Source organism: Falco punctatus (assembly GCF_963210335.1).
Source record: "Falco punctatus genome assembly, chromosome: 3".
Lineage (NCBI taxonomy): Eukaryota > Metazoa > Chordata > Aves > Falconiformes > Falconidae > Falco > Falco punctatus.
In genome coordinates this window covers 119896437-120178575 of record NC_137582.1, presented here as the reverse complement: position 1 = coordinate 120178575, position 282139 = coordinate 119896437, and the positions used below count along the sequence as shown (strand labels likewise).

Sequence of the window (282139 nt, the reverse complement as noted above, 5' to 3'; positions counted from 1 at the left end):
TAAACTGCATTTTTTTTTAATCCCTTCTCCTGATCATTTGTCCTCTGCCCCAACCCCTCCTCCCTCCGGCGGGTGCACTACTAATGCACCAAAATCAGTTGCCATTTTGGCAACTAAGGCACTTGCTCTTTCCCTTGCTGTGGCTTAGGTGGTGGAAGAGGTTTGGTGAGACAACGTTTTTCCCTCTTCCACCCCAGCCTTCCAGTGGGACCCACCTCAGGCAGTGAAAGTTATAAAAACAGAGCAAAACAAAAACCTTCAAGCGCAATGCTGTGCTGGCAATCGCGGCTTTCCCAGGAAACCTTCGCAAGCTGTCTTGCGGATCGCCTGACCCCCGCACGGAGGGTCCTGAGGCCCCTTTGCAGGTTCCGCTTTCACAGCACGGAGCCAGCTGCTCCACGGCCATCGGTAGCAGACTGGCCCTTGCAGACCTGTGTGCCAGAGTTGTGGCAAAACAGAGGCATCCCAAAAAACTCCCCAGCTGAAGGCGATGGCCAACAGGCACAGAAAGAAACAGCCTCGGGAAGGGGGCAGGTTTGGAGGGGTGCACGCTCGGTGTGAGGCTGGGGTATGATGGAGCCAATGCAACCAGGCTGTGCCAGGACTGCTTAAGTGGAAACAACACAGGGAAAAGGAAAGGGGAAAACCGATAAGAAAAAGGGAAAAAAAATCATACAAATCTAATGAAAGAGTCCAAAGTAGCACAGGATGGGGTTATGCAACTTCAATTTGTCCAGCACTGTTCACAGACAAACACTCGCCCGAAGCAGCACAGACTTGTGCAAGCGAAGATTGTGAAATCCCCGCGGCGCTGCCAGCTGTTGCCCAACTCTGTGGGTAGCAACGCTGTACGGCAGAGGACAAGCCAGGATCCTACCAACACCACAGCAAGGCTCTGGTCTGATGAGCACACAGACCCTCACCATGAAGCCCGGGCTGAAGTCCTTTCCCTGGGCCACGGTGGCCTGCAGCATGGCAGTCCTCTGCCAGGCAAGCTCTCCTTTAGCTGGGGTCTCATCAAAACGGTTATTCGTAGCAGCTCCCAGGCTGCTAGTGATGCAGAAGACAGGTGGTCTGGTCTCTGATGGGCCACGGTGTCCCATGCAGGGAGTCTCCAGGTGTCACACCCAGGCACAGAGGTGATCCCCGGGGGTTTATTTCCTTCCCCATGAGCAATAAATCAGCTCCTGCTGAAATGGAAGAATGTGAGAAACTCCCATTCAAACATGCTTGCAATGTCAAGGACCATGTCTGCTCAAAGGTCATGAGGAAACTGGTCTTACTTGGGGTGCATAGGTACGCTGAGCACAGTTCCTGGGTTCCAAAGGTCTTAGGCAGGGGGCAAACTGTGGGTCAATGCACAGACACTCAGCTTTAGGACCTTGGGCAGGATCTAATGAACACAGCCCAGACAAGGATCCTGAGATGTTCTCCTGAAGGCAAACTTGTAAAACCCATTGATGTGGGGCTCCAGGAGCCAACGTGCTATCTGGAAGCTCCCGTGACAGGACTGTTGGGACCGGGGTTTATTTAGACCTTCCTACGTGGATTCTCGTGATTGTTGACTGGAAGGGTAGTTCCCATGTTCGGAGCCTGTAAACCCACAGGGATGTCTTCCCTCAGCTCTGCTCTGCACGGTTTGACTCTGTGCAAGCTGCACAGATGTGCTCCCTCACCACACTCTGCAGGGCTGGGATTGGGAAATGAAACAGTGAATTGGTAAAGAGTTTATTTGCTAAAAAATGTGACTTTCATCCCTTTAAAGTTCAATATTGAGGTTTAACTTGCAGCATAAAGTTGGCTGAGAAAGATGCTATTATCTGGACTTGCACTGCCAGAAGGCAAGGGACAATCCTCTTTCACTCTCACGTCTAGGAAGCCAGAGAGCCAAGGTCAGGGACACTGGGCACTGTTTCACCGGCACTTTCCTTCATTCTTCAACCACAAAGCTCACACAGCAGGGCTTGTTCATTCCACACAAGCAAAGACAATAGTTACTGCATCAGTGAGCTTCACACACAGACCAGGACCTACCCCACCTCTTACCCTAGGAGGTATTTCTGCTCTTGCTCAGAGCTGGATAAAGGCAGTTGTATCTCATACACTTCCAGATGTTGCTTCAGTTGTCCCAAGCCTGCAGTGCTCCAGACACCCTTTGGAAGGAGCCAGGACTGGAGAAGGATGTGATTTCAGTGCCAGTGCAGCATCAGACCCACCCCAACAAACCCTGGAGCATCTCCAAACCATGTCTCATGCCACACAAGCTGGTGCTTCTCATTTCCTACTGCACTGTCACTCAGTCCCACAGCAGCCTGGAGAAAGCAGCCACCAAAGACAACTTGCCTGTGGGGGCAGATGCGAGGCACAGGCTGAGTCTGGAGCCAAGACAAAGAGCCCTGCCTGGAGAGGGGAGATGAACATGCAGCACGTGGAGAGAAGCATCAGGTCCCCAGAGGGGACCACATCTTGTCTGGTTGTCTTTCCGTTTCCAACGTTCAGTCTTCTTCCCAGGTACAGGTGGGACCATGCACTCTTTTGCCTCTCTTCACTGGCCAGCCAGATAAAACACGGGAGGATCTAACAACTGCTGTAACATGACCACAGTCTAGGAGAAGACCTCCTCCAACCAGCAAGGGCAAAACCAGCTAATGAGAGCCATCATCCTTCACCACCACCCTGCTCTGGACAAGGGGTCAGGGCTACAGCTACGGAGTTGTAGCTCAACACATTTGAAGCTGGGAGGACGATTGCTCCATCTTTCTGTCCACCAGTGGTCAACTGCTATCGCTGTGGCGAGTCAGGGCACCTTGCACGAGAATGCACGATTGAAGCTACAGCCTAATTATTTTCCTTTGTCACCCCTCCTTTTTCTGATTGATGGTTGTATTAGACAAAATCTTCAAGCACACCCACAAAGGGAAAGGGTTTGAAGGAGACCAGAAAGAATGTGGAGAAAACCAACAAATTCCAGAGGACTTAAAATGAGGGAAGGGTGTGAGCGTGGCAGTGATGTGTTTCACCAAGTGCCACCTTCACTGAAGCCACTCTCAAAGCACATGTATGCCATGCCAGAAGGTGGCCAGCACAGAGCTCCCATCTGCACATCAAGACCGGCTCATCTCAGTATGTTTCCACTGGAAATACAGTTGGGCCAAAATAGAAATTCCTTGTTGGAATGTGTCAATTTATATCATATTTTCTATGGAAAAAAAGTCAAAATGAATAATCTGATTTTTTCATTTTTCCCTTCTTATTTCACTGGGGTAGAAAGTTTCCTTTGACCATGATTCATTTCATTTAAACCTTCATAGCTAAATAACTTTTTGCACCAGAACAATAATTATGCATCCGTATTAGATATTTACCATATAAATCTTGCTGAAATGAGCTACCATTACCAAATCACTGCATTCTGTATTCCGCTCCATTTTGCAGCTCCACTTTTCCTGGGTGACACCTTCCAATTTGTACACTGATGTGAACTTGCATGTGTTTTCTTACAGTTGAAGCAGCCTTGTCTGATAGGATCTGTTCTAAAACCCTACCAAAGTCTTCTTGGGGTTGCATTACTCGATGAGCATCCAGGATGAGCAGCATTTACGAAATTTACCTGGGATTCAGTCCTTCCCCAGGGGTAAAAAGACAAAGACAGAGCATATAAAAAGACTTACCATGATGAAGCCATCCTGTTCCATCCCAGACTGAACCAGACAGGTACACAAATCATAGTTAATATCCTCTGGACTTTCGTGGTATGCAAAAAGAGTCTATTTAAATCTGGAACTGAGATTTGACTTCTTTAATTGACCTGGGAAGAAAGCCTTTTCAAGCGCTGGGAAGAAAAGGATTATTGCTGTCTTTTAGGAGGGTTCCCTGGGTGCTGGTCCAGAACTTTTACAGGTGACCTGGAGTGAATTGTGTGTGCTGTGCTTGGGTTTCCCCATTTGTGAAGACTCCATTTTCCCCAGAGGATGTCTGCAAATTCACTGGTGCTCGTACAGCCCAGCAAACCCCTGGTGAAGGGACATGCAGGGGAGGTCACAGGAGCTCAGCACCACTATGGGTCATCACGGCACCAGCTGTGAGCTCTGGGTACCAGCCAGCTCTGCTCTTTGGTCCTGGTTCCTCACCCATCCACGCTGCACAGAGCATTTCAGGGCCAGCTCCTCTCAGGGCCGTTCCCTACAGGTAGTATGGATGAGTGTGCCCCAGGCTTCGGTCCTGTTGCTGTGCCCAGATGTCAGCTAAGTACCACACAGCCACTCGCTGACTCCTCCTGAAAATTAACTCTACCCCAGCACACCAGACCTCCACCATCTCAGACACAAGGTGCCTTGTGTCCCTGACCCACACATGGACCTGCTGCAGGAATTGCTGTGACTGTCCTGTCCCAGGCACATGCCCCTTGGGACTAATGTTGTCTTTTCACATGTGTCTGTACAGCACCTAGCACAACGACCTGGTAATTATAACAGAAGCTAAATTACTGCTAAAATTAGGTGCTTATTAACATCATAGCCTCTGGGCACCACCACAACACTTAATAATACTGCAGTCTAAGAGTAACTCAGGACACATCATAATCTTCATGAAAAACTGTCCTTGGGGAGAGTGTTTCTATACAAAGTCTCAGTTTTCCATTAGGTCGTATTTCACACGTGGAAAAAACCCCAACCTGTTCAAATGCCTAAGGATTTCAATTCAGCCCAACATCTTCAACTGCAGTATGAAGGTGTGCAGATGTTGTCACTCCTGAACTTTAGTTTTGATTGTAAGCTTGGAGTCATAAACTTTGAGGACAGGTTTTGGGTGTTAGGACACTTGGACTCAGGACACCTCATGACCATGTAAAGGCCACAGCAGGTCCCACACTGCCACCGCCTACACGCAACAGTGCAATAAAATCAGCAGCACAGACCCAAAGACAAGTTGTGGTTTCTCCTGTCTAATTCCCAGTCTCCCTCCTGCAGCCAGGATTCCTGGTGGGGTGAGCTCCAAGCCCAGGGTGAATTTAGGGACATGGATGGAATGGAGCATGGCCAAAATTCAATTTGCTGCTTAAATCCAACGCAGCTGGCCAAGGTATTGGAAATGAAATATAGTCCATGGCAGGTCCTTCAGGAAAAGCAGAGAAGCAAGAGGACAAAGCCAGCTGGTTCAGGTGCCATGTGGTCAGGCAAGGCACAGGGTGAGCTCAGCATGCCATGCAGTGGTGGGACACAGAGGAAGGGCTGTGGGGCACTCCCCACGTCCCAGAGCTGTCCTCTGCCAGACACAGCACCCTGGAGAAGACACAGGCATCCTAACAGGGACGTCTCCCAGCCCAGCAGCCTCTTGGAGGTGCAGAGACAGGATCAGAGCAGAGCCTGCGGGGACAGGGACAGACCCCAGCATCTTCTCTGAGGACAGCCCCCCACCAGCCAGATCAGCTCACTCTTTGTCCCAGGGCGAGCATCAGCTGAGCTGGGAAGTCAGACCCTGCTATCGCACCACACACCTTCTCTTCTGGTGCTGATTAATGAGGCTGACAAGGAAGGACTCAGAGGCTCCTCCCAGCCCTGCCCCTCATGCACGCCCCCCACAAGCACTCATATTATCTGTATCAAGCACATTTTTATGTAAATGCTCTAACCATCCCTTTCAGAGGTACAATGCCTTCCAGACTAAGCCCCTGAATGGCATCGGCACATTTCTCGTGCCTCAGCTGCTCACCCAGACAAACAGAAGTGTGGCTCTTCACAAAGGGCTATGGTAATTCCGAGCTGGAGGAGAGTCCAAGGGAGGGGGCAAGCAGGGGCCAAAGCTATTTCAATGACAGAAGAAAAGCCAGGCTCCCAGTATCTCGATGAGTCAAGGAAGGGACAGGCCCCACAGATGGATAAATGGAGCTGCACGGAGGCAGACGGCTCAGCCTCACAACAATACATCATCTCTGCTTGGCGTGGTGGGCTCTGAGGTCCGCCACGGGGCCCCGGCATGTTGCTGCAAAGGCCGGGGCTGGGCTTGCAGCCTGGGGTCTCTCCGTGGCAAATAACACAGGAAAGCTGAAACAGCCCACGGAGCAGGGAAGGAACATGCAGAAACCCAAGAAACATCGAGGACTCTCACGTGACATCCCCAACCTCTGCACGTGCCACAGGCAGCAGTCCAAGGGACCAGAGGAGAGGTGACATCCTGCGCTCCACCCTCATCCCACCACAACCGGGACCTTTTCCCTTCGTCTCTTCTATGGTGGGAGTCCATGAGGCTTCCCCTCGTGTCTGGTCCTTGGTGCCTGGTGGCACACCTAGCAGCTCTGCCTGCACCAAGCCTGTCCTCATTCAGGACAGAACAATTTCTTCTGTCAGGAATAGGTCAACAAGTAGCATGTTCATTGAGAACACGCACAGCACGGCTTTCCTGGTGTCCATACGAGCCAGAGCACCGAGCAAGCTTGACAAGAAGGTCAGGATCCACGTGGAAAGCTCAGGGCGATATTTCCAGCTGCTTCTCATGTACAGAAATCCAGGCAACACATGTCCTTACTCTTGCTGCCAGCCAAGCCGTGCACTCAGCATATGAGTCTCCCTCTGCAAAATCAGGCGAAGGGCACACAGGCACCCTTGCCATCAATTCTTTCACTGTTTTGGAAATTCACCATTAAACTGTGAGTTTGCAGTGAGAGACCATAATGACAGTCATGAGACGAGCACTGGATGTCCCCGTGTGACAGGAGGGCTGGCGCCTGCCCTCCCCTTGCCATGAGCACAGAGGCATGGCCAAGGGGAGGGCACACCAGGCTGCGGTGCCCACGGGGACACTCACACCACTTGCCCGTCCTCCTTCCCACAGCACTCCCAGCTGGGTGAGCTGGACCAGCCTCCTCCCCTCCCCAGGTCCTCCAGCACTATTTATTCCAGCAGACTTTGCACCATCCAGTGGGACAGAGCGGGAGGGACAGGACAGCCCTGGGTGTGGGAAGGAGACCCTGGGGGTGAAGATGGAGAGGAGCTGATGGATAGGATCGCCCACATGGCACGAGGCTGCTGCAGCCTGGGTCTCTGCGTCCCACCGGTGCCAGGCCAGTTCAAGGGCTAAAACAAGCTTTATGACTGCAAATTAACTTCTCCCTCACTCCCTCCAAACCTGCAGCTTTCTGACGTGCCCCAAGCCCAGGGCCTCAACCCACAGACCAGGCTGGGGACTGCAAACCCAAGCAAAGTGCAGCTGAGGTTTGGGTCAGCTCAGCAGCTCTGCCCTGGAATGTGGGCTTTGCAACAAACAATTATGCTAATTGCCAGTGACAATAACAGGCAGAAAATGTTTGTGTCATGGCAACACAGGAAACAAACTCCACGCAGAGCCTGTGTCCATCAGCCGTTCCTGCCAGCGCAGCTCATGCTCACGATGGCTGATGCCCCCGCCTTGTCTAGCAGCTGGGGCAGACTGTTCTCCACTGTGCGCCCACCAGCTCACCAGCCAAACCGGCACGGGTTGCACGATCCCAGGGCTGCCCTGACCTGAAGACAGCAGTTACGGTTACACATGGGGTGGTTTTCACTTGGGCAGGGATCCCTGCGGTGCTCAGCCCCACAAAAGTGCCATAGTCAGAGCTAATCCTCTCGTCCCTCCAAAGCGGGGATGCACTAGGGGACTTCACAGGGAAGAGCTACTTTGCAAAGTCCACCGGGGGTTGTTCGCCACCCGATGCACACAGGCATCCCTCCAGCTCCTGGCACATCTCCCAGCCTGAGCACCAGAGGTGGGTCACGTCCCATCCAGTTCAGGCCTTGCAAAGGTCATGACATCCCATTCCCTGTTATTTGCAGCCCAGTCTCTTACAACAGGAGGGTGGGAGACCCAGCACTGCTGGACACCAGCACATAGGCTTGTCACTTCTGTGTCCCTGCCGTTTGCCACCTGCTCTGCTCCCCTTTCTCCTCACTCACAGCTGTAGAGGAATGAAGCTGGGTTAATTAGCATTGATGATATACAGCTGTGGGCTGGCTTCAGGGGCGGTGGGTTGGCTGATGCAGATAAGGTGCAGCTGTGGCTGGTTCTGTTAGGTGGTTGGGCAGCCAAGGAAGAGAGGAGGAAGAAACAGAGAGAACACGTGCCCTGGGTGAGGAGAGACTAGGAGAAGGCAGCAGAGGGACTGGCATGAAGAGTATGCTGGATGAGATGGTAAAAGACCTTGTTGTAGCTTGATAGTCTGGAGAGTGCTGTGACACACACCTGCCCTTCCGCGCAGCTCAGTCATGGCTGATGATACTTCCCTCCGATTCCCATTAAAAAAAAGGGAAGATCATATCTGGACTGAGGCCAGGGAAACAGAACTTCAGCTCCACAGGACAGCGATTCAGCAGCGTACAGCCAAGGTTATTACTGAAGCTCACACGGTTTGGGTGCTGGCATCTGCTCGTGAACACCACATCACACAGCGTCAATTCACAAGCCAGGGAGAGGGCAAACCTGGCCTGAGACCTGCACCCCTCCTGCCCACAGCTGCCTGCTGTGCCCCACAACACAGCTCTGCAGGGCTCATGCACCCAGAGGAACGGGCCGGCTTCCTCCCACTTGGCCATCAGCACCTTCTTTGCCATGCTCCAGGTGCAATTAGATCTGTGCAGTCAGCTAAAGGCGAGCAAGCTGGATTCTGGTCACTGAGGGCATGCTCTGAAGATGAGGATGTTGTGTAAGAGCAAATGGATGGCATGATGTGACCTGCAGCATCTTTACTGCCACAACGATGCAAGACAAGCAGGCAGCACAGGTTGGCTCTAAGATCCCAGGCTGACAGGCAGAAAAGATGGTGTCCCCCATCTTCTTTGAGCTCCAGAGTCACAGACACCAAATATTTTCGTTTTACTCCATTTTCCATTTAATTTGTAAAAAGTTGGACAAGTAGCTCTGCAGCCTGCTGCTGTTAACTGACACTAACTCCTGCAGCCCTGGGGAGTTTCCATAGAGCAGGTGAAGTTAATATTCGGCCAAATGTTTAGCAAAAGGAGGAATAATGACTCAGATGCACTTGCAGGCTCATCTGTCTGGCTTTGATGCCAGGTGAAGGAACAATTGATACACCAGTCTGTTAGTGAGGAATTAAAATAGAACAATATAATTAAGACCAATTACATGGTTTTATAGAGACGGATTTTGTCAGACCAGCATGGTGCTTCCTGAGGAAATTAAAAGATTGGGTGATAATGGAAAAGTGCTTCTAGGTGAATTTCTGAGAGGTGTCTGAGTCGGTGCCACAAAACGTCTCTCAGGGATCAAGTGCACACAGTGAATCATAGAATGGGTAATCTCAAAACCAGGAGTAACCACTTTGCTATTTTCCTGGCCAGGTCTCAGCTTTTCACATTTGTTACCTGTTCATTGGAAAAAAAAATCAAATCTGGAGCACTTTCCAGGAGAAGCATAAGGCTCCGCATGCAGTGCTGACGTTTAGTCTCCTCAGAGGCCAGGACAAAAAGCCCCACGCTGGGTTCCTCAGTGGTGCTCACATCTGCAGGGATGCAGGGAGAGAAGCCACTCTCTGGGCTAGCAGGAGGTACAGAGCAGTGAACCTTTTACGGGGACACAAGCCAGATTCTTGCTGTGGCAACTGAGGAAAGATCACTGAGCTGTGAGTGAGGAGCATAGCTGGATGTCCGGGAGAAAAACCCCAAATCAGGATAAAATACTCCTTGGACCCTGGCCTGTGCTGGTCTGGGCTGCAGCCGCAGCACTGTAACCTCTTTGGGGACGGTGGGACTGACCCCAGTGAGTGAACTGGGGACATACACAACATGTTCAGCAGCAGCCCAGTGACTCTGGGGTGGCCCCTGGGTGCTTCAGGCAGATCTCAGCAAGGCTCGGAGGCTGCCGGCGGGGATGGAGTGGGAGGATCTAGTGTTCCTCAGTTTATTCAGATGTTACCTCATGCATATCATGCTTTTTCTCATTGTCCTGGGGTCTACCAAGGCATGAAGACGCTGTATAACATTTGCAGATAGAGCAATGAGCAACCGACAGACACGACTCAGGCAGCAGCACGTACCGGTTGAATACGCTCAGGAGAAAGCAACAGTAAGAGGAACGTGGAGCAGCAGCGACGCGGCGCACAGCCTGGTGTCCCTCGGCGTGCATCCTCCAGCAGCCACCACAAGCACAGACGCAGCAAGGTCCAGTTTTGGTCCTGGCAGGGGCTGATGGCATGCAGGGGACCCCTGCATGGGTGCTGAGAAGACAGGCTCAGCCCGGGAGGTTGTTTATCCTCCAGGCACAGTCTTCTGTTGCACCAGCCTCCGCTTACCTCCCTTGGCCTGCCCGCCCCACAGAGAGCAGTAGGATTGGCTCCACGGTCCCTCCAGTGTGGCTGACCCCAAACCTGGCCCAATCTCCTCACCGCGGCTGCTCCTGAAACCTCCTGGATGAAAGGCCTCTGAGGCTACATGGAAGAGATGGGCCGTGTGCCACAGTGAAGGTACGTGGCACTGTGCAGGTCACCAAGGCACAGAAGTGTTAGCTGGGGGGAAGCTCTGGAGGTCCCTAGTCCAAGCTCCCATTTGAACAGTATTGCCAACGACAGAGGATGTCACCCATGGCTTTGTCTAGCAAAATATTTAGAGGCCTTTGAAAATCTGCTGCAGCAGAAGCACAGAAATAAAGCAGTAAATGGCAAGACAGAAAGCATCAGCCAACCCTCCTGAAGAGATGATGGTTAGGGGAACAGTTTCTGGAGCAGCTTCCCCTTCACTCCTGGGCTGTAACACCCTGTCACAGGCTGCACTGGAGATGGGCACGGTGCCTCATGGTGCTGGAGATGTCTCTGGGCAGTAAGGCAGAGCTTTGCTCTGTTAGCGCTGTGTGGACAGTCTGAGAGCCCGTGGTCTGGCTCCTTGATGAAGTACACACGTATCTGGACAGATGAGGAGCCCACAGAAACCACAGGACGGTGCTGATGTACTGATAGGTGGTGAGCTCAGCCTTAGGCACGCTCAAGGTTTTCACTGGCAGCAGGACAAAGCAGAGCATGAATGGAAGGTTTGGCAGAGGTAACAGGATTTGCTGTTCTGGTGTTTACCTCCCCGCACGGAGAACAGCACAGTAGAAAGCTCAAAGCACTGCAGGCAAGTGAAGGAAACCAGTGCATGAATGACGGAGTGGACTCTCTGGTAGGCAGGTGTGAGGGGGACAGTCCATGGAAGGACTTGGAGGTGAGGGCAAGTACCTTGTAGCTGGCAGAGCAGTGATAGAAGTGTGGAGAGGGACGTGAAAGAGGGATTACACAGGAAAGCAGCAAGACGGCATGGTCCTTCAAGCAGAGATCTGGGCAGCTGGTAGAGTGATGCTGGTCAGATACAGCAGCTGTAACCCAGGCACGTGACGGGAGGACACAGGCAAGCGAGTTGTTGGTATGCAGGCGGGAGCAGAAAGGCTGCACCATCGAGATACTGGACACAAAGAACTGCAGATAAGGTACTGCCTGGATACAGGGACTCAGGCGGAGAGCTGGCACAACCCTGGCTTCCAGCATAAATCAAGTAGGACAGAGTTGGTTGCAGTGACTGAGGATACCCAGGATGGTGAACGTTAAGAGCTCTGAGCAGCGTTTGGCTTGAGCCGGCAGCTGATTGCCCGAAGTCCCTGGTCAGGGCCATTGGGACAGATCCAGTTTCCTCCGAGTGAGAGGACAGCAGCACATTGCGTCCCCATTAATTGCTCACAGCTAATGAGCTTTATGGGGTGAGAGCATGAGGTCCAGCTACTCAGGTCCCTCTCGCATCCAGATCTGGAGCATCAAGGGAGCAGAAGGGAAGAGAAGAAAAGCAAGAGGAGGCCGAGGCCAGCTGCTGTCCATTGCCCAGCCAGCAGGAACTGGAGCAAGAACAGCACCGTCCAGAGGGTGCATCTTGAGTTCTCCTGAACCGCTTTAGGGCACTGCCTTGCCACCCGTCACTGCGGCGTGCACGTGCCAGCCACACCAAGGCAGCAAGGACTGCATCCTCCTGCATCCCACCACCTTCCCCCCTTCCTGGCCCAGACGCTGCTCGAGTTCAGCCGGCCGCACAAGCCACTCGAGGCAGGCTGCAGGGCTGTGCTTATGCGCCGAAGAAGGCGCCTGCTCCCGCCGGCCTGGGCACCCGGCAGCTCAGACACAGCCCGTGGGGCCAGGCGGCAGCTGAGGTGCTGCTGAAGTCTGGGCTGTGCAGGGAGAGGGGCTTTGTGCACGTACACCTCTAGAGCCAGAGACTGATGCTCCCTTTCTGACAGTGGCAGAAGGGATGTTGTGAGCTGCAGGCTAATTTCACAGCAGGAACCAGCAAGTAAGTTCCTGTCCCAAAAAAAGAGGAGAAAACACCAGGAAAGAAGGCAGCTGGGAGGGACTGAAGAAACCCTTGCATCACCCCAAAATCTGGTGTTCATAACATCAACTGAGAAGGAAACATTGCTAAAACCCCAGAGAATCCCAAACACCTTTGGGGTTTTCCCTTGCCAGGATTTAGAAGTGATTCCCAGGGCAGAAACAGTGTCGCAAAGACTGGCAGCCCAGGCAGCGAATGGTGCTTTCACTTCCAGATCTTGCGAAATGCCACATCCTCTAGTAATCCAGAGCTTCACAAGCAGACACTTCTTCCTGGGGTTTCCAGCCAACAAAGGTAGGAGGGGACATACCAGGCAAGTGGAATTTCTCCTGTTACATCCTGTGTCGTGTAATCAGAGTTTCTTCTTGCACTGACAGAGATATGTGACTCTCAGTAGCACTTTCGGCAGGGATCAGCCACCACGTTACTCGTTACTCGCAGCACCTTGGAGCCCCTTGGAGCTATGGCCGTAGGCCTGACTCTGCACAGATGCACATCCTTGCATTCACCTTGCTGTGCTGGGGGATGGGGCTGCTCCACAAACCCCACCGCCCACAGCATCCCTTAGAGGCAGCACCCAGCTTTCTGTCTCTGTGGCACCTGGAGTGGCTTTCAGCCACTTCCCAGTTCCCAGAGGAAGGAGGACAGGAGGTTTGTTCACTGGAAGATATTACACAGGACTCTATAGTCCATTTAAGTCACTTCTCATTACAGTATCTTTATATAATTACATGCTCACCACCGGATCTCTACATTCCAAAGGCGCTGCAGAAATGGTGCTCGGCTCATCCAGTAGCCAGGGCAATGTCTGATCCAGGCCACCCTTTCTATGGTACCTGAGCAAGCATGCTCCAGGGAAGAACTTCAGCAGCCCACACGGGAGCGGGGGGATGCATGGCACCTCCCAGGCTTGCGTGTGACCATGCTGTACCCAAAATAGCTGGGGAGATGCAAACAATACAGCCACGAGGATTGAGGTTTAATTCTTCTCTTGTTCTGCCCTGGCATAAGCAGCAGCGCAACTGGAGGCTGCAAGGCACAGTCCTGGCTGCGAGCAGCTGTGGGAACGGAGTTGTCAGCTTTCACTTGGCCCTAAACATGACGGTTGAACGTATCCCACCTTGCAGATCACCTCCATCCTCCACAGACCTGCAGCAGCAGAATGCTGCTCAGCCCCCATGCACAGCAGCCCAGCAGCACACACAAACCAGGGGCACCATGAGCAGACTCTTTCCCACCTCGAAGCCTTCAGCACCTTCTGGAAATACCATTTTTTTCCCCTGGGCCTTCCCTGAGAGCTTTGTCCTTGGGGCACAGCTCTAGCATCACCTCCAGTGTCATGGTCTTAAGCAATCAGCTGGTTGTTCCCTCCTGGGAGCAGGTCCCTAGCGCAGGGTGTCTGTGCAGGCGATGTTACACACGCATGCACTCGTACATACACGTGCGAGCATACGCGCACGTTTGTACCAAGCCAGCAAAAACGCATGCCATGAGCCTGCCAGCTGAAACACCAGCAAAGCAGAGCTCGGGATCACTTCTCAGCTGCAGGGCTGAGTCTCTGAGAGCTCAGAGAGTAACTTCTACTACCTACAACCACATAAGAAGTAAAAGCCTTGAACTGGAAATGCAAATAGACATAATTTATATTTAATAAGGCAGTTAATGTACTGTGTGTGTCCAGTAAAGTACCATCCAGCTCCTATCACCCATTTATTGAGGTCACTCCACATAATAAATTCCAAATGAGTAATAATGGCTGTATTTGGATTATATTAATAACTACATGCATATCTGAAGCCAGAGAGATGAGGGTATAGCAAGTGCTGCACTCGCTGTGCAGGCATGGCAGCAGGTGGGTCCATAGTATTTTGGAAATTTTATGTAACTGCCATCAGTTCCAACATAATGAATTAATTGACCGCCCTTGGGCCCTGGCAGAGGGGACCTTCTTTCAGGCGCTGAGATAACCAACATCGTGTACTGATGTAAAGGAAAGATTTAAAGAGAAATATTTTCTGTGGGTGTTTCAAAGTCTCCTACCCAGGTCTGGCTAGGACACTTGCACCTGAACACATCTGTGCAGGCGTCTGACTTCTTAGATTGTTCACAGTTTTGAGCAGAAAACCTGTAATTTCAGATACCCTGGAAGCAAAAATGTTTGAGGAAACCTCTGTTATATTAAGTCCTATGGGGAGGCAGGAAATACCGAATTCAAACTGAAAAGGAAGGTTTATTCTGAGCACTTCAAAAATCTTAGAAATAAAATGGATATTCATTTGAAAAGAAAGCACAATACAGTAGATGTAATTTACTGAACTATTTATTTCAATAATACTTTTAATTTTTAGTTCTTAAGTAAATACATTTTGGGGAGAAGTGCCAGATGAAAAGTCTCGATTCCTTTCAAGATCTTCTTGTTTCTCTAGCTCAGTGTTTTGCTGTCATAGATGTGACTAAGCCTACATTGCTTCTTTTTGTAATGAAATAGAATTTCATCCCAACCATTTGTGTCATCGTCTCCTGTGTCTTTGTCCACAGCTGGCAGCTCCTGCAGGCACCCACCGTGCAATTCACACATGCATGTGAAGGCACTTGCACGGCTGTGCACGCTCACACGCACTCATGCAAAGCCAAAGGGTAGGGCAGAGCCTCAGCCTGAGCAGCCATGAGGTCAGGAATATTTTAGGAAGGCTGATAGTTGTCTTCTAGCTTTATTGATGGCTACGTGGGGTCTGAAAAGCCTGAGTCACCCAGCTGATCAGCTTGGGGCTTTTAACCCAGGGCATCTAAAGGACTTCAGAGCATTCCAGAGTTGGTAGAAAGGTTGTCTGCAGGTCTTCATTTAGTCCAGCCTGCTAACACCAACACCGTGGCTCAGCCTGGTCAAGTCTTTAGCAGCCCAGGAACCCAGCCTGAAGGTGCCATCAGCCTGCGCCCAGCTCACGCCTGCCCCACACACTGTCCCCACACAGGACGGACTGCACGGCCAGGACCTGCCGCTCACCCGCTGCCCTCGGGCTGAGCGCCAAGGACGGGACAGGGTCCAGCTCTGCAGTTTCTGAAGGGTTAATAAAGCAGGGCCAGCCCTGCCTGCAGGGAGCACAGCCGGAGTTCTGCTGGGCTGGGATTTCCCCAGGTCCCTCGCCCACCTCTGGCCCTTTGCCTGGATCCTCACCCATCCCTCGGAACTGGCTCCCCCGGGGGAATCAGGAGCCAACCGGGCTACGGCCATCAAGTGTTTGCCTGGCCAAATCGCAGGCACCCTCCTACCCCGAGCAAACCCCTTGCATCCCCCCTGCACCCCCCTTCCCCAGCCCCTGCTCAGGCCCTGGTAGCTGAGCCCTGCAAGGGGGGGCAGCGATGCAGACGCCCCAGCCCCACAGAGATGGTCTCTGCTACCATCAGACAGCAGTTCAAAAGGCAAGGTCCTTTCCCCCTGCTCTCAGTCTCCCTCTCAGTTTCTTTTAAGCACAAAACCGGCACAACAACAACAACAAAAAAAAAAAAAAAAAAAAAAAGGGAAGAAGAAAGGGAGGGGGAGGCAAGAAAAGAAAGGGGCGACTTCCAGCCAGGCAGTAAAATGCCATCTGTCTCCTGATGGCTCATGTGACACTGACAGACGTCCACTGCGAGCCAGAGCCACAGGCAGCTCGTGATCCCCATCACAGCGGGCAAGGGAGCACCCCTTCCCCAGCCTCCGCTCTCTCCCAAACCCATCAACATTTTTGGAGCCAGGAGGAAAAAAAAAATAAAACTCAGGCTGATCCATGCTGCCCTTCCCAGAGTGAAACGCGCGGGGTGGTGGCAGAGGCAGTGTCGGACTTTGGAGCAGGGCCGTCTGCGCTGCGTGACTTCTCACCAGGCTGGATCCCCTCAGATCCACCTGTTTCCCTCGCAGAAGCAGCTCCCAGAAAACAAAGGAGCTGAACAGCAGGCAGCCCACCAGCCCCACACAACACAACTGCTTCATTGCCTCTGGGGAAAGAGCCCCGCTGACCCTGGGACCCCCGGCTGGAAGAGCCGGACGGAGGCCGGTGACAGGACAGACGCGCTGCCAGGGCTCGGTGACCGGCTGCGCCGGCCCTGCAGGCGCTGCCACAAAGAGGGAAGCTGCAGCTCACGTTTCCTGGGAGCACAGATGTCTCTAGATGACACAGCCACTTCCCAGAAAGGGATATGCCCTGATTCAGTCCCAGAGGACATGTCAAGGAAGTCCCTGTGCAGTGGGTGGAAGAGGAAAAGCCTCAGATGTTCATGATTTCCCTGGATTCCCAGCAGTGGATGGTCTCAGGAGAGCAGGACTTTGCTGGGTGCTGGAAGGTGCAATCTTCTTGCCCTGCATCCCGGTCATTTGTGGCTTAGCAGAACAACACAGAACCTGGGAACCTCAAGGCGAGGCCACCTTGTGAGGGCAAAGGAGCTCCATGGTCCTGGGCAGGCTGGGCATGAGGCCATGCAGCTGCACGGAGGCATGACCACCCTTGTGCCAGCCCTTCCAAGGCTGGAACACCATCAGGAGCCAGCAGAGAAGGCCAGCACACACCTCCTTCCCCACGAACCTCTCCTCATTCCCAGCCTCACCATCCAGGCCACTGCTCACCAACCAGTATGTGGCAGGACCTCACCAGCTTGGCCAACTTGGAGCCAAGTTGGTCTTCTCCTAAACCTGTCTCCTGGGAAGAGTTGCAGAAGGAGTTACCAGCCGTACACAGAGCTGGGGGGATGATGTGAGGGGGCGCAGGAGACCGGCTTCCGATGCCTGCCAAGGGACCTGCAGGATTATGCTATAAGGTTCCCCAGCACCCTTGAACCCTTCCCCACAGCCACACCATCCATCAGTACCTGGGCATGGCTGGGCACCCTGTCAGGTCCTGGGCACCTTCCCTGAGGGGAGCTGGAAGTCCAGGGCAGCAGGAGGTGGGCAGCTCCCACCAGCCCAGCTGCAAAGTGACAAGTCCCTTTTGGTGCTGGCACCTTCTGGAACAGCCCGAGAGTCACTCATAGCTCAGCATGGTACAGGAGGGAGATGCTACTGCCAACGCTGAGCACCACCTAACCCCTGCTTCGTCTCTGAGCCGGACAACATACGGTGTCTTTCTAAGCCTCTGAGCCAAAGGGCAGGTACGGGCCTTGGCCTGCAAGTAGTGATTTTACGTTTTTTTATTAGGAGACATGGAGTTACAATGCCTGCAGATGCAGTTTCCCAAGGGCATCGCCAGACGCAAAGGAAGGTGGTGGAAGAGCCCAGCATTGCCGAGGCAGCTCGGGCTGGGATCCTGCCCCACCACAGGTGCAGCACAAAGCCAGCCCGGCCCCTGCCGCACCTCCACCGGCAGGACTGACACAGCCTGTCAGTGCTTGCCAACACCCTGGTCCTGCCAGATGAAGCCACCAGAGAAACAACATTGCATTTCATACTGTGTCCTCCCTGCTGCCTTCAGGGACAGCCCTGGTCCTTGGCATTGCCAGAGGGATGAAAGGAAGGCTGGACACACAGCTGTCTCTCGGGGTGGGCAAAGGAACAGCAAGATAAGGCCAGGGCAACCCAGGACAACGCCAAGCCATGGGCCAGGGCATCAGGGCAGCACGTCTCTCCCTTGCCAGCTGCAGCAGGTCACTGCTGTCATCAGAAGAAGCCACCATGCAGAGCTGCTGCAATGAGCCTCCCCCAGAGCGAACCATGAACTTGGGCTGTGAAGCCTGAATGACCCTGGCGTATCACACACAGTTGGCCAAGCAGACCCCCAGCATCACCTCCCCCAGCTCCTGGTCACAGGTTTGCTGCACACCAGCATCTTTCCACCTGCTCCTACACTGTTTGACCCCAGAGGTGGTCCATCTGACCTCTGCAGCTATCCCAGATGCCACAGTTATCTCAGATGACACCTTTAATGGCTCCTAGCCATGTCCTGCTCCCCTCAATGCCTGCCCTGGCTGTGCCCCCAGGACTTTGTCAGGAAGATAGTCATATGTCCTGCGATGGGGACCAGGGCTCAGGCCTGATGGGGGCACAGGGAGAGCGTCAGCACATGACGGGCTTTGAGCCAAGACAAAAATGGTCACAGGGTGCAAAGGGCTCTAGAGACACCTTGAAGAGTTTGTTACTGTAGCAGGGGAAAAAGCTCTGATTGTATTGTGAAATGGTGGTGTGGTGGTGCTTGGCCTCAGCCATGGACGACAGGAGGGTTGGAGACCCACGTTACTGCAGGTGGGACTGGGAGGTGTGGGGCTGCCTCCACCCCAGCCCCGCCGGAGCCACCGTCCAGTCCTGGGTACAGAGAAACACTGAGACAGCCTGGCCCTGCGTGTTTAACCTGGCTAATGATTAGCTGGGTAGGACGTGGCCATTCAAGGGCACAGGGTGAAAACAGCCCTCCTGCCTCTGCTTACACAGCACACGCAGCTGGGCCCTTCCCAGCGCCAGCACCCAGGGAGCAGCAGCAACGGGGGAAATGCCAGCTTGGGAAGAGCATCCAAGGGCTTGGGCTGCGAGAGCAGCCCAGAGGATGCTGCCCAAACCAGCTCTGCTCGAAATGCCCCCAGGCAAGAGCTGACCCCAATGTACGTAGTTGTGTCTCTGCAAAGACGTTTTTGCATCCAAAGGCAAATCCAGGGAACTGAGATCTTGCCCTTTGCCCTTGTGGCATCCATCAGAAGTTGAGTCAGGAGTTAATGAGAAGCTCTGAGGTCACAAAAAAGTCCTTCTGTGTCTCACACCTGGAAACCCCACAAGGCTTGCTACAACACTCTTACTCGCCCAGAGAGCCGGTGGTTTCTCCTCCAGGGCCAGCTGCTGCAGTGTTACAGCAAACCCCTTCACCACCCAGTTCAGCCTCCTGCACACCCAGGATCCTGCCTGAAGTCTGCACGTGGCTGCCATGATGAAGAACAACAGGTCTTTGGTCATTTTTGCAATGAGAAAGTGTCAAAACTCAGAAAACAGAGAGCGTGGCCATGGGTGAAGGGATCCTTCCCTGCCTACCTGAGAAGCACCCCTCATAAAACTGGATCCAAAGCCACCTTCTGACCAAAAGCTGAAGGCATCATGTTCTGTGCTTCCCCCAAGCCTGACAGCAAAACGTCAGGGCCGAGAGGCTGACAGGTACTCGTCTCTCTTAACATGAATGTTTTAGCACTGGGACTGGCACCCAGGCATGGGGTGGAACCTCCATCTCTGGAGAATTTCAACACTTGAAGGGACTGGTGCTGAGAAACCTGCTGCAGATTTTAAGCCAGCTCTGCAAGAAGCAGAAAGCTGAATCAGAGACCTCGACAGGTCCCTCCCAAACTTTCACTTTTTGCTGGCCAGTGAAAAGAAATGGGCCCATACGCAGGGTCCCATCTAAGGCAAGTTTGGGGCAACCCAAGGCCTGGATGTGACTGGAAGTACAGTGGGGTTTATAGCATGGGGTTTGCTTTGCGTGGCTCTGGGAAAGCCAAGGCTTAAAATGTCTCTGAAATCACTGCCACTCAAGTTAATATTATTCTTCTAGTGAAGAGGTAACCACTTAAAACGGCTCTCACAAGCGCTTCTCATCAGCTTGAGTGAACAGAAAAGTGAATATGAACTGATCTTAGTTAAATGAAGTCCACTTCAATTGTCAATTAGGGATTCAAACCCACTTAATTAATACACTTCAGCTTCAACTCCCTGTATACAGATCTAGAGAGACACCTTCTATCCACTTTCACTGCTCAGCAATTGAAAAACCCTACTCAACCCACGTGATAGTTGAAGACCTTGGTGAACCTCACCTAAGCTCAGACCCAAAATCCTCTTCTGATTCAGTAGACCCAGAACAATACCCAGCATTTCATAAGCCCTTTGCTCCACACCCAGCAGCTGGCATCTGCTGAAATGGCTTAGAAGCAGCAGCAGCCCTAGTTCTAGAGATCTCATTTTCATGTTCTTGAGTTTCCAAAGCGCGCTCTCTGCTTCCTCTTCTCTCAGATCACAGAGAGCTGAACCTTCTGGAGACACATGCCCCAGATCTCCACACCACACTGACAACTGGGGCTTCTGATTCATTTCATTGTGTTGTTTTGGCAATAACTACTCATTCCACACCTGCACCCTCAAAAGGTGATGTTACTCCCATTTCAAGCAAGAGATCAGACTCCAGACTTCCAAGGTCCCTTCCAGCCAATACCTGTAAGCTGACAAGTCCTGTTTCATGGCAGTCCCTGCCTTCCCAGAGGTGGGAAGTGCTTCTCTGCCCCGTTTCTCCTATCAGTTCCTTGTGGTCTCACCCAGAAACTATTGAGCACCATCTCTTCCCTTTGCAAGCAGCAATAGCAGGGCAGTGGCGAGATGTGCTTTCCTGGGTGTGAAGTGCACAGGTCTGACATGGATGTGCGGGAGTCTGGCTGCACTCGGGTCCGTCCAGTTCCTGCTTCCCGCTGTGCAATGCTCGGTCTGTGCAAACGCCTCCTCTTGTCCACCCCTCTATCTTCTTTTCCACTTTCTTTCATTCCTTCCTATAAATTCTTTCTTCCTTCTTCCTTCAAGTTCTTTCTTTCATTTATTCTCTTATTCTTCTTTTCCTTCCTTCCTTTTGTTCTCTTTCCTTCTTTTTTATTTTTTCTTTTTTTCTTTCTCCCTTTTCCTCTGCATTCATTTGAATGACAAAGGTTTCTGATTACAGTCCTCCTGGGGAATCAAACAGCAAGGCTGCTGCTCACTTACTGACTGGCAGATTAAGATAGATAAAGGGAGAGATTTGTATATTGACTCTGTGTTTATGTTACTCATGTGCAAGGCCTGGCCAGGAGCAAAGGGGGATCTGACCCACATAAATAATAACGAGCAGCATTTTTAAACTAAATCATCTGGAAAATTCACAGACGATTCCATCGGTTCCTTCCATTGTGTCACTGGAGGGTCATAAATAATTCAGCCTTGCTCAAATATTTATGGAAATCAATTTGGCCCTCAGTCCAACGTCACCTCCCTGAGAAAACAGTTTCCTTTCCTATCTCAAGTGCAAATCGACTGCCATCGGTCCCACCAGCCTCCCCAGGGCCGAGGGCACCTGTAACCTCCCAGCACCATGCCCAGGCACCAGCCCAGCTGAGCAGGTCCCCAGACAGCTCAGGAGCCATGGGGACCACCAGGAAGATGAAGCTGCATGTGCTCCTCCAGGAGAGAAGCAGGTCCAGCACCTGTCCCCCTTCTGCTGTGACCACCCTACACTTCATGATGGGGCATCTGCTCTGGCCTAGGGTGGCTGTCAGCTCCAGAGGCAAGCAACCGCGCTTGGCAAAGCTGCTGGCACATGGGGGGCAGCTCCTGTGCAGGTGACAACCAATGCTCGTGTCAACAAACACTGCACAGCACAGCGGCTCCCCGATGCGATCAAAGGTCACAAACCAAACTTCCACAGGAGCGAGCGGCCGGGGAAGCTCCCCACACCCGCTCCCAGGGCAAGGTCCACGCTCTGCCATACCCGCTGAGGAGCAGCTGCTGAACGACCTGAGCCATGACCTGGCACTTGCAGCTCGCTTCCTTGCCTCCTTTCTGGCTGACTCATAGCAAGGACTCCCAAGACCTCTCTTCCCAAAAGCAGAGCAGCCATGCGGGCTGCCCATCATGACAAGCACCCAGGAAGATTTCCACCCACATGGCAAACCCATGGCTCCTGGCCCTGAGCACCCCATTGATCCTTCTGGGAGCTCAGCATGTCCACAGGCTGTGCCTGCCTCTTGATGAAAACCACTCTGTGGGAGCTATGAATCTATTCCAGCAACTTCATTGCACACAAAGAAACGGGACAAATTCCCAGGGTCAAAAATCCGTCACCTTCTGCACATCATCCAGGGGTGCAATATGCTCAGAGAGTTACTAGACCACCACACAGATCAAGATCAAGCCACCTACCAGCACAGAACTCAGACAAGGGCTGGTGTGTCTGGTCCAGGGCATGCACCATCACATGGACCCACATTTCTGACCTCATCTGTGACTAGAGCTGTCCTAGAGAAACGTTTTGCACTGGCCATTCTTTCTTGGGCCAAGGATGCTTCTCCAGGGAGCACTGAAGTGGAGGTACACTGCTTGGAGCTGCCTTAGAAATCTTTCCCCAACAGCCCTCTGCTTTTCCATGGCCTCTCCTTCACAGCGAGAGACAAGGCGCAGGTCCACAACGAGCAAGAGGTCTGGGAACCCGTAGCTGCTTACCCTGAACAAGGTGCTCGGGCTGGCTCTGCTGGGATACATCCCCCCAGAAGCCCTGTGGCTGTGGTAAAGGCAGGGGCCCCAGCTGGGTGTAAGATCTGGTGATAGTCCAGGCACCAGAACCTCAAGCTCTCTTCTGTAACACATACGACCCATCCACCTTGCTGGCGATCAACCAGCACGGAGGAAACAGGACAAGACATCAGGCCCAAGCACTCACACATCACATGAAATGACCTGGCTATGTCAGAATCCAGCACCAGCTCTGCTCTTTACAAACTTTGCTCCCTGCAATTATCCAGGTCACTAGGATTTGAACAGCCGAAATCAGCTCCTAGCACTGACCCACAAACCCAAACCAAGTGGCAGAAGAAGCAGAGGCTCTTGGCTTGTGCTGAGCAGAAGGCTGCAGGAAAAGGAGACGTGCCATGGGAAGAGTCCCCACTCCTCCAAGCAGGTGTAAGCACTGTCACTGCTTGGTAGAGGACACCCAAATTCATCTTGCAGTGACGGTCCACAGCGGAGACCCCACAGAACTGGTAGCTGTGTGGCATGCTCCATGCAGCGAAATGGCAGCTCCATGCAGCACTCTCTGGAAGGACAGAGCTAGGTGGGGTGACTCTACCATGGGGGAGGACCCACGTGGCCCTCACCCAAGCATGGAGGAGGTGGGTACCCTTGCAAAGCTAGCATCACTTCACCGCATTGTCAGGTGTGATGGGGCCAGGTTTCATAGCTCAAATTGCCAAGCCTAAGAAAAGAAAGGCTAGAGAAATGACCACCAAGTTGGGATAACATGGCACCAGTCCTCTACCGTGTCTTCTGTGCAAAAAAGTAAACCTGGAACAGAAAAAATTCAAATAAAACAATGCCACAGACTAGGTACGCAGAGTTTCACGTCTGCTTTCCAAGGACTTCTCCTAGGGTCATGTAGAGACAGCACCGGACTGCTAACTCTGCTGCTCGGACTCTCCTTTTTCACCCATACATGACAGCAACACTGAGGCACCCTCAAGGTCCGTGCACATCCCATGTCTGCGTGTCTGTAGGTGTCACTAGATGAGAGCACCACTCTTCCCACATATAAGAGAACCAGTGATCCACACAGGGAACACTTGCAAGGATTTGCATGTGCAAAACCTTTACTTCAGATGACCCTCCCAAAATCATGACCCACCCTCTTGTCTCTGGGCTACCTCGGTCGAGCTGTGATCCCTGCTAGGCTTTCCAAGGTGCCGGCAGCTTCAGTGGGGAAAGCAGAAAGGGACAGAGGAGCTCATCAGAGCTATTAGACCTGCCCCAGGAAAGCTGCAGCAGCCGTCATGCTCTGCCTGCACACCGAAGAGCAGCGTGATGCAGTCTGCCTGCAGCTCGCACCGTGGGGGCACGTCTCCCCCAGCACGCCTGGGCATGGGAGACAAAGGATCAGGATGTGCGCAGATGCTACTAACGCAGAAGAGCTTCACTGGAAATAATTAGCCCTTGTCAGGAGAAAAACCTAGGGAAATTTTTGATGAAAAAATGGGTAGAATCACTTTTCTGTTTTGTGCTCTCTCTGCCTGAAATGTCCCTCTTCTGTCCAGCATTTATGATTTGGGGCCTTGGAAAGTGTATTTTCCTTTGTCAGACTGGTGATTCATAAAGAGACTGGAAAGAAATGGATGTTCCTGGGCTGCAGGGTCCTGAACTGCTCAACATTTGTGATGCCACCTAATGATTATCCTTAATTCACAACCCCATTGTAAAAGTGTCTGCCCCTGCACTCAGTGCAAGGACATCACCTGGTCTCTCTGCAGAGCTGTTTCGTGAAAGCATGTGCATTACTTGTGTTTTATTCAAAAAGGGGTTAATTTGTGCCCTCTTCTCCCCCAAGCACAGTAACACAATCAATCTCAAAAGAGCTGCTTGGCTTTCTCCTCCCTTCTCCAGCCGTCACTTCTTGGCTCTTAATAAATTATTCAGCTTTCCTAAATATGCATAGGGGTCTCATTAACAACTAATTTTGCTTATTTAAAACAACTGCATAATCAAACCACTATAGTGTTTCGCCTTTCTTATAGCCTTGAATTATTCATGTGCTGGGAATCTGCATACAAATTTATTGATTCTTAAAAGGGCATTTTCACAGCCCAGAAAAAAAGAAACACTGGTTATTCTGGTTTTGAACATTTTGGCCCAAACTCCCATTTAACAGATCATATTTTCCTGGGAACAGACGGCAGGCAGACCCGCAGCATCACCAAATGCACCTGAATCCCTGAGTGCAACAAAAGGGAGTGTTTCCAACATTGCAATTAATCATTTGCGCAATCTTGACTTGCAGCCCTTTCCTAGTGTGCTAACGGCTCGTTTTTGCGGAATCCATTTCACAGGGACGTCCTTTGGGTGCTCCCGTAGGAGCCACAAAGAAGAAGAACTGGGCAAGGAAGGGACACCTTGCGAAGGCATGCAAAGCCACCAGTATCACTGGTTCCAATCTGGGCTTATCCCACAAAGAAAGCACTGAAGATAAAAACAGGTACCGGTTCAAGAGGGAACATGCACCAGTGAGTGCTTTCAGCCTTCAGGCCTGCTCAGCCCCCACTGCTAAGGGAAGCAGGGCATTAAGCACCCACACACATGCCCCTGCACATCACACCCCTTGATTCCTATACTGGCCTGTTGCATCTTGTCTCAAGCTTTTCTGTAGAATTGTGTTTAGAGATCCATCCCCACACCCTACACCCTCTTGCACAGATCCCTGAGGAGCTGGTCCCATTCTGCTCTTAGGCTTACAGCATTAAAGAGTAATTCATGTCAGAAGGGACCTCTGGAGGTTTCTAGTCCAACCTCCTGCTCAAAGCAGGGTCAGCTATGAGATCAGACCAGGATGCTTACAGCTTTATCCAGTCTTGGCTTGAAAACTTCCAAGGGTGGAGACTGCAAAACATCTGAGCAACCTATTCCACCACTTGACTGTCCTCACGGTGAAGACATTTTTTCCTCATATCTATTCCAAAACTATTTTATCAGTTTATGTCTGTTGCCTCTTGTCCTTCTGTCATGCACTACTGTGAAGATCCTGGGTCTCTCTTCCTGATAACCTCCTCCTTCCCCAAGCACTCCAGGTTATCGTTACCCTCCAGCCTTCAAAACCTGCCGAAATCTCAGGCTGAGATCTGGAGGAGCAGTGGCCTTACAGCCACAGCATCACAAAAGCTTCTGCAAACACCTCATTCTCAAAAAGAGCATTTTCGGAGGAAGCTTTGACAACCCCATCCCATGAAGAGGGACTACAGAGAGTGTTAGAAATGGAGCCATGGAGCAGTGACCTTCAACTCCTTGCAAACAAAGGATTAATAAACTCCTGTGCATCTTCTTATAGATACCTCCAGGTCCTCAGTCCCTGGTAAATCATACCTGCTGGTGGTTGGAGGTCTGAAGGGGAGATGAAGAGTGTCTCCATGCTCCCCATCTGGAGTCCTTGGGAACCCCAGCACAGACAGCTCCATCCTGAGGTATGCCATGAGCCTTCAGCCCAGAGGCAGGTCCACGAATGCCAGGCACAATCCCAGGGAACACGCATTGCTTGTGCTTGCAGGCTATGAGCAATGCTCCTTAGCTGGCAAGAGCTGCAGGTGTGTAAGTCTTTGCAGAGAAGCTTCAAGCTGCAAGTCACTCAAGAGCTCTGCTCTTCACCTGTCTGGGGACTCCCCAAGCTCGGAACAGCACTCACATCTGCCAAGCACCGCATCAGTGTCGGAGCGCTCCCTGCTCAGCCCCTGATGGTGAGCGCCTGGGGTCCCCGCCAGGGTGGAGGTTTCGGTTCACCAGCTCCCACACTGGGACCAAAAGGGCATCAGCGTGCCAAGCCCAGGGGCCTTTGCAGTGCTGCCATTCAGGAGAGCCACCCCGGCAGGGCCAGCGCCGGGCCATGTCCCCAGCAGCCCCTGAGCTCGGCGTGCGTGGCCTCGGGCAGAGATGTCCTCATGGGTACCACGCGCCTCCGTAGCCATGTCTCCCCTCGAGCCTCTGCCGACAGAGCCACGGCTTATCTGCCCCACGTGCCGTGGGGGTTTCCTCACCGAACAAACACCAGATGGTTCATTTTATTTGTCCCTTAAGAACTCATCAGGCACTTTATTTTTTTTTTCTGTTTGCTTAGTAAGGGACCAGGTTGCCATGTTTTAATTTTTCTTCTTACTCTTTCACGATAAAAAAACCCCACCAGCCACAGAGGAACATGAATCTTTAAATGTAAAAAGGACAGCAGAGTCCTGAGACAAGATCTCCCTTTCTCCTTTCCCTGCCTGCCTGCATCGCTGGCTGGCTCCCTATCCATCCATCTGCTTGGCTGCAGCTCCTCGGGGTGTCACTCAGAAGCAACCGCCACGTGGAGCAGTCTGAGGACTCCATCCAGATCCCAGCCCCCACCTGTCCCGTGGTGGTTTGGAGTTTTCAGCCAGGACTTGTTCAGGGAGGCCCCAGTGGTAAGTCACAGATAAGGCAGAAGGAGCTGGAACAGGAAGATACACTTTGCACGAAGCGTACGGGGGGATGTGGGATGGCTGTTGACTACCCCCATCCCACACCAGCAGTGCTGTGCTGACCGTCCCTGAATGAGGGGATGGATCTGCTCCTTGCTGGCACTGCGGAGCTGCCAGCACATCGTGTCATAGCAAGGTCACCTCGGAGCTGGCAGGACTACACCGGTTACACCGCACTGCTCTGAGTCACTCGTGGCTCTGTCAGAGCTCCTCACCCAGCGCTGGGAGAGGGTAGGTGCACTCAGGGTGGCCTCCAGAGACCAAGGCACCGAGGGAATGGCAGGTACTATCAGGCCGTTCCAAATGTCTTCTCAGTGACCCACATCCTTGTGCACCCAAAAGCCATCGTGTCTCCTCCCAGCTTGTGACACCTCTGCGATCACCACCTCTGCTCTCCTCCCCGCGTGGCCCTGCAGTCCCTCCCCGAGCCGGGCTTTGCTGCAGAACTGGATGCTTCTGCCCCGTCTGCAGAGGGGACAGCGAGGGCAGGGGGCAGCTGGGGGAATGGTGCAGGAAGGAAAATGGAAAGCAGAGATGGAAAGGCACTGGAGGATGGGGTAGGATAACACTGGTTAGCTGCTCCTCGTCACTAAGCTGAACCAGCTGAACTGGTTGTTTGCAAATCACGGTCCCGTGAATCTTTGGAAAAGCATTCAGCTGCCTAAGTGGGAGAAAACCTTCTGAAGATAGAGTAGCGAACATCCCTGCTGTGATCAAATAGATGAATGATCCCAGGAGAAACTTCATTTAATCAGAACACCGGGAACTTGACAAAAATCCCAGTTGTACACCAAGGGACATATTAACCAAAACCCTGCTGTAGCAGACTTGCACATAGGCGTAACTTTGCAACCCAGGAGCAGCTGTACTGACACCAGCGGGTCTGCTTCAAGTACACCTGAACACATGTTCTCAAGAGCTAATTTTGTACAGACAGCAGTCCTGAAACAGCCGCCTCTGAGACACATAGCCAAGACGAGAGACAGCAGGCAAGGAAAAGAGACTGCTTCAAGCCTGATGCTGAAGAAGTTCTTGGAAGCGTGGCAAGGAGGTTTGGGTCACTGTTGAAGAAGCAAGTTTGTGCTCTTGTTTTGGAAAAGGGTAGAAGGAGAACTATGGGTTCAAATAAAAACCATCTGAAAGACATCCATGTGACTTCAGCTGGAGAGGGCTCAGGTGGGGACTGCAGTCTGACAGGGTGAGCCACTTAGCAGAGAGCAAATCATGCATCGCTTGAGACAGATCCTATCTTGCTCTAGGAGTCACAGTCCCATGTGCAAAGAGGCTCTATGCCAAAAAAAGTCCCATTCACTACCTTGAGATTGAAATCTACAGTCCATGGCCCCTTTCCACCTTAGGAGGAGAGGAAGGTGCGAGCATGCTGGGCTCAGAGCACACTGCTGGTGGGCACTGACAGTGAGGACAAGGCACAGGGAGTTTCACGCAGAGGTTAACGTGCCTTATAAATTGGCCAGGGTACCTCTGTGTAACTCCAGGTACCTCCTAGAAAAACTTAGAGCTTTTTCTCCTCTTTAAGGTCAGGCCTCTGTCTCAGCTTCTCTGCTTTCAGGCTGTGCCAGCCCCCTGCACTTTATGAGAGCTAAGTGCATCCCGTGATCACAGTGCAGAACCAGTAACCAGGATACCTGGGTCCTGCGGGGGGTGGAAGAAGGTGCCGTCCCTGACTTGCTGGGTGAGAATGAGCCAGTCACCTTCCTCTTGCAGACCTCATTTTCCCAGATGGAGATGTTTCTATTTACCTACATTCATAAATACAGTTTTACTGCCTGGTTTAATGTTGATTTCCAAGTGACTGCACTAAAGTCTCATCCAGTCCTTAGCACCCGTTCAGAGCTTCGCTCTTTCCTAGCACTTCACAGGTCAACTGCAAAGCAACACAGATGCAACAAGAAGCTGATACGGGTGGTATCGAAGCACGGGTCCTTCCCACAGCTGCTCTGCAGAGTGTGTGCCCCTGGGACAGACCCCTCACACAGCACCCGGGAGGAGGAGACCACTTGACTCCTCTAGATGCCTTTTAGCCATCACAGCTGTCCCTCCTGGTGCATATTCCAGATCTGCTCTGCAGAGATAGGTGGCTGACCTGCTCTTGACACCTGCATCCAGGCAGAGCCCAGCACACGCACACCCATTTCCCACCTACCCAGGGCTTAAGCAGATGAAATCTGGATATGTCATAAGAACAAATAGACAGACAGGTTATTTATTGTTTATGTCTTTGCTGCACGTGTTTGAGTAGCTCTTTGCTGGTCCCCAGAGGGTGTGCGCACGGATGCTGTCCCTGCACAGCCTGCAGCTGGCAGCGGCCGCTGCCCTCTCTGCCTGCCCTGTGGAAACAGGGAGCAGCAGGGAATGTCTGGATTCCATAAGAAGCTGAGATACTCATACAGGCAGCATTAATTACAACTCTTAACATTAAATTATAGGTTCTCTTGGTTTCCACTGCATATTTACAGCTAATTGCCTCTGTTTCCATAGCTTAGCTGTGAACTCACACTCTAGCGACGGCAGAACCACTCCGTGCGTTCCAGACCAGATTGTGACCTTAACAATCTACCACCCATGTACGGGCACCTAGAGAGAGCCAAGAGGAGGAGCTGGGTGTTCCCCACTGATCTCACCTCCTGCTTACAACAGCATGTCCCAAAAATGGCCTCAAGCAGTTCAGGAGAACAAGAATCTCCTTGAGATCAGCAGAGGAACAGAGTTGCAGTTGAGCCTTTGGGGCCAGTAACACACAGGGAAGCTGGGACCTTCAGGGATACAAGACACTGCCCCAGTGGAGCTTCTTCTGATGGACTGCAAAAGAGATCTGATCTTATGCAAAAATATGCAAATGTGAGCTGATTGCTCTCAGAGTCACACCCTGTGTGCTTTCCCGAATGCCCACAATTTTCACAGGGATGCGTATGGGTGCAGTGCAGCAGGGACAGCACGGGGACTTACATTGTGAAACTGAATCATGTCATGACATTTCCCACCCACGTCCCTTCGCTGGAGTTCCCTGCTTCCTGCCCCTTCTCTGTGGTGTGATGCTGCCCATGCTTGGGCAGAGGGTGTAAGCTGCCACGCTGGGTTTGTGCTCCCCTTGGAGCAGCGTGGCTCTGGGCTGGAGGGGAGCAATGGCAGGGCACAGTGAGAAGGGAGCATCCTTGTTTCTGCACTAATCCCAACACCTGCAGAGCTGGGCCTGAATTAGGACCTCAGACACCCCTCCGAGCACTGGATGTCCATTATCTCTGCCGCGCAGGAGGCAGCCGCTTCCTCCAGCTGAATTAGGGATGTGACACAGGAACAAGACCCCACGGCACATTTTGTAACATTGACCATTTCCCCCTGAAGATCTTCCCCTGGCGCTTGCCAAAGGGACAGGTCCAACTGGGCAGGAGGCACCTTGTCGTTCCCAGAACCAGGCATGGTCTGTGCAAATGCGCCCTGTCCTGCCCTCCCCAAACACAGATGGGAAAACTGCCTCACACGAAGCCGCTCCCTGCCTTCCCTGGAAGCCGAGCTGCTGTAGCAAGAACATGCCTATGGGATGAGTGTGCAGAAGCTTCGCTCTACGATGGTGAGGAGCAATGAGCTGAACCCAGCCTTGGAAGGCAGGGAGTAGCAGCCATCTGCCTTACCCAGCTTCCCAGGACAGGCTTGCCCGTCTCTAGCCTCTGTATGCCCTTTCCACCCTGATGTTGGGCATCACTAAAAATCACCTAGGGATGCTTCCTGCAGTATTTTTCCATGGATTATACCAGCCCTGACTGTAGAGGTCTTGGAAATATCCTTCTGTCTTGTCACATCTAATGCACAAGCACCAGCTGGCTTTGAGAACAGCAGTAAAATAACCCAACTTGCAAACACAAAACAATGTGCCTGATACTGCTCGTGCTGCTTGGAAAACACATGTTCCCAGCTTGGCAATATATTCCCAGCAGTAACACTGCGTCACAGTGACCCTTCTGCAGGCTGTCCCATGAGGACCCTGTTGCAGCCCTGCAACCCCTCGTTCTGCAGGCAGCATTGGAGCTGCTGCATCTCTTAAGACAGCATTGAAAAACAGGAAGGACTAGTGGTGTTAGTCCTCTGTGGTTCTGGGTCCTGCAGCACCTCTGAAGCCCACCCATCACAGTACCAGGGCTGTAGTGACAAATATGTCTTCATTTCTGCAGGGGAAGGAGAATACACCCAGTACAGTAGAAATGTGACCGCTCCCTGCTGCACTCTGCCCTACTTGGAGACAGACAAGATAAATCTTACTGACTCCCAGCTCGTTTTCCTCCTGCTCTACTTTTGCTCAGGCTAGCACACCGATACCAACATGCAGAGGCATCTGCATCGCCTGCTCAGTATCAGCTGCAGCTGCATAGAGTTGGCCCCAGAAGAGCCAAGCGATCCGTCTGCAGCCAGGGGTCTTTTATCTAAAACCACCTTCCAAACTACACAAGGGATTCAGCCCCTCTGAGGTGGCAGGGGGTTGAATCCCCATCTCTGGGCTAAGCAGTGTATGCACGTAGGTGGGAACACCTCAGCCTCCACCCCATCATGCTGTGCCACAAAGGTGGTGGATGTGCACCCAGAAGCTCCGCAAAGCAGCGGAGTCCAGGCTGAGCGCTGGGCTCAGCAGCACTGGGACCATGTAACAGGACAAGCCCCAGGCCCTCTGAATGCCTCAGTTTCTCTCTTTTAAAAATGGGACCAGTGACAATGCACTGTTCTGGGAAACTGCTAAGCTGGGTATGAGGTTCTGTGCATGAGTCTTGAGGGTCTTCTTGAACCACCTCCTAGGGACCGTCTCCAAGGGCACTTGAAGGGGAGGGTGGCTGCCACCTGAAGCATGGCACACTGACCTAGGAGAGCCTGCATGGAAACGCTGGCCTTTCCTGTCTGTCTTGGTCATCTGGTGGCACCAAGATAGGCAGGTTGTCTGATGCCACCACTGGTTTTACAAGCTGTTCAAAAAGAAGCATCCTCACTGCCTCACTGAAGAAACAAGCTGATGCACAACCACACCACTTGGGAATCCACCTCTCCTCTGGTGCTGTCAAGCCAGTCCATGGCAGGCCCCAAGTCAGATGGTCGCAGCCGGCCATTGCTTAGCCCATCCGCTGCTCCCCGAGGACAGGTCCTTTGCATTTGGGTTTAATGTCAGAGCAGAGTCATCTAGGGAATCATTCAGCCCTGGGCCGCATCTGTCCAAGCACACAGCCGGCGCCTGGTCCCTGGGGCAATACACAGCCATGCACTGCAAGACAGAGTAGACATGCCTGGGGCGCAGCACATGGACCATCCTTAAACGTCAACCAACCAGTTGGCCCAGGGGTGGATGGGTCCCTAGCAGGTGGCAACCTTTGGTTCCTCTGCAGCTTGGAGACAAATGCCCTGTATGACAGTGACTGTGAAAAGGCACCTCAGCCCTGACAACTGGGTGGAAAAAACACAAGGAAGAAAGTATTGGTTCCAGCCAGCCAGCTTGACTCTTCTCTCCTGCTTGGCCTCTACGTATGCCCCTTGTTACTGTTTTGTGGGTTGTATAGGTGCAGGGGCACCGGGGTCCGCCTCTCTGCTTTCACTGCCTCGGGCATGGGCAGGGAGAGGGGGCCCAGGATGGCTGGAAACCCTCCCAGCCTCCTCCCTCTGGCTATACCCTGATAACGGCACCAGCTCCAGGTGCCCCAGTGCTGGTTTGCATTCCCTCTCCACTGGCCCACCAGCCAAATGCCTCCCAGCTGGGATGCAGCCCACAGCCGCCTTGCAGAGCTGCATCCCAGGGTGGGCTCCATGGCTGCAAAGGGCCAGAGGCACAGGTGGGAGCCCCACTCCTTGCAGGACACAAGCAGTGACTCTGCTGGATACAGCAGGTCTCCCTGCCACACTGGAGACCTGCACCTGGGATCATGCTGCAGGGGTACCACTGCAGAAAGGCCAGCCTGAAAATTTCTCACCAGAGCTGGTAACAAAGCACACAGGCACACATGCTTCCTCCGCGGAGAACCACCCCAGGGCAGCTCCACATGCTGCATGTTCCAGCAAAACACATTTCACAGGACAGCAGCCGTGATGGGGTTTGCACGGAGCTGGGGAGGAACCTGGGAAGCCACACCAGCTGCGCCATGCCAGCTCCTGCCTGACTGCCCCGTCTTAGCCACTGGTCACAACTGCTGTAGGACATCTTGGACCACTGCAGGATGCCAGCCAGAGGCCACTTCGCAGTGTAACCATCTCAGGATGGAGGTTTCTGCCATACCTGCCCAGATTCCCACTCAGCTCCCAAGGGCTTCCTCTTTCTTCTGCTCTGTCACGCTCCTAGTAACCCCAACGCTACGCCCTGCATCCTGTGGCCACTGGGAACAGCCAGGTCTCCCCCATCACAGCACCAGCCCTCACAGCCATGCACGATCCTTCATGCGCAACCGTTAAACTGCTTCCCTGTGGCTCAGCCTGTTCACATTCACCACAGCCACAGGCTTCATGCACCTCGTTCCCTATCACCACGTGGGGTGTTGCTTTGTATTCAAAATTGCAGGATGCTTGCTAAGCAAGGTGCTATCCAGCTCTCATCAGAGCCAAGACAAGGACCCCTTTGGCCTTGGGAGGATCTGGATGAGTCCTCACCTGGCTCACTGTCTATATACAAGCTCATTCTTTAGCTTAGCCAGTCCCAAGGGTTTTCATTCTCATTTAGGGGAATTACCACATTTGCCTGTGTTTGTTACAAGCATCAGAATGAAACTCTTTGAATTCCATCTTAATGGGATCCTGCCCGTAAGGGACTAAAACTTTTTTTTCACAGCAGTCTCTGAGCCATGCATGCGTACCGGGAGATCGTCCCAGTGTTTACCTGGAGCTGCAAATAGTTGTCAGTCAGTTGAACTGTGCGAAGTTAAAGCCTTTAGTAGAGATTTCACCAGAACAGACCATGGAAGTTGATCCCCTCCGGGGGGGGCTATGCCCTCCACATGCCCCCACACCCACCCAGCCTGCACCACAGGAAAGGAGCTGAACCTTCACCCTGTGTCCTGCTCTCCACCAGGCGGGCGAGGTACCAGCCAGCCCCTGCAGAGGAGAAAAGGGCTTGCACCTTTGGCCTGACAGATCTTAGACTGCCACATTGCTTTGGCTCAAACCAAACTCCAAACCATCACATCACATGCCTCAAACTACTGCAAGTGACTTTCCGAGGGGAAAAAAAGGAGAACTATGGGCATTGCTATTATCTCAGATGATCCGTGTGTTGGGAAATGAAATAGCACATGAATTTCATCACTGACAGCCGCAGGACAGCGTAGTTGTTGATTGAGGATCACTGAGGCATGGGGCCAGAGCATCGTGTGTTTGGGATGGTGGAAACCTCTGATTCATATGCAGCAATGGCCAAACATGCCATCCCGCGCCTTAGCAGAGATGCCCTCCCAGGGGTCCGGGGACTCCTGCCTGTTCAGGGCTCCCCTGGGAACCAGGATGCAATCATCTGCCAGGGAGCAGCAGCAGAGGGTTGGAGGTGACGGACACCTCCCATCCAGGACAGGTCAGACTGCTCATGAAGTACAGCTGGCTGAGGAGGGGCCTGTCGCTGCCCTGATCGGTGCCATGCTTTTTTGAGTATTCAAGGAGTCACTGGCAGGACTGAAAAAAAAACCTTTCCCTGCACCCCATCAGTGCCTCAGCTTGCCCAAAAGGCTCCTGCCTGTTTTTTCACTTCACCTGATGAGCAGCTGCCCCTTTCTGGTCTGCTTCTCAGCAGCCTTAAATGTAAGGACTTCAGATGATTTGTAAGAAGGAATTAAGCCCAAGATTTTTAAGTGATCCAGAGGGAATTAGGAGTCCACAATCCACTGAAGTTCTAATCTGTTGCCTTCCAGAAGAAAACTCCTTTCAGAAGTACCAGCACATCCAGAGATGCGAACAAGCCCTTTGCTTTCCCAGTGGTGATCGGTCCCACTGACAGCTACACCCTGGCTGTGCAAATGAGGTTCAACATGCGCCCGGACTTCTGCTAAGTGCATTAAAATTCCACATAATAAAAAGTGTATAGACACATAGATGTCATGCTATGCTGCATTATGTCACATCAAGCCATGTGATGTCACCCTACATTATGTCAGATCACAAAGCAGCTGTGTCCTGGTGATTCATTCAGTCATTGAGGCTGAAATATAGTCCCCCGCTCCCAAGGCATTCAAGTCTGGGTGATCTATGAAGAACACAGAACATCTTGCAGTTCTCTGAGTAACAATTTTCTAGGTACAAAACTTACATTTCTGAGAATTTACAAGAAAATTGTTTATTAGTACTAAGTTAACATTAATAGAAGATTAATAGAAGATGCTTTAGGAAAGCAGCCATCCAGTGTCAGGTAGCATTTCCACCATTGATCATGTCAATGAAACAGCACACACTCCCAGCCTCCAATACAGAATAAATTATCTGAAATCTCGTGGAGACACTACATTTCCATTTTCTCAGGAATAATGGACCTTGCTGCCTATCGCTTTCTCTAAGAAATTTCCTTCTGCAACAGCTATCACTCCTCCTGTCATTCAGAGCTGTGTCACCCCTTCTTATTCCCAATTAGCACGAAGCCATAGCACCGTTATTAGGAAAGCTCATCTCTCGGAAGTGCCACTGCAATTTAAACTCAACTTTAGCCCTGACTTTCCCATTTGCTACAGTTGTTTGTGCATAATTAGCCTCTTAAAATGTTTTATCATCAATTTTTTAGGCTGGACACCCCCTCTAAACAGATGCTTCTGGCTGCTCTCCAGCCAGAGGTCTTCAAAGGCTCCACAGTGGCGCTTGCCTGGCTGTGCTGTTCCTGGCAGGTGGCATCGACCCACGAGCAGGTGACACTTTCTGTCCCTTTTCCCCAGGCTGCACCAGAGCTGCGCTGAGTGCAGTCAAGGAGCTCTGGCATTGTTGATGAGCCGGAAAAAAGTCACGATGCTGATTATAGTCTGTCAGCTTCCCTAACCACTTCCAGCAATTAGATTTAAGGACTTTCTTACTAAATTTACAGAAATTGCTTCCTTCCCTCCTGTTCCTCAGAGCAGAATCAGCAGAGCCTGATCCCAGATCTGCCCGCTTGCATCGTCAGGACAAACAGTTCCTGCTGCATCCCCGTCCAACTCGCCTCCGGACCTGGTGCCACCTACTCGGGCAGACAGCAGCACCGAGCTTCCCCGGGACCCTGACCTTTACTAATAATCCAAGCAAGAGACAACAAAGAGATTTACCTTCAAGCCAGGTGCATGTCATTTGGCAGGTGAAGCAATGTCACATCACTGGCAGTGGAAGCCGGGCTCAGGTCAGGCACCAGGTGGGTTGCTGCTAACAGATCCTGGGGGTTTTGTGAACTAATTGCTTCCCCTTTCCCCTCAATCCCATGCACTCAGGCCTCTGGCAATTTAAACCCTCTAATTTCAACAAGGCAGGACCCACCCTTCCCCAGCCCCTTCCCTTGCACCGGGGCACTGGCTGTGACCGTGCAAACAGCCGCTGCACGGGGCAATTTGGCTGAGCACAAAGCACTTTTTGCAAGGTTATTTTTCCCCAAATTAGCTCGACCACCATTGGCACAGAGGCAAGCAGGAGCACGCCACCAAGGGCAGGCAGGAGCCCTGACGGGGTCACAGAAGCCTCCACTTAGATCAGCTCCTGCCATGTGAAATGGATGCATGAAAGAGAAAATCTCCATAAAGGACAGTTCACCCCCTCCCTGCCGGCACTCTGTGTTCCTTCTCTTCACTGTGTCCTTGACACAACACAAGCTGTACCTTTCTGTGGCAGAACACATATTTTTTTTCCCCTTGCGAAGTGCCAGGCAGCCCCGTGACACTAGGCAGGAGGCAGAATCTGTACCAGAGTCCTTATCTCCCAGAGGGTCCATCCCCAGGAGACAGAGCAGCAGACATCCCGCAGAGCAGTATGAGCCACAGCACGTCCTTTGCACATCAGACTCAGAGGGTAAAGAAGCAGCTTCTGGAAATGTTCCCAGATCACAGGGATGGCGTGGATCTGCCCAGAGCCTGAGTGGATGATCACGGACCTGTGCAGGCACCTTCCTGGACCACTTGGGCTGGGGAGTGTGGCAGGAGGAGCGAGGGGTCTGCCCTCCAGCTGGGGTGCTGGGCTATTCAAGCAAATCCTTCTCACTCGCCCCGGTGCAGCACCCGGTAATGGAGGTTTCTGTGCTGTTCGGTGCCGACGTTTGAAGCAAAGCCCACAGGGTGAAAAGCTGAGACTGGACATAGCAAAGCCTGGGTGTTGAGGTCCTGCAGGAGTAATCTGGGTGTCCACGCTGTTCCCACCGCTGGGAGGACAAGGAGTGAGCCAGGGGCAAACAGTGAGTCCGGAGGGCTGGCAGGGCTGAGGTGCAGAAACACCTTTCCTGGGCCAGCACACATCTCATCAGAGGGAGACCGTGAACTTTCAAGTATGGACACAAAAGGTAGACTACCCCAAATGTTGGTTAGAGCAGAGCTGGTGCTGAGTCTGCTCTTCCTCCCCCCGGCCCCCAGCTCACCACCACCATTTGCAAGACAAAGAGAGGTCCGTGTGTCCAGCAAGGGGCTGGGATGTGTTCCTCCTCTCCATCACCTCCATCTCTGTGCTTTAAACACTCTCCAAGGTCCCCTTCCTCCACAGGCTCCCCTGGCCTATCGCAAATGCAAGACCTGCATTCCCAAATTCCACCAAAATCTTGAGATCAGTTTTTCCTGGGCCTTCTTGCCACATTTGTGTCTTTGTTTTCCCCTCTCTTGTAGCTTCCCTTTCTGGGGCTCAAGTAGAGCTGGGCAGCGGAGCCAGGGGAGTGATGGCAGTGAGAGGTGGCCCTTTCTCCTCACCTCTGTAGAGTTCTCTGTGGGTGCAAACCCATCAGTCACTCCAAAACCCCTTCTCCAGGAGTGCCGCCTCCTGCATCACACAAAGCAGCATCTTCTCACCCAACAGACCTTGGTAAGAAAGGGGCTAGGACTGTCCCCAGCAGAACCTCACTGTTGGTCCCTAGCACAAGTCTGTGAATGCACCTCACCCTGCTCCTCCTGCCTTAGCCCCCAGAAAGCCCACCATGGCTTCCCCACACGCTGCTTTCTAGAAACGCCAAAATATGGCCAGTCTGATGTGGAGCAACAGGGCTTGGCTGTGCTGGCCGGGCTGGATGAAAGCAGCCAGTCCCTACCTGGGGAAGAGAGGGGCTCTTGCACAACATGCCCCCCTCCTCCCCGCCCCCCAACACACGCAGCTGCCTGCACCCCCGAGGACGCTGCTGCCTCTTCCCCTGGTGGGGAAGCAGCTTCCTCCTTGCAGAGCCGCACAGGAAGCGCTGCGGTATTTATAGCTCGCTCTGAGAGCATCTTGCGCAAACTTGGGGAAAAACCTACACTCAGTTAAAAACAACCTCCATGCACCCAGGGCTGCACAGGGAGCTGGCACCACGGGAGATGTTCTCAACACGCTCCTGGGCCTGCAGGTCCTGGAGAGGAGGCTGTAGGACCATCTCCACCATACAGAGAGCATGAAGAGCCTTTCCAGGGACTGTTTCTGCTCTTCTCTGCTGCTGCCTCCTCACTTGCCTCCTTCCATCTCCATCTCCCACCACCTGACTCCTCTTCCTCCCTCCTCTATCTTCCTCCTCCCTTCTCCTCATGCTCTGTGTGATCAAAACACGCTGCTCCCTATCTGGCCAGATGCACTGAGCAAGGAAAGCAATCACCAAGACACAGAGGACACTGCTGCACAAGAGGAAAGGACAAAACTCGCTGCCCTGCGTAGTGTAAAGAAGAGCAGAAGAGTCAGAGCAAGTCATTGACAAGTGGCAACATGCAGTCACCTCTCTGGGCCACAGGGAAGCTGCGCAGAGTACAAAGATCCCTTCCACCAGCGATTCTGAGATATCAGAACTCAATTTTGATCTTGACTGGGATAAAAGGCATGGAAACAATATTTTGCATTCATTATTTTAGGTAACTCCAAGTTCCTATTTCTGTTCTGAACTTCAAGCGATTTTCTGCTATCGCACAAAGCAGGAAAATATTGAGATTTCAAAACATCCACTTCAAAAGGAAACATGGAGATGTTTTGGTCTGAAACGGGTTCAATTACAACTCTGAACTTTCCTTTCCTGAATGAATTCTGCTTCATTTGGCCCCATTCCATGATGTCTTGGTAGATTTGTATAGGCTGAGGCAATAGCAGTTCCAGGGTATTTTTCACAGCCAGTCCTGGTCCTAACATCAGTCCACTTCCAAGCCCAGCAATGTACATTTCCAGTTCATTCCCATCTGACCTGGAGGTATCCTCACCCTTGGCTGTGTCCTGCAATCAGCCCTCTGAGCAGCTACAAGACACGACAGGTGATGATCTTCGTGGCACCTCACCGCAAATGACGCCGCCGGTACTTCTTTCCCCATTTCTCTCCGTCCTACAGCTGGCCAAGCTTGCCCAGCAGAGCTGTCCTGTGGGCGGGAGAGGCACACAGCCAAGATTTTCCACCTTTCATCCCAGAGGGATGCAGAGGCCACGCAGAGCCCAGCCTGGCTAGAGCAGCGAGCCCTCGGAGAGGCTAAGCTGCTGCATCCTTCCCGAGGCTGTCCCTTGTCAGGAAGGCTGCCAGCCAGCCCTGAGGTGACCCAGTTGTGCTTTGTTGGGCTCAGTCTGTGTCAAGAAGCGTTGCTGCTGCCTTAAAAGCATGTCAGGTAGCCAGTGCTGCCTCAGGCACAGGAAAATAGTGCATCATGTGCATTGCTCAGCAGAGGACACAAACCACTTACTTCTTGTTCCTCCACCATGAACATGGAGTCAGCTTTTCCCACCAAGCTGGAAATGGCCAGCGTAGGCTTGGGCCTTCCTGCCTCTCTGGGCTGTTGTCCCTAGATCAGACCCATTTCTGGGAGGCAGGTAGGCCCTCGGCTGTGTCTGAAAACATAGTCCAGCAGAAAAATGCTCTTCGCTCATTCCTTCTGTGTCCTGGCTCTCCAGTGGCACAGCTTAAGGAGGGCGTGCAGAGAGAGCTCCACCAGCATCATCCTGAGGAGAAGAGACAGCAACAGCATCACTGTGTAGCTGTGCAGAGAGCAAGGCTTGAGTTTATTTTCCATGGATGATGTCTAAAGCCTGCGTGCAATGGGGGAAATTTTTACTTTAAGATCACTATCTGTTCTGTTGAGCTTTCAAACGGTGCTTGCTGTGGAGCAGAAGGGATAACAGAAGAAAAATCTATCCTTCTCTCCCAGGGCAGGAATAATTCCCAAGAAATCAGCAGGATTGACTGAGACCTGGCATTTAGTAATAGCCTCTGCACGCAGCTGTCATGATTGTGCTGTTTTAAGACCATTTTCTCACTTGTCCCAACTCTCATGGCTCCACTGACACCACTTGTTCCCTCCCTCCCAAATACCAAGGTGGCTCATGCGTCCTGCAGAGGCCGGCCAAGCCTTGCTCTGAGGGACTAACATTCATCCCCTGTTTCTCCATCAGCATCTCCAGGCACCGGCAGCTGGGCAGCACGGCTGGCTGCGGGTGCTGCGGGCAGCCAGCGAGCACAGCCTGCCTGCTGGGAGAAGCATGGCCACAGCAGGACTAGGTGCGCTCGCTGCCCCTCCACAGACCTTCTGGAGGGGCCACAGAGCTGATGCTCTGTGTCAGATCATTGCAGCACTGCTTCTGAGGGTGTCGGACTGTAGCGGTGCTGCTGGTTCAGAGTGAACCCCACAAGCCTCCCATGCTCATATGCAGCAGACCGTGCTCGAAGCCCACCGGGACAGGTCCAAGGAGTTTAATTTCTGGAGGGCTACAGCCTCCAACCTTGCTTACGTGCAGGTTTTGATTGCATTGGAGCCCCGAGCTGGTTGCAAGCCACGTGGCTGCAAAGGAAACACATTCACAGGATGGCCAAAGATGACAGAGGAAAAAAAACAACCCTCATTTGTTTTCTTAAGCAAGAAAGGAATCAGGAACAAAAAGCTGCTGCAACCTGAGTGGCAGCCGAGCGAAGGCAACTGTTAACTGCTTGATTCTTTCATAAGACGCTTCCCGTGGAGGGCAGCGGGGAAGTGTGACACGCCAACAGCGTGCAGCACTGCACCGCCAGGGCAACGAGGCAGCCCCACGCACGGAGACCTGCACCCCCCTCTGCTCCGGCAGCCGCTGGATCATCACCAGCCACTGATACTTCTGTCGCTGCTGTAGCCCTGCAAGGCAAGATGGGGGTTCTATTCCCGTATTGCAAAATGCTGGATCCTTGGAATGATCTAGGTAAATGCTCAGCACTGGGGCACCGCGTCTTGAAATATGCAGCTGTGCAGCTCCTGACATCAGTGTCTCAGTCCACAGGGCCACTTAACTGTGATAAGGAGTGTCATGCTCAATCGTTACACACCTTCGGCAGCCAGACATATGGGAGAACTGGACAACCTTCTGCAAGGACCAAGCATGCCTGAATCTGAGCCACCTTCGGTTATCTGCTCTGGCTGAGCACTTCCTCCTCAGTCATTATGAATGGTCATTCACAAAGAGTGGCCATTCATCTCCAAGGTGCCCCATCCAGGGTTGCATACATGCCCCTGAAAGCACAACTGCAGGAAGCCCAGAGGGTTTGGCATCTTGTCCTCCTTCAAAGACAAGATGTAGCAGATGACTAAGTATGTCTGCACTCTCTCCACTCATACCATACCATCCCGTCCCATCCCATCTGTAATGTCAGGAGCATCAACAAGGTAACCAAGAAGAACTACACCAAACAGAATTTTACTTGATAGCACAATATGTGAAATATATGTGGAATCCGTCCTAGAACTCCATACTTAGGACCTTTTTTGGATTAGCAGAATCCCATCATCTTGGTTGCAATGAGCTGACCATTCCAATACCCCATAAGGGAACATGGGAAAGGTTTTTGATGTGACAGAATTCAAAACCAGCGTTTTGCTAGTGTTATTCCTCAGAGCTGAGCCCACAGGTGCTGCCAACAAATACACCATACACCCTCCTCTAGCTCGCCGTCCCTCTCTCCATGCATATGTGCTATGTCCATGCATATGTGTTGTATGAAAATTCCTGCTTGAGTTTGGAAGCTGCAGAAGATGAATCTCTGGAGCCCAGGAAGCAGGTTTCCATGGCCCCAGCTTCTGCTGGCAGTGTGCTGAGTTGATCTGCCTTTGCCTGTAAACCATTATCCCTCCATCCTCTGTGGGAAAGACCCAGGCTGAAGCTGCATCTTGAAGATAACTGCTAACATGGGAATATGTATGCAGGTCTCTCTCCTGGAGTCAGGCCAAGTTGCCTGTGGTTTGTGGCCTACAATAACAAACGTTACAGCAGAAGGTAGTATTTGTTTAACTGCTTGTTCTGTCAATACTGTAGCTTGCAAAAGCCCAACGATTGCACAGCCAGAGCTGGCGACATTTTGGAAATCATCTGTTCTTGCACCAAGAGTAGGGGCTGTTTCTCTGCGAGGTGGGACTCTGCCAGGCTTCACTGCTCTCTGGGGGGGCAGGAGCGTGGGGGTGCACAGAAGAGATGGCTCCGCTTTCCTGTTACACTCCGAGCTTGGAAGTCTCCAGCATAAAACTGTGTCCTGGCCTGCCTGATCTGAGTGTGCTTCCAGCAAAAGCCTCTGCACCCATGGTCTTGCCCTGTGGAAACCCAAAGCTCTGGCTGTGGGAAGGTCCGTAAGCCAGGCAACTCCTATCAAGGCGCACCAGTGTGAAGCCCTGACAGCAAGAACCACCAAGATATATGGCCTTCTCAAAATACAAATAATGACAAGTCCTGGGCCACACAGCTACCTGCACAGTCATTTTTTCTGCCCTGGAGGAAGCTCCTTCAAGATGCCCAGAGCCCCATACGGCAGCACGCAGCTTGGTGTTTGGTTCTCTTTTGGCCTGAACTGTAAAACTTCCACACAAGTAGCAAAGGCCAGACTTCCCCCTCTGGAAACTCAGCAGACCCTAACCCAAGAGACCGTGCAGTCTTCTGGGACCACAGAAGCTCATAGACTAGACTTGGCATCACTTGGGGACTAGAAAGTATGCTGGGTGAAGACAGGTCTGCTCTCCAACCCCAGGTAGCTCAGCTATCCTTGCATCATACTATTTTAAAGTTCTTACAAGACGAAGAGCTGTCTCCAGGCAGGAGGATCTTCCTTGGGTCTAACGTGAATCCCCTTCCCACAGCTGAAGTCCCTTGGTCAGCTTCTGGGCACCATGAACACGGCAGAAAGATCTGTCCTTCACCTTCACAGCAGTCCTCTGTGTATTTGAAGACTGTTCTCCTCCCTACCTCTGTTGTCCTTTCTCCAGGATAAACTGTCCAGCAACTCCAACTACCAGGGCTCTGCTGGTGATTGCTCATCTCAAAACACTCTCCAGTTGCTCCACATCTTTCCTGAAGTGCTGGGGCATCAAGAAAACCCTGCCCTAGGGCTTCCCCATCCACAGCCACCCCATTAGATCTGCTCCAGTATGCCAGGACCACATTTAGCCAAACTTCACCACACACATTTGTGGAGTTTCAGCACTGCAGAGCTGGCTCAGCTACCCCTGTTAGACACCGGTCCATGCCCCATCTCAGTGAAGGTGCAGCAGTACCCAGAAGTCCCAGTACACGGTTGACCCTGTGGCCAGAGGCACGGTGAACTCTAAGAGAACATTTGGCAGACATCCCTGCATTCTTTTCAGCTCCTGCTGTCTTGCTGATGGTTTCCTCAGCATCCGGCCACAACATGGTGCCAGGTGCAGTATTGTCCATTGACGTTAGTACACAGCCTAGAGCCCTGAAATGTCACAGGTTGCAAAAGCACAGTGACTAAGCAGCAGTCTGTTTTCTGGACCAGCAGGTCTAGCAGGTAACTGTGTCTGTGGGCTTCCGCCAGGACACAGGGAGGTTATCTGGTGAAGCTCGGGAGGAAGAGGCAAGCTCAGCATGGAGCCAGCAGAAGCGGGGAAGGCAAACAGCACCCCGCCGCTCTGCAGAGCACTTCCACTGCCTCCTTTGCAGCCCAGTCCCGCTTTCCTTTCCTCTTTGTGAAAGGTTTCAGGCTTATTTCTGGGGTGGCTTGAGCTTGTTGTGAACCAGAACTGAAGTGTTGAGCTGGGAAAGCTGCTGGTTTCATTGCTTCTCAGAATAGCAGCTCTTTTTTCTAAGCCTTATTTATGAACTGCTGCTGTTTGGGTTTTTTATAACAAAGATAGTGAGTTCAGGAAATCAGCGGTGGTTTCTGTTATCTGGAGTACAACCACGCAAGAGAGGGAAGAGGGTGTCGCACTCCAGGAGCCTGTTCATGGAAAATAGTATCTCATTTCTTTGCCCCTTGAGAGTCAGATATTTATAACCCCTCACATCTCCTCTTCCTGCTCCTTGCTGTCACCAGCTTCAGAACTTGCTCATACTTTTAACCCCACAAAAGTAGCTAGTGGGGGAGGGCCACCTCTCTTCCCTTCCCCCATTTCCATGTGTAATTTGTTGCTCACACAGTGCACAGACCAAACAGCGTGGTTGCAGCAGATCAGGTCATCTCTAGTGGACCTTCCCACCTACTGGCATGCTTTGTCCTGGCTTTGGGGGTACCCCGTCGTCCCAGGAACACCTCACATCCCCCTTCCCAGGCACAGCCCAGGTCCACACCAAACTCTGACGTGCTCCACACCTCTTGGGCAGCACAGAGCCCAGCCAGAGCAGATGGATGCAGTGAGGAAGGGCAGGCAGATGGACAGCACACAGGGCACCTCTCTGTCCCAGTGCAGGCAGACCCTGGGTATCACAGTGGTAGGAGCACAAGGGCACGGACACCCGTGGGGGGTCCAGCTGTGTAAGGCAGATTGCAAATATAGCAGTGGGACATCTGCAGTGTTCCACACAGGAAGAGAAAGTGCTTGGAAGCCTAAGGAGATCTCAAGATCTCAGAGCAGCAGTGCCCAGAAGCTGCTGCGCAAACTGCAGTACAAGAAAGATCAGGACCTACTGGAGGAAGTCCAGTGCAGGGTCACAGGAATGAAGGGACTGGAGCATCTTTTATATGACGAGAGGCTGAGAGAGCTGGGACCCTTCAGGTCCCAGAGATGTTCATGCCCTGCAGCACAGTTACCTCACCCCAAGAGATGGGAATGCCTTCACAGTGCTGCTGGAAAGCACAGCATGATCAAGCCAGTCACCTGTACAGGAACACAGGTAGAGTTGTGGTGGCCCAAGCCTCAACCAGACCTTCACCTCTGTCCAAGGTGAGAAAGGGCTGTAGCTCCATGCAGAGCTGTCACCCAGCCTTGCACTTGTGTCTCCCAGGGGATGACATTTTTTAAGATGGATTGTCTCATTTCAGACCCTCAACTTTTAAACTCATTGCACGCTCTCAGCTGCAGAGCCCAACTCAGACCTTGCCGAGGCCAGAAATGGCAGCATTCAGGCATCAGTGTCAGGACATGAAGATCTTGGAGGGGTGCCAGCGTGTGACTGACGCTGTCTTGTGTATCCATCAGGTAGCATCGGAGAGACCCCAGTGGCAGGATAACCTCAGAGTCTGGCTTCAGCCACTTCTCCCCTGAGATACACAGGAGCATCCCTTGAGGCAACCCTGCACAGGCCATGCACAACCCTGTCTGTAGGCTCAGTAGCAGAGAGAGATGGCGCAGGGCAGGTGGAGGGGAAGGAGGAATGTCTTTGGTCCTCCATGCCTCACTGCAGGCTCACCCCCCACCAAACACCTCCTTGAGCGTTGCTCCAGCTTCTGGGTGAAGGCATCCACAGCTCACCAGTGGGATGCTGGCCGGTGGCCAAATTGGTCTCCCATGCAAGATTTGCTGCAAAGTCTGGCTCTCATTTTCCTCTTCTGAACTCCATCCCGTGATTCCAAGTTTTGCATCCCACATCAAGCCAGGGACCTCCTTGCCCAGCTTTGGGCTGACCGCCACCTGCTCCCACCTCTCCTGTACCCCACGCCATACCCACCAGCACTGACTACCCCACCACCACCTTCCCTGGAGCCCGGACAGGAGGAACACAGTGCAGAGCAAGGAACTAAAAGGTCTTTCAAAAGCACACAGCATGGCCTGTGGCGAAGAGGGGGACAATTTCTCTCCCCACCTAGCACTCCACCGCTTTCACCAGCTTATCCTTTACACAACAGATGCCTTCAGCAATCAGTGTTCCAAAAAAGGGCAATTGTGTTTTAATCCTGACAATGGCAGCAGCAACACAAGCTGTTTTCCCAACATCACACATCTCAATAGCTCCCATGGATTTCAGTGCATACTGGCCAGGAGCGCACACTCGCGGGTAGCACATTTTCAGGTTACTCCCAATAAATTGATAACTCACTTAAGCATCCAGATCATTTTCTCCTTGTAAAAAGAAAACAAATTCACATGAGAACTGGGCTTCCTCTGGCCACAAGCCCTGCTGCTTTGGCTGACCTCCAGGCATCTGGCACATGTCCACTGCGCCAGGCCAGCAGCACTGTTTGAGTCTACTGACATTGCCATCCAGGTGACATGACAAGATGACTAAAATCCAGGCAGGTAGCAGCTTGGTGAGCTATGCACAGCTATGTTTCTTTCACCACAAATACCAACAGATGTTTTCTTCTTTATTTCTGAGATCAGGAGGTACTGCTCCCTGTAAGCTTTTACCATGATAAAAAGGAGAATGGATGATGCAAGAAAAATTGTTTCTTTATTTCCTCAAAATAGAACAAACATTTTCATTTAGAAGTTTTTCCATTAAGCAAAAAATATGTAACGGTGAAATCACTGGTTTAGCTAGCAGGTTTTTCTGCTGAAGCTTTGCCTGAGTAGAAATGTCCTGTCCAGCTCCAGAAGGGAGTTGCTGCAGACCAAGGAAACAGCAAGGCCCACCCCAAGTATCTTCTCCCCAGAAGTGTCTACAGCCTCCCGAGGTGCCTCAGGCTGTGCCCCTGCGGCACCCTGTTGTCTGCTCTTCCCCTTCTCCGTACAACCTGCAGTTTCTCACCCCCCACACAGCAGTGACTCACCCACACAGCTCTGTCCTGTCCCACCCCAACCCAGGCACGACTCAGAGACCATCATCACACCTTACAGAGCCTGAAAGTCTCCTCTGACAGTAAAGGCTGTGACGCTTTGCCCTGGCTTTGGAGGAGGCTGGTAGGGAGGCAGGACCCCAGGCGATGCTGGGGCTGTTCCCAGCACGGCCACGGAGGAGCAGCTCCTGCTGGAGACAGCCACGGGACCGGCACAACTGCCCACGGCCTTGGCAGAGCCGAAACCAGCCACACAAACAGGCACGTGTCGCAGGACACCCTCCATGCTCCGGTGCAGTGTGATGCCAATCCAGTGACAGGAAGGCGATTTGTTTTCAGGAATACTGAGCTGATGAATAACAAAAACAGGAACCTGACAAACAGGTCCCAGCGACCTGGATCCCAGGCAGCTCTCCCAGGACAAAACTTTCAGTTGCCCCGAGTCACCTGTCCCGTTCCTCCCCTGGCCACACGACCCGGAGCCACCCAGCCCCCCCCCGCACCCCGCCCCCCCCCCCCCCGCTCGCACACTCCCACCTTCCCAGGGCAATGCTGTAGTCCCTGCTCAACACTCAGACTGGTTAGAAAGTGGAAAAGCACTTGGGCATCCTAACGCGGTCAGGGCGGTGAGAGGGGCAGGAATGAGGCTAGAGAAGCAGCGTCATAGCCACAAGGGTCTGGAAATACCAGGAAGAAGAGCATCCTTGCTACATCAACCCAGGGAAAACAACCACTGCCTTTTGAAAAGCAGGTTGCATAACGTGAAGGAAAGCAAAGGCAGATAAACAGCAACAGCTATTTCTGACGATAATGAAGGAAACACCACACTACAGCCCCCCCCCCCCAACACTCACCACCACGGCCCTGACTGCCCCACACCTCCAAATGCCAGACAGTTGCATAAGGCAAAGCCAGCAGACCAGAGAAACCGCCACCAGCTAATCTGCCTCAAGACAGCAGCAATGCAGGCGCCAAGAGATAAGAAGAAATAGCCCAAACGCCCCTGACTCCATGCCCCAGAGGATGCTGTGCCGTGCAGGAGTGGTCCTTTGGGTGGGAAAGCGTCACTGCTGTCCATCTCCACTGATCCCACTGCCACATGCCAGGCCCCGGGAGGAACCGGCAGAGGGACAGGGCATCGCACGGGGACACAAGAAGTGGCCGCCTTGGCCCATGGTGCCTGACTCAAGAGGCTCCTTGCCAGAGAAACCACAGCACGGCTCTGTCCCTCTGGGCTTCAGATCCATCTCGGGGGAAATGCAGTGACTGAGACACCCAGACAGGCCACGCGGGGAGGAGCACGCCCGGGCAGCCACGCGAGCCAGGCCCTGGGCAAAGCAGCTTCTTCACCAGAGCCACGGGCTGCTCGCATGAGGGGACTGTGCCTTGGCTTGTCTTTAGCAGGGCAAAGGACATGCTGGGGTACGTGGGCAGGGCGGCCGTGGCACTGAAAGGACAGTGCCTGGACAGAGCCCCGCGACAGTGCCTGGGGACTGTCCCTTTGGCACTAGAGCCGGCTCGGTGTGCGGGCTCAGTCCGCTCACCACAGGCACCGTACGGAAACCTGTAAAACTCTAAGGACAGAAACAGGAAACGCCAAGGGAGGGAACACTAGCGAGGCCTGTGCCCGCTGATGGCCCAGCCCGCGGCAGCAGCAGGACAGGGTTGGTGCCTCAGTTTCCCTGGCCATGGCGAGGCACGGGGCCGTGCTGGGGAGGGGTGCCAGCACAGGGAGGAGGTGAGCCGAGGCAGGAGCTGGTGACGTGCACGGCCCATATGGCATCGGAGGCTGCGCCAGCAAACCGGTCTGGCAGGCTGCCTGCTCCCGCCATGCCTGGAGCAGCACCCAAAGCCCTTTGGGCCAGGATCAGGCTGCACATCCATGGCTGGGGAGCACTGGGCATGCCAGCTCTCTCCAAAGCAAGACTGATTTTCTGTTGTCAGACCCCACAAGGGAGGTCCCTGAGGGGTGATAGGCGGGACCTCTGGGCAGAGTGAGGACGGGCAGCTGGGTGGGCTGGGGGTCCGGTACCAGGCCAGCTGCAGTGCAGTTGGCTCTGCCTCAGGACTAGAAGCCTTTCAGCCCTTTGAGGCTAAAGTGCAGCCAACACCCGCCATGCTACAGGTCTAAACCCCAAACCGGCTGCGTTGGCAAAAGTACAGCAGAACAAGACAAAGTTGCAGGGCAAAGAGCCAGGACACCGAGTCCCACACCAGCTCTGCAGGCATCAGCGAGGGGAGGCCAGACCCCACTGCCCCCTCCGACTCCCTGCCAGCAGCCTGGCCCCAACCCCACAAGGACACCCAGGGAGGCATGTGGCCGTGCCGGGCTCACCTCCCAGCCCCTTCCCCAAAACTGAGAACAAGGCGCTGGCGCAGGGCAGGGAGCCAAGCGGGAAGCAGCCAGCGCCAGGGGTGTGCGGCAGGCCCGGAGGAAAGCAAACAAGAGAAAGCAATTGAGGAAGCTCGTGCCTCATTCGTGTGCGTCTCAGCCAAAGTCCAAAGCAGGAGGCGCTTGCAAAGGACACTGGAAAAAATCCAGTGATGTTATCTGCCCCCACAGAGCAAGATTAACCCAGAGGACAAAAATTAAGAAGTTGTTTACAAGATGGGGAAGCCAGCTCAGTGGCTGGAGCACCCCCGCGCGGGGGTCAGCTGCTGGCCCGGCTACATCTGAAGCACCAAACCTCTCCATGCCCTGCTCTGGTCTCAATCACTTTTGCACCATTTAGTAGCCCTGGCAGGTGAGACCCTGCCAAAGGGCACACATTCCTACATCGCTGTCAGTGCCTGCAGGAAGCCATGCATCCCAGAGCATGCGTGCAGGGAGCTTGCACACAAGCCACCTGTGTGCTTGTCAGGCTCCTGCAGAGCTGAGCGGAGGCACAGCCTTCCCTTCCCTGGCATCACTGCTCCCGAATCCCAGCAGGGTTAATGGCAAACCCAGTTTCCCTGGAGCTGGCCACCAGCTGCAGACCAGTCACGCTTGCTGTCAGCATTAACACCCCTGCATTCAGCGGGGCTATCAGGGAACAAGCTGCCCTTCGTCCTCCTCCCCGGGCCATTTGCACTGCTAGTGTGCCTAACACCTCCTGCCTTTTATGAAGTGTTTCTGCCTAAATGCAGATGAGGAACCACAGGACAATGTAGCACCTGGCTTCAGCTCTCCTGGAGGACCCTTTTACCATGTAGAAGCTCTGCAGGGCCAAGCATTGACTTAGCTGGGCATCCAGGAGAGGAGCCTTTGAATCATGAGGTTCCTCAGATCCTTCCATCTACACCCAAATACATAGCTCACATTGCTACTCACATTGTTCTGCAGTCTCCATGCAAAGGTAAATCACACCCCACAGCAGTGGGTGGATTGTAAACTCAAATGCATAGTGAGAATTGCTTGGTCAGAGGAAATTCCCCATAATATCCTCTGCCTGCTCTCTATTCATCAGTACATCTTACATCTTACAAAGCTCTTTATAAAAATGTCTGTGTCCCCCCACTGCAACAGAGTTTTCAGGATCTTACAAAAAAGAGGTCTTGGACTGTAGATCAGCAATTGGAATTAGCAAGAACCAGTTTTGCTAGATGCGAAACATCACGAGAGAAAAGTGTTCACATCTCTGCTTACAAAAAGCATTTGCCTTGCCACCTGTCACCCCTGGGAGGCTTTGGGGACACGATTTTACCACAGTAATACCACTGGAGCTGTGCAGTTGATGCATGATGATAAAAAATTAAGAGGGAACATCTTACGTAAAGACACAGGTAATGCAGGCTAGCTGGACATCAGGTTGCAAGCACCCTCCTCAGAGGGAAAAGAAAAGGTCTGCAACGTGCTGGTGATCAGATCCCTAAACTGATGCCCACCCACATGGATACCTTGACCTGGGACACAGGCACATGGGCAGTGCTTCCAGATCCCCAGTCATGCAGAGCCAAACTGGTGCCACCGGAGCAACGATCTTATTAATTCCCAGCCTGGTTAATCCACCCTTGATAACACAGGGCTGATGACACCAGTACAGCCAGACGGGGGAAGTCCCATGTCAGGAAGCTGTAAATGACACAGTCCTGCAGGTGGTTTATGTGGTGACTTAAGTCAGGGCTGACCAACTGACAGCCTCAGGGCTGGATCTGATACACAGGCAGTTTATCTGCTTTCCCAGAAAGGCCAGTCTGTCCACAGGCTGATGGCAGATGGCAGTGCATGGGGAGACAGAGGAGACACTGCAACCCGGGGCTTAGATCAGCTCGCACACGGTGCCTTGTAAATGCAGCTGCAGTGGTTTGAGTCCTTGATACTTGAAACTTCAGCACAACAAGGAACCGCTGCTTGTTCTGGGCCAAAAAGGCCAGTGAGGGGGATGCGCCCAGAACTAGTCAGCCCTTTCCCAGCTCCGCTCCCTACCCATTGCCTGGGCAGCGTGCAATGCAGCAGGCAAGTCTACAATGGTCCCTGTGAAATAAAGCGTTACTGGTTCAAGAAGAGGAAGTCCTCAAGACACAGAGCACAGGAAGGCGGCACACAGCACGGCATGCATGGAGCCTGCGGATCTGTGGACACCTTTCACCACCACAATGCCTTCCATACTCTTCCTTTTCTGCAGGCACTGGTTCCTCTCAGAACACCCCAGGTTATGCTGGTGAAACATCTAGGGGGCAATGTAACAAGCTAGACCCGGGACTGGATCCCAGCCATCATAGCTCCATTTCTGGTCCAATTGCTGATCTGGTTTCTCTCAAAGGGGAAGGGACATAAGTCAGTGTAGAGATGGAGGAGACTTGCACACTCATGTTTAGCAAGTGTGCTCCCTCATCTGCCAATTTTTTTCCAAAATGATGGGGCATTGACCACTTTGGGGTCTGCTGTAATGCAAATGGCTGTGGACAGCCCCTTCCCACTTGTTACTCCTGTCCAAGAATTCCTGCCCCTGACCAGGATCTGTGCTACACACCACACCTCTCCTCCAAGTCAGAGAGGTTTTCATGGCTGGATGCACTTGCAAAGACAAGGGCAGGCACTCCCCTTGTATTTGTTCCTCACCTGGGTGTGCATCTGCATGTGAACTCTCAGGCAGGCAAGTATGTGTATGTGAGCATGTGTTTATTAGCACTAAAAAATGCATTTGTCAAAATCTCTAGAGTTAAAAAACAATCATTACATAATTACATTAAACAATTAACTAGCTGATTCATCAGTTAGAGGCTCGCCAGCAACACCTGAAACCCATCCCAGCCACTTAGCAAGGCAGAAGATGGCAAAAACAAAAGCAGCTCCCAGAATGTCCTGGAGGTTTATGGCCTTGTGCTCGGTCCAGGTAGGAAAAGACACTTTCCACTCTTGGCTACTTGCATCTGGAAGCTGATGGCTTCTGGGCATTACCTGCTCTGAGCTGCTGGTTTAAGGTGTTTTGCTATAGAGATATTCCGTGCAAGGAATCCTTCAGGTCAGCACCACGTGGTTAGGCATTCACCCAAGACAACTGTGCTGCCTAACTCAGTCCCTTCATGCCAGTGTGTACTTAGGCCTCATTTTTCAAGTAATGCAGTTAGCAACAAACAACTTCTTCGGCAACGTTTGAAACTTTATTGGCACTTCCTTCTGCTCAGCAGGGTCTGTGAGTGCGATGAACATGCAGAACACATAAAATCCATGAAAAAACCTGCTCCGAGTCTCCAGAAAAGGTCTGTCTGTTATTACGGGAGCTGTGACCTGTAATGCTGTTGATTATGTGCTCTCCTGTGCAGCTTTTAACTAAGACAATGAAGCTGGGGAAGCAAGTTTAACTTTGCCATCACCTGCCTTCCAAGTGGGTAACCATGCAACACCAATATATTTAAAAATGAAGTCTCTGGGTTCCTTCAAAACAAAAAGTAAAGAGGAAAAATCACTGCTTTGCTTTCATATGTTACTGGAAAGCATCATGTCCTATAGAGAGCACCAGTGCTGCTGTAGCCGAGGCGCATGGTAACCTGGCTGGCACAGCTCAGTGGGTGAGCAGGCGGGTTGCACTGGGACCTTGTGAGCCAAAACTCAACTCAGAAATGGCAGTGCTGCAGAGTTACACCAGCAAATCTCCGCTTGTAACATTCACCTTGCTACCAGTTGCATCTAGTGTCGGTGCATCCTTGCTGGGAGGGCACTGCTGGCAGAGTAACCGTCCAGCTAACACCAGCAACTAACCCCAGCCACCTCAGCTGGTAAGGTCTCACCATGTGGTAACACCCCATTGCTGACCCTGCAACCAGAACCACCACCAAGCAAGGACCCTTCCCATGATGGCCAGCACCCTCCTGCACCAGGGCGTGTGCTGGCGGGGGCCAGCGGTCCTGGAAGCACTTGATGAAGGTCTGTGTGCACATCCTTCAGTATGAATGGGAAGTTCAGCACGAGCCCCGCGGTGGGTACCAGCACCCCAGCCAGCTGCGGGACCAGGGGGGAAGGCTGGGTCAGGGTGACCCTGGCCCAGAGGAAGGCACTGGAAGGGCCACTCTCTCCAGAGAGCCGATCTTACGCCGTGTGCAGTAGCAGAGGCAGGCAGGGTCCCTGCTCAGGAAGCAGGGTGAGTGCAGTGCTAGCAAACAGTTAAAACCGGTGCTCAGCATGAACACAGCACCATCCCCAGCACCACGGGCTGGGAGCAGAAATGACCTGCCTGAGGTTCCCAGTTGCCCCAGGCCTAATCCTTGCCCCAGGGCGCCTAAGTGGGGTATTGAACAGGGATGACCCAAGTTTTCCGCGGCCGAGTGTCCCTGGAGGAACTGCACCGAGGGACCCCCGGCCCCGCTGTCCCTCGCTCCCTGCCGCCGCCGCGCCCCCTGCCCTGGCTGGCGCTGACACGGAGGAACATGTGGGGAAGGGATCAGCGGGCGGCACGGCCGGGGAGCGCGCACCGGGGACTCCGCGCCCCCCGCAGGGTGCGGGTGGGACACCGGGGCCCCGCCTGCCACCCGCCCCCCTCCCCGCGCCGGCCCGAGGTGCTGCAGCGGACCGGGCAGGGTGCCCGCTCCCGAAGCCCCGGCCGCGGGGTGTGCCGGTGCCCCTCGGGCCGGGCTGCGCCGTGACCCGCAGCAGCGGCCGGGGCGTTGTGCCCCGCCCACCCCACCGGGGCCGGGCTGCGCCGCGCTCCAATGGGCGGTGGGGGCCGGCCCGCGCCGCCCGCCCCCGCCCGCGCCCCTATAAGCGCCGGAGCGCGGCGCCCGCCCCCGCCCGCCGAGCCGAGCGACGCGGCGCTGCCGGTGCCGGTGCGGGACCCGCTGCGCGCCCCAGCCCCGGAGCGGTGCGTACCTGAGCGGCCCCCGGGGCGGGCGGCGCGCCCCCCCGGCGGGCGCAGAGCGGCGCCTTCTCCCTGGGGCGGGGGTGGGAGCTCTCCGGGACCCGCGGCCGGAGCCGGCTCGCAGGGGAGCGGGGAGCGGTGCCGTCCTCGGGAGCCGTGCCCGGAGCCGCGTGTCGCCTCGCAGGGGCCCGGAGCCATGGCCGAGCACATGATGATGTCCATGAGCCACGGTGGCACCGGGCTGCCGAACTACCGCATGGGAGTGAGTGGGCTGCAGGGACCCCCGCAGCACGGGCAGCATGTGCTGAGGACGCTGCCCGCGGCCGGCCAGATGATGCCCTACGGAGGGGCTGGTATGGACGGTGCGATGAGGTCGAGACCCAGCCTCAGCGGACAGATGGGCCACCACCAGATGCAGAGCGCGATGATGTTCAATGGCCCGAGTCAGCAGCAGCAGTACATGGGGCCGGTGGGCACCCAGCAGCTCATGGCTAGCATGCACCTACAAAAACTCAACACCCAGTACCAGGGTCACCCGCTGGGTATGAGCAACGGGCCCATGGGAGCTGGTGCCCAGCAGTACAGAGCGGGGCCAAGCCAGCACCCGGGCATGCAGCACATGCCCTCACCGGCACTGACCTTGAACGTTATGGACACTGATCTCGTAGATGAGGAGGTCTTGACGTCCCTTGTCCTGGAACTGGGGTTGGACCGGATTCAGGAGCTGCCAGAGCTATTCTTGGGACAGAACGAGTTCGACTTCATTTCAGACTTTGTTAGCAAACAGCAGCCTAGTGCCATCAGCTGTTGAGGGGCTTTGAGCTCCTCCTTGTGTCTTGGTGGTTTTGAGTTTGCTTCTAACTTCCTTCTCCACCTGCCATCCTCCCTTCCCCTGCCTTGCCCCGTCCTGGATTCCTGACCTCCCCAAAGAGACAATCATCGGACACTGGCTTGCAATGGATCGCTTTTCTCTTCTGTGTGGTTTTTCTGTGTGGGAGTTCCTGGGGAGGGGGCGTGTACCCTAAACAGGGAGCAGATCAAGAGCTCTTGCTGTAGAGCTGCCTCTAAATGGCATTAACAGGATTTCTGGCTTAAGTAGAAATAATGGACTTATGACTTTCCACAGCTAGGCTTTGAGCGCAGGAAGCAATGGGCAGCTGGCAGCCCTGCTGGTAGCTGGATTTGCTCAAGGATTCTGTGGTGCCAGCAAAGTTGAAAGGTTCCCCCGGGAGAGGATTGCCTTCTTGGTGCATGGTTTGAACTAGTTTTCCCCTTGCAAACATGGGTGGGGTTAGATATTTGTTGGGACTTTTTACTGTGACAGTAAATAGCTCTTCGGTTTTGTCTGTTCAGCTCGGAAAGGGGATGCTTCCCCTCCAGCAGGCTTTTTTCTAACTGGCTGAGCAAAATAAAGTATGCCATGGGGAAGGCGGTGCATATGTGCCTAAATGTTCATCTCTGTGGAACTGCGGATCTCTGACCTGTACAGCTAATCAACTGTAACATTTGCAAAGTGTTTGAGGTTGCTTCAGGCATAAGGCTTAAAGCTGCAGTTTAGCTCCACTTTTTTCCACTTCTGAAACCAAATAAAGACCATGTAACTGTATATTCCAGTTCTAATCTTATTTATTTTCCTATGATTATTTATTTTGCAAGGGCTTCTTTTGTTATTTGGCTTTGGGACTGCTGGGAAGGATGCATGGAGAGTACTGCAGCTTTAAGATGCTGGCTTCGAAAAAAAAGCAAGCCTGGGATAGTTTTCAAGCTGCTCTGCAAATAGTCACTTCAACCCGAGATCTTTATGCTGAACGCATAGGACTGTAAATCCAACACCTTTCTGAATGTGATAAAGATGACCCGATTTCTAATTCCCTTGCTCGGAAAAGGTTAAATGTAAAAGGCGAGTGGGGTTTTGTTTCCTCTGCTGTCTCTTGTTTCCAGGCGCTGTGGAAAGCTCCTGTTAACTCCTAGTTGCTGCTGCCCCCTGCTGCTGCCGGCCCCTGGCAGCTGTCGCTCAACAACCAAGTGAGAATGTACAGATGAATTTGCAAATAAAAGCTGAAATATCTCCAGTGTGCTTTTGTTCAGTGCTCATCTCCAGCTCGGGTGCAACGCGGTTCAACCGTTTCCTTCGCTCCCGTCGGTGGGCTGCGGATCCAGTCGCTGGCGTCCCCCACCTGACACCCAAGTTGTAAGGATTGTAGTTCTAGTTTAATGCTTGGACTCAGTCAACCCTCAAAGCATGGCTGGGAGGATGAGATGCTCCTTCTCTGTACGGAGGGAAAATTCCTGCGGTGGATGGCGCTGCCGGGGTGCGGAGCGGCTGCCGTGGCTCGTAGCCCTGCTGCTGGCTGAGCCAGGCGCTCGGACAAGGGGTGGCGAGTCCTTACGCTTCCTTCAGGCCAAGCGCAGCTGGGTTGCAGCTCTGCTAGGAGCTCTCTGCTGCAGTTTTCTATACCACAAATGCTCTAAAAATCAAGACGGCCTTTCATCTACTCTTCCAAATTTTTCTTTTTATAGGGTTCCCTGCCAGTCCTCTTGCAGAATTGAGGAATATTGCCACGTGTCCCTTTCCTGCTCTGTAGCAGTGGGGCTGTGGATGCCAGTACTGGAGCAGCTGGATCACTTTGACCACACTTTGAGTTGTCTGTCAGTGTCTTCTGGCCTTGTTCCTTGCACAACTTGAGCAATTGTTAACTCCTGTCCTGTCATTTTGGTGGTTATGCTATGCAATCTGGAGAGCTGGTCAAAAAGTAAATGGCAGGGCCTATGTTGCAGGTGGGAGAGCCCTGCCTGGGCTGTCAGCTCCGTGGTGATGGGCTGCTTGAGACCTGGAAGAGATTTGCTTTCTCTGTGCATCTGCAGAATAGCAGACAGCTTGGTCAGCAGGTTGTAGGTAAACGGTGAGGAACCGGCAACAGGATTTATTCCTCAGAGTAAAAATAGCTGAACCTCAAAATAAGCAGGCATGTACTGGGCTATCAGTTGTGGTTGTGGAGGGTGCAGGCTGTGTGACACACCACTGTGGCCTGCAGTGACCCAGCTACCCGTGGGGAGCTATGTCCAGCCCACAGATGCTGGATTGTCAACTTTAGCAATTTCTGCAGAGGTTTTCCAGAACAAGAACACGCGTCTCCCTAAGAAACACTTGGTATTTGCTGCAAACTGGACAGAGGAACTTGTCTGTACATCCTCTTGGAGGGCTGCACAGTGCACTGGGAAAGGGACTGTTGATTTAAGTCTGAGCAGGGGAGCTGGTATTACTAGAGATGTGGAGTGACTGGGAGGGGGTCTCAGTCAGGATTCTCCTGGGAATCCGTCCCAGCAGGCTCGGTTGAGATTATTTCAATGTCGGCTTTCATACAAATACAAACTTCAGTGCAGGAATGAACTCCTCAGGTGTGTTACCTTTTCATTTGCTCAAAAGATACTGTTATTTGCGGTCAGCCTGTATGATTTACTAGATAACCCAGGCCAAAACCACAATTTCTGCTACAAGCCTATTGCCTGCGGCTGGGTTAGGCTGGATGAGTCCTGTGATCACTTCCTTTTTAATGCTTTCTTGGTTTAGGTGCAGTTGGGACCACCCCTCTCCACGCTGCCTGCTTTGTACGCCTTGCACTAGGCAGCGGCATAGTGCCGGTCCAGGTCTCCTGGCAGGGTGGCTGGCACCACACAGTGAGCAGAGGCGCCGGGTGGTGCAACGGGGCAACCCCGCTACTTGGGTCTGCAGGAGAGTTCCTTGAAGTCATCTATGATCACCAAAAATATAACGGGGTTGAGCTGTGCTTTTCCTGCTGGCTGACTGACCTCTTCGCCCAGCAGCAGGCAGGAGGCCAGCAGGGTGCTGCTGCAGAACTCCGGTACCCGCAGGGGCTGGCAGGCGCTGCAGATGGTGGCCAAGTGACAGCACCAATCGGTCTGGGAGCTGTGAGCATAGAAGTGAACACCTCGCATGGAGGTGAGTTTGTGTTTAGAGACAACTGCTGGGAAGCACCACTCCTCTGAGACACCAGGAGTCTGCTTTCTGTGTTGGGGAAGAAGGAAGGTTCTCCAACCCCCCTGCTGCCTCGTCCAGGTGTGATGGCTGGGACACAACAACCCTGTCCCCTTGCTTTGGCTGGATCCTCTGTAATACTCCAAATAATTTTTGTAGCTATTCTTAGGAAGACCAGGTCCTGAGGCAGCCTCTGGGAGCACGTGTGTGAAAGTACAGAAAGGCATGGCACCTCTCTACATCCCTGTCTTTGACCACATGTGCTCTCAAGGTCACGAAGTTTGCTGGTAGTGCTTGGTGATTCAGAATAGCAAAGAGGAAAGTCCAGTGCAGAGAGCTGAAGGATCTGCTAATAGTGAGTGACTGGGCAAATGACTGGTAAAAATGAAATTATATGTGTAGGGTTGATCTTTCTTGACTTCATACACAGTGCTGGGCTCTAAACTAACTACAGCCACTCAGAACTAAGATCTTAGTATTACAGAGAATGTTCCTATGAAAAATCTCAACTTGCTGCTGAGGAGCCAGACAAGCAAAGGGAAGGTTAGAAATCATTAGGAGATGAACAGAAAGCAGAATCGAACAATGCCCTACAGTATCAATACACAATTCACCTGCATAATTGCCCACACAAGCAAAAATTCTGGTCAGTTCATTAGAAAAATTGTAATGTAAAACCAGAGAAACTATAGAGAAAGAGGAAGCAACTGAGGCAGGGTAATGTTTTTCAAAAGAAGCCACAAAATAGACTGGGACTCCTCAGTCAGGAAAGGGACTGGGTAACAGGTTTGTAAAATAAGTGAAAGGGGAAGGTGGCTAGGGAATTATTTTCCCCAGGTGTAATGGGAGATATCTGTTGATCTCTGCAAATTTAGGTGGGAGCGGCCAGGTTCAGACCCAAGTGAACATTGGTATCTCTGCGTGCAACGTAGCTCAAACGGTGAAGCTCTTTCTGACAGCATGGGAGGTACATGAACACTTGTGGGTGGACATGGACAGGAACTCCTCTGTATGAACAAAAAGCCAGTTGACTGTTACAAACTGCCAAGAGCAGACTGGAGAACACAGCAGAGGCCGTTGCTGTATGCCACTGTATCTCTGCGTGGTTCACTTCCAACTTGCACACTGTGCTGTCCTTGTCCTACCATCTTCCTGGCTTAGGAGGGATGGGGTAGAAATCGAAAAGGTTCTGACAAGGGCATCTGGCATGATTAGAGTTGCGGGGCAGCCTCTGTCTGAGGCCCCACTAACCACAACTCTTCAGAAATTATCTGAGAAGGAATGCAGTTGTTCAGCCTTCTTCCCGTGCAAGCAATAAGGCATCAGACTGGCAAGCTGCAAGTTCAAAGCAAATTAAAGGAGGTGGGCGTTTCTACAATGAATGGTTGAGCTGTGGGACTCCTCTCCACAAGATGTTGTGGATATGTGAAGTTGCTGAGGGTCTGAGGGATGGCCAGACAAGTTCCTGGAAGAGAAATCCATGAAGGGTCTGTAAGCACATAAAAATTGTGTCTGGCTTAGGAGGTTGCAGCCTGGGGCTGACGGTGTCCTTTTCTCCTCCTTTTCCTGACCTCTGCTATCAATGGAGGTGCCTTATGTGAGGAATTCCCTGTACTCAGACACACCTCAGTGCTTAGATACACTGTGTTCAGAAAGCATCCCGCTCCTTTCCTTTCCTCACCCTGGCTGCCTCTGTGAGCCACCATGGCTGGGTTTAACCTGCAGCACCAGCAGCAAGGCAACAGGTCTGTCCTGGGAAAACAGTGTGAGAAATAGGTAGCAATTCACCTCCTTGCTGTTAATGATGCACCAAATGACATTTGGAGCCAGAAAAGGGCAGTCTTGGCCCTTTTACAAAACATGGGCTCCCCAGGTAGGAACCAATATTCAGTAAACGACAGTGTCCATGCGTGGCACGGGGAGCAGCTGACAGGCATCTCTGATGCATCACAGAAAGCACCCCCGTGCCACCCAGGGCTGGGAGCAAAGTGGGGTGCCCTCCTCCTGCACCATCTCTACCAGTCTTTACACAGAGAATAATGCTGTGGGAGCAGGGGGAAGCTCAGCTATAGCCTGCCACAGCTCACTGCATGACCACGTGGATCCAGAGGAGCCAGGCCAGGGCTCAGCATACGGATACATGGATGAGGCTCTAAAGGCACCAGCTGCTAGCTTGCTGACTCAGTGTTTCATCTCTCTTTTGGGTCAGTAGCTCTGTGTATTCTCAGGTCTGTGGATCACGAGGAAGAACACCACAGTCAAGAAGAGCAATGCAGAGGGGCTGTGCATCACTCCCCAGAGCCAGAAAGGCAGGTTGGGGTCTCTTGAGGATGCCACTGTTGCATACTCACAGGGAGTGGTCCCACTTTGCTGAGCCTGAGCCCCTAGGGCAGCAGGGACTCCCAGGAGCTTCCACATGTGCCTGCATGAATGGGGATTAGGGAAGGCAGCTCTTTGCCACATCTGAGTGATATTCCAGAGACAAAGTATTAAGCCCATAGTAAAAGCTTTACAAGTGACTGCTTTTGCAAGCCTCTGATCCCAGCCTGATTCCCAGTTCAGCCTTTGCCCCAAAGGACTGGGGAAAGAGGTGGGGAAATCTGCATCTCAGGGCTTTGATAAAATGCTGTTGATTGGAAAGCACAGTAGGTTACTCTATGGCCCATCTTTCCACAGCATTTGAGTGCTGAGGGTCTCTTCTGGGGCATATCATTGTTTATGGCACATTACAACACTCATTTTCAGATGCTGGTTGCAGTCTGCCGTTAGGTTGCTTCATAATTGCTACACCAAGGTATGGACCTAGTCCTGCTTTTCCTGTTTCAACTGTAAATACAAAAGACAGTTGATTGCAGAGCATTGTAGTGAGTTGAGAAAAGTTTTGACATGTCAGCCAAGTCCTGTTGTCAGTTGTATGTGCGCAGCTCAGAAGCACTGGGACCTTTCAGTGTGCAAGGGCTGTGCTGCATCCTGCAGCCTCCGGATGGAAGATCATTTCCTTTCCAGATTTGCCAGAAATATCCCCGAGTTCACATTTCCTGGGAATTCTGCAAGTTCAGCCTGCTACAAAAGTCCATGACCTGCTCATGACCACTGAAATACCAAGGGGGTGAAGAGACCTCAGTTCAACAGTTTTCTGATCTTCTCCCACTCTGTTGGCTCTGAGCCATGCATCCATCCTCGCTACTTCCGCTGTTTGGTGTGCAGAGCCACCAAAATCTGGCTCTCCCTGCATGGCTAGAGAGCTGTGTAGCCTGCCCCAACGTCTCCCGATCCCTCTGCACACCTCTTCCTTTCTCTGACAGCACAAAGGCAAACATCAGAAGGGGACAGAGGGTTTTGTTTCATTCTTTCATTCTCAGCTGAACCCCTGTGTATTGTTTTGCTAGGCACACTGGTCTGTGCCTGGCTGCCAAGAGCCACAACCCAAAGCCACCGCATCACTACAGGTGGGAAAATCTGGGTAATACTGCAGTGCTGCACTGTGAGCACTGCCCAGAGCAAACCTTGTTTGCAAAGGGGGCACAGCTAGGTCAGGGAAGGAGCAGCAGTTTTAATAAGTAAACCTAGTCCCAGCTTCCTTGGAGTTTCTGGTGGGATTCAAAAGAGGATCCTAGTGTCCCTGGAGGAAGAGGAGCTCAACAGTGCTGCAGAGCTGCTGGCCTGCTGGAGAAAGACAGGGAGAGGCAGGCAGAGTGTTGCCCAGCAGCCCTACACAATTAAACTAGGTAAAATCCTAAGAAAGGCCTCTTATGGAAAAGAGATTTGAAGGTGCCTATTTCTCCTCTTTGACAGAGAAGGAAAGCTAGCTAAGGCTTGGAGGCTATGTTTTATACATCTTAAAGCAGACAAATCCCACCTCAAGTGTGTGCATGCAGTGGACGCTGCACTTGTTCAGCAGCTTGGAAAGATACAGCTAAACGTGCTGCCAGTTTCTGCCTGAGCACTGCAGGGGTCATCCCCTGTGGACAAGCTCAGCTTTTCCAGGCAGTAAAGGCACGACTGCCACAAATAACTTCTCCTGCAAAGACTTTGCAAGAATGCAGGGCTATGAACAGCACTGACTGCTCAGCCAAAGTATTTAGCGCTGAATTAGATGCTCACTGGAGTTTGATAACACCAAAGAGTTATTAAAAGCCATTAGTGCTGTAGTGTGCCCCCAGCAGAGAGTCAGCAAGATCTGCTCTATTCAATCCTGTCTGAAGGATCTCTGGGTGAATTCAAGGCAGCAAAAGACAAGCCGCAGGAGTCCCTGCCCCCTTGCAAAAGAAGGCTCGGCACAGCAGGCTGTTTATAAATAGCCAGTTTCAGGAAAAGGCACTTTCCGTTCTGGTGTCAGCACACTGTAAAGAATAAACAGCTTTCAGAGTTGAAAAAAGCTCTCCTTATCGTCTCAGTATGCAAAACCCTACATCTGCCTCTGCATGCTCAGCAAGCTGAGGCATTCAGCACAGGGCAGCTGGCAGGGGTCCCCTCGGTGTGGCTAGGAAGCAGGCAGGGGACCCCGGCTCACGTCCTATTTGCTGCAGTTTTTACGTGGCCACCAGGCACCAGGCAGACTCATTAATGCAGGGTGTTCAATCAGTTCCCTCGTTTCTGCACTGCAGACCCGGGTTACGCGGGATCTCAGAACGATGAGGGGCTTGAACATGCTGGAATAGTGTCCGTGGTGTGAGGACACGGCCTCTCATCACAGGACTTCACCACACTCACAAATCACACCAGCTGGACCACGCTAAAATACACAGTATCCCAGGTGAAAACCAGGCAGGTGAATGTCAGCGTAGGACTGGGAAACAGCAGAGCTGGGAGCACCAGGCGGGAGCCTGCAGCAGCTGCTTCGTGCACCAGGCAGCTCAGCACCGCCTGGGCACGTCTTTAAGGACACGGGGCAGCCACAGCAGCTCCCAGACCTCTCCAGCAAAGTTCTGGAATCGTGGCACTTTCCGAAAAGCGCATCCTGACTTTCCCTCTTGTCTCCATCCCTGGGAGCCCAGGACTACTCCGATGCCCAGTGGAAAGGGGTTACAAATGGGACAGGAGGTTTTTCCGTCAGTGGGGTGGAGGGGAGGCAAAACCCCACCGATAGCTGGGGCCGCTTCCACGCCAGGGCCCCGCACTCGGCTCTCGGCGGCAGCCCCGGTAAGGCGGAGGAGAGCGGGGACACGGTGCGGGAAGCCCCCCCGCACCCAGCACGGTGCCCCCGGGCGCGCAGGGACCGCGGCGCCCCCGCCGCCCAGCACCGCGCGGCAACTCCCACGGGGCGCTGCTGCCCCCCGGCGGCGGCGGGCGGGAGCCGCAGCGGGGCGGGAGCGGGGGGGCGGGGGGCGCTCGCCGCGGCGGGCACGGTGCAGGCGGCCCCTTCCCTGCCGCAGCCGCGTGTCACGGCGGCACCGCCATTGTGCGCCCCCAGCGACCAGGGCGGGGGGCCGGGACGACCGCGCTCCCCGCTGCAGCAGAGCACGCTGCAGGCACACCAGCGTTATGGGCTCGCCACCGGAGCTCCTCTGTCCTGCAAAACTCCTTCTCTGCCCCGTGAGCCCCTCGTGTTCCATCTCCCCGCTCCCGTTGGAGCAGAGCCGGTCCTGGTCCACCAGGCTCTGCTCCCGTCTGTGCTCCCGCACCAGCACGTGGTGTGTTGGGGACCGCCCGCCCCACACCAAGCTGCTCAGCTGGCACTGCAAGTGCCTTCAGGCGCTCTGTGTCCTGCAGCTGGGGAAGCTGGACATGCTGGCAGCATGGCCCAGCCACGGTGGCAGCACAGGACCAAATTTGTGCACCTACTGTCAGAGAACAACTGTAATTTAGCCTAACTCAGAACGGAGGTGACACAGGTATCCTTTCTAGCTCTGCCACACACTTCCTGTGCAGTCAGACAAATCTCTTCATCTCCCCTCCATTCCACTTTCCTGTCTGCTCAACGATGCTGAGTCCATGTTTCAGAAAAGCGTTGTGATCATTGTCCCTATGCTCAGGTAACACAGGTGCACAGTGCATGGTAACCCACGCTGCGGTACCCAGGAGCATCCTTCCCCAAAAACCTCTTCTGTGGCCACACACTAGAAGTGGGCTGTACCACGGAGCTCTACAGACTCCCAAAATCCTGCATCACCCAGCAATACTGATACCTACTGACCACATCCTCAGGGCAGCTACACAGAAGCTGTCTGACTGCAGCAAGTCTGAGGTCTGCCAAATTCACCATGCTCCCTGCATGAGCAGCCACAACCAGCCGCTACAGCCAGAAGCAGAAGAATTTTCCGTAAGACACATCTTTAGAGAGCCTGCGCTTTGATGTGTGCTGCATAGTGACCCTTTGAAAACAGCTGAAAGCCTCTCTGGATTATCTTTTGCTCTCATTGTCATCCCATCCTTTTGCAAAGGGTCCCCCGGCGACCCCCTACAGCAGTGAGTTCCATAGGCATAGGCCAATTACATGAATTGTTTTGAATTTCCATCAAATACCAACTTGCTCTAGGTACAAAACAAAATACAAATGCTGTTGAAAAACTTGTGGCTGACCACGTTATTCCAGCCCATTGTCCCACCTGCTTCCCAGCCGGACTGGTGGTATGCAGACACAGCTGTAGTGCTCCAGGACCACTCGTTCCCCTGGGCCTTCAATATCCCCCACCTCCCTGTCTGCAGCGAGTGCTGTTGCCCAGTTTGTGAAAGGTTTTCCTGTACCAGGAACTTTACTGACTTTAATAGTGACTTGTGATTTGTAAGAAAAGGTTTTGCCTTGTGCTGGCTCAGCTGTATTACATCATTGTCATACAGATGCTCTTAGTTTGCTGGCTATGAATATCCAGGTCTTGTCCCTGGTTAACCATTGCCAGAAACCATCTATAGCCTTATTTTAAAACCATTTAGGACATTTACTACCCTGCCAGCACACAGGTTGTTTCTGATTATATTGCCTGGCCACCGGAAAATGAAATAGCAAATGAATGACCAATGCACAAGGAGTTTCTCCTGGGGAGCGGGGAGCATCCTCTCAGACGCCCAGCTGCTTGGAGCCTTTGCCTTCCTGATCAACACTGCCCTTGACGTGCAGAATTAGACTCTATAACTCGAAAGTTATAAAGTAGGTATGTTTATTGCGCGCAGATGCACGGGGGATCGCTCCTCCACAAGCGTGCATACCCGAAGTGACGAACCATCTCACATTTATACAATAAAACAAATGAATATTCAATTAACGCCTATACGTATTTGTTACCTAAACCCGCTTCGTATGTTAATTAGCTTATCAGTCCTTTGCCTGGAATGTGGTGGTCTTGCAGGTTTGTAGGTGATTCATGTTCTTGTGACCATCCGATCTTCTCCAGCAAGGAGACTTAGCACTCCCTCCCTCTAGATAGCATTGGAATATCTCTCATCCTTTTCTCGTTCTCTTTTAAATAGCCCCTTTGTTAGAGGAAGAGGGGCAGGCGTCTCCTCAAAACTGTAGGTGTCTCCTCAGAGCTGTGTGCCTATGTGACCAGACACCGCACCCATGACCAGTCACCATACCCACATTCCTTGAGCAGACATATACAATCACAATCGATGTCCATCGTCCCCATTTCACACTATTTCTCCATATCACCCTAGCCTCTCCCAAAATAAATCAGAGCCAACAATCTTCATTTCTGCCTGGCGTGGAGACCGGTTATTGCTGTAACCACAGGGGGAACACAGCGGTCTTGTCGAGCCACACCATGGATTGGTGGAGGGGAAGCAAAGCCTGGCTGAGAGCAGGGGACACTGGACAGCTCTGCTGATGACTCCAGTCCCCTGTTTTGTGGGCAGATCAGTTCCTTCCCAAGCTCAGTGTTTACAGACTTCCCAAGGTTTTTGAGGCACTATAGAAAATGAAGGCAGTCTGTCAGCTCTCTGCCATGTCTTGACATAGACAGTCCTCTATGCCAATATGCACCAGATGGCCAGACATGTTATCACCAGTGTGCTGTCCTCTGCATCACACCAGGGATGGTCATTAAAGCATGGGATCCTGGAAAGGGACTCTCCTGCAGAGCTCCAGTGCTCCAGTGCTGCTCCTTTCCTCCAGCACGGTCAGGAAGATCCTCCAACTCAGAGCAGTACAGATAGAGCATGTCATTTGAAAATACAGCAGAAACATAAGTCACGCTTAGGTAACATACCCAAGCAGAAATAAGTGCATGATCCCTAAAGAGGCTTCCAGAGTTCCTCAACTCTACTTTTTTTACAGCTCAGATTCCTGGCTCTCCAAACATCAGACATCGGGCCCCCATGACCTGCTTACTGCCAGCCAGAGAGCACTTCCACCTGGCAATGAGCTGATTCCCACTGCTGACTGGGAGCGGTAAGTAGTAATTATGTGAAAAGTGCCTCCAGAGCAGAACTGATCCTGACAGGCAACTCTGTCATCACCTCCTTGCCTGCCAAACATTGCTGTGTTCGCTAGGAATGCCACTTTGCACCTATGCACATCTGTGGTCTTAGAACCAAAACCAGCAGGCAAAGCCGCAGCTTCCTGGGTTCACCTTGACTGTGATGACCTATGGTGCTGCTCTCCTGTCTTCCTTTCGACTGACAGGTCTGAGTGCACCCAACCAAGTGGACACAGTGTTTTGCAGATCCTATTTCCCTCTCCTGGGATCGCTCCAAATTAGATTTATCTTTGTGAAGTTCTATTGAAAGATCTTTGAAGACTCTGTCAAGAACAGGCATTACAGGTACTGTGCTGGTTGTTTTCTTCCAAGATTGGATTTAGCCTATGAAGAAAGATTCTAAATTCATGCTAGCAGCACGCAGGCTGGTGACTTTTGTTATGGTAATGCAGTGTGGATAGCTGTGTGTGAATCCAGTCTATCCTTCCTTGCATATGTATGTTCTCTCTGCCACCCACTGTTGCTCCTCACAGCAGTTTCTGGAGGGAGGATTGTTCCTTCAGTCCCAGGAGAAATATACCACTGTGAAAAGGCTAATCTTCCTTGGAGGGCTGGAAATTTTTTATATAAATCTAGAAACTAGGATGAATTCACACTGCTGAGTCTGCAGGCAGCAAGGCAGTGCAGGTGCAGTCCCGAAAGGGCAGCAGTGAGCACTGGCGAAGGACACGTCTGTCACCCTGCACTGTGTATGCCAAGCTTCTTTAGACCTGTGAGATTACCTCTGTGGTTGGTGTCATTCCTCTTCTTTCTGCTGCTCATTTGGTCTACAGGCTTCATTTCTCTATGGATGGTCCTATTTCATTGAAGAAATGTGTAAAAGAAGACAATGGGCAAATCTTCTGCATTTAAAGAATTGGTTCTTCAACCACTGAATAAATCCCTAACATAAAATTCCTGTGAAGTTTTTTCTTATAACCAGGCTTTACTTTTTCCACAGGAGTGGACAGAATCAGATCTGGGTGATCCAGGTACACAACACGGATTTATTTTGCAATCAAACACTTATGCCTGATGGCGACGCATGTATAGAGTGGGAGATAGCTGGCATCATGAAGCTTGAGCTGTGCTCCCTTCCCCCCCCCATGGGGTTATTAATGTGCACAGTGAAATCTCATGACCCAGAGATTCCCTTCTGTTGGAATTAACATTTTTATTGGTTTTCCCAAATAAAACCCAGCTCCCAGGGTAGAAAAGCACCTACAGAAGACCCTGGTGCATTTCAGCCAGACAATACCATGTGTAAATTATCAGGCCAGAAATTTACACAATAAAGCACGTCGATCTTCAAGCTACTAGCTGTTTGTCTGTCACCTGTCAGAGCTGACACTGACAAAACAGAACAAAAGAGAAAGAAAAAGATCTCATTCTTTCAGATGAGAGTGTCATTATTCTTCAAAGGAAGGGAGGGAGTGTGGGATTTTATCACAGCAAACGCACCACACTAAAATGGGCACTTTCAGAAGAACAGCTTACCCAGGAGAGCATACTGTACATCTCAGCCGGCAGCTAAACAATTCCAGCATCATTACAGGCCTTCAGGAACCACGAATCTGACACAGCCAAGACGGGGATCTGGATTTTCACGGTAACTTTCTGTCAAGAGACAAAGAAAACTCTTTTAGAGTGCTGCTTTTTTTCTTCAAAGTGTGTTTTCATCTGCTGACAATGGTTTGATCGTTTAGGGTATGTAAAAGGGACCACTTGCAGTACAAATTACTTGCTACCTCAGTCCAACACCATCATATGTTTGCTTTATTTCAATTTATTTTATGAAGCCTTTATTAAGAATATAATTTTGGAGGGATGAGGATCTCCTAGAATACTTCTGAAGCTGAAAAGCAAGTTCCAGTTTGTTAATACTCTTATTAAACAAAGTAAAAAGTGGTGCCTCACTAAAATTTGTAGTACTGTTTACTGGAATTTACTACATTCTTTTTCAAATCTGTTTCTGTCACAAATGCGGTCAATCTGGGAACTGTCTGTGCTACCCTCCATGCCTTGTCCAATGCCTCCCTTCTTTGTCACAAGCCTTGTTTGTGCTCATCAAAGATTTGTTGAACATGAACAAGTGCATCAATAGTTCAGGACCTGCAGGTATTTGCCTACATGCCATTTCAAGCAAATTAACTTGAGCAAACTGCTCACGTGCTTGAAGCTGAGTATCAATTGCGCACCCAGGTTTCCTCCATAGCCCCGATCTATATTTACCCGATTTTGACCTGTTGTGTACACTTCTGTAATTAGAAATTTGTTACTGTATCAGCCATTTCTTGAAGAAATATTTACACTCTTAATCATATATACACTGACTGCTTCTTACAGGGCATGACCTCAGATTTTTTGTTCAAAGATTGGATGTACTTTCCTTAAAATACTACAGGTTCTGCAGAAGGTAGCAGAAATGGATGTGAAAATTTTCCTTATTCTTGATTTGAAAGTTAGCATTGCATTATTACCAGCTGAACAAAAAGAGGTTGAGTAATTGTAAAAGTATTATGAATTTTTAAATAATTTAAAAATGTAAATTGATTTTAAACATTGAAGAAGGTCGTCTCTTTTTACATTTTGAGATTGTTTTCCTCCTAGTTTATATTCTGATATTGCTAAATGATTATTTCATAATCTCTGTGAATACACATTGAAATATTCACGCTTTTTGTATCAAAGATCTCATTGTTATTGTGCTTATTGTACAGAAATGGACACACCAACAGCTTCGCTGACTAATAAATACTGAAAGGCAAAGGCAAATACTGAACTGGGTGAAATCAAAGCTGGATTGCTTCAGTGAGGTGACATGGCTGTCCCCCCCATCAGCACCAGCCACCTGAAGCCAGCGAGAACACCTACCCTTCAGCCACCGATCCATGTCACCTTTGGCTGGAGCCTTACGTATGGACTTGCCTGTGTCATCAGTGTTCACAGTAACTTAATTTATTGGAAGGCCTTGTTAGCAGAGAAGCAATTTTCCTCTTTAGAGGCTGCATTTTCAGCTGACAGGGCTGTTTACGCCAGCAGAGAGAATACCACTTCAGTTACCTTTAGGACTGCCGCAAATGTTTTTGTTTATTTACTACAGTAAGCTTTTTGAATTCAGGTATGATTCCCTCCAGTGGTGGCATTAAAAAAGCATCTAGAATTTAGTTTGTTATATAGTTGAAGCTGAAATTTAAAAAAGAAGGGGAAAAAAAAGAAACTAATTTTACAGCCTTGATTAAAATTAGCTATCTAACCAAACAAGTTATAGAACCAATTGTTTAGATCGCTCTGCTGCCTTGAAAAAAGGCATTTCCCCAGGAGCCAGAATCCGTGTCGTGTTTTGAGACAGAATCTAAAGCAGTATTAGATGGAAAGAATCTCACGCTTGTGTTTGACAGCGCGGCAATAACGGAAAGCCGGGGGGACGTTCGCGGCGCACTGTTACGTCCGCTCTTTAAGCGCTTGCTGGCGGCTCTCTGGCCGCTGGCCCATCACAGACTCCGGGCCCCTCGGAAGGCCGGGGGCGCGCGTTGCCCCAGGGCAGGCGGCAGCAGCCTCAGCCGGCGGGCGCCCCCGCGAGCGGCCGCAGCCCCGGCCTGCACCGCGCCCCGCTCCCCCGGCCTCTGCCGCAGGCTGCGGGCACCGCAGCGCCGCGTCCCGCCCTCAGCGCCCGGCCCCCCTCGAGCCGGGCCCCCCTGTCAGCGCCGCGTCCCGCCCCCTCAGCCCCGCGTCCCGCCCCCTCAGCCCCGCGTCCCGCCCCCTCAGCGCCGCGTCCCGCCCCCTCAGCCCCGCGTCCCGCCCCCTCAGCCCCGCGTCCCGCTCCCCTAGAGCCGGGCGCTCCCGCCAGCGCCGCGTCCCGCCCCCCCAGCGCCGCGTCCCGCCCCCCCAGCGCCGCGTCCCGCCCCCCCAGCGCCGTGCCCCCCTTCCCGCCGCCGGGCCCTGAGGCCGGCATCGAGCGGGGCGGGGTGCCGCTGCCGTGTTGGCCGCGCAGTCCCGGCCGTGCCCGCGCGCATGCGCCAGGGCCGCGCCTCGCCCCCTGCGGTCGCTCCCTCAGCAGCGCCTGCGCGGCCGGCGGCGTCTGTCAGCCAGCTGGGCCCGGCGGAGTCGCGCCGCCTCCCGCCCCGGCCATGTCGTACGGGCCACTGGACCCCGGGCGTCCCGGGGCGCCGGCGCCGCCGCGGGACTTCGGCGGCATCATCCAGACATGCAGCGCCAACGTGCAGCGCATCGCGCAGTACAGTGAGTGCGGCCGGCCCGGGGGAGGGGGCGGCGCGGCGCGGCCCGGCAGCGCCCTGTGAGGGGCTGCGGCGGGGGGGTCCGCGGGGCCTGCGCCGGGGCCGTGCCGGGCGGGCTGAGGGCTGGCCCGGGCGGGGGGGTCCGGCTGCCCCGCGGGCACACGGCGACCGGCCGCCGGGCCTCCTCCGTGCGCTGCGGCTCGCAGCCCACCTGCCGGCCGGGGCGCGGTAGGCGCGGCGGCCGCCGGGCTGCGGTATTCCTGCCGCCCGTGCCGGGGCCGGCTGCCCGCTGGGGAGGCGGGGGCCGGGGGAGGTGGGGGGCCGGGGGAGCCGCTGCCGCGGAGGTTCCGCAGGGCTGGTGTTCAGTCGCCCCCGCTCCCTGCACCGGGGGCGCTCCGCAGGCCGGCGGCTGCCGCCAGGCCGGTGCTGGTGCAGTTCTTGGTCGTATGGTTGACGGTAGAGAAGTTACCGGTATCGTAAGCTAATCGTTGAAATCCTAGTATTGATCGCTGAAACGCTGCTTACAGAGTCATTTCCAAAAGAGCCTTTGATACAGCCCCTTCCGAGGGATACTGCCCTTGCTAAAGAACCCATCGATTGTCCGAGTGGCCGTGCAGGTTTTTTTGGGGGCGAGGTCAGTTGAAGATGGTTCCTCTGAAAGTTGGTGACCTCCAGTTCCATCATACGAAACTACTAACATTGCTGGAACTGCTTTGCTTTTGCTCAGTCACGTTCATTTCCTCTTGGTATAGGCTAGTTGAATTGCTTCTAAGTTCACCAAATAACACGGGTCATCTGGGAGTTTTCTTTTTTTTTTTTTTTACTATTTTTTTTCTTTACACCCCACCTCCCTTCCACAGGACTTCTGTGAGCCTCCCCTTGTAAGTAGCTCAGCTTCTCTTTCTCACAGGACAAGATTCCACTGTCTCGTGACCAACAGCCCTCCTATCTCAGTGCAGTGCTTACCTCAAATGAAACAAATAGCCTTACAGTTTTGTCAAGGTGGGTGGGAACACTCAGAACATCTGACTTAATGTTACGGTAATTAACTTTACCCATTTTATAAAAGCTTTCCATTCAGGCCTAGGAGGAGAAGAGCTGTGGAAGCCTTAAGCCTGTCCTCATTTCTCTCTTAATTCCCTAGCTGGAAAACAGCAAGCAAGCAGTGGACACTGCTGACTATTGTTCGCTCCTTTTGGGAGACTCTGTAGAGTTAGCATTTCACACAAAATGTACAGAGAACTGGTGACTTGAGCTGGTAAAACTTGCTTGCAAGACTGTTAGGTTACCTAAGCATCTAGAGAGGATTCTTAAATGTTTTAAGTAATTTTAAGTGAAAAACAGTATATGGAAGGCTTTACAGCCTAAAATTGAGAGGGATTGGAGACTGAAAGCTGTTGACCAAGGGCCTCTTTATGTTGGTATGTGTACCCACTATCCAAACAATAAAGATAAAGAGCTCCAGCTCCTTCCCTTTGGCCTCCCAGACACTTTGCTCTCATTTTGTGTAGGCTCTGTGTGTTACTGTTGGCTGAGATAAACTAAGCATAGTGAACTGCTGAGCCTGGCTCAGACCAGGACAAAAAGCAGGATCCCTGGCATGGAAATGGGACTCGCCCAAGAATCTCCCCCAATGGAGGGGGAAAAAAATACATCACAGAGTATCTAGACATAATAGCACAAATGCCATTTGTGAAGTCCTTGATACCCCCACCCAGAGTATGGTCTGTGTGCCATTTGTCAGCTTAACTTGACTATGAACTTTTCTGACCTTCCTGTGGCAGACAGCTGTGAAATATATGCACTCTTGCTTGCTAGAAGCCACGTTCAGCTCAGTGTATAAGGAGTTAATAACTCCTCGCTGTATGAGTTAATAGAAGTCTAGAATACTCAGAATATTCTCACTGGATGCAAAAGCTAGAATACTTGCCTAATTACTGATTAAATCATATTGCAGCTTTAGCTGATCTGCCATTGTTATAAGCCATTGGACATAACTTTAGAAGAAGTGGCTGTTGTAGGAATATGACGTTTCCTCAGCAACATATTTAACCAGCTGAAGTGGCTTGTTCCAGACTGAAAGCAGAAATTAGACCACTAGGATGTCGCTGACTTGGAAGTAGCTCTTGTTAAATGCATGGCATATTTCAACTCAATTCAGCTGCCTATAGAACTATATTAAGTTGATTTTCCTTGGTCTTGCCTCTCTCAGTGCTTGACGGTATGGCATATGATTTCATGATCGATAGAGGGCTAGAATAGCTCTTCTTCCTACAACATGATTTCAAATTGATGCAAACTAACTGTGAAGTGCACCATTGCTATCTGCTGTTCTTGAAAGATTTTTTGTGGCTGTATCACAAAAGGTTTAGGTTATCGTGAGTGGTAGAACTCTGATTTATTTTTTTTTTTAACTGATGGCAACCCTTGGCTTTTTCTTAATTATTTTTTTTAACAGAGCACTTACCATTTAAGTAACTTTAGGATATATGAAAGTGTCAACACAGTGTAGTGAAGTTGTTCTACAGCAGCAATAGCGTAAGATAGAGAAATAGTGAGACTGGTAGAAACAAACAGCTATGTTAGTTGGTCTAAAAAGATTGGGGAAGAGGGGCATGCACAGCTTTAGCCCCACGTACTTGTCTTCGGGGTATGTATGCCTTATCACTTTCTTAACTGAAAGTTAGTCTGTTAGGCTGGATCCTGTCTAAATGAGGATGCTTAAAATGCACTTTGAATTTGAAGCAAAAAATGTAAGCGTTGCTTTACCAGCTTAAGTCAAACATTGAGAGAAGTCCTTTGGGGAAAGCTACAAGATTACATCCAAGAAGGAATAAAATACACTAGACTTTGTCATACTAACTCATCTTGTGATCTCTTTATCTTCAGCTGCTCAAATAAAGAACTTGATGAGCCAGCTGGGAACCAAGCAGGATTCCAGCAAGCTTCAGGAGAACTTGTAAGTATTAAATGAGCCAACATTTATACAGGTACTCCTTCACTTCTGTCTGTATTCTTGGAGGAACTGGGTTACTTGGTTTGGGGAGATGCTTTATTAGATAAATGTAATACGATCTACAAACCAAAAATGGCTGGATGTGTTAAGTAGTTTACTGGATGCATTAAGGTGTTTCTGCAGGACTTTGGAGAAGCCATCAAAAGGGCTCAATAGGAATGGTTATAAATGGTATAATTTATTTAAAAAGGGTAGTTGTACGTCAGCCATGCGTTAGCTGTACTCTGAGGACTAGCCATAGTAGCTGCACTTGTGGTTTAGGAGAAATGAATGCCATACTAGGTACTCTGTCATCACATAAGGGCAATAAGGGAAAACAGCAAGGAAAAGACTCATGATTAATGAAAAAGTAGCATGTATGATGGATTTAGGTGCTAGAAAGATTAGCAATCTTATCTGGCAGACAAAATGCCACATATTATTTCAAAAGAATAACGTCCCTGTGGGGACAATGTAGAAGACATTTAAACAGGCATAGTCCAAACTGAATCCTAGAGAGACTGAACTGCCTGCATGTCTGTGCGTCTTTTACAAACTTGTAAAGCATAAACAGCAGGTTATGAGAAGAGCAATTTCTGGAGTCATAAAAGAAAACCTGAAAGTAAGTTCTCACATTATCTCTTCATGTGACTGTACCTTGAACCTCTGAATACGCAACTTCCCCATTTTTTTATGGGATAAGTTAATAACTTGTGATAGCTACATACGCTACACTTGAAGGATGAGATCCGAGCCTATTTGGGAGAGAAAGGTATTTGTTTGCCTGAGCTGTTCAGTTGACTTGATCTGTATGTAACTGGTAGATTAACGAGCTCATCACTGGTGACCAAACATGTCTTTCTGTTTAATTTCATTGTAGAAATGGCCCTCGTTTTTCAGGTGAGAGTGGTTGCACTCCGGCTGCCATACAAATTTAATACAAAAATGCATTGGTGGTTTAGTCAGCTCACATATTGCAGGTCAACTTACACAGTAATGCAGCCTGAATGCTTCATTTTTTTTATCTGTTGGGCTGAAGAGGTGACTTGCACTTAGTCATTATCCATTGAATGCCAAAAAAATTGGTTCTTGGTTTAGTATTTTGAGTCTTCCTGGTTTACAGCATTAGTTTTTTGTGCACATGGCTGCCAAAAAAATTTGCAGTTTGTTCTCTGTGAAGCACTAGCATTCTTTCAAATAAACTGCATCTTTGATGTACAAGATGATGTCTTTACATTAAGTTTGATGTAACTGATGTCTTTCTGTATTGTGGTCCTAATTAAGGTGCTGGCGCACTAAATCCTTTGCAACAATAGCTTTGAATTGCAACATGGCTGGAAAGCATGAAGGCTCAAGGGAAAGCCTTGCATTTCCCACAGTAGAAGCTGGATAATCTGTCTCTCTGACCATTAATTTTCACATAAATGTAAGAATTTAATATCTCTGAGTCTCTGTACTTTTATCAAATGTACATTTAACCAATGCAGACAGTGGTTGTCAAGGCAACATTTAGTTACCTATTGGTACCACAAGGAATTCACCCTGAAAGAGTGATTATGTTCATTAAATAAAGTTTTCTTTCCCTTGAATTTGTCTCTCTTATGCCATTGGAGAAAAACATATTTTTAAAACTACTGAATCATACTAGTGAGCAGGGAGCACAGAACTTTGAATCTTTTTTAAAAACATAGTCCAGAGTCAAGTTGCTGGTAAAAGCTAAAAGTCCATCTCTGTTCCATTAGGGTGAAAGGAAAAAACCAAAAGGAAAAAGATGTGTTATCTCAGAACCCCGACTTGGTTATTATTTTGGAAACTGAAATGCTTGGAGACAGCTTTTTCAGTAGAAGTTTGTGTAACTGCTTTTGAACCTTTATTTCAGACAACAGCTACAGCATTCTGCAAACCGCCTTGCCAAAGAGACCAATGAATATCTAAAGGAGTTGGGATCTCTGCCGCTTCCTCTGTCTGCTTCTGAACAGGTATGCACGCAGGATTTGTTTGGAAGTATTTTTAAGTCACTCGTTTCATGAAACTAGACTACAGCCTCACAAGGCTTGAGTTGGCTCAGGTGAAGACAGCAGCCTTCTGCAATGAAGAATGTTGTTGAGGTAGGGAAACACATTCGGCTGGCTGCACGTATGACACTGGGGAAACAATGTTTCCCAGTGGCAATAGGTATAACTCCCATGACAGTAGGAAGCCCTAAGTGTTTGGGGAGAGCCGAGTATGCAATGCTGGTTTTCTGAGTAAATTTCTGAAAAACAATATTGTTTACAAAGTGCTTGGTGATGCGAGGCAGCATTCTAGGATAAGAACTTGTACCAAACTGCATGTCAGGATGAAATCCGATCATGCCATAAAAGCTTTCCCTCACATGTGATTTATTAGAAGGGGGGAAACGCTCGCATTTGAATAAAGGAAAATGTAGTGAGGCAATGATTATGACTTTATCTCTTGTCAAATATTCTTTTAGAGCTCCCCCTCCCTATGGGAAGGGACAGTCCTCTGCTGTTGGCGTTTTCTTACTCTACTTTAAATCACTACCACATTATTGATATATCTGACTTTGTGAGACTGTTGCGGGCTGATCGGTGGATATGGGTCAGCAGATGTCTTAGTCTAATTCTTTATTTAAAGGTTTGTATGCCAGTTGTAAGCATGGCCGTGCTTTGCTTGCTTGTTCAGCAAATATTTTTCAGTTGATCTCCCTCTGGTGAACAAAATCCTGTCACACACATGTCACCAAATGCAGCAGAGACTTTTGAAGCCTAGTGAAGCCTGTTGGAGCAGTCCAGTCAAAATCTGCAGGAGCTGGCATCAGCATGCTGAGGACCTCCTTGGGCAGAAGGGTTGTTGTTTTCAGACAGCTCAGATGGAAGCTACAGTGTATTATGAGGCTGCTGTAGTGGCTTATTATAGAAAAAATTAATTGAAAACATTTATTTCCTCAAAATGGCTGTTGAACTGATACAGACTCATTGAAGGATTATAATACTGGAAAGCCTGCAATTTGAGACAGCTGTTGGAAATCTCTCTAATGAAAAACATAAGAACTGACAAGAGTATTGAGTGTACTTGGGATAAGCTTTTTCACAGCTTCTTGTTTCCCGTAACTGTGGTTTCACAACACTCGAAGGAGCCATTCCGTGGAGGCCAAATAAGTTGATACTGTAAAATGAGGATGAAAAGGAGTATTAACAACTAATGTATTTGGAGAAAAGATAAACTGAAATGGCTATCAGGACTATTAGAGGATATTCTCTAATCAAATAACAGCAGGCTTGCAGTGTGGGGACTGTCTGGGAGAGACAGCTTTTGAAACTGGAGTAATGGGTGTTGTCATTAGTTCTGCAAGTGCGGAGCTTCCTGTATTTGTAAGAAAGTTAAGGAGGTTGTCTTATCAGGACAACAGAAAGTTAAGTACTACCAGATTGGCTAAGTAGAGGAATGGAGGGTAAAGGCATTGTAGGTATCCAGAAGGTACATAATTAAATGTGGTAGATTACTTTTATTCAAATCACATTCCAGTAATGGTGTAGAAGACGACTCTACTTCAGACTTGAAACTAGGTTGAAATTGGAGAACCTTATTGCTTATTGCAGAACAGTTTTGTGCAGTGTACAGCATTTGGTATAACGAGTTAAAATACAGTGGGTTTTTTGTTCTCTCCAGTGCCCCAGAATGTTGGAACCAAAAGATCACTTGAAAGCCAGCATTCATTGTCATCATTATTATTATGATGATGGGTTTTCTGACAGTCTGTTACATTGTCATGAATGGAAATACCTGAACACTTGTTTTTGTTTCTTTAGCGCCAACAGAGGTTCCAGAAAGAACGTTTAATGAATGACTTCACTGCAGCCTTAAATAACTTCCAGGCAATACAGAGGCGAGTGTCAGAGAAGGAAAAAGAGACTGTAGCAAGGGCAAGAGCTGGCTCCCGTATCTCTGTAAGTATTTATAGGAATTTTGTATTGATATAGTGAACTACAAGTCTTTTTGAGAGATCTTGTACTTGCCTACCAACTGTCTGCTGACACACTACTGAGTGTAGATGAGGGCTCAGTGCATTAGTTTTGTCATTCCAGATGTTGCAAGTAGGCACTCATTTCAGCGTGCTCCTTGTTGATGTTAGTGGAGGAGGGAAGGGATTCTGGTAGCTTCAACTGTTGTGGAGGATGAGATGGGAAGTCAAGGTATAATTAATAGCAAAGATTGCATGTTGCTCTTTGCTTGACATCAGCCATAGAATATAAAATTTAAAAAGTCATGTGGAGGCTTATTACACCTTACATTACATCTTAAATTTCACAGTTTCTTTATTTTCTTATCGCTTCTGGCCTGCTAATATCTGCAATGTATGTTCGAACCTTCTTATTATATTTTGACAAACCCTTGTGGCTACTAAGAATTCATAATAAAAAGGCCCGTGGAAGCATTTTTCTCCCCTTGTCTTGGGGCTTTGCGTTAAGTATGCATTCTTAATTTCTACAAGGGAGCACATTTATCTGTTGGATTATGCTCTGAATTTTTTTGCTGCATGTTAAGAAAGGAAGTGACAAACAATGACATTTGATCTGAGTAAATGGACTAGTTGCTTTTGATCACTCTGATTTGCAGAGAAAAAGATTAATCTAAGAATTAAATCTAAATAATAATCTAAATCTAAGCTTAATTAACCAAAGTTAAATCTGAAAGTTGAAGTGACAGTGGCATTCACAAAGAACTCTTCTGGACAGTACATGCCTGTGTCTTCAACATATTGCTGTTGATTTTGCAAATGGTCCTGGTAGTCTGCAAGACTAGTAACTCATTTATCTCTTCCAGGCTGATGAGCGGTTCAGAGAAGAGCAGCTTGTTTCATTTGATAGGTAACAGCTTCTTGTACTCTTAATGTTGTACTTTTAACTCAGTATAACTAAACTTTTTGTTTAAGTATGTTATTGTAACTTGGGGCAGGCTATGCTAGCTGAATGTAAAGCAAAAAGATTTGAAATGCAGTTATTATAGTACTGGTAATGTACAATATAAAAAAATTGACTGCATATGACAGTATTTTATCCTCTTTAAATGTAGATTGTGTGATTACTGCCCTGAGGGGAATAGGAAAGTCCCTAGCATGTGGCAGTTGGAGTTCCTGGTTTTCTGGACTGTGAGCACAAGATTACCAGACAGTATTTCCCTCACTGTGGCTCTTTCCACAAAGAGCTGTATATTTCGTGGGTTTGAGTGTTCTCTAGCAGCCCGTTTGGAGCTATTACAAAGTAGTGGATGAGGCTGCCTTAAATTCAGAAGTCCTGCATGTTATGCACTGGCAAACTAATCCTAGAACATGCACAACGAGGCAGCATTACTGTTACCTGTCAGATAGTTTTATTGACTCTGCAGTAAGTATGCCTGCATAGTAGATAGGTTTGTGAAGTGTTATATCAACTTTACAGTGTGGTAAAGAGAACTCAGGACTCTTCAGAAACATTTGTAATTTCTGTGTCAGTTTCTACTGTTTGTAAGTTTGGGATGAAATCTATTGACCCTATCTGTATAAATCCTTTTAACTTTCTAAATCAAGCGACTTAGCTTGCACGTCTCACCTGTACATCCTCCCTCTGCAAAGCAGGCTTCATCTGATCAGCTGCTTGGTGTGCATTCCCTTCATTAGCCCTGTGCTTTCACATACTGAGTCAGGAGTGAGTGAAAACCCCAGGCTGTTCAGTTATACAGCGGCTGTGGTGAGTTTGAAGGCCTTGCACACTAAAGCAAGGGGAACCAGACAGGTTCCTGCTTATGCAGAGGCTCCTAGCTCAGTGAGAGGTAGTGGCACACAGCAGCTACTCCCCAGTTGAAGTTCTTCAGTGCTACATGTCAGAAACTTCTGTCTTAAATATCTAAAAATTCCACTGTCATCTCAGAGCTGAATTGCTGGAATGGTCAGCTGTCTCTGACCTAGTCATGTAGCTTATCTTAATTTGTTTTGGCACTTGGAGACTTTAAAACTTACTATTTAGTGTTGTATAACTGATACTGGAATGTTACAGTGCTTTCCAGCACACTTCTTTGCTGAGAAAAGGAAGATACTGCCCTTGAAGAACTTTCTATGCTGAACGTATAGATTGCCTTGTGTTATAGGTACTGCCTTCACTACAATTGGTGTAACTTGTGCAGCAATTACAAAGAACCAGCTCATCAGGAGAGAGGTAGACTGGGATGCAATTACTTGGTTTTTTTAACATCTCTATTGATGTGTGATTTAATTTGAAGTTATTACTAGACTAATGAATTAAAACACTAAACCACTTTATTCTTATCTCCAAATGCTGGGTAGCAGGTGAGAATCTTTGAACCCAGATGCTTGTCAGGTGTTCTCTTGTTCTAATAATGTTGTGCTTGCTGGCTACTCTCTATCAAAACTCTCACCCTGATTTCTGTCTTTTTGGGGAATGGTGAGAGGGAAGGAAGGTACAGGTATTTAAAATTAAAAAAAAAAAAAAAAAAGGAAAGCAGAATTGAAATAAGGAAGTTTCTTCTGTAATGGTGTAGATAACTTCACATCCTAGAGCAGAGTACTGTATGCATGTAACTGCTTTCCAGTTTCTTCCCTTTTCCTGATCTATCCTTTTTTTCAGTTGTTCCAACCTGTAACTGTTGTCACAAATCAGTCCTGTATCTGTATACAGCTGCAGGGCCAGGAACCTGGGGGTTGTCCTCTAGGAAGCTTTTCAGCTTTAACTCACTGGCACTTTGCTAGAAATGGAGCATGGAAGTACCTCTACTCAGGAAGAATTGTACTTTCTTTCCATCTCTTTCCAGTGGTGAAGATTGGAATCAAATGCAATCTCAGGAAGAAGATGTGGCAATAACTGAACAGGACCTTGAACTCATTAAAGAAAGAGAAACAGCAATCAGGCAATTAGAGGTGACCAGTAGATCCTGCACAGTTAACAGTATTGGGAGATAAACCACAGAAGTCATGCAGTGCTAACTAATGGGATGGGCTGAGGAGAACTGCAGGTGGAGGAACAGAGTTCCTTGTAGAGAGGATTGATGCCAAGATCAATCTCCCTGCTCCTGTTCAAGGAGACTAGGTATATTTTCCTTCAGTGTTGACTGGTGGTCCTTCAGAGATGGTAGGAGCAACCCATGTGACAATGATCTCAATTCCACACTGTGCTAATTGCTAGTGTGATGAAACCATATTCAGTAGCAGAAATGTAGCTCCTGTGCTAATCCCAGATTCCACAGACTGTAGCATCAAGTCGCTTCAGTCCGTGAATGATGGTATTCTGACACTTTGAACAATGGTCAGAAGAGGTACTAACAATGAGGATTAGAAAAATTCTAACCAATGTTTGTTATAACTTGTCAAACTGTTGTCTTCAGGCAGACATTTTGGATGTCAATCAGATATTTAAGGATTTAGCCATGATGATTCATGACCAAGGAGATATGATTGGTAAGTGTCTTTGGATAATGGGAAGTTTCTTCTTAGTTCGATTACACATTTTGCCTCCATAGATTGAATTTTCCAGTATTTTGTAGAAAAAGTATTGTATTTCAAGTTGGGGTTTTTTTACACACTGAAGCTCTGAAATATTTTACAATGGGTTCTCTTATTTTTCCATAGATAGTATAGAGGCAAATGTGGAAAGTGCAGAAGTCCATGTGGAAAGAGCCAGTGAGCAGTTACAGAGAGCTGCCTATTATCAGGTAAATTTTGTATGCTTGCATTATTGTCAGTGTACAGTGGAGCAATAATGGAACCAGCATAACAAGACATACTGAGGACTGCAGCACACCAAACAAGTTATTAAAAACAGCTTGTGCAAGTTGGCACTTGCTCAAAATTGTGCTGCCAGGAATAGATAAAGCACTTGTATCAAAAACACAGCATTGAAATTAGCTTGTTACTTCAGAGGATATATAGTCACTCTGTTCCTTCATGTAGGTGTGCTCAGCAACTGTAAGTGTTCAGCTGTCTTTGTTCTCAGGAGTTAGCAGGACAGCTAAACAAGAACAAATTCTCACATTGTATCCATTTTGTAAATGTATCAGCCAAGACACTGATGTTGATGTGCAAAAATCCTTGTCCGGACTTGGGACTTCTGGTGACCAGCATTTGCAGCACCCTTCTTTCAAACTGCTATGTTTCTGTCCTGTAGTCTGTCCTCCCTGTCCCATCAAATCTCTTGCAGTGGTTCTTGCTGCTGCTTTCTGTAGGTTCCTTTCATTATTGTCCCTGTAGGTCCAGGTTCTGTGAAGAAATTAAGGGTTCTGCTTCTGTCAGTCCCACATAGAGTTTCACTGCTGGGACTTCAGGTTTCCACACAAGACAAAAATTGCACTCTTTCAAGCTCTTGGGTGGGAAGGTACTAGAAGGCAATAAAACCCCAGTGATGTTTACCACAAGGGAGGGAAAGTAGCTTTTACAATCTGGCAGCATTTAGTAGTATTCTCTCTCTCTCTGGCTTCCTTTACAAAGTTTTGAGGTATGCTATAAATCTAAGTTTGGGAGCTATTGGACATGTGTTGGATGTGTTTTTCTGGATGGAGAAGGAAGTAATTATATATAACTATGCTCAAATACTGACAATACCAAGTTAAAAATGGTGTGTATGGACAGACTGTAGTTTCCTATGATGAATAAAGTGATCAAAGCTGTAAAATCCAAGTACATTAACTGTATATGAAATAGTTTAAACTGTAGAAATGCAATACTATTTCCACACCAACCACAAGTGGGCAAGGGGAGATTGTATCGAAGAACTGCTTAGCAGTTTTGTTAGTCTTACCCGGAAAATCTAAATAGCCAGAGATGTTTGGCTTACCTTTGAAGCCATGGTGTTGTCTGTTAGGATGAAAAGTATGCAGTAGGTGTTGTCAAGTTCTCTTTTTGCAGCCAACTTGAAGTAAATATTCCTTAGTGAATGCACTTGAAGTGCATTTTCATTAAGAGAAGCAAAACTTGTCGTGTTTTGACCTGACTGCATCTCAGACCACTGTGCTCTGAGAACTAACATTTATCTGTAGGATCATGCAGTTTAAGGAACATGTAAAAGTGTTCAGACTACACTTGTTACTTCTCTTGAATAAGCATGGGTATCAAGTGCTCTAGTTCGCCCAAGTTAGTAACATTAACCGGTAGACTTGCTTTTTCCTCTTGTCATCTGTTCCTGGTGTCAGTGGATTATTTTTTTTCTTTTGATTCTTTTATTAGAAGAAATCCCGTAAGAAGATCTGTATCCTGATTCTTGGTCTTGCTGTGGCTTCCATAATCATAGGACTCATTATCTGGGGGTCAATAAAATGAAATCTTCACGTGGAACCCAGTCCTACTGCTGAGATATTTTTTTTTTTTTTTCCCCTCTAAGCAAACAGGCTGACTAGTCTTGGAAATGAATTGACCACCCTGAGAGAGCACAAGCTGGAACTACTTCTAGTAATAGATATTAGCAACTAATGTGCAGATAACTAGTATTTGGAATTAGTGAACTATGGAGACAGTATTTATCAGTTTATATACAAATTATATTGTTTTATGTAACTAAAATCTTGTGGTTTTGCTTTCTGTAATGTATTATTCCCTGTCCCAACTGTATGCTGAAGTGCGATCAATAATTGGAGATGTCATGTTTTTGATAAGTGGCAAAACTAGTAACATCATGTTATTTGTATAGGTAATTTTGTTGGACTGCAATAAGAATGACATTCAAAGATGGCACAACGCCCAGTTCACATTACCTTAATTCAGCAGTTTCTAAAGTCTCCAGTATCTGCCCAATGGTTTTATTAGTCTCCAAGTGGCTGTGGTTCTAGATTCTCTTGAAGAGAAAGATGTTACAGATTTGAAAGGCAAGGAGAAGTAGGCATGGATGATGGTTGGAACCACTGCGTGCTGGTCAGTTTAGCCTTGAGACTTGTAACTGTGTTGTTTAGGTTTTTTTGAGTGTAGTTGGGGTTGTTTTATTCCAAAGTGCATCATTTGAGGACAGGTTGTTCTTTGACTTAGAATCTAACAATGCAACTTCCTTAGCAAAACTAGCTGGTGGTTTATTATTGGACAAATCCCTTCCAATGCTGACTCTGAAGCACTAGAAATACAGAGTTTAGCTGCTTGCTCCTGATCGTGTTTAGAAGCTTCCTGGGAGAAAATCACGCCAAGATGAGGAAGTGGGCACCTAAGTTTACAGGCTAGCCAGATAGATGAATATTAGCTGAAATTTTGCTTCTGAAGAAGTACCTTGAAGCTCCCTTGTAGTGTATGGTAAATATTATGTGTGGCTTGTTAACATCTGGTGTTTTCCATTTTTGATGAGACAAAGTACAGAAACTGGCTGAGTGAAGTGCTAGGTTTTTCAGACTGAGGAGGATGTGTGTGCAAATGAAAAAGATCCCTGGTTCCAACTGTCTAGCTAGTAGAGCTGGACAGAACATAGCAGCCACTCCCCATTTCAATGTAGTTCTGAACTGACATGCACTGAGGGAACAGTAATCTGTCCAAAGCCCAGTGGAGTATGGTAAATGCAGCATTCTGACCCATTTTGTATTTAATCCTTATTCCATGTCTCCTGTATAATAAAGTAAATGTGAAAGCTGGGAAGGGAGTGTGTTCTCCCAATTGCACAGTGGTTTGCACTATTGCGTCATCATTCCATCTAATAACCATCAATAAATACTTTTAAAATCCTATTTCAGAGCTTCTTTTGCATTTTAGACGTCGGCACAGGTACGTTTGCAGTTCCCTCCGTAAGCGAGGTAGAAGACTTTACATCAGCAATAGCAGTGTTTCTTCCAGTTCTGTGGTCCCCAGTTCTTAAGAATTAAACTAGCTGAAAACGCTGGATTACTTTCATGTGGAAATACGTAAAACTCCTGTGCAGAGCCCTGTACGACAGCTGATCCCAGAAAATCACAGCAAAATCTGACTTGAAAGCAAGGGAACTGCGTGTTCTCCTCCTTATTTGAAATATTTCTCCTAAACGGTCGAGCCTGCTTCTCTGTGCGCTGCCTGCTGCGGGGTGTGTGTGTGTGTGACACCTCCATGTGAAAGTGGAAGCGCTTACCTCCCCAACAGGCTAACGGGGAGCCTGGGCGCAGCGTTTGTAGGAGCTCTAGCCTGTCTGTCCTCTGGACACCGGCATGGAGACCCCGTCCAGCTGGTGGGACTGGCGACTGCTGTAACCACTTGACTCCTTTCTCCTCTGTCTTTACATCATGGAACAGGGCAGCGGAGCTGCTGCAGGAGCGGGTTTTAACAGCAGCCATCGCTGATGGACCCGAGCGTGAAAAATCACCGCCAGACACTCGCTGGTGCCGGCTGTCGCTGCCGGGCAGCCCCGGCTCAACGGGACGATCCCGGAGAAACGCGGCTTTCCGCTCGGGGTGAGCTCAGCTGCCCGTCCCCGTAGCGGTGCGTGGCCGGGCTGGCTGCTGTGCAGGAGCCGGCTGGAGTGCCCGCCCAGCGGGTTCTGGCGCCCCGTTACCGGACGGACGGTGCGTCCGCTTATTGCCCGCTGTGGCGCCCCCGTCAGCACTCTCCGCTCCCGCAGCAGCGTGGGGATCGCGGGAGCAGCCGGCGCCGCGCGTCCCGGCCTCGGCTCCGGCCCCTGCCCCGGCTCCGGCGGGTGCCGAGCCCCCGGTCCCGGCCCGCCCAGGCGGCGCCGCGCGGGGCACGCTGGGAGCGCCTCCCGCGCCGGTCCTCCAGCTTCCCATGCTGCCCTCGGCCCGCCTGAATGGGGCAGAGGCAAGATGGCGACGAACGCGAACTCCGCCGGCGGCGGCGGCCTCTCGTTGTTTGAGTGCCCCAGCTGGTGAGCGGGCGGGCTGCGGCGGCTCCGCCGGGCCGCCCGCCTCTGGGTGTGCCGTTGCGGGCTGCGGCGGGTGCCCGCCGGGCCGGGGGGAGTGGCGCGGGGCCGGGCCGGGCGGTGGGGCCAGGCTGGGCGGTGGGGTCGGGCCCGGCTCCCCCGGGGGCTGGGGCCGGGGCCGGGGCCAGGGCCGGGAGGGCCGCGGTGTGAGGCCGGCTGCCCAGCCCCGCGGGGACGGGGGCTGGCTGCGGCGGCGCGCTGGGCCTGCCCGGGGGTCCGGGCTCGGGGCGCAGCCCCGGGGGCGCGTCCATCGGCCGGCCTGGGCTTACCGCCGGCGTGCGGCGCTGGCCGGAGCTCGGCAGCGCTTCCCGGAGATGCGGTGTCTTCCCGAGAGCTTAAACAGAATCGGTGCTGTGCTGGAAATGTAATTTTCTGTTCAAGTTCTGTATTCGGTACGAGAAATCTATCGGGTTGAAACTAGCCTGGTGGTTTTTTTTCTTGCGTTGAGTTAAGGAGTCAGGGCAAAGGGACGTGTTGGAGAAGCAGCATCAGGACTGTGAGTGTGACTGGTTCTGGAGTCATAGAAAGGTCCGTGTTGGAGGGGATCTCTGGAAATCATCTGGTCCAACCTTTCGCTGAAAGCAGGGCTTTAGATTGGGTTACCTAGGGCCTTGTCTCATTTGCTTTGAATTTTTTCATGCATTACTAAATAGGTCTTTGCTGTAGTGCCTTCTTTGGGTGCCAGAGCATTGATTATTCAGGGGATGTGTGCACTTATATTTTAAATCACATAGAAAATGACATAACGTGTTATAGCTGAAATGTTTAGCATCTGTATATGTGTGTGACCTAGCTATGTACGTGCATGCATAATTGCAGTCTTCGATTGCATAGTCATCTGTTCTTTGCTACAGGTCCCCTGCCTTTCCGTGCTTTGATGATAGTGCCCAGTGAATGGATGCTTAGTGAATATGCTTTGTAATTTTAACCTGTCTTATAAGTCTTTACTTTAGTTAGTGAAACCATTTAACCCTCTCATGGGAAAGAATTGCTCATTTATTTTAGTATTTTATTTGCTCTGAACATACGCAATAACAAACATCTATATGAGACAAGGTGGTGCTCCATAAAATGGTGATGTGATAGAGTAGGTATAGGCAAATAGTATTCTGGATGTTCAACTTGAAATTTGAAATATTCTCTTTTTTTTTTTTTTATAGTGTTTTTATACAACAGTGTTCACAACTTGCATTATATTCAGTGGTAAATTGGAATTACTTCTGCCTTTGAAAGCTGTAGCTTGAATTAGCTGGAGAAGTATAACTTGTGAAATGCTTAATTTCAGTAACTTGCATGCTATTGCAGAAGAATTCCTAAATAAATACCATCTGGAGGGGAGGACTGAACAGCTATAAGTGTGAGGGCCTCTTCAGCTACATGCTTTTCAGCTTCAGCTACATACAAGGCAGGGTCTACAGGCAGGCAGCATTCTTCACCATGCAGATTCTGACCTGATTTGGTTTTGAGGAGCAATCCGTTGTGCTGAGTGATAGAGAAATGAGGTGGAAGAGGCACTGGGGAGATGATCCAAGCCAGGGGTTCACACCCAGGATGTTTGGGTACCAGGTTCTGTTTTATCCTGACATTTCTAAGATTTTGGGTAATTCCCTTTTTGCAACCTTTTACTATAATGTTCTGAAATCCTCCACAGGTATTTCTGCTGAATAGGCAACATAAAATGGGACCTATTAGGTAGGTATGGCTGGTGGGATTCCATTGCCTCATCCATAAGGAGGGAGGATCTCTCCTACCAGGTGGATTTATTTACTTCTGGTTTATTTTCCTAGTCTGCAAAAAAAGAATAATATATTTCATATTAAAGCTTTACATGACTTCTGCTGGCATCTACTGAATTACAGATTTTAGCTCACAGTTTTGAAATACTTCTTTCTTCCAGAGCAAACCAAAGAGCACACAGTTATGATATTGAATAAATGATGGGCCTTTCACAGGTAGGATTCTCCAGAGTGAAAATAGTTTGTAGTAGTAGACTTAGGTCAATATTTGTAGCTCTGACTTCCCAAAGGTCTCAGTGTAGATGTATCCTGCAGGATCCTTGATGTCTTACGCAAGCACCGAAAAGTCTTCCATATAGGTAACAGTGTAGATCTTTGTATAGGAAGCTTTGGTTGACAAAAAAGCATGGAGTTGCAGAGAGGCTTTGTGGTCAATAGCAGCTTCTTCTGTAGTGAATTATCTTCAATCTCATCAATCTATATTAAAATCAAAATCATAGTCTTTACCTATATTTACTTTTCTGCCTCTAAGTAGAGCTGGCTTGGGGACTGTAAACACTGATCATATGAGAAATATATCTTAAATGTAATCAACAGAAGTAACTTTTTTTTCCCCCGTCTTTATAAATTGTTGCCCATGCTTTTGAGGTTTGCCTTCATCATTGTATCTATTCTTTCTTAACGTGGATAGTAGGTTTTCACTGGTTTTGATTTCTGGCTTTGATTTAGTTTTTGTGCTGTTATAGGTTACTACTTTATAGTCCATAAAATATTATTTCTTTTCTTGTATTTCCAACAGTTAACTAGCTCAAGACAGACAAAAAATAAATGCTGCCTTAATAATACTTGCTTATGCTCGTACTTGTTTACGCATGTACTGTAATTCCTCAACATGTGTTAGGAAAGACATGGGCTATGCATTCAAAATTGGAATAAAGATGCTGCCAATACTTTCTATGGATTATAATTTAACCATACCATGAGATTAGAAAATGTCTGTAGATAACAATCGCACATCCTAGTTTTGGTAAGACTTTGGTACACCTTCTGAGGTCATTTTAGTCAATAAAAGTAATTTCCATGAGGTACAAATAATCTGAAGAGTGGTTTTGAGGTGACCATCACATGTTTAATGGATACTGCCTGTCCTTTTGGCCTGGTTTAACCTGCATTTGGGATTGTGAATCTTTCTTTATTCTCTGCCTTGACATACCATTAGTTGGGATGTCGCACTTGTTCTGGAATGTACAATTGCAATAGTATGTTTTAAAGGCTACAGTAATTTCGTTTCGGTTTCTTTGAGCCAAGAACAGGCTATACCTGGCAGCAATGATTCTGCACAAATTTCTGGAGAGGATGAACTCTAGGGTTCTGGAAATTCCACCCTGTCCTTGAAGTTGGACTTGAAGGGGTGTACAGTAGTCACATAGGCCAAGATTTTTAGGAAGTGGCTAAATTTAGGCTTTTGAGTCCACATCTAGAAACCTAAATAAGTGACCTAATTTTAAACTAACACAATAGAAGGAAAGTTGTCCTGTCTATGTCCTTAATAGCTGCAACTCAGAATGTCTCTTTAGACTGGGTGTGAATGATGTAACTCAGCAGCCTTGCTGAAGTTCAACTGGATGTGGCTGTTGTAACCCAGTTGGCATGTCAACATTGAATCTTAGCCTTGTGGAAGAGATGCTGTCAGCCAGTCTGTAAAACTTCAGTTCTGTTACTCAGTACTTCTAACTAGCACCACATCCCAAAGTGTTAATGGCTTTGTGCTCTTTTTCTGAATTGTTTTATTTTTGTTACTCTATATACTCCTTCCAGGTTTAAGCTCAGCTTGGGCTTTTCTTCTTCTTTGCTGTCCGTCCCTGCTTTTTGCCATTACTCTATAGTTCTGCAGTACTGGGTTTGCTGTCAATGGCAGAAAATAATCTGTACAGATTCCTCACAGAATCATCCTGACGTAATGGACAGAGCAATGGACTGACCTGTAGAGCCCATGGTGAAGAAACACATTTTTCTGTTTCTAGGGCAGAAGGAAGAGTTTTTGCTTGTAGGTGTTTTATTTATCTCAAAAAAAACCTATCTGAACTTGGTTTTGTTCAGTGGCATCCCTCTTAAGTACTACATTACTAATCATTCAAAGCAGTTGGTGTCTTTTATAAGGCAAACAAATCCATACATGTAGCTGCTCAGGGAAAACCTGAACTTCACCGTGTCCAGCTGCTAAACTATATTGAGAAGGAGCTGATTATTCAAGGCAGGGAGGTGGATGTACTATGTCTGCCATGGCTGACTGTCAGGTGAACCAGCTTTCTTCAAGGCTGTTTTTATTAGAACACGCAGGAAACAATCATTTTAGGAAGAATTAGAGGGGTTCATACAACTGTGAGTGTATAGGGAATTGACTTTGAGGAGGCAATAGCAGTTTAATAGAGTCTGTGGGCTGACCCTTTTAGTGTTGGGGGTTTTATTAATTACCTTGACAAAAGCAACCACAGTGCTTTTTAATGACATAAGCAGGGTCAACACAGAGGCCAGAGTATTAATCCAGTCCTTTTGGTATAACTTGAAGACCAGAATGGTAAAACCAAGATAAAATACAGAAGTTTAAGATGGGAAAAGTGACTAAGAACAAGAACTACTTCTTAAAGCCAGAAACTCACAATTCAGAAGTAAAAAGACAAAAGTTTATATTCAGAAATAAAAGTACATACACACAAGTACATAAACTAATCACAGAACAACCATCAATTACTAGTAACATATAACTGTTCAAAAATAAAAAGACTAATATTTTACCTGATGTGTAATCTGTTTGTAAGATAGAGACGTGTCAGTGCTGTTCTAAGTAGGCACTGATGAAAATGCAGTCTGTTATCTGTACTTAATAAAGCTCAGATCAAACTGATACAGATGCAGTGGGAAAACTCATCAACTGGGAAACAGCGATACTTCTTTGAGACAAAACAGAGCTTTAGTTGTCTGTTAAAAACAGGGATGATTTTTAAAAGAATTTTTAAAAGAGGGGTAATATTTGGGAAACTTCTTTTTATAGCTGAAGGGAAAGAACAAAAAAATTACGATAGAAATGAAAGGATTTGATAAAAAATTCAGGATGGAAATCAATCTGTCAGAATAACGAGGCTTTGGAACAGATTCCTGGTAGGCATAAAGGTTACAGTCCTGTCATATATTCTTCTGATTTGTACAGGTAAATTAAACTTCCAAACATACCTGCTCTCACTCTGAAAACGTAGGAATAATCTTAACAAATAATCATTATGTTGTTGCTCACTACTTAATATTCATTCTCGTATTTAATTCCGTGGCATTTGAATTCATTTTTTTGATGTCATAAAACCTTCAGTTCTCTCTAATAGAATATTTATGACCCTGCTCTCAGGAATTAAATTTTGTATACAGTTCCCAAATTTCACTGTATTCCATGGAGACTTTGTTCCTGAGTAAGTAACCAAGGGAACCAGAGTGAACCAGTAAAATCTAGTTCTGCGTGGAACTGCATTGTAAGAAGAAAACATACATAGAGCCAAGGTGAAGTTGAGCAAGTGCTTTAATACAAATGGAATGCTTTGTTCAGTTGAGGCAGCCACATTTCTCATCAGAAATCTTCCATAAAATGCTCCTAGAACACAGTCAGGTTTTTTTATGTTCAGGCAAGGTCTGTAATTACCAAGTTTGAGCCGCAAGCTTTTTTTACTGTATTTCTTACAACTGGAAGTTTGGCAAGTATTATTTTAATGCTTCGAAGAGTAGAGGAAATCATAAATGCCTCCCATCAACTTGCATTTTTTTTAAAGTTCAAATGCCCTAACCGTCGTATTTCCTTCAGACATAACAAGGTTAGATCAGGATTATTGGTCAGCTCTTTGTCCAGCCCTCTTCTCCCACATGGGAAGAAACCATTCTGCATGAACTAAAATAATTACCCTAAAGAGTTTGACCGTAACTTTGTCATAGTATCTCCCTGTTTAGCGAATCAAGTCACCTAAACAAATGCCAGTGTTGGCGTGGTCTCAGTTTCTGTGATGTGTATGCTCTGCTTTGTGAAAGGCATATCGCTGATGCATATGATGAGCAACAACTTTGTGTTCAACCAACATCTTGGTAAGAGGTTTTTTCTTCATTCTGATTTCTTTCTATGAAAAAGAGCATTGAAACAGCCATACTAATTGAAAACAGCATCCCAGACGGTTTCCTATCATACTGTGGTAGTGACCAGTAACTTAATGTGCTATTGTTTCCATCGTCTTTAAGTGTTCTGTCCTCTTGTATGCACTCAAGGCTTGTGGCTGTCAGAAGCAAAGGGGTTTTGTGAGCTGAAGACTCTGTCTGGGTGATCATGTTTAATAACTAACACCAGACCTGATCTCCACAAACTTGCTGATTTTTCTTTGTTGCCTTGTAGTTTAATTCCACAACGCTGAGTGACAGTGCTTTCCACAAGTTATGCAAATGTCTTTTTTCTCCCCACAAGTTATGCAAAGGCACTTGTTTTCGAATCCAGGGCTGCTTGTTTCTTGTGTTTCAAGAAATAGTGAGTATGCTAGTTTTGTAGCATTCATTGAGAGGACAAAGGCAATAAATACTTACCTGTTTTATCCAAGCTTCAGAAGATATGTACTAGATATTTTTTTTTTCCTTCCTCTCGCATGAAGCCATCTGTACTGGTCATTATCCTGTGCCCTTCTCTGCAAGAGAACCAGAACTGGCACAGCATTCAAGATGCTAAAACATTGTATTTTTATAGTTTCTTCTTTATGATGTCTTTGCTTTGTCAACTGTTCCTCTGGTTCTTTCTGAATGTAGTCATGATGACTCTAGATCTTTCCTGAGTGGCAATAAGGAGCCTGGAGCTCCTGGTTGTGTTTGCGTGGTTGAGGTGGTCTCTCTCTAGCATGTACTGGCATTCAAGAGCACCGATTTCCCCCACTCCCAGATGGTTTATCAAGCAGCAGTTCAGTATCATGAGATTAGTTTACAGCATTTCAGTCAGATTTGAATTTCCTGCATAATTGTTGTCATAAGTGATTTTTCTTGTTTTTGTTGGCTCCTTTTTTCCAAATTGTGTATAACGAAACAGAGCCCTTGCAGAACCCTGCTCTTTCCTGACTCATAATCATTTACATTCCATCATTGATTAGTGTTTTTCCCCATCACACCTTAATTTCCATAGGACCGTTAGATAATTTTGTCAAAAGCTTTAGTAAAAATGCCAGTCTACTGTACTGATAGCCTTGTTAAAATCTTCTTGGCTGTCTCCAGTATTTCTGGTAAATTGTGAGATACTACTTGCCTCCTCAAAAAACATGTGAATTCTTTCTCTCAAGTATTATTTTTAAGTTTTATCTCAGTCAAAGATACAAGAAGCTGTGCTACAGATGGTTAGCCTAGGCATCTCTTCAGTCTGGAGAAGGAACAACCAAGAGAGATGTTAGGTGTCTGGAACCGTGAGTGAACTGACAGTCTGTAGGAGACAGGCGGTTGCTGTCCTTTTGAGGTGAACTAGTTTGCAAAATGAAATTAATGGCAAGCAGACTTGTGGCCAAATAGAGAAGAGGGTGCTTCAGCTATGTGTAGGTGATCTGTGAAGTTGTTTGTGTAAGATTCTGTAAATGCATTAAGTTTATATTTGTTCTTCGAGCAGTTTATGTAGATAGCTGGTTAAATGGATAGCAGCTGTGGTGCAGGAAGTCCTTGAGCTGGTAACCTTGAGCTGGTAACTGGGAGAGTATTCCTGTGGGAGGCACCCAATACTGTTCCTGGAGGTAGTTCTTAGATTGTCAAAGGTTCCTTACGCTGGGTTTGTCAGTTTGATCTGCCTGATACAACTCCACAGGAATGTGAGAAATCAGTACTTGAAGTCAAACAGAACCAGCACATGCTCTCATGATTAAACAGTGCTCTCATGATTAATGAGAAATGTTCTAAAGAAACATTAATACAGTATTTTTGGATCACTGTATAAATAGTATGTATCTTCTGTGCCAGTTTTGAAGAGTTTCATTGTAATGAAAGTTTACTTTGGGGGGGGGGGGCAGCTACAACTTTGCAGTTTCAGTGCAGTGGAGAAAAACAAGTTTGCCAGTGCTCAGGGGCAGGAAGAGGAAACACTGAGAAGTGGGCATGGATCCATGAATGAAACCTGTATTTCAGTGAAAAATGAGCACTGAGGTCTGAGGGGAGCACAGGCAGAGGCAGCAATACTTAGGTGTAGCCTGGCTGTATGATCCTAGAGCAGTATTTAAGAGGAGGTGGCCCCCTAGCAATGCTGAAGGGACTGGAAGAGTCTGTCATTTATCAGCTCATCAAACAGACTGTGTCATCTTCGGGATCATTTTTACTTGATGGTCTTTTGCCCACACCACCATAATCTTGTTTCTAGGAAGCAGTCACCATTTTAGCAGATTTCCCTGGAGCTCTGCATCCTCTGCTGCTGCTGTTTGTTCTCCTCCAAAAAAGAGAAGGGCTGAGAGGGGATCTTACCAATGCATGCAAGTATCTTGAGGGCGAGTGTCGAGAGGACGGGGCCACGCTCTTTTCTGTAGTGCCAAGCAACAAGACAAGGGGCAACAGGCACAAACTGAAACATAAGTTCCCTCTGAATATGAGGAAGAACTTCTTTACCTTGAGCGTGGCGGAGCGTTGGAACAGGCTGCCCAGAGAGGTCGTGGAGTCTCCCTCTCTGGGGACATTCAAAACCCACCTGGACGCGACTCTGTGCAACCTGCTCCAGCAGGGCTTGGACTCGGTAATGTCCCAAGTTCCCTTCCAGCCGTGACCAATCTATGGTGGGCAGGGATGGAGCTATAAGGCTGGGGGAGCTGAGCTGCTGTTTGTTTGAGAATTTGGTGGAGGAGGATTCTATTGTCATAGGGTAGGAGTCCCTCTGCCACCTAATACTGCAGTCTCTTCCGTGTTACCGGTTTTGGTAGGAAAGTTTGATTATAGGGAGTGTGGAGGAGCACTGGCTATTGGCCAACATTTTTATAATATTACAGGTATGTGTAGAGGTGCTTTCAGGTTTTTTACCATTACCAGTCCTAGAGGGGAAAGATGGTAAAAGCTTCCATTCTTCTCAGCAGCTAAGGGTAGAGATCTAATGTTTTGAAAGTACCATGAGAAAACAGAGCCCTTGAGCAGGTCCTTAAGCAAACAGTCCCAGTCTGTCCCCTTCTCCGGTTCTTAGCCTCTTCCTGGCCTTATACCATGTTCTCTTAGCAGCTGCCCTGTTTATTTTGTAAATAAGCTATTTTTCACCTGGAGAAGTAAAGCTTGAAGTGCACTGTGTCCTATTAGCTTAACTCTTTTTGTAAAAAATCATGTTTTATGTGTTGTCAGAAGGAATCTGCAGGGAGGAAAAGAAAATTACAGGATTTTCACATTTTCCCAAAACTAATTCTGCTTCCACGTGTCTGGGTTTGGTCTGTAGCTCTAATAGAATATTAGCTCTAACACTAATAAACTTTTTATTAAATGTGTTTGTATTTTCCTTTATTTTCTAGGGCAGGAAAACCGCCACCTGGCTTACATCTGGATGTAGTCAAAGGAGACAAACTCATTGAGGTATGAAAACAGGTTTTGTGTGTATTTAGTGTATCGTATACATAGGCACCATCAGTAAAACATTTCCCAGCTTTTTCCACACTTACTCATAAGTATTTCCTTTCTCTCTCATATCCATTATTTTCAGATCAGTTTGTTTTACTCTAAAACTTCAGAATTCGTTTTCCCTTGCCTGTACTCCAAGGCTGTCTCATACTGTGAAGTGCTTCTATCAGTTGTCTTCCGATTAGATGCCGTGTTTGAAGTGATACAAAACTGCAGTCCTCAACCAGCAAACAATGACACTTTGATTTCTGAATATAAAACTTGTCCTAGTAAGAGAGAGAGAGAAAAAAATAAAATGTTTGTAAGGGAAACTTGGTACTTTGCAGAGCCTTATTTCTTGCAAACGTAGTTTTGGACCAGAGCTGACATCTTATTCCCTATAAGACACTTTATATAGGAGGTATCAGACTGCAGACAGAAGGCACCTCATCTTACGAACTTCAGGAGCAGACATTTGAATAACATGGGGAAAGAAATCTTAAATACAAAAGATTAAGAGGAAAACCTCTTCACTTTGTACTGCTTGTTTGAGATACTTGTCTGGCCAGCTTATTTTTTATTTTGTTTTACAGTAAGGTTAACTAGGTATCCTGTATTTTACAGGATTGCTCCCCTGTCCTACAGTATAAAATACAGTATGATTTTTTTCTTCCCATGTTCTGGTTCTGTGAACAGCATTGTGTTTAGCACAGACAGAATGAGTTATTTTTATTTATATTTATTTATATACTATATATATTTATTACAGCAAAGGGATTTGTCTGAAATAACACCACCTCATTCTCTCATATTTTGTTTTATATCCCACTAAAAGTAGTAAACAAACAAAACAAAGCTCTTTAACATGGTTGACAGAGAGGACGCAAGCCAGCAAATGTATTTTAGCTGTGGATAGACTTCTAACTTGCAATTGACTGGAAAGAGAAATGCTTCTGGACAGCAAACATTTCCAAAGTTGAGCCAGCTTTTCTGAACAGAAACTGGAAAATTAAGAACTCTGTGTTAGATCAAGAAAGATTTAGGTCACTTAAAATCTTGGCTGGTGTTTAACTATGCTACCACAGGAGCAGCAGACAGTATTAAGTGTTCCTTCTGGTGTCTAGCAGGAGAGATTTACTGTTTAGAATTTGGTTAAGTTACCAGAATATGCTTTGCATAGGAAAGCAGATAGAGATGTCATAAATTGGTATCTTGCAAATGAACTTGTGTTTTCCCAGGCCAGAAACCAGTAAAATGAGGCTTTTCTTTATAGTCCCCTACTGTTGGTTTTACAGACTGTTTTGAGGGAGTGCTTACTCTGGATTTAAAGACACAGAAAACTGGCAAAGACGGTCTTGACCTAAAAAGAGGTGTTTGCTCAGGCTTAATTTAAAAGGAATTAGGTACTAACAAACATACATTTGCCGCATCTTCAGAGTAGCTCGTTAGTTCCTACAAGACATGGCTGAGTTGGTTCTCACCTGCTACTCGGACTGCGTTGGAGCTGTCCTTCACTGGCTTTTCGTAGGCGCTGTATCTTTCAAACCCTTTGCATTGCATTTGTCTTCAAACCATGGACCACGTATTCTGCTTCTTACGGTATTGTTACATCTTCAGAATCACTTTCAGAGATCAGAGAGCTGTATGTAGTAGGACTGCTGCTCAGCTCAGCCTTCTTGCTGACATCCCAGCAGCAGTGTCTGGGGTAAGGATTGTACTTGGCACCAAGTATTCCAGTATTTCTTTTAGGCCATGGAATGAGATTCAGTGAGCAAAGCCAAATGGCAGTGACTTTTAGTTTTTTGGTATGTGGCAGGTGGCCAAACATAATGCAGCCTTCCCACCTGGGAGACTTAGTCTGAGATGAGTTTTTTTTCTTGTCATGTTTCTTTTGAACTTTTGAGCATGGAGAGAGAGCTTTAGGATGAAAGAGTTTATATGGAACTCTCTGCTGAATTCTCAGGTGCTAAGGAAGTGTCTGTTGTGGGAGTCCTGGTCAGGACTGGGGAAAGAAAAAAGGGAACAAAACGCCATATGGAAGCTGAGGATGCACCATTGCTTTTGGCAATGGATAAGCAAATCTGGTGTTGATAACTTGACAGTCAGGAATGTTGTCCTGGTGGTGTCAGACTCTGAGGCTGTGCTGCCCAAAGCTTTTGGACCTACAGGAGGCCCCAGTTGGCTTTGTAAGTTGGCTTTTGTTTCTGTGTTTGGTACATGTGACAAATCGTTTTTCAGTGTTGTCTTTTATGGTAGGCAGCAGTAACCAAGAAAGAACATTCTTAAATCTTGTGGATTACTGAGCACTTGATACTAACCAAGCCATCTGTGTCCCAGGTCTTGTGCAGAGGTCTGAGGTACACGTTGTGATTGCTGGGTCTGAAAAGTGCAACATTAAAACAAGCCATGAAGTGTTTAAGCTCAGTGTATAAAGAATGACACTGGGTTATAACTCAGAGGCACAGAAAATATGTAAGTCAGTGGATTTCACAAAGTATTTACTCCCATGAAATCGTGCCTGAAGTATATACCTTCAGTTAGCTGGGAATAAGGTATTACAGATTATTACCTAAGGGACCAATTAATTGTGAAGTCATCATGATGTGTAATGGGAGCTGAGTTGTTCAGTTCTTGTAGTGACCTACAAGAGAGAATAAACATGCAAAAATAAATTACACACTTATTACTGAATACCAGGTTATGAGAACTTGCAACATGGAGGCTGACAAGTGTTCAGCAGAACAATGAGAAATCCAACACAGGAAACGTAGAACACATCTGGGGGGGGGGGGGAAATCTGAAAAAAGTCAGTGGGGAAGTGACCTCTGAATGCAGCAGTGCTAAAAGCCTCACAGCTCATAATTGGTGGGTAGGTAAATGGATGTAACTTTGCAAGGTGATTTGTAGTAGAAAATGAGGCCCGTGTGATTTTTACACTTGCAGATAAGGCAGAGAAATAGAAATACTATGTTTTATTCCAGGCCATCTCCTTATTTTCTGTATGACTTGGTAGTGCCACAGAATCATTTAGGTTGGAAAAGATCTTTCAGATCAAGCCCAACCATTGACCCAGGACTGCCAAGTCAGTCGCTAAACCATGTTGCTAAGCCCTGCATCTATGCGGTTTTTAAACGCCTCTGAGGATGGCAGTGCCACCACCTCTCCAAGCAGCCCTCTTGGTGCTCATTGTGTCAGTCTTTCTGATAGCTCAGGAAAAACCCAAACCAGCTGCCTGTAACGGGTCTGATACATTCACTCTTTCTAGCCATGTCATTTATACAGCTGGCAAAACTGAGTAGCAAGCGACTGATTGACATGAATGCTTCTGCCAGAAAGGGAGGTCCTTCCTCATCACGCAGTCCCAGTGCATATAATGCACTGCTTCACTAGAGCTAGCTGGGACGTGCATCTGAACGAAGGCAAACTGATTCAGTCCACTAAAACAGTAGAAGGCTAATGCAGAAAAAAAGTGCTTTGCAAGCTGAAAACTGTGCTCAGATGTGTGGCAGTGTAATTGAGGAGAGGATTGTATAGCTGGGAATGGAAGGAGGGAGAAGGGAGAAATCCTTGTGCTCTAGCAGGCCAAACGTTAATTCCGCTCAGAGCATCTTATGAAAGCAATGCTTTCTTGAAATAAGGTCTAGGTTTTTTCTGATAGAAAATGTATCATCAGCATTCCCTTGATCATGCTATTGGAACGTTGCGTGGGCTTTGGTAAATGTTTCAAAAAGCAGGAGAAGCCATCTGTTAACAAATCTGTAATGCATTGCCAGCCTTTGACTTGTGCAGCTGGAAGAAAGAAGACACATCTTAGGTTAAGGTCTTGGAATACAGTGAGAAAGAAGTCTGTGCTGCTTAGGTGCTTCAGCTTTTAGGCACGAGGAGTTCTTTCCAACAACATTGTCTGCTAATAGAAATATGCTGTGTACTCTGTAGGACTGTGTCAACATGTTCCTTTGCATTTCATAGATGGCTTATGTAACTGATATTACGGTATGTAAGGTCTTGTTTGAAGAAGAGATTAGAACTAGGATGAATTAAGAAGCAATGCCTAAAATTAGTGGTTTACTTGAATGGATTCATATCACAATACATAATCAGTATAGTTTTACATCTTTATCATAGAAGTCTGAAGTCTTCTGTACATCAGTTTCTGTACAGAAATATAATTCTGATGTTCTTTTTCGGACTGGAAATCATTGTCATAGATTCCTGGCTTAGACAAGGCCTAAGTCATCTGCATTAGGGAATGTGTAAAAATCTTTGGGAGCAGATGTGAGAGAGAATCTCTTGTAAGAGGCAGTCTCATGATTTGAAGAGTTATTATTTTTCCCAGTCCCAGAAGGGAAAACCTGGGACTCTTCCATGTTCAGCTGTTCTGATTTTACAAAGAGAACATTTGACTTTCTGTATTGAACGGTGTCAGACAAAATTGTTGATGCTTTGTTTTTAATTTGTTCTGTTTATTCATGTTCTTGACTTTTTCAGGAAGATGCAAAAGATTATAGGAGTCTAATATGCTTCTCTGTTTGATATTCTACCTCAGAAACTCATCATTGATGAGAAGAAATACTATCTCTTTGGGAGAAATCCTGATCTGTGTGATTTTACCATTGACCACCAGTCTTGCTCTCGGGTCCATGCTGCCTTGGTCTATCACAAACATCTCAAGAGGGTTTTCCTCATAGATCTAAACAGCAGTAAGTAGCATGACATTTAACCAGATAGAAGTATGATATTTCAGTGCCTAAACATTTCTGAATCTGAGGTACTTTTTCCCTTTTTTTTTTGTTGTTGTTGTTGTTGTTTGCACTGTATGGATAGATGACTATGATCTGAATTAGCGTCCTAGTGAAAGGTTGGCAAGGATCAGGAGCAAAGGAGTGTTTGCTCCACTCAGCTTACATCTGCTTCACTTGGTGTTTAAAACAGCATTTTTGGGCATTTAAGAGGCTAGGGGAGAGGAGGAAAGTGACTTGGCCTTCCTTTCACGATTTTAATGAAGTTTTCTCTTCTGAGGGTGGTATCCCAAGATCTAAAACCTGACAAACTGGTTTTTTGTTTTTTTTTTTTTTTCCTCCAATGATTCCAGACATAGTAACTGAGGACCTACGAGAATCCAGAAAGTAAATGGTGTTTGTAAGTTATTTCCCTGACTTTTTTTAGACTTTTGATGTCTGTTATCTTACTTCATGAGATGGTAGGTAAAATTGTACACTGCTAATGTTTTCAGCAGTACCTTAGTGACTTGTATCTTGGAGCAACCACGTACAGTTTCTGAACTTCTCAAGACCTGAACTCAAATAGTGTGAGCCCAAGCTGATGACTAACAGGCTGTTTTGTATTTTGATGTTCTCAGCACATGGCACATTCTTGGGTCATATTCGTTTGGAACCTCACAAACCCCAACAGATACCCATTGACTCCACAGTTTCATTTGGTGCTTCTACACGGGCATATACGCTGCGAGAGAAGCCTCAGACACTGCCGTCAGCAGTTAAAGGAGATGAGAAAATGGGTGGTGAAGATGAAGAGCTCAAGGGCTTGCTGGGCCTGCCAGAGGAGGAGACAGAACTTGATGTGAGTACATGGCGCATTGTAGCTAGATGGCATTTCTAGCTAAGCAGATGGCATTTCCCACTTGTTTGCTTAGGTTCAGGTTCTTAATTTCTTGGCCCTGAAGATAGTCTGAGGTGTCTTCTGCAGGCAGATAGGCACAAACCATCTCGTTCTGCCATGATGTCTGTGATCGTGCTGCTTCCCAGAATCAGTGACCTAATAATCCTACTATTCCACTGGTCTTCTCACAAAGGCTTGCCAGGGAGTACATGCTGTCCAGCTAAGATTACCCCAGGGCAACGGTGATTTCCCACACTGTTCCCTACGGCCAGTAGCAATGAATGCTACCCTGTTTCCCACAGTTGGTGAAAAGGGGGAAAGCAGTGTATGTGACATTCACAGGATTGTTGAGGTAGGAATGGACCTCTCAGGATCATCTAGTCCAGCCCCCTTGCTCGGGCAGGGTCAGCTAGAGCAGGTTGCCCAGGATCATGCTCAGTCAAGTTCTGAATATCTCTGCAGACAGAGACTCCGCAACCTCGCTGGGCAACCTGTTGCAGTACTGGAGCACCCTCTCTTCCTAGGGATCTAAAGTCAAAACTGAACAGTGTGCTGTGATCTTTTGATATGCGCAATCATACAATTAAATCAGACTTCATACACTAGTGGCTTAAACTGTTTCATCTCTAAATTTGTCGCTAGAACCTGACAGAGTTTAATACAGCCCACAACAAAAGAATTTCCACGCTAACCATTGAGGAAGGGAACTTGGATATTCAGAGACCAAAGAGAAAACGGAAGAACTCCAGAGTGACGTTCAGTGACGACGATGAAATCATCAATCCAGGTAAGAGTTTGCTTTGATCTTTAGTTGGTGCCCATAAGGCCCTCTTTTCAGTATTCTCATAGGGATTCCTCATGGCTGCATGTGGATAAGGAGAACAGAAACTTGGCAGTCAATATTTGGGATCTGCTATTTCAGAGAAGCTGCCACGTGTCTCACTGAAGTCTCTGACCTCTCTGTGTTTCTTCTCTTCTACCTGTAAAATAACCGCACAATCTGTGTGGGGCAGGGATATCACACTCGGCTTCATTGTTCAAAATTCTATGAAATGTTGGAAAAATCTCATGTGTCCAAAAGGAAAGTGGTGGATTTTGGGGTTTTTTGCCTTCTTCAGAGTGTAAATGGGAACTGAACTTGTTTGTTTTTCATCTGTCCCTTATTGCTTTACTTACCTGTTGCCTAGTGGATATGTATCTTAAGCTCAGAGGTCTTTTGCTATGTCTGCATATCTGAAACACATTACCCTCACTCAAAACAATACTTCTGAAGATGTATCTAATTGCCTGTTAGTCATTTTTCTCTCTTAGCTGTTTTATATTAATGGCATTCCTATTTACAATATTTTACATGGATAATGTTCTTGTTGATAAGAGTAGCTTATTAATTAGCATGCATCTCAAAATACAGTTTGGAGCTAGTTTTATTTGGCAGTGTATACCACCCAGAATAACCATTTTGATTTATAAGGTTGCGCACTTTAATGTGCGGAACGTCCTAATGTAAACACCAGTCATTTGCATTACGAAAAATAATTTTTTTTCAGACTTTCAGAGACTGTGTGTTGAATTCTTCTGACTGCTACTTCAAGGTCCCTCAAGGACTTCTGGGGCCAGCTGTTGTGCCTTTGAGCACATGCAGTGCCTTGTCAGGAGCAGCTTTCAGCCTGGAACTCCAGTCTGTCAGATCAATGCAAACTCCCCATCCATCTGTTCCCTTCTCCCGTTCTCCATTTGAGTGGAAGCCTTTCTTACCAGAATATCTGATGAGCCCACCTTGAGATAAAGCCCACTAGGTGTCCCCTTGGCGCCTCTCTGTTTGGGCACGCTTGTGCTTACCGAGTACTGAGAAGAGAACATCCATGTGCCGGTTCTTGATAAAAGTTCCTTTACCTGACAGATGTTCTTTTCCTGTATTCTTACTGAAGGCTTCACTGTTCTTGCCTTTTACAGAGGATGTGGACCCTTCCGTTGGGCGTTTCAGGAACATGGTACAGACAGCAGTAGTTCCTGTTAAGGTACAGAGTAACTCCCAGCTTTCTAATTAATACATTACATTGATGAACTCACGTTTTGAATTACACCGTAGAAACGTACTGTTCTATGTTAAGCAAAAGTCGTGTTCATGTTTCACTGTTGCCATCTTTTAGCAGATTTGACCATTTCCCTTCAAAACCAGCTTTAGCTCTTTTCTTTAGTAACGCATGGGATTAATGGCAATTTCTTTTTGCTCCCAAAAAGAAATGCTTTCCAGAAATTTAATATAGTAGTTTGAGGCATCAGTTAAAATTGTGGGAAATGTGGAAAATGGAAAGTAAAAGTGAGAGGTTGTTTGTTTAAATACTGTAAGTACTACAGATTTCGTAAAGTTGTCTACTAGGACTAGCAGGGTTTAGACTTTGCTCCAAGATGAGTGTGTGGCCAGTGCTGTATTTATTTGGAATATGCTAGGAGTAGGGAAGATTTGCAAAACTTCAGGGTAGTTAAGCAACAGTGGAATAGCATTGCCACTTGTTGCTGGTATACCCTAAATAATGTATGTGGAAAAGGAAAAAATTCTACATAAACCTCAGACTGCAGGAGAAGATTCCAGTGATCAGGAGTTAGACAAAAATCACCCAAGTGATGTGGAAGTTGCAGTTTCTTACTGTGGTGGGAAGGGCAGGTCTGTGTTACTGATTACCGACCTACTCGGTCTTGCATTCAGGACAAGCTCAAGACTCCCAGGCATGTACAGGAGGTAAAAAGGTGCACAGACCTGATCCAAGTTAAACCTGAGCTTCAGCTTCTGTCACCCCTTCCTGCACTGTGCACCTTTAAGAGTTTATTATTAAGTGGTTTTCAAGGAAACCCAAAAGAAATCTTCTGGGACAAAGTCTGGGGCATGGTCTGTAACCACTTCCTATGTGACTGGTCTAGGTGCCTTTTTGGGGAAAACGGCATTGGCATCAGTTTAAATAGCTTGCTGCTTTCACGTATTTTGAATAATTCTTTAAATGCTTCCATCTACAGAAAAAACGGTTGGAGAATCCAGGCTCATTGACCACAGATGATTCTGCATCGCGACGTATGCAAAACTTTCCCTACAGCGGGGGATTATATGGTGGTTTGCCTCCAACTCACAATGAGGCAGGTTCCCAGCCGCACGGCGTCCATGGGACAGCTCTCATCGGTGGTCTGCCGATGCCCTACCCCAATCTTGCCCCGGATGTGGACTTGACTCCTGTTGTGCCCTCGACAGTTAACATGAACCCAGCTCCAAACCCTGCTGTCTTTAACCCTGAAGCTGTGAATGAACCCAAGAAGAAGAAATATGCAAAGGAGGCATGGCCGGGCAAGAAGCCAACCCCTTCCCTGCTGATCTGAGTTGAGTGTTGTTGAGGGAGGGTGGGAGTTACGAACTCCAGAAACTGTTTATGTGCAGTATCGTCTTTTTAAAATTTCAGTGTCCTAACCAGATGTAATACCAAGATTGGAGAAGTGAAATATCCTTTAAAGATCTGTCTTCAAATGTTTTTATATGTCTGTTTAAAAAAAAAAAAAATACAGCTCCCATCTCCTTTTGAACCAAAATATCTGGCAGCCTTTTCTTAGCCATTACTGTCCCCTGAATTTTGATCTGTAAGTTGAAGGGGAGGAGTCATATAATTTAATAATCATTTATGGCATGACCCTGCAAATTCGTGTATTTGGGTGTCGTGCTTACTGTGGGTGAGGTTGTTCCTGCTGGACTTGCTAATAGCAGGACAGCTGTGTCGGAAGTTAACGTCTGTGGGGCCAAGCCTTTCAGAAATCCCATTGGTATGAGTTCTAAAGCTTGCAAAATACAGGTCAGCTTTGATTTTTTACATTTTTAAAACTCCACCAATGTGGGGGGGTTTGTTGTTGTTGGGGGTTTTTTGTTGTTGTTTTTTTTTTTTTAATTTTTGGGGGGTTTTGTTAGCTTGGCTACAGCTTGTTTTAATTTCCACCTAAAACACTACAGCATCCCATTAGGTCATGAGAACGTGGAGCTGAGATGGACAAGAAGTAGGTGGTGTTCCTCAGCTGTGGTCCAGTACTGTGCGACGGAGTGCTGTGTGGGTGGGCAAAGGGGTGCACACACGGGTGGATCTGAGCTTGGGTTCATGCCAATGCCAACATACAAGCATGGCAAGCCTAGGAGCGTTTGACTGGTGGGTAGGCACTTTCTACGCTTCCAGACCAACAAAGTAGTGTTGACCCTACCCTGTTAAAACTTTTAAGATGGAGTTAACATGGAGGACAACAGTTTCTTGTAAACTTGGTGGCCCTTTTAACGTAAATAGTTGAATTTTCATTTGCAAATGGAACTTGTGAGGTTAAAGTATATGTGGGATGCAAGAAGACACACATAAAAATGAGCAGCCATCAGCAGTGTCAAAGGATTTCTGTATTTAACAACTAAACCCACAATCCGCAAACTATTTTTACTGCTAGTAACAGTGGGTGAGAATTGAGTGCTACTTAAAGCTAGAATATGAATTCTCAGTAGAGAAACTTGACTCACCTTGAATAAAGCAATGCACAAGTTGGTTTCATAATATTACGTTTTTGAGGACTTCATCGCTTTTTCCCATTGAATAATATGAGAAGCTTGATTTGGATTGTTGCTGTAGCCCTTCAGATCCTCGGGTTTAGGTTTCCAAATCTGATTTACATGTAGTCAGACACTATGTCTTTACTTTTTGCAAGGTAAGGCCAGAACTCTGTTTTTCTTAGGTTTACTCTGGATTTTTTTACGTTCTGCAATGCAGTTCAGCTACATAGTCGCATTCCTTTGTTTGGGGGAATTGTTCCAGGAAACATGCACTAAAATGACAGTAGCGTACCCAGCTGTTCATTGTGTACTGTAGCTACCTGGCTAAGTAGTGTTAGGAAGATCTGATGGTTGCTGGAGCAGCGCTGTGTTACAGTGCATCTGGTGTGCTCTACGCACTGGACCTGTTCTGAACAGATGCTCCAAAATCAGTGTGACTTCTGCATCTGCAGGGTGGTTGCTTCTGTCACGTTACAGAGGTAAAAATGAGCTAGTAGCTACCCTATTTGCAAGAGCAATGGCTTTAGAGACTGGTTTGTTCCCCTCCCTGCACCATCATGTCTAGCTCAAACTGTTATATGGATGAACACAGTAACTCCGCCGTGATACAGTGCTGCTCTGTGTTTAGTTACTCTTGAATATGATGCAGTCCTCAGACGTTCTGCTTCCAAACACTCCGTGCTGCTTCCAAAATCTTTCTCCCTTCAGTTTTGCTTCTTTCTGGTGTGTAGAATTTTCTTTCTCCAGTCAGTCTGCTTTATGAAGGCAACTCTTTAGGGTAAGACTAGTTAGGGCAAGTAAAAGTTGAACAGGTTTTCTTCTTCATTTTTTTGAGTTTGGGTTGTTTTTGTTTTGTTTTGTTTTTCATTTGGGGGTTGGGGTTTTTTTGGGGGGGGTGTAGTGGTTTTGATTTTTTTTCAAATGGCTCTTTGCAAGATTGTTCTTGAAAAGGGAAGCTTTACTGCTCATTGTTTTTTAAAGCTCTTCTCCTCCCTGGGTTTGAACAAGCTCTCATTATTGTAGAGCTTAGGGGCCATAGCTGGCCAGTACGGGGGGGGACCATATAACATCTAGGGGCTTTGTACAGAAGTTTGTACACTTGTGTAATATGTAATAGGCCTTTTCACACTTTCTGTTGAGCTTTTTACCTGTAACCTTTACTATGTTGTAAATTAAATGCAGATTTTGCCAGTTTGGAGAGTGTAGTGTGTTCGTTCCCAGTCCACACTTCTACAGTTGAGACTGTACATTGTTTTGTGGCTTATAGAAGGATTTCTGCCGTGGCAAAGTGCAGCTGTCACCACGGGTCTTGTTCTTGGTGGCTGGCTCAGGTCGCAGCACTTAAAGCTGCCCCCCCTTCTTTGCTCGTGACCTGCTTTGCTGGTTGTGCTGCAGCGCGTTGCAGCTTCGCGCACCGGAGTGACACTTAACAGTGGATTTGAAACAGCAGTTGCCTTTGTTTCTGGGTAAAGTTTTATCGGGTTCTGGCATAATTCTGTCTTCAAGTTATACTTCAGACCCCAACATTGCTTTTCTCATCGCCCAGCTTGCTGCCTCAGACACAGAGTGGCCTTGGGCAGTCTAAGTGCACTGTCCTTTGTCACGCTGTGTCTGCAGCTTGTCCTGGGCTCACTGGGGAAAGCTGTAGTGAAAAGTAAACTGGGACCTGGTTAAAGAGAGCCATGGTGCCTGCATTGTAGGGTTGAACCACAACAGAGGCATTCTGCTTTGTTGAATTTAGTAATATTTAGGCTACAGAATAGTGTTCCTTCTCAATCCAGCGATATCCTTTAAGCAGCAGGGATAGTTACATTTTTATTACTGTGTGTCAGCAGAAGGCTCGGCCTTCACAATTCATGTGCAAGCCGCTGATCTGCCAAAGGTAGAAACAGTTGGGGCAAGTTAAGTAGAGAACTTTGTGGTCTGACACTCTAAGTGTTGGTGTGGTTAGCAGTTAATTTCCTGTATTAAAAAAGTATTACAAAGCAGTCAACTGGCATTATAATCTAAAGTGCTCTCTGCAGTGTGGAATGCAGAGATGGGATTGAAGAAGTGGAGAAGAGTTTGCAGCTGAAAAAACGATTGAGCTAAAGAGTAATGGCAGTGTTTTCCAGGAACCTCTGTCCTTGCAGCATTCACTGGATTGTCATTGTTAACCACTTTTCTCTCTCCTTTTGGTTTTGAAATGCAAGAGTGCAGCACCCAGCATGCATCACAAGAGCTGGTAATGAGCTGACAGAAGTTGTTCTATTCCCAGTGTGCTGTGCAGTAAGATACCAATGTCTTAAACCCAGTCCCAGCATTCCTGAAAAAATTACTTCTTGGAGAGGAGGTGACTTCTCCCTGGGGCCTTCTAGAGAGCAGGAGTAGCTTCCAGTGCAGGACGGGTGAGTGTGCCTGCTGAAGTGTGCACTTGTGCAATTACACCAAATGCTTCAAAACACTCAGGGGCATGGGGAAAGATCACAGCAGAGGGCTGGACTGGCAGACGTGGTGCAGGACAAGCCAGAAACGGGGCTGTGTAATGGCTATTACCGGGCTCACAGGTCAGATGCTGTTTAAAGGGTTTTATTCAAAAGCAGACTAATACGGTCAGGTCATTTCTAGGCTCTTTGATTTCAAAAATGTCTTAATCTAGCAGTGGTAGTAAAGGGGAGTGGGGGGGAGTTTCTGCTTTCACTTCTGCTGAACGCCAGAGCAGCTGCTGATCCATACAAGCTATATGGTGTCACTGGGACCTACCTGCTTGGTGTCAGAGACAGAAATGCTAGGGCAAGTTGAAGAGTGTGAAGTAAAATAATGGCGAGTTCAGGATATACAACCGTGTGGTTTGGGTCACAGTCTTCTAAACTGGTCTTCCCTGAAGGTCCCATGACTGGTAGAGCAGTAAGAGACACTTCACATCCCGCATCACTTCAGTGCCTGAGACTACGATGCTTCCCCTGTCTCCCTCAGAGACCTGCCTGCTCCACAAAAGCAGTAGCTTTCCAGCAGCGTTGACAGCTGCTTCAGTGTTGTCTTACGATTTTCAGAGAACCGATGTCCTCTTCAGAGAAGCTTTAAGGGAGTGGCAGCTAAAAAGCCTGAATCTTTGGTGTCCACCCTGTTGCACATAGACATCTGTCCTATATTCTGGCATCCATCAGTGAAAGGTTTCAGTTGTGTTTGCAGAGTGGTAGAGGAGGAAGTCGTAAATACTAGAGCTGGTGCTCGAGCTTAAATAGTGCTCTGGTCATTCTGACGAACCTTGCTATGGCTGAAGTAATTTACTGTCATCTTGTAAAGACACCCAGGCAGGCAGCTGCCTGCGCGTGTGCTGGCCTTTGAAGAACCGACCAGTAACACTGGACTAGTCCAGCAACTTGGGCCATGGCTGGCCACGGCGGCTTTTCTGACTCAGTCTTGGCTGCAGTAGATTCCTGCCTGAGCTTCACCAGCTACTTCTAGATACATCAGAGGCTTTCCCTTGCTGAGCATGAAGTGGAAGCAGCATTTCTCCTGGTGGATATGTCCGTATCATGCCAGGGCAAGTCCTTTTTGAAAGAAGGCACAACTAATTTTCTTCACTGTCTGTAAAAGTAGTGTTTTTACAACGTGAAGGGGTAGCAGGAGCTCGTTCTCTGTTACCCTTTCCCCTGCAGGCTTCCCAGAGTGCTCACTGACGTGGACAGCAGTTTCAGGGTTCGGTGAAGATGAGGAAAAGCCTGGAAATGAGCTGTGGTTCCGTTGCCTGCTTCAGCTGGGACCCCCCAGGTAGCTCTGATAATTCTTGCTTGTTGACAGGTCAGAGAAGATTTGTGCTTCACTGCAGGGAGTGTCACAGACCTTCAAGGTAAGGATGTTTTTGGCTAAGAGACCAGTTTGCTTTGGGTCCTGGCAGCTGATGTCATCCCCTGGCTTGACATGTCTTCTGTGCTCGTCTGTCCGGCACGTGCTTGTGGGATCGCAGTTCCTGCTGCTGTTTGAGGAGCCTCCTGCATGTTGTAACTTCAGGCCCCCAGTGCAGCCAAGCAGCAAAGTTTAGGACTTGGGACAAGCAGTACAGGATGGCTTGGCGACTGCCTCAAAGCTGGGGAGGCTCCACTTGTCTGATGCCCTCAAGGGAATTTCTTTAGGCAATTCTTGTTTCCCCAGTTGAGTTTAGATATCAGAAGAACAGGTAGACAACTTTGCTCCCTGTAGCTGCTCATGACTGGTGTGATTTTCGTCCCTGTGACCTGAAGTTGGCCTGTTCAAGGCTTATTCCTGACTTCATGGGAGCTTCTCTCTGTCCTGCAGCACAAAGATCATCTGCCTGTCCCCGAGTACCTCTGCTTCTGTGTCTCTGCTTCTCCTACCCTTTCTTCCAGCTGTGCCATGTGAAGGAAATGGAGATAAAACCCTATGGGCAGGAGGACTGGTACAGTGAAGGGTGCTGACATCTAAATGCCTTGTCTCTCTGAGCCTGGGAATGCTCTCCAGAGGCCAAGGTGAAACGAGCAGTCAGAAAATGAGTGTCACAAGCCCAGGTGAGAAGTTTGAAGGCTCGAAATGAGTGGTAATAAAACCTCTGTGTTGTGTAGATGGTACCCTGTGGGTGAGAATAGGAAACCAGTGGTGTGTTCTCCCAGTAGCAATATCCACCGGCTGTCACCTGAGCAGCAGGGCCAGGACAGAACATCATCGTGTCTCCCCGAGTACCTGCGGCAGGGGCTCGGGGGGCAGCGGGGAGGGTGTCCCGTCCGCTCGGGGATTCTCTGTGGCCGGTGGCCATCTCAGTGCGGATCCTGGGCTTTGTTTAGGGCACGGTACAGCAGAGAGATGCGCCCGGGGCTTGGTCAAGGTTTCAGTAGCACCGAGATGTGTCGCCTCCACCTGATACCGAGCGCAGCCCATGCTAGTGGCAGGGAGGTGCCTGGCACCATGCTCTGAATCTTTTCAAGAGAAATGCAGGACTCTGTGCGATGGGCCAGTCCGAACTGGAGAAGATGGAGCCAACTGGTTTGGTGACCGTTACTGTGCTGTAGAGCTTATCTGTCTGCTGCCAGTATCAGCTGCCAAAAAGCTCTTTGCGCTGCGCTGCGCTGCCCGGCTGTAAATGCTCCTACAAGATGCTGCCCGCAGGATCTGCCAGCGAATTTAGTGAAAGCTGAGATGATGCACGGCAACCCGTGTGCCAGGAGACAGCGCTGCGCAAAGGTTTCAGGCAAGCTGCTAACTTGCAGAAAGCTCTCCTTCACGTGCAGTACCTGCTTGCTCTTCCTTTGCTATGCTTACTCATCCGCTTAGGGGCACAGAAACTTCACGTGACTTACGTGAATCATTTGCTGTGTGCCCGCTCATTGCTTCGTCTTGCATTACGTGTTGGGGTGTTTTTGGGGGGTGGAGGGGGGGTTATGAATAACCAATTCCATTAATAACCAACCTCTAGTAAAAAGGGATATTTCTGCCCAGCCTGTCTTTTGCAAAAGGCAACTGAGTGGAACTGATAATGGTGGCAACGAGTTTCCTTATTTGATATCACCGGGCCCATCTGTTAGAGGGGTTTTATGTTCTTGTTACCACTTAACAACTGTATCTCAGTTAGTATGCAGAGCACAACTAGAGGCTTTACGGTTGCTTGCTGCTGAACAGAATCTTGGTCAAGACCATCACTCATCCCTAGTTCAGCATTTTAATTTCTGCAAACCACTTCCAACAGATTTTTCACCTGGATTTGGTCATGATGTGACCAACAACGGTGTGAACAACATGATGTGAACAACGAGTGTGTTCTGCTCTGCTCAGGCAAATGCACGACTGGAGGGGGGGAAAAAGCAGTTGCGTTGTTTCCTGGCTCGCTGCAGGAGGTGGCAACTTCCTCAGATGCAAGTTCCCTGCTCTTCCACCCGTCCATCCTCATCACCCTTGTTACAGCCCTGGTGAGGACCAGGGTAAGAAACAAAGCTGCTCATGGGTCCTGGCTCGCCCACCGCCCTGTGCTGTGCTCCACGGTGCTACGAGACGGCTTGAAGTAGGAGAGGATCCTTCTGCAGGGTGACAGCACCTCAGCTGGGTCCTGTCACACACTGAACTTGGAGAACATAAGACGGGTCTTGTGTAGCAAGATGATGCCAGTTGGCCTGAGCACAGGGCTGGGGAGCGAGTGGCGGGGGAAATGCCCGTGTGCTCTGGCAGGCAAGCGTGGACGGTGTCATCGAGGTGTGACCTTGCAGGGCCGCCAGCGCGCTGGGATGAGCAGCTTTACCACTTGGTGCTCCCATTTCTTCCACTGCAACGTGCTGCCGAGTGGAAGGGCCTCTGGGTGCTGCCCTGCTGTCCCAGGGGACCCTCTGAAGGGGGCACCTGCTGGGTGGGATCACTCTGAATTTGCACTTGGAGAGGTGGAGAACGGTGCTCATGAAGGGGACCCCCAGGCCAAGGACCATGTGTCTGGCCTAAGCCATCCCCACGCAGAGAAGTCTGCTGTGCACCCGCTTGCTGCGGGAGAGCGGGGGCCGTGCGTGGGAGGCGGGGGCTGGGTTCAGCTACCTGGGAAATAAAGCAGCAGTTCTAGGGCCCTGCTGCGGCTGGCCTGGCCCTCCCCTCGCAGGCAGAGCACAGAGGTGGGCGCCAGCCCGGCAGTGAGCAGGAGGAAGCAAAAATATTCCACCCATTGATTGATCCAGCTCAAACCTTTGGCTGTGTTTGGGATGAAGGAGCCCTGACAAGTTTGCTGCTTTTTCCTCCTTGCAGCTGCTCTGTTGTTCCCGGGAGCATCTCAAATCTCAGCAACCTGCTACACGTGCTTCTGCGTGGCTGCAAAGCAATAACCTCCCTCCTCCACCCCCTGATGAAATTGGGCTCGCAGGTAAGCTACCAGGCGAGGGGAGCACCGCTGGCCCCGACGCAGAGCTGCTCAGCCCCGCAGCCTGTAGTGAGCCGACCTGAACGTGTCTCTTCCCCTCCTCGCCCCGCTTCCCTGCAGCTCTTCCCGTCCCTGAAGCGATGCTGCTTCCCCCTTGGCTCTGCCTTGCCCTGGCGCAGCAGCCTGGAGACCTGCTCCGAGGTCCCTCTCAGGGAAGGGCCAGAGGGCTTTGAGCTGCCCACGATTGCTCCCCGTGGCCGTACTTGTACCTTACCCAGGGCTTGGACCCCCCCGTGACCCCTTCTATCTTCCCGGACTTCCCGTGGAGGTTTGCACACTGGGTGCCCTCAGCTGCCCTTTCACAGCCACGCTCTGCAGCTGTGGGGTATCGGCGGCCGCCTCAAGCACGTTTCCCTGCATCGCGATACCCCGGTGATTCCCGGGACCCGGGGGCTGCGGGACCTGCAGCAGGTCGCAGCGTCCCAGGACGTTGGTGAGCAGAGCTCTGGGGAGCTGCACTAGCAGTGAGGCTTCTGGAGCAGCTCTGCTGTGTTGGGCCCCTGGGAGGAAACCTCAGCAAAGAGCAGAGTCTGGTTTATCTTTTCCAACCACAACCAGCTTGTTAAACGCTGAGCTATGGGCTGCTGAGCTGTCTGGGTTAGGCCGCTGTACGTTTCTGTAGTTTCCTATGACTGACTCGCAAAGCAATTCCCTGTCCCCCTCCCACTCTCCCCAGACTGGCAGCAGAGCACAGTACGCAGGGGTGGCTGTGGCCAGGCTCTTCTGTCATGAACTGGACCAGGAGATCAGCAGGGGAAACCCTCGTTCCCTTCCTGCAGCTGTGAACAAATGCCTCCGCTGTCCCAGAACCCACACTCTGCTTTGCCAGGGGTGCCCGCCCCAGCCCCAGTCACCTGTTCCCTGCAGAGAGGCCCTGGAGTCAGCCTGGCCACTGGGGTTTTGGGCCGTCTAGCCACGTGGCTGGTTCTTCAGGGCCTGTTGGCGAGTGCAGGGAGAGACAGTCGGTGCGCAGAGACCTTTGCTGTTGTCTGTTCAACTTACCCTGTGATCTCCAGAGCAGTACAATCCATTTACCTCCTCCCTGGACTCTGCCTCAGAGCAGCAAAACGCACCCCAAGGGACAAGCTCTGCAACTCACAAAGTGCAGGTGACTTTTCCTTTCTGGCCCTCTGGTTTCTGGAAGCCACCCAGACTCCAACTCCTCTGAGTCCATAACATGCATCAGTTACTTGCAGAGGCCAAATACAGCCCCAGGGCTCCACAGCACAACCTCCAACCGCCTCAACCCTGCAGAAAGCTGCCCGCTTTCCTCGGAAGCAAGCATCCCATGTGCTGCCAGGACACCCCCAGGCACAGAACACCTTCCCCCTGTTGTGCTGTGCGCTGTGTCCTCAGCTGTCACCCACAGGACCTTCCTGACAGCGCCAGACCAGCATACAGCTGGGTGGCCACTGAGCTGCCACACGCTGCTCTGCTGGGCTGGGGTTCCAGATGGAGATGATGGAGACACTTTGGGGCCAATATGGCCTGGTGCTGTTTGGCACGTGGGGTGGGACGGGGTTAGGAGGAAACAGGACCAGATGCTTTGCATGGTGCAAGCTATGCCTCCGCGGGGGCTCAGACCACCCACCAACATTTTGTCAGAAACCCACTTTCGTAAGGCAGCAGCTGCATTTTTCTCTATACAGCCAAACTCACTTCTCACTGACCTAATTTCTCACCAAGGGTGTAGAAATGTCATGGCTTTAGGTTTTGCTGGATTTCTCATCTGTTTTTAACCGTGCTTCCAACTAGAACATCTGTCCTAGACCTCCCCAGTCCCCCTCCTCTTGGAGTGTACTTCTTGCATGCTTGCAGATTCTTGGCACCCCAAAGGGCCCTGCTGCGCTCATGGCACTGAAAGCAAAAAATTACCTGAAAACCCAGTAAGGACCAAAAAGATTCCAACTCTTCTTTTCCTGGAATTCTGGCAAAGCCCCAGGAAAGTGGCAGAGACAAAGACCTCATAGTGCTGATGTGCATTAAGGAAAAAGAGCTGACAAGGGGAGAGCTTCACACCAAAAGGAAGCAGGTGTTTCACTCCTGCATCACGCACTGCACTCCTCTTTCAAGTCAGAGCTAGAAAAATAAACTTAAAATTTAATTTAAGATCAAACTCTTTTGTTATTTTTCCCCCCTCACCCAGTGAAGAGTAGCTTTGGGTTCAGTTTTTTCAGTTCACGTTGTTCCTCACCCAGCACACAGGGCAGAGCCCCAGAGGTGCAGAGGACCTCACTCATTTGAACTTGGCTCAAGTCCTGGCTTGCGTTTGGGCTGGATTCCTTCTCTGGCTTTGGTTCTGCCCTGGGACTGATGCCCTCAGTATCAGCACTCTCTCCTCAAATCACACCATGGGAGGGACACTTGCTGTTGAGGTCCTTTCACTGAATACTCACCCAAGGAGGGAGAACCCAGCTCTCATCTGCAAACAGGCCTTAGCCATTCGTTAACAGCATCTGAACTGTAAGATCCGAGAATCACAGGATGGTTTGGGATGGAAGGGACCTTTAAAGATCACCTGGTCCAACTCCGTCCACTAGATGAAGCTGCTCAAAGCCCTGTCTAGCCCTGCCTTCCAGGGATGGGGCATCTACAACTTCTCTGGACAACCTGTTCCAGTGTCTCACCACTCTATATAAAAAAATCCTACCTTTCTTATGACTCATCTAAACCTACCACCCTCTTGTGGTTTAAAACCTTTGCCCCTTATGCCGTCACCACAGGACCTGCAAAGTGTCTCTCCCCATCTTCCACATCGACCTTCTTTATGTATTGCAAGGCGGCAAGAAGGTCTCCCTGGAGCCTTCTCTTCTCCCAGCTGAACCACCCCGACTCTCTCACCCTGTCTTCATACGATGTACAAAGCTTCAACCAAGAGATCCACCGCAGTGGCAGGAGCCAACAAGTCTTTAAGTCACCCCAGAATCCAGTTTTTCCTTCTTGTGGGGGAAAAACTAATTGCTAACTGCGGCTGGGGAGAAGGTGGGCTCCTGGGAGGAGGAGGGAAGCAGAGCATAGAGGAAGCCAGAACGACTGAACATGCCGAAGTGTTTTTCCTTGTCTCCTTTACCTGAGCCACAACCATTTCGAGTTTGGACCTCACTGTTAGTTCACAGATAGTTTTAAATGTAAACTTTCTGTGAAGCAGCTGACGCTTCTGCCCCCTAAGACCTATTCCAAATTGTCCCCCTAGCCGGACAACAGCAGGTGTTCCTGAATCCTTTGAAAATTGAACAGCAAATGGAGACTGGGCAAAGACAAACTCCCTCTCCAGTCACATCGCAAGTGTTTTGTCCAGACACACAACTCCTCTTTACTGCAAGCAAGCCCATTCACCTTCACTTCCAAAAATCCTCAGGGATTTTCTTCCTGACCTGCAAATTCCTGCAAAAGGGAAATGAAAAGTGCTCTTGGCTTCTACATCTGCCAGATTCCGGAGCCCAGAAATTCACCTGTTCCACATCCGTAGCACAGTTTAGCCCCAGAAGTGCCCCACGGCTACAGCTGTGGCACCCCCTGGAACCCGAGCAGGGCAGCGGGTGCCCAGCATTAGTGCCAGGAGCAGATGCCCTGGGGCCGGCAGCCAGCCCCCAGTTACGAGCACACAGGGGGGAAGCTTTTTCAAAGCCAGGTCGCTGCACCAGTCCCACATAACAAACCCCCCAGCTTGCAGCTCCCCTGGCACCCAGGGCTGACCAGCCTGTCAGCCCAGTGGCACCAGCCCTGGGTGCACGTGCTGGTTTTCCAGTAGGCACCATGTCCCTGGGAACCCGTCAGGCGGCAAAGCGCAGCGAACCAGGCTCCCACCTGGCAGGCAGCAAGCACATTTCAGCGTCTCGGCATTCAGCTCAGCGAGAGATGCTGGGCCCTGCTTGTCAGCAAATGTATTCGCCACAAAAGCTGTGGCTTCTCCTGTGAGAACAGCTACACACCTTACGGGGGTCACGGTGAAAAATGCTCCCGAGTATCTATGAACTCCTGAAGCACTCCCATTAATAAATGCAAACCAGTTCCCAAAAGGCAGTTTTCAGCTTTGAATTTTACAGAACGGAAAGCATATCATGACTAAGAGGACAGAAATAAGCTGAAGCATCTGCTCTCAGCATGCTGCTCCCCTGAACCAGGCAGGACTGAGCAGAAACAGGAAATGCAAATCTGTTATCTCCACCCCCATACATCACCCATATGAACCCCAACCTTTCCTCACTCACCTAGTCCCACAAGATGTAACTGATTTGAGCTGCAGCTCAAGTGCTTTTGGGGTCAGAAATGATCCTGGCTATGTTTGGAACACTGATGCAACATGTTGCTTTCTTCCATAGCATTATTAAATTTCTTAGTGTCCAGACATTCACACTTCAGTTTGACCCTTTAAAGCAATTTACTTCAAAAGCTAAAAAAATAAGCGTAGTTTAATTCTGAAAGCATGTTTTTACCCACATGTGTTTTTACCCACATGGCTGGGCTTTGTCTTCTTTTGGAAAGAAGAAAAGCCTCTAGAGCCACACGTGCATGCAAGACTACCAAGTTAAAATTTTATTGGAAACATTCAAAAGCTCTATTAACAAGATTACCTCATAGTACAAATACAGATTTAAATGCATAAACTAAACCAATTAAAAAGCTATTCATGATTACTGTACATAAGTGGAATATTACTCTTGGCAATCCACTTTGTGAATGAAATAGAATGAAAGCCGGGTTAGGAGAAACAGCTCTAGAAACAAAAGACAATCGATCTGCTCAGGACAAGATTAGAAAGAGGTTCTTCTTTCTAACACAGGCATCCTCTAAGGAGACAAGAACAAACTGAAGGCTCTGAAGCTTTGAGGAGCTCAGTCTTCCCATGCCTGTTTATGCTTTCAGTCACATGGTCACAGCACATAATCAAGCCCAGTAAACAGAATCCTACATATTGTGCTCATCCTTGAATTCTAAGGAGGAGGCACTCATAGATTAACTGGGACTTTCAGAGGCTAGAAAGAGCGAAGATTACCTTCCATGTCGCAAAGCTCTGCTCTGAATCATGGGCAAGCATTTGCTTAGAACTAAAACCAGCTGGAAGTAACTTCAGTCAGTGTCTGTTGACTTAAAGTGATCATCATCCACAGTGGAGTAGATGTGTCCCTCACTGCTAAGGAATTCAACAGCTTGCCTTTGAAGATAAAAAAAAAAAAAAAAAAAAAAAAAAAGTGACTGCTAACTAGTCTTTATCAGCACCTTTCTCCCAGAGATTTCCCATTTACAGACCCCATCCCTCCTGTTCCCTTCTGGCACCTGCCAAGGGAAGCTCTCGGTGGCTCTATCCTGTGAGCAGCTGAAGTGCTGCTCCCCCAGTCACTAGTACTGCAAGTTTCTCCAAAGCTATGGCAATGTGCTCCCCCCGCAGCTCTCAGGGTCTGCCTGCCACAGAGGGAAAGGTCACCACTCCGTGCTTCCCCAGTAAAAGCCGTACCTACCACTCTGCTTCAAAGGGGAGAGAACGCAGAAAGGTAACAAATGTTAATTACTGTTTTTCTAAGTCTCAGGGAAGAGAAGTTCCAAGAGACAGCAAAGAAAAGAACAGGAGCAGTCTATTCCCGTGTGCAGCGAGCAAGGCAGTCCTCAAAAGAAGAAAATAACTGCTAAGGCACTGCAGTATTCCTAGGTACCTGTTACTTTGCTACCAAGCTGTTAAACAGCTTGTTTTGAAAATAGGGAACAAAGTATTTTATCACCCCTTCAACTGACAATTGCTCATTCTAAGCTGCTGGAGACTTCAAAAGATCTGGCTCACCACCACATCCTTCTGGGAACAAGTGAAACTACCAGCGCTGTTTCACAACTAAGGATCTGGGCTTGCCCACTATTTTCCTCTCTGCCTCCTTTTATCACTCCAGGAAGGACTGCCTGGATTTCCAGAACATCCTTCTTTCCTATGCTTCTACTTACTTGATTGTTGACATGCTCATATGGTGGAGCTGAAGTTTCAGCTCTTGAAGACTCATTCCTTCTGGGACAGGGCAATTTTTAATCAAGTTCAACACCTGGAAAAGCAACAACCACCATCAGCATACAGCTAAGCTTCTCTATCGCTGACGGACAGCAAAGCTGAGGAAGAACTTCCCGTCTCCCAAGGGTAATTGAGCTTGCATTTGTCTTACATCACACCACAGCAGCCTCTGCTGCGACTGCTGTGCTCCTGGAGAAGCTGCTTGCGCCCACCTGACCCTGATGTGCTGTGAGTCCGTTCACTCCTAGGCTGCCACCGGCTCCATAGCCCCCCACGTCACCTGTCCCAGTAGAGGAAAACGACTGAGGCACTCTTGATGCTGACTGAAATCACAAGAGTAAAACTGTTGCAGTTACACAGGCTGCTGCAAGCCCACAGCGTTAAGAATCGGTGTTACTTCAGAGAGACAGTAATTAAAAATAGATTCCCAAAAGAAACCACTAGAAATGGACTGCAACGCAATCTCTCCAAGGAAGCCAGGACTCCTGTTACACCTTTGCTGTAGCCGCCCAACAGCTTCAAGCTTTCCAGCCCAACTGGTACACAATTTCCGCAATGAACCAAGAGGTCCCTCCCTTTGGGAGACAACCAGTAACCCAGCAAGGGCCATGACAGAATCAGGATCTTCAAGTACATACCGTACGATTTTTTCTGAGGATCATATGCGCATGGACAATCTCTAGCATGTGTGTGGTGAACTCATTCATGTTTTCCACAGGCATCATCTTAAATGCCACCAAGCTTTTCTTGTTCTTTCAGAGGGAGAAAAAAACAACAAAGAAAAAAAATTAACATCACAGCAACAGGAACATGCTTAGCAGCCAATCCAACCACTCCATCCAGGAACAGGGATCGTGGTGGTTATGGAGCTTGTCTGCATGTAACTAGTCCAAAATTTTCTGACTCACATTTTGTGTTGGCTTTGCCTGGGACAGAGTTAGTTTTCTTCATAGTAGCTACTATGAAGCTATGTTTTGGATTTGTGCTAAAAACAGTGTTGATAACACACGGATGGTTTTGTTATTGCCAAGCAGTGCTTGCACAGAGTCAAGGCCTTTTCTGCTTCCCACTCCACGGCACCAGCAAGGCTGGGGGGCACAAGAAGCTGGGAGAGACTGGACTCATGAGAGTCCAGTGGGAGTTATCAGCATTTCAGGAGTCACGCATCAGAAAACAAGACAACACTCATTGGTACACATCTTCACATCTATCACTGAGCCACCAACAAAATCCTGGTTCACTCTCTCCTTGTATTATTCCTCCACAGAAGTACTGAGCACGCATCTCAGTTCAGCTACGAAGTAACAGTTGAGCTTCAGCAGCTGAACTTTAAAAAATTATACAAAGTGATTCAACAGGCAGGACAGACTGACCAAATGGATGTTCCAAACCATATGACGCCATGCTCAGCATACAAAGCTGGGGGAAGGAGAAGGAAGGGGGGACGTTTGCAGTGATGGTGTTTGTCTTCCCAAGTCCCTGTTAGGCATGATGGAGTCCTGCTTTCCCAGGGATGGCTGAACACCCGCCTGCCGATGGGAAGCGGCGAATGAATTCTTCGTTTTGCTTTGTTTGCATGTGCAGCTTTTGCTTCACCTATTAAACTGTCTTTACCTCAACCCATGAGTTTTCTCACTTCCATTCTTCCAGTTCTGTATTCTAAAGGGAGCCCACTAACACTATGTCAGACGACCAACGCCTCACACCACTGCACCAGCCTCGTGACTTGGAGTCACGGGTAACATGACCTTACCTGGAAAGACCGAAGATGACCAGCTACTTTTACATAAGTTCCTGGAGGTATCACAACATTCTCACCACCTGCCTCCTGGCAGAGAGGAAAAGGAGAAAAGAGGGGTTTGCCAATTCAGGTTTCCATTTCTCAATTATCACAATAAATAATCTGGGAAAAGAGGCTTATCTCAAGCATGCATTCCTACGTTCAGTAAGAGCAGTTAGGTAAACATAACAGTAAATGAAAAACAGAGAAAAAAAATATTGGCTCGTTTGAACACATTGTAGACCTGAAAGGAGTCAAAACCAGTCGTCTGCTCTGCTCTCTCTGTCCGCTTCCAAGAGACCTCCACAGAGCAACAAGAGGAAAGAACCCTCAAACAGTAAAAAAGCAGGTGTTCAACTATATAACTTGGCTAGGGGAATGGAAGCAGGACAGAACCTTTTCTGAAGTTGTGATAAATTTTCAGTTAAGACAGCTTAATCTTAACTCGAGTTAAGCCAGAATATCTGCCTAATTACTTTCCCCAAAGTCATTCAACTGAACTCAGCTGTCTGCCTACAAATACGTGTTTCATTAACATGGGCTAGCTTTAAAGGTTTGCTATACCAGCATGAGAGTCCAGTGGGAGTTATCAGCATTTCAGGAGTCACGCATCAGAAAACAAGACAACACTCATTGGTACACATCTTCACATCTATCACTGAGCCACCAACAAAATCCTGGTTCACTCTCTCCTTGTATTATTCCTCCACAGAAGTACTGAGCACGCATCTCAGTTCAGCTACGAAGTAACAGTTGAGCTTCAGCAGCTGAACTTTAAAAAATTATACAAAGTGATTCAACGTAGAATCATGCATGGACTACAAAACAGGAGAGTCACATACAGTACACCAGTGATCTCTGCTACAGCAGATTCTCCCTTGGATTTTGGAGGCATGTTATCCCTACAACACTTCTCAGAAAACCCACGTTTTTGATAAAAAAAGTCCTGCAAGGAGTGAGGAGTTGGACTTGATCCTTAAGGATCCCTTGCAGCCTGAGATATTCTATGATTCTGTAACTTTCTTCACTGCTCCCACAAGCTTTTAAAGAAGCGTGCTGGCAATGAAATCGATGTTTACTTACATCAGTATCAACCCACTGCCTAACGTCCATCGGGGCCGCGGTCATGTCGTCCACCTTGTAGAGGATGTTTGTCGGTGCCTTCTCGGCGTGCCGAATGACGCCCACGATGGTGACCTGCCTCGGGAAGGGGGGGCGGTTACCCGGGAAGGGGGGACGGCTACCCGGGAAGGCCCCGAGAGGCACGGCTGTCCCACCGCCCCCTCCCGCCCGCCGTTCCCGGCGCCCACCTGGGCGATCTCCATGTCGCAGATCCGGAAGGTCTCGTCCCCCTGCTCGGCCGCCAGCAGCTGCGACACGGTGCAGGGCACGATGTTCTGCGAGCGGATCCTCTGCAAGTGGCGGCGGGGCCGTCAGCGGCGGGGCGGCCGCCCCCTCCCGCTACCCCGGCCGCCGCTCCGCGCCCCGGCGCCGGCCCAGGCCCCGCTCCCGGCCTACCTGCTTCTTCTCCGCCTGCGTGCCGGCGGGGGAGCCGAAGCCGCCCGGGGACTGCGTGTAGCCGCCCGCGGGCGCCGAGGGACCCATGCTGCCGTACCCACCGTCGAAGGTACCTGAGGGGGGAAGGAGAGCCGGTGAGGCGGTGGTGACGCCCCCCCATCCCCGCCGCCATTAACGGGGCGCGGCAGCGGCGGCGGCCTCAGGGCCCCTTCCCCGGGCTCCCCGGGCTCCCCCCGCCCCCCTGCCGCCCCCGGCCCGGCCGGCCCGGCCCGCACCGTGCCCGCTCCACATGGCGGCGGCCTCTCGCTAGGCGCCAACCGGCCCGCGCGCTCCGCCCCTCCCCGCGCCGCCGGCTCCCGCCCAATCCGTGCGCGCCGCTCCCGGCGGCCGACAGCCAATCGCGGCCCTCCGTCTTCCGGCTCCCTCCAATAGGGGAGCCCCGCGGGGAGGCAAGCGGGCGCCGCCGGTTTGGGCGCGGGCGATGCCCGGCCGCGCTGCGGTGAGGGGGCGGGTCGGGGCAGGGCGGGGCCGAGCACGGCACGGCACGGCAGCCGCTGCCCGGCATGCGGCCCGTCGCGCTCCTGCTCTGCCCGCTGGCCGCGGCCCTGTCAGGTAAGTGGGGGGCAGCGCGGCCGGCCGGGCGGGGGCCCGGGCGGTGCCCGGCGGCGGCTCCGCGCCCCCGCCCCGCTGAGCCCCGCGTCTCCCGGCGGCGGCAGGGCGCTTCTGGCACGTCACCGACCTGCACTGGGACCCCGACTACGACGCGGCCGTGGCCGCCGGGCAGGTGTGCCCCTCGGGCGGCCCCCGCGCCGCGCCCGCCGCCGGGCCCTGGGGCAGCTACCTCTGCGACGCACCCTGGCGCCTGCTCGTCTCGGCCGCCCGCGCCATGAGGAGGCGCCTGCAGCGGCCGGACTTCGTCCTCTGGACCGGGTGAGGCTGCGGGGAGGGCCGGGGTCCCGCCGCCCGGGGGGGGTCCCGCGGCTGACGGAGCCCGCCTCAGCTCGCCTGCCCCGCGGGGGGAGGCACCGAGCGCTCCCGGGGCGGGCGCCGGCCGGCCGGGCTGTCGTTCTCGGCGCGGCCCTGCCGGCTCGGGGAGTTTGGGGGGGCGGGGGGGGACCCAGCGCCCCTTACGCGGGGCGAGGTGGGGATGTGCCCGTCGTGCAAACGGGCTTGGGGAGGGCGCCGCTGCGGGGGGCTCTCGGCGCCGGCCAGGGGCTCCCGACAAGCCCCAGCAGCGACAGGCAGGTAAGGGGGGGCGCGCAGCCCACCGCCCCTCGTTTGCTTTCGGCTCGCTGCCGGCCCTGGCTGAGCTCCCGCGGGGCGCTGCTCTGGTCGTGAACGAGCCCTGCCTGTCCGGCAGCGCTGCAGAACAGAGTTCGACGTCTCCTCAAACTGTAAAGAGGCACCTGGGAGACTTGTCTCAAAAAGGGGCTGTTTTGCTTTAGAAGCAGGAAGACCCCCCCCCAAATGGAGTATGTGTTTTCCTAGTATGGTCTCCAAAGGTGGGTACCCTGCTCCACAGGAGGCCTCCATAGCACTTACAGACAGTAAAAGCTTTATTTTGCACTATTATTCTAAGTGCCTGTGTCTTCTTGTAGTGTCTGCTTTTCTCCTAATAGTGCAACATCAGCCTGTAATCTGCTGTAACCTCCAGTCCTAGTTCGCAGTGCTGTTGCCTGGCCCCCACGGTTCAGTTTTCTGTCTCTGTGGATGAATGTTTATACTTAGAAGTAGTTATTGGTCCTTATGACTTTATGTTGATTTTATTTTTCCTTCAAACTATTTCTCCCACTTCTTTGACATCACTTTGAATTTTCATCTTTGTCTTCGATGGGCTTGTTGACAGCCCACCATCATCTACAAATGGCACAAGCCTATTAGTGAAGACATGGAAGTGTGCATCTGCCACGCTTTTGGAGGCAGACCTCAATGATCACTACCTTACTGGAGGCATTCCTTTGTTTTGTTTTAATAAGAGTTGTTACCCTGCTGTTTGAACAGCTGTGCCAACAGCTTTGCTTTGCTGATTGACCTGAGACTGCAAAATGCTGCTCCTTGCGGTATTTCCAGTCAGCTTTAGTGTCTATTAAATGTACCAGGGCAGAGTGAGCCTCCACTTCATACGCTTGTGTTTAGGTTTTCATATGCTTGTTACAGGTTTTTCAAGGTAGGATAAAGTGAAGCCCACTTCCACTGTGAACAATTCCTTGAAAGTCCATCAGTGCCTTGGCCAGTCAACACAGCGCTGGTTCCAGGCACCCAAAAGCTTCAACTTTATTTTCTAGGAGGCACAAAGAAAAGTCAGCAAGTTTCTCTGCCTTGCGTATCACTTTAAGTGTATGCTCTGTTAGTCACAGACATGCTGCTTTTATTTATCTAGAGATGATACTCCTCACGTCCCCAATGAGAAGCTTGGAGAAGAAAAGGTTCTGCACATAATAGAAAATCTGACTTCTCTGATCAAAGAGACGTTTCCAGGTAGGATTTGATGGGATGAGAAGGGGAGAAGGGGCACAGTCTCTCATGGGAAGAACTTACCAGGGTGGAAAAATGACAGAATTGGGAAGGGGAAATGCACAGAAGGGCTGTGGTTGCTGGGACTTGTTTTTTCCTCTTCTGAGTTGCTGTATGGCATGAGGTGTGTCTTATGCACACTCATTGTTTCAGGTTAACTCACTCAAGAGAGGAAAATATTACAGAAATTACACTTCTGTAATTAGTCATTAAGACAGAAAAGGCTTAAGATTTCCTCATGCTTAATCCATGTCAGCAGTGGGGGAAGGAGTCTTATTGATGGTGAAAGCTCACTGATTCATCTGTAAAGCCGTGGCTCTGGGGTGGCTTGTCCTGCACAGGGGATGGTCTTTGCAGCGTTGTACTCTCAGTCATTGCAGCCACGTGGCTGTGGTGTGGATGATTTGCTTTTGCGAGGCTCTCAAGCCATACTGTTCTTCCCAAGTGTGTGAGTGCCTCAGGGAGCTTTGGTGCTGAGGAACTCTGAAGCAAGCACGCAATTACTCTGAGCCTCCTTTTCTCTGTTTCTAGATACCAAAGTCTACGCAGCAATGGGCAATCATGACTTCCACCCCAAGAATCAGTTTCCAGGGAGACAGCACAGGATCTACAACCGAACAGCTGAACTATGGCGTCCCTGGCTGAATGATGCTTCCACTGCTTTTTTCAGGGCAGGTGTGGCACCACTGGCTCATGTTGGCAGCAATCCGGGGAGTTGGGCGTGGTTTAGGAGAATACCATGAAGGGTTTTCCCAGCCTCTATGCTCAGTGAAACAATACCTATGAAGTATTTGCAAAGGAAGGGTCCTATTTAGTGCTGACTTCTGGCACTGAGTTCTCCTGCTTGCAAGAAAAGAAGTTTTTTTTATGCTTTAGTCTTTCCTGCTTTCCTCGAGTTACTGGAAAGTGCCCCTATGGAGAATGCAGAGTGGTGAACTTCGGTGGAAGAAAAAAGAACTTTTAAGAAAGCTGCTGGTGCAGGCAGCACTGTGGTGCTCTGGAGCTGCCCAGCTCCTGCTCGCCCTCCCTTCACCCTGAGAGGCATCAGTACCACAGGAGGCACCCAGCGAGAAGCGTCGCTCCAGATCCATGTTCTGGTGTGGTCAGAGTGCGGCTGGCACCTTGTCCAGATGGTGACTTTGCTGTGGCTATGGCCAAAGAGAGCTGAGAGGGTTGGAAACAAAGGGATGCGGTGTCACGACAACCAGCTTGACCAGACCTCCAGCTCTTTCCCTGTCGGTTACATTTTTCAGGAGCTTTCTACAGTGAGAAGCTGCCCAGCCCAGGGACAAGGGGGCGAATGGTTGTCCTCAATACCAATCTGTACTACGACCAGAATGATGAGACAGCTGATGAGGAAGATCCTGGAGGGCAGTTCCAGTGGCTGGAAGAAACACTGACCAATGCCTCTAGAGCAGATGAAATGGTATTAAAAGAAATGAATAAACAAACTTTGTGGAGGGCTTCTCCTACCCTGGAAACTCTTCTCACGCCTGCTTTTCCCTCTGTGTGATCACAGCGAGCCGGTGGGAAGCATGGGCTTTGTGTTCAGTGCAACTCTTTCTTTTGTAGGTCTATATTGTGGGGCACGTCCCTCCTGGCTTCTTTGAGAAGAAACGAGGAAAGCCCTGGTTCCGGAGTGGCTTTAATGAGCGGTACTTGAAGACTGTGCAGAAGCACCACAGAGTGATTGCTGCCCAGTTCTTTGGGCACCATCACACAGACAGCTTTCGGATGTTTTACAGTGATACAGGTATTGGTTCTGGCCACCCAAGCATTTGCGTACTAGCTCTGCCAGCTCCCAGAAAATGACTGTTGATGAGAGGTTTTGTTCAGTGGCTGTTAGCTGAATGCAGCTGAGAAGCCAGAAAAGGCTTGTGAAATGCTTTGGTCAACAAGAGACAGCAGCGGTTCTGATCACCGCCCCCAGCCTGTAGCTCCAGCCCTCCTTCCTGTTTACCCTCAAATTTTGTCATTTTGTCTGGGTCTCCTTGGCTGAGTGTGGTTCTCTTGTGCACCCTCAGTGCAGGAGTCTTTGGCAGCAGTGGAAAGCCTGTTCTCAGCTGCAGCAGTCCCATGTTCAATCCCTGAGGCTGTCCAATGTGCCGATCTTGACGTGTGCTGTCGTGACTAGGGCTGGTGACAAAACTGCTGTTTGCAGTGTGATCTGTTCCTGGGGTGCTCGCTGCTACGTGGACAGGGTGTGATACAAGCCAGCATCTCCCACTCATGGGTGGTTTTGCCTTTTTGTTAAGGTTCTCCAATCAATGTCATGTTCCTGGCCCCTGGAGTGACTCCCTGGAAAACGACGTTACCTGGAGTGAACAATGGAGCCAACAACCCTGGGATTCGGGTGATCAACTACGATCCAGACACCCTTCAAGTGCTGGTAGGGGATCCCCCCGGGCTGCACGGTGCAGTTTTCTAGAAGAGTACTTTAATTCCTCCATGAAGTTTCAGCCTCCTGTCTAGCACAAAGATTTAGTAAGCCTGTCGGTGAGTAAGAGCAAGACGACCACAGTCAGCTGGGCCAGCTCTTCTGCCGGGATGAGTTACTCAGGGCAGCACAGGACAAGTTTTGTCATGTTCTTGATGTCTTTAGCTAGTTTCCCTTGACACTTGCTTTACTACCTAGGTAATGTGGATTGCAGAGCTTCTTGTTCAGGACTGACAAACTCCTCAAATCCCCTCCAAAAACTTCTAACCATCTAGGAAATTATTTGGGTCCCCCTACTTGCTAAATTGTTTCATTTGCAATGGATCTGAATTTGGATGACTTGTAGGGGCAGCTTCTGTTTCCTCTGTCTCTTATTTGCAAAGAGGCAGAGGATGGGGGGTTTGTGCCTCTCTTTGCAATGGACCCAGCAGCTCTGTGGCTGCTCTGTTTACACATTTATAGCATGAGAAATGAATGCTGAAATACACTGTGGAAGGCTAGGGAACTGGTGAGGCAGAGAGAAAAGGGTAAGGGCTGAGAACAGAAGCTGTGAAAAACGTTAGTCTGTAGTTTGCTCACAGTTGAGAAAATAACTTCACTTGGTGAGCAACTCTAGTGCAATCCTTGCTTCTGCCAATGGGCAGTGTTGATAGTAAATAAGAGTGATTTTTTTTTCAAGATGTCCAGGCCTGAACTTCATGACGTTTGGTGGTAAAAGTCAAGCAGAGAAAAGCCGTTCATCCCTGATGAGTTCTGGAGGCTCTCACCTGAGGTGTCTGTCCCCAGGTTCACGTCTTGGTGGAAAGCAGCTGTTGGGAGGCAGCTGAGCCCTCGCTGGGCAGGGAGGTGTGCTGCCTGTGGTGAATACATGTAGCTGTTGTGCTGCACAGCAGCACCTGGGAGAAGGGGCTGATCACAGCCTAGCCAGGCATTTCCCTCGAGGGCTGAGCCTTTCTTGATTTGTCTTCATTCTCTTTTCTCTCCCTGCAGGATATGGTGACTTACTACTTGAACCTAACCCGTGCGAACATGATGGCCCCAACATGGGAGGAAGAGTTCCCCACATGGGAGGAAGAGTATGTGCTGACAGAAGCCTTCCAAGTCCCTGATGGCTCTGCGCGCTCCATGCAAATGGTGCTGGAGAGGATGTCAAAGGATCCCCACTATCTGCAGCAGTACTATGAGTTTAACTCTGTCAGATATGACCTCACGCCATGTGAGGAGGCCTGCCGTGTCGATCATGTCTGTGCCATCAGGGAAATTGATTTTACAAAATACGATGAGTGCGTTAAAGCCAGCAGCTCTGCCTCTGCAGCTGCCAGTGTTTGGTTTTTATTCTTCTGCTTGCTCTTAAGACTTCTCAGTCCGCAGCAAGCACTGTAATGACAGAGAGCAAGAGAAAACAAGGAGAGTGCAAGTTCGTGATGCACGTGAGTTGGCAGTTGAGAACTTACTCGGAAACCAAGACAAAATCAGTGGCTCTTACTAAAAGCTCTGTGATGTCAATTTGAAATCTTTTTCTAGAAAAGCTTGATGTACCAGGAAGGGGCAGTGATTGTTACAGTCTCTGTGCCAGGCTGACTGGTGCCAGGGAGCGTGTCCCACTCGTCCCATGACGTCTGAGGCAGTCTCCCGAATCAGATGAATTCCAGGCCCTGTGGATGGGAGCTGTGAGCTGCCATGTGTCCCTGAGGAGTCTGCTGCCAGGTGGGTACCTTGCGTTGGTGCACACCTTCCCTTCCGGAAAGGCCACCAACTGGTGACCCAGAAGGTCTTGTTTTGGTGGCCTTGTGCAGTATCAGCCTTGCCTTTGGCTTGTGAGCTAAGCCAGGTGGGATTAGTTCTTTGACAGTGTATGAGCTTCAGCAAGTGTGGGCTGTGACTTTCATGTGTCAGCATCCAAGATGAGGCTCTAGGCTAGTGAGGTTGATTATTAAAAAATAATAAACAGCTCTTCCCTTCTGTGCCCTCTGAACTCGCCCCTTCCTTCATTGGGGTGTTGTAGGCTGACCTTGACCGCTTGACCGTTTAAGGATCTCCGAGCGCTGGGGCGATGGGCATGGGGCAGCCTCGGGCTTTGCTGCCCTTGGGGCAGGGGGCGTGAGGCACGGCAGGAGCGGGCGGTGGCTGGGGAAGGGGCCGGGCGCTCTCCCCGGCGCCTGATGCGGCCGAGCAGGAGCGCGCAGGGCAGCGCGGAGCCGTGCTGGGAGCGGCGCCCCGGCGGCGCTGCGGCCGGTGCGGGCTGCGGCGGGGCCGGTGCCCGGGGCAGAGCCGCTCGGGCTGGGCACGCGGCCGGGGGCGGGGCCGCGGGGGGGCGGGCCGCGGGCGGGGGGGCGGGGCGTTCGCGCGGGGCGGGGCCGGGGCGCGCCCGGTGGCGGGGCGGCGGTGCTGATGGCGGCGCGGGCCGCCCCGCCGCGGTTCGGGCCGCTGCAGCTGGCGCTGGCGGCGGCGGGGACGGTGGCGGCGGCGCTGGACGTGTGCGCCGACGGGTGGGTGGCGGCGGGGTACGCGCGGGGCGGGCAGCCCGGCTGGGCCGCGCTGGCGCTGGCGCTGCTGGCCGCCGCCTCGGTCGCCACCCAGGCCTGCAGCTGGCTCTGGCTGCGCTCCGACCCGCCCGCCCTGCGGCCCGACGTGCCCCCCGGGCTGCTCGCCGTCCTCCACGTCCTCCAGCTCGGCATCCTCTTCAGGTACAGCTTCCCCCCGGGCATCCCTGGTGCCTCGCCTCAGCCCCCCCCCCCGGCGTCCCCCTTCCCGGTCCCTCCGCCCCCCCCCCCGCCGGGCTGCCCCCTCCCCTTGCTCCTGCGAGGAGTCGGGGCCCCGACCCACTGCGGCTGCCGCTGCCCTTGGGCATCCCGACGGCCGGGGATGGGCAGGACGGGACCCCCCGTGCCCCCCCACCCCGTCCGCGGGTGTTCGATGTTCGGGGGCTCCCTGGGCAGAGTGACTCGGCCCAGCCCTGGGTTGGGACCGGGGGATGTGTGTGTGTGTGGGGGGCGGCCCGTGTCCCCCCAGCTCCCCACCCGCCTCCCACAGCTCCGGCTGCCTCGCCGGACCGGGGCTGGGTGTCGGAGCCCCGAAACCTCGGCTCATCCTTGGGCCTCCTGGCTGGGTGGGCAGCGCCCGGCTGGGTTGTGCCTCCGCTCCGGGGAAGGAGAGAGCCAGTTTCTGCCCAGGGCGACACTTGGTGTCACTTGAAGTTCGAGAAGTCAGCCTGACACTTGAACTTCAGCCGGCGTGGGGCATCGCGTGGGGCTGCGGGGCCTGGCTCGGGCAGCAGCGATCTGAGCAGGGATGGGAGCGTTTGAAGTTGTCCTGCCAGGGCAGCCTGGGGGCTGCGGGGGGGCTGTGGTGCCACCCAGCCCCTCCCCCACCACCGGGTCCCCACACAGGTGCCTCCACGCTCTGAAGGTGGGCTGGAAGGTGTGCTGGGAGAAGGCGGAGGAGGAGGAGGAGCAGAGCCGCATGGCCTTCCTCTCCCACGACATCAGCATGCTGCGCCTCTTTGAGACTTTCCTGGAGAACACCCCACAGCTCATCCTGCTCCTCTATGTGATCCTGCGGACAAACAAGGCAGAGCCCTCCCAGGGTGAGGGGGCTGGGGCAGGGGGCTGGAGGGCACGGGCTGGAGGTCAGAGCAGGTTGGATGGGACAGACCAGACGGGCTGTCTGGGGGCTGCAGGACCCAGCAGGACACTGTTCGTCTGTCCTTGCTTGAGGTTCCCACGTCACTCCTTCCCTTGATATGACATGTAGGAGAGCAGACACCTGTCCTGTCCTCACAGCATCACAGACTGGCCGGGGCTGGAAGGGCCCTGGGGAGGTCACGCAGCCCGACCCCTGCTGGAGCAGGCTCCCTAGAGTGGTTGGAGTTGCATCCAGGTGGGTTTTGAATGTCCCCAGAGAGGGAGACTCCACGACCTCTCTGGGCAGCCTGTTCCAACGCTCCGCCACGCTCAAGGTAAAGAAGTTCTTCCTCACATTCAGAGGGAACTTCTTGTGTTTCCGTTTGTGCCTGTTGCCCCTTGTTCTGTCTCTGGACACTACAGAAAAGAGCCTGGCCCCATCCCCTTAACACTCGCCCATAAGGTATCTGTATGCGTTTGTAAGATCCCCTCTCAGTCTTCCCTTCTCCAGGATGAACAGGCCGAGCCCCCTCGCCTTTTCCCGTGAGCGAAAATGCTCCTGTCCCCTCATCGTCCTCGTAATCGCATGCCCCAGTGGACTGTGCTGGGCTTGGGGTGGGAGGGTTGGAGCTGGGGGACCTCTGTGCCACTTGGTCCTGTCACCTCTTCCCCATCCCTTGGGCAAGGCCAGGCACCAGCCTCCTCCTCAGGGAGCGCGGAAGGGGGGGGAGAGACGTAGGTGCTGAGGCTCTGACCCCCCACAGCAGCTGCTTTGCGAGGTGGTGGGAAGCTCGTTTTAGCAGTGCTGGGCGGGGGGAGGTTTAAGCTGAGCTGGGCCCCCTCAATCTGCCCTCAGCATCTCCGCCACTGTGTTTGCAGGACTGGGGATCTGCACCGCGTTCCTGTGTGTGACCTGGTCTCTACTGGACTACCACCAGTCCCTGCGCTCCTTCTTGCGGGACAAGTACGAGCTGAGCCTGGGCTCCTCCGTTGTCTACTTCCTGTGGAACTTCTTCCTCATCTGCCCCCGCATCCTTGTGGTCACCCTCTTTGCCCTGCTCTTGCCCTATGGCGTGGCTGTCCACTTCTCGCTCGTGTGGCTGGTGATGTTCATCTGGGTCAGCCTGCAGGGCACAGACTTCATGGAGTCGCCGGGTCCCGAGAAGCTCTACCGAGCCATGGTGGCCGTGATCCTCTACTTCAGCTGGTTCAACGTGGCGCAGGGGAGGACGCTGTACCGCAGCATCATCTATCACGGCTTCATACTGGTGGACAGCACGCTGCTGGCCCTGTCCTGGCTCTGGTGCCACTCCCCCTCTGACGAGCACTCATTCCTCATCCCAGTGGTCTCTGCTGCCCTGCCCTGTTACTTGCTGGGGCTGGCGCTGAGGGTCACCTACTACAGGTGGCTGCACCCCAACAGGCAGGCGTGGCAAGAAGGTGGCTGCGATGAGGTGGATGCCCACGGGAGGGGTGATGGGCCGGAGTTTCGCTCGCTCTCGGTACCAGGCCTGGTGAACAGGCGGATGTGGTGGCTGGCCCAGACCCAGCTCCCCCTCTCCCCGGGGGGCAGGGCAGCGCTTGCTGAACGGGGCTGCTGCCACCGAGTCTGATGTCTGAGGCCGGCTCCTCCAGAGTGACCTGCCAGGGAGGCAGACGTTGGTCCTGCTCCTGGTCCTGACCCCCCGGGCTGTTGTTCTGGGCAGTGGAGGGACCTGGCAGAAACCAAGGGTAACATGCAAGCACCCAGCAGGTCACAGGGCTCCTGTGGCTGTGCCCTTCGGGAGAGCCACAGTGTTTGTGGGGGGGTCCACCATATTGTGGCTGCCCTGCCATGTCAGCTTCTTTTGTTATTTATTATTAGCTTTTTCCAAAAAGAAAAACTCACCCAAAAAAGAGCAATGTTTTTTTTCTGTCTGTGGCCTCTCCTGTGCCTGCTGCCACTGTTGCTGCCCAGGCAGGTGGGTGCTGGTGGGGGAAGAGCTTGTTCCCCCCCTTGGAAGCAGCGATCTGAGTTTTCCATTTCCAGCCAGGATTTTCCTTCTCCTTTGATTTTTGCTCTTAAGGTCAAAGATCACCTGTTAGGACTATGTTCAGGGAGGGTGTTCCCATGGGAGAACTGCGCTGGGAGAACGCGGGCGGAGCGGTGGCGCGTCGCCACCCTGGGGAGGGTGCTGTGGGATGGGTGCAGGGTCAGGGCAGGTGGGGGCTTTGCCCCTTCAGCAACAGGGAAGTTGGTCCCAGTGTGGATTCTCTTCGGGCAGGAACGAGGAATGTTGCTTCTGGCATTTGCCAGGTCCCTTCCTGCCTTTCTCCTCTGCCACACCCTGGGCAGCGGCTCCCGAAGCCCCCGAGGCCATCACGGGGGCCAGGGACTGACCGCAGAGGTGTCAGAGAACAGGCTGAAGCAGCGACTATAGAAAATAGACTTTATTTTTTTTTTTCTCCAGTTCATAGGACAGTTCCCATTACAGACCATGAACAGGCAGAGGCTGCGTGGTGCCCAGGACCCCTCTCCCACTGCCAGGGCTCCACAGGTCCTGCTGCTTTCCTGAGCGCCAGCACAGACATCTTCCCCCAGGGCTCCCGCAGGCAGCACGCACCGGTGGATCTGGGGGTTTTTAAACCCTCTGCAGTGGAGCTGGAGGGGAGGCCGGCAGCACCCAGGTGGGCTCAGCCTCGGCACGCATTTGGGTTTGTCACCAGTTCAGCTACAGCCAGGTCAGGGGTAATGGGAAAACAGAGACAGAAGAAAAATCAATGCTTGGATAAAGATGTTGTTCCCACCACATGAGAGACAGGAAAAGTCTTAAATTCAGCCAGCAGAAGAAAAAATAAAATAGCCAGGTCAACCTTTATTAAACATAAAACACAGAAATGTACCATCAACCTCCTATTATAAAAGTACTTTACATACATTCAAGCAAACATAGTATAAATATCAGTATGAAATGTCACTGGCTGCAAGAGTTCCACACTCAGCTAGAATTTTTCCGACATCTTAAAATTTCCTTAAAACATTTTAAAGTAAACAAACACAAAGCAAAGCCAGTCAGTGGCAGGGCTGCTTGGTACCTTGGGTCCAGCACTCGCTGCGAGTGCCTGGGCAAAACACGTCCCACCTCCCAGCGCGGGCCAGCCTGGCTCTCCTGCCAGCTCCTTTGGATGCTGGGCAAGCGGAGGGGCCGCTCAGCCGCGCCGGATGGCAGGAGGTTAAGGCACAGGTTTTGATCCCAAAGCTCAGCCAGCCGCAGTACGAGATGTGCTCCAAATGGGCTGCTTCACCAGCTGGGACATATCCCAAGCCTGCTGACAGGAGACTTTTGGATGCACTGGGGACCCGCAGAGAGACGGTCAGGATCCAGCACAGGCTCTTCTGTGATTGCGTCCAAGTCCTGATCTTCTGGCAACATTTCACACTCTGGGAGCGATGGGGCTGCTTCTCGGCCTGGCTCATGTCCTACCAGATCTGCTCGGCTGATGCAGTAGTGATGCTTCACAGGGACCACAGATGAACTGGTCTCTTTATGGACCCAGCAGGAGCCCTATAGCATCTCTCCCTGCTCTGCATGGGGCCCACGCTGCTGTGGAACATCAGCACACACCTACACGCGCTGCACCGGCTGCGTGAGATCACCCACTAGCACACCTGAGCTCTCTGCCTTGCGTATGCAGCACGTGGGAGAGCATCCCCTGTGGGCTCCTGCTTCTCTTCAACCCCACAAGCACCAGGCAGCATGTCCCCAGCTCGCTCCAGGGGCTCTGCCGGGCCAGCAGCCACGAGCAGCTGAACAGAAAGCAGACCACCCCTGACTCCTGTGACCACCCTGGAGAATCTCCTCTGACTTTGTTTTTTTTCTTTTAAAAGCAAAACTGGAGCTAGGAACATGTGAAACAGACCTCCATGTCCAGTCCCTGAGCTCTGCGAGTCCGCAGCCCTTGCTCTAGGCACCTTCTTCTCCACGGTGGTGACGAGCTGGCCCAGGAACAGGCAGTCCTGGGGCACAGCTCAGCGTGTGCTGACCTGGCCCAGCAGCTCCCCCAGCACTGATGGAAATCATTCCCCGGTAATTAATGCCACAAAAGGAATGTGGCAAACATCACCTGCTTCTGCGGGCACAGCCTGAGTGGGTCAGCGTCCTCCCTGAAGTGACTTGCTTTCAGACCAGTCCCCTGTGGGTCCCAGACAGGTGACACTGTGCTGGAGACCACAGATCTGGAGGGGTGTGGGTGCAGCTGCGGCGTCTGGCTCAGCAGGAGCAGCAGAGGCGGTGGGGCACAGCAGACATCTGTCCTTTGTGCAGAAACCCCAGGCACCTGCTGATGTGGTGCCGCTGGGGTACAGGGAGGAGGCAGATACCACTGAACACAGCCTGACCTGGCACAAACCCGACACCCCGTGCCAGCCCCCAGTCTCCAGCTGGCTACTTCTGGCTAGTGGTACTGCAGGTCACCAACTCCAGCCTTTTTTTCCGAGACAGGAGCAGAAAAAAATCAGCGTAACCATCACTTACAAGGCCAGTGTGCTCCAGGCTGCCAAGTCACAGTGTCTTAGAAAATTAAGTCCCTCTTAACAAGGGTTTTGTTTCTAACTATGTAGTTAGGCTAATGCAAAGAAGAATACAAGAAAATTGAATCTGATTCTACTAAAAGGAACTTACTCTCACAAATGGAGTCAGGAAAGTAGAGGTGAAGGTTAATAACCATAACCCTTCTTTGTAACATTCATGAGGATTTAGTTCTCTCAGATTATTCCAACTCCAGAAGAGGACTCTGTTCACATCTGAGCAGTCTGCAATAGTGTTGTGCTGTATCTAACGTTCATTGGCAGTTCCGTTTTCCTTTACAGGGAAAAATCTGTGGGATCTACAGTCTGGGTCACGGGTAGCTGAAATCCAATGATCTCCTGCTTGTTAACAGGGCTTGTGCACACATTGACTAGAAGCCACCGGGATCAACTCAGAACACCAACACCTGTACAAGGAACCATGTATCCCAGAAACGCTCCCTCATCTATTTTCCAGTATTCCCATGTTGAGGAAATAACATAAGGATATTGTAATAAATTAACTGCTTTGAACACCCAGGGAAGGAGAGAGGACACATTTCATAGCAACAGAGGTATTTTTGACATTTTCATTAATATTTCCTATGAAAAAAACCATAGCTCTTTTTGGCTTTGCGAAACAAGGGAGGTTCAGCTCTGCCATCAGTACTTTTCTATAAAAATAAGGTTTTGTGTTTACTTGGATTCTACAACTAAGCTGAATAGAAAGGAGAAGAGTCTTACAAATACTTCTGCTGTTGTATCACACCCGGAGACTACCTGCTAGAGGAATTCAGCTGGCTTCTGTAAGTCTCTTCTTCAGACAAGCTCTAGCTCTACTGAGTCTAGAGCATCTTTATAGGACACCTTTGTACTTGGCAGGGCCTGTGCTCCTGAGGAAATGACCTGGTGTCATGTTCTACGGTACAGGTTGCATTAGATATGTTTTCTTCATCACGCTGAAAAGTGAGTCCCCAAATGTATGAGATTTCTGCCTCCCCAGCGATGGAGAGGGCTTGCAGGAGCTGCAGTCACGCCTTTGCTCCAACTTCTTACAGGAAGTCTAACTCGAGGGCTTGGTGAAGGGACACGAGGTCTGCATGATTTGTGATCCTCCAGAAAGGCATGTTGTGCTGTAACAGAAGAGCCAGGTTTATCAGAATGATTTTACAGCTAGGTTGAAGCCGTCAAGGTACACCTGTAGGGTTGTGCAACACTGGTTTTGACAGCACTGTCTGAGCACACCACGTTCAGGAAGGACCTTGGCTGGATGCACATCAGTATCTGAAGCCTATCTTATCTGCACATCTGTTTACGATGGACACTGGCACTATCAGCTGCTTTGCACGCTCCTGATGGCAAACCTCAGCACTCGGCCGTGAGCTGCTGCTTCATCCAGGAACGCCTTTCCAGGGCTCCCAGGGAACCTGTGTAGATGCCAACCGGCACACGGCAGACAGCACGAAGCCTGCAGAGGCGATGTCCTGACAGTCATCTCTGCATTTTGCTGCCTTTAATTAGTATGGCTGAACAACCTGTTCAAGCCTGTCCAAATAAATCAAACTGTTTGCTCCTTGTTTGTAATTCAGACTAGTAGTAGATGCTGTGTATTGATCTGATCGTCACCAGCAGTTTTCCCAGCTGAGCTGGCAAGTCTAACACAGAGTTTATCACTGCTTGACAGAACCAAGTCCTGACTCCCTCTGCGCTGCTGACAAACTGCACTATCCTAACTGATAGCTGCATGCTATGATCAAGACATGCTACATCAAGATACTGTTTTACAGGGACAATGTTATATGCAAACCTAAACAACAGTAAAACAGAAACTTGAAACCCCCAAGAGCCAGAAAACTTCCCATCTTAATGCGGTGAAAGATCTCTTGCATCTCAGGCAAATTTCCCCCTGGCTGCCCCAGCCTGAAGAGTTCAGCCCTGAAAAAGTGTCCCTGCATAAAAAGACTGCTGCAGCAACTTCCCTGTGCATCGACCACATTCCACCCCTGCAGAGTCAGAAACCCACCTGCTTAGCTGCAACCTCTTCATCACGCCCATCTCCAATTACCACATAGGTGACTTTCTTTCCAAATCGTGACACGATCCTCTCAAAACAGCTCTCTTTACCTGCCGAAAGACAATCCCACTGTAATGAGCCTTAGGCAGAGAGTAACAAAAGCCTGAATAGGTCCCTTCTTCCCAGTACAGAAACATATCCTTGTCTTAATGGGAAGGGGCTAACACCCAGTTCAGCTGTGAGGCCAGGAGCCACCGCTGACACACAGCCAGCTGGATGACAGCCGCCACGGGGCTGCTCAGCTGCAGAAATTGTTTCCTGTGTAAAAATCCCAGGTAACCCATAGCAGACACCTCAGTGCCAGGTACGCAGCACAACCCCTTACCTATTTTTGTAGCACTATAAATATTTTCAATGGGAAACACTTCGCCCAATCCATACAGGAGAACTTTGGCAAGAGCGGGCACCAGCTGGGTGGTCGTGATCAGGATGTTCACACAGTTTTTTCTAAAAGAAGAAAACACATACGGTCAGTGGTGCTGAGGGCTACTCTGGGCAGCTTGCTCAGCTTTCCAAAGTGCCACATGCTTTGTTGTCCTGCTTTCAGGAGGCTTTCTAGGCCAAGACTTTTGATTTGTGATTTTTGTTTGCTTTTTGTTTTGAACCGAAACTCTCTGGCAGAAATGCAATTTTGTCCTATTAAGTCCCCCAGTCCTATTAAGGGGACCTTTCTAACAACAGATGTTGCAGCAGAAAAATCCCAAATGGTGCTCAGGAGTGGAGATCCTGCACTCATTCGCTTTGCTTCTCGGTACTTGTAACAAACAGCAGTCCTATTACATATGGAGACTGCTGCAACACAGCACTGTGTGCAAATCTACGTGAGAGAAAGGGCTGAGAAAGCAATATATACATTTCCAGTTTCCATACCTGGACTGTATGAGTAGCAGGGACTTTAATGCCGTTTCCAGCCAGGAATCTGTTAGCACTTCTATATCGGTCCTTAGTCGCTGCAGAGCTTCCCTCTTCTGCGGGCTCAGAAGGCCTGGAAGGCAAGCAACACAAGTTTTCCCAGCTGAGTTGGCAAGTCTAACACAGAGTTTATCACTCAGTTTAACAGCTGCCTGTTCTGCAATAAATAACACGGTACTGAAGGCATCTGAAAGCTGAGACTGTTTTGAGCCAACAGGAGAAACCAGCTTCCAGCGACACAGGTGACGCCAGACACCCATCTGTGACACTGACTGTGGGGAACTGGGTAGATAATTTTCTCTGTTTATTTCAAACCATTTCTCAGGATATTTGTTACTAAATGCATTTCTCTTGTACAAAGCACTCGCAGCAGTAGGTGTTGTCCAAGGTGACAGGCAGCAGGGGAAGGAACTCCTGCAATCACCCTCTCTGACCTCCTACTTCCCAAGGACCTCTTCCACTTTAATCCTTTTTAGATATCCTTTCTTTATCACTGTATTTTTTATCCCTTTTAGATACCATTTTCTCAAAGTATCCAGTTTTGAACTAAAAGCAGCCAGAAATGGAGCCCATACACTCAAACCTGCTCCCATCAGTAAATACAAAATGAAAGGAGCGCCTCAAGTCTGAACCTCTCTCCACCCAATTTCCAACCAGGACATAAACCCTCCACCTCACTCCAGCCCTGAAGTACACCAGTCCGCTGACAATGAGGCCACGGAGGGACCCACTGTGGGCTGTGCTGACAACTGCTTTACCATGTGGACAAGTCCTGAAAAACTTTGCATCCAGGTTTCCCACATGCAAAATACGGAATAATGGTCTGATCCCTACCAGAAATAAGGTTACTGCAGCATACTGAAAGGCAGACTTAACACTGATGGGATTTTTAAGGCTGATAGTCATAGTTTTGAATACCTGGTTCTTAGAAAATATGTTCAAGGAAATGTTCTATCAAGTTGTGTTTCTTTTTTTTTTTTTTGTGTAAGGCAAATGGTACCAAAACCCACAACCCACCAGGCTGAGTCACCCTGCCAGGTGAACTGCTCCAGCAGCACCCCCCTTTCCCAGGGATGGCAATGCCAAGATTCAGACTAAACCGAAAATCTATCTACATTTGATATCTGTGGTTTGCATCGTTATTACTACTTTGGCATTGGAAGGGAAGCAAATCGAGAAGATTTTAAGTGACTTTGTGAACAGATGTCATGTCAGACTATGAGCACGATGGCCAAAAGGGTGAACGCTGTATTTCTTGACAATGGCATGATAAAAGAAAGATTTTGTGAAGACATAAGTGAAAAGATCTCCTAAGCAGCATGACAGACAAGTCATTTAGGCCTGTTCTAAGCAGACTGACAGGCAGCCTTTCATACAAAATTACAAAGGGACACTGCACCTGAATTTTCTCTTAGATACAGGATTGGACTGACCACCTCTGTCTACATGGTAACTCACAGACTGCACTGGCACGCTGTTCAGTTTTGGAAGACATACCCTCTCAAACTCCATGGAGGTTTGATCCCATTTAGCACTAGCAGAATGGTTACTTTTCATACCCAAACATTCAGGAAAGCAAAAGCCCTGAGAAAGGCCAGGGTCTGGCACCACAAACTGTTTAGTGCTCAGATAAACATCAGTGCAGATGAACACTCACCTCCGACATTAGTTTTGTATTTGTCGTAGATCTCTCGCACCCTGCGGTAGCGGAAGGCCAGTTTTCTCATCCAGTCCACTCCACCCTGGACTCCGACTGACGAGCTGTGATTCGCGTTACTTCCTGAGCCGCTGAAGCCATCCGTGGAGAAACTGTAGTTGCTATTTCAGAAAAGCAGATCTGTTACATGTGCCGTTAACAGCAGAACCACTGCAGTTTTTCTGGCAGGGTTGCAGATTTCAGCTCTGGCAGCAGCTAGAAAAGCACCTCGGAGAGGAACTCTGCACAACCACCACTGCACCCCGGCAACAGAGACCGACTTCTACGGGCAACGTACTCTTGACACCCAACTACATTTGCTGCCCGTTCTGAAGTGCTGTGCTGAAATGCAAATTCAACTCCTCTTTCACACCCTCCAGTATAAAACCTTCGTTTGCTCTTTTGACTGCTCCCTCCTCTGCGATACAGAGCATCCTTCCCCCTAACCCCTTTCCCATCCCGCAGTGATAAACCCCACACAGTATCTTCCAAACATAACGTCCGTTGTCTTCACATCACAGCTGCAGCTCCCCAGGCAGATGAGCTGCTTTACCAGCAGGAAGCAGGTCCCGCTTCACCACCTTCCCCATATTATTTCTCCCTGACAGGCACTTCATAGACCTTTCCATGAGACAGTTCAGCTCATTAATTGCAAGCAGAAAACTTACCCTCACCCTGCCTGACAGTGCACAATCAGATCACAGAGGGATGCAAACCACAGGGAGACTTTTAAAGGTCAAGATCATGAAGTCTGGAGTGCCCGTTCTCCATCCATCATATCATTGAGCACACAAGCAATATTTAGCAGTGGACAATATAATTCACATTGTAATTCCTAATGTCTTAATGTTTTGTAGGTCTTCAAAGAAATAACCACGCAGCAAACAAACAGCACTTGCCAAGTTTCATACCTTGCACAATGCTGACCTCCATCCCTCAACCCCATCTGGGTTTGAAGTCCCCACAAAAAACAGATTACATGAGCTATACACTTCATGCATCCATGAGTACACCACCTTAAATCTTGGCCATTGTCATCAGATGCCACATCTTCTATGTGTACCTGGTCACACTCCTGTTTAAGAAAAAATTAAAAATAAAGTCACGCTGTTGTAATCCAGAAACATACTGAAATTTGCAGATTAAAGAAAGTGTGACACAAAACAATCCCCTCACACTTCCCAACAGCAACAAGCCATGCCATACTGCCTCTGCAAAGCTATACATAGCTTCCATCAGCTTTGTCTCCCACTCCTAGGTTTTACTTCTCAGCGCCAACAGGTCCTTGCCGAGACTGGGATTTGAATACCAGAAAAGTCTGAAAGCAGCATGTGTCCATGACATTTAGAGTTGCCTGCAAAAAAGGATCTTCGACACTCACTAAACAGGTTGGACTCAAAGCTCACTCACCATCTGAAACTCTTTTTCCATTTCACAACAACAAGCCAAACAAAACCAAATATACCCCAAAACTACATTATCTGGTCAGGTATTGATATTCCATTTCATGAACAGAGCTCATGGTTAATTCTGTTACTGGAGAGCCACAGCACAAGCCCTGGAGTGAAACATCAGCATGGTGACACTGCCAAGACTCTGGTAGTTAGTACAGCTAATTTAACCCAGAGATAAATTGCAAATACCTTAGGACAAGAAATTATTTTTCCCCATTTCAAGAATTTCCCACTACTGCTACTAACCAACAACTACAGCAAGTATGTGTAACATACCAATGACTACCTTTCCAGCACAGGAGACTGTATTTGGTGGGGTTTTGGTGGTTTGTTTTTGTCTGGGACAGGGAGGTAACTGTCATTACCACCTTTGCAAAGTTCACAACAGCAAGCAGTCACAGCCACAAATGGAAACTTCATTTAAGTTTGTATTTGCATCAACAAAACCTTCTTGTTTTCCCACAATGTGCAGCAGTGATGCACCTACAATTCTTCTTCTATTCACAGTTCTTATTCAAAAGATTCACTGTTCTTATTCAGCCTTACTAAGCTTCAAACTAGTTCTGTAAATTCTGCAAGTTAGGTTCATGAATCCATATTTGTGGACTCATCTCAAAGAAGAAATGAATCAGATTTGCTACTTCCTACCATTTAGTTCCAGATTCTGGCATAACTTCACGTCTTCCTGTATAGGTCGCATTACTGCCTCCACTCCTACGTGATAATTTATCAGCGCACAGCACAGGGCATTGCCGTGATTAAAGCAAAGATTTATATTCAACTTCAGTGGAAGTGGTGCACAACAGTGAGATGTATTTAATTTGGTGAAGAGTACTGCACGTGAAAGAGGATGGGAGCTGATCAGAAGTTCTTGAGGCAGGATGGGAACGGGAGAGCGGCAGAGACAGCTTGCAGGAAAGAAGAAGGGCAGGTGCTGCGGGACCTGCAGCTGCGCAGCACGCCTGTCTCTGGAAGCGTGTCCTTCACAGCTGTTACATGGCCAGTGCAACCCACTGAGGCACCGGCTGAGATGCACAAGTTGTTTCCTGTCCTTGACTTAGTCAAAGCCCCTGAGAACTGACACGCTTGAGGTCAGGCCACTTTGTTCTCCACATCTCTGGTCTCCATTTCAAAACAGGACCAGTGAAAGCAAAGTGTTTACCAGTTCAGAATGCAAATATAAGGCAAAGCCCACATCACTCTTGTTATCTATACAGGTTCAAGCAGAAACCCATCAGAGAGCTACGAGAGCTCATGACACTAGAAGCCTGCCGAATGCCGGTCTCAGGTAAGCGAGCACACCTCTGATGCGGCTGTGCTTAGAACCACTTAGTTCTGGCAGACTGCTACTTTTTGGCATCAAGCGGCTCTGAAGCACAACAGCCCTCACAAATGGTGCACCATCATCCCGACCAGGTAATGCAGAGTTTTGCCTTTCGAGAACGTTTGCCATGTACCTCCAAGTCATTGAAAAACAAGTGAGTATCAGCTACTTCAAAAATCATCTCCTCCATTGACAGACCTGAGCCAATCACTAGGGTTGGATCCTGGTAAAACAAAAAAAGGAAAATGTAAATTCACTGTGGTTAAAGGCAGAAGTAAATTGTGATAAATCTTTCATCAGTTACAGCGCAGCTTCCACTGTATATCGAGACTGACATAATTCCACCGGCATTCAGTGGTGTGAATTACAATTGCCCTAATATTTTACATAACTCCATTAAAAAAAACAAACCACACCCACATTCTGGTAATACACTGACCCAAAATGTAACAAAACACTTCAGTACTGCACAGCAGGGACTGATACATTTTCAGAGGTAATGCAAATAAACATTCAAAAATCTTCAGTATTTTGAAGGATAAAAAATACTTTCTTTCACAATGTGCTATGACCTCAATAATTCCTAACAATGACAAAAACCAGTTTGAGATTTTGAGACTTGTATTGTTGAGAGGTGTTTGTGATGTCCATATCCTAGTTCTGTATAAAGCCAAATTTAGTGTCCTTTCCCCACCCCAAACTGCCAACAACTCAAAAGTATCACCTTATACATTTAAACCAAAATATAATTTTGTATTCCTTTTCCAAAGATCAACATTTAATTCTGCATGACAAATACGGTTCTTCTTCCACAGAAAAGACAGTATTACCTTGCCATATTTTTGAGCATAAGACCCTGTGAGAAGTGAATGGAAGATTATGATGGTCTCATCCAGGTCCCAGAGAAACACTCGCTGCACAGAGAATAAAACAGTTTAGAGCAGAAACACTCCAAGCGCTGAGCTACAATAAAGGAGCAAGTTTTAGGGTTAGCTTTGTGGTGAGTTGCAGTATGCTTTTAACAGATACGAATGACAATATCCATCTTACAGGCTGAACATATTATTAAATTATTTCAGTTTATGCAGTGGAGTTTCTGAGTTTCTATACTGCTACAGTGTGACTACACACTCAGAGTAAGGCCTTCTTGCTCAAACTATTTCAAAAGCTTCTCTTGCTTTTATGAAGTGCTAATGAATTTTAGAGCCCTGCCAGGCTAAAAGTTTACTGTCTGTGATCTGGAGAGCACCAGGTAAATGGGCCTGGGCGTTTGTCAGACACCTTTGCTCTGATGAAAAAGTGGGACTGGCTGCCACGAGAAGTAGCAGAGCTTCAGTACAGAAGGACTTTGATATTGAGACCTGGGCCAAGAGGGACTAGAAGAATGTCACTCACTGCAGATTCTGCACGTGGGGTAGAACAACCTCTCGTATCGGCCCAGGCTGGAAGGAGCTGGAGGGGACAGTGGGCACAGTATGAGCCAGCAGCACCCTCCCTGGGGTAAGACGACCTGCATGCTGAACACTGTGTGCCTCGCTGGTTGAAGGAAGGTGCTGTCTCACCCTGCTCGGCACTGGGAAGGTCACCCCAGATTACATCCCCAGTTCCAGAGGTACGTGAGGGAACTAGAGAGGGGCCAGCAAAAGCCTGTCGAGACGGTCAGTGGCCCAGAGGAGAGGCTGAGGGAGCTGTGATGGTTTATCGTAGCAAAGAGGAGACCAAGGGGGATCTAATAGCAGACCACGACTAGTTGAAAGGGAGCTGCAAAGATGGAGACAAATTCTTTTCATTAGTGGCAGAAGGAAAATTGCCATGGAAAAAGAAGGAAAAATTTTCAGCTTGGAAAAGTCCAGCTGGAGAGAGACAACCTCCTTCCCCAGGTCGATGTAGTAGTCCTGGGACAGATCACTAGACAGATCTAGAATCTCCAGCCTTGGAGGTTCTCAAGACTCAGCCAAACAAAGCCATGGTTTCAGTGCTGGGGACAGCCCTGCTCTGAGCAGGAGGAGGTACTAGACATCCAGATGTCTCCTCCACTGATGCCACTATGATTTCAAGATGTGTGTAGGTGATGCTTGTCAAGGACCACTGAAGAACTCATTTGGGCCAGTTCTCAGACAGCATGGGTCACGGGAATTTCCCAAATAACATCTCAGCACAGGAAAGACATGGACCTCCTGGAGCTGGTCCAGAGGAGGGCCACAAAAACGATCAAAGGGATGGAACACCTCTCCTGTAAGGAAAGGCTAAGAAAGTTGGGGTTGTTCAGCCTGGAGAAGAGAAGGCGCTGGGGAGACCTTATTATGGCCTTTCAATACTTACAGGGGGCTTATACGAAAGATGGGGACAAACTTTTTAGTAGGGCCTGTTGTGACAGGACAGGGAGTAATGGTTTTAAACTAAAAAAGGCAGATTTTCACTAGATGTAGGGAAGAAATTTTTTATGATGACGGTGGTGAGACACTGCAACAGGTTGCCTATAGAGGCTGTAGATGGCTCAACCCTGGAAATGTCCAAGGTCAGGCTGGACGGGGCTCTGCACAACCTGATGTAGTTGAAGATGTCCCTGCTCACTGCAGGGGGGTGTTGGACTAGATGGCCTTCAAAGGTCCCTTTCAACCAAAACCATTCGATTATCTCCATGGAAATGGAAGGGGATCGAGTGAAAGAAAGAGAGGAGGACTTTTACCACCACCGCTGCTCTGCAGCGCTACCTGTAGAAAACAAGATGGCTACTTACCTCTAGCTCACTGTCCTGTGAGGAGGAGGTATCTGCTTTCCTCTTCCCCCTGTTCTTCCCAGGGATGTTTTTTCTTGCCTGCTCATCTAACTCTTTACTTGCTGTTGCTCGTGATAACGAAGGACTTGTGGATGCATCTCCTAAAAGAAAGAAATCACCCCCTCATGTCTCAAAACAAACACCAACATAAAGCTTACAGCGTCTGGCCACAAACCTCCTTTGCAGAAGGTAAGATGTTATCTTGCTTTATTGATGCAGTAGTAGTTGAACCCTTATTAGAACATAAAACATGATTTCTTTGTCCCATCATTTCAAAACAGCTGTCTCCTCAATTCAGTCCACCAGGACTGAGCTACTTAACTGCATCCTGCCTGCAGTACAAAGCCAAAGAACCTTCTATCCTAAGGTCTGAAACCCCTCAGATGTCTCACTACCCTGGAACTGCTTTACTACTCAATTAATACTTCTTGAGAGAGTACCAGAAACCCTCAGTCTGGAATGAGTGTACAAAGGAAAGCATTTCTCCCTCCCAGATTTCCTGGACTAGTGTCCTGCTTCCGGCTGGGAGAGAGTTAATTTTCTTCTCAGCAGCTGGTTCGGTGTGTGCTCTGGATGTGGTGTGAGAATCACCCTGATAACACACTGAAGGTTTTGGTTGTTGCCAAGAGATGTTTATACTAAGCCATGGACTTCTGGGTTTCTGAGGCCCTGCCGGCGGGAGGGCTGGGGGGGCACAAGGAGCCGGGAGGGGGCACAGCTGGGACAGCCAGCCCCAACTGCCCAGAGGGATGTGCCAGACCACAGAACGCCATGCCCAGTGTACAAACTGGGGGAAGAAGGAGGAAGGTGGGGGATGCTTGCAGTGACGGTGTTTGTTTTCCTAAGTAACTGTTAGGCGTGACAGAGCCCTGCTTTCCCGGGGATGGCTGAACACCTGCCCAGGGGAAGCAGTGAATTAATTCCTTGTTTTGCTTTGCTTGTGTGCGTGGCTCTTACTTTACTTATTAAACTGTCTTTATCTCAACCCACGAGCTTCCTCGCTTTTACTCCTCCCTCATCCTGACACGGCGGGGGAGCGGGGGAGCTGTGTGGAGCTTAGTTGCTGGCGGGGGTTAAACCACAACAACTAGTCAAATGTATTTTGTGTCAAGCAACACTACACAACACATGGTGTTTCTACCTCTGCATAGGCTACTCACCCCTGTGCCACTGTAAAGCCTTACACGGTTAAACCGCAGCCAGCGCACAGTTATCTGCAGTGTGCTAATCGCACGCAAATCCGCAGTGTGCTAGCTGTGAAGCAGACTCACCTAGACTACAGGTCCATGGGCCTATCCAAGAATTAGTAAAGAACAACAGGGATGATCTGGGCCCTCGAGACAGAGACTTGGCCAAGCACTGTGGCCATGGCTGATGGGGATGTATTATAGAGCCTGTTCTGCTACTGGTAAGAACACCCTTTCCCAGGGAAAAAGGAAAGCACCACCATAAAATAAAAAAATCAGTGTTTTGATGTGCAGAATATTATGACCATGATGGGAGATACTGTCTGAACCCTTTATTAACAGTTCAGGCAGAAGAGTTAACATCCCAGATGTCTGCCTGACCAGTTCAGAAATAGGATCAGAACTGTAGTGGTAAGGCTGAGGGCACAGAAGACTTGAAAGAGCCTGAATCCAGTCTGGCTCTTGAAGACAACACATTACAATACCTATGAAAATTAATGCAAAATGGTGAACTTGGAGAATTCTTGAGCTAAGAAAAAAGCACTGAAAACATTAACAACTGGGCCACTCCCTGGCCCATGCCTTGAAATAAAAGGTCAATTCCTTAGGTTTTCAACATCAAATGAGAACAAATTCTCATGGGTAAATCTGCTGTTGCTCACATCAGCTAGAGGGCAACTGCTTCCTGAAAGAGGGAAAGTGCTTGAAGCACCATGCTTCTTGATTTACAGCATCACAGTGCGGTGTTTGTCATCCCCGTCTGCAGCATCCATAAGGTAAAGGTGAGAGAGGTCTGGAACTTCACCGAGTTAAGGACTCTTGATTTGTATGCTTTGCTCGCTGGCAGCCACCCATCCCTGCTTTCAGGCTTCTGGAACAAGTCTGAGGAGCTGGCAGAGCCCAGGTACTACTGCTGGACATGGGGAAGATGGAGAAGGCAACGTGCTGCAAGGCAATCACTCGCCACCTCCCACAAGCAGGCCGATGCCCAGCCAACGTCCAAGCAAGAGCAACCCTGGAAGCTAAACACTTGCTTCAGTTTTTACTGCTAAACATGACAGTATATGGTATGGGAAATCCCATTAGTCAGCTCAGGTCAGCTGTCCCAACTGTGTCACCTTCCAAGGTTCTTGGACAAGAACACAAGCTGGCTGCAGGGGGTGTGGAGGGGAGAAAGCCTCGACACTGTACAAGCATCCTTCAGCAGCAGCCAAAACGCTCCTGTGTTATCAACACTGCCTTAGCCATGAATCCAAAACAGCACCAGCAGACTTGCTATGAAGAAAGTTAACTCCATCCTGGATAGACCCAGGGCACCAACAAAAATGAAGACAATCTATATTTTTTTTTCTTCCAGTCTACCAAGTTACAACAGGCAGCAGATTTTGATTTAAAACTGTTCAACAATGCGATAAGAATTTCATAACTTCTTGTGTAAGACACTGGAAGAAACACTACGTCTTTGCTCTTGTCCTTGTTAAGTATAGAAAACTGTATTTTTGGTAAGGAAATTTTAGTCAACACCACTGCAAATGGTACATTACATGGCATTAGTGGAAAAGGCCAGCTAAAGTTGTGACTTCTCTAGAACAGTCAATTAAGCCTTTTCAATCCACTTTCTACATTTCTTCTCTTACCAGCAAAAATCTTCTCCCTCAACAAGTGCCAGGTAATTTACTGCTATCCAGAAGCAGATCTACTCACATGCAAAGCACAGCAGAAGAGCTGTCATTTCAAAAAATGGTTTACATGAAGATGCAGAAGAAAGGACAGGATGTACTCCTGGGCACATCGAGGACCAACTCATCGAGAGGTGATGGCTGAACTACAGCTCTTGAAAACGCCTGAGTAGTGTCCGGAGGGTTCCCATAACTGGGACCGGCAGCTATGTCGTGGCTATCAGGTAATCTGAATATCTAGCTGCGGGAGGGAAAGAGCTAGCAGGAGCTATTGAGACTGGATAGCCCAGGTGAACACCCAGCCCCAGCATGACAGAATCTACAGTCCCCAAGGAGCTGCTGTTGGCAACTCTTCAAGTCACCCCTGGAACCCCCTCTCCCTAGGGCATTCAAAGAACGTGGTAGGTGTCTACTGAATGGCAGCAGTATAAGACTTCCAGCAGGTCAGTCTGGCTGCCCACCATAATACTCCGCACACCAGCGAGACCAGCCTGACGGTGGAAGGCAAACGTCCCGTCCAGGCCCACATGCAAAGGTGCTGAAATCACCTTCTAGAAAAAAGTTTTCCCCATGTCTGCACACTGTAGTGTTTATCGAAGGTATTTTGCAGCCCCCCCGTTCAAGATCCAGTCGTTACCGGAGGAATGCCTCTGCACCGTCCGCGTAGGCACCATGGCATTTGGTTTTTCGGTTGGATACGTAGTTGTTGCTAACGCAGAACTCTCCGTGCTGCTGTCCGACGGCGTTACGACTCCAAAGCCAGAACTCGGGTAACACGTCTGGTACTGACTTTGGCCCAGGATTGTGTATGTAGGATATTCCTGTTAGAGGAAAGGATTTGTTATGACAGGGCACTTCAGGACACAATATTACATGACTGGTCGTGGGATCAGGAGCACAAGCGGCGTTTTCTTCTGTCCTGCCAGTTACAGGGAACGATGGAGCATGTCATCGACAGATCATACAGATCAATACCTGAATCAAGGCCTGGTGTCAAAGGCTACATTTCGTGATTTCTGATCATGGGTCAGCAGCATTTATACAGCACCAGGCCTGCTGGTGACAGATGGGGTTCACCTGTCTCTCAAAGATGGGAAAGGACGCTAGGGTTTGGGCCCCTCACGGGCAGAGGGACGCAGAGGGGCTGGAGCGTGTCCAGAGCCGGGCAGGGGGCTGGGGCGGTCGGCCTGGCGAGGAGGGGGCTCGGGGGGCCCTGATCGCTCCCTACAGCTCCCGGACAGGAGGGTGTAGGCAGGGGGGGTCGGTCTCCTCCCGGCCGACAAGCGACAGGACAAGGGGAAACGGGCTCAGGCTGTGCCGGGGGGGTCAGATCGGGTGTTGGGAAACATTTCTTCACCGAGGGGCGGCCAGGCACTGGCACAGGCTGCCCAGGGAGCTGGGGGGGGGTCACCGTCCCCGGGGGTGCTGAAAAGCCACGTAGATGCGGTGCTTGGGGACATGGGTCAGTGGTGGGCTCGGCAGTGCTGGGGCAACGGCTGGACTTGATCTCAAAGGCCTTTTCCAACCTAAAGTGTTCTGTGATTCTATATTAAGATGACTTTTATGCTAGAATATGCCTGTCAAAGAGAAATCCCAGCACAAGCACAGTCTGACTTTATGCTGTTTCCTTCTGTCTGTGTAAGACACCTTCCAAAAGGGCTGGGATCTGACCTCCCAACAGTCCCGCACACGGGCAGGTTCTGCAGACTGGAGGCCAGCAATCACGGGGCTGCCACTCTGTCTCCAGTTTCTTCAAAAAATAATTCATTATGAATAATGTGACAGCAACAGGGGAGTATCAAGTGGATGCCAAAGCCACCCTGTGCTCTGGAATTTGTGGTTTTGTCTTGTGTTTTATTTTCTGAGAGCAGATGTACTGACAGCAACAGAAAGTCATCTTGGCACTGGCTGAGGGTGCAATGCCAGCCACAAGAGCTACAGATAAACTGCCTTTACTCATGTCCTGACTTCAGCAAGCAACTATTTTGCATGCTGTGATGAAAGGTATCCATTTATGAAGACTATTTACTCATTTAGGAGATCACTGAGCACCTGAAGCTGTGCTTGAGGATTTTAATTTCTGCTACAGATAGTAAAGAAAGCAGCCATCCCAAATGTCATGTCACACTCTTCTAGCACACAGTGCACTCCTTGGTTCCCTCAAAGAGCAGTGGACTTGTGAACCAGGCACCCTGGTCTGCACTACCGAAAGAAAAATCTTTTTTTTTCCCCCTTACAGCTCCAAGCAATTTTATGTTAATGAAAGAAACTTAAAAACCAACAGCACAAGCATACAAGAATTTTTGTGCATCCATTGCATTTTCCACACTTCCTATATTCTCTTTCTGCAGAGTTGTGACATTGAAGGGCTCCTTTGCATATCTAAATACTCAGAATGGCAGTTAACACTGACAGTGCTATGTATTACCTGCAGCAGGTCGCAGTCAGGAGGAAGGGCTCTATGCTAGCTGCAGGGATTTTTTCCTTTGTTCTATTCTAGCACCATCAGAATGCATCTCCTACTGTAGTGTTGTGGGGTTTTAGTTTGTTTTGTGTTCAACCTATTTTCCTTTCCTTGCTGAGGGAGAACAAAGGCATTGAAATAACATCCACCTATAATCCTCCCTGTAGGTTTGGTTCTCAAAATAGTTTTCTTCTCCACTGTCTCTCTTGCAGAGATCTCAGTACCCTGTTTAAGATCCACCTTCCACACAATCAGCAGACAAGGAAACTGCTTTGAACATACGAAGTGAGTTTGTTGCAAAGGCCAAAGGGAAAAGCTTTATGGTTAAAGAGACAGAAAGAGTAATTTTGCTGACCTGGAGTTCCATACCAAGCCCTATAACTCTAGTACCCATTGTGCTCCATTTGAAGCAATGCAAATATTTGCCCTGCCTTTGTTAGTTTTGAGTAACATGTTAAACAAAGGTGAAGGAGATGCTGCACATAAATATAGCAAGGAAGTTTTACCTGTGAGATGCTGGCTACTGCTGATGTGGAAATATTGACAACAGTTGAGGATGTAGAGACTGGACTGGCATTGGTAGTTGATGCTGTAAAATTAAGAATTACTGCATTAAATGCTTCTAAAAAATCACAAAAGACAAGACAAATCCAGGTTGTGAGAAAAGTACTTACTAGGCTTATGTGCAAACATTTGTGCTTCCAGTACCAGTCTGCTTGTAACAGCCAAAAAAAGAGCTGGAGCATATTTTCAAACCAATTACGTTTCATCTGGGATTACAGGGAAGGAGAGCTAGCGTATCTTTAAAAACAGTACTATCAAAATGTTTCAGAAACCTTTTCCCTCCATGCCTGCTAAGCAACTGGAGTATAATTACAATGGCTTCACATCTTTACTAAGAGTTTTGAGAAGACAACAATCATATTCTGATGTTCAATCAAGTAGTAGTTGAAAATTAATCAGAACACATCAGTAAAATGTGTTAGGAAATAAATGTGTTTAAATAGCTCTGATTAAAAAATTCTCTCTGCGTTGGACTTAGCATATTTAGTCTAACTAGATTAAAAAAATTAAGGAAACAGTAAAAATATTTCAAATAGTATAAGAAGGGTGCTTCCTAATGGAGAAAGCGAACATATCTCCCCAGATCCCTGTGAGACTACAACCGTTTCTTGGATGAGACTTTCTGAAATAATTTGTCAACAGCTTGTAGGACAAATTCTTAAGAGACATGTGGTTGTTAGTGTGATTTTTAAGATGTTTAATAGCCTCCATGTCACTGCATTCAGTTCCTCCAAAACACAGAAGAGGCTGCTAGAGCACTGTCTGGGAACACCAGACATTTAGCAGATTTTGTGGTTTTACAGCCCCAGGGCTACTCCATTAAGCATTACTCCACACCAGGTTTTGGGACCCTCAAAGATTAGTGAAAACAAATAATGAAATTGGCATGAACAAAATCAGGATGTACTAAACCAGGTGCCAGCAAGAAATACTATTTTTGCTAAACCTTCTGTCTCTGCACACAAATAAAACCAAAAAGCACTTTTCGATGCTTATGAAAAGACCTGGAGAAACCCACAGTATCGCCTGCTTCACCATCACTCTGAGAAAAGCCCTCACTTTCTGCAAATAACACCCACGCAGAATTCATCCCAAGACTGAAAAAGTCAAGCTTCTGAAGGCTTCAGTCTTTCTACCCCAGGGCAACAGACCCCACCATGAACTCTTCATCAATGTAGCACAGATACTACCTGGTGAAAGCTCCTGGAAAGAGGAATGGATCCAAAATATGCCTCAAAAAAGATGAAACCTGAAAGAAATGTATCTTCAAAGAGGTGCAGAAATACACAGTATTTACAAGAGGTGAGAAATGTGAAGGATGACATCTCTGCGGAAGCAGAAACCAAGGTCAGTAATTAGCCCCTGGGAAGCCCCTCATAGATCAGAGCAGCCGTGTTCAAAAACAGATAGGAGTGAATTTGGGGGGAGAACACAGAAAAGGGAAAAAAGGCTGTACTGAACAGCAACAATGGTAGTGAAGATATTCAAGTACCTACTGTAGCTACACAGCTACTAGAAGCACAACTGTGAGAATAAGGTACCCGTGACAGATAGTCCTCATAAGCAACTGCTGGAGAACAGGGGCCGGGGCTAGTTTTCCAACTAAAACTTCTTCCAACAATACATGTTACGGAAACAATCAAGGCTGTTATTACCTGAAGAAAACGTCACTTCCTAGGGCACTCTGAAGAGCAGCTCTCCAGAAAAGATCCTCACTAACACAGAACAAACCTGCCGTGAAGCTGGAGGAGATAAACTGTCTATAAAACAGATTATTCTATCACCTCTCTCAAGATTATCATGGAGAGCAAACAGAAAGTGATTCTCACCTGCAGTGCTCTGAAGAGGCTGCTTCTCCACTGAGATAGATAACAGAAGGTAAGAAATCATAGAAAAAAGATTCCAAGTGCTGGGATTCTGGTAAGAACACAGATGCCCTCACGTGAACTTCATTGTTTATCTTAACTCTGGTCTCCTTCCAACATTTTTTTAATTATCCTTTATCTAGTCAAAGTTATACATCAGATTTTTACAAACGGCTCCCACTACACAGATTAACCATTTCTTCCTGCACTGTGGGTCAGTTCCTTTCACCTGTGAATGGGCCAAAACCACACAAAAATGTTTGGCATGGATGTGCCAGAGGGGACCACTTCATGGTCTCGGGTTTAAAAGATCAGCAAACAAGTACGGCTTTGAAGTTGCCATGACTCTTTTTCTCTTCTCTCTTTCTCCCCCACTTCCAGACCTCATCCTCAGATCTTACATCCCTACCTCCCCTGCCTTATTCATCCCATTCGGCTTGGCTTCAGTCTTTTTGAAAGATGTTTCAACCTCCTTTATGTGATGGGAAGAAATTGCAATTAATGCATTTTATGTTTCACTTGGCTGCTTTGCTCTCTCGGGGAAGAGGGGATGCTCCGAGCCGACAAAAGAAAAAAGGTTTCACCATGATGACAGTCAGGCTCTGGAACTGGCAAAATCTCCATCCTTGGAGATTTTTGAGACCCAACTGGATAAAGCCCTAAGCAACCTGGTTCTGAATTGTGTTAACTCTTCTTTGAGCAGGAGGTTGAACTAAAGATCTCCCAAAATCCCTGAATTATTCTATGAAAATATGACACAAGAAATAGGTTAAGAATTCCTGAAATGTTTTTTAAAACCTACAGAGAAAGAGACAATTTTTCACAATTTATTACCCGAACATAAATGGCAAAAATCCTGCCTATATATATATATATATATATCAATTTGCAAATATTTGCCTATGGATCAATATTCCATTATTCAGCTAACTGGCACATTTACTCCTAAAAATTGCTTTGGAATCTGGTGAAATTCAGCACCTGGCTTCTTAGATGTGGCACTTCCAGCAGTTGTGATATTTGCAGGCTAGTTTACACCGAGAAATTCACTTTCTAGCAGATCTACCAACCTGGGGTGTGTGATATAGAAGAGCCATCTACCTTCAGAAGTAATTAAAAAAATATGTTTAAAAAACTCCAGTGTCAGACAGTGTATTTCCTGATATCAAGATAAAGACCACCAACAAAGAGCTTGAGCTGCAAGAGCATTCCCAGTAAAGGCATGCAAGAACACAACATTTAGTCTCCTCTTCCCTTCCCGTTTGCTCTTCACCCTGTTAAGTCCATCAGCGTGGCACCACCAAGCCAGCCTGGTGCATACAGAGGTACGTAGCAAATACAAAACCAAACACAAACACACGCACAAAGAGAGAAGAGGCAAAGCATAAAGAAGCATGCACAAACCAAGAACAAACGTGCAAGCCTCTCTACCTGTGGTATCTGGACTCAATTAGGTGGAGAGAGATGCAGATAAAAACCATGCCAAGTTACCTTCAATGGAATAAGAATAATGTGCTGGGCTGGGCTGGCTTGTGGTTAACCCTGTAGTGCAGGTAAGAACACTGTGCTGACTTGTAGATGGAGTCTGAATTAAACCACTTTCAGGTTTCATACCTGGCCACAGTGCACCTGAATTGGATAAATTGGACCAGTTACAAACAAATATGCTGGGACCAAACACCATGCTGCTACCTCAGATTAAGATCTTTGCTTGGCACAAAAGCAAGTAACAAATCAGACATGGAAAATTTTAATTTCTGCAATAGTAAGTGCTGTCAGGCTGTGCATGGATTAGAGCTGCTGACAAAACTGGCTGAAAAAGAGAAAATTAAAAGCACCAACAAGACCAATTTCCAAAGCTTTCAACTAAAAATCTGCTAGTGTCACAGTAAGATTCACTGCCACGTCGGTACAAAGGAACTGCTAATCCCTTTGATGTTTGGGCTGAGTTGCACAGCACTGCAAATAACCTCAATTATTACATAGTGAGGCTGAAGTTGATATCTATTAAGGTCAAGGTCAATGCTTCCACTACTTCAGTGGGCTTTGGGTTGACTGTCTTAAAACAAGCTGCAAGTCAGTAATTTTCAAAGACTTACAACTGCGAATATGGAGCTACCAAAAAAAAAAAAAAAAAGTGGAAAAAAGAAATCTAAATGTTTCTTTAGATTTTCTGTCATTCTGGAAGGCATTTCTAACAACACTGGGCAGCGCACAGAGACAGCCAAGTGACTGTAATTCATCTGTACAAGGCACACAGGGGCAGCATGGTTTCAGCTCAGGTGCCGTGTTAAGGTCTAGGCTAGCGCACAGCATCCTACTGAAGTAGCTCGGCTCAGGCCCGATTCTTCAGGGCTCTACAGGCTTTTGTTTAAGTATTTCCAGACCTACAGCCAAAGTCAAACGCATTTCTCCCTGGCCCTGGTTAGAAAGCAGGAATCAGTTGAGAGGATCTACTTAAAAACAAGCAGGAGGTGTGCAAAGCAGAGGGAGAAAGGATGTTTGGAGCTAGACACAAAGTTCAGGGGCAGTAGAAAGTCCACCCTCCTCCTTAACCCCCCACAAAAAGGAGCACTAAATCTGTGCGAGCCACCTGCAGCCTTTCGCCCACCCCAGCAGGACGAGCCACAGGCTCTGAGCTCCAGGTCTCTTACCCAGAAGACACAGGAGACTATAGAGCTGGACAGGAGCAGCAACTCCAAGAGCTTGCTCCATGTTGTAGCTCCGTCAGAATTAAATTATGCAATGTCTCTTTGATATATTTACGTATCTGATCTCAAACTGTCACCTGTGAGTCAAGTCATTCACCTATCTGTACAGCCACACCAGGGTTTTGATTCTTTGACTCTCAAGTTGCGACTTCATTCCTGTTCCAAGCCTCTAGAACTGTGATAACCGGCAAACAAAAGGGAAAGACTGATTTAAGAAAGACTGTAGATATATTGTAGGAACTCCAGAACAAAATTTATTGGAAACAGATCCTCTAAGGAGAATGGGAGTAGCTATATTTGTTTAGTCTGGAAAGGGTGTGCCACAATCTTCAAATAGGTGAGTACTTTTCTAGAGGGCAGAGTAACCGACAGTTCCTTACAGCACAAGATAGATGGACAAGGAGCAGACAGCAACATAGTGAGATGGTCACAGAGCACACAGAAGTGCCTGACAACCCTGACAATGATGCACAAACCAACTCTGAATGCTGTAGGATAATTATCACTTAAGGAGTGTAACCCCAGGTCTGGCACACACGTCAGTGCGGGAGCTGACTCAGGTCACATGTTAAGGCATCTTTCAGCCCCTGCTTTCCATGACTGTTTCTTTGTCACCTCTCAGTACAGACACGTTCTATTTTCCATACAGGAAGGCACACTCTGGGCCTTGTCCTTCCCTCTCATTCTGCACGACATTTATAAGCTAGCACAGCCTCAAGGATGACAGAGAGGAAGCTGGGTGAGGGGGAACAAGAACCCCCCGTGTCCAACATCAGCACTGCAGCTGGGCCAGAAGAAAGTCACAGGACATGTCTACGCAGGTGGAAAGGCCCCACACAGGACAGCCCATAACTTGTAGGTTTTTCTTGAGTTACTGCAAACCATCACATTCACAGTGTTTCTAAAGCCAACTTACAGCCACACGTATGCAGCTTGTATGTCACTACTCTACTGCTTCTCTAATAAAATCTCTCCAGACCACAAGTATGTCCCAAGCAGAACTAAGTACCATCAAAAAAGTATTACAGCACAAGGAGAGGTGGCAAATTGGCAAGAGCATAGGTCATCTCTTCTCTGAAAACAGCATCCTGACCTGAGTGATCTTAAAACTATGCTTGTGTTCCTCAGCTTGCTTGAATTTCCTATTAAAAATACATCTCTTTGTTCCAGTTTACATAATCCACGATGCCTTCTTTCGGCATAAAACCAAGTAAGCAATAGAAGGTCACAAAACCTCTGGAACAGGCCCTTTGATGCTGGTAAAACATCTGAGCAAGCTGGGCACATCCTTACCTGCTTAATGGAGATTTTTGTGAGCAGAAACAATTTGTAGAATTTCCTCTGCACTTGCATGTTCAGCCCTCTACCCTCCACCTGTCCACCACGCCACATCATCTCAGTATGATCAAGCAGGTACCACTCCAGTATGATTTCCATTACTAGAAATATGACTTTTAACACCTTCCAAACACTTAAATTCAGACTAAAACTTCAGGTATTTAATAACAGACCTCAAAATCTGTATCAAGACATTTCAGTAGGTGAACACATTTCAGAAGATATTTAACAGAGAAAAGTTCCTATGAAGTTAACAGAAAATGCTGACCTCTTTGCTAGGTCTTCAGAAGAATTCCTACTGTTAAATTCAGAGTACTACACTGAAGCAGCTAGGCACCCCCAAATTCCAGAACCTCTGGATTAAAAAAACCCAAACACTCCCCCCAAAACACAGCCACCACCACTAACCAAGAAAACATCACACACACAAAATACTAACACAAACCCCTACATCCTCCCTCCCCCAAAAAAATTTTAGAAGTCTAAAACTCCTTTTTAAAAATCTTGGCCTAACACTTCAAGGAAGCACTGCACGTATTTAGAGATATCTGCCTTTAAAAAAACACCAAGCACATGACACAGTAAAATACCTACGAACAAGGCAGTCTCAGTGCACCATCCACAACAAACTACCAATAAACACTAAAAAAATGAAGTAAAGGAAACCACCGGCCACTGTTCAGATACAGCAAAAACCAGTGCAAGAAGGTACTGAAAGCAAAGTGCAGGCACCCAGGGAAGAGAACTATGTTCCAGCAACCATAACATGGCGTCAGGCACAGGTTGTAGGTAACAGACTACTGTGACAACCACCACCACTACAGCCAGACAAAAAGCCAAGGGACAGAGTGTTCAGAAAGACAGCAGACAAACTGCCCTGGCAGCTGAAGACCTGAGTGTGGACACAGCATCAGACTTGTCTGCACTGGTCCAACCTTCCAGGGAAAACCTCTCCTGGAGGAATGAAGGGAGCTCAGCAAAAACAACAGCCCGACCTTTGCCTCACCAGGATATCTAACACAGAGCCAAGTAGGTCCTCGCCTAGAAGCCCAGGTGGTGGGGAAGTTTGGATGTTTTTAAAATTCTCTGAAACGGCAGTCGAGCCTTACTGGCAGGGGCTGAGCTAGAAACGCAGCAACAGCAAATACTAAAACAGCCCAAAACTTACACCCTGCACAGCTCCCACTTCGTGGTGCTCAACTGAGCGGTCAGAACAATGTACCTCAGCATTAACACAGGGGAAATGAGATCTGGGAGATACTGTTTGCTCAAACCCTTACATCCAAGTTACTGAAAAGCTATCATTTTTTTCCTAAGGATCCCTCATCCACAAGGAAACTCCTTTTCATGAATCCCAGGTGTTACACAAAAAAAAAGAAAGAAAGAAAGAAAGAAAGAAATGTAAATTTGTTCTACATATTGACCTTTCTCAGAAAGGTAACAATTTGTGCCGTATTATTTTAAACGGTACTAGTAATGTAACTTATGTGTAATAAAACGGAGCTCAGTTGTCTTATCTTTTCTACACCATCTTTCAAATGGCACAACAAATCAATTGTTTTGTAATTTCTATAAAAGTCCTTGCTGTGTCAGCAGCTATCAAAACCCACAAATGTTGCTGGTTTTATTCAAAGACATCTAGTTCTTCAGCTAAGGAAAAAATCATCCTTTTACACTTCAAAACAGTAATATTTTAGCAGTACAGATAAACCCGCACAAGGCTCTATCATTTAGCTACGCCGTGTGACCACAAGCCCCTGTGACAGACCCCGCGTGGTGGTCTCACACTCGCTGGCAGCACACGGGGTCTCTCCCAGGTACCCGTGTGGAAGGGTGATGCTCTCCCCTTGCATCAGAGCCAGGTGCTAAGGGACAAAACAGCCTCTGCCACCACACATTTTTGAGAGCTGGCAACATTATATGATATTTACATATGAAACCAAGCTGGACAACATTAAAAATGAAAGAGAAGTTAAAATGTTAAATTTTAATAATCAGTTATAAAATTTCATACATGCGGGGGGATAGTCAATCACATTTTTTGCCCCCCAGTGCCTGACACTTTAATATGCAGCGTAAATCAAAAGACCAGGCAGCGTTTTCCACCAGCTAACCCACACAGAAGTTAGCTTTTCTTCTGTCTGCACTCCTCATCCTAAACTCCCTTCACATGTCATGGAGAAAGATGGACGTTATCTTCTAAACCAGACCAACACCCCGGAGGGGTGTCTCTCCCTCCAGGCACTACAAAGGGAGCACAGGGTGAATGTCTCCAACCCCCTCATCCAGCTTTAGCTGCTCAGCTACAACAGGACTTGGACCCTTCAAGCACCTGCAAAAACTGGCGTGGCTAACAGAGGGCTCAAGTATTTGTGCAACTTCAGCAAACTTACTTGCCTAGTAAACTTGGGAGACATTGTAGCATGAAATCTACATTTGCTGAAAGATGAAATAACAAAAAACATTTAATCCTGGGCAGCAAAAAGGAAAGGAAAAATACCTTCAGCAGACATGTACAGGGTCTTGTGTGATTTCACCGACAAAGGAAAACTGCACAAACACAGCTATACCATAATCAGACAGAATTATGATCGCAAACTAAGAACCATCTGGCAAGCTTCACGGGGAGGCATCCAAATTGATGGCCAGGAAAACAGCTTTCTAAGAAATAATGTATTATAATATAAAGTCCCATATAGAAATCAGTACTGATCTGGAATTTAAGTTGGGCACGTGCTCTCCTACAAATTCTTCCCTCCAACACACCTGGTTAAGCTTAACATTGGCTTTTTAATGACAACATAAAACAATAACAGCAGGCCCTGAGAAATCTTTGAAAAGTTACTTCTTACCGAAAGGAGGTAGTCCGTAAGTTTGGGTGGTCTGGGGGTAGATGGTGTAGGGCTGAGACTGCTGTAGTGCTTGGTACTGAGTCTGACCAGGGTAAGGGCTCATTGTTTCCGATACAGGTACAGAAAGAATATGTGCATATGGCCTTGATAAAAGAAAGAACAAGAGTAAAAAAAAAACGTTTACACTATGCATCTTTCAGTCTCTAAACCAGAAGACACATTAAAAAAATGCTTTAGAAAGAAGAAACAACACACACTGACATGTGCCCTCAGTGTAATAAACTGTGGGTGTTTCCCAATACCTCAGGCTCTTGGTTTTATACACATTGCCCGTTTCTTGCAGTGACACCAGGGAAAACTCCTCTGTGATGCCACAGCACCAGTGCTTATCCCAGAACTGGGAGGGCAACTGGGAGGGGTACAACCAACTCCCTGTTCCAACAGGCACAAGCAATTAGTTTCACTTCCCATGCCTCGCCACACCAAATCCTAAAGCTGATGCAATATAGCAGTACGTGTCAGCACTGCTGGGACACACAGACAGACAATACAAAAGCAGTCACGGGGGATGAAGGCCTACTGTGCTGCAATGGGAAGAACTATTAAGATCCTCAGCCATGGTGAATGACGAGAAAATCCTATCTTCCCCTTATATTAATTTATGTCCAGTTTGTTTATTCCTCAAATAGTATGGGCATTATTCAACAAGACTATTGTGTTGTTCATTACTTAAGGGGCTCATTTATCCTTCTGAGCATAAAACAGCCGCTGAAGCCAAAGGGTGCCTCCTATGACTTTCAGTGTCCGCAGCAATGAGTGTCTGTTGCCAGCAGATACAAAAATGTGATTTACAGCATTACAGAAATTCATATAGATGCAAAAAGATTACTTCAGAAAGAAGTAAGAATTACAGAATTCAGTTACAATTGTTTGACTTACTTTGCAGAATACATTTGTGAGGTATAATCATTTGATGACCTTGGGATATAATCAGTGCATGTCATAACTGGAAAAAAAAGTTTGTATAATTACATGGGTGATTTCAAAACCCAGCAAATAATGACAATTAAACATCAGCATGCAAAGTACATTTTAATCACAACACAGGATTTACAAAGGTTTTTTAGTGCCTTCAATATCTGTTTCAAGGCAAATTCTCCAAAAATGCGCTGTTAAACCAGCACACAGAGATGTTTTTTGTCCACCTGCTGTGAGCTGCCAAGATTCAGCCAATACTCTTTCTCCCTTTTGTAACAGTGCTCTTTCTCTTTACCAGTTGGTACCACCACCTTTTGCAACTGTCACGATAAAACTTGGATTTCAGTCCTGGCCAAAACCTTGCATGGGCCAAAGGGTCTTCATCTGTACCAAGCTTAACAATTCTCTTCTGTGTCCTGGAGCAGACCCAAAAGCAGATGTTTGTTTTGCCAAGCTCTCCTCTTCCACATCCCTTTTCTACATACTCTACTCAGAGCATGGCTCAAGCAATCCATCGTTCACCAAGGAGCAGCTCCCAGCTCAACAAACTCAATCCCACGCGTTGAGCAATAACAGGCTAAGCTGCAGTGCACAAGGCTCACAGTTCAAATTCAGATGGCCGCTAAAGAAATTCAGCAGTTACATCTAATGGGATGTTTACATTTTTCTGCTTGAATAAATCCATAGCAATTGCACTCTGAAAGTGGTAAGACAGAGTCACTCATGCTGCAAATTCAAGGAGGAAATGTTCAAAATCTTTGCACTTAGCACCGCCTATGGCTCTAGTATACCCCGTATTAGACAGCTCTCAGCTACAACATTCTCGGTTGGAGTAGAGAAGGGGGCTTGAGTTGCCAGGTCTTAACCCAAAAGCCATTAAAAAAACCCCTGGATTCAGATGAGCTGGCCTGATACTCACCTGTCCATCAAACAAGGAAAGCAAGGATGTGCAGGAAACCTGGCACTGAATGCGGCACTGTGCAGCCCCTCTGGCACATGCCACCACCGTAGTGCAGCATGCTGCAGTGATCTCCAGGTTAGATGACTTTTGTGACTCTAAATCGGCATAGTAAATGGGTTTACTGGTTTGAATCTACAAGCACCATACCCAGATTTATAGCAGACATAGCTGGGCTGCTGTGGATCCAGTTTATCCATCTGAAGCCAGTTCGGAAGCAGGCAAAGCACCCAGGTTCCAGCCCTGCCTAGGAGGGGATCCATCCAGGCTAGCAGTGCATCTCCTGCATGGGTCCAGGGCCCTGGCTCCTCCACCACTAGCATTACAGGGGACTGCACTTTTCCCCTCCCTTCTGGAGTGACTCAACTGACTGTCTTCAAAAAGAAATTGTCATTTTCAAAAAAAAAAAAAAAATGGTCATGGATAACAGCATACTTTGCCTTGGGATTTGCTCCAGGTGCCAGTGATGTGCTCCAGCAAGTCAAGCTTTCCTTATCTGGAACAGTCCCCTACAATACTATTGCTCAGTATCATCATGTAGTTAACTCTCTTATCAGCCGCATCCACTAAGGGGAGCAGGTTAGTTTGCACAGGCAACCTTAACTCTTAACATTTGCATTCTGATACTTAAATAATCTCATTTTAGTGTAAACTGAGCGTAAGCTGCTGAGAAATATAAGCAATCAGCCACATGCTCAACCTTCTGAATGCTCCACGAATCACCTCCCTCTGGGCCTCAGCGTTTGCCTTTACTCATGGTGTGAAACCCATGTACCACAAAGATACAACAGGAAACAAACTGGGAACTTTTGGACCTACAGGCTTTCATTCAACGCTTGTCAGATATTCTCACATTTGTCCTGCAAAAACATCCTCCTTTTGTGTTTGTTTTTTTTTAAAGAATGTCAGTATTCAGCTGAATAGAAATGTAGTAATGGTATTTCTAGAATTCTTATTTTTTAATCAGCATACAGAGAATACCGAGAATTAGGTAAAGGTGTAAAAAAACCCCAAACAACCCTCACAATATTACTGCATGCACCTTCTGGAATTTGTAAATGGCTTATCCAGTTAGGCAGCAGATTTTGCAGGCTAAAACTTTTGGTAACTCCTGCAACAAACAACTGATTAACATAGTAGCTGCAATCAGTTAGCATATTTTCAAACAAGTTGAGATGATTTACACTTATAAGTAAGTATGGGCAATCAAAGGTATTTTACACAGGAATCCTACTTTTGTAATAACCTCCAGTCCTCTTTTTCCAGAAGAAAGGATGCATTCCACCTCTCACTTACTATGTCATCTCTTTATGGAATCTGCCTCAGTTTCCTCTCAGTTTTTTTCATAAGGAATTTCTGCAGACATTCAATAAGAGTTTAGAGTCTAACACTAAGTGTATGGCATATTATTACAAAAGACCCAACCAGCTATGTAGAGATAATGATTTATAAAAATAACATCTCTTACAATAAGCATTATTATTGCTCAACTCAACCCTCAAGAAAAATCACGTATAAGGTGGGTAAGACAAAGCAGTACCCAGCAGCAAGTTGGCAGGCAGTGACACAAAAATATTTGTTAGGAGATATTTGCTTACCATCAGGCATTAACACTTTGTAAACACCACAGCAAACTTTCACTTTACAACTGATAGTGAGGACAGGCTAAGGATTACAAGGAGACAAAACTTGTGCTTGATGAAGCAAAGTAACAAGACCAGTGGAAGAAAAGAGGAAGGACAGTGGGAGCAGAACAACTCCAGAAGATACAGAAGATACTTACTCTCACTGGACATGGGAAGGTTTGAACCAAGGCTTGAAGATTCAGGTTTCTGATCGCTGACTTCTGTGTTGCTCACATGACTGCTAGGACAAACAAAGGCCAATCATTAGCACTATGAACTCTTAAATTAACATCCTTGGGCATCATAACCCCTGGGTTCAACCTTCCTAACCAAGGCAAACTGACTCTTAACAGGAACGAGCTGTGCACTCCTTGGTATTTCACACAAGAGATCCCAAGAGGGAGACCTGCAGCTCTAACCACACATCAAACTGTCCCCGGTTGGCGTGGCGAGGTTTTGGTGACTGGGCCGCTGCCGGGGCGGCCGCGGAGCGAAGCTGCCATGAGCTCCCCCGTGCCCCACGGAGCCCACGCAGCCGGCTCCCAGCCAGGCCCACCGATGGCCGAGCCCACCAGCGACGGTGGCAGCACCTCTGGGACAGCGGGGGGGGGGGGGGGGGGGGCAACAAATGAACAAACCTGCACCAGCGGGAGAGAGCAGCGAGGCCATGTGAGAGCAGCAGCCCTGCAGGCACCCAGGGCAGCGCAGGGGGGGCTCCAGGCGCCGGAGCAGGGGTTCCCCGGAGCCGTGATGAAGCCCCCGGCGAGGCAGGCTGTGCCCCCAGCCCGGGGAGCCCCCGGGGAGCAGATCCCCCCGCAGCCCGGGGGGGACCCCCGCTGGGGCAGGGCAGGGTGTGAGGAGCAGCAGCAGGGACAGCGTGTGAGGGACTGACCGCAGCCCCATCGCCCTGTGCCGCTCGGGGAGGGAGAGAAATCCGCAGGGGGGTTGTGCGTAAGGTGTTTTTTAAGATTTGGGTTTATTCCTCATTGCCCTACTCTGACTTGATTGGTAACAAACTAAACTCATTGCCCCAAGCTGAGTGTGTTTTGCCCGTGACGGTAACTGCTGAGTGATCTCCTCGTCCTTATCTCCACCCAGGAGCCTTTTTGGTGGCATTTTCTCTCCTCCGCCCAGCTGAGGAGGGCAGTGACAGAGCAGCTTCGGTGGGCACCTGGCCCCCCGCCAGGGCCAACCCACCGCATCCCGGCCAGCACATCCACCCCCCAGCTGCTCTCTGAAGATAAGGCAGCAGCTCCACGGACAGACCTTGCAGCTCGGAGCTGCGGCTTCTTCCCTGCCACCGGGGCACAGCCCCCTGATCCCGTGTCAGCTCAGGCACCCTATGGCTCTCCATGGGAGTTTAATCTGTTCATCCAGCACAAAAACTGTAGAGTTATTTTGCTGGGACACTAACTAGGCCCAGCTCACGGAGGGATGCAGTGAGCACCATGCTTGGTGCACACTTGAGCTACAAGCAGAACTTCCCCTCAGCAGCAATAAGCAGTTGTACTGGCTCCTTCACCTTGTGAAACTGCAGCCTCAGAACAGCACAACACCACAGATGCCTCCAAATTTCATGAAAAAGCTGTGTTGCAGAACTAGAAACAATAAAACTAAAGCCAACAAGGCAAGCGTAAAAGGAAAAAGCAGTTTCATGATGAAATTACCTGTACTTCCTACCCTACATAGAGACAAAGCAAACGGACGTATAACTGAAAGTGTGTGATAAATGCCAAATAATCCAATGACCTGTGAACATTCCTTAAGCACAGAAGTGACACCCAGTTCAAGGATGCTTCAACACTGGTCTTCAGGGACAAACCCAGCAGTGAAACAACCTCCCATGGGTATGGGAGTCTGTGACCGCAGGGCCACAACGTACCACGCACTACGGCAGCATTTACTGGGCTCCTGCAGGCTGTGGGGGAAGGGAAGCTGAGGAGTGTGTGATACCGAGCAGCAGCACCCTGGTAGCTCCATCCTCCCCTGGTCTGCTCCTTTGGGCTCTGACAGGTCCCTTTTGCCCAGCTCCTTGCTCCAGGATGGGCTGGAGATAATCCCCTGGGCCAGGGGGTGCAGCTTTCCTGGGACACAGCAAGGGGCGAGCTGGCTACTGCGTGCCATGGATTTGGTTATAAGACAAACGAGTTTCCTTCCTTTTGTGAGAGGGAGTGAACCTTAAGCAAAACGCATCATCTGGCTTTTTGCCCCTGAAAACCTTTGTAACAAAAACCCTCGGATACCTTTCCCAATACTAGTAGATGAACAGACTTTCCATAACAGTGTGAATTTTTCAAGAAAATAACATTTTTCTACTTGGACTCGGGGTATTTGTGTGCTGTTTTTCTTGGCGGAAAAAAACACTGCGATTCTGTGGCACAGATAGTCTGCAGCTGTTACATGGCATGCCGTTTGCAAGCAGGTTGAGAGCTGCTCATCATGATCATTTCCTGTGGAAAATCTAATAGATAAAAGTTTCTGACCATACTATACCAGCCCATGTTTCTGCTCTCAACACATGCAGCTGTGGCTCTTGGAACACATCCATCCCAGGTGCTCTTATTCTCTGTAAGTTACAACTTTTCAACTCTCACAGACTGGGAGAAAAATTCTCACTTGCAGCACAACTGCCTTGTACTACCGAGAGCATCCACAGACCAGCCTGACCAGCAGAGCATGCTGTACCCACCTAAGTGTTAAGACTCTTAGGGGTGCTTCATGCTCCCAAGAGAGAAATCCCTCACCGGGTACAGCTCTTCCCTTCCCCACTCCCACTATCCAGCTACAACAAACCAGCCAGAGTATTGACATAGGCTGAAAATCATTTTGCTGAGCAGAAACAGGTCTAACAAATTATTTTAATCTATTCCATATGTCAAACTTAAAATCATATAGGGTTTATCAAAATAGAGCCAGAATACTTAAACAGAATATTTAAGCAGGTTAGAAATGCAATTTTATCCCGCCATTCCCCATTTTTAAATACTAAACAAGGATGTTTACACTCAAATCTTGAGGCTACTGGCACCTGTAGGAAAGCTGTGATGGCACTGAAGCAGGGTAACACACTGAGGGAGAATCAACACCATTCACTCTGGCACCTTCAGGCCTGCCCGTGCTGCCCTCAGCTCTTCCGCAGCCAACAGAGAAAAAATCCTCCTAGGACATGGTTTATCTCACCTTATACCGGCTGGAAAGGGAGCTTGCAGTGATTAGCTCAAATTTCTGACTGTTAGACATACAACGAATTGCATACACTGTTTGCTGACTATTTCCTGTTAAAGTATTCCCTGTGATTTTTACAAAAAGTATATACCAATGTCCTCATTCAGGGCTTCAATATACCACATCCACTCCGGCACAAATGGCACACAGTGTTTCCTCCTCACTCATATTGGGATGTCTGAGGCTCCAAAAAGAAATCTTTCTTGGCAGTATTCGCTACTACTCACAGGAACAGAATACATCCTAATATAGCTTTTTGCACTAGATAATAATAGTCATTAATTCCTAAATATAAGATACATCAGAAAGCATCTACTGAGGCTAAAAATAGTACAACACAACAGCTTCAGACAGAAGAGACTATCAGTTTTAGAATGTTTAAATTCTCAAAAGCGTTATCCACATAGTTTTGCTGAGAATCATAGCACAGATATTACTAAAATATTCTGAGTCTCACCAGAATAAATGCATGGTATATGCAGTACATGACAATCTCATCAGATTCTGTGAAAAACAGGACGCTTGGTGATACAATTAAGACTCTTTGTGGTCACTTTTATAAAAGCTTAACACCAAAGGGCCAGTTAGTTTTTTTTATTGGGAACTTAATCTCAAAATTATTTCAAATACAAAAATGACTTCTATTTGCCCTTTCTCTGTGAAAAACAAAACAATACACAAGCTTCTAAAATGGAAGCTTATCATGATAAAAAATATTAGTAAATGTTCCACACTAAAATAAAAATTGAAATTACGTACCTCAAGCTTTGTTCTCTGGATTCCTGCATCTTGGCTTTTTTTACCTGCAAAGACAAAAACGTTCAGATGCATCACTGACAAGAGCTGTCCGTGACGGAATCTGTGCACACAGACCTTCGTTAGCAGATCACCACTGGTTACGATAGTTTGCATTTGTGTCTAAACACAGAAAGCCTTGCGCTGAACTCCAGAGCTAGCCAGTGTAACCACCGGTTCTTCAACTCAAAAGAAGCTTTTTCCTAATTAGAAAACAAGTGCTAATGCTGAACCTGTTAGCAAAATTGCCATGATATTTAAGTAAGTAACAGACGATGGGATATACAGCTAATCGTCTGATAAGGACAATTTTATGGAAATCGAATAAAACAGACATAAATTTTATGTAAATCTTATTCTGCATAAATTCAGCACGACTGTCATGAACTTGGGTTCCTTGTTTTTCCCTCCCTGTATTTAAATATCATACAAAGATAGGAATTTGTGTATTTCTTCTGTAATAAATGAGGAGTTCTGATTTTAATTTCTGAGTAAAACCAATACAGCATTTATTCTGGTTTTTGTTGGTGGCCAGCTGGATCCAGTTCATATACAGGGTATCATAAAACAGAAAGCACTGGCTTCAACACAAATTCAGTCTTGTGCATGCAGGCTAAAAATACTACTTTGAAATCCCCAGGAGTACGACAGGGTTAGTTTCTGTAGCCCGAGACATTCCTGCAATATACAGACTTTTCTTTCCCCATCTTCTCCCTCTAGCAGAAATTTTTACAGCCTTCCATGCTTCTGGAGCATGTTTAGATGCCAAACTTGCCACTTCAGTACCCAGCAGCACATCTTCTGTGCACGGGGTCTGGGAAGGGAGATGCTGGGTATCAGGCTGCAGGGATTACAGCCCCCGACTTGGGTACAGTAGTCAGACTGCTGCTATATAGAAAGCTGCTAGCACAAATGCCTCATCACATTATTCAAGTTTGTCTCTCTCAGGCAAGTATAAATAAAACGCCAGGAAGATACAGTTTGGGCATGAGAGGTCAAAATGTGCTCAAAACTTTAAAAAAAATAAATTAATAAAATGCAGGTAAATTCCTGTTCGGTAGAGGAAGATGGGAGGCAGAGGTACAACAACGGATAAAGGCTCAAGGCAGCAGCGAGAGGAAAGGAGTAAGCAAACAGTAAGGATGGAAAGGAGAAAGCCGAAAAGACAATCTTCTCTCCACAATGAGGTTACCAATATTTTATTTATAGCTCAGTCTGCTTCCATCTCGTCTTCTCAGCAGCAATTCCCCCTGGCATTTCACAGCAGAACACCACAAACTTCATCAGCGCTCATCACACACACACAAAAGGCAAAGGCAATGACAAAAGACTATGGCAGCCCGGCGGCTTAGATATCATACAGCCTCAAATCTTCTGACATTCATCACTTCAACCTGAGCAAAGAGCTTGTAACATGGGCATCGACATCAACTACTGATGTAGTTCTCCACTCCCACAGCTCCACAGACCTCTTCAGTACCTTCTCCTGCCTGGCCAGGAATATGTGCTGCTTCTGCTCCCCACTGACAAGAGGTCCACGGCCAAAAGTCTTCCCCACCTGAAGACCATGTTAACTACAACACCAAGGGAAAGCAGACTAGTGTTCCCGCAGGTCCCTCGGGCACCAAGTTATCAGAGCATGGCTGCTGCCCATCCATAGTGCCCTCAACCCCTGCTGGCATCCTGCCCTGCAGCAGGTGCTCCAGCTCCTGCCTGAGACCCTGCCACTCCTCCTGAGCAAGGACCTCAAGCCACCAACACTGCACCAGTTTGGCTCAGGATGTCAAACTGCCCACAGGGTTCTTAATGAAAGGAGATAGGAAAAAATGAATTGCATCAAAAGAAGTAGCAGCAAACTGCTTCAGACCAAAATTACGCTGAGGATAAAAATAAAAATCAACTTAAGAGTTGGGAGCTTGAATTTTAGATTTCATAGGAGGAATGCTGCTGTTTCCAGTCAGGTACTCAATAAAATCTGGCTTCTTAAATTCAGTAGTGTTGGGTGCTTTTTTTAATATGGGAGGTGGACAGAGAAATCAGCTCACTTACCCAAAACAACAACAACAACAACAACAAAAATCCAAACCAAAAAGCACTGAGGTTTTGCAAGAACACATCAGCTTTACTGACATTTTCATCACGACCAGAATGCAAAAGCTGTTCCTGAAACATCTCTCGATAGTCAGGACTTGAACACAAAACACTGCTTTGCTGCTCTGCCAACGTTGGTCCCAACTGGAACTTCTATCTTGATGAGTACCCACACAGCCAGCCATCATGCCCGGCCTTCCTCTGATGGAGTATCTTCCCCCTCTGCCAGAAACGTGCCTTTGGTGTTGTACAGAGAACAATCTTTTAAATGAGTTTTCCTTTAAGTCAACAGTTCATTTAAAAAACAAAAATCAGTAAAAATCTGGAGAGGTTTTCATACTCTCTTTAAATGGCTCTGGAACGTGGGATACCCAGTGCGAGCATGCAGCATAAGTCAAGCAAAACAGCAATTATGAATTTCAATCTATCATGTGCCTCAACTGGCTAGCCTTGGCTAGTGCCCATCTCTGCAGGTTTTTAAAAGAAATTCTCCCTAACATCTTAATGCTACGCAATAACATTTACAAAATCTTGAAACTTTTATGGCAATTTACGATACAAACTTAAGTGGGAGAGAACAGTGTTAAACATCGTCTTCTGTGGGCTTGGAAAGCATTTTCTCTCCTGCCACATGTCACCAAACCTATTTATTGGACGAACAGCACCTAGTAACAATAACTTCAGGATGACATCCAGGGCACAAGGAGAAAGTGCTGCCACAAGGCGCCATGCCCCCAGCGGAGCCCTGCACGATCGCACGCCAACCCCAAACCGTACACGGGGCGCCTGGTCACCCTCTCCTGCATGACCCTTCACAAAGGCTGCTGAAACCTCTTCAAACGCCTCCTTTCAACACTCACTCCCCTCTGAGCACCTCTGGAGAGATGCTGAGGGTTTTTTTGTCCCCTCTCAAGTGACAGGATCACAGGAGAAGTGAATTCACTCCTTAAAAATAAAAAAAAAAGAGAAAAAGGAAAAGAAATTAAAACCAGGAAAAAGATGCTGTCTACCTCAGTGATTCAAGTTTCAGCTTCAGCAACTTCAGACTTGATCTCACTAAGCTGTTCTATTGCACTACAGTGAACATGTCACATAAGCTACATCTTTGCTCCTACCTCCATCTTTTTATTTCACTATTAGTTTTGGGTTTATGTTGATTTAAATTTAAAAAAAAATAATTAAAAAGAACAATAAAAAAGTCAAGTGACACATTAATTGATCCCAGTTCACAAATCACAAATTTCTGTAACTGAAAATCCAAATTATTCTTTGTGCTGGGAAACTCTGTTTCTGCCCCAGATCTACCAGGACTGGAGTTGAGTTCAGAATCACAGCAGAAACAGTTTTCTTCCTGACGTCAAGATAACAGCTGCTCTACGATGGAATCCAACTCTTAGACTGATGTTCACAGAGTAATTTCCAAGCCCGAGCAGGACCAGGGACACTCCCACACTCACAGCCAGCCAACAAGCGAGGCGACGACTTGTTGGAGCAAACGCTGCCAAAGCCATTTAAGACTGCAGCAGCTGTTGTCAACGGAGGACCGCACTCAAGTCAGGAAAGCAGAATTTTATTGCAAATCCTTTGCCAATTTCAATTAAGAAAAATCTTCAGCCCAAACACATGACCATCATTTTTTCTCTACACTTTCGGCAGCGTTGGGCATTTCTGAAGCCCTTTTCAACACCCTGCTACTGACTCTGGCTTGCCATTGCTGTTGTCATTCCAAACAGCAATCCAGTGGATGTCTGCAATGAGCAAACACAAGTTCACCATCCCTTCATTTTCCAGTATGAAGGATTAAATAAAGTATCATAAAAATCAACTACATGCATCCACAATGCATTCAACAAGTGAGAGATTACCGGATGACTTCTAAAAGCTAATCCTGATTCACAGCTTATTCTGAATGAGTAACTTCTTGGTCATGGGAAGGGCAGGAGGTCACTTTCGATCATTTTCCCCAGAACTTCCCTTTGCTCTCTTATTTCCCATGTCTGTTTCTGTTTTCTAGCACTGCAGTGGGCACAGAAACTTTTCCATTCCAATTCAGACTTGAGAAGGGAAGAAACATTCCAAGAACAGGGACAGAAGACATGCCTGTTTAACATGCCAGGCAGCATGTGAAGTGGGGAAGTGAAAAGTCTAACATTCATTTAGAGAAGACACACTGCGTACATTTGCATCAATTAACCAATTATTACATCAGTCCACATCAACGCAAGAAAATGACGCAGCTTCTTTTTTTTTTTTTTAGGTTAAATACATTGAACTCAAAGCCTGATGACTTCTCCACAGGGTCGTTTCTGGATTCAGTTATCAATAGTTTGCCATAAACATTATAAACATTACTTTTTTGAGGCAACATACTAAACTTGTTCCCATGATTAAGAAAAGCAAAATGATTTGGGAAAGAAACCAAGTTTGTATACTATCAACACTGGGCTACTAGGTTGACAGGATTTTGAAAAGCTGACTTCAGGTTTTTTTGGTTTTTTTTTTTTTTTTAAATTAGGAAAATTCACTTATTTCAGGAATGGTCTCACCACAAAACCCCAAAAACGTTCTTTTAATTTCCTGCAACAATGTGCTACTATACTCAGAACACCGCCTCATTTACTAGTTGGGATCAATAGTCTCATATTCTGTCTTAGAATGACTGACTGGTGTAAGATACTTAAAAGAAATTACCAAGAAAATCTTCAGTTGAAAATTACAGCAGAATCTGCTTACAGAGGATGCTTTCATGTACTAAAAATTAGCTGTACCCTGTCTCTCATGCCCCAAAGAATAAAATTTTATAAGGAAGTTTCCATTACTTAGGGATGTAATCACGGGTATTTCCTTTGTTAACGCATGCATTTAATCCATTTTTAAGTCCTACAAATATCTGGATTTTATATGTTTTTGCTGATTAGTTTCATATTTTGTGCATATTGACTCAGGCACATAATCTGCATGTTGTGCCAAGCAATATTTTGAACAATTGTGAATTTACATTTCCATTTCATTCAACTTTGTTCCCAAATCACAAAACTGCGTAATTGACATTACCATGTATTTTCTAACTAGGTAACTAAGGCACATAAAAGTCTCACATTAAAACCCATCAGAATCTTTTCAACGAGAACACCATATTGCCCTCCCATACTACTCAATTTTTGTGTGCTTTTGAAAAGGTCTTCAAAATTAAATTAAGCTTCTTTCACAAGGTAACTTGGCAATTTCTTGTTGAGTTTGCATCAGGTTTAATTTGAGAATGTAACATCAATACAAATTTTTTTGCTTAATTCCTATGCTATTATGTTTCAGATATACAAATGTAACTTCATATCATACTGTACTCATAATCGCTCTACCCAAAACTTCTGTGATGGGATATTACTTGTTACTGATAATACAGACAGAATTGCAAATATGTAAGATGTCTGGACAGCAATTTTTAACTTAAGACATGATTCCCTACTTGAACACATTGTTAAATTAAGAATTTTTAAAAATGCTTTGCACTGGTAGAGATGATGGATCACAGGACCTTTTCAAGATCTCAAGCACAAGAAGAATTAAAGACTATACACATTGTAATAACCAGCATGCTGATCGGTTAGTAAAATAGCAAATTTTAATTTCTCTAGAACAGGCTTGAAATAGTCTGGTTTTCTGTGCATAACAAGTAGTTATTTTACATAGAAACATTATAGAGTTTAAGCATACATAACTATTCCTTTTATTACTATTGCCTCTATGATTATAATAAATTAAATTTACAACACATTTTACTAACACCAAAATGATTTTTCACCTCTAGATAAATATACTAAGTATAAGCCTTGTTTTCCATTATTAATTAAAATAACTGTATACTGAATTTGTGAGATCACCAATTTGTTTTCTATGTTCAGTTTTAGTCTTTTTAAATGTACTTACAGGTTGTTCAGGTAAGTCTTGTGCCTCTTCCATGGGTGCTTAAATGATTCAAATCGTGTGTTCCTCGGCAGTCCTCAAAGCCTGTCAAAAAAAGGTGTTCATAGCTTTATGTACTTTTTGGGGGGCTTATCATTTAGGCTATCAGAGAACATTAATTGTCATATATTCCACCCACAAGCTTTCTAAACTCATGTTGCCATCTCCCAAGTAAAAGATGAAATTCATATATGGAGAGATTTCATAAACAAGGGATTTAGCTTTTATCTTCAAGATACAGATTTTTTACGCACGTGGCACATTTCTACATCATTTACTTGTACCATACTGACTACAGAAGCTAATGTATCAATCAGACACGTGCACCATGATTTTAAAGACACTTTAAATGATCAGGTCTGGTCTACTAGGTCAGTAAACAGCGTGATTCAATCTAACCTGTTTTCATTTAGAACATTTATATAACAAACACAAAAAAAAAATCAGGACAAGACTGTACACCTGAATGTATTCACATGCAGTACTGTTTATTGCCAAATCCACAAAGCAAGTTTATTATTTCAATTGTACCTTTCAAAGAGAGACGTTTGATGAAATTTTTAAAATAACTTTTATTTTGGAAGCTAAGTAACCCAGCAGCATTTAGCAGACAGATCTTGTATATTACACCCAAGAGCTGCTATCCCCCACAATTTTAAAACCAAGAAAAGGAAATTTTTCAATTACCTTCACAACCTGATTAATTTTTGCAGTTTAGTGCACAAAAGATAAAGGCACATGTCCTCCACGGCTTCCCCCTCTGCCCGACCAACATTCACAAACAGTGTGACCTACACAATTTGATTGCTCTTCTTTCACCCTCTCATTTCAGAGCCAGTTTATTAAAACAAACCCTAACCTCTTCAGACAAGCTCTATCTCAACTGCACCAAAATCAAGTAGATGCCTCCTCTCCATCCCAGCAGAGCTGCCTCTTCCATACACACGTGTGCGTTATTGCACACAAAGCAGAACCTAAGCAGATTACAGAAATTAGAAGAAATACTGAAAAACACTTAGTGGTTTGGAAGCAATTAAATATTTGTGTGCTGAGGTAGAACCTATTCCTGCCTCCACAGCCGTGACAGTTTTTCTGTAAATCTCAGTGGAAATGCAGCTGATCATTCACTCGCCTCTCCTTTCTCTGTGTCCTTCTCTTTTCCCCATCCTGTCTGGAGCATTCAGGCACCCTCACATTATGAAATTGTCCCCATGCAAATGGACTAAACAAGTTAACAGAAACAACTTTCCTGCATCCTGAAAACAATTGCTATTCCCCCCTCCTGGCCCCTGCCAGACCTACTTAGACTCCTCACATGTGCAGCCAGCCTGCAGTGGAGCACCACGTGCCAGGTACAGGCATGCTCTGTAGCCTGGAATAAGTTCATATTAACCATGAAAACACAAAGGATTTCTTCTCCCTTATTTGAGGACAGATAAAGGTCTTACATGCCAGGGTGTATCATATACGCCAGGGTAAAATTTCATTGAGGGTCTGAGCGTTTTCCAAGGCTGCCTCCCCTAATCAAAGCTACTTACCTTCATTGCCTTAACAGTGTATCAACTGAATTTACAGTAAGTCTCTTCAATAACTCAGGTTCCTTTGAAATGACCCTATTCAAACCACACAAGAAAGTATACAATATCAAGTACTACTGTCACCATTCCAGTTTTTCCTCCACCAGCTTTACTTCAAATATAAAAGCTTATTTCCTTTTTACTTTTTTTGTAGGAATAACAGAGAAAAATCAAGACTTAAGAGAAACTGTGGCATTCAAAAACTATGAATAGGAGCATAGAATACAATGGCCACCAGCAAGAATATTTGAAACTGATACCAATGGGTCCTGCCTTGTCCCTTGTCCTGCATGTTTGCTACTTGACACTATTTCATTGTGCAATTTCTTTGAAAAATTCCAAACTAAATTCTTCAGTATGGAAAAAGACTTCACATCACACTTCGATCCATACAGCAGTAATTTCCCATTCCATGCTTCGTTTAAAAGCTGTAAGCTGCTCTTTAATGTTTTTGAGAAGGATCTAAACAATTAGAAAGACAAAGAGATTCCCAGGGTCCTGTCATTACACTTGGGAACAAAACTCTCTTCCCAAATGAGCAGGGCATCTTGTAGCATCTGGAAACGAATGAACCAAAGCAGCTGAGCAGTAACCGCTTGCCTAGATGGCAAGTGAAAGCTTGACCTCTGGTGACTTCATGCTTTCCTCTGGAGAATACTCTGTATCTCCAGAAATAGCAGCTTGGGCAGAAGACATCTCAAAAAGACCTAGTGCTTGTAGCTGGTGTTATGCAGAAGTGGGCAAAACAAGAAGCAGCCTGCATTTTGGGGTGAAAGGGATGTACCTAACCGGTACGCCTGAGTAGCTAGGAGCGATGGGGTCTCTGCAGCAAATGCCTCCTACACCACAGTTTAAGCTGCTGCTGAAGGAAGAGCTCCTGCTCCTCCTTATCTCCAGCAACACATTCTTGCTGGCCTGACGCCCCTTCCTTTGTGGCCACCAAAGCACTTGTGTGGCTGAACAGCAGTCTGGATCTGGGATCTGACCTCCTTCTAAGGAAAAAGAAAGAAAAAAAACCCCAAACACCAAACCAGAGGCACCCAAGCACAACCTTTCTGCTCCGCTGTTTTAACTGGCATCAGCTCTGGTCTCACACAGCCCCAGCCAGCAGGATGGGGAAACAGGCAGAGCACGCAAGTGGGGCAGCAGGGTGCCCCTTTTCAGTGACAGCCACAGGAAACGAAACCACAACTTTACCATCTTGTTCATGCTTCACTTGGGCAAAACAGAGGACGTAAGTCACAGGGATGTACAGATGGGTCCACAGCCTTTCAACCGGTATCACCCACCCACCACCAGCTCTCCGGCAGAGCCGCCACATGACTTCTTGTGGCCGGGCATGGGGAGCGTGGCTGGAGGCCGGAGCCCCCACCTTCGTTACCTCCGGGCACGGTGCCGGGCAGGGCGGCTGCTGCCTCCCTCCCTCCCTCCCTCCCTCCCTCCCTCCCTCCCTCCCTCCGGGAGAGGCTGAGCAAAGCTGCTGACAGCTCCAGCGCCAGCCCGGGCAGCACCTGCTCCAGCTGCACGTGTTTCCCTCACAGCACCCTCCGATATGGCTAATCCATCACCCCCGCGCTGGCCATCAGCTGGCTGCAGCCTTCGGGCAGGCGTACGCCCTCCGCCAGCACCAGCACCCCTGGGTGCTGCAGGCTGCCCACCGCTCAGCTCTCCAAAAACCAGACCCCGCGCCTGGCGCCTGTGCAGCTCAGCTACTCGCAGCGGCTTACTGAGCCAGCAGCTCACCACAAACAAAGCTGATGTGTAAAAACGGGAGATAAACAACACTGATTCTTTTTAATGGCTTCTCAGATCTCAAAATTAGATTTTTAACTTGTGGAAGACTCAGGGCGACTGTGCCTCAGATAAGCTTATCACGCAGTTTCTATTGCAGAACATTTTAAAACCTTAAGCAATCACAACAGAAGAGATATCAAAACAGATCTTCGGTTCCACAGAGTTCAAACTGGTGCAGTCACACCCTTGGCAGGGGGTGCCAACGCAACCCTCCGGCAGGAGAAGAGCCACTGCCGTCGGTCCTGCTGCTGGTCCCAGTCCCAGCAACGCCACTGCTTCCTGAAGGGGACTGACACCAGCCTCCAAAGGCAAGAAATTGCTGATTAACAGCTTTGCAAGCAGCTGGAGGAGTTTGGTCACTTTCCCCATCTATATAGCCATTTATATTTCTCTGTGTGGGAGGGATGTCTGAAAAGTAGATTCTGATGGTGGGAATACTGTGGGCCACCAGGCCCATGAATGAGAAAACCAGCACAAAACGTGACTGAGAGTGCAACAAGCCATCAAACGAGCTGCAGCAATGAAAGAAACATTCAGCAAAAATGAGTCAGGTGCACACTTCTGAAAACAGCAAAACACCATACCTTTTCCCCTTTACGGGGTGGTTTTCATTATTTACCCTGATAAAAATTGTTTTGTAATATGTGAATGAAACAACATTTTCAATTTAATCGACTCATTTTGAAGAGCCATCTTGGTTTAATTCCAACTTGCACACAAATCTACCAACAGTGTGGAATTACCAAGGACGGGTATTTGCACGTTGTTTTACTTTGCCTGCTCAATGTATGAAGGCATGGTATCTAAACTTCGAAATGGAAGGCATCAGCGCAGAGGAACGGGCTGCAGAATCACACCGATGAGTTGCCTGCCTTCCGTTCTGCACAACACCGCAATGCCAATAATTCCCTACTAAAAGCCCTGGCAAGTTATGTACAGTTTCTTGCAAGAAAGCCCGTTTTAAAAATCCTAAAATGCAAATTCTACTTCAGTCAGACTCTTTCTAACTAGATACTGTGGGTATAATTTCTGAAAGGTACCTGCTACTAGCATCAGGATAGACTGCTATTTACTTTCATTCTGTTCTTTCAAGCCCATCTGCCTTGGCTTTGAATATAAAATTTCGGCTGAGGTACAGTTCTTCTCTCAAGCTGCAAATAATTAAAACCAAAGATACTGTTATAAAACCAACAAGCAGTAATTACACTGATTAGAAAAAAAGCTGTTTGAATATGGTTTTACATTACTTTAATAAAACCACTATTCCCTAAGAAAAAAGCTTTATTTAGGGTAATGAAATTGTATCTATTAAACAGAAAGTTAAAATAAAATAACAGAATCACAGAACACTTTAGGTTGGAAAAGGCCTTTGAGATCAAGTCCAGCCGTTGCCCCAGCACTGCCGAGCCCACCACTGACCCATGTCCCCAAGCACCGCATTTACGTGGCTTTTCAGCACCCCCGGGGACGGTGACCCCCCCCCAGCTCCCTGGGCAGCCTGTGCCAGTGCCTGGCCGCCCCTCGGTGAAGAAATGTTTCCCAACACCCGATCTGACCCCCCCGGCGCAGCCTGAGCCCGTTTCCCCTTGTCCTGTCGCTTGTCGGCCGGGAGGAGACCGACCCCCCCTGCCTACACCCTCCTGTCCGGGAGCTGTAGGGAGCGATCAGGGCCCCCCGAGCCCCCTCCTCGCCAGGCCGACCGCCCCAGCCCCCTGCCCGGCTCTGGACACGCTCCAGCCCCTCTGCGTCCCTCTGCCCGTGCGGGGCCCAGCGCTGAGCCCAGGGGCGCGGGGCGGCCGCAGCAGCGCCGAGCACGGGGCGGGGGGACGACACGGGCACTGCCCTGGTCCGGCTCTTTCGGACACAAGCCGGGATGCTGCTGGCCAACCTGGGCACCTGGGCACCCTGCTGAACCGGACACAAGCCGGGATGCTGCTGGCCAACCTGGCCACCCTGCTGGCTCGTGTTCAGCGGCCGCCAGCCAGCCCCCCCCGAACGCTGCGGGAGATGGTGCAAGGGCCTCGCCACGGCCCAGGCAGACACCCACCGCCTGTCCCTCAGCCCTAAGTGGGTCACCGGGCTGCAGCAGGAGATCGGGTTCCTCAGGCAGGACCTGCCTTTCACAAAGCCGCGCTGGCGGAGCTGACGCCCGGCCGTCCTGCACGTGCCGCATGAAGGTGGTGCAGCAGGTAGCTGGCTGATTCCTCCTGGACCGTGGCGGCTGCATTCTGCTTCCCATCCCTGTTTTCCAGCGCAGGGGGATGGGGACCCGGAGAACAACTGATCTTACTATTAAAGAGTGAAGCAAAGAAAGCATTAAGTACCTCAGCCTTTTCTTCATGCTTTGTCACTATGTTTTCCCCTACATCCAATAAAGGCTGGAGATTCTTCTTAGCCCTCCTTTTGTTGCTAATGTATTCACAGAAACATTTTTTTATTGTCTTTTATGGCAGCAGCCATAACATTTTGTATGCATAATAACATGATTATACAGTTATTTCAACTCCTTTTTTACTCAAGGGCCAGCACCTTACCAGGAATATATACAATGAATGTATGAATTAAGCAGCAGCAGAATAGTCTATGCTTTCCGTATTTTCCTGTGGAGCATTTCATCGTAATCTGTGCCATGCTGCTACACGACATGCACCCGGGATTGGAGAGCACGGCTAAAGCGATCTAAGCCACCACCTGACCGGAGCATGTTTTTTCTTTGCAATATGCTTTTTACTCTGTGCCACTCGCCACATGACAAACCGCTTCTTTCGGAGAAGAGCAGAATTTGGCACAGTGGGATGTGGTGGATCCCCTCCCCCTTTAAAAAATAATTAAAAACACACAAAGAAAGAAATACAAAAAGTGAAAAGAGACACATACTGATATTACTATGCACTGCACAGCTACAAAATGCCTTTTTTTTTTCTCTCCAAAGGCTTATGACTTAAATTTTAACCTTCAGGCAAAACACAGTATCAGCCATCTCCCACACTGGCAGTGACTCGTGCCCCTCCACATCAGGGTGTGAGCAGATGTATGGATATAACCTCCTTGTTCCATGGGAAAGTTTCTTTACAATTTTATCCTTCCCCATATCTCAGCATTTCTCTATCCAACTGTGATAGAATTTCATCAGCCAAGCTGCTGAAATATTTCCAATTCGGTACCCTACATAGCCAAACTAGTGTTCTGACTACACCGAGCAAGCAAACTCAGCCCACTGCCACTCCTAAGTGATCTCTTTTAAGAGGCATTCTCTGAAGTTTTGAAGAATTTCCCATTTTGTTTTTAAACAGCTTTGATTAAAGATCACAGGAAATGACAGCATCAGCCTGTTCCTAGTTCGGTCTGTCTAACAAAACAGCCCCCTAAGGAGCTGTCAGGAATTGAACAATTTAGTGTACTACGCTTCATTTTTCCTTCCTTCAGGCAAAAACAAGGTAATGGAAATTCTTCATGAAGCTGTACCACCACCATAATGATGCAAACAAAATGAGTAAATAGATGCCTGGGTGTGTAAAATGTTCTATCTCGTGCGCCTGACTACAAACTCAAAAAAGTTTAAAGATATTTTAAAGAAAAGGGAATTGCAGTATTTAGTAGGCTGGTGCAACTCTGGTGACAGGCAAGAACGGCAGGGGTGAGCCGAAGAGGAAGGGCCCACCTGGCTTTCCTCCCCCATCAAGGAATGAAATGCTTAATACAAATAATGTATTTGCTTTCACAAGTAGACGTGCAAGTAACACAATGCACGATCTCCTTCCCGTGGTGTTCCCAAGTTATTTATAAATTATCATATTAAGGCTGCACGTTCAGTATCTGACAGCCATCCCATGACTGCCAAGCAGATGAGACACATGCATTACTCCAGTGTTTGAAAATACAAATGGGTAAGAGGGAAAAGGAACTTGGGTTTCTAGCTTTAAATGGTGGTACCCCCAAACTTTCTAACACTATCAACAACCAACTCCTGAAACAAGAGCCTTTCTCTCCAAAACAATAAAAATTCCCTCTAAAATCCATCTTCAAGGCACCGTATCTCAAGCTTTGTTTTGTTAAATCCACCCCTTTTTTAAGCACAGTTCTCTACTAGTTTCCTTTTCCAGCAGCAGAGAGCAGAGATTTAAAAAAATAGAAAACAGAATAAAGTTAATGAATGAAAGCTGTGCTACACACCAGCCTGCTGATTTCATATCTTTAACAAATCCAGCAGATCTCATGGCAAAGATTTATACTCTGCTGTTCCTCGCTTTTTCACACTCTCCACGCACACACCCAGATACACACATGCAACACATGGGTATTTGCAAAATACTGTGAAGAACGGCAAAGAATAAACCTTTGCCGGGAGATATGCTGGATTGCTTACTGCTCTCTCTCTGCACTCTCTCCTCCCTTCTTCATTAGGCAGGGAAGACTTGGAATAAAACACTAGAAGTTACAAGGACAGCAGACTGTACGTCCCGTTTTTGAAGATACAAGAGGCCATGACAAGCCTGTAAATGCAGTCCTGTAGGATTAAAAGAACCATGGTTTGATTAACATTTCATAATTTTAAAATGGAAAAATTTTTTTGCAGTATTTATAAAGTGAGAAAATTACTGAAATTAAATGTGGTCACACAAATGCAGTTTTACTCTAAGCAATGCCTATTTCATTAATAGGAATTTTCATGATAATATTAAATCCTTCAAGGGCTATCAACGTTAAGACTGTCTTCAGTTCACTTTGCTCAAACAATGACACACAAGCAGCTTGACTTCCCAGTTCTTATGCAATTTTTTAAAATTTGCTTTTGAAACACAGCAGGGAAATTTTTAATGGGGAAAAGAACTGTTTTTACAAAAGGCAAATTTGGAAATAACAACCTCATCCTTGAGAAAAACAGCTCCCACTGAGCCCAGAAACAAGTCGGCATTTCTTCTAGATAGATCTAATGTGCATAGCTCACACGGCACAAGAACACAAACCTGCTATTAACCTTGTAGTTATTAAACAAAGTACGGTAATTTATGCAAACGTAAGAAAAGTAAAAAAGTCAATTAACTCCTCTGTTCATGAGGATTCAATTTGCACCGAGAAGGGATTTTTTCGACGACCACAGATGATAAGGTACCTGGTATCCTACAGCTCACATACATTTTTGTGGTTTAGATAACTGATAAATGGGTGACAAATCTCTACAGCTGCAGCTCTGGAGGAAAAAAACACCGTTTGTCTTAAAAGCTTTTTAAAACAGACTTTCAAACAGCAGAGCACAGGCCTTAGATTTCTAGAAGCCACTTCAGACACATTCAAACAGATTAGGAGATTTTCTGAACAGAAGACTGACATTTTTAATCCCCCGTCAGTCAAGACAGCAAATCTGCATCATATTAACCACAAAAAAGGAAGCAGTTACATTATGCAGCTCTAAGTTTTGTTTTCAGTACAAGATTTTACTAACACATATCAGATAGCAATACAAATACCACTAGAGGCAACCAGGAAATTAATCTATAGTTCTATTACAGAAAATTTTTCAGTACTCAACTTTCAGCATGATTTTACTAAAAAGGTTGTGACTACAGTAAATTTACTTACTACTTTTGTTATTTAGCATTAGCGGCAGCCATGGTATTTATCGCGGTGCAATCAGTTCTGAGAACATCTGCAGCTATTTGTGTCTTAGCAACACCAGTTGCTAGAGGAACCTGCTCAAAAATATTAAAGGAAGAATAAAGTACTGGATATTTGAGATTTTTGGCTGGGGAAAAGGACAGTTTAAATGACAGTGTTCAATGTTCAGCAGCTCAGGAAGAGTCGCTGCTTTTAGTTAAGCAGATTTATTGCACCATTCGCTTCACACAGCACCAGTCCTGCTGGCAGAGGCAGGGGGAGCACAGAAGCAGCCCGCGGGGTCGGACCAACGTCCTACAGCCCAGCGCAGCCCCATCTCCAGCAACAGCAGGAGCAGACACCGGCGGGGAGTGTGTGAGCCTGGGCACCCGCAGAGAGGACATCCCTGCCTCGTCCTCCCACATCCACCCGCGCACCGACCTCTCCCGGCAACCGTGTCCCGCCGGGCCTGCCGCACTTTGTGCACCTTGACCACATTCTCCCTCCAAATCAGTCCCAGCCTTCAGCTTCTCTTCATCGGGCACCTGCTCCAGCCCCTATGATCACTGTTCTGCCCCTCTCTGCTCCCTCTTAAGACGTAGCAACCAGAACTGCACATGGTAAACGAGATGTGGCTGCAACCACAGCTCTACCACAGAGAGGTAAAATGTTTCTTTCTGCTGTCCGCATCACCCTCCCTTATGAGAGCCAACACCGTGGGCTTCTTGTTTGGCTGCCCTTTACACCGACTAGCCATCTCAATGGCCCATCACTGTCCTCAAGTTCTCCTCCTGGAGTCTTAACTGCCTGTTTCCGAGTTCAGGAATCTTTCTTATGTAGATACGGTTTAGACTGCTTTTCCCTAGATTAATTGCCTTTAATTTAGGGAAAGCAATCTAAATCATATTTATGTTAATTACCTTAAGTTCTCATAAATTCATCTACACTGAAGTTCTTCTGCCACCTTTCTGACCACTCAGTTTGCCAATACCCTCCTTCTACCTTTGGCGTAGCTTTTTATGACCCAAAACTACAGTTAACATCAGTAAACCTGGAGATTTCACTGGTCATTCATTTCTCCAGATCACTGGTGAAAATGCTGGACAAACCCAGTCTAAGCACCAACATTAAGTGTAGAATCACAGAATCATTTAGGTTGGAAAAGGCCTTTGAGATCAAGTCCAGCCGTTGCCCCAGCACTGCCGAGCCCACCACTGACCCATGTCCCCAAGCACCGCATCTACGTGGCTTTTCAGCACCCCCGGGGACAGTGACCCCCCCCCAGCTCCCTGGGCAGCCTGTGCCAGTGCCTGGTCGCCCCCTCGGTGAAGAAATGTTTCCCAACACCCGATCTGACCCCCCCGGCGCAGCCTGAGCCCGTTTCCCCTTGTCCTGTCGCTTGTCGGCCGGGAGGAGACCGACCCCCCCTGCCTTGGGAGCTGTGGCTCTCGCTTTTGGCCCCTACCTGAGCTACAAAGTTGACTTCCCAGCTTGACCACAAAGCCGCCTCACCGTGGATCCGTCTGCCAGCCCAGGCTCTTCCCTCAACCCAGCCACCTGCCATTGCCCACCTTGTCCTGGTCACCCCGTGGGTTCTGAGGGACTGTACCCTCGCCGGTGAGGCCACTGCTGCCGCCTGCCTTGCTACCACACTCAGCGTCCCTTCTCTTTGGGACCAGCATGTCCCTGCTGCTCCCAGGCACTAACAACGGCACCGAAAGATGAAGTTAGACACCGCCTTAAGAAAACTGGACAGACGCAGCTCCGTAAGACCAAACAGGATGGAGAAGGAGCTGCTCTCTACCATTTTTGAAAGGTCACATCAATCTGTGTGGTGACTGATGACTACAAAATGTCACCCTCAAGACAGGCAATAAGGGAGATGGAGGCCAGTCAGACTTGCCTGTCTCCCTGCAGTGTCTCTGGGGACTGTGGAGCAAATCCATCTGCACACACGTGAACGAGAGAGCTGTAAATGCTCTGTATCTAGTTTTAGTAACGCAGAGTCCTGCAGCCACACTGGGCCAGTATTAAACTACGGACAGACCACACAGTGGATGAAAAACTGTCTGGACTGCCAAGTTCAAAGGACTGTGATTACAGTCTACAATCTAACTAGTACCTGGTAACAAAAAGCCACCTACAAGAGCTGATAGCGGACACAATATGAACATCTTCATCACAACAAGTACAACAGCACAGAACACACCTTCAGAATACCTGTGGATAAGACCAAACTGGTGAAGCCTGACAAGCAGAGCTGCAATTCAGATGGACTATGACACGCTGGAAGAACGGGCTGGCAGGAGCCTCACAGAAGTTCAACAGGGGCAAGTGCTGTGCACCACCCCAGGGCTGGAACAACTGCATGCAACAGGACAGGCTGGGAACAAACTGAGAAGTCACAGTTCTGCAGGAAAGAAACTAGAGATCCTGGCAGACAAGAAGTTCAACCCAAGTCAGCTGTGAGTCCTGGCAGCAATGAAGGCTTGCCTCAAGCTGGGCTAAAAAGATACAGAAAAGACAAAGCCAGGCACATCTCAAGTGCCTAGAGAAAGAGCTAACAGTCATAAATCGCAACAAGGAAAATTCCAGTTTGAGGCAAGAAAAAACATTATTCACCATGTGAGTAGTCTGCACTGGAAGAGTGACCCACAGGGGTGGTGAAATGGCCACCCTTGCACATTTTCAAAACCCCAGCAGACAAGACCCTGAACAACCTACCTTCTGTGAGCAGGAGACTAAAGGTGGCCACCTCATGAGGTCACCTGCAGTCCAAATCAATCTTTCACCAGCTTTCCGCTGATGACAGAACCTCTCCCCCAAGCCTGGGGAAATTTAGCTTTGTTAATACAACTCTGTCAAATGTTTTCTGAAAATCTGATTATACCCGTCGCTTCCCTCTATCCACGCACATGCGGAACACCAGTACATTAACAAGGTGGATCTTCTCTTCACAGAAGCCATGCTGACATTTACCAATGGATTGTATTTTCCAGTTAACAGTGATTTTGTCCTTTGTAACTCTGTCATGTTATGGTTGCTGGCAGCCAGTCACCCGTATGGTGTTCCCAGGATGTCCTCTAGAGGCCATCTTTAGCAGCAACAGTGACAACAAGGAGATCACTGAGCTTCTCTTACACCTTACCATCCCCAGGTGCCCATTCCATCACCTTCGGTCACCGAGCAATCCCACACAAGCACTACCTGGATTCCTGCTCTGGACAGATTTCGAGAATGTATTACTACTGGTTTGAGCCTCCTGTGCAAGGTGCTCTTCAACCTCCTTTCCACCCTTTTTAATTTTCTTCTTACATTTTACCTGCCATGCTACAGATTTTCCTGTTCTCACCCACCATGCTTTCCATTTTCTAAATGCTCATCTTTTGCCTACGATGGCTTTTTAGCTTTATCTTTGAGCCACACAGGGATTTTCAGGGGGGTGGACACACCACCAGTTTGTTTGTTTTCAAATGGTATACCTTGGTTTCTGACACAGTATTTTTTAAACAAACTCCAAGCTCACTGTAGGCTGTTCACTTTTCAGGCAGATCTTTTCATGGTTTAGGGTTTTTTTAAACTACTTGATTCATTTTTAGGTATTTTAATTTCTTGAAATTGAATATCCATGTGCTGGATTTATTTTGTCTGCTGTCCTCTGCTACTCTGTTATATGTAATTGTACTGTGGTTGCTATAAGCCACCTCACTACTAGCTTAAAGTAGGTCCTATGACACTCTGAAAAGCAGCTTCTCCTGTCAGTTTAAACTTAGTTACTGTAGTAAGCAATCATTTATTGAGTTAGAAGAATGCTCTATCTACTTTGTCTCCTGATGAGGCACAGAATTGATCTTTGTCCAAGTAGCTGAAATCTCTTCTGTAACTCCCCCAAATTTGCATCTTCTTTGATCTCACTTAATAGCTCCTGATCGCTATTGCCACCCTGATCCAGGGGCTGCCAGTATAATCCTAGTAGTACATTTAAGGCCTGGGATTTCCACCCATACAGACCCAATAGTGCTTCTCTCTCCCTGTACTTGTAATGCTGTTACCCTTTATAAAAATCCTTCAAGCACAGCGCCCAACATTTCTGTACAGCTAGTCCCCGGCATTACCACATCCCAGTGAAAGCCTCCTTCCACCATACCTCAGAGACACTTGTTACAGCACAGATTAGCATCCCTAATCACACTTAAAATAACTGGTATGATTACAGTGATAACAACTAGTTAATGCTATTGTGTCACAAATCACCCAAACCACAAGCACATTCCATTTGGAACTCAACAGCCCCAAAACTTAAAATTGGCATTACAGTACTATCAACAGGTATCAAACAAATGAAAACTTTGATGGTAAAAGATTTGCTGCTTCTTGCTACAGCTCACTGGTGAAAGCCTTTTCCCTCTTTGCTCTTGCCAGGTAGTTCAAGTTTCAAATAAGAATGCATCATCTCCTCTGCTGGGTACAATTTTGGCAAAGAAACATCTGAAGACTTTTTTTCCAAATCTACTCTAAAGGTCCCATTTCCCCCAGTTCCCTTTTTCTTTCACGTTTGTTCAGGTTCTCTTTAGTATGAATCGTAACTAACACGTGCTACCAGTACCAGTGACCAAATCATATGCAACCTAAGAGTCTCTGAGCTGATTCTATCTTGTGCCTTACTGTTTATGAAAGAGAAGGGGCTGTTATGTTATTGTGAGTGCTTCTAGCTTACCTGTGCTCCAGACTAGGACAATCAGTTAAAAAAGCTACATTCAAATGCACAAAAATAGTACAAAGTTTCTACATAATCCTCAAAAGATACTGCAGCCAGAACAAGACTTTCACAGTAAAAAAAAAAAAGATTCATATTTCCTTTCTCTTCCCTGTTGTCCTTCTATCTATTCCCATTTCCTTTTTTCTCTTTCACACTATTATTTATGTGAATTATCTAACAGGCAGCCTAGTCATTACATAACTTTTTGTATTTAGCCCATCAAAAATACTTCCAGTTCAAGAGCAGTCAAATATATTAACTTCTAAAAACAATGACTCATTCCAATTCCAACCAACAACTCTCTTCTCCAGGAAGAAAAAAAAAATACTTGTAGACAACAAAATTGTGGTGACACAAGCTTTCAGTCTTTGGACCCGTGCTACTTGAAACTTTTTCTTTACTATAGAAAAAGGTAGCTTTTGCTCCCTGCATTCTTCCAAGTCTCCTTCTAAACGCAGAAAAGCAGTGCATTCAGTAATTCAACGTGGATTACTACTCACTATTGCAATTAGTGAGCCTCTGGGTTCATTCACAAGCAGCAACACCACAGGCTCACCAAATGCACATTCAGCTTTCACTACATACACAGAAAAATCATGTGAAGGCCCTGAAGGAGTAAGACAACACACATGCTAAAGATACAGACAAAGGGTTTACACAACTGTGGTCACAAAAAGAGACTCAAACCCTTCTGTCTGCACATTTCCGCTACATGTGTCTGCTCTTCTCTGGTCAATACTTAAACAAAACCAAACAAAACCAAACCGAAGAATGAATTGCATTGCTTCAGGCATCATGTAAACCAGGTCCTCTATACAATATGCAAGTATATGCAAGTGTTGCTTGTTTCCAGGACAAAACAAACAAGATCAGGAAGATATCTGCATTGCTAGAAATACATTTTCTTCAGACCTTGTCACTGACAATTAATTCCTAATCAGACAACAAACAAATCCTAGCAAAAACAGTGACATGTGTTGTGAAGTTTCTGATGAATGCAGAAAATCTAGAATGCAAAATTAACGTGGACAGATGAACGACTAGGTCACTGTTGTACTACGATATTTGTAATTAGTTGAGTTGTGGCACGTGATAATACCGTGCATTCTTGTTTTAGCTGACTCCAGTTGCAAAGTGACTCACGTTATGCAAACGACTGCAGCTGGAATCAAAGGCTGTTTAACTCTACACTCCGTTAAGATACAATCAGTTTTATTTGACAACTGAGACAGGCAAGGAACACAGGCACAACCCAATCTTTGCCGCTCCTGGAGCCTTGGTAGCTCTGTCACCTGTGACCGTGTGCCCATCCCCAGGGAAGCCAGGGACCCTGGGCAAGCCACTAACAAGACCGAAATTTTGGCAGAACCAGCAGGATGGCTGACGCCTTCAGGCTAAACGAGAGCCCAAGGAATTAGTATCTTCTTGCTTACCATAAGTAACAGGTAACCTTTGAGAAAGAGCAGTCCACCGTATTTTCTGCTGCCTTTTAGCTCCAAAATCTGTCAATATCAAGAAATTCTCCAAAGGGCTGTCATCTTTCACTTAGGCCTATTCCAGCTAATTCAAAAGAATTTCTGACAGATGCTCTAGTCCACTTTTTACTTCCCTCACTGGAAAAAGACGCTGCATGACAGACACTGGGTTCTGGTAGTAGCTAGCAAGATCCAAGACTTTCAGTAAAGATCAATTATATATGTTTTTTGTAACAGCATCCACAAAAAAGGTCACGTCATTCAGAGATCTGAGAACCTTACTCAACAACCCGGTTTGGGTCCTGGAAAGCTACTATACAGATTAATAATTCACAGAATTGTCAATCTACTTTTGCTATCTTATTTTAAAATGCTGAAAGCAGTGGCATGATTGACTCATGGCAATTTTTTTGCTTTCTCCAGGTCAGGCAAGAGTGAGTATTTTCTAATTTCTTTTTCTTTAAGCCAGAAGAATTAATTCATCCTTATACCCAGAAAGGTAAATGTAGAAGCAGGCTTAGCATGAGAGCTAACTACTGGATTAAAAAAAAAAGTATTACACAGTAGAAGAAAAATTAAACCTCATGTGTCTTTACAGTTCTCCAGAATGCCAAACAAGCTAACGAAATAAAAAAAAAAAAAAAAAAGGAGACCCTGTATCTTTGAGTCCCTTTATCTCCTAGAAAGGCCGGCTCCCCTTCCTATACCAAAAGTTCTGGATGGACAGGAAACAGGGATTTTAAGTACACAGAATAACCAAGCCAACGGCCTCTGAAATTTCAAGAGCTATTATAAAGGTACTGAACAAAACATCAGGTGTATTACAAATGGGATCAGACTTCTACATTAAACTTCAAAGCCTTGAACCAAAGGGGTTGTTTTCTGTGACAGTATTTTCCCCAATTGGTATGTGAGAACAACTATGTCTTTACCAAAAAAAGCAGCCTGGCGATATTTTGATAGGAAACCAGTGATGGAACCTACTTCAGAATACTTCCATATAGGTTTGAAAACAACTGCTACTTTATTTTCTGCTCTGAATAATAATTTATCACCTACTTTTTCAAATGATCCTGGTCGTGAATATGCAATTTTTCTATCTTGATCATCTTAAATCAATCCTATTTAAGGAATAATTTCTTAAGCTCTCTAAAAGAGAACAGGGCAAAAAAATGGCCACAGAAAAGACATCAGTATGAGACTGATCTATAAAATCTTCAAAATGGAATTCCATGATAATGCAATATTTACAGAAATATGAACCATCACCCAAGGTTTAAAGCTACCACTTTATGTTATGTTCCAGTTGGTGACTCTCAGAGAAACAGCGCTGTCAGTATTCAAACACAAACAATGCAAATTTCAGGACTCAGAAAGCAGCTCCTGGGATGTGAGAACAGCTCTGTAGATCTTCCCAAACCAGGAGACCCACCTTCTGCAGAACTGAAGAAGCGGTCAATCACCTCTGAAATTAGACTAGCCATACCTTTAACCCCAGAAGTTTATTTAAGAGATGAAAAATGTTCCCAGCTTCATCACAATACTAAATTATTTTTCTAAATACAAAGCTTCTTTTCTAATTATATTGGCCAGTTACAGAACTGATCGGTGACAACCTAGAAAAGACAAGGCAGCAGTGTCTGGCGTATCGTGGATCAAAATGACACCATACACTGAAGAGCCTGCTACAACATGCTGTGTCTTCTGCCCACAGCACTCTCCTAAACATCAGGTTTGGGTAGCGCATTAGGAGGAGATCTGAACCATTGCAGCACCACCTTCACTGAAGCTCTGGAGACAGCTGCAAGAAGGAAGAAAGGATTTGAAGTTACTCCCTCAGGTACTGGAGTGCCTCCAGTCACAGTGCCCACATGGACTATCCTTGAATCCCTGCTAGAGAGGGGCCACCAGAGAGAAGAGATGCTTGTTTTGCTGCCCTTTAACCAGTTAAAGGAAAATCTTCCAGACAAATTAGGATGAAAGAAAGAGAATAAATTAAGGATAAGATAAAGCAAGAAAAAGCTGAAAAAGACCTTCCTCAACTTACAACTAACCAGTGTGTGCCACTGGTCATGGTTTAGGTAACAAAAACACCCAGGAGCCGCTGCAAGAGACGACGCTGTCTGTAGACACTAACTGGCATGGGATCATACGTAAAATACTAGTCGTTAAATCCTGATGTGATTCCACTTAAGGCCTCAAAAGCTTCCTGTACATCTCCGCTCCTATTTTGATCACAGGGTTTTGCGGACCCAGTGTAAGTTTTAACAAACACCCATTTTTCAGGAAAAAAAAAAGAACACACAGTTGCAAGGCAGGAAAAAAAAAATAATCCTACTTCTGATAACTAAGAATACAGGCACTGAGTTACTCATGCCCACAATGATATATCTGCTTTAAGCCTTGAATCTTTATGAGCAACATGACTTGCACACGGGAACACAGTACGTGCAGGCTTTACATTCAATCAAAATATTCAGTATATTTTATCCAGTTTTATGTTTACTCATATATAACTACCCATCGGTACACAAAAGTTAGGAAATCATATATTAAATCTGCTGTAGAGGTACTCCAACGCATTAATACAAAGCATGGAAACCCATTTAAATAAACTGTACTCTGACCTGTTCGATTCAAAACTCATTCAATATACTTGTATGTTGATAAAAACATATAAAAAAAGAATATTTACCGGGCAAGGTTCTGAGAAGCTATAAAACCTAAAGTCACCGATTACTCGGCAATTATTACAGCTATTGATTACAGCTGTGATGAGCAAGTGACAGTTTTTCAAACAAATCTGTCACCTGACCCAACAGTAGTTACCGAGGTGCCGCAGCTGCTGCTGAGGTTGCATGGAAGAGCTGAAAGCTGCAGAAAGACGTCGCAGTAACTAATGGCTTATAAACCCCGAGGCCTTAACCTCAGCTGGGGAGCAGTGAGGACGTACCTGCAGATCACCCGTTTGCACGACAGAAATCGGACTGCAGAACTGTGTAAGGAAGAAGTATCGCACCACGAGGCAAAAGGAAAACCCCAGGCCACGGCAGGCAGAGCCGGCCAGGCCAGCAGCTCTGCAGGCCGAGGCGGCCACGATCCTCACAAGTTTTTCACAGTGGCTTATGTGAAAGCAGTGCCTTGAGGCACGTGAATTGCCACGAATCTCAACAAAACCTATCGAGTTCAGTATCACGAATTTAAGATGACCCACAACGACAAAACTGAAGGAAAGCAAACAACAGGGGCAGATAATGACAATCATCTTAATCATTACGGTTGACTTTTAATTGCCAGTTGGAAGCTGTTGCAGTACAGATTAAGGGCATCACAGAAACAGGAAAGCCAGCTCCATACCAAAAGCAAAGCCCACCAAGGCTTTTCTGCGTGATACTACAGCTATGCTGCATCGCGGGCCAGCTTCAGGCTAGAAACGATTTAGCCGAAAACGCCGGCACCGAACCGGTCCGGCACGCCGCGCCTCAGCGGGCTCCGCACGGCCGCGGCAGCTCGGCGCGGCGTTCCCAGCGCCGGGCGCGTCCAGCCGAGCGGCTGCGGATCCAACGCCGCCCGCCGAGCCCAGCCGGCCCCGGCCCCGGCGCAGCCTCCCGGGCTCGTCCGCGCAGGCTCCAGCGAAGGCCGGACCCGGCCCGCGGGGAGCGGCGCGGCCCCGGTAGCCGCCTCCTGCAGAGCGGCACGGCCCGAGCGGGGCTGCCCCGAGGCCGCCCGCCTGCCGCGGGCCCCGCCGAGGGTTCTGTCCCCGCACCTGCGCTGGGCGGCGCCTGCCTGCACCCTCCGGCGGTCCCCCGGCGCCACCGGGCTGCAAGGCCCCGTGGACCGGAGCGGCGCCGCCCCCTCCCCCCGCAGCACCGGGCCGCGGCGCCGAGGGGCTGCGCGCGGGCGGGGCCCGGCACGCGCCGTCAGACACGCGCCCCCGCGGGCGGCGGGCTGGGAGCCGGCCCGGCCCGGGGGGGGGGGGGCAGCGGCGCCGGGGGCTCCGCGGGCGGCAGCGCGGCCGGGCCGGGAGAGGCCACGCGCGGCGCCTGTCGGTTCCCCCCTCCCCCGCGGCGGGCTCTTACCGAAAGGCGGCTCCGGCGCCGGGCCCGGGAGCACGTCCCGCAGCGGACATGGCAGCGGCGGCCCCGCGCCTCCTCGCCCCCGCCCGCCGCAGCCGTCCGGAAGCCGCGCGCTCGGCGACGGAAGTGACGCAACCGCCCAAGGCCCGGGCCGGGATGGTGGCGGCGGGTGGAGGGCCGGGCCGCGCCGGAGCCGGGGGGGGGGCGGGGCGGGGCTGCAGCCGCCCTGTCTGGGCTGCGAGCGGCCGCCAGCCCCTGCGTCGGGGCGTTGCGTCGCTAACCGGGGGCTGGGGACAAGCTGCGGGGAGCGGGCGGGGGTCCAGCGCCGGGCCCGGCTGCCTGCGGGGAGCGGCCCGTGGGCGCGGGCCGGCGGGCTCGGGGGCGGCCTCCCGGGGCTTTGGGGCGCTCGCGCAGGCTTTCAGAAGTTGCTCTCTGAAATGAACCCCTTGCCCCTTCCCTTGTAGCAGGTCAGAACTTGCTGAGTCTTTAATGTCACCTCTCCCGCGAGTTCACGTAGTGGTTCTAAAAAAACACCAAACTGGAGCTGTGTCAGCGGGTGCTGGGGCTTTTCCCTCCGGTGTAAATACAGAAGGATGAGAAAGTGGAAGAAGTTAAAGGGCAAAACACTCAGGGAACACACTTATTTAAAAGAACTTTTGTGGATCCATTTTATTGCAAAGTAAAGCAGACTAACACAACATTGCATAAAACCAATAGAGTAATTTCTAGAACAGAAGTAGAAGCTCAGACTGTTTTTTTAGAAAGGCGTTGTTACTGACTTCCATTACCACAACATAGCCTCCTGAAATGCCCTCGGCGCTTTTTCTCCACTTACCCTTTTCCTTAGATGCAAGTTTGCATTTGTTCTCTGAGCCCACACCAGCCTTACAGCTGTTTTCTGTGGAGTAAAGCATGTTACTTAGCCACAGTAAGTAGCCTGAGCTGTAAACTCTGTTGCAAGCTTTCCTGGAATCAATAGAAGACCACGTGTTTTCGTGATTTCCAGCTAAAATCTGTTTCCAATTCCTCTAAGAATTGCCAGACTCCATCTGTTTAGTGCTTTGGGGTTGTGAAGCAGGAGAGCTCCATTCGCATCAGGTGGCAAGGGGAAAAAGGTAAGCTGCACCCCATCTGCCAGCTGCGAGCGCGCCTCAGCCACAACACGCCACCTGGGGAGGGCAGAAATACAGAGGCAGGTTCCTCCAGCAAGTGGGATTTAGGCTTTTAAATTACAGAAGTTGCCCCCCTTGCTCTGTGCTGTGGTTCAGATCGCTGCAGATTCAGGGCAAAGCTTTGAACGTGGCTGAGGAATTCTCTCTCTGCTAAGAGGTGCCAGCAGGTGTGCCTTCTGGGTGGTCATAACCGGAGCAGAGTCCAGGACCAGAAGGGAAATGAATTCATGCTGTAATCAGATTCTTTCCCCTGCCTGGCACAGGGCCTGGAGTGCATGGCTGGTGCTGGCAGGTGGCATTAGAAACAGAAATGACTTGGTTCTTGTACTTACTTGCACCAGTAAGCATAAAAGCTGCCTGAGGATCTTCAGGAGATAAATCTGAAGAACATGTTTCTCCACCAAATACAGGCAAAGTCTAACACAAATGTTGATCCTGTCTTTGGAAAGACTTGAGCCCATCTTTCACATTCTCTGGTGGGTGTAGGAAAGCTGCTGTGCTTGCATATGAATAATCAGTGTCACAGGTCAGATATGCTTTTCTTGTCATCAACCAGGCTCCCCTATGTAGTTTAGGGAACCAAAAACTGTTGTGAAAACAAGTGAGTTCCCTTCCCTGCCCGGTTTCCTATGCTGGATTGAGCAACTTGGGTCAGAAGAGGAACCTCAAGGGTCTCATGATTGGTAACAGAGCTTGGCACCCACTCCTGGAAAACTACTTTGCCCTGGGCCCCAGCTGACTGCAGCCAGCCCTGAGTGAGGAGTCCCCAGCCCCTTGGAGCGCATGAATTACCTGTCTGTCAAAGGCCCTGGATCACTGTGCAGCGCTGATTTACTCAGAAAGTGGCCATGACCTGCCCTAATACTTCACTTGTGGGAGGCTATCAAGAACCAGGCAGCTTCATTTCTTCATAGCAGAAATAGAAATGCTGGGGGAAGGAATAACATACAGTTGCTTTCTACAGCTCTAATTTAAATAAATAAGAAAAGAAGATACCGAAGCATTTTAAGCTTTTTTTCTTCTTATCGTAATGCCGATGCTGACAGTAATCTTCTGTTATCAGGAGCCTCCAAAGTGAGATTGGATTCCCACAGGTGCATGCAGTCAGCCAAAAATTACTAAACCGAGTGCAAGAGGCCACTGCTCTGCCAGTCGCGCTGTCGTACAAGAAGCCAGGGCAGACAGTAGTGCCCCTTGGGCATACCGCTGATCTGGGGATGGGGGCTGAGCCACTGCCACCTCTTCCTTTTCTTGCCTACTGCTCGCCTGATGCAAGAGCTGGGAGCAAAGGCAAACGTTTGTAATAGCTACTCCCAGATGCCTGTCAAGTACGGACCCCGCAGATGACGCACATAGGTAAGAAGGGGTCAGAGGTGCAGATCTCTTTTTTGATGGCATTTGAGGAACTCCTTGGACTACATCCCTTCTAGCCACTCAAGCTTCTTCAGCTCAGACTGTCTTCAAAGAACCGTGCAAGCTGCCTTAAAAAGTCACTTGATGATACCAGCAGCCCAGTCTGTTCTCCCAGGTCTTTCAGGAGTCTCTTACAGGTCTGACCTTGGATTCTTCATGGGAGCTGGGCAGGCAAAAGACCAAGGACGGCGCTATCTGGGCTGACACAATGGAAAATTTGAGTGCACTTAGCTTCCAGCTGCTCACTGCAGAGACTCAATGACACATTTCTTTTACGTAAAAGCAGTCATCTGAGCTGTTCTCAGTGTGCATGAGAACATCAGCCCAGAGAGAAGGCACTTTTCTGCTAGCTTACTACAGGTTTCAGTTCTGCTAGTTGCATGTGGTAGAAGAAATGAGCATCCATTCTTCTGCCTGATGGGAAAAAGGAAGTGTAATACCCTGGTCCTCTGTTTTGCCCCTCAGTGCCTCCTCCTGAAAGATGAGTGACTAAGACGCATCTCAGTCTACAATCAGAACAAGGCTGAACTAGATCCTAATGGAGTCTTCTCGGTGGATGGTGCCCTCAATCACTGTGTCTGTGGTTTGCTTGGAGCACTTGCGACTCCCTTTCATGCTCTTCAGGTTTTCTGAAAGATGCTTCTGGAATTTCTTGGTGAGGAAGCAGTAGATGATAGGGTCCAACACGCAGTTGGTGCTCAAAAGGCACAGAGTCACCTGGTGAGCATCATTGAGTTGTTGGCGCAGCTGACAGTCTTCCTTCTTCCACTGCTCCAGCACAGTTAAGGTCCAGGGCAGATGCACTATGTGATGAGGGACAAAGCTTATGACGAACACAGCCAGCACTGTGCAAACCATCCAGAGCGCTCTTTGCTTGACATGAGCACTCTTCCGTGGCTGCATTGATTTGGAGAACAGAGTCCTGATGATGATGATGTTCCAGCCTAGTATAAAAATGAAAATGATATAGAAGAGGATACAGATGATGACATGAATGGCGAGAACAGCTGAAACACTGCCAGAAGAGCTGTAGTGCTCAAAGCACCGCGTGAAATTCTTTGAGTCCATCTCCTCCTGATTAGTATTGTTGTCAAAAAGGTAATACAAAGAGCTGCCCACTATTATGATCCAGATAGCCGCTGACAAGTAGATACCCCTTCTCTGGGTGGTAAACTGAGCAGCTTTGATGGGATTAGTCACAGCTTGGTAACGGTTATATGTGATGACCATCAGAAAGGCAACAGAAGAGTAGGTGTTAACAAAAAATAAACAGCCAGCCACATTACAGAGGAATTCAGGCATGATCCAGTCTCCATGGTGGTGATAGTAAACAATCCACATTGGCATCGTAACCAAGAAGAGCAGGTCAGCCACTGTCAGGTTCACCATGAATATCTTGATTTCATTGAGTTTCTTGGTGGGGTAAATACGGCTGAAAATCCAGAGCACATAGCAGTTGGCAACAAAGCCCAGAATGAAAATGATGCTGTAGAAAACAGTGAAGAGGTTGTAGCGAAATTCAGAGTCTATGTGGCATGAAATGTAGGAATCAGCACTGCCTTCAGCACCATCTTTACCCTTTCCAGACATTGTGGTGCTGAGTGGGCACATCTGAAGGAGAATTTCCAGCTGCAGCTTTTCTTTTCACCTAAAAATATAAAGCATAAAATGAGCTGATTGGCATGCTGCCATTGCTAAGCCCAAATCCACCTTTCATCTTCAGCTGTCTGTGACCACAGGAGTTCTGCTCTGTGCCTTGGCTCAAGGTACAGACACCTGCCCTGTCCCCTTGGTCCTCTCTTTGATCCCATTTCCATGCTGTACTGGCACTTTTGTCTTCATCAAGCATTGTTTGCTGCCATGCAGATCTCTCACTAATCTCTAATCTCAAAAGATTTTTCTGCATGAGGGTTCTTAAATAAAATAATCTGCTACTCTGCTCCATCTCAAGATTTTTAATCCTTTACTATAAGCAAACAGGTTTCCAGCCCGCCACTGCTGTGGTTCCTCATGCTTTCTAATGTGCCTAAATTTATTTTAACCTAGAAATTCCAGAAGTGAAAAAATATCTAGTAAAAATATCTGGTCCCACTAATGCCATTTCCAGAGTTGCCCTCTACTTGTTGTTTTCTGACATTTTCCTGCTTACACTTGTGAGGATTGTATTTGGTTTTGGTTGCAGGCACCGTAGGATCTCACATTCGCTTCACAAGCCACCTGACCTCTCAATTTTTTTCCTCAGTGAATGATGTAAAAGGTGAGTCACTAATCCTAAAGGGTGAGGTTTTGTGGTACACTGCTGATTTTAACTACAGCTTCTCTCTCTTAAAATCTTGGCTGTTGTCTATCACGCCATCAATTTGAATTCAAGTTGTCATCAAACCCATCTGGCTTCCCCCCTGCCCCGCGCCTCCCCCCCACCCCCCCTTTCTGCATCAAAGCCAGTGTCAGCAGCAGTTCTGTGCTTCCCTGTGGCGCTGGAGAGGCTGCTGGCACACACTGTCCCTAGAGAGATGCTTTTGGATTTGTAATATTACCAGTCCCTGCCTCAGTTAGTATTTCTTCATATCTTGCCTACAGTTTGGACATATAAAATTCCCGTATCACCAATACCGTACATGTTCTTGTCTCAGATTTACATGGACTGGGTCTAACCGCTTGCATGCTTTTACCATCCTGAGGACGTGCACCCCTGCTCTTGACTCCGGAACCAGCTCCCCGCCTGGCGCTGGGCAGGCACTCACCTCTCCACGGCACAATCTCGCATAGCTGCTCGTTTTTCTCTCCCTCTTCCTTCCCCCTGGGCAGATAACTGACTGTAATGCAGGTAAAGCAGCCTGAGAGCCACCAGCAAGGACACTAGGTCGCTCGCTGATGGTAAACTTGCTGGGGTTTTAACCTAATTTGCAGAACATGGTGGTTTTCCTGGAGAGTGAGTGAGCTGTACCACCAGTCACGAAGCCCAAACTTCTTGTGCAAGTTACAGTGGGAATGCCGGGTGCTCGTGCTTGCCTCGGCTCTGCCAGCCCCAAAGCATTTTCCCAACAAGACTTGCTGCCTCCTGAGAAGGCACCCTCCTGTCTTGACACTTTCTGGATCTTCCCCAGCAGCGTGCTAGTAGCATGAACCCACATCTCACCCGCTCTGGGTTGAGTGTCTCTTTGTGCCCATGTGCTGTTGGTTCCTCATTTATGCACTTGCACATCTGCAGTTTTCCTCTGCAAATGGGGAAGTCGACTCTAACACAGAAAAGCTCTCCCTTTCTTCAGAAAACCCTGAAACCCCTTGGTACTTCTTTCCAGCTGCCAGGAGAGGAAGGCAATAGCCATCTTCCCGAGCTTGTTCCTCCTTACCCCTCACAGGTCCCCATAGGACATCACAACTACAGATGGCCAAACCTTGTCCTTGGATCTTCACAGGCTGCTGCGTGCTGGCCAGCACTGGGGTTTAGGCATCTTTAAACTCAATCTTTTTCAGCTGTGTTCCATGTGAATCAACAAGTAGAGTGGCAGTAGTAGCAGTTGGCCAGGTGACACTTGTACCTGTCCTCTTTCACCTTGAGGTCTGTCACCCTGCTGAGAACCCACCAATCTCTAAAGGGTTCAGCTGGTGGCAGCCAGGAGGCGAGGATGCTCTGGGTTATGGCACCCTGGGCTCCGTCCACAGAGGTCTGGCACATCCCTGAGGAGTTACGTGTCACTCCCTGCTGCCCTGTGGAGAGGTCCCAGAGCAGGCAGGACCCCACGTTCTGATCCCTGTTCTACCTGTGATCCGTGCAGGACCCCAGGCAAGTCGTGCTGGTCATCTCATGGATCTGTTTGCACACCCTCATCTAGGTATCGAAAGTGGTAATTGTGACAACGTGGCCTTAAATAAAGGTCCGTGTCTAAGCCCAGCTCCCCCACCTGCTGAGGGACCATCTCTGGTAAGGACAGACATACACCAGTTAGAAGGGTTTGCATCGCTCAGCTTGGGAGGGCACCTAGCAGATGCAGACACTCAGGAAAGGGGTAAAGGGGTGAGGCTGTGCAGGGGCAAGAGAAACTAGTGGGGAGCTCTGTATTTGAGGTGCTATTCTGATGTTAGAATATGAGGGGAAAAAAAGTCCTAATTACCTAAGATCATTTGAGAACTTAATTTTTTTTCAAATCTGCATCATAAACCCCCAGTGTTCTGGCTATCTGCCAGCTTCAGCAAATGCATTGTTTTGGTGCTTGTGGCTAGAATCTTTGCAATGAAAAGTGCTCTATCACTGTAGCACCAGACTTGAATATACCAAGAGTTGGGGACGGGGAGGAAGGAGATGCATCCCTCTAGCAGAATTCACGAGGAGGAGAGAAGCACCCACAGCCAATACGTAGGCACAACTGTTATTCACAGAGTCCCTTTAGAGTGTGCTGCAGGGCACTGTCTATCCACCTCTCCATTTCTGGTGCTGTACGTGGGCATGGCAGCCACCAAACTGCCCAGGAGCTCTGGTGAACTTTACTGGTGGGATCTTCAGGCCTGCCCATCAGCTGCCATATCTACCAGTTGGGTGGAAGGAAGAGCCAACTTGCACATCTCCCTCCGCTGCAAAGCCTTGCACAGGAGATGGGTTTGAGCTAAGGGGCTGGCGGTGTGACCTGGAGGGATGAATGCAAGGATGTGCTCTAAGTCCACGGGAAAACTCTGGCAGTGGTGGGCTGTGGGAGATGGCAGTGCCATCTCCTGACCCCAGCAGCACTTGGTAGAGCTCACCTATCTTTGCCTCAGCAGGCTGTGCAGTGCCAATGCCAAGGTCCTTCAGGGAATCACAGGAGAGTTGTTTTTCCCTTCTCGCTTGTCAAGCCAGATATTCTACAAATTACAGCTAGAAGACAGCATGGCACCATTCCCCACTAACTTTACCCAACACCCACTTCCTTCTTCAGCCGGAGGAACTTGAGCTCACATCTCCCGTGTACTTGTGAGATGTCCTAAGCCCTAGACTCTGGAGCACCATACGGGGGATCTCACGCAGCCTCTCCTGTTGAAGTGGTTCCCCTTTGTATAAAACATGTAAATACTCTCCGTGCCAGCAGAAGGGAGAGCTGGGATGGTGGTCGGGGTGTGGGCGGGTGGGTGTGGGTCCTGCTCCCCGCTGCAGCAGGCTGCATTGCTTTACCAAACCCCCTGGCAACTCTAACCCCAGCCGCTCCTTGTGCATAGTACACCAGCCAATAACCCCAAGTGCTTTAAGTCATCAACTCCATTGGATGCAGAACTAGAGATGGAAGTAACCGGCTGTGCAGCAGAGCATGGCCGGGGCAACTGCGGACTCTGTTCCCAATCCACACTCCTTCCCATGGGCCATGCTCTTCCCATAAGGATCCACTGGCTCATGGCAGCAAGGTGCACAGACCACGTTAGCACAAGCTATGCCATCAGCAAGAGTATATTCCAAGAGGACTAGCAGTAATAAAGCATATTTTCTGCTTACCACCATCAAAAGGATTCAGCACAGTATGTCCATCCTCAGCTTCAGTAGAGCAGTGGTGGGTGTTTTAATGAGGATGCTCAGTCTTCTTCCAGGTGTTATTTTCTCGGACCTGGAGCGGAAAGGTCTCCACACAAGAGGCTCTCAAGAACAGGACACCAGAATGGGAACAGTTGCAGCATGACTGCAGAGTCACTAGAGAAGAGGAAATGTGTGACATCAGCTCAAAGGAAATGAGAAATAAAATAAGCTGTAGAGGAAAGGCAATTAACCACAGTGAAGATCTGGAAAGTCCTTGAAGCTGTTTCCTCAAAGTATCTCTGCTCCTGATGATCCTGAAAGAGGGCAAAGTTGGGATTTTCCTGTAAAGGCAGAATAGGAACCCACCCTGTGTCCATGGTTAGACAGCATTTGAGCATCCCTCTTCCAAACAGATGAACAGCAGGAGCCAGAAGAGCTTTCACTTAAAAACTTTGAGGAAGGGAAGTGGTAGGAAACTCATATATCCCACGGACAGACTCATTCCCTAGCAGTCTCCTTCACACTCAGGTCGGGGCTAAACAGACCCAGGAATCCAGGCATCCCAAGTCTCCTTTTGTCTTGGGGACCTTCAGTGGACACTGAGACACCACAGCATGGCAGGTCTTCACCTGGCCCATCTGCCTTCACATGATGACTGCCATTATTGGTGGCATCCTGAAGACCACTCATCACAGTGATGCAAATTGCTGGGGTGCCCAGGGAGACACCGGTGACAAGCAAAGCTGCACACACAGTCCCAGCTAAGCCATAAATCCCAAGCTGTAGCTCCCATGCTGATGGTTAACCTGCCCTTCATGCAGACACTGCTCTTACACCTGCACACAGCGCACATGTGAGCTTGGAGCATCTGCACCATGTCCTGCCCAAACCTCACACCTGCAGACACCTGCAGGAACTGAAACACCGAGTCTGGGGCCTGGGTCAGTGTGAAACACATAGGGACGGAGCCACAAAGTCCGTCACCAGCACGCAGCGGTGCCTGAGCCTGCAACAAGGCTGCTGGGGAGCAACACGGGCCCAGGGGGAGCAGAAGAGGCCAGTCCACATTGGTGCTCCCCGGGAAGGCTGGCTCTCCTCATGAAATGCTGCCCGTGGCAAGCAGCCCGTGGCAGGCCCTGGCCACCTCCGTGCTGTGAGGAGCAGCAGAGACCCCCACGGCGTGGTGTCACACCTTGGGAGAGCCACCATGGGCAGCTGAGGGCTGCGTTCCCTGCGCCACACCATTTTCAGCTTTGCCTCAAATGCTCAGCTTAGGCCTTAAGCCACTGAGGTTCACAGAAATGCCCAGAACAACCGCTCGGTCACATAGCTGGGCCTCTTGCCGGGCTCGCACTTGTCCACCTCTTAATTATCTGGGGAGTTCCCTTCCTCACCATCTCCATTTTCAGCTGTCGCATTTTACGCATGAAAAGCAGAAGGGGACGCAGACTCAGCGCTCCCAGTACCAAGGCAATAGAGAAAGGGTGAGAACAGCCCCCTCCCAACCTCCCGAACTGTATTGTGTCCATTCTGCACTGACAGGTTCCCTTAACGCCCCCCACAGTGCCCACCACCAGCACTTCTCCCTCTCGCATCCCTTCCAGCCTGGGGACTCTGCTCCCCTGCTCCTGGGATTGCTGCCTGTTTCCAAGCGCGTAACTTTGAGTCCAGTATTAAGATGTGTTTTGTTTGCAGTGGCCTTGCTTGTTAAGTGGTCCTAGCAGGTTCTGACTGCCCCGTTCTCAGTGATATTTACCTTTCTTCCAGTCTGGGGGATGCACACAAGGTCTGACAGCCACTGAATGCCATGCAAGGCAAAGTTTAAAAAAAAGCCATTTTGAATATGCTTTTACTTCCATCAAGCAAACTTGCAATCTAATAAAAAAATAAATAAGCTTCTTTTACTATAACCGATTCCCATACGATGCTTTTAAGTAGCACTAACGGTACTTCAGGCTGTTGTATCAGGACGCTGGATCCTGGAGCAGCTCTTCCAAATGATGTTTTCCGGGGATGAATTCATGCACGCCGGCTGTGGCAGCGGGCTGCTTCCCTTGGTTCTGGCACCACATCAGCACCCTCATGGCGAGCGCACACCGCCGTGAGAGAGGCACACCGCCTCTTATGCACTGCCTGCCTCTGGCATGTTTCCTTGGGGGCATTTCCTTTTGAGATGGAGCCCGTTAGCAACATACGCACTTTTGATGGCCACATATAAATTTGCAGGTACCAGAAACACTCTGGGTTTCGAAAATGTAGTATTATAAGGAAATATTCAGATGGGTCTTCCCAAGAGCAAACCCATACCGTATTAGTGGAGAAGAGCTCTCCGAGGAGTGCAGAGGAGCGGCACTTTAGCTAACAGACTCCATGGGCACTGTCGACTGCCCTGTGCAGTGGCAAGCTGTGAACAAGGACAAGATGAAATACCAACATGGATCTTGTGAAAGCACCAGCCATCGCCACCAGGCTAAAAGTTGTGTGGTGCATGCAGCGCGCAGGAGCAGCACACGGCTGAGCAGGATCCCTGCCAGTCCTGGTCACCAGGATGCGTTTTGAAGTGCCAGGCCAGGTCTGTGAAAGGACATGAAGTTCCTCTTGAGCCGGAGCAGCTGATGATCTGACGCTAGGCATTACTGTCTGCAAGTTTCCACTACTCATGTCACACCCTGTACACAATTTCCTTTTGCTTGTTGCAGGAAAGAAATACTAAACAAACCCCGTAGCTTTCCCCGGCGAGCGTTTCAGAGCCCAGCACAACATGTCCCCACCTCATTACCAACAATGCAGGAATGCAACCCAGCGCTTGGGTTGCTCCGTGGGGAAATACACCCACCGCAGCGGCTGAGAGCCCCTCCTGGGGCAGCGAGCAGAAACGCTTCCTGGTAGCCATTGCAAAGGCAGGGCAGAGCTTCTGCAGCTGGTGGTGCCGCTGGGACCCCCGGCCTGGCAGGGAAGGTCACGGCTGGGAGCTGCGGGGGCAATGGGGGCAGCAGGAGGGGGGCAGCTTTGGGCAGGTGGGGCCCGAGCCCAGCCCTGCCGCAGTGGGCACAGTGGTGAGATCTGTGGGCCACCGCGTCGGGTTTGCAGGCTGCAGCCCCAGGCTGCCGTGGCTCTGCTGGAGGGGAAAGCCGTGCTCCCACCGAGCTGCCCGGGGCCAGGTCACTCTGCTCCCGCTGCTCCAGGCTGCAGCACGTCACCTCCCAACAGCGGCTGCCTGCCCTCTGCCCCGTCCCCCTGCCCCAGCCGGGGAGGAGCAGGGGCCACACAGGAGTGGGATGAGGGACCTGGGCTCCTTGAGATGCTCCAGGCATTGCCTCCTCTTCCTCACTCCAGTGGCAGGGCTCCTCACCTCGCTTCGCAGCATCCAAGCAAAGCTGGGGTTGTTCTTGCCACCCAGAGCTGGGACAGGACCCAGGTGAGGGCAGTCCCCATTGCCACAGCCCCAAGGGCGATGGCAGCGCTAGCCTGACTCATGCCGTCATGATGCACCTCATCCCTGCTCGCTGGGCACAGGGAGCAAGGACGCGTCTGCCCGGCTCACCTGGACGGGAGGGCAAGGACGGCTCCAAAGTCCCTGGAGCTGTCTGAGATGTCACAGCTCAGAGATCCGGGGCGGACACACAGCCAGCCCGTGTCCCAAGACACCCAGATGCAGGAAAAGCCTGTGGAGCTGGGGGAGGGAGGCCAGCACCCTGGGGGAGCGCGCAGAAGGGAAAGAGCCTCTTACCTGAGGGCCACAGAGCACCTGGCCCAGCAGACACCAGCCCAGCAGGTCCCGGCCGTGAGCAGGGTGAGCCACGGGCGCTCCTGCCCGGGAAGAGGCAGGGACGGAAGGACGGGACGGACGGAGGGTGAGGGTGCTGAGCTCCTCGAAGGTGAGTGACTCACTTCCCTCTTGGCACTTGCAACACGGCTCAGACATGCCCTGGCTGCGCCCTGGAGCCTGACACCAGCTCCTGCGGCCCTTCCGCAAGCAGGCGGCGGCAGGGAAACAGCAGCAGAGGCTCTGTCCTGGCCAGGGGCTTGTCACACTCCTGTGTCACCCGGAGCCACCCAGGCCTGAGCGGGGTGGCCCTGCCCCGCAGCAGCTCCAGGGCAGGGGTGCTCTCAGCCGCACCAGGGTCGCAGAGGTGGCCCGGGCTTGGCTGGGGGCCCAGCACCCTCAGCAGATGCGTCCTCTGGGCCTCTTTCCTTCCAGATGATGGGACTGGGAGCCAGCACAGCGGTGAGAGCTCTTCAAACGCTTCCACTGGAGGTGGAGACTGGCTGCAGCTGAGCAAAGCGTCAGGATGAGACCACTTCGCTGCTTGAATCCCCACATGGGGAAACATCAGCCAGAGAACTACCCCCTGCCACCTCTGCAGCATTATAAACCTCCCTCAGCTCTTGTGCTCCTTCAGCCTGAGAAGAAAGGGGAGACAGACACATGGGGGACCCACCACCTCTTGCCGCCGAAGTCCCAGGGCAGCAGCTCGGACATTGCTCTGCTCGGGTTTCGCATGGGATGGTGGCACTGGCATCACTTAAGTCACGGGAATAACATCCGTCTGAGTCACTTGTGTTATAACAAGAAATCACATGTGTTTCTGTCTGCTCCCGATATTCACTGCTGGCTGTTTAACAAGGAAATGTTGGGTTTTCTTTGTTGTTAAGAACCGGCACTGGTTTCTACAAGGACGGAGGTGTGAGGTTTCTGAGCCAGCCCTGAAGGGCCAGGCAATCACAACTCGTCGATGCGCATTGGAAGCCCACCGGAGCAGGCGCGCAGCCCGCACTGCTATCGGAAGGTTCTGGCTATTTGCACGTCCCGTAGTTCCCATCTAAGCCTGCCAGCCACCCACTGCAGCATGCAGAGCTGCAGCAAACACCCCGGTTTCCCAACCAAACAGCAAAGCTGCACCAGTTTAACCACAGCCTTTCTCAACAGAGAAGGTTGCCAGCATGCTCTCGTGAATAAGGGGAGTTCGCTATGCTGGGAGGAGCATGGCCAGCAGAATGAGGTCAGTTAATAGCCCTCTGCTTGGTACTGGTGATGCTGCTCCTGGAACAGCACGTGCAACTCAAAAGGGACGTGGAGAACTGGAGCGGCACTGGCAGAGAACTGCCACCAAGCCTGAGCCCTGGGGCACGTCTGACAGAGGGAGCTGAGCCGGGAGAGCCCGGAGGAGAGGGGTGCCTGATCCCTACCTGCCGCTGTTGGAAGGGAGGCTGCGAAGGAGACGGAAGCAAACTCTTCTCAGTAGTGGCAAATGGTGTGGCAACGGGCAACAGGCACAAACTGGGGTGCAGGACAGTCAGGATGGACACTGGTGAAATATTTTCACTAGAAGGGCTGTGCAGCTGCAGAGGCCAGGGGTCTCATCCTCACCATTTGGGTAGATGCAGCCATAGCTGACCTCACCTAGCGCCAGTGACAGCCCCACTTCCCACACAAGGCCGAAATAAAGACCAGCAGAGATCAGCTCTGCCATTTGAACCGAAACAATTGCATTGGCCTATGTGCTGGTGTCATTCTCCTTTACAGGTGCTCTCCACGACATCAAAACACGCTCCTTCAAACCCCATTCCACTTGGTAAAACTGTTAGAAAAGTGCCCAGGCCAGGCCCGACAGCATTTGAAAAGGAAGCGATTTGACCAGATGCGAGAAGACGGGTGCCACATGAATCCTATCGATTATTTTTCAGGCTACATCGTGTTTGCTTCAGTGTGAATCCGGTAGTGGCTGTGACGCAGGGGACTTTGCAACTTCATGTTAATTTTAATGCTGTGTCTGGACTTCCCTGGTGCTGCAGGACAACTGAATACCCCAGAAAGGGAACACGAATGAGGCAAGCAGCCAGGAGGACAGTAACGGAGGCGAGTCCATTTCAGTGGCACTGCACAGGCTGAGGCACAGACCTCCTGCTACAAAGGGAAGACCTCATTGCCCTGAAGCATGTGTCCGTTCTTGCCCTGGGAGCCCCAAGTCCTCTGGCTGGTGTGACAGGGAGGCCTCCCAGTGGGAAAGCTGCCAAGCCTCCGTAGCATCAGGCAGCTCAGCTACATCCTACATCTACCTAAAGCGCGCACGGTGCTCACTGCGGCGCTGAGATCAGAGTGGGAGAGACGGGACCCCAGCCTAGAGGAGCAGCACTCCCAAACTATCTGCCCATTTTGTGCACAATATGAAGCCAGGGCTGTGGGAGCTTCAGCTTCCGAGAAGCAAAAGGAGTTTGCCCCTGGGGCTGAAGGCAGGGGAGCCCCGGCAGCAGCAGCAGCGGCGGCTGGGAAAGGCAAAAGCAAGAGGGTTCCAAAAGCAGCGGTGCAGCCCCGCACGCGGCCAGGCCCAGGCGTGCTGTGCTGGTGCACAACGCAAGGACTGGTGCCCATTTCTGCTGGTGAGCTGCAGAGCTCAGCTGCCCAGGCAGGCCAGGGCTTGCTCACACTGCGGCTTGCACGAGGCCAAGGAAGCCAAGACAGCCCCTTCGCCCCGGGTAACACCCTGCAGCCGCCCAGCTCTTCCTGAGGGAAACTCCCTACAGTAAGGCCAACCTCTCGGAGCGTCTCTCCTGTTTCAGTTGTTTTAAGAGGGCAGAGAAAGACCAGCAAAAGAAACTCTCATCTGGAAGAAGACGAGAGCACAAGCCCTTGGTCTCCCCCACCTGGGTCCCTCTACCCAGTGCTACACTGGCTGTAGTTAATCCCCCAGAACTAGTTATGGTTCTGAAATACAAATCACACAGAGGAAAAGGGTTGTTACCACCCAGGAGAAGGGGTGGACAGCTAATTTAAAGCACATCACTCTGTTTGCCGAACTGAGATAAATGTTAAGTAACACACTGGTTTATGTCTTATCAAGAACAGACCTTATCTCTGGCTGATCTCCCAGGCTTTCTACAGCTGCCGTAACTTGGTCTAGCCTTTACTGAACGGTTTTTCTACCCGTGAAATCCAGCTAATTGGGTGAATATCTGGTGAAATACAGACCTAGGCTTGTCTACATGCTCAGGGGACCCTCTGTTCTCATCCCTGGACCACACAGCGGCACCAGACAGGAAGGTCCTGCACTCTGTCCCCCTTAATCCACAAGTGAGTAGGGTTCTGCTGCAGTTTCCCCTTTTTTTTATCTTCAGACACATGAAACCAAGTAACTTGCAAAGGTCCCTTCCTGCCCCACCGCACTGGTGCTGAACACGGGGTACGCCCTTGTAATTGCATGTGAAGGGGAAGGCAACCTCGCTGCCAGAACGGAGCCAAGAGCTGCAGGAGCGATCCCTGGACTCCCAGAAAGCAGCAAGGAGCCGGGCTCTGGTAGTCTCCCATGTAGATTCCATGGGAACTGGACAAGAGGACAAGAAAACCAAAGCTAAGATCCTACTGTAGCCATCTGGTACCTTTCCTCCTTCCACAAGAAAAAAAAGATTACTCTTTATTCCCACTGATGTTTTTTCCTGTCCTGCATATTGAGGACAGGTATTGGAGTCTACAAAGACCACTGACCCAAAAAAGCTCCAAAAATGAAGGAGGCCTAGAGATCTCAGTCTCTACAACATCTCCATCTCTTGAAATTAAACAACGTTTCATTCAACCCATCCCACCACCCTGGCATGCCTCGCAGAGGCCAGGAAACAGCCCAGCCTGCGTCTGTGGGGGCCAAGCTGTGCGTTCACTTATTTCCATCCAGGCGATTCAGAGCAGTTTGCTTTTACAAAGCCTGAATACAAGAATCAAAATTAACCTCCCAGGTTCCCTCCCGTGGAGCCGAGAAATACCTAGTAAAGGGCCAGGTACTTCATGCTGCTACAGCCTGTCGGGCAGATGGGAAGCTTCAGAGGACTTGGCTGAGTAGATAAGACAGGAGAAATACTGCATATGCAGACACAGAAGCGTATCATAGGCAGGACAGGAAGAAAAGGAAACAGGAACAGCTACATTGAGAATGAAACAGCATTGTTATAAGCTACACATTTTGCTGCCCCAACCAAGTTGTGGAAAAAAACAACTCTGACTGCAGAAGCCCATAGGAGCAGGACTTTGTTCGCTTTGCTCATAGGCTGCACTCCGCGAAAGCCAGTGGTAAGCAACTCCACCAGTCAAGTTCTCCTAAAACCGCACATCTCTGAGAAGCAGAAACAGAAGCATTACTCTTACAAACATTTCAAGTTCTCATAGGACTCATCCTGAGCTACCTGGAAAGAATGTAAAGATCTCAAAGGTCAGTACCATCGGTCAGCAAAGCCATTACACCATCTGAACAAAAGGAAAGACACTGGCACTAGGGTGACTGGGACAGATCTCTCGGCTAGAAATACTGTGACAGGGGAACAAGAGGCAGGCGAGTCAGAGCGACAGCACGTCCTCTGGGCAAGGCTGCACTTAGAAATACTCCAGTCATTGTGCACATCCAGGTCAACAAGGCTCCCAAAATGCGCAGGCGCACGTATGGAGCCCCCGGTAGGATCAACCCCTACATGAGCTCTCCCTGACACATGGAGATTCACCTGAGCTACTGCCCAGCACTGCTGATGTCTTACAGCCAGGAAGCAGAGGAGATTGCATCCCAGACAGCACCACAAAAGTTAACTGACATCTTCCCCAGAACAAATGTGGCTAATTGTTGCCTTGGCAAGGAATTTGTGTCCTAACAACCACGTTCCCAGTTAAAGGAGGATCAGGCTCTGCCAACAGAAAGGAATTTCAGCGCCTGAACAGAGCAGTGCTATGCAGTTCAGTGTCTCCCAGGCCTGTCAGCCCACCTTGGTCTGCTTCTAGTTAACGTTTGGCTCTTGTGTGCCACCCAGGCATCGCTGATGTGTTATTTTTTAAGCTATGTTTTGCCCCTTCAGTTTCAGCTCAAGCTAACTACCTAGCAGGTTATACCTAGCAGGACAAAAACGGTAAGGAAACTGTATTCCTGTGTTTACACAGAACATAGGAACTGTATTCTACTGTTCTAAGAGCCAGTTAATACATAAAACACCAAAATATCTTCGTTTTAATAGGGGAGGATGTTTCACTTTACATCTGGTTACAGAGACCAGCGCATGAGAGGGACAGTAGAAATGAAGGCAAGTGGAGAGCACCAGCCACGTTTCAGCAGATCCATCTAAGCCCTGGGCGCTGTCAGGAAGCACTTACCTTCCCTGGGAGCTGCTTTTCCTGCACAAATCTATTCAGTAACACAACAATGCGATCATGTCGCTACTCCCTAGCAGGCAGAAATAGAAGGCAATTAATCAAAACTTCGAGTTGAGACACGAGAAGATGGAGGCACCTCTTCAGGGACAGCACAACCAACTTTTCTGAAGAGAGACCTCACCAACGCCTGAGACACAACGAGCAGTACGAAGGACGGCGCTCATTGGAAGGGGAGGGCACGTCAGACAGCAAGTCCAAGTGAAAGGAGCTGGCTAATGGCAAAGAGAAGAAAAGCAGCAACATCATGGAGGCAGCTACCCACGGAACCCAAGTACGGGATGGCCATCAGGGCAGACTGGAAGAGCCTGCAGAAAGGGCTCCAGAGGAGTCTGCCAGGCACATGTGAATCTGTAGTATTCTCTGAACACCTTCAAACAGCTGAGAACCTCGTTCTGAGGAGTTAACTCCTAACAGGTGCTCAAGTCACAGAACCCTTTAAGTTAGAAAAATCCTTTGAGATCAAGTCCAGCCGTTGCCCCAGCACTGCCGAGCCCACCACTGACCCATGTCCCCAAGCACCGCATCTACGTGGCTTTTCAGCACCCCCGGGGACGGTGACCCCCCCCCAGCTCCCTGGGCAGCCTGTGCCAGTGCCTGGCCGCCCCTCGGTGAAGAAATGTTTCCCAACACCCGATCTGACCCCCCCGGCGCAGCCTGAGCCCGTTTCCCCTTGTCCTGTCGCTTGTCGGCCGGGAGGAGACCGACCCCCCTGCCTACACCCTCCTGTCCGGGAGCTGTAGGGAGCGATCAGGGCCCCCCGAGCCCCCTCCTCGCCAGGCCGACCGCCCCAGCCCCCTGCCCGGCTCTGGACACGCTCCAGCCCCTCTGCGTCCCTCTGCCCGTGCGGGGCCCAGCGCTGAGCCCAGGGGCGCGGGGCGGCCGCAGCAGCGCCGAGCACGGGGCGGGGGGACGACACGGGCACTGCCCTGGTCCGGCTCTTTCGGACACAAGCCGGGATGCTGCTGGCCAACCTGGGCACCTGGGCACCCTGCTGAACCGGACACAAGCCGGGATGCTGCTGGCCAACCTGGCCACCCTGCTGGCTCGTGTTCAGCGGCCGCCAGCCAGCCCCCCCCGAACGCTGCGGGAGATGGTGCAAGGGCCTCGCCACGGCCCAGGCAGACACCCACCGCCTGTCCCTCAGCCCTAAGTGGGTCACCGGGCTGCAGCAGGAGATCGGGTTCCTCAGGCAGGACCTGCCTTTCACAAAGCCGCGCTGGCGGGGCTGACGCCCGGCCGTCCTGCACGTGCCGCATGAAGGCACTCGGGACCTTCTGCTCCACGAGCTTCCCCAGCACCCAGGGCAGGCTGACAGCCGGCCATTCCCCGGACCCTCCTCCCAGCCCTTGCGCAGGTGGGTGTCACACTGGCTCAGCCCCAGCCTGCTGGGAGCCCCCCGGTCAGCCCAGACGCTCATCAGTGATGGAGAGCGGCTCGGCGAGCTGCTCCGCCAGCTCCCGCGGTACCCCGGGACGGTACCCTGGGCTGGGTCCCCTGGCCCCAGACACCGCTCCGTGTGTCTTGATGCTGCAGCAGGTAGCTGGCTGATTCCTCCTGGACCGTGGCGGCTGCATTCTGCTTCCCATCCCTGTTTTCCAGCGCAGGGGGATGGGGACCTGGAAGGAAGCTGGTGTTGCTGTTAAAGAGTGAAGCAAAGAAATCGTTAAGTACCTCAGCCTTCTTCCTCATCCTTTGTGGCAATGTTCCCTGCTGCATCCAATAAGGATGCAGATTACCCTTGGCCCTCCTTTTGTTTCTAATGTATTTGTGAAAACATTTTTTGTTACCTCTTATGGCAGCGACCAGCTTAAGTTGTCCTCCCAACCATCCACACTCCCAAAGGCACAGCAACAGGCTGTTTTCAGGATGGACTGGCACACCTGCATCCACCCAGGGAAGAGAGATCCTCTCCCCATCCCCCTGGGTGCCACTCTGTGGGACTGTCGCTTCAAAATTCAAGTCAGAACAGACTTTGGGATGACAGCAGACCCTTACCAGGGAGTGCTCATGCTGAAGAGCAGCAGCGTTTCAATGGCCAGCACTCAGTTCACACCCTTGCAATTGTATGCTTGAATAATTCCAAGAAAAATAAACTGGTAACTTGGGTAAAAATTTATTTTACATACAGACCATTGCAACTCAACTATTAATCAAGAGAAGTTATTTTTCCTTTACAGGAAGTGACCAGCTGGTCTGAGATTAACAGAAGTCTAAGCCTGAGAGCTGGGATTTTAGTTTGGAAATCAGATCTTGGGAGAAGGCTCCTTCCGAGCACCACTCAGTTCAGTGAGGAGCTGCAGGACTTTAACTGCAGGACAGCTGCACTGCACAGTGCTGGGAGCAGATCCCCAGAGTCAGTTCGGACCTTTCCACATCTGAACTTGCTGAGACAGATGATGGCTGGAAAGGTACCGACGCATTTCCAGTATTTTGTTCAGCTCTCAAACTAGAAATGAAACAGCACAATCTCTGTGAAGTACAAAACATCGAGTTACAGGGCAGCAGACGAACAGGACAGCAATAATGGTGTGGACCCTCCTAAGCTAAGTGTTCTACATGTAGCGGGTTCCTGGCCCAGTTCACACTATGGCCCTAGTTCAAATGGACAGAGTACAAAAAATACTTCAACCAATAATTAATTGTACTGGAAACAAACAGTCTACTAAAAAGCAATTCTTACTCTAGGTGCCAATGAGTCCTTAAAAGCAGGGAGGGGAGTGAGGAGCTGCACTTGGGCAGTGCTGCCAGGATCATTCACGCTGCTCCATTTTTACTTTGGGAGGTCTCAGGAAGGTCCTGTTTTTCTTTTCTTTCTTCCCCTTTGTATTTGCCTGGAAATTTCTCCAGCTGTCCACACGACCATCTCGACTTTCCTGGGAACAACAGAGAGGAAGAGGAGAGTTAAGAAGTGGAAGAGCCAGAGAACGAGCAGTACATACCACTTTCAAGAGATCAATAGCAATTTCCCCCTTCCAGCATGCAGCACCCTGGCAGCCAGGGTGAAAAGCCACTGCGAAGAGCCAGAGCGATAGATGAAGCACAGTGGAACTACAAGTGAGCTCACAAACACCACTATAAGCACTGTGCAGGTTTCTCGTTTCAGAAGCAACCAGCTTGGGTTGTACGGTCTTGACTAGAGCCTGCTGAATCCTCTGGTGTGCAAAGGAAACAACAAACCTCATCTCCACTGGATGTTCCTAATCCATCAGCGCAGAACGTGCCATTTCCTTACTGTGTCCCACATCCTTGAGATGGCTCTGCTTGTGCTGCAGCTTGGAGGCAGGGAAAAGAGACAAGGAAAACCTACTACTGTCTTATCTCATGCTTCTTGCCCCAAGCTTCATCACAAAGACACAATGAGAAAAGGTCTCTGATCCACTCTTTTCTCCTCTCCCTGGCCTACCGGCAGAGCAGCAGAAATCCCTCATGGGGAAATAAGGAAAGAAAACCAAAACCTACCAAACAAAAAAACCCTCACGCCCCTCCCACAAAGCCAACTTACAATCCCTACAGGCTGAAGATTTCACAGCAGGACAGAACAAGTCCAGGGATGATCCAGTTCACAGCATGGGATCCATACTCAAGGCCCATCTGACCAAGCTATAAATACTGGGGCTGCACTCAGGCTCTGGTGACAATACCTGTCTGCTTCGCTCCCCTCCTTCCCCATGGCAGGACAGGGAAGGCCAGACACTAGGAGTGATCTGCAGGATGGGGCAGAGTGCACCCTCAGCAAGTTGGCAGATGACACAAAACTGGGAGGAGAGGCCGCTGGGCCAGAGGGCCATGCCACCATCCAGAGGGACCTTGGCAGGCTGGAGGAATGGGCTGACGGGAACCTCATGCAGTTCAACAAGGAGAAGTGCAAAGTCCTGCCCCTGGGAAGGGAACAACCCCTGGCACCAGCACGTGCCGGGGGCTGCCTGGCTGGCAAGCAGCTTGGTGTTCTGGTGGACATGAGGCTGACCATGAGCCAGCAACATGCCCTTGCTGCAAAACAGGTGAATGGTGTCCTGGGCTGTGTTAGGCAAAGTATTGCCAGCAGGTTGAGGGAATTGATCCTTCCCCTCTGCTCAGCACCAGTGAGGCCACCACTGGAGTGCAGTGTCTAGCACTGAGCTCCCCAGTGCAAGAAAGACGTGGACATACTACAGAGAGTCCAACGAAGGCCACAAGGAAAATTAAAGGACTGGAGCATCTCTCATGAGAAAAGGCTGAGAGCTAGGAATGTTCCGCCTGGAGAAGACAAGGCTCAGGGGGATCTCATCAATATGTACCAGTATCTGAAAAATGGTGGAAAGATAACTGAGCCAGGCTCTTCTTGATGTCCAGTGCTAGAACCACAGGCCATGGGCACAAACTGAAACACAGGAGGCTCCACCTGAACATCTGAAACATGTTTTTATTGAGGGTGACCGAGCACTAGAACAGGTTGCCCAGAGAGGTTGTGGAGTCTCCATCACTGAGGATATTAAAAAGGCATCTGGACATGGTCCTGGGCAACTCAATCTAGGTGGCCCTGCTTGAGCAGGAGGGTTGGACCAGGTGGACCTGAGAGGTCCATTCCAACCTCAACTATTCTGTGATCACATTTTTGCTAGGAATAAGAAGACTGTATGGCAACTTCAGTTCTAACCTACTTGTCTCCCTACAGTTTGTTGGTGGAAGCTGTTCTTGAAATTACCAAGAAAGCGAATTTTGAGGGAAAGTAGATGTTCCAGCCTGGTCCTTGTAAAATATGTCAAGATATAATTCAGCTCCCAAAGCAGCCTATGAATAGCTTCTAGAAACAGCAGGCAACCACTTGGATGACACAGATATTCCTATGAGGATTCAGAAGTACTGCAAAACATACACAAGGGACAAAACCTACAGGTCTTTAAGGTAAAGAGACAGGATCAGAACTAAGATACAGTATGCAGACAAGGATTGGAATCACCTGGAACAGGAGAGCCCAGAAGAGCAGTGCAGAGGTACAATGTGAGCGCCTTTAAAGGTTGGGATTTTTGTGTTGGGATTGTCTGGTTGTTTTGGTTTCTTTTAAACTGAAACTGCACCACAACTGCAAAATACCAACTTAATTTTTTTTTCTTACAGTTTAAATATCATTCAAAGCAGCAACACACATACTCCTTAAGGATGCATTTTAAAGGCAGTCACTGAATTAGCACACACACAGGAGCAGCTAAGAATTCATTTGTTATTTTGCCTTCAATCACTCTCTCTCAGTGATGGTCACAAGCAGAAATAAGCTTCTTATTCTTGTGTATTCCCATGACGCATTTTGGACATGAACACCTGGCTTTGCCACTGCCTTTTCATGTGGATTAAATGGTCACCAACAAGGCTCTGGAGAAAACAGGTGCAAGTGCTGAGGTTCAGCTGTCTAGGACTGGTTAAGGACGTGCAGCTCCACTTTCCACAGGATGCCAGTCCAGCTCGCATGCTTCTCTCCCGGATACCCTCTTTTTTAAAGTCCTCTTGAACTGAGGAATAGACTGCTACCCACCTTTGGATTAAGTGAACAATCTAGCTCATCTTTTCATGAGGTCCTGCACACCATTACTGACTTCTTTCCTGCCTTCCACCCACCACATGCCACAAGACTTCGCCTCTGGTGTGTAATGAGGGGAGAGTTACAGGCTAGATCAAATATTTTGGCAGGTTGTAGGTGTGACCCCTAGAATAGCAGCACAACAACCATAAAGCTACTTCTGATACTCCTAAACCCTGAATACAACGTGGAAGGGTCAAAGGGAAGTGACTGTCATTCACATGTCTGACATTCACAGGAGGTACAGATTCCCTGAGTGTTAGCAACCAGGCTGAAAAGTACCGATAACCGTCCACACTAGTGGTTCAACAGCTGCCGGATTAAGTTTTACTGGTGACCAGTGACCTGGGCTAAGCAGCAATTCAAGTTTCTGGCTAGGGACAAGAATGAACTGCTGACAGAGCTGAGGAATACTGTATCGTAATCTACCAGACCTGTTTGGGAAAAGCCCTATCAGCGGGCTCTTCTCCCCACACGAGGACAAAAAAACAGGCTTGTGCACGATCTTTTACCAAGTGTCTACTTAAACTGTCTTATAGCACCTGCAGACGAAAGGTCTCTCCCTCCTTTAGGGGCATTCCCTGCAGCATGGCCAAGAATCACTCAGGCCTATCCTGTAAGTTAAGCTGCTGATTACCTCAAAGTTCTTCTGCCATTCTCGCTCTCGTTTAGCTTTCTCTTGTGCCTCAATTTCCTCTTCCCTCTGCCGCTTCCTGGAAAGGAAGCCACAAAGAAGCCGTGAACACATAAACACCTACTTTAAAGAAACACAGTAATACTTTGAAAACTCTCAGAAGGCTCTTGTGATTTCTTGGCAGATTAAAGCGCTTATCAGAAAAGATAAATATGTACACCTAAGATAGCAGAGCAAATACAGTTTTATTACAAATCTGGAAAAGCAACAACCAGGAAAGACGGTTTGGCACCACTGACAGCATTCATGGACTTAATTATTGAGTCAGCTTCTCTTGCTCGGCAAAACAAGTTGCACTCCATAACTTTAGCTGTAAATCTCTGAAACTGTTGAGAATACACGCTTTGAGAAGTTAATAAGCACCTGAGCACGCAAGGTAAGAATGACATTCTTTCCCCCCCTAATTTTAATCTGTAATCAAAAATAGTGCCCTGCAATCATCTCCCAGACTGATTTCACTGACCAGTCGAGAAACTCTGCTCTATGAAGTGCATCCACAGTGAGCACTCAGGCAACATGTGATCAAAACACTTAAAATAGTTCAGGATCACACATGGCACAGGGTATCTCTGAATTACAATTAAAAGTCAATTATTTGCATGCTAACAACATGCAGATATGTGTCACCATTTAACTGTTTTGGCTGGCCTCTCAAGGGGGTCCCTCTTGCTCTCTACAGCTCCCTGACAGGAGGGTGTAGGTGGGGTGTGTGTCAGTCTTTTCTCCCAGATAACAATAGGCAGGACAAGGGGAAACGGACTCAAGTTGCGCCAGGGGAGGGTTAGATCGGGTGTTGGGAAACATTTCTTCACTGAAAGGGTGGGCAGGCACTAGAACAGGCTGCCCAGGGAGCTGGGGGGGTCACCGTCCCCAGGGGTGTTTAGAAAACACATAGATGTGGTACTCAGGGACACTGTTTAGTGATGGACTTGGCAGTGCCAGGTTAACGATTGGACTTGATGAGCTCAAAGTTCTTTTCCAACCAAAATGATTTTACGATTCTGTAAGAGTACATAAGATACCTATCAATGTCTTAAATACAGGAGGGCAAGTTTCCTGTTTGCATTTCTCAAGCACAGAGGTCTACAACCCACAGGCTGCCCAGAGAAGTGGCGGAATCTACATCACGGAAAGTCAGCTTGACAGGACCCTCGTTAATCTAATCCAAGGCCCCGCTTTCAGCAGGAGGTTGGACCAGATGATCTCCAGAGGCCCGTTCCAACTCGAGACTTTTTTAAGACTCTATGATTCCTTATCTTCTCTGAGAAAGCATGAGAAGGGATGAAGAGCCTGAACTACACAAGCAGAGTGTTGCTCGTACCTTTCATGCATTTCTTTTGCTTCTCTTTCTTTCCTCTTTATTTCCAGTTCAGCAAAGAGCTTCATTGTCTGTTTGTATACAGCTTGTTTGAACTGTAAAACACAAACCCAGTGTCAAAATAATGCCCGTTAACAGAGCAGTCTAACTTACATAAAATGTAAGAAGCATAAAAAGAATGTGAACCATATGTATGTTTACATAGTCCCAAATCCTGCCTTGACAGTAGTCGGTAGCAGTGGCATATGAAAACGCATGAAACACTGGTTAGATTCTTGCCCTGACACCAGGAAACAACTACTCATTAGTCTCACATTAGTCTCTTGTCTTCACGAAGCTGTGCCTAAATAGAACTGTTCATTTCAAGCTCTCTTAGTCTTCTGTTAAGTCTTGCAATTTTTTTGACAAAAACCAGAAAATTCATCACTGTTCAGATACTAATGCCCCAGTGGGCCTTCTCGATGTGTTGTAAAAGTCTAGCATTGGCCTTCCAGTTCCAGGGAACATCAGTATACTTAAACCAAACTTCATTACTAAAGAACAGCAAGAGACTTCTGAAAATCAATGGAAAATAAGATGTTTAAGGGGCTACTGTGGTGACATTAAGAGGAAAAAAACACTTTGTAGTAAAAAGAAAGGTGATGACTATAAGACTAATGCTATCAGTGTTTGATAATTACCTATCATTCTGTTAAAACCTCTAATATCACTTGACTTTTTCAGACTAGAAACCAGGTAAGAACTATGTTATGTCATGCCTTTTTTAATAAAAGTGATTTGTGGCAGAACAGCACATCTGTCCTCGAGTGCTATATGGAAGACACAGCCAAAACAGCTCTTACTACAAAATGTCACTAAAAGCACATTTCAGACATGCTGCAGTGGGTTCTATATATGCCTTTGCTGGCAGCAAGAATGCTACAGTTCCAGCATTCAGAACACAAGAAATTCAATTCAAAAAAGACTGTATAATGTGCGAGCAACGAAGACTTGCTCCAAGAAGAGAACAGGGTATTTTGAATAATATAATCTCATGATCTATTTAATCTTTACACTGCAGTTAAACTATTTTCTAAAATATACAGGTATTATCCAACACATGGTACTCTACAGTGGCTTATCGGAGTTTGTTCTTCAAGTGCAAAGATTTACAACACTCTTAAGGCCAATAAATACTTCTGTACTGGTTTTGACTCCTAATTCCTTGAAACACATTTTGTACTCCCCAGTTTCTCTGAACAGTGCATGACTTACAACTTCAGGATCATCCTCTTCTACAGTGGGAGGTTTTCCATCTTTCTTCAACTGCTTCTTTTTTTCTTTCACCTAAAGATTCAGAACAAAGATAAAAGCTTAAAAAGTATAATTGTATCCAAGTAGTTCTGCATTCCTGCTTCACTGTGTGGGAAGAACTCTGGACGACAGGAAGTTCTTGATTTGGATCAATGTTTTATTTTAGACCAAAACACCCTGGTCCTAGGTCCAGACAAACACATACAAGATGACTATCACATTAACCGTAGTTACTAAAAATACTATTTTACATACTATTCATTCAACATAATCCCTTTGTTGGTTATTTTTTGTTTTATTTTTAAGATATATTCGTATCTAATATACACCATCCAAAACAGCAGGAAGCTTGTCCTGCTCTGCAATACTCAAAAGAGTAAAAACAAGCAGAACATAAAAGTGTTCCTTGGTTTAGAGTTTTCACATATCATTCACTTTCTCAAGCTTGTTCTGTTTTAGTCTACCCACATCACGCAACTAACTTTTTGGTCAACGCAATACAAGCTCCTTATCTTATAGATCATTTCCCCCAAAACTTCCCAGTCTCCTGCTGTCATCATCTACTTTCTTCCACCTACAGATATCTGAACTGCATCATTCATTCACAGACTTGAAAAAAAAAATATTTAGGTCAGATCATGTGGTCTGACCTAATTATTTCAAGTACTGAATTTCACTGAATTATCTTGCACTGGGCTCAACAGCAGTCTTGGACAAACCACGTTTGCTTATGCCATAAAGAGCTCAGAGTTCACCTGCACAGCTCCATCACAAGTCTTCCTCAGCTCACGTTTTAATGACACAAACATGCCACAGGCATAACAAAAAGAAAATTATGAACAACTGATTACCACCAACCCCCACCCCAGACATTCCTATGGAATACTTACAGTGTGTTCCACATATTCTTTTCCTGCTTGTATCACATCCAAGGCCCTCTTCTTTTGCTCCTGATCTAGCAGCAACTTGTATGCTTTATCTACAGCTAATGAAAAGCATCAACATTAATAGCACCAGTAGTCACATTCACAAGGCATCACAAGACTGCTATTTGTTGACCATACAAATTTTGCTCCCTAAAATCTGGCAAGTTTGGTTGGGTTTAGGGTTTGTTTTGTGTTTTTAAATACATCTAGGTAAGTGATACCATGATTAATCAAGTAAGTTCTGGGGTACAGTAATCGCAGAAACTGTCAGATACTTTTTGGAGTTAGCAGGGTGAAAGTATCAGTCCTAGCAAGTGATGTAGTTACAGGGCATGAGGGAAGTGTAAGGTGCGTAATGGCGTAACGCAAAGCATACGCCTAAACCCATCATACTACTTCTGTCGTAGGGTCTTTGAATGAAATCTAATGCACAGATTGAACAGTTTTTCTTCAACAATCTCAAAACCCCACAGACTTGTTTGTCCCCGTTGCGAACTGTCGATGCAATTACTGCCACCTGGTGACATTTTCTGCTGAAATGCCATGAAATGCCATGCGAGAACTGCTTCTCCCTCATCTGAAGCACCTCTACAGCAGTTCTGCCCACCTGTGGGGCCCCCACCCCTAAAAAACCTTTAAACCAGCTACAGAAAAATAGCAGTCCAACTACCATCATACACTGGCACAGAAAAAGGGTGACAGCATTACCTTCAAACGCCTTCTGGGCTCTATCTGCATCATCTTGATTTTTGTCTGGATGCACCAATATTGACAACTGCAAGGAAAAGGATCTAGCGATCAAGACCATTTTAAAAGATCAAGAATATTTCAGATTTTTTGTGATAGGAAGGAAATAGTCTCAGATAGAAGGAACCACAGGGGAACATATTCTTTTGTATACAGACAAATCAGCTGACAGCATGTGGAAGTATGCATCAGTAAAACCTTACAAAACTAATACAAACCTTGTAATAAACAGGCTGTCTGAGAAAAACTGCTACAGTGCCTGGGGCTGATACGAACCCCTTGGTCATGCAAGTTTTATATCCTTGGTCTGAAGAAGAAACAAACCTACAAAGATCATCCTCAAAGTTTACCTTCTACTCAACAATGCCTCCTAAGAAGTTCGCCAGTATACCTAAGGCTGTCCAAATATCTGTTTAAAAAGAATGGGGAAGTTTTTCTTTAGGCTCCTTTACTGAAAGTTAAGAAAACTCCTTGCTGTATTCTCTATCCAGCAGAGACAGGACATTGATCACCATCATCTTTAGGGCAACCTTAAGTGGGCTGGGAAAGCACACGTCTTCCACCTTCCTTTCCAACTTTCCCCACATGGCTTTTTTTTCCCCTCCCAGACCTCTTGTTTTTGCTGTTGCTGCACGGACTGTCTAGTTTATCTGCATCTTTCCTAGTATAGCGCTCAAAACCAGTCACAGTGCAGCAAATGAAATTGCATCAGTGCCAAAGAATGCAAAATAATTACTTCCTGAACTCTGCAGATGGCACTTTCTAGTTCACTGGAAAAGGGTCTGCCCCCGGTCCTGAACAGCAGCGTGCTGCTGATTGACTCCATCATTTGCTACAGTCAATGTCTTTTTCCTTCTGTTGGCTGTTCCACATTCTGTATTTAGTGTTTGATTTCAATACACAATTCCATGCACTTTTTTCATTTCTTTGCATTGACTTCAAACCATTTCCCTGTAGTATTCTATCAGCCTAAAGCTATGACAGCCCCAGTTTATTGATCTGCAGAACTGAGAAGTCAGCAACAGACTAAAAGGTTATCCTCCCACTTCCCACACAGGGCAGTAGCCCATATCCCATCACCAACCTGGCAGGCACGTCTGTCTGTCAGCCAGCACAGCTTCCTGCCTACAGACAATTCTTGACATTTACAACACTAATTCAGGTGGGAGGCTCCAGCCCTCCAAATACCGTGTTTCTTTGCTGCATGCACCAATAAAACTCAAATTTCTGCTGCAGATGTGTCAGCAGACAAAGTCTCGTGTAACATTTCCTGCATTGCGTGGGACATGCAGACAGGTCAGTGAGCAGGGCTGCTCAATGTAACCCAGCTGCTAAAAACGACCACTGAAATCCTTAAAGAAACTTCACAGAAAATACACTCTTGGATCCAAGTCCATGTATTTGAGAAAAATACCTTTTCTCAGTTCTTCTGACAAAATTTGACCTTCTCTTTGAACTGAAGTTCAATTAGTTGATTATACACAGGCGTATCAGTTTGCAATAGCCCCATCCCACACTTGACAGGCAAAGAAGTATACCATGCATGGACCAGGGATGCTTCTGCAGCTCTCCTCTTATTGATAGATTGTTCTATGCATTACTTCCCCAAATGGCTACCCACTCTACCCTGATATAGCTTTACCATCATTTCTCTCATTCCCAAGCACAGCTGCACAATCTCTACAGAGCTTCTAGTTTTCTTCCAGAGGTGCAAAAGCCAAATACCTGCCGGAATCTTTTCTTTATCTCTTCATCTGTGGCTTCAGGATCCATCTGCAGTACCTGAAAGAGACCACGAGAGCACAGCAAGTTCAATGATACTCCCCATGTTTCAGGTTCCTGGTAGCAAGCTCTACACGCTTGGTTCACTGGTGTAGAGACACAATGCCAGAAAGCTCCCCCCGTCAGGGTGCTGTTTCAGGAGATGAATTTTCACCTAGCAAACCAGAAACGTTTTGAGAGACACCATGTTTGGGACATTCTGCTTTTAGCCATGCTAGATTCCTCTGACTGCACCAGTGTCCTTTCCACACTGAAGTCTTATGTAGACAGCTGCCATCCCTAAATAGCCACAATTGGTCTGAACCTTCAGCCAGTCCTGTAGCAATGCCTAGTTTGGCAGAAATGGAAGCATATGGCGACTTTGGGGCACTGTCAGATCATTCATAACTGAGAACTTTGGGCAAGAAATGTACTACTTTGTAAGAATTTATTGATTTTATCATTTTGAAAGACAGGAGGGTTTTACTGTCTGGTTTCCATGAACGAGCCCACCTGTCTATGGATCTTTAGGGATGCAGCAGAGTTTAGGAGCTCTTCTGTGAATTAATTTACTGAACAGAAGTCCTAAGCAACAAGTGAGCCTACTCAATGGAGATGCATGGTAGTCTGACACTGAGAATCTGTAAACAAAAAGCACTCTCTTGCAGGAAAGCTACCGTCTACTTCTAAATGGCTTTCTTAATTTACTCTCCAAGTCAAGTACTACAGTCTACACAGCACCGAACACTATCAAGGTGAATCTGCCAACTGATCTGGCTGACCAGCTCTAAATTGGGACTACAAAAGGCACTCGAGACTTTAAAAAGGCAGACAAAGATGGTATCAGGAAGGAAAACAAACCGGGAAAGCCAGCTCCAGATGAACACCATACTGTTTTATCCACTGTCTTCCTCAGTTTTTATAGTCATCAGGACTTCCTAACTGACTGCAACTGGAATCAAACCATGTAATGTGTGAGAGAATTATCCGTTTTCCAGTGACTCCTCAAAGATCGCTCACTAGCGTGAAGAGTGAAAGTTCTTCTCTCATTCGACGCACTATGCAGGTTCAGTGGGATGAAGATCCAAAATAAAAGACACAACTAGAAATGCCACGTCAAAAGTGCTCAGAACAGGACCTGACAGGCATGCCACCTATAGCCATTATAGTCTCATTCAGAAAGTACCTAGCATTAACCCGCCAAATCTTCTAGTGTTGTTGCACAAAGGAAATGTGTCAAAAGAATATAGTTTGTGCCTGACATAAAACAGTGAAAAAGAGAGCAGGAAGACACACACCACCTTTCTGTCTTCTGTAAGCCTTCTGCACAGTAATGTAGAGATATTTTTCTTTCTTTATGCTCCATCTTTTTACTGAAATAAATACCCAGTAAATCTGGAAGTTGGTATACACAGTCAGAAGAAGGAAGGATAAAACATTCAAACTAACCTCAAAAGGGTTCAGGTTGAAATAGGAAGATCCAGGTCGGGTCAGCCTGTCAATTTGGTTTTTTGATGTTAAAACAGAGTCACGTTTTTCGATTTGTTTTACCTGAAGAACAAGAGAGATCTCTATTAACTGACCGTCACGATGTGCTTACCTGTGCTCCCACGCGATTACTTAGACCAGTCATCATCATTCCATGCTACAATTCACAATACCTCTTGCTCATCCCAGGTCTGTAGTTATTTGACTCAAGTGCCAGCAGAGTACATCTTTCCAGACTTCTCTACCGCATGACAATATTTTTAACATTGTACTTTATAAAGAACCCTAGAAAGCACTCCTGCCTGTCTCTCCCATGGCTGGCTCAGCAGTTGTGGTTTTTCCCCTCACCTTGCTCCTACACTGGCAGTGCCACAGTGACTCCTTGGGCACCTACCCCCCCACCACTGTTGACCCCCCACTGGCAGGTCAGCCCATAAACACCTCCAGTGATACCGGTGCAAGTACCCGAGACCACCACCTTCTGACCACAGGTGGTCCAGCACAGTTCAGTTCTGTAGGTATTAGGCCAAAACAAACCCTGCATCGCATGTCAGGCTTGTCTTTATTTAAAAAAAACGGCACCCACCACGGCGGTACTGCCTGTCCGCCGGCAAGCTCAGGGAAACGCACACAAGCTGCGCACTAAGTCGTGGAGCCCTGCACGGGCTGGGGGAAGGGGCCTCACACCCCGTGCCCGCGGGCACCCTGCCCACCCGGGGGGCTCGCACCCCGTGCCCGCGGGCACCCTGCCCACCCAGGGGGCTCACACCCCGTGCCCGCGGGCCGCCTGCCCACACAGGGACCGGGCGCCGCGGGGGAGGCGGGCACGGAGCGGGCGGCGCGCAGCTCCCACCGGCTCGGTGCGAGGCAGTGAGGCGCGGGCCGCACGCCGGGGCCCTGCCCCCGGGCCCAGCGGGGCCCTTCGGAGGGCGGCAGAGGCCGGCGCGCCCGGAGAACGCCCGCTCTCCCCGTGCCGGCGCCTGCCGCCGGCCCGCCCCGGGCGCCGCTCGCCCTCCGCCCGCCTGTCGCCGCAGGGCCCGCACCGGCCAGGCCCGGGGCCCGGCGCGTTCCCCTCGGGGCGGCCCGGCGCCGCGCGGCCCGCCAGGCCCCGGCGCTGGGAGGGGAGGCCGCCGGACGCCGGGCGCGGGCGGACAGGGCCCGGGGGGCGGGGCCGGGCCGCCCCCCGCCGCGGCGGCGCCGGTACCTCGTTGTAGAAGGTGAGGAACGCCTCCTCGGCGGCGCCCCCCGCCCCAGGCTCCCCCGCCGCCGCCGCCATCGCCAGCACCACGTGATGCCGTGCGCACACACGTGAGCACGGCGGCGCCCCCGGCACGTGACCACCGCGCGCGCCACGGCGGCAGGACCCGCCCCCGCTGCCCCGCGGTCCCGGCCGCTCCGCCCGGGGTGTGTGCTCGGGGCGGGGGCCGGAGCCGCCGCGCCGCGGGGCGGGCGAGCGCGGCCAGACCGGACCCGCCGGCCGCAAGGGCCCGGCCCCCAGCGCTGGGCGGGCCGCGGAGCGCCGGGCGCGAGGGCTGCGCATGCGCGCGCCGTGACGCGTGGGGCCGTGCCGGGCCTCGTCCGCGCGGCGCTCCAAGGGCAGGCGGCGATGGCGGCGGTGGCGGCGGCGGCGCGGGGCGGGCTGCGCGGGGCCCTCGTGGCGCAGCAGCAGCGCTGGAGCTCGGGCTCGGGCGCCGACCAGGTGGGTGCGCCCGTCGCGGGTGCCCGGTCGCGGGTGCCCGTCGGTGCGGGCCGTGGGTGCCTCCTCCACCACCGCCGTCTCTCCCCGCAGCTGGGCGAGCTGGGCAAAGGCGCCGGGAAGGGCGGCGGCGGCGGCGGCGCCATCCGTGAGGCCGGCGGTGCCTTTGGGAAGAAGCAGGCGGCGGAGGAGGAGCGGTACTTCAGGTGAGCGCGGCCCCCACCCCGCCCCGCAGCCGGGATCCCCCCGCACACACACAGCCGAGACGCCCCCCCCGCAGCCGAGCACCCCCTCACACACAGAGCCAGGACCCACGCACACACAGCCGAGCCCCCCACAGACACGCAGCCGGGACCCCCCAGGCGCACACAGCCGGACCCCACACGCACAGCCAGGATCCCCTCTGCAGCCGAGCCCCCCCCCCCCCACACACACACACAGAGCCAGGACACACACACCCACACACGCACACACAGCCGAGCCCCGCCACGCACACAGAGCCACAGCCGAGCCCCCCCACGCATGCACAGCCAGGACCCCCCCTGCCGTGCGGGTGCTGCAGCTCGCACCGTGCTCTCTCGCAGGGAGAAGGAGCGGGAGCAGCTCTCTGCCTTACGGAAACACCATGAGGAGGAGATCGACCACCACAAGAAAGAGATCGAACGTCTGCAGAAAGAAATCGAGCGCCACAAGCACAAGATCAGGCAGCTGAAGGACGATGACTAAGCTGATGCTGTTGCTGAATGTCCATGGCTGGTACAGACCGTGGTGTGTAACAGCGCTGACTTTGTGCTTTGGCCAACGTAATCCAAATTTGTCCAGCTATACTGTGGTTTATGTCAAATGCGACAATGTCAAATAAACTACTCACTGGCTTTTTTTCTCTTCAGTAACTGTTTAATGAAAAAAACATAATAACCCACTGTCTGGTTTTAAACCTCCTTGACCTTCCAAAATAAGGATATACTCTTCAATAGGCAGTCCGATGCAGAACTTCACTATTTGCTTTAGGTTTATTTGAAAGAAACAATCCCTTATACTTACAGTACCTGTCCAGAGGCCTGTTCACACAGGAGTAGCTTTGTCTCAAGAAAACTGTCACTGTGGTTTAGGGGGGAGATGGCTCTCCACACTGAACTAACAAGAATGTAAAAAACCAGGGGAGGGGGTTGCCCTTAGTGTTCAGTGCCATGAACAAGAGAGGAAAAATACTATTCTATGTTACGGAGATTTCACTTGTGGTGGTGCCAGGTTCTCAGGTGCTTCCAGGAGCTCAACAAGGCAGCTGAGATCCTGAGCAAATGTTCTTTTCTGCAGAGACTTTGTAATTGCTCAGTAGTGGGGTTTTTTTCTGTCTCTAGTTCTCTATGTTCCTTATCAAAGTCCCTTTACAAAGAAGGATGAGTTAAGATTAATTTTATGTAGGTTTGGTTACTTTTGCAATTTTCATATAAGAAATTCATCGTAAAACATCCAGCAAGTAATCTATTGAAATAGTGCAGCCTTACTGCACTAAGCCCTGACAAGACAGGGATTTTATGTAATGAGAGCAGGCAGGTAAGGAAACAGCCTTTCCTTCTGCACCTGCACTGTTGTGTCTGTAAGTCTGCCTGAACAGGCTGAATTTCTGCCCCTGCTAAAGCCTGGTGTATGTTGCGCTGCAGTGAAGCTGGACTCGGGGGAGGAGTGGCTGGAACTGCCCTGACTGAAACGGCAGGAGGCAAGTTGGAGCCTTTGATGCAGAAAGTGTTTTGACAAGGGTGTGACTGGCTGGCTGAAGGTGTCCCAGTTTCTCCTGTGTTAACTGGTACAACCCCAGCCAGCTGCTCCCCTTGGGCCACTTTCCCCTGTGGAACATGGCAGCTAGTGGTACATCTTGTCTACAGAGTAAATGACAGCACTGTTGCTCTAATGAAGAGTCCGTGCCATAAGAAGCTCTTGTTTAATGGAAATGTCATCCATGTGCTCGGCCGTGGAAGGCAGGCTGCGCTGTGGAGGATGTGGTTGCCTGGCTCTGCTCAGCCTGTGGAAGGTGGTGTTGCAGCGAGCTGTGCAGAGGGGAGGTCGTGTCGAGCCATCACTGGGGTCCATCCCTTTTAGTCGGGGCTGATTAATGTGAGCCAAAAATACTATCTCCCCCTCCATACCTCCCCAGGAACATGAAACCTGGTGGGAAGAACTGTCATGAAAAGCTATATACTATTGACCTGTTTAGTTTATACCCATTTAAAAAATAGAAATTTTTTACTCATTTGAAAAATCTTTTTCCCATTGTATCTGTCAGCTGGTTGGCCTCCCCTGAAAGCTGTGGAGTCACTAGTGAGATATCCCTACAAAAGACCAATTCCTTGCAAGCGCAGCTACAGTAGACTATGGAATAGCTGAAATAAATATTAGGACAACTATATTCTGAAGGGAATAGACAAGGGCTTAAATTCATGGCTTTGTGATTTACTTTGCATTTCTGTGCACCACTGAAATCTTACCTGTGCTGCCGTGCAAGCTGAGCTGCAGAGCCTCTGCCCGAGCACTGGTAAGGGGGAGGGGGTTTGCGGTGACCCCCTGTGAGGGTGTTGTGATTTGGGCCGCTGTGAGCGGCTCAGTTTTGCACAAGTTTCAGCGTGGCTCCTATGCCAGTGAATGTGCTGGGTCCCTCACCACGTGCTCATAAACCCATCTCATCTTCTGGAGGGAAATGTCTAGTTCAGTCACTGCTTTGCAGTCACCCTGAATTTCTGTCAGATTAGGGCAGTGGAAGGACGCGTGATGAGGACAGGCAGCTGTAGATCTTGACCGAGCAGTCCCTTTCAGCAGCGCTTTGACTGGCAGACAGTGATTATAAAACCATGCCCCCCGACTACAGCTGCCCGAGAAGCTGAACGGATTAGCGATGCTGCTGTGTAAAGCGGACAGTCTCCTTCCTGCTTCCCCCTCTTGTCCTCCCTTTTACGCTCTTGATCTGTTGGACTCCCGGGGGAGTCAGTCAGCCTGTTGTCTCAGCAGCCTGCATTTTGGTTCTGAGCCCAACGAATCTTTTGCTAGGTTAGCAAGTTGAACGGCTTGTGGAATCCAAAAGTGCCAAACCCACCGCAAAGCAAACGTGAGAAGTGCTGAGGAGGGAGGGGTGTGTGTGGAGGGGGCAGTCTTCTCCAATCCCTCAGTGGGACCTTTGCTAAATTAGAAAGGTGTCTATTTTTATCCAGCTGGCATGATAATTGATTTTGCAGCCATCCTCCTACCAGGGATTCCACTTGGCTGTAAACCTTAATGCCCTGGGTGGTGTCTGTTCAATTTGTCCTCGTGATGAGGTTTCTCTGCTCTATTCTACCCACTGACCTCGTCTTCCAGGGAGTCCCAGTAACCTAAATGTGCCTGAAACCAGTTTGCTTTATTCTAATGGGGGTGACACCCTGGCCCTTCCTAGTATACAGGCACCATTTTATTTCCTGGGCAGTGCAAATCTCCCTGCCTAGCCAAGGGCCCCTCTGCTGAACTTCTCTCCAGAAACCACAAGCCCACCACCCACACATTCCGTGAGCAAATCAGCTCCTACAGGAGCTTCCAGCACCCTGGTCCGGTCACAGCACCCTAACCCTTCCCTTGTGCTGGTTCTGGTGCTCATTAAAACTTTTCATATGCAGGTTCTGTTGCAGAAATGTCTTTCCCTTTTCCTCGGGGTGAGTAAGAAGAATGAGTTTGTGTGGCATCTGATCACTAGGAAAGGAGGCTCAAGGTGCATGTCTGAAGGGGACTTCTGCCTTTTACCAAAGGAGATGTCAAATCATCCTGGTTTGTGTAGTTTCATCGTCACTGCATCTCCTGAGAAATGTTTTTTTCTTCTATTAAACTTTGAACTGTCAGTCTCTGCAGTAAGTTACCGAACAACATGGGGTGTATGCTGCTTCTTACTGCTCCTTGTGATACAGCGATACCCCATCACAGGTGAGTATTGGATCCGGGGTGTTTTACGAAGCTTTTTCTTCCAAGTGGAGTGCAATATGGCAGTAACACCAGCTTGAAGGCTTGTGCCGTGTTTTTTCCACAGCTCCTTTGACAGCGCTTAGGATGAAAAATGTAAGAGAGAGGTCAATGTGCAAGATGTCTGAGTTACAGACAGACCTCTCACCAGAAGTATTTCAGCTACAAGAAGGCAGAGACGATTTAAGATGGTGGCATTTGGTCTGATGCACGTTTCTCCAACAGGGTTTGGTATCCTGGAGTGCACTGCAGTACTGCAGGGCTTCTGACCAGCTATGTGGACATTGGTGTGACTAGGAGGAGGCAGTTTATCTGGGGTTCAGTCATATACTTTCTGGGCCAGAAGATGGAGAGGTGCCAGCTATGGACTGCAGCCACTTCAGCGCATGCCGCTTGCTGTAGAACTCCAGAGTGGGAGTGCTGAGGGTAAAGCAGGATTACACCTCAGATCTGGGATGGTCATGGGGGGGTTAAGATGGTACAAGCTGTCTAGAGACCTTCCCATAACTCCCCTCCCAGTCCAGTGTGACCTGGAAGACAGGGATCAGCTGTCTTTTGGAAAGCAGTAGCTGCAAACTGCTGGCTCTTTTCAGGCGGTTCTGGTGTGGAGCAACCAAAACCTGAAGCTGATGTTTGAAACTGGTGAGGCTGCAAGGATGGCGCTTAGCTCAGACAACAGGCCATAGAGGGGCTTATTGTTCTGGTTTCCTCAATGCTCTGGAATGGTTGGTGGCCGGAATATCTTCCCCTCTGTCCCGCAGGCACAGGGGTACACAAAGGAAGGGATTCTTCTCTCTTCCCTGCCAGCCTGGTGCATCCTTGTTATTTGATTTTTCCTGAGGGCTGGACTGACCCCATTCACAACACCCAAACTCTCAATAGCCACCTACATAACAGATTCATGAAGAAAATACCTTACTTCTTGGAGTGACTTTTATGTCTCAATGAGATGCATATCCTCCCTTACCCCCAGATCCTCTGTCCATCTCTTGCTCCTGCAGATCACGGCCCAACGCTGCCTGGCCACTGCAGAAGCAGGAGAAGTGCCCTGCTCGCAGCTAAACCCCAGCTGGCAATTATTGCTGCAGCAAACAGAGGCTTCTTCCCAAGGCGCTTCATTTGTGTCGCATCCTACAAAAATATGACGGAAATTGCCAAGAATCCTTGGCTGAGGGGTGGGGACAGAAGTAACAAGAGGAAAGTGACTCATCCCAGATCTTCAGCAAGCTGGTTTTAGCACAAGATACCCGGGCTGCCCACTATGGTCTCTTTGGGCCTTTTTGTCACACTCCTCCTCCCCACTCCAGAGCAGAAAAGGGAAATTAGGTAGGATAAAGACAAAGCATATACTTAATTATGTTTTCCTAAAATCAAATACACTCGCTCTGTGCAAGGCAAAATAAACATGTGCAAAAAATAACATGGTAATAACAGCAGTATGGCCTCTGTAGGCAGAAGTTTTCCTGATAATTTCCCTGCTTTAGAGGGGGTGGAACACACTGCGGGCTTCCAGAAGGTTCCTCACTTGTAACTAAAGACTGTAGATTTTTTATTAAGACAAACCTCCTCCACTGGAAGCCTGGGCTTAGGTCAACACATGAGAAAAGCTACATGCAGAGCACTAGAAAACGATATGTTTGCTGGAGGCAGGCACATCCACACCATGTTATCCATGATAGCTGCACCGATAACTGGTCAGAATAAAAAAGTCTAAAGCACCAGAAAATGTCATATTCCATACGTATGTTAGCAGCTCGCACACAAGCTACAGCAGAGTCAATTCTGTCTGATGTGGAAACAAAGGAATTTCAGTACAAGCTTGGAAGAGGAGTGGCAGACTGACGGGAACAGGCTGAGCCTCAGCAAAACTCAGCCTCTGGCCATTAGCACAATAGCAGAGTGTCAACAGGTCGCAGGGTAAATACAGCTGCTGAAAAGCCTGATCCCTTCACCTCCTTTGCTCTGTCTGCTAATAGATATGCTCACCTGTTCCCCTGCCAGCACCCAGGGACTCCTGGGTGCTGAAGGAATCAGAAAAGCAGACAGCAGGAGCTAAGGTCTCACCTCTCCACTTAGCTATCGGCTGAGACTGGAGTACCACCATCACCTCCTGCAGTTCACGAGACTTGTTGCCTGCCCTCTCAGACTGATGCAAGACAGCTCTCTGCAGCAGAGCTTAACCTTTCCCTTGGTTCCAAGATGTTTTTTGTTCTCCCTCGCCTTGGCCCAGGACTAAATCAGGTTTTCTGCACATCTCTCTAGTTCCAACCCTAGAGAGCTGTAACTGGTATCATTGCAGTACTTTCTAGCAAAAATTTTAAATTACTCTTTATCCCAGAGCATCTAGGACCTCTTTGCAGGCTCATCTTGCTGCCTGGCACTGGACTAACCCTACTACCTGCATGCCATAGCTTGTTCCTGGTTGGTGTTCAGCGTTCAAATCATTTTGGGCTGAGGCTGTTGTACAGAGCATGAGACAAGACCAAACAACAAAGCGACTGCCAAAGCACACGCAGAAGCTAGGGCAGGTAGTAGCTGCATGTATTCTGGAGCAATATAACAGAACCTGGTCCATAAGCCAAAGGACTGAGGTCTACAGCCAGCCTGGAGCTCTGGTACCTTTGTACTAAATGGCAATACAACAGAAGATACCACCTTCTGACATCGTGCTGCCTTTAACAGGCAAGCACCCAGAGAGTAACAGCAGGGCAGGGATTGCTTATAGAAAGAAAGGATTGTAAGCCCCCAAAACATAGAGGGCAAGAAAATTCAAAAGTAAAAATGGAAGGAAAGGACCACCTTCAACTGAGGACAAAGAGCAGCACAATTCGAAACTAACAACCCATGCCCCGCTGGCATGGGCAGACAACCGCAAACGTACTGAAGGATGCAGACGTGCCTTTGTGTCAGAATTCAGTCAGGCCCATCACAGAGAACATATGTGCCGTCTGCAGCACACAGCAGCAAATTTTCAAACTATTTTCCTCAGTGTAACAAAGGTTCTATTGTCATATGAATCAAAGCTTACAGACCTCACCACAGCAAAAAATATCAGCTAGACTGCTCAATGGAACCAGTATTATAAGGGAAATAATTTCAGTATAGTATTGCAGTGAAAAAGTTACTAGCACTAGTTCCTCTTAAAGAACATGAGGTGGAAGAGTGGCAGGTTTTTGTTAATCCATGTCGAATTACCAATTCTATCTAATGAACACCGACTTAAAAATCGCTTACATTATTAATATCTTAACAGAAATACAGCATGCTAAAGTCCTGTACTGGCAAAAATGCATCAGGCTTAACACAAAATCTATATTGATTTTGGGTAGGAAATGAGAAGTACCAAAAAAGCTCTTGCCCCCAAACCTGCGCCTGCTAATGCTCACAACTATCTGCATATAATTAATTATCCACAAGGGGCTTGGGAAGTACCAATGCAGAACAGATGTGTCAGCACTGCCATCAAGGCTTTTAATTTTGGCAGTTGGTACACTAGGAATCTTCCTGCTGTAAGGTCTGGTAGTGCTCAACAACGAGAATGATTACACTGCCAGAAGTGTGCACGCCTCAATATACATTTTGCTATAGTCACATCATGTTCAGTTGCCAGCTGACAGGACATATGTCATTCGAACCCACATTTCACTCCTGGATACCATTACATACAATATTTTAAGAGCTTTTCAAGACACTTATTAAGCACCACAAAAGTGGCAGGTGCTCAGATCCCTCAATTCCTCTCAATTTTTGTGCTGTGAGAACTCCTTAAACCTATCGTTCTCAACTCACAGTAAAATAAACTGCTGCAGTGAACTCTGATGGGTAAGGCAGTGAACAGTTGTACCTCCTTCCATCTTCATGCCACAGTAGACCCTACATTCAGCAAAGAGCTGTCACTACTGCCAGATCTGGAGAGGGAAATCGCAGAGGCAGTGCTAATTTCACAAGAGAAGTGGCGTGTCTGCCACCAGACAGGTTCAGCAAGATGGGTTGAACACCTCCAACATCTGTACAAGTTTGCCTCTGACTTCTGGATCAGAAAGCTTCTTGTATTTACATCAGGCAACACATACAATTTTTACTTATGCTCCACATCAACAGGGATTGAAACATACATACTTAATACACCAATACGGGCAGTCTTTGGGAGGCATTTTGTAATTAAACTTCAGGAAGGACCTTCTCAGAGTCCCAGCATGACTTGCTTTTATTTCTTCACCAGACTCAAGAGGGGCGGTTGACACAACCACATACATACACACCATATGCACATCCACACACGGGGAATTCCCAGATTCCCTTTGCACGGTGCGCCGGGCCCGGGCCCAGCCATGCACACGTTTACTGTCACATTACACAATGGCAGGACAAGACGAAGGCAGTGCCACGTGGCTGGTGCCAACAAGCCAATTTCTCGAGACTCACATACTTGTTGCATCAAGTCTGCACTTGCATGGAGATGATCAGACAAGTTACATCTCATCACAGGTTAATTACAGAATAGCAGGCCCTCACGCTGGTGCCCTGAACAGGGTCCAAACCGCTGCTCCCGAGGCGGCTGCTGCCTCCCTGCTGAGGCGGGCCTGCAGGCCCACCGCCACACCGGGCTCACGGCATGACGCGACCCCAGCCAGCCCCGAGAGGCCCCGGAGCCGGAGGGCGCTGCGTCCGCAATGCCCGGCAGCCCCACGGCCCGGGAGCGCTAGCCAGGGCCCGGGAGAGGCTGGGCCAGGCCCGGCACAGCAGCGCCCTAACGAGCCCAGGCTAACCCTGTCGGAGCGCGCCCAGGCCTCGCTGCCCGCGACCGGGAGCTCCGCACCGGCTCCGCCCGGCCACAAGGGCGGCGCCCGCGCTGGCGCCACACGTGAGGGGCGGTGCGGGAGCGGCCCTGCGCGCTCTCTTTGTTCGGAGGCCGCAGGCGGCGCTGCCCCTTTAAATCCTCCCAGCGCCGGCCCTACCGGCGCGCCGGGTTGAAGGCGCTGCGCGATTGGTTGAGGTGCCTCCTTCTCATTGGTCGCCAGGAGGAACGGTGCGTTCCGCCTCCCACGCCTCATAGGCGCGGCTGGCCGCTCGTCCAGAGCGTGAGTTCCTGAGTGGGTGAGGTAGCGGTCCCTGGAAACAGTTCCGGGAAACCCCGCGTGTTGCCGGGGTCGCGCCGCCGTCCATGAGGAGAAGGAGGAGCGCGCGCCATTTGCCGTCGCTGCTTGGGCCCGAGCTGCGCCGCGCAGGCCCCGCTCCGGTGAGTCCCTGGGCGGCGCAGGGGGGCCGCCTCGCGCGGGGGGGGCCCCGCGGCCGGGAACGAGGGCTCCCGCGTAAGCCCCCGTGGCGGGGCGGGCGGCCGCGGGCTCCGGGTAGGCCTTGCGCTGGCGCAGGCGGGCTGGGGCGCTCGCGCCGTGCGGGGCGGCGGGGCGGGGGCGTCGCTGGGCGCCGGCGGCGGCGTGCCTGCTCTGCTAGGCCGCGGCGGGGCGGGGGGGCCGCGGCGCGCGGGAGCTGGCGCCGGGGAGCGGCCGGGGGCGGGCCCTGCGGCCTGGCGCGGGCCCTGCGGCCTGGCGCGGGGGGGCGGCCCGGCGCGGGGCCGCATAGGGCGGGCGGCGTGGCCCGGGCCGAGGCTGCCCCCGCTCCGCCCAGCCAGGCGCATTGGGTGCATGTGGCGGGGAGCCGGGTGGCGCTCCTCCCGCGGGGCCGCTGCGCGGGGGGGCGGCCCGGCGCTCAGGGTCGGATCCATTCTCGGTCCCCTCCCGGCGCCGCGGAGCCGTGGCGCCGGGGTGGGTGAGGCGCCCTGCTTGGCAGCGGCCGCCCGGGCCGCGCTGCGGTGGGCCTGCGGGGACGGAGGGGAGCTCTCGGCAGGGAACGCATCGCTGTTGCAGCGCTCCCAAAGCCCTTACGTAGCGTGTGCGGGGAGGGAGAGCTGCGCTGCACCTACTCGCAGCTCTCGGGTTCGCGCTTGGTGCTGTAGTTGAGACAGTAACACTTGTCAAAAGCTCCGAAGGACCAATTCTCCAGAATTCTGCTGCTAAAACGTCGTTTTTCTTAAATTATTTTTTACCGAAGGACTTGACCAAATCTTTGAAAGTTGCTTAAGTACGTTATTGTTATTTTAAAAATAAGGCTCTAGTTACTGGGTCTTAGCGGTCTTGTTACCTGCCAGTTTTTGAATGCAGCTAGTTACGTCCTTAAGCTATGCTGGACTACTCCTTTTGAAAAGGTTGCTTAGATTCCCTTTCCTCCATATGCTATGCTAAAGGATCCTGTCAGCAGTTTGTGCTGCAAAAGATGTTAATGCTCATGAAGTTGGGTTTTTCCTTTTTTTTTTTCTTGATATTACACTTTAACGCTGACTTTTTGCATGTCTTCTAAAAATAAAGGTAATCTAACTAGAATTCTGCATCTCTCAATGTAATTATTCTTACTTTTTTTTTTACCTGTGCAAACTGTGGGTTTTGCAAACTAGCAGAGCCTGCTTGGTAATTTTGTATCCTAGAAACTGTATTTCCCATGAGTACTTAATATCCTTACCTCTCAGTTTTTGTGTCTAGGTGTGAACACTGTTGCAGTAATAGTTGAGCTTCCTGCTAACACTTAATAGTTTTGTCAAAAAAAATCAATACCCTCTGCTTTCCTAGGCAAAGATCTGAGAAAATCTTTGAGGATAAATTCATCAGAAAGAAGTAATTTTTGTTAAAGTTTTGCTTTGAACTGGAGTGCCGTGAAATGTTGTTCTGTACAACCCAAACAACCAGATGAGCTATGAATGGCCAACTAAAGTTAGAAATGAGTGTGCACAGGCTTCATAGTTCTGGTTAGCAAAATGTAGTAGCTGCTGATGCTCAGTGTTGGATTTTCATGGCACTGATGTGCATCTTGCTAACCTGTTGTGGTAAAGCCACCTACCACTGATACTTGTGTCGATACTGAAGCATAGTTTCTGTATGGGCTAGTTCTGTGCTAGTGTCTTGCATAGCATTATGATGGAGGTTCTCATATTTTTTTTCATTTTGTGGGGTTGTGGAATGGGAAAGGCTGAGAACTCTGTGCTTGAAGGGGTGAGAGTCCTAGCTACACTTTGTTGTAAAGATAGTCTGCCACTGAAACGCTGGTATGGAAACCTGGCTAATGTGTAAAGGCCTTCACCATGTGATAACTTTGAAACAAGTCTTCTTGTAACTCATGCTAATAAACACTTTTAATATATCAAGTTAAGCTATTAAAATGTACTTTCTGTGGTTGAGTAAGCTATGGTACAAAAGAAATGGCTATAATGCTTACTGTAAAAAATAATAATAATAAAGGGATGTGCCAGTAATGTATGTGAACAAATGAGGCTTTAAATAAACCCCCAATTCAGTCTTTCAATGTGACTTCTTATAGTCCCCTCACTCAGGAGTGTTTTTTACTTTCTGTTTTGACAAGAACCTTTTTGAAGTGTAAGACATAACTATAGGGATTACACTTGTTTTCTTGTGGCTCATTAAAAAAAAAAGAAATAAAAACAGACTCAAAATTAACTTCCACTCAGTGCTGCTTTTAATGTGGTATAACTTAAGTCCTTGACACAGATAAAATTGGGTAGGAAAAATGGTGACATAAAGTTGAATGGCTTTGGTGCAAAGTTTTTATGTATGAATTAGTTATGTTTCCTGTGCACCTGAGCAAAATAAGTTTAGTTCCTCCCTGAAATCAAAAGCTATGTAGCAGGAGGCTGAAGACAATATTGATGTATAATCACTGTGGACTTGGTTATGGTAGTTTGAGATATTGTCCCTTTGCCAGAAATGGCATTCCTGCTCATTTAAGCTGTTACTAAGCGTGTTTTGAGTTAACTAGACTGTGAATTTATAATTAATTGGATGGAGTTATACTTAGGTAGTCTGTGGGTGGCAACCTCTGTTAGAGGCATGGTATAAAATACAGGGAGTAGTAACATCATGGCTGTTTAACCAGGGATTGTTGGATTGAGGCTGAGGTCAAGTTTCAGTTTTCAAGATGCCATTCACTTAGCAGGCTGAGGTGTGTGTTCATTTTTTTTGTTTGTTTTCTAGGAAGACTACTGTTTAAGTTGCTAAACAAGAAAAAGGAGGTTGTTTCTGAGTGATTTAAAAGCACCTGTAGTTTTTAACCTACTTGTCATATGATTAGGGTTTAAAAAAGGGACTGGGTGCTTTGCAAATTCACCTAGAATTCCTGCACCCCAGAAGAGTAAAGGTAGTGGCAGACTAGAAACATGTTCTATATGGTAAAGCATTCATGGTCTTCAGAAAGACATTGTTGACAACAGCAGTGTAAAGTTTGAAACAAGACAGTCCTCCCCTTCCCCATACACCAAGTTCCGAGGTGGTGAAGCTAGGTAACCTCCCAGTCACCAGTGGAAATTCTCCTTGCCCCCAGTGTGCATTTATTACTGCTGCTCATGTTAAGCACATTTTTGTGTACACTCATGTAAGTTCATGCATTTCTGCATGTTTTAAAAACAAATACTTACACTACATATACTAATATACATAATCCTTTACTTATAATGCACACTTAAAATCTTGTTGATTCAACCAGTTGCCTTCTTTTCTAGATATTTTTGTTAGTTAATGCAAATGAAAAACTTCTGAGTGTGTGTGGGTGCTCTTCTGTGTGGCTCGGCCTCATAGGCTGAGTCACAAGGACGTACTGTACATAAAACATAGGTATCACTCCTCTTTTTCTTTAATATGCTTTTAATATTTTTTTAGAGGAGAGCAAAAATGTTAATGAAACAGTTGTGTGTTTTCCTTACTGATAGATTCAGCTAAAAAAATATTTTTCTTGATAGCTGCATCTAGCTGATGTTATTTAGAGGGAGAGCTAAATGATCTTTTTCAGCTATGACTTTCTCCAGTGTATCTCTGCTGAACTTGGAGTGCAGATTCGGTATTGTAAGAGATGTGATTTTGCTTGTTGGTGATCATTCAGGAAGAAAACTCAGCTTATTGCTATAACTGTGAAAATAAATATATTTCTTCTGGATGCTGTCGGGACCTGAATATTTTGACAGCTATGTCACTTCAGAATTTTCCAGAGTAAATTTATTTTAAGAAAGTATTTTTAATTAAATTTGCGTGACAGGAAATGGCTAGATTTTGAACACCCAAACTGAACTTTTCTGTGTGGGGGGCATGTACTGCATTTGACTGAAGTTCTTTCTGAGGATACCCATTCTTAAGCAAAAATAAGCCATACAGCTAGTGAATTAAAATGCTGAGGTTTAATTTACATTGTCTAAAAGCCTATTTAAAAAAGCATTTGATCAGTTGTGGTGCTGGGTAGTAATCTGATACATAGAGTTTAGATACTGCTCCACACACTGGTTTATGTTTGTGTTGAAGGTAGATGCCTTTTCAAGACATTAGGCTGAAAATCTTGTCTGTCAGAAGTTTGAGTTGTTGAACTGCATGTGAGGTGTTTCTGCCTGGACGCAGAATAGCTGTTAACATTTTGCTCAGGTAACAGGCAACACTGAGAAGAGTAGTAAACTTTTGGGTACGTGACACTTGAAAACTAGTCTGGGTTTATAAAAAACCTAAATGTCTGAGGGCATCACCATAAGCCGTTGAGGTTTAGAAGGTACTTGTAATTGTTTCAAGTAACTTCTGTGTATTTATGTATTGGCTTAGCCTTGCAGTTCTTGGCGGAGGTTTTTGTGTACAGAGAAGACAATATATGAACAGGTAACTGGTTTAACAAGGCAGTAAAAAGGTAAACACAAAAATACCCCCTACCCCCTCCCTATTATTTTTTTTGTGTATATTGTCCTATGCGTTTTTGAGAAGAGGGATTGAGAATGATGCGGTACCCAAAGCATTTTTAGTTTAACTAAATCCCCTCTGTCCTGCAGTGTTTTGGAGTAGAGATCTTGCAGAGGCTATCTAGCAAGCAGATGTCTAGCTAACTTCTGTTTTCTATTATGTTCGTAACCTACAGAAGCTTCAAAATCAGTCAGTGTTTTGAGAGTTCAGTTAATACCTGTAATAATAGGTAAGCGTTATTGGAGTCTTAAGGTAGCATTTTTTTTCTTCTGTAATTAGGGTACAGTCACAGTTGCTTTTAAGTAAACTGAATCAGTTGGAAAGCAATTTCTCTTTGTCAAGTAACAGAATGCGGGTGTGTGTATATATATGTGTGTGTGTGCTACATAGATAAGGAAAACTTCCTTTCTTCTCCTTGCTAATTGCATAAAGAGGTGGCATCTGACAGAAACAATGTAAGGCTGCGTTACAGCTCTGTAAAATTGCCCTTTAAGTCAAGACAGCTTTAGTAAAATCTTTATTTTTCTGTCTGAAGGAAAATGATTTTTTTTTCTTTGCTTGAGCTTGCAAATCTTCATAGGATATCTTCCAAAAAGTTCATGAGCTGTAGTCTAGAAGGGATGGGTATACAAGTGACTGTTAGAGGTGCGGTTGTGTTTGGAGACTCACTTTGCAGCATACTAAATAGCTTGAGGTTTTAGTGCTTAAAAAAACAACATGCAACACCTGTTCTTGAATCATCTTCATACCTGTATTCTAGTACTTAATTGCATTGCTCTGACCATGCCGCATATGTCTTATCTGGTTCTCATTTCACTGCCGATCATAGACTTCTTCCCCATCTTTTAAAGCCTGAGGCTCATTTCATTTCTGAACTTAACAGCTGATCATCCCAATGTTCTCTGCTGGGTAGTTGAATCATCTCTTGTCAGCCTTTTTATTTGAGAGTACTAAATATCAGCTGGCTGGCTAATTGAGAAATTGAAACTGTTTTTAATGAATTGGGCAAAGCCCATTGGAATTGTTTGGGACTATAGTTGTGCATTTTTTAGTGCACATATTTGGAATCAGTTTGTTAATTCTGAAAGCAAGTCGTTTTATTAATCTAAGAACTGAAGATGCTGCAGTCATGGCTTCCTTTTAAACCATTAAGTTATATATTATTAAAAAAGTGGCTGTGATTTGTAGAGCTCTTATTGGAGTAAAACTGTAAGCATGCAAACAGTTCAGTTGCAGCTTCAAATTATAATGTACATAAGAGTGTGCAATTTTTCTGTCCTTACTGAGTTCTGACATGGTTGTGAGAAGGTGTTTGGCTAGTCTTATGCAGCATGGTGGGTTTGAAGGAAGACATGGCAACAAGCCAAGAAAGTGAAAATTAGTGAACAAGTATTGACATTTTTGTACATTAAGCTACCCTGCAGGGTTATGTGTTCATTACATTTTAAGCGATTGTTTTAAAAGTAGAGGAATGGGAAATGAAAATAGCACTAGGTCTTCTGATTCTTCGTTGAAGGATGTTATTATCGTATCCCCGTACATTCTAGCTGCTATGGTAACCAGTTAACTTACTGACAATCAGCAGATAAAGTTTAGACATCGTTATGTACATGAAGTACATTTTTTAAAAAAATATGTAAATTCTTCCATGTACATTTTCCACAATATTAAGGGTTGTACTTTCTTTTGAAACTTAGATCAGCTGCATCCAAAAAGTATTAAATAAAACTTTTGATACAGGTCATTTGCAGCATGTATACAAATTAGTTTAGATAAATCATGCATTGTCCTACAAACTAGTTATTTCTGGCTTATTGTAATATAGCTCCTGAATTTTTTCCAGCAGCATAATAAAATGGCTAATCAGGTGAATGGTAATGCGGTACAGTTAAAAGAAGAGGAAGAACCAATGGATACTTCCAGTGTAACTCACACAGAACACTACAAGACACTGATAGAGGCAGGCCTCCCACAGAAGGTGGCAGAGAGACTTGATGAAATATTTCAGACAGGTATAATATGCATTTCTTGTTTCTGACTGGTTATGAAAGTGAGGGCATACCATTTTCAAATTTTTATAGATTAAGGTTTAAAAAATTAATTGTTTTTGATCTGTGTAGCTCTGAATGTTTTGCTACTTTGACTTCCCTAAAGGCAAATTGGGTTTGACATTGACTAATTACTTGACACATCCTTAGTGTTGTATGTGATATCTTAGTTGCTTTAGGGCACAGAGCACTAGTTTCTTAGATGCTGTCAAATAAAGATGTATGTTTGAGGATACTAAACTGTGCATTTTTTTTTCTTCAACCCGAATCATCATTTTGCTTTTACTTTTCTACTGTCAACTCCTCACAGTAGTTCTTAAACACTCAAAGGCTGGATAGGTGACATAGTGAGAGAAGCAACTAGCTTGTCTTGCCTGGGACTACATTTGAATTGAGTCTGCCTGTGGATTTTTTGTTCTCTCTAGTTCTGAGTGGACAGTTTAATCCATGTTGGTTATTACACTGAAATGTTCAGTTTGACACTAACTGCTTTTCAACAAAGTTGAGGACTGAGCTATCTAGCAAATAGAGTAATACCTTGCTGGTAGCAAGTGGTCTCTGCAACTTCTAGAGAGGTTTCTTTATATACAAAGGTATTTTGTTTTTGTAACCCCCTTATTATTTTGTCCTATAGCCAGAGGCTTCCTTTTCCTCTTTAGATTGTGTTCTGTGAACAGATTTACAAGAAGCAGTAGAACTGCTTTATGTGCTTATCTTGAATGCCTTGGTGGCAAGATGACAGTTTTGTTGAAAAGTCAAAATTCCACTTATCAAGTGAAGGCAGTTCAAAAACAATACCTTATCAATCTTCAGTATGATACTCTGGCTCATGTGGGTGATGTCTTTTGGAAGTCATTCACAGTGAGCTTTCATCAAGCTTTACCAGCTTTTATTGGCTTCAGATACGCACTTTCTAACTGTGGGTCACTATCACGTGCACTTGATGGTTTGAGAGAAGGTGTAAATGCCTGGACAGAGGAACTTGTGGGGCTTTAACACGTGTTGCAGTTAGGTTGTGTTGTGAGGAGTTCTGAAGGGATTTAAAAGCTTTTCAGCCCAGAACCTGACTATCTAGTATAATTCCAATGCATGAGTAACCTGAAAACATTTATTCACACTTCCTTAATGCCACTGAAGATGTTTGCATTGTGCAGGGGTTTGTCAGTGAAGCAGACTACTTTTGACACCCAAGCTAAATTTGGGGTGGAATTTAGGGATTTTTAATCTGCTGAGGTCTTATATGAAAGCTACAGGTGCCTTCCAATATGCAGGATCACTTCTGAAATGTAGTCCTTGGGCTTGGCACTACTGTGCATTTTTAAAATCAAGTAGCAATTAAATAATCTGTGTATTTTGGAAATCAGGCTGTTGCAAAGTGTGTGGAGTTCTTGGTATCTGTCCTAAATTTTGTCTTGTAGTTTTAAAAAGTGCAAATCTATACTTCTCACACTCCACAGCTTATGCAAGTGCATCACAAAAGGAAAGAAATAACCTGTAAAGATCCTTAAAAAGAAAAAGTGCTTCAGAACTGGTCCAATGTTTCTTGGGGGATTCTGTACCTGTAAAATTAATATTAGCCTTTTCGGGTACATAGCAGGGCTCGAAATAATACCTTCTTGAATTCTGGCTCTTGGAACTGCATAGAGCAACAAAATGAGTAAAAAAAATATACATTATTTTAGACGTACAGGAAGTCCACTAATTTTTGCTTTTTCAAGTTGGAGGAAAGAGTGAATAAATCATTCTACTTCCTAATATTTTGTGGGGTAGAGCTTCATAAGCATTTGATTGTCAGTTAGATAGCTCCTTTTTCACCTACATTAGGATACCTGTAATTTTCATATGTCAGCTTATTCTAGACCAGCTCCATTCCAAAGAAGGAAAGACAAACAAAATGAAAGGCAAACAAACAAAATCCAAATTATTAGAAGTGAGCCAGAGTTCATTGTTTCAAACCCTGGTGTGTAACGCTGCTTTTATGCAGCAGATTGCATTCCTGAATGTTAGAAAACTGTTACACATGGGGTATAATCTTGCACGTCAGCTAGTGCTTAGGTATATGCATTTTAATTTCACTTTTTTCATTGTTGTACTCATGTTCTTTCATATACTTGTGTAGGAATATGTAATTATATTAAATGTATAATTCTGTTGCTATGGAACGTAATTTTTTTTTACTTTAAAAGCAAACTGCATAGTTCTTAGTTTGTATGAAATTCAATAGAAATCTGTAACTTCTTTATCTTTAACTTTTAGGGTTGGTAGCTTATGTCGATCTTGATGAAAGAGCAATTGATGCTCTTAGGGAATTTAATGAAGAAGGAGCCCTCTCTGTATTACAGCAGTTTAAAGAAAGTGACCTGTCGCATGTACAGGTAAGGTGAGAGCTCCAGGAGTGTGAGCACATAAGTATGAATAGTGTTCTGGCACTATTGGCAGGAGAGTTGTGACTTAGAAATTCAATGATGTTGCTGTATTCTTGTATTTCAAACCCAAATCACAAACCTGTTAAAAACTGCCTTAAATGTGTAGGTACTTGAGTGCAAAGCAAAAGCTTCCAGATAATAAAAATGAGTGTGCAGTTGAGAAAACAAGGTAAAAAATACTGTCTGGAATCTGACGATTTTTTCAGTCTGACAAGGTTGTTCAAGTTGTTCAATTAATTGTTATATTTTTCTAAAGGATTCTTTTGACACTTTGTTGATTGTATTGGCTTGATATAGTGACCTCATGGTAATGGAGTGTATGGTTCGGTGGATTCCTAGAGCTTGTTGTACAGACAATTGAATTATTTTGTAAATTGTATCTACAGAACAAAAGTGCATTTTTATGTGGAGTTATGAAGACCTACAGGCAAAGGGAGAAACAAGGCAGCAAAGTACAGGAATCAACGAAGGGACCAGATGAAGCCAAGATTAAGGTAACATTTAGAAAATGCTCTTTGTTCTGTACTACTACCTGGTGTATTACCCATATGCAGATGGAAGTATTATTGAATGTACTTAAAAAGCATCAATGCTACCTCGATAAGTGTGCTCACACTTCGCTTTAAAGAAATCTGTGCACGGTAGAGATTCAAAAGAGAGAGTGCTTGTTTGAAATTTATACTTTATTCTGGGAGACTTTTGAAGATAAATTGTTCCTGATGACACAATTGCCAAAATGCATGAACATGATGTTGTGTAAGGTCTGTGAAAACATTGGTATCTATTTAAGAATTGTCTTGGTTGGTCTTTTAAAGCTTTTATATGCTTACAAAATTACTCTTGAGACCGAATGTTTCAACAAGGTATTGGTATATTAAGAAACTCTTCTGTTGTACCATAATTAATAGGTTGGGGGGGAGGGGGGAAGCAGGTGGAATGTACTAGGAAAGGCTATATAAAATGTCTTAAAATGTAAAATAAATCATTACATTTAACAAAAACTGAAGTGCAGAGTGGATGATGCCCTTAAGTTTTTGGGTTACTACATATAAAAAGGAATATAAGGGAAAAGGAAAAAACAAGTTCTTTCCAGTGACCTTGTAGTATAAAACTAATGTTGCTGTTATGGTGGTGGCTTTTTAAACCCCCAGAACAGCAGGGTTTTTTGGTAGGTTCTGTCTGTCCATATATGCCTTGTTATCGCATGTGGCAAGAAGCAGATAAGGAAGTGCTTCTCAGGTCACTTTTTTACTCTTTATATTTTAACCCACTGTCTCCCCTCCCCTGTAGCTAATGTGACAATTTTTTTTCAGGCTTTGCTAGAGAGGACTGGTTACACTTTGGATGTAACTACAGGACAGAGGAAATATGGGGGCCCTCCTCCAGATACTGTATATTCTGGTGTTCAGCCTGGTATTGGAACAGAGGTTAGTATATACAGACTAATCTGTTATCAGTTTCCATAAACATACAAAATAAGAAATACTTGAAAACTGACTATATTACAAGTGAAAACTTAGACTGTTGTAGAGGAAAGCATTCTTCTATGTGTGTCTTAGTCTTTCTTACTCAGTAGCCTGCAAAAGTCAGAGTAGTAGGCTGGGGGGAAAGCATGGAGTGTAGTGGAAAGGCTATGTAAAATTTCTTAAAATGTAAATTAAATCATTGAATTGTCAGAATTCATGTTCCACCCTAAAGCTAATGGTCCACCACTTAAAAAGTCCTGAAAGTGAAAAAGACTTGGGTATTATGTAAAGATAATTACATACAACGTTTTGAAGGGGACAACTGAGATGAGTAATAATTAAGGAATTGTTTCTTTGCTTTTGTTTGAATTTATATGAAGACATCCTTGATGCTTGCATGCACTGATAGTGAACCTGCCACACTGAAAGAGTGCATGTAGCTTGCTTTCTTTCGTAATTTTTTTGCATTTCTGCATTCAGAAAGGTGGCTTACAAGTTGTTTACCAACTCAGTGGTGTTACCATCACATAATCACACTGGTGTAAAGTGTTATTTAATTGCACCATGCCTTGGTGATGTTAGGAAACACTTCTTTACCAAGAAGGTGGTCAGACAGTGGAACAGGCTTCCTGGAGAGGTGGTCGGTGCCCCCAGCCTGTCACTGTTTAAGAAGCATTTCGACAATAACCTTAAGAAGCTTTAACTTTTGGTCAGCCCTGAAATGGTTAGGCACTTGGACTAGGTGGTCATTATAGGTCCCTTCCAATTGAACTGTTCTATTTGTGACTGAAAACTACTTGACTGATCTTGGGTATTTTGTCCTATTGGTGATGGTTAGTGCCTTTAGAAAGTCATAGGAAAGATGTAAAATTGCCTGTATTTTAATACTACTAAGAGTATGTTTTTATACTCGAGTTTCCTGAAGCTTGCTAGAACAGGTAACTTGTGGAAACTCCCTTAAGGTAAGAATATAAATGCTTCTGCTGTGAATCAGCATTAGAGGCTGTAGTAGAACCCAGCTGACTAGTTATAGAAACCATACCTCTACCAAATTAATTTACTGCTGGTATTTTGTAGGATTTAAAGATTGATTACTGTTTTAAACATGCTGCTTGGTTTGACTGGCTGAGATGTTGAACACCTTGCTAAAACTGGTGTAGGCTTTATCAAATCCAGTCTTTAGCCCTCATTGTTGAGCTGAGCCACAGTGATCAACAATTTTAAACGTGATCTTATGATTTGGTAGACTAGGGGCAGAACATGTTTGAATGCAAGTGACTGGAGATTACTGTGTGGCACCACCCCCCACCCCCAAATGAGGTGGGTGGTTTTTTTGTTGTGGTTGGTTTTGTTTAGTTTGGTTCTTTTCTTTTTAAGCTTTTGAGAACCACTTCTCTCTTGTACTCAACAGTTCTGGTTATGTAGCAGTGTAAATGCTTCCTTTATTAAGATTGTGGGTAAAAAATATGAAAAAACACAGGATGTATCCCTTTGGATTGTGGCAGTGAATCTAATACTGAAGCTCTCATAGCTTGTAAGAGCTCAGATGCGTTGATGCCAGAGCTGTAACTGATGTCAATATAGGCAAACTTCTGTTTTTGAAGGATACCCAAGTACTGTCACTGATTTCAAGAAGGTACATACTAGGTAGACTTTCTCCCCCCAAAATACCAGGTCTTTCTGCTGTAAATATTTGCGTGTTAACTAATTTGTTTTTTTAAAACAAAGTGGAATTCATTACATGTTAACTGTAGCTGTAACTCTTTCAATATGTACTTGAAAATTGTGCAGTAAAACTAAAGTATTGATAGATAATCTTGGGGATGTTCAGCTTGTTAAATATTCACAAATTGTCACAGTGAACACATCGTTGAAAGGATTATGTGGATGAAGTTGTCCAATGTATTTTTTCAAGTGGGTGGGCTTTAAGCTGAACCTTTTTGGAATGTGATTCTGCAATAAAAACAAAGTAGTTACAGCTCTGTGGAAGCTTGGAGGAGAAAATAATTGCGATAGGACTTGATATTAAACTTGAGTATTAGTTTTACTTAAGGACTTGCTGCTCCAACATAAAGCATTTTTGCAAGTTAGTCAGAGTTTTGAATAATTTTTATATATAAATGCATGGGTTGTTTTTTTTTCCTTCCAAAGGACAAAATCTAGTCAGCAAGCATATTTGGAAATTCAGGGTCATGATTGAACCTGTGCATCTTGCTAGCAAGCTATAAGCAAACTTCAGTTTGGTTACAAAAGCACTTGAGCTGTGTATTTCTTCACTTACCTCTTCTGCAAGGTTTTAGACCCCACCAGGCTGTCTTGTTGTTTATTCTGAATACTCTCAATCACCCTGTTATGCCTAATCTTTGATACAGGAGTTCTTTTGGGGATTCTTCTGTAAACAACCAGGTTAGATTTAAGAAAATAGTCAATTTCTTGAATGTCTTTCGGTTTATAAGTTAGTTTTGCATCTTTTGCAATGCTGAAGTTTTTGTGTATACTGTCAAGAAGATGCTTAGAAACATCACAGTACGGATAATTTCTAAAAAGAATATGCATATTCCATGAAGAAAAATAAATTTGGGGGCGGCAAGGAACAATCAGAATAGGTCCTTGAACTGAAAGCTCATGCTTTGCTTAATTAGCATAGAGCAAGCATACCTGTAATTTATCATTTTACTGAAGTGTATATGTGAGCAATGCTGAAAAAATATATTTTTTTTGTATTCTTAAATTTGTTTGGTTTTTTACACAAAGCTACTTGAAGTTTTCTTATTGTGGTTTTAAATACACCTGTTTTTCAGCAATGCTGGACGATACATAGACAGTAGTAACAATAGTAACTTCTACACAGTAATTTCAGTAAATTTTGAAATTAAGTGCAGACAAGACAAAGACAGGAAAAGTTATAATGAAATATAATTCAGTCAGGGATGACAAAGGATGTCCCAGTTGGATAATGCTGGATGGTAAGCCTGACACTGTATCTGTAGTGTCTGCATTTGTGGGAAATATCTAATCAAGTTGAGCTGCATCTGCCCAACAGATTAAAATACATATTTTTTTCACTCCTGATCTTCAGTCTGCTGATTGAGGAGCTTTTAGCTGTTAAATTCAGGAGAACTGAAGGATCATTATTTTTTACATATATATTTTTTTATTTTAGAGGAGGGTAAAAAACCCCAATCTTAATTTGCATGTGGCCTATCCAGACTAATGTTACACCAGAAATTGAGGTGGTGACTGATGGGGTACTCTATTTCCATCCTTCACCTTTTGATATAAGTTAATATAATACCATTTAAGACATAATTTGAAGAACAGGAGGCTTCATTGGTAATTGTAAAATATCAGCCCTTTACCGCACTACAGCAGAGATCGGGGGAAAGCACTTCAGAACTAGCGCAGTGCAGCCAGCATGAAGAAAGTAGTTGACTTAAGTCTGTATTGATTGCTGAATAGCTTTCAGTTTGAGAGGTCTCCAGATAAAGTTCTATTCCTGAAGTTCTGAGAGACTTCTATTTCAGTGTTTTTCATTAATGTGGAATAAAAACTTGACAATTCTGTAAACAGATTATTTGTCCATAATGTGCGAAGATGGTGTATAAGCTTAGATACCTGTGTAACAGTTCAGATTGTATAGAATAGAGGAATTGCTACATGTCCTTTACAGAGCTGAAATTTATTGGATAAACATCAACTTTGATTGTCGTTATCAAAAGTGCAAAATAACTTCTAGCTCTGAGTGGTAAGTTGGTATTGCATCTGCTGCTCTCAGTGCATGGTCAGAATTTGTAACAAAAAGTCAGAGAAGGCTTGTGAACTTGCAATATGGAAAATATGTTACTGGAGATTTTGGAGCAATTTAAATTGCTTTTGTCTGTAATAAATTGAATGGGAAGAATCATACTTAAGAGCAATGGTGTAATAAACTCAGCAGGAATTGAACTAGACAAAGGTTGTGCTGGATTTAGTACACAAATGGTATGTCGCTTTTGTACTGGAAGAACTGTGGGGTGCAAAGGCTTTTTTTTATACTGTGCCAAATTTTTTTCTGCTTCTGTATTTTTTTTTAAATGAAGATTGTAGATTTGGATGAGATGAAGCAGTCATGTGGGCTACATTAATTAGCACTTAAATCTGGCATTTAGGAAAAATTGACTGCAAAGCACATTAAGAGCACCATTAAAAGGAGGGAGGTTTTGAAGAACCACTTGCAATGCCACAGTACACTTCCGTCAGCTTGTGATGGCAACAGAAGAGGGTCAGTTGTTGAAATACTGAAGGACTCATCACCTAGACTGCAGAAGTGGATTGCACCCCTCAGTAAGAACTGAAAAGTTGTTCAGGAAACTGAAATGGAATTTTTTTTATTTAAAATTTTTCATAGTTAATCTTCTGGAACAGTAATAAGGAAGAAGTATAACGGAGTACTTTGTACAGATCCTTTATTAAGCAAAAGTAAAGTCAGTCTAACGGTCAGTGATTCCAGCAAAGGCCCAGAAGTGATGTGGTTGCATCCTACTTAGACAAGCTCTCTTACATTGTTTCACTGATAATGCCAGTTTCTGAATTTTTTATGAAGTACTCTTGTGAACCTAAAAAAAATGAAACAAGACATCTGGTATTTACGTTCTGTGCTATTTTCAACAACTCTCTTCAAGTTTATCAACATATCTTAAAAAAAGTTACTGCAGATGTTTCTTCTGATCCTTGCAAGATGTTTACCTGGTATTTGTCATGTCTGGTATTGATCTTCTTAATGTATTCATTAACATATTAAATTTACAGTCTCCAAGCAAATGCACTCAGATGTGAATTACTCCTACAGAATTATCTAGTCCTTCCATTACAAATGGAAGTTACTCTAGAATATAGGTTGGGTATGAACGCATTAAAACTAAGTTCTGAATTCCGTTTCTCATACTAGCTCTTAAAGTATAACACCTGACCTGAAGTGTCATAGCAGTCTTGTGGAACTGTTGGTGTAAAGTTTGTAGAGAGTGAGCTGAAGAGCCTGGAAATAAAGGAGGAAATAGAGCTTTCAGGATGGTAAATGGTTGGCAAATAGCTGGAAAAGTAGACTGACTGTGTTTGAATTAGGGTTTTTCTTTTTCTCAAGTCTTCTGTTCCCATGTGTCACCCTCAGTTTCTACTGGAAACAGTAGCATCTGAAACAAAAAATGTAATGCAGACTTTTTACATTTGACTGATTTCAAACAGTTTGTGGAGAGTTCAGTGGACAGTTTCACTGTCTTAGTAGCAAGTTTGAGTTCGTGTCTTGTGCATTTCCTTGATGGTATCAGTTTTTTGCCTTTAAAAACCGTGCATAGTTTTAGGATTAAATTTTCCAGGTGTAATGACAATGGGATTACTCATCTGTAGGGATTTCTAAGATTTTCAGGGAGATTGGAGGCAAAGCTTGTTGACTCTGCCATTAGATTTTTCATTCAGTATGATAAATCCATTGTTTGGTATATTTGTTTTTTGTTGTTTTCCCCCAATAGCAAATAAATCATGGTCAATTGGCATTCACACTGAACTGAGAGAAGTTAAACTAAGTGAAAGAAATAATCTGGAAACTGAATTTCAGGAGTATCTGTATAACATAAACATCTAAAGGTTCTAGCTTTTCTTTGGAGGAAAACAGTTTGTGTTCCACATTTTTTTAAATCGGAGTCATCACAGTGTCTTCACTGGTTTGTTCATGTCAATGCTTATATGGGCATTCTGAGTGTCTTTAGTTTTGGAATTATCTGATAAGCCTTCCGTACCGGATATGACTATGGCAAGGCCTTGCCTAGATGGAAAATGTTGATGACTTCTAGGTTTTTTTACTACAAAAAATATTTGAAGTTAAAATAAATAGAATTCTGTCTTAATGGGTGTTTGGAATGTTTTGATTGTATTAGCAATTCAGGGATTTTTGAGATTTCAGAGTAGAGCTGCAGTGACTAAACAATTTGGGGGGGGTGGGGAGGAGCTTTGTAGGGAAACCTCAGGTGAAGAGATTAAACTCCTTAACAAAACTGAAAGTTTATTGTAATTGCTCTGTGTAAGGAACAAAAACACAAGGGCTCCAGATTTTCTCAGACAAATATTAAGACATTCAGTTGGCGGAAGCTGAAGCAAATACAGACTAGAAATAAAATCACAGTTTATATAAAAAGTAGGAAATGTGCATCTGGGAAGTTTAAGGTTTTTTGTAGATCGTTTTTCTGTCTGTAGCTTTTTAATGATGATTAATTTACAGAATGATTTGAAAATACTGCAAGAGCAAGGAAGCGTTTGGCCTGCTTTAATGTAGATGCCCATCCACATAGCCTCTAAGGTCTTTAATTGCCAAAGTTACAACTAGGTGAGAACCGTTTACCTCTTCAGTAATGGAAATTTACAACCTCTTCAATATAAATAACAAAATCAGGTTTTCCATATATAAAACCTAGCGCTAACAGTAGGAGGTTTAGGAGACTTAATAGGACATATTAAGTTGTGATGTTAGCTACAGTGTTTCTGCTGTGATGGTTTATGCTGCAAACTGCTTCCTTTCCCAGGAACTTTCAAGTATTTAAATTTGGATTTCTGAAAAAGCTTTGTTTAAGTATCTATCCTCTTCCTTTTTAGGTTTTTGTTGGTAAGATTCCCCGAGACTTGTATGAAGATGAATTGGTGCCACTCTTTGAGAAAGCTGGTCCAATTTGGGATCTGCGCCTCATGATGGATCCTCTTTCTGGTCAGAACAGAGGTTATGCATTCATTACCTTTTGTAGTAAAGATGCAGCACAGGAAGCAGTCAAACTGGTGAGTAACTTATTTTCAGACTGGACAAGATAAAATAAACAGCAAGCATGTTGGGTAATCTCTTAGATAATTAAGTCTTTGAAGTGTTTCATTAAAGCATCCATTGACAGACTCAAAATTTTACTTTCTTAAAAATTGCCTTCTGATTTCATTTAGCGTATACAAATAATGTTCTCCTTTTAGGACCATAATGTGCCATAGCCTACTCAGTCTGCTGGAGTACTTCGGTGATTATAGTAAGGGCTCACTGGATAACGACTGGAAAATAAATTCTTCAAGCTCCACTGTGTTCACCCTTTTTCCTATAAAGAGCTAATTAGGGATGCTTTGTTTTGCTGCTGTGGGAGGGGGTCTCTGACTTGGTGCTCGTTATGGCTCACAGTGGCCTTTAGTTCTTTCCAATGGCAGTCATGCAGTCAGCTTACTACATGGAAACCTGACATGGCCTGCATCTAGATGGCTTGTCGAAGGACACAGAGCAATCCCTGGAGTTTCAAAATGACAGGCATCAGTCTGGTTGGGGCCCTGGTTGATTTGGCCCTGCCCCTGAGGAGGAACTACAATTAGGCAGATCAGTATGTATCTCCCAAGTTTTTGGATATGGCTGTGAAATACTGCTTGTACTTTGAATCGGAACAGGTAAAATGCTTTATCTCATTTGTTTTAGCAGGAATCAGTTTATCCTGTATGAATAAGGATGGAGAACCTAAACATCTGGTTAAGTTTGGGGGGGAAAACCCACCCGAAATCTAAGAAGTGATTCTATTGCATTGCAAGGACTTCAGAAGGAGTCATTGCGTCTAAATGTCCCAGTGTTTGCTCCCTCAAATATTTTCATGTGTTTAGAAATAGTTGCAGTTGTTCTATTGGGCTTCTCCAGGACTAGGGATTGCATGTCCCTGCTTAGACTCTTTTTTTCCTTTCTAGAACCTACTTGGATGTTTCCTGAAGGAGATGCACAAAATATGTTTTTGCAATTGATTGCTTTTGGGCTTCAGTGTTTGAAGTTGGTGGATATAGGTTACTGTCACTTATGAGGGAACAATTATTTTGAAACTTTTTTCTTTTTATGCCCAAGTTGAAGGTGCTCATAGTTCTTACTTTAAATTTTTACTGATAGAGGGAGATGAAAGGGAAAGATGATTTAGCAAGTGATGTGCCGCTGATGGAAGACTGGCATCCATACCCTGGACATAGCACCAAATAAGTGAATTTGTGTGAATGTATTCCTTAAATTGTATATCTGGGGTCCCTTCCCCCTACCTCCTCCACTCTACCATTAATGGACAGGCCTGTATTTAGGTGAAATATTTTCCACAGACTACTGGGGGAGAAGAAAACAGGATGGACGTGCTAAATTTTGGAGCTAATAGCTGATAGCAAAGTGAGATTCTTCCAGAAAATAAACTTGAAAGTTTAAAGTCTTGGTTTCTCTGCACCAGGTGGGCCTTGGGCTTGTGCTTGCAGGTACCTGTGGGAATGGGATTGATTATAAGTAAAATGGGTTTGTAAGATAAGACATAATTTGAAAAGCAGATTCAGATTAAGTTCATGGTACTGGAACACTTAAGTTTTATTGTGTTATGAATCACTGCTTCACAACCTGAAGCAAAATTCTGAAATGTTTTTGTCTTCCTTAGAATGATCTTGTTTGATAGCCTGTGATACCTTAACATTGTTTTAGTTATTGAGTAAGAAGGAGGCTACTGAAGGAATTACTCTGTCATCTGTATGGCTGCATCTCCGCTAGGGTAAAAACGGCTGGAAACTTGCTTACAAAGAATTGGACGGGATTTTCAGAAGATGGCTGATGATCAAACATCCATCCTCTTAAGTTGTGTTTGAAAATCCTACCTAAAACAAAGATGATGTGTATCTTGAAGTGTTTTATAATTTTTTAAAAAGGTTGAACTCTTGTCTCTCTAAAAACTTATTGGGAGTCTTGGTGTTCAGGGTAATCCTACAGTGGGTACAAGCAGGAAGCAGTGGGCTGTAGTTTTGTTTTTTAATGGGAAGTTTTAAAACTTGACAGTGAAAACTATAGAATCCTAGCATGTACAAGGTCCAAAAAATCCCTGCTGTGAGGGTGGGGAAAACAAGGTCACACAGTAGTCTAGACTTGAGTACCTCACAGCCAATATGCTTCAGTGTTTAAAAGCTATCCATGTGAAGTGGAAGAACTTGTAGTATCTATAATGCTCTGTATTTGCTTATTAATAACAGCAGCAAAGACTGACATTTAGTGCCAGCACAGGAAACAGTCATCAGTTGTCTGGAAGGATCTTTTAGGTCTGAAATAAACAGCAGAGGAATGAATTTACCCCATGCAATTTGAGGCATTGCTCCTTGTACATCAGTTTCTTTGTAGCTTTCTATTCAGCAGAACTGCTGAAGTTTCTATGGAAAACCTAAGCTTGGCAGTGTTTTTCCGAGTGAATGCTGACCCAAATACTGCAGTTCTAGTAATTCTCTCACAGTGTGAATTCAATATGCTATGTATAGTAGCGGTAGATCATGAAGAAAGTCACTGATTTTGTGATTTTGGGGATCTTTTTATCCATATTATTGTGGATAAAGCAAATGAATGGCTCTTCATTTTCTCAGTGTGACAACTATGAAATCCGTCCCGGGAAGCACCTTGGAGTATGTATCTCCGTGGCAAACAACAGGTTATTTGTTGGGTCAATTCCAAAGAACAAGACTAAGGAAAACATATTGGAAGAGTTCAGTAAAGTCACAGGTAAGACTTCTTAATGAGTTTTTCACACTGATCACAAAATACCATTTGGTCTGTTTTGTAGGTCTAGTTATTTGACAGATGCATTCAGCTATTGTTTAAACTATTTTCAAATTGGATTCCAAGTTTTTCTGGTGTGGTCTAGTGTGTGTTTTACTGATGGTTAAATGAATGATGTTGTAGGCTTACGATTTGAGATGAAAACAGCAAAATGAACTCGGAAAAAAAGTGAAAGTCCTAATTCTGTTACCTGTTCTAGCTTCCCGTTGAAGGCTTTGTATTTGTAACTGGATCTACGCCAGATTCTGCTTTCACAACTGAGAAGTTTTTTGGGAGCCTCAAAACAAATGTATTCTTGAGGAATGAGGGGGGAGGGTATGTTCAGAGTAGAGGGAATGTTACTGTACAAATAGTTAATAACAGATTAATTTCTGTCCCAGTTCTTCAGTGTTGTTCCCCAGTATATGCAGCAAGTAGGAAGAAAAGAAGTCAACTCATCGCTGGAAGGATGTTTCTGCTTTAAAATAAGAGATTGAGGTCTTGATTGCCTGCTCTTGTTCCTGTAGGAGAGTTTTAACCTACTGCTTCTTTTTTAGGATTGCTATTTATAAGTACTTCAGGGAAGTGGTGAAAACAGAAGGTGAATATTCGTTTAGTTCTCTCCTCTCTTTGGAGAGATGGGGAAGAAATTCTTTCCAGCTTCACTTGGAGGCAGGGGAGATGCCACCTATTAATGCTGACTGCTTTCCAAAAATGTAAAAATGGTAAAACAAAATATAGAAAACTTACTCTGTACAAGCTGTTCAGGTTGATGTTTTGCAGGGCCTAATTGTGAGGTAAGTTTGTTCTGGGGAATTCCACCTCCTAGGTGATCTGTTTCTGGGTGAATCGAGTGGATATCTGTTACTTGTTATGCTGTTCTGAAAAGGAGAGGGAACACGAGGTGTTAAAATTCAAAGGCTGTGTATTACAAAAAACAAGTGAAGGCATTTTGAAGTAGACTCTGGATGGCTTTTTTCCTCTCCTTTTGAAGCTTAATACTGAAGACTTATTTTTCAGAGGGTTTGGTGGATGTAATCTTGTATCATCAACCTGATGATAAAAAGAAGAATCGAGGATTCTGCTTCTTGGAGTATGAGGATCACAAGTCAGCAGCACAAGCTCGCCGCCGCCTGATGAGTGGGAAAGTAAAAGTCTGGGGCAACGTTGTGACAGTGGAATGGGCTGATCCAGTAGAGGAACCTGATCCAGAAGTCATGGCAAAGGTAAGTAGAAACCTAACTGGATGCCTTTGCACTTTAGGAGGAATTTCTTTGTGCAAAAGAAAAAGTGACAAAGATTTTTTTTTTTTTTTCTGCATGAGCAATGCTAGTTTTGAAGAACAAAAAGTAGTTAAGAGGCATTTTTGTAGTAAGCAGTGCAGACTGGAATGGCCTGAGCACTGCAAATTAGCTGCTGTTGTAAGATATTAGGAACATGCTGCTGTAACCTACTGTTCACATTTAAACTAGTAATGTACAGGGTTATCCAACTGGATTGGCACATCAGCCTGTTCATTATGTGCTTCTGCTGATAATGAATACTAGGTGGGTGTTTGTAAAACTGTTTTCCAGAGTAAGGTGAAATTCAGTGTAGGGAATGATGTGCCCTTTATCCCTGTGTTTTGGGATAACTCTTTGCTGCTCTTGAGGTCTCTTACTAAAATTTCACTGGGATTTGTAGCATCCCAGAAGTAGGAAATCAAAGTTTGGGCATTCTTTTGGTCGTGAAAGGGAGAGAAGTTGTGGGAACCTCATACAGGTAACTATGAGGCTGTGGTGAGTTTTCTGTTTGTGGTTTGTTTTAAACGGGTGCAGAATTTGTAAGATTACCCGAAAGTTCTTAATGCAGGGAAGAGAATAACACCTTACTGGTTTATGTTAGTTTCCTTTGAGTTTTGACTTTTAAAGATGGCAGCTTTCATTCTTATGTTTTTCACCAGGTGAAAGTTTTATTTGTAAGAAATTTGGCCACTACTGTGACAGAAGAAATTCTTGAGAAATCCTTTTCTGAATTTGGAAAGCTGGAAAGAGTAAAGAAGTTGAAGGATTATGCTTTTGTTCATTTTGAGGACAGAGGTGCAGCAGTGAAGGTACGTTGGTTATTCTTTTCTAGCTAAATTGGTGTGAGCTGTTTATTTTGTGCAAATGGTTTTAAGAAATTACTTGACAGTAAATATCTAGATAAGACAATTTATAGAGCCCATTTAATAAGGTTCCCATTGTGAGAATTTTAACACTAATAATTTTGTTCCTATGATTTCAGTAGCTAGGAGGATGTGAAACTTGCAAAGGACAAAACTGTAGCAAGTTAACAAGTAGACTGGAAGCAAGGTATAGACCAATGCAGGAGAGTCTAGAGAAGAGGAAAAAAAAAAAAAATCAACATAGACAGTATTTCTGAGGAAACACTGGCAGAAGGTATCAGTTGTCTCTCAAAAGACCCCTATTTAAAGGCTGTGTTTAGTTTTGGAGTGACAAAAGTATTGAACAGAAATTGCAAGGTAATAAAAAAAAATGCCTTGTGAAGGGGAGAAGAATGACACTAGCAACTCCTTCAATGCGTTACCTATTTTTAACTCTACATGCTCCCAAGATGGTTTCTTCTATAGGACTAGTTAAACATTGGTGGTGATTAGTGTAAGCTTCAAAGGTGTCTTCCTTTGTGTCTAAGAGCAGTTGGTCATTAATCTCTGCTGTTTGTACTTCACAGCAGATCGAATACTATAGGAATTACTCCATCTGGTTTTTAAATCCATAGTTTATGGAGGCAGTGGGGAGGAAGTCTGTTGCACCTGGAGTCTTGAGCAAGTATATTGTAAGTGGCTTCCTAGACAGTTCAAAGGCTTTTTACTCAACTTTATCAATAATATTATAACCATTTAATTGCTCTACAGTTTTCCTGTCCACCAAAATAGGATTTCGAATACTCTTGAGTTTGGCTTTAGGATGAATGTCACTCATACTTAATGAAGTCAGTTTGGATAGGTTTAGACCATGTCCAAGACAGGGTAAGAGATTGTTGACAGAAAGGGTAAGTCAGCAACACCTCCTGACATGTTTTATTGTGGTATGTCTTTAAGCAATCTCCAGTCCCTTCCCAGTAGACCTTACTTTTAAATGGTCTGTTATATTTGAGCAACTGATAACTTACAGCAAACGAGAAAAGATAAATCAAATGCAGTATGGCAGAGAATCTGTGATGCTAGTCTTCTGTGAAACAAGCTGGTATACTACCACATCTGCTCTGTGTGACTGATTTATGGCCGCTAAATTGGCTTATGAATTTTGTGGGATGTTTTTGTGTGTGGGTGTGCTTGTTTTTTAATGAAAGCATTATGGTATTAATGTGTGGAATGCATGGAATTGGCTCATTGATTCCAGTATCTACTTATTTCCATACGTTCTTTGAAACTGCCATGATCTCTAATGTTCTTAAGGCATGTAGCTGTATAGACATGTGAAGTCTCTGTTAATGCAAATGCTAACACAGAAATGTTAAACGTGAATCAGGTTGACTGCAGGTAAAGAATTGGGGGGTATAGTCTATATACATACACAAAGTATGATTAAAAGTTCTCCTTGTGTGTGTGCATTTCATAAGTCGCAGTTTTCTGGAGGATTCTTGCCTCACTTGGTGAGATCAGAGTTTTCAGCAGTTCCCCCCCGCCCCTTAAGTATGTGTCCTCAGAAATACTTAATGTCCTCAGAGGCACTTGTGTAGCACATTTAACTAATTAGTATTTTTATATTTGGGCTTCCTTTGGGGGGGGGGGTGTGCGCGCTACCTGGCTTACAAGTACAGTGAGTGTTCATGTCTGTGTGAGTAGTGAGAACTTTTGTCATTGTATTTTGGAAAGATTTCTAGGGCATATAGGAACATAAAAAGGGACGGTTACATCTGAATTATGAAAAATAATGCTTAATATGCTTTAATCTTTCTTTTACTTTATGATACAAAGAGAATACTTTTTAAAAATGCTGCTTCACTGTAACTGGTGAATAAAGTGGGACTTGAAAGAATGATATGTAACAATCTGTTTAAGTAGCACAGAAATGAAGCACATGGTGTAGTTCACCCTGGCGCAGCACAACCATCTGGTTTCTTTTAGTAAGTTCTAGTTTACTTTTGAATGGAAACAAATTTTTATAGATGTTTCCCTTCTAATTTTTGTACAGGCTATGAATGAAATGAATGGGAAAGAGATAGAAGGGGAAGAAATTGAAATAGTGTTAGCAAAGCCACCGGATAAGAAAAGGAAAGAACGTCAGGCTGCCAGACAGGCCTCCAGAAGTACTGCGTGAGTGTTCCTTCTTGTACTACTGTAATACTGCAGAATGAAGTTCTGCTGTAAAACACAAGCTGGTTTACAGGAACCTGGATGACTTCTCTTTTGTCCATGTTGTGTACTGTTAATAAAAAAGGGGAAATTTATACTTTATTCTGGGAGACTTTTGAAGATAAATAATTACATGTTTCTTTTTCTTAATAGGTATGAAGACTATTATTACTACCCTCCACCTCGCATGCCACCTCCTATTAGAGGCAGAGGCCGTGGAGGGAGAGGTGGATATGGCTATCCCCCAGATTACTATGGCTATGAAGATTATTATGATGATTATTATGGTTATGACTATCATGACTACCGTGGTGGCTATGAAGATCCCTATTACGGCTATGATGATGGCTATGCTATAAGAGGAAGAGGAGGAGGAGGAAGGGGTGGGAGAGGTGCCCCTCCACCACCTAGGGGGCGGGGAGCACCACCACCAAGAGGTAGAGCTGGCTATTCACAGAGAGGGGCACCCATGGGACCACCAAGAGGAGCCAGGGGTGGGAGAGGGGGTCCTGCACAGCAGCAGAGAGGACGCGGTGCTCGTGGAGCCAGGGGCAACCGTGGGGGCAACGTAGGAGGCAAGAGAAAGGCAGATGGGTACAACCAACCTGATTCCAAGCGCCGTCAGACCAACAACCAGCAGAACTGGGGCTCCCAACCCATCGCTCAACAACCGCTCCAGCAAGGTGGTGACTATGCCGGTAACTATGGTTACAATAATGACAACCAGGAATTTTATCAGGATACTTATGGGCAACAGTGGAAGTAGACAAGTGAGGAGGGATTGAGAATATTGGAAACATAGAATTGGCTATAGCTCTACATCCTTCAAAACAAAATTGGCTTAATGTTTCATCCTTCAGTAGCGATTGGCTGCCATTTGTATTGGGCTGAAGAATCACTCTATTGTGTATATACTCGAGTCTCTTAGTTTTCTTTTTTCATAAACGCACTTGGACATTACTGGGCTTGCAGAATTCCTGAACTCCATATGGGGTTTCAATGCTTTTATCATTTTAGGCTTCATTTTAGCAGTTTAAAAGCAGGAATGGCACACTGTTCAATCATGATTTTGCAGAACCTCTGGTTTTGGACAGTTTCCTCTTTTTTGGTTTTTTTTTGTTTTTTTTTTTTTTTTGGATTTGAGATAGACTACATAGGAGTATGCTGTACATAAAAGTAAAAGCTAGTGCTTTGTCTTAGTAGTTTTAAGAAATTAAAACAAATTAAGTTTTCTTGTATTGAAAATAACATGATTGTATGTTTTGCATTCCTAGAAGTAGGTTAACTGTGTTTTTAAATTGTTATAACTTCACACCTTTTTGAAAATCTGCCCTACAAAATTTGTTTGGCTTAAAACGTCAAAGCCGTGGCAATTTGTTCCTTGATGTGATTGTATTTCCAATTTCTTGTTCATGTAAGATTTCAATAAAACTCAAAAATCTATTCAAAACATTACATATTTCAAATTCAATTGTGTCCTAAAACATTATTTCATTGGTAATTCTTGCGAAAAACATTGTTTTCAAAGTATAACTGCCTATGTGAGTGATCAAATTCATGCAAAATTTCTTGTGCTTTCCAACATGTAGCACTGTGGACATCAGACTGAAAACTAGGAGAAATTACAGATAGCCCAAAGGGCATTCTTTGTTTAATTGCAGTTCAGTAACTTACCAGCATCTAATTTTGAAACTTTTTTTCTTTTAAAAAGTGTTGAAATGTACCCAAACATTCACAGAGATCTAATTTAAATATAATCTTCTAATGTAATGTGGAGAAGGAAGCAGAGCCTACAATGGTGTTAATTTTGTTCCTTTTTATTATGTACTGTGGAGTCCCTCTAGAGGATATTCTGTTAGGATCCAGCCATACATATTACTCTGCGTACACATAGAGAAATGGTTTTGATCTCAAGCATCTTAGTCTAATTTAAGATAATACTTGGCTAGGAATGAGAATTATAAATTAGGTGCCGTGGCACAGTAAACTGACTTCTTGCTACTGATAACACAAACATACTCTCCATATTCTGCTTATTTCTGTCTCAACATTTTAATTTGATGTTCTGCCATGATGAACAATTTGCCTTAGAATTCTCATGCCTTGTAATAAAGGCTGTTTGAAAAAAAATACGTAATATCTTTTGGGGGCATTACTAGCTACATTATTGGGGTATTATGCGTTGCTTTGACCCTTGTCTTGGACATTCCCAGATGTCAATTTTAACTGGCAAGTCATGACATTACCCTTCTGTTGCATCTGAGCCATTCTGTACCCCAATGAAGAACATTTGCTTCTCAAGAAAAGAGAGAAACAAACGGATTTAAACTTTCTCTAAAGAAAACTATTGCTGGACCTCTAAATACTCAAATCAAATACATTGCTCATACTTGATTTACAGCATTCTAAACACAGACTATTGAGGAAGTTAAACTTCAGTGGTCATATACTCCTCCCTTTGTCTTCTATTCCTGTCTGGTGTCTCTCAAGTGTATTTTGTCAAAATGTAAACAGAAAGATGAACCTTCCCACGCTTTACTGTTGTGGGTCTGGTATGTGCTTGCATGGTTTGAGTTTTGACCTGAATTGAAGTGAGGATGTATATCTGGTTCTCAAAAATGGGTTTGGCCCTGTGTCAGGCTCTTCCTTGCAAATTAATAGACTCTGTTATAAATAATTTGAAGCGCTTTTCGGAATTAGTATTTAGTATGTTAAAGCCTCCCCCCCCCCCCCCCTCCTTTTTTATTTTTTATTTTTAAGTTCATGAAGTTAACGGGGCCAAATCCTGTCCTCTCTGTTCCTTACTTGAGCAGCGAAGTCAGAGGCTATTGCCTGGGTATACATTTCAGGCTTTTCCTTGTGGTAAGGATCTGGCTTATAATTTTGTTTTAATGCAAGGGTTTGCTGTTCTGCCAGTATGACTTTATAATAATTATATAGCTTTTGTGGTATTGAGCAGAACCCTGTAGTCCCACTAAGTATTTGCTTTTCAGTAATCATTGTAAAGGGGATCTGATACAAGGGAGTTTAACTGGAATAAAACTTAAAAGTACTCTCCATCCTGGAAAAAAGATAGCGTTCACATACTGCACGTTTCCAGTATTAGTCCAGGAGAGGTTACTAAAGTGCCAGTGCGTGCTTACGGGGGGTATGGGGAGGAAGTGAAACACTTCAACTGTGTTTACAAAACTACTAAGGAACAAAAATGTTAAAACGGTCTTCCTCAAGAGTTGTAAAGATGCATCTTGTATTTATTTCTGCCCAAATCAGCATTTATCCTAATATTTTTAATGAACATGGGAAGTGAGCGATACACTTTCATAATTGAAAATTTAAATCAGAAGATCTTATATTTACAAGATACACCAAGTTCTTCCATTTGCATGGTTTATGGATACTAAAATTCACCATTTAAATTTGCAGCAGTGCTTTAATGAATCCTTAAAGTGTACTACAACTTCCTTGAGTAGTGGTGTATACTGAACTTGAAGAACTTAACAAAATTAATGGGGAAAAAAAAGTATTGAACAATATTGTAGCACAGTGGAAAAATCTGCAATGTCTGATGATAGATACTGAAGAGAAGAGTTTTGCAGTATCTTCTCAGCATAATTATGATATAGTCAAAACAAAAAATAAATTTAAATTTATTCTCATGCATCTGTTTTGATGGTTTCTTCAGTTTAACTTAGCAAAAATGCTGTTATAGAATATGTTGAAAATGGATTTCAACTTGCAAACCAGTATTAAACTTTTATGAGTGTCCTGCTGGCGTTGGAGGAAGAGCCATGAAATGGGATTTTAATAATCATTTGATCACTCATTTATAGCAGTTGCTTAAATGTCTGTATTGATAAGGTGTTTGACTTAAGTAGGTTGCCAGATTCCTAGCAATTCCAAAACTCGAGCAAAATATTTTTACAGCTATTGTGTTATTATAGACTTACTTTCACATTATTAACAAAATAAGTATACTAAACTCAGCTTTTAATTTTACTAAACATAGTTGCATTTTTTCAAAGCGTTAAAGGTTTGATTTTTTTGATAGCAATTGTTCTATTTTCAGGACTCAGCTTCTGTAGTCTAACTATTAAAGAATGACAACTGCCTTGCTTAAACTTTTTCAGAATAAACTAAGTAGAAGATCACCGCATGATTTTGGTGACTCTGTATAAAACCCTGACCACTTTTGTCCCTGCTGCATTTGGACATGAAGCCCATTTCTGTATTTTGAACTACACAGAAAAAAATACAGAAGGCACTCTTATTATAAGGCTAGCAGAAAAATAAATGTGAAGTGTTGAGCAAATAGTCTTAAACCTCTTAGTAAAACATGTTTGGCACCTAGACCTGTAGAACCTAATGCAGATGTATGTATTTTCAGCAAGACTTAATTGTTACCCCAAAATGATGGTGGCCTGTCCTTAGAGCAGCAAGGACCCTATCCTATAAATCTGTCATGAATGCTGTTCGATCGTGCATGACCCAAGTTGGAGTCACAGTGCGATTAAGGATTGCTTACACAATGGAGGTTTGCCAGATTGAATTGTCATTCATGTGAACTAAAGTAGATCAGAGCCTTATAGAAAGAGTGTACCAAATTGTGTTTCCTGTTTTTTTCTAAAGAAAAAAAAAAGTTAGAGCTTCTGTTAACTTAGAATTTGAATGAAGCTGTTGTAGTCTATTGGCTTAAAATGTTTTTTGAAATCCAGAGCGGCTAAGTTGAGTGTATATTAGTTGATAAAATGTGTAGAGTAGGAGGAAAAAACCCACCCACTTCTGTGTTAAAGGGAAATCTTAAGCTTTTGTTCTCATTCAAACAAAATAAGGTGGATCTGCAATATTTGGTTATTGATCGGGAACTTTTGAAATTTTAGAGCAGGAGAATCCCCCTGCCTGAAGAAATGTTTTAACAACTTGGAGGTTACCAGAAGCTCTGAAAGACAGTTCAAAATATATTGCATCACATTTTCTGATGTCCAGAAATCTGCAAGTGTCAATTTTGTATTTTAACTCCTTCCTTTTACCTGACTATCAGGGAAGCGTGGTTGAGGCTGACCTGACATGTCATGATGTCGACTTGCTAGGTGGGGTTCGCAAGGGACATTAACCTTGGAGTTATCGGTAAGACAACTTTCTTTCTAATTTCCTTCAGTAAGATTAAAGGGCTGGGGTGGGAGGAGGGAGGAGATGAGCTCCACAGACCTGATCACTGGAATATTGTTGAAAATCTGCCATTACCACGGAGACATTCCAAGCACTGAAGGTAAAAGTTAAATTTGCCCGTGTCCAAGAGGAGCATTGCATAAATTCTTAGAACTGAAATCAGTTTTCAAAAATAAAGGTTACTTGCACTTCAAAAGAAAACTAGATGCTATTTTAGGGATGCTGGAAGCATAAAAGATCTTGAACATTTAAATTTTTCCTCTCTAATTAAACCCCTACCCCATTCCCCCACGCCCTCCATGAAAAAGTACAGAATTTAAGGCACACTCCTTCAAAGTCTAAGAATGCTATTAAGAGATGTGTCCAAGTAGATCTCTGCAAAACAATAAAATTTTATATTGAAAATAACAATGAAACCGGTATATCATGAGTTTGGATCATCTGTCTATTGAACATTACAATGCTTCGAAGGCATTAATTGGGAGAGAATTGCCATTAAACCAAGGGACAGTTGTAGCCGGTTCTATTATAAAACCGCTGGATTTCAGTAATCATCTTTTTTGTGGAGGGTACGATAATGTTAATTCTAGAGCAACAAATAGGAGAAGCTGAAGAAGAGATTTGCAAATCAAACTTGAAATACTTGGACGTGTTGAATCCTTCATAGCACCTGCTCATCTTGCACGTTTCCTCAGCCAGAAGCGTCAGGACCTTTCCTGGCCGTACATTCACGCGGTCCTTTGAAAGGAGCAGAGAAGTCGGGAAGAACTTACTAGGCTATAGGAGCATTCCAGGTTCAGTCATTCTTTATCATGGAACTCAATAGCATGCCAGTTCCGACACCGACTGCAGAAGAAATGTAACTGGTGAGTAGAGGTATTTCATAAGGATTTTTCAGATATGAAGTATTCTGTTTAATTCCAGATCAACTTTGGCATACCTCAGTTTGGGAACAGTTTTGATCCCGCAGTCAGTCAATGCAGTTGCACTTGAAAGATCTTAAGCGGAAGTAAGAGGATCTCTTTTTAACTCGGGATTCTCCAGGTTGCGGGTCACGTGGAGTTAGTAAGCGCAGTAGGGCTTGTGAAGGTACTGGGGTGGCCTGTCTCTTGGAAATGAAGGAGATGGCAAGGTTGTTACTGCGGGGGGTGGGGGGGGGAAGGACCCCAAACCTGAGTGGATTGGCTTTTGTGCATGTGGAATTTGGAGATAACTGTCGGAATACGCAATGGGCCATATTTCTCTCATGAAACAGACATCCATCCTTTATCAGGGAGGTTTATGAATTTAAAGCACGACTTCAAAGTGTATTTCTGGGATTATAATCTGCAAATTGCATTAAATGCAAAAAAAAAAAAAAGACTGACCTGAATGGCAGTCCAAACTTTAGCTTTGCCCTCCTTGCTTCAAGTATGGCTTCACTTTTTTGCTTTACTTAGTGTCGGTGAGCATGCAGCCTTGCTCATGGATTTATTTTTTTTTTCTCCTGTGGAACTTTCTGCAGAGCTTCTATAAGTGTAGGATATACACTTGGTTCTGTCTTTTTTTTTATTTATTTTTTTAAACGGTCATGGCAGACTCTGAGAAGTGGTTGTATTTCAATTTTAATTTCAAGGAATGAGTATTGTTGCACCGGTACCTGTTTACATGACATTACTCTGATGTACCTTCAGACATTTCAGATTTGGCGTGCAGAAAATGCAGTACCCAAGTTGAATTTAAGGTGGGGATGTGGTGTAAGCATTAGTTCTGTGGTAGGAAGGGAAATCTAACTCTGGAGAGCGTTCAGCTGTCTTAGCTGCGTATGGTCTTTTCTCTTTTTAAGCTCCCTGCTGTGCTGCTGTAACTTAAGTGAAACACCGCGCGGGCTGGAAGTCCTGTGATAAAAACAGTTCAAGTGCATAATTGGTGATGGTGTCGTCATGCATGTGTGCAGGAGAACTGAGTTGCACAGGCAGGGATGTGATGTTTCTTATACTCACTTTTTAACCAGTTCCTGGGTGTGAACTACATCCTGAAAGCATTCTCCAAAGCATGTTCTATATTGAACCCTACTTTTAGTAATCAGGTTTTAAAATTCAATATATTGAACCAGTGAGGCAGAGAATTAACTAGTGTAACTTTTTGCTTGTAGTACCTATAGAACAAACACGAAAAAGGGTAAGAACACCTTGTTTTAAGTTTCACGTCTGTTTTATCAAGACCAGAGATCTTGAACTCATCCTTTCAGTCAAAATCAATTGCAGTTACAGATTTTTCTCCCCATTGTTCTGCTCAGTGCTGGCAATAGCAACGCTGAGATCACAGGACATTAATTCTTCCTACTCAGAGTACTGTGCATACGTGAGATTATGGCAGCTTGGAAGAATTGCTGCAACGAGCTTTTTTTCATGCAAGTCTTCTACTGAGTGACTTCTGTAACATGCAAATACTGAAGTCAGTATGCAGCTTACCTGCAAGAACTTAATGTGCAGTTATGTTCAAATGCTACTGGTCTCAGCATCCAAATCATCTCGGTTATAGGATTTTCCCAGAGATTCTGGCTGAGGTCTCATACTCGGCATGGAGCATTCCACTTCGAGCAGTGGGAAAGGTGACAAACCAGCTGTTGATGAGCAGCTTGACAAAATATATTGGTGTTGCTGTTAATTCAGTTATTGGTCATGGACACCTCTCCACTTACCCGGTAAAACCCAGAAGTGAACATAAATGATTCTTCCCGTAAGGCAGCAGATCAAGCCTGTTAGTTAATACTTTATTTATCACTTTATTTTCCCCTTGAACAACCAGCAGTAGTAGCTTTTCTTGGGCTATGAAATGTGCATTCCAGTCTTCCCCATGTTTCCTGTTTTCTTTGTTTCTGCTGCTTTGCCGGCTGTTGCTGTGCTCTCAGATATTTAGATTGTTTCCAGTTGAAGAAGTTGGAGCAAATAGATTCTGCTTATTTTTTCTCCTGAAGGTAATGGAAAGAGGAGAGAAAAAACTCAGAGCTAGGAGGTCCAGCCTGCAGCCCCTTATTGGCAGCTGTGAAGGGGTCCTGCTTTTATTTAAAAGAGAAATTGCCTCTTGTCTGCCTTCTCTTTTGATGAAGTTCATATTGAAGAGCTTGCTCTCATCTGGTACTTCTCACCAGTTTTTTGTTGCAGAGCTCTTCTGTGAGCTTGCTCCAAGTGGGGAGCATGCTGGAAACTGTCGCTTTGAAGGCTGGGGTGCACTTGAGGCAGATTCTTTTTCAGTGTGAAGGAATAAATTACTCTGTTAAATAAAATTATATTGTTACATGCAGAACAAACTCTTCCTGTGGATGTTCTTGGGTAGGTTCTAGGTATCGTGCATCAAATAAGAACTGTCCCGTGAGATGCCTGAGTGCCAGCTGCTAATTACTGTGCAATTGCACACGCATCCTTCCAAAGCTCAACTAACCTGAGTGCTCCCTGTTACTAGATCATTTGTGCAGGAGAGGCTTTCATATCTTCGTAATACACTAATCCATAGATAAATGTATGGATTAACTTTGGGATTCGATGCCTCAACAAGTTTTTGCTTTGGAAATGAAAGAGGTTGCTTGTGTGTTGTGTGGGTTTTTTGCTTGCTTGGTTGGTTTTTTTGTTGACAGAATAGAGAGGGTTTGGCTGTAGCAAGGTGCTGGGGTGTAGGCACTCCGGCTGTGCTTTCTTTAAAGGGATATATATGTTCTGACTAATGTGTCTGGTGAATTGCGTTGAACTAAAGTAGTCCCAATTTTTTAGTCTTGAAACTATAGTTTTTATCCTGCTGTCTTTCTGCTTTGTCGAGGAGATCAAAACTGTGCGCTTGGCATCTTGTGCACAGACGAGGCAGCCTGTTCTCTGGCTGCTGGTCACATTCTACCTGCGTGACGGGCAAGATCGGATTAGTTCTTGTCTATCAACTGCTGAAAAGCTGCTGAGCTTCTGTGAGGAATATTTTTCAAAGCGGTGGGGCAAAAGAGAGCAGTGGCTTGGTATGCTGGGGTGTGTAGACATTTTTGGTACCGAGGAGCTACCTAGAAAAGTTGTTAAACTAATGGAGGGAATCTCTAGACAGGCAGGAGGCAAATTATTTAGCTGTGTTTTTAGAACTACTTAAATAATTTGTATTCTTGCTTGATAAATTATTTCCTCAAAGCACTGGGTAGCCAGTTGCTTAAGTTTATTGGCAGAGCTTAACAACAATCTCTCTTAAAAATATTTTTTAATAAAAAATCTGTATGGGCGGGGCAAAAGTCTTTTTCTCCTCCAAATAAGCTCTAAGTACTTGCATTAAAAACTGAAGGAATATAGCCCGGTTTAGTGAATTGGTACAACTTCTGTGCACAAATCTGTTTTTCCAGTCATATGATCAATGCCCCAAACTGGCTACTGGGAATTTTAGTACTTTCAGAAAGAAGACTGGGTGAACCAAAATTCTTGCAACTTACAAAAATGGGTTTTTGAGGACTTGGGGTGGGAGAGAGGAGAGAGTAGGCTGTTGGGAAGAATCAGACCCTGGGTTTCACCAGTGCCGGGCGGTAAAGGCTGCTTCTAGGCTAACCCTTTTTCGGGGCTTTTCCAGTTTCAAAACGTAGCAGTTTACAAAACGTTAGAACTACCTTGTCTCAGTTGTGACCCAAGCTCACAAGCAGTTTTATTTCTTAAATGATACTTGATGGCCTCAGACCTGGAACAGTCACTGGTTTATTTTCCCAGTTAGTTAAATTAACATACGGTGCTTGCATGTCTTCTTAAAAAACCCAAAATGACAAACAAGGAGAGCCATCAGTGCTGTTACCCCTTCTGAAACAAAGCGTGCTGCTGCTTGCAGTTCTTTGATACTGTAAAAACAAATTGATAGTGGTAGAGGCATTGAATTTGAGGTTCCTGAGAAATGAGGATGTTTAAAGCCTTAATTGTCGTATTTGTAGCTTCTCTCTTTTACTATGTCTTTACTGTCCCTTCTTGGATTGGATGTGCATCTCTGCTTTCTCTGCTGCTCCTCTGCAGAGAGGGAGGAAGAAAGCGTCTTGGCTCCATATTGCCAGCAAGCTGGCTGAGGGTGCCAAGTTAGCTGCAGGGTTTGAGGGCTTTTTGAATGGACCTTGCTCTTTTTCAAATGAGTTTTTGATGTGGTATGCAAAGGTCAAAGTGCTGCAGGATTCTCTGAATTTTACCTACATGAAGTATGTGAACTTGAGTTACTAATTTTGTCAGTATTTCTAGATGGTACATGTTGCACAGGAATGTAGGCATGCACTTATTAGCTAATTTTTCATTTAATTTGCCTATTTTGTGCATATAAACATTCATTATTCCTCATGTCTGCGAAGCATTAAAACATAATTTTCTTTAATGTTCCTGTAAACATTAAATATTTTGTTTCCTCCTGTGTACCTTCTTTAGTGGCAGTTCATAGAAAATAAATGTGCTATTTTCTCTCGCTCTATTTGTTGCTTTACTGACTCTTAGTTGTTCGGGTTTTAGCCTTTTCTCTCGTGGCAAATAGATGTCTTCAATTGCATGCCCTACAAGTGTGTTCAAAAAGGTGTGCAGCATAGCATGTGGAATCTAAAGGTCATAAATAAAATCGGTTTCACTGGGCCAGAGTAGGGTATGTGCGGTGAAGACTGCGTCTTCTGCATTGTGGGAGGCTGTTCAGATGTGAGAAGCAGTTCCACGAATGTAGGTCATCTTTTCTCTTTCATTGGAAATAGTTTCAAAAATCCTTTTAGCAACTGAGCTGAGCTTTAAAATAGCAGCAGCTAAAGAACGTCAAATGTCTGGCTGCATCAGTAAAGTTGCTGAAATGTGCAAGTACTCAGTAGCTCAAAGTGATTTTTTTTTTCTGGTGTAAGATCTGTAGTGTGGGAATGTGGAGGAAAAACGATGTGGTTGTCCAGCTCCTAGTTGCTGTGATTCGCTCCACGGCTCCCTAAACCAAGAAATAGTAATAATGGATTTCAAAATTAAATTTGAATTTAAGAAATAAATTAAAAATCAGTGCTCTCCTCTAAACTTTGTGCTGTAACTGTCTAGCGTGGAGGGTTTGGGGTCCGGTTCTGTGGTAGGAATTGCCATCCTTCCTCTCAGACGCAACAGTTACAATGTGTATTCTGTTAACTTCACTCATTTTCACTTACTTGAATTTTTTACATTAATTCAGTGTTTTCTGTTCTCTAATTGTACAAAAGCCATGTATGTAAGTGGTTGGGATGGAGGAATGATAACCTAGCTCTTCACGAAGACTTCTCCTGCAAAGTAGAGATTTTTGACAGACTGGGGAAAATGGCTTTTTTGGGGGGAGGAGGCTTGTCTTGTTTGAAGTGGGATGTGCAACTGAAAGCCTGTGTCTGCAGGTGAGATCTTCTGAGCATAAAGGTTTTCTACTGAGTTCGGCTTCTTTCAGTACTGCTTATGTGAGAGCAGTTGAAGTGAGTTAGCTGGGAGAGCTCTCTAGTCCGTACTTCTGTGGGAGGACTAACCTTCAGAAAAACAGGAGGAAAAGGAAAGTTGTACACTAACCAGTCATCTCCTCCGTTCATGGAGTTTATTCTGCCTTCCGAAGGTCTCCTAGCAGTGAAGGATGTAGTTTGTCTCAGGGGTATGTAACTTGTTCAAGCAAGGAATATTTTGTGTTTGAGTGCATAGAGGTCCTGGTGAACACAGCTGAGTTGACTGGTTTTTCACTGGCAGTAGGAGACTCTTCCCAGTGCGTAGGAGGTGGCAGTAATACCTAAATGTACAAAACAATGAGAATAGTGTCCAGCCCTTCTGGCTTACTCCCTGTAGTCTTGAGCTCCATGTCTGGGGAGCTGCCAGGTATGTGCAGCATGCTCCAGAGAGCCGGGGTGGGGAGTGCTCCGGATCCCCTGGAGGACGGTGGCAGTTACACTGGGATCCTACCACTCCTGTTGTGACACTTTCTTCCCCCTGCCGCACTTCTGTCTGGCATGACGTGGGCTTTGAGTAACTCTCAAGAAACTTTGCGTTTGTGAATAATCCCCTCCCTCATCAGCTAAGGTAGGAATGTGGTTAATTCAAGCATACGCCAGCTCTGCTTGCATTGCACTTTGGTGTTGTCACTGGAAGGGGCCACAGTGAAAGTAGCGTGCACTGAACCATGCAACACGTAGAGTCTTTAAGAATCCCTGTCTATTAAAATATAGACACAACAGTAGTTTCTAAAGTGAGTAAACCCGTACTTCACAGGAGTATCTCTGGAACACCACACTGTTCATCTCTGTAACCGCCTATTTCTTTTCAGAGAGATTGCAGTGAGCAGCATTGTTTACTGATCTTATATACCCACCCATTATCTTACATGAGTAGGCTTGTTTCTCCCTGCTTCTGTGCCTTCGCATTTCAGTTTTTAAGGTGCACATGATAGATGTATACATTAACCACTGGAATAAAACCTCTATGGCTGATGGTTCCTGCCCTTCCTAACACCGTACACATGTATTGGTTAACCAGTATTAAGTGATACAGTTGGGAGAACTGCACGCTTGCTGTGGCTAGGGTACTAGGAAAAGAAATTGAAGATAATGTGCCTAAAAAGGTGGAAAGTACAAGAGCAGGCTTACTGAAGTTATAAAAGAACTATATTCTCCAAATATGCTTTGTTTAGTACAATATATCAATCCTGGATCATTCCCTGTAGTCATATAAGTCCTTCCTGCCTGCTGGTCAGACTGGGGAGGTTCATCCCGACTGGAGATGTAGTCAGACACCTGATTATCTGAAGAAATTTCAACAGCCAAGTATTGGAGTTTTTACTAAGTTTAGGAAGTGGTCTTGATTTTCCCTTTTTCCTCTGTTTTCTTATCCAGAACTCGTCTGACCAGCAGAGTGAGAAGGAAGCTTTTCCAGTGATTCCTGTCATCCTGTATAGATCAGGATCTGGTGATGTAGTTCTACAGGTGCTTGAGTTTGGCAGTGCACTGTGATGCCAGGAGCAGTCCTTTCCACTGCAGGTCTGTGTGGGGAACTCCCCTAAGATACCACCAATGCTTCTGTTTTCTGGTTTGGCTTCAGTGCAAGTTCTGTGTAGCGCTGAGAACGATAGCTGGGGAAGGGCCAGGATGCTGCTGCTTGTGTCCAACCCCAGAACTGAGGTCCCAGGTAGATGCTGTGTGAGATTGACTTGTACAACCTATTTCTTCTCACTAACTATAAAGCATCAGGGGTGGTGGATCCCATCAATTACCATGTGGCTTCCTGAACAGCGACTAACTTCTGTTAGCCTGATTTTTATCAACTGGGAGCATGTTGGTTGCATCTCCTTGATGTTGCCTATGTCCTTTTTTTCGTGTTAGGCAGGCAGGAATTCCTTACCAGAATGAGTAGTTACGTCAAGGCTTGCATAAAGAGGTTGCCAGGAATTGAGCATGAAGGCCAAGGCAGAGAAACAGATGAAATAATTTCAGGTGTCCGGCTTAAAGTGTAGGAAGGTAGTTATGGACAGTTACGCAGCTGAGGACAACAGCTGGCAAGTTTGTTCTTTGTAGGTTTTCCTTTGAGTTAAAATAATGGTAATGCTTTTTTATGGTTAAATGGTTAAATTTGGTTAAAAAAGGGGTAAATGCCCATGCACAAGGCTAGAAGAAATGTGCGATACGAGTGGGGTGCGTGTTCAGCAGTGTGGCTGCTGTTCCTGCCATCTGAAGATGGGGAGTAAAGCAAATGGTACAGATCTGTGGGGGAATCCCACCCAAAGGCTGGAAGGACGTCAAGATGCAGCATCTCTTGTGCATGCCAGGGTCTTTCTGAGGGACTGTTCTGTCTTAATTCTGTGCGATGAAATCAGTTGATCATCAGCGCGCTGGAGGATCTTGTTGTTTGATTTGGATCTCCCTATAATGTAATCTGAAGAACATGTTTGGACTGTGCGCTCCTGGAATGAGTCAGCTTGCTTTGCCAACAGTCTGCCCATCACAAAACCAGTAGACCTTATTAGAACGCTTCCACTTTTGAGATGTGTGAGTCAGGCAAGTAAAGTCATCCCAGATTTTTGAAGCCCAAATGCACATGAAGCCTCTGAGAATCCTGAACCACAGTAAAAGTTTCCAAAAGAAATTTGTGTGGGCAGCTGAAGGACCACTTGCAGTAGTATCAAAGTTGCATTAAAAAAAAAAAAGTGGTGTAGTCTTGGTCTTCTGTGTTCTTAGGTCTTAGATTTTTCTAAATATAATTGAGGAGAAAGTAGCAGCAGTATTTGGGTAGGGAGAAGAAAGCCTGATAAAGTTGCTTGTTTTTTAAGAAAGTGACACCTGCTTTTTACTTATTAGTTTATTTAAGGGAATGCTTGTAGTCGACTGTATCTTTCCACTTTAATCTCTTCCTGTGCAGTTTGAGCACTCCTGCTAGGAGTGCCCTCTTTCTGAGTAAGGGTACAAGGTAAACTACTTTACAAGCATGTGGTAAAAATCATTACAGCAATGGAACAGCTTTTTCTTAGTGTGAAATCTGAATCAAAAGTACCAGCTTGCTTGCAGGCTTGGTAGCCAGCAGAGGAGTAGCAACTAATAACACTAAATTACATCTGGGCTGTCTTCTGTAGCTGTGTGTGTTTCACATCTCTAATCATTGTGTATTTCTTACAAAGCCTCCAATAATGAGTAAACAAATGCAGGACAGATCACAAGGATGTTTCATGTAACTTTTTTTCCATATAAAAACGCTTATCTTTCAGATGCCAAGCTGGAACTGGCAATAGAGACTGTGAGCTTTGCTCTTGATGTAACAGGAGTATGGGGGCTACATAATTCACACTGATTCTTTATTGATAGATACTGTGTTGGTGGATTAAATTAGATGGTGATGCCTGAATTCTAGTGAATCCCCCATTCACCAAGGGACTGCAGTATATCAGTAGGTAAGAGGACCTCCGGGAGGAAGCGTGGGACTGGCAAAGCCATGCTGATCTCGAGCAAAGACAGACTCCTGTTTGATGCACCAGAGCCTTTGCTTGTGTTAACAGTCAGTTCTTCTCTGTTCCAAACGGAGACCACAAAATCTTTGGTGAGAAAAAAGCAAACCACAGTCAGACTTTAATACCAAAAGACTGGGAATGATGGCAGTTCCTTATAGCGATAGGATTGCTTGATGAAAATTGAGATGCAACCTGCGAGGAAATGTACATTTGCTTGTTATAGTCGTGGTTCAGCCCTGTTGTTACAACAGTTCAGCCAGTGCGGGTGTGTTACTGCTATCTGGAAGGTGATGTCTGATGGCAGAATGAAAGGAGTAGCAAAAGCCTATGGCTCTGTGAAATTAATTATTTTTTGGGGGGGGTCAATTAGTTGCCTAAATAAAGTAAGATATTTTAGAAGTGACAGCTGATTGAACAGCAATCAGAAGTTAGGCTCCAGAAAAGTTAAAACTCATGTTTTTATTTGGTATCTTCAGGATGCAAGTGCCTTGTCCCTTTTATCTACTAATAATGTTTTAACTTCCATCCTCATCTCGTCTCTCATAATCCCTGAAGAATGTTCATGGTGCCATATGAACTGAGCTGGCTGGTAAGTTGTCTGTTTTTATACCTCTGGAGAAGTTTGATTGCAGACTTTTCTGAAAACATTTCATCCCAGGCACTTCCTTTATGCTCAGTCTGGTGTTACAGTCTCTGTGGACGTACCAGTTAGTATACTAGAACCGTGTCACAGTAATTGGATCTTGGATATGCTTTTAAATTTATAAAAAATATTGCAAAAATAAATATTTACCTGTGGGCGAGTCCCAGCCTGCGGCCATGCTGTGTGGGTCATGGCCGGTGTGGAAGAGCTGCTCTTCAGCTTCCCACTGGGGCATCTGTCAGCTGATGTTTTAGAGAGCAGTAAGGGGAGGGAGTGGGATGGCTGGAGCACAGCCATCGCTCACACCGTGCTTTCTTGTGCTCAGTGTCCTTGAACTTGTTAGCACCATGCCTGCTATAATCAAGCTATACTTCACAATTTCAGTCGAGCCTACTTTTAGCCCGCTGCCTTTTGAATTGAAATGGCACAGGCAGACCTTTGTTCTGAAATGTTTGGGATTGCTTCTTACCATTTGGCACACAAATTTCAGTTGTACGCTGATTTAAGAAGTTTTGGCATTCCAGTAGGTGGCTCTTCAGTGTCCCTTTTGCAACCCACGTTGGGGTGGGGGGAGGAAAGGAAAAGTAACTGACAGATAGAGAAGTGGGACAGAAGACTGTAGGACCCTGCAGTTTCTTTTCAATATTTATTGTTGTATCTCTTCAGTATGTTTCCTTTTCTAGGTCTTCTCTAGGTTTCCTGGCTCTGTCCCTCTCAACCTCTTGTGGTTCATCATGCATTCCAGGCAGCACTCTGTCAGAAGACTTGACTCTTACTTACCTTACAGTTTAGAACGGATTCTCCTTGCAAACATTAAAAAAACCCCACCCAAACAAACAAAAAAAAGGGGATTGAATGGTGTTTTGCTTTTTCCTGGGTTTCTGTACTACTTCAGTTGAAGTGTTTAGGGAGCTGGGTCTTGATTAGCTTTTAGTGGAAGTGAGATAGAGAAGTATTTGTGTAACTGCCTGTTAGATTTGCCTGAAAACACTTTTTTGGGTGTCACCTGAGTCATCTCGGTGCCTTCTCAGATACCTGCAGCTTTGCAAGGCTCACATGGAAAATTTGTGAGATGTAGTAATACCACTCAACAAGAAAGGCAAAGCAGGATGAAAATCAGTTGTATTCTCAGAAATAGTTCAGTGCCTGCTTTTTTAGCGTGTGGTTTGAGTTGAGAGAAGGAGAGCTGGGAAGAATAGATCTGGTATTTTGTTCACCGATCATCTCGTGAAGAATTACACAGCCCTGCATCTTCTGGGTGGAGGAGGGCAGACCTTTGGGAGCTGAAGATTGGTAAGATGCTGGTGCAGCTTTTCTTCGTCAGTCTTAGCACCGCTTGCAATATGAAAAGTTTTGCTTTTCTAGCTTGTTTTTTTCTTCTGATGTTTTGCCAGTATTAGAGATGGGAGGTATCAGAATTTTCTTACCAACCACCAAAAATTCACACCACCACCCCCCGCCCCCAGTACTTACAAGTCTGAGAAAATGGAATTTTTTCATGACTGTGGATGTGATGGGGAGCTGGGGCTGGGACCCCTGAGGGGTGGCCTGTGTGGAGCCAGTGATGTCCCCCTGACCTGAGGTGGCCGTGCTGAATGACCGTGTTTTGGGTCTGATGGAGCAGTGTTACATCAGGACGTTCCCAAAAGTGTCCCAGCTGTTTGTGGAGCGGATGTAACATTGAAAGCAGCGTGGTTGTACTCATCTTGAGCTTGGTTGCAGAAGCCTGGACCTGATCCTGCATAACCCCTGCCCACTGCTTCTCCTGCTTCATTCACACATGTCAGGCCCCCATAGACGTCTCATTTCCAGGCATTTCAAGAGCCTGGTGACACAGAGGTTCCTGATCTTGCCAAAACCCAAACACAAATAAAAAGTGTAGCTTTGCTTGCAGCTTTTCGGCTCTTGGTATGTTTTGCCGTGGAGATGTGTGCTTGGCCTCCACGTGCGTCCCCTTTGGGCAAGTTCCCTCCTTGCATGACTTCTCAGAACTTGGTCTTCCAGCCTTCTACCCATCTTATGTATAAAATAAATTCTTTTTGGTCCTCCTCATTCCTTTTGGTGGGTTTTTGTCCATGGATACTGGCAGAACCTCCTGACATCGCTTAGTGCCTTGGTTAACGTGAGGTGTGGCAGCAGTAGGTGATGCTTGAGGTGATGCTACTTCACTGACGAAATGCCTTCCCATTCTGTTGAGGTCTTCTCGTCTCTGCAGTGCTGTTTTCCTAGCGTTGCCAGGTCACAGCTTGGGAGAATTTCTATCTTCCAGAACAGAACAAGAGGTAGCAGAAAAGATGAAATCAAGCCTTTATTGTTCTGGGGTTTTGCTCTGTTGTCTGAATCCTTTTTGATGTGACCCAAGAGTGTAGCTGGGTCCAGAGCTCAGCTTGGTTTGAGGGAGCTTTAGAGCTTTGTAACTACACACCGACAGCAGAAACTCATCAACCATCGCTACTTCTTGCGCTACATCGCTACGTCGGTCAGATCCATTTGAGGCAAGTGTTTTTCTTCTAGATCCCTTGATCTCGGGTCTCTGGCCGTTGCTGGATCATCAGCCTGGCTTGACATACGCCTCTTGGTCTCTTTGGGGCTCAAGAAATGAAGATTTCTTCTGTTTCATTCATTTTTTAGGGAAATGGCAGCTGTTGTGATCACAGCTGTCAGGTAGCTCTCAAATCTTAAAATCCATAATCAGGGTCGGTTTGTATTCACTACTTTTGGCAGTGAGTCTCAGAAGATGCTTTTGGGCAGGGGATGGGGGGTGGGGCATAGCGTAGCACAGCATCTCCTGCAATAGCGCCTTGGCAGGTATCGTCACTTACAACTCCTGCAGGCAACAAGAAATCCTCAGCCTGGCTGTTTGTCATTCACTTTAGTACATCAGGCTCCTTCAGGATTTTAAATCCTTGCCTGTTCCTAGGGGATTTATCTTTAAAAAAAAAAAAGTCAATGCCAGTTAATGTCACCACGGTACAGCTTTATGAAGTGCCTGTGTAGGCACTGGTGAAGTGCTAGTTGCATTTTTTCATCTGCAGGATTTTCCGGTTGATCGGTCTTTGATTGAACAGTTTCTCTCTCCTTAACAGGGAGTCTGGAAAAAATAATTACCTGTTCCAGAGTAGTAGTTGGGATTTCTTTTTGCATGATTAAAAGAAGCTTCCAACATATGGTAGGAAAGACGGAGTCAAAAAGAAGAAAGCCTTCCCACTGCAGTCAAGGAACGTGGATATGAATTACTTAATCCTGAACCAAGCCTCAGACAAACTGGTAATAAGCTGGTTTTACACTTTAGTCTTTTATATCAGCTCTGGCAGTTTGTCACACTTGTGTGAGCTGGAGCAGTAGCTCAGGTGACAGACGCCTGCCTTCTCATCAATGGATTCTATCTGAAGTTTTAGTGTATAGTTGGCTGTACAGGTGCAAAGAGTTACAGCTTACTCTGGAAAAACCGCTCAGGTTCTTTACCAGCTGCCTCGGTGGCTGAGGCTGTTCGGTGGGGTGGCAAACGGGTGACTTGCTTCGTTTCACGTGCCTCTGGCTTTACACTCACAGGGAGGCAGGAGGATAATATAACATCTTCTTTAAACTGCCTGTGTCGGTGACTATTGCTAGTCAGTAATATTATGTAAATAGCTAATCTCAATTAAATTCTTCACGTTAATGAAGAGGGCAGCAGAGCCTTTCCTGAGATTGTGAAGTCTGTTTTCTTCATGTTAGTTATAATAGAGGCGTCTCGTGCTCTGCTTTTGTATCTGCTAAATGGCAACTTCCCTAATTCTAAGGATTAGAGGTCCTGTTCTGTTATACTAACTTTCTCTTTTTGAAAGGTAATTATTTCTACTCTTGTCTGGTTTTAGGTGATGAAGGACGGACGCTGTGATGGGCACTACAGCATGGACTTGCAGCGGGAACTCTGGTGGCAGGTACTCCTGTCTGGTCCTGGTGGTCTGATGTATCTGGGGAAGGCTCAGGTGCCATGTGCCTCCTGACGATGATTTGCTCCGTTCTCAATTTATTGATTTCAGTGTTGATAGAAATGTTTGTCTTTATAGCATATCCAAGAGCTGTGCTGCAACAGAGGAGGTAAGGGGGTGGGGGTTAGCAACCAAGTCCTCGATAATTACTCTGTTCTATTCTTTTTTCTGATATAATCCTTAAAGTTTTATGGACAGGTGTTGGCTTTATGGACAGATGTTGGATTGATCAGATGGCTGCTGGAATAATAACAAAACATCAAGAAACAGGGCATTTTTTTAGCACTGGGGAGAAAAAGACCGATTTGAGAATTAGATTTTTAACCATTCCTAAAGTATTTCTTTGTGCTTTGAGATAACAGACCCAGATGCAAAGTCACTAATCTGTCCAGTGAGATAATTTTTCTGTTTGTTTTCCTGATTATTAGTGTCTGTGTGGTGCTTGTTGCTAGGATCTATTGAGTTGCTCATGCTCGTTTCTCTGCTCTGAATTCAGCTGAGTATCCCTCTGTGGTGGGGGGCTGCTGGTTGTTATCAGCTGTGCTTTAAAGATAGATCCTGGTTTTGGTCAAGTTTAGGTCCCGTTTGTTCTGGAGCCTAATGAAAGCATTAGCTGATGTGTATCTCAGTTGTCTGATTTGGGTTATAAAGGACTTGCCTGTGAATCTTGTTTTGACAGATAATTAAGTCTGGATTTCTTCCTTAGGTAATAGTAGTCTCAGATATGTCTTGCTACGTAAAACTGTATGTAGACATCAAGGTTTTACTATTCGTGGAGGAAAATGAGTATAAGAACTTGAAATCCAGATTACCTTGAATTAAAATGAATAAATCAAATTTTAGGAGATACAGTATCTTAATGCCACAGCTTGGAAGAATGACCTAGAAATTCTTGAATACGAGCCTTGTTTTAACTGTCATTAAAACTGTGCATACGATCTGTACTTTTGCAGTAAATGTAAAACTTCCCATGGATTAGCCGTCTTCTAGAAGAACGCCAGCATCTGCCTGTTGTGGCAAGTGATCTGAGCAGTGACTTACCCACATGAGCAGTTTCAGGTGGGTGTGTTACATGTATTTGCAGTCTTCTCTCTTGTTCCGTGCAGCGTACTAGAAACTGCACATGCCTTGTATAATTTGTTTCCTACCCAGTCCTCTTGTACTGTCCAGTTTTTCTAATAAACATCTTTTGAAGTCATTGCTTTGTGGCTGTTTTCCAAGGGTCTGAGTGTTCTCATGTGTTGCGTGGCCTCAGTGACGTATTCTCTTTGGATTACGCAAGCAAGATGAGAAGAGAAAACTCAAAATCACTTCCTTTGGGTGGGAACTTCATTTTTAAGCTGCCAGGTCAAAATGCACAAACTTTTCTAGCTGTTTCTCTGTTTTGAGTATTTTCTTGGAGTGTTCTGATGCTTCAGATCAGACAGGAAACCATTTTAAGCAAACCTGGAGAAACTTCTTATGAAGCAAAATTAATTGCTGATTAATTGATGATGAAACAAGTGGGAAGTTGTGATCTTGTGATTTTATTCCAGTGAAGTGCCAAGTCCTGCAGAAAACCTAAGCCATATGAAGTTAACAGTAAGCTTGCACTTAGATGAATACTGAGGGTTTGGCGTCCTCCTGGTTTGCTAGCTTTTCTTCCAGAGGGGGACTGAGAAGAGAGCAGAATGCACCCAGTGGTCTTTAATGTGCAGCATACCTCACTGTGTTGGCAATATTCCTCCATTCGGTTGTTTCCAGGGAGTGGGGAGGAGGTGGCCTGTGTGCTTGTGTAGATCTGTTTTCAAGAGGTGAGAATTTGTGTGTGTGTGCATGCGTGTATGTACTTAAAGATCTGTTTCTTCTACAGAAGTGTTCTGGGTGTCATGTAGTTCAGTTTGGCTTTGTTCTTCATTTCAGCTGTGCAGACAGTACCAGAAGCACTCAGGCACTCTTTTTTTTTTTTTTTTTTTTTTTTTTCTCCATGCTTAATCCTTTTTACATGCAACGTTGTGCTCTTGCTGAGCAGCAGGAATGGATAGCTCCTAAAACCAGCTACTACAGAAGTGTAAGTTCAGGAGCTGGCATGACATTATTTTGGGGACTTGGCCAGGAAAGCAGGATTACAGTTAATCCTATAAGAAACTTGTTTGGCAAATTGAAAAAAAAAAAAAAAAAAAAAGGCAAAGGTTTTGAAGAAAAGTTTTGAAGTTTGACTTGGCTCTCACCCTCTTCAAACAAAACCTTACTGAATACCTCGACTTGGCACACTGTGGTGTTGGTGCTTTTTGTATAGTCTCTGAACTGGCTCTGGGGTCGTGACAGCGACAGCGACAGCGGGCAGGCAGCGTGCTCCCTGGGAAGAGGATGGTGTGATGTTGCATTCTGACAAAATGCAGTGAATGTCTCCTATTACAGAAAAAAAATAGGTTAAATCTTGTACGTTTACCATCCTGTGGATAACCGAGCGTATTGCTTTTGTGGGGCGAGAGGGGAGATGCTTTTCAACCAGGACTGGCCTGGGGCAATCGTTAGCTGCATGCAGGTGAGGAGCCATTCACTGCCCTTTGAATCCACCAGAACGTGAATAAACGTATATTATGTTTGTGTTTGGTTGCGTGAATTCATGCTTCTTTGTAAAGGAACCTGTGAACTGGAAATAAATCTCGTGTACGTTGTGTGCTGGGGTCGGGAGCGGGCTGAGGGGATGCTTCCAGTGTGCACATTTTCTGGTGGTGGTTTTGGCTGAGGAGCAGCAGTGATGTTGCTCTGATCCAGTAAACTATGAACTACAGCTGGGAACATTTCTTGCCGTTGCGGACCTTGGGCTGGTGGTGTTACTTTAATTTCTGCTGCACTTTGAGGAACGAAATGGTAAAGTGAGTAGTGTAAGAGTAAAGGTTGCTGAGATCCTGCAAGGACATTGCCCTCCTAAGCCCTGTTGTTCCTCACTGTTAGTGTAGGATTTACCAGTTAATTAAGACTGAGCCATAGTTAGTTGATGATCTGGATGAGGGGATCGAGGGCAGTCGCAGTCACTTTGCAGACAACACCAAGTTGTGGGGGGAGTGGGGATCTGCTGGGGGTAGGGGGCTCTGCGGGGGCACCTGGGCAGGCTGGACCCATGGCCAAGGCCAGCTGCGTGAGGCTCAGCATGGCCCTGGTCCTGCAATGGGGCACAGGACCCCCAGGGCTTGAGGAAGAGCAGCTGAAAAGCTGCCTGGTGGGAAAGGGCCTGGGGGTGGGCACGAGCCAGCAGGGTGGCCAGGTTGGCCAGCAGCATCCCGGCTTGTGTCCGGTTCAGCAGGGTGCCCAGGTGCCCAGGTTGGCCAGCAGCATCCCGGCTTGTGTCCGAAAGAGCCGGACCAGGGCAGTGCCCGTGTCGTCCCCCCGCCCCGTGCTCGGCGCTGCTGCGGCCGCCCCGCGCCCCTGGGCTCAGCGCTGGGCCCCGCACGGGCAGAGGGACGCAGAGGGGCTGGAGCGTGTCCAGAGCCGGGCAGGGGGCTGGGGCGGTCGGCCTGGCGAGGAGGGGGCTCGGGGGGCCCTGATCGCTCCCTACAGCTCCCGGACAGGAGGGTGTAGGCAGGGGGGGTCGGTCTCCTCCCGGCCGACAAGCGACAGGACAAGGGGAAACGGGCTCAGGCTGCGCCGGGGGGGTCAGATCGGGTGTTGGGAAACATTTCTTCACCGAGGGGCGGCCAGGCACTG

At 47.4% G+C, this 282139-nt stretch overlaps 13 protein-coding genes and 2 long non-coding RNA genes across 25 annotated transcripts in view; 9 read left to right on the top strand and 6 right to left on the bottom strand.

Annotated features, from left to right (window-relative positions):
• Positions 1-47523, top strand: part of LOC308060461 (uncharacterized protein) — a 49722-nt gene extending 2199 nt beyond the window's left edge. The window contains exons 1-2 of the mRNA XM_080379224.1: positions 1-12626; positions 12710-47523. The exon at positions 1-12626 is cut by the window's left edge and continues 2199 nt beyond it. Of these exons, the coding sequence (XP_080235350.1) occupies positions 37482-38438 (957 nt within the window). The 5' untranslated portion in view covers positions 1-12626; positions 12710-37481 and the 3' untranslated portion in view covers positions 38439-47523. The remainder of the gene's footprint in view (positions 12627-12709) is intronic.
• A 6695-nt stretch (positions 47524-54218) lies between these two features.
• Positions 54219-56376, top strand: CITED4 (Cbp/p300 interacting transactivator with Glu/Asp rich carboxy-terminal domain 4). The gene has a single exon (XM_080380722.1). It carries the CDS (start codon positions 54505-54507, stop codon positions 55117-55119), a length of 615 nt encoding a protein of 204 aa, XP_080236848.1. The 5' UTR covers positions 54219-54504; the 3' UTR covers positions 55120-56376.
• A 14337-nt stretch (positions 56377-70713) lies between these two features.
• STX12 (syntaxin 12) lies at positions 70714-84617 on the top strand. 2 transcript variants are annotated; one of them, XM_080380724.1, is made up of 9 exons: positions 70714-70943; positions 73829-73898; positions 75814-75913; positions 77747-77884; positions 78762-78805; positions 80742-80847; positions 81312-81384; positions 81556-81638; positions 83300-84617. In XM_080380724.1, the coding sequence occupies exons 1-9, from the start codon at positions 70832-70834 to the stop codon at positions 83309-83311; spliced, it is 738 nt and encodes a 245-aa protein (XP_080236850.1). In that variant the 5' UTR covers positions 70714-70831; the 3' UTR covers positions 83312-84617. The 2 variants fall into 2 exon arrangements, with proteins under 2 accessions (XP_080236850.1, XP_080236849.1); XM_080380723.1 differs by having other exon boundaries at positions 70722-70943; positions 83146-84617.
• LOC308061164 lies at positions 76363-85463 on the bottom strand. Its single transcript, XR_013927088.1, has 2 exons — positions 84992-85463; positions 76363-77102 (listed from the first exon to the last, which is right to left on the bottom strand). It is a non-coding gene; the product is annotated as an uncharacterized lncRNA (long non-coding RNA).
• Positions 85464-85604: 141 nt separating this feature from the next.
• On the top strand, positions 85605-106503 carry PPP1R8 (protein phosphatase 1 regulatory subunit 8). The gene is made up of 7 exons (XM_080380719.1): positions 85605-85738; positions 95049-95109; positions 99680-99833; positions 100493-100713; positions 101395-101539; positions 102706-102770; positions 103765-106503. Exons 1-7 carry the CDS (start codon positions 85677-85679, stop codon positions 104116-104118), a joined length of 1062 nt encoding a protein of 353 aa, XP_080236845.1. The 5' UTR covers positions 85605-85676; the 3' UTR covers positions 104119-106503.
• Positions 106504-116705: 10202 nt separating this feature from the next.
• RPA2 (replication protein A2) lies at positions 116706-121877 on the bottom strand. Its single transcript, XM_080380725.1, has 9 exons — positions 121762-121877; positions 121487-121599; positions 121279-121380; positions 121052-121165; positions 119942-120016; positions 118827-118940; positions 118401-118511; positions 118128-118222; positions 116706-117351 (listed from the first exon to the last, which is right to left on the bottom strand). Exons 1-9 carry the CDS (start codon positions 121775-121777, stop codon positions 117267-117269), a joined length of 825 nt encoding a protein of 274 aa, XP_080236851.1. The 5' UTR covers positions 121778-121877; the 3' UTR covers positions 116706-117266.
• A 121-nt stretch (positions 121878-121998) lies between these two features.
• SMPDL3B (sphingomyelin phosphodiesterase acid like 3B) lies at positions 121999-128705 on the top strand. Its single transcript, XM_080380717.1, has 8 exons — positions 121999-122098; positions 122203-122416; positions 123867-123964; positions 124532-124675; positions 125254-125426; positions 125573-125753; positions 126256-126389; positions 127428-128705. Exons 1-8 carry the CDS (start codon positions 122050-122052, stop codon positions 127818-127820), a joined length of 1386 nt encoding a protein of 461 aa, XP_080236843.1. The 5' UTR covers positions 121999-122049; the 3' UTR covers positions 127821-128705.
• A 77-nt stretch (positions 128706-128782) lies between these two features.
• On the top strand, positions 128783-133821 carry XKR8 (XK related 8). 2 transcript variants are annotated; one of them, XR_013927086.1, is made up of 4 exons: positions 128783-129124; positions 129827-130023; positions 130940-133495; positions 133528-133821. XR_013927086.1 is itself a non-coding variant. In XM_080380718.1 (3 exons), exons 1-3 carry the CDS (start codon positions 128829-128831, stop codon positions 131671-131673), a joined length of 1227 nt encoding a protein of 408 aa, XP_080236844.1. In that variant the 5' UTR covers positions 128783-128828; the 3' UTR covers positions 131674-133821. The 2 variants fall into 2 exon arrangements, 1 of the variants encoding a protein (XP_080236844.1); XM_080380718.1 differs by having other exon boundaries at positions 130940-133821.
• On the bottom strand, positions 132896-192553 carry EYA3 (EYA transcriptional coactivator and phosphatase 3). Of its 7 annotated transcripts, none has more exons than XM_080380709.1 (18): positions 192420-192553; positions 173105-173185; positions 167051-167094; positions 163225-163304; positions 160445-160511; positions 159506-159648; positions 154096-154233; positions 150682-150764; positions 148349-148532; positions 144807-144946; positions 142897-142980; positions 142200-142289; positions 140200-140363; positions 139250-139410; positions 137551-137665; positions 137006-137127; positions 136630-136730; positions 132896-135739 (listed from the first exon to the last, which is right to left on the bottom strand). In XM_080380709.1, the coding sequence occupies exons 2-18, from the start codon at positions 173135-173137 to the stop codon at positions 135659-135661; spliced, it is 1830 nt and encodes a 609-aa protein (XP_080236835.1). In that variant the 5' UTR covers positions 173138-173185; positions 192420-192553; the 3' UTR covers positions 132896-135658. The 7 variants fall into 7 exon arrangements, with proteins under 7 accessions (XP_080236835.1, XP_080236836.1, XP_080236834.1 ...); XM_080380710.1 differs by having other exon boundaries at positions 140305-140363; XM_080380708.1 differs by lacking the exon at positions 192420-192553 and adding an exon at positions 169217-170122.
• Positions 192554-195529: 2976 nt separating this feature from the next.
• PTAFR (platelet activating factor receptor) lies at positions 195530-196591 on the bottom strand (the record flags this gene model as incomplete). Its single annotated transcript, XM_080380688.1, has 1 exon — positions 195530-196591. The coding sequence occupies one exon, from the start codon at positions 196589-196591 to the stop codon at positions 195530-195532; it is 1062 nt and encodes a 353-aa protein (XP_080236814.1).
• Positions 196446-211668, bottom strand: LOC308061158 (uncharacterized protein). Its single transcript, XM_080380721.1, has 3 exons — positions 204211-211668; positions 200463-203054; positions 196446-196649 (listed from the first exon to the last, which is right to left on the bottom strand). Exon 1 carries the CDS (start codon positions 211076-211078, stop codon positions 210080-210082), a length of 999 nt encoding a protein of 332 aa, XP_080236847.1. The 5' UTR covers positions 211079-211668; the 3' UTR covers positions 196446-196649; positions 200463-203054; positions 204211-210079.
• Positions 211669-211758: 90 nt separating this feature from the next.
• Positions 211759-224982, bottom strand: DNAJC8 (DnaJ heat shock protein family (Hsp40) member C8; the record flags this gene model as incomplete). Its single annotated transcript, XM_080380720.1, has 9 exons — positions 211759-212534; positions 215853-215928; positions 217231-217322; positions 218482-218553; positions 219411-219505; positions 220155-220221; positions 221919-221975; positions 223404-223505; positions 224647-224982. 9 exons carry the CDS (start codon positions 224980-224982, stop codon positions 212412-212414), a joined length of 1020 nt encoding a protein of 339 aa, XP_080236846.1. The 3' UTR covers positions 211759-212411.
• A 22-nt stretch (positions 224983-225004) lies between these two features.
• Positions 225005-226027, top strand: ATP5IF1 (ATP synthase inhibitory factor subunit 1). The gene is made up of 3 exons (XM_080380726.1): positions 225005-225141; positions 225232-225344; positions 225723-226027. Exons 1-3 carry the CDS (start codon positions 225049-225051, stop codon positions 225862-225864), a joined length of 348 nt encoding a protein of 115 aa, XP_080236852.1. The 5' UTR covers positions 225005-225048; the 3' UTR covers positions 225865-226027.
• Positions 226028-234197: 8170 nt separating this feature from the next.
• Positions 234198-260197, top strand: HNRNPR (heterogeneous nuclear ribonucleoprotein R). 3 transcript variants are annotated; one of them, XM_080380706.1, is made up of 11 exons: positions 234198-234355; positions 240736-240901; positions 243194-243312; positions 243750-243857; positions 244677-244790; positions 251451-251627; positions 254232-254367; positions 255424-255629; positions 256346-256495; positions 258582-258703; positions 258896-260197. In XM_080380706.1, the coding sequence occupies exons 1-11, from the start codon at positions 234281-234283 to the stop codon at positions 259506-259508; spliced, it is 1986 nt and encodes a 661-aa protein (XP_080236832.1). In that variant the 5' UTR covers positions 234198-234280; the 3' UTR covers positions 259509-260197. The 3 variants fall into 3 exon arrangements, with proteins under 3 accessions (XP_080236832.1, XP_080236833.1, XP_080236831.1); XM_080380705.1 differs by having other exon boundaries at positions 234209-234355; positions 240733-240901; XM_080380707.1 differs by lacking the exons at positions 240736-240901; positions 243194-243312 and having other exon boundaries at positions 234206-234355.
• A 3675-nt stretch (positions 260198-263872) lies between these two features.
• LOC308061163 lies at positions 263873-281039 on the top strand. The gene is made up of 4 exons (XR_013927087.1): positions 263873-264774; positions 271731-277742; positions 278333-278558; positions 279403-281039. It is a non-coding gene; the product is annotated as an uncharacterized lncRNA (long non-coding RNA).
• Positions 281040-282139: the final 1100 nt, after the last annotated feature.

What these genes read in the sequence shown, in the direction of transcription:
- CITED4 (XM_080380722.1), top strand. Translation starts at nt 54,505, where the DNA reads ATGGCCGAGCACATGATGATGTCCATGAGCCACGGTGGCACCGGGCTG.
- STX12 (XM_080380723.1), top strand. Translation starts at nt 70,832, where the DNA reads ATGTCGTACGGGCCACTGGACCCCGGGCGTCCCGGGGCGCCGGCGCCG. An exon ending in CTCTGTCTGCTTCTGAACAG is followed by an intron (nt 75,914 to 77,746) that starts GTATGCACGCAG and finishes TTGTTTCTTTAG; the next exon opens with CGCCAACAGAGGTTCCAGAA. An exon ending in CAGCAATCAGGCAATTAGAG is followed by an intron (nt 80,848 to 81,311) that starts GTGACCAGTAGA and finishes TGTTGTCTTCAG; the next exon opens with GCAGACATTTTGGATGTCAA.
- PPP1R8 (XM_080380719.1), top strand. Translation starts at nt 85,677, where the DNA reads ATGGCGACGAACGCGAACTCCGCCGGCGGCGGCGGCCTCTCGTTGTTT. An exon ending in TTGTTTGAGTGCCCCAGCTG is followed by an intron (nt 85,739 to 95,048) that starts GTGAGCGGGCGG and finishes TTTATTTTCTAG; the next exon opens with GGCAGGAAAACCGCCACCTG. An exon ending in CCTCATAGATCTAAACAGCA is followed by an intron (nt 99,834 to 100,492) that starts GTAAGTAGCATG and finishes TGATGTTCTCAG; the next exon opens with CACATGGCACATTCTTGGGT.
- RPA2 (XM_080380725.1), bottom strand. An exon ending in CGCAGGCGGAGAAGAAGCAG is followed by an intron (nt 121,381 to 121,486) that starts GTAGGCCGGGAG and finishes CGCCACTTGCAG; the next exon opens with AGGATCCGCTCGCAGAACAT. An exon ending in GGCAGTGGGTTGATACTGAT is followed by an intron (nt 120,017 to 121,051) that starts GTAAGTAAACAT and finishes CCTCTCTGCCAG; the next exon opens with GAGGCAGGTGGTGAGAATGT.
- SMPDL3B (XM_080380717.1), top strand. Translation starts at nt 122,050, where the DNA reads ATGCGGCCCGTCGCGCTCCTGCTCTGCCCGCTGGCCGCGGCCCTGTCA. An exon ending in GCTGGCCGCGGCCCTGTCAG is followed by an intron (nt 122,099 to 122,202) that starts GTAAGTGGGGGG and finishes CGGCGGCGGCAG; the next exon opens with GGCGCTTCTGGCACGTCACC. An exon ending in CCTCTAGAGCAGATGAAATG is followed by an intron (nt 125,427 to 125,572) that starts GTATTAAAAGAA and finishes TTTCTTTTGTAG; the next exon opens with GTCTATATTGTGGGGCACGT.
- XKR8 (XM_080380718.1), top strand. Translation starts at nt 128,829, where the DNA reads ATGGCGGCGCGGGCCGCCCCGCCGCGGTTCGGGCCGCTGCAGCTGGCG. An exon ending in CAGCTCGGCATCCTCTTCAG is followed by an intron (nt 129,125 to 129,826) that starts GTACAGCTTCCC and finishes GTCCCCACACAG; the next exon opens with GTGCCTCCACGCTCTGAAGG. An exon ending in CAAGGCAGAGCCCTCCCAGG is followed by an intron (nt 130,024 to 130,939) that starts GTGAGGGGGCTG and finishes CTGTGTTTGCAG; the next exon opens with GACTGGGGATCTGCACCGCG.
- EYA3 (XM_080380708.1), bottom strand. Translation starts at nt 169,258, where the DNA reads ATGTTTCAGGAACAGCTTTTGCATTCTGGTCGTGATGAAAAT. An exon ending in CCTTCCCATGTCCAGTGAGA is followed by an intron (nt 160,512 to 163,224) that starts GTAAGTATCTTC and finishes TTTTTTTTCCAG; the next exon opens with TTATGACATGCACTGATTAT. An exon ending in TTATTCTTATTCCATTGAAG is followed by an intron (nt 150,765 to 154,095) that starts GTAACTTGGCAT and finishes TTAATTTTACAG; the next exon opens with CATCAACTACCAATGCCAGT.
- LOC308061158 (XM_080380721.1), bottom strand. Translation starts at nt 211,078, where the DNA reads ATGAGCGTCTGGGCTGACCGGGGGGCTCCCAGCAGGCTGGGGCTGAGC.
- ATP5IF1 (XM_080380726.1), top strand. Translation starts at nt 225,049, where the DNA reads ATGGCGGCGGTGGCGGCGGCGGCGCGGGGCGGGCTGCGCGGGGCCCTC. An exon ending in CGGGCTCGGGCGCCGACCAG is followed by an intron (nt 225,142 to 225,231) that starts GTGGGTGCGCCC and finishes CTCTCCCCGCAG; the next exon opens with CTGGGCGAGCTGGGCAAAGG. An exon ending in GAGGAGGAGCGGTACTTCAG is followed by an intron (nt 225,345 to 225,722) that starts GTGAGCGCGGCC and finishes GCTCTCTCGCAG; the next exon opens with GGAGAAGGAGCGGGAGCAGC.
- HNRNPR (XM_080380705.1), top strand. Translation starts at nt 234,281, where the DNA reads ATGAGGAGAAGGAGGAGCGCGCGCCATTTGCCGTCGCTGCTTGGGCCC. An exon ending in TGATGAAATATTTCAGACAG is followed by an intron (nt 240,902 to 243,193) that starts GTATAATATGCA and finishes TTTAACTTTTAG; the next exon opens with GGTTGGTAGCTTATGTCGAT. An exon ending in CACAGGAAGCAGTCAAACTG is followed by an intron (nt 251,628 to 254,231) that starts GTGAGTAACTTA and finishes TCATTTTCTCAG; the next exon opens with TGTGACAACTATGAAATCCG.